This window comes from Copadichromis virginalis, linkage group LG5, assembly GCF_057382275.1.
Source record: "Copadichromis virginalis isolate Kocher_CV1m ecotype Utaka linkage group LG5, C_Virginalis_male_GT1.1, whole genome shotgun sequence".
NCBI lineage: Eukaryota > Metazoa > Chordata > Actinopteri > Cichliformes > Cichlidae > Copadichromis > Copadichromis virginalis.
This window is the reverse complement of record NC_140622.1, coordinates 28531764-28820121: the sequence shown is the minus strand read 5'-3', so window position 1 is coordinate 28820121 and position 288358 is coordinate 28531764. Positions and strand designations below refer to the sequence as shown.

Genomic DNA, 288358 nt, shown 5'->3' with positions numbered 1-288358 from the left:
GTCAGCCTCCGTCTATCTTTGGGGTCACTGATTATACACAATACATAAATTCCTCATGACAATATACCAACCCTGCTGTAATCTTGGCAGCTGCAAGATTCATGGTCTCTGTTTTCACTGCTTGGTTTTACTTTTTTTTTTTTTTTTTTTACTGTACTTCAAGGAGGACCTCTGACTTTTTCTTCCACATTTTCTACTTTCTATTACTTCTTTATTTGGTTTACTGGCAGCCTACCACTAAATGGATGTTTCTACCTATTAACATTACTGAAGAATTAGTGATTTAATTCACCACGTCTCGTCTATAATACTCAGGATGTCGCTTTTCACACGGACACTTATGTTTTTTCATTGAAGTAGCCATAGACCAAAATGGACTCGACATTGTACTTGTTGCATGAAAACTGCTGATGGTCGCTAAAAAGGAGCAGAGTGGCAGGAAAAGCAAAACGTCACCCAATTAGAGCGACCTCTGAGACTGAAACATGGAGTCTGAATGCATTTCTGCAACCCACATAATGTGATAATGATTTGTGTGATGTTGGCTAATGATGTTATCAGTCTAGGAATAGGTCCGGCTGCTGATATAATCTGATCAAATGGAAACTGTCAGCTGCTGTCTGGCTGCTAGTGGAAAAGGCTAGGCACAAAGTAGATTGCTAAAGGTGTGCATGTGTGTGGATGTGGGTGTGTGTGTGTTGGTGGTATATGGCAGCTGTGGTCACGAAGCAAGGTTTAGTGGATTATAATTGACAGGCTTTTCAAAGAAAAGAGGTGGACAGGTGGTGAAATGTTCCTGTAAAATGTAGCCTTGCTGTCTGTGTGTCATATAATCAATTTTTGTATTCAAACCTACATAATTTGATTGCATACTATGAATAGTTCCTGTCTTGCTCTGAAGCTGTCCTCTCCCATTTTTTCCCCCCCAAAAGTGAGGAAATATTACATTCACATTTTGCATAAACTTCTAAATCTAGATTACTACCCATCATTATCATCATCATCAAAGTGTATCTCATGCAAAAGAGCCCATAAAACTAAATTGTCACATTAACAGTTATATGGTTTTAAAGTATGTTGACTGATTTACACTCCCAGTGCATTTATTAATGAATATGCAAGAAATATCCCCCTTTAAGCAGAGCCTTCATCTACTCTAATCTGTAAGTTAAGTAGTAAAGCTGTAAAGGTAACAGGTATTTTTCCCTTTTTCTTTTATTGTGAAACAACGATTAAAAGTATCTAGACACCAGCCCCACCTCTATCATATTTGGCTGTGGTATGTAAATGTGCTACCGTAGAAACAGTGGTCACGTAACCTTAGAAACAAACCACACCTTAATGCGTCATAGGTGCACTTCTGGAGTTAAATAATAATGTTTGCTCAAATTCATATGTCTTGACCAGTTCTCTTATCACATGGTTTTGTCATTTGTTTTTATTTTCCACAAAACAAAGTTGTGTTCTTCGAAGCCTCTTACATTTCTCTCATTGTTGTGTTGAAGAAAAATTCAAATGTTCTTAACCCTTTAACGGTTCATTCGTCAACCAACCCACTTCGTCCTCACTCTCAAACCACAAAAAGAAACAAGCAGTTTAATAATGACAAATCAAGAAAAGTTATTGTGGGGTAAATTTGATTTTTTTTGGAATCCCAGATTACTGTTAGAATTGATTCTATGAGAAATATATGAAAATGTTGGTATTGTGCTAAATCTTGAGTATTGTACTAATTACTGTTTTATTTTGTATGCATAACTTTAATTTAGTCAAAGTCAAAGTCAGCTTTATTGTCAATTCTGCCACATGTACAGGACATACAGAGAATAGAAACTACGTTACTCTCAATCCCTAGATAAAATAGCAAATGAACATTTAAATATAAGAGTGATTAAAAATGCAAGTAAAATAATTAAAAAGTAAAATTTAAATAAATAAATACAATACAATTTTTACATATAACAAGAAAGCTATACAATATACAATATAATGAGTAAATGACATTGAGTGCAAACCAGGCAGAGTAGTGCAAATGGGCAAATAGTGCAAATGGAGATTTGGTAATGTACGGTAATACATTTAAGATGTATATCCAAGGTATCGGAGGCCCTTTTTTTCCTGGGCAATGTGACCAAAAATAGAATTATACAGGTGATAGAAAGACTAATGGTTTTAACCTAAACATTCTCATATGTGGACATTTTGACCTATTACTGTGGTTATCTTCTGCTATTTAGAGGAACATTTAGCATGTCTTAGAAATTGTCCAATATTGATGTTATTGTTGTCATTATTATTTAGCTCAGAAATGAAAAAATGCTAAGAGGAAAGGGCTTATTTTCATTTTTTCCTGTTTATATGGTTCCTTATAATGTAATATAGCAGCAATATGATTATATTTACTTAGGATATACTATGACTAAATATGAAATGACTAATAACAATGAAAAATAGACTAATTAGATATATTAGCTAAAGTTGGGAAGAAGATGAATTACCATCATGCTTCCTGCCTTGCAAAACATGGGCAGAAATCTTGAATAGTTTTTTAAATTATTAATTTTGTAATGTGTTACAAAGAAAATCTCAAATCCTTTCCATTATAGGGATTATTCTACTTTGCATCAGTTGTAGTTTGTTCAAAAAGTCTGAATATACTCAATAATTTTAAGATTGTTTGACATTAATTATAATTTTGAGGGTCTTGGAAAGGCCCTTAGTATTTCAATAATTAAATCACTCATTCATTCAATTTATATTTATAAAATAGTGGAGGACCTCTTTCAGATTTCACAAATCTGTGATCACCAGTTTTTGAGATCAAACTGAGGTGTAATATGTATTAAACCTGCTGTAATTGTACAACAGCAACATTTCAGTTTTGTTGTGTAAGTAATAAACACATTTGGACAACTTTGTTCAACATTTTGAATTGATATGAATGTGTTTACTGCTGAGTGTGCTTTTCATGTGGATGTTTTGTTTTGTTTTTCCACTACAAGTGCAGTTCAATTTGATATGCACTTGGAAAAAAGGTCCTGAAATTTTTTGACCTCTTTTCTTAGTTCCTTGTGACTCAGCAGATTTGAGTCAGTTGTAAGTTTCACTTGATCCATTGTTAAGGTGATTTCCTATGTAAGCACCTAAGGGGAATTCCCAGTATAGGTGTGTGGCTGTAGTGTTTGTTTGTTTGTTTGTATTTAACCCCCACTCCCTTGAAGAACACAGGAACCAAAATACACATTTATAGTCACACACATAAATGTATATATATATTTTTTAATCCTCTCAGCTAGGGCTGGGCTATATCATACCGTTCATGGTAATACCGGTGTAATTTTGGGCAACGATAGGAAAATGAAATATCGCGATAGAATATGGGTAAAACGCGCATGCGCAGTGCCTATGTTTACAAACGCACATGACGGTGACGCAGAATGAGAAGAGCGAAAGCGGATCGTTAAATGAAACGGATGAACCAGAACTGGTTTGTAAAAATGCTCCAACTTGAGTGGTGTGGAACTGGTTTAGCTTTCGTCCATCAGATACACAACAAAGCACTATTTTTGGTAGAGCATGCTAGCGGGCCGTCGTTATTACCATGTTTTTTGGAAAATACGGCACACTTAAAATCAAGCCTTTGATTTTTCTGAAAATCAACAGTGGCCCTTATAATCCTGTGTGCCTTATGAATGAATTCTGGTTGTGTTTACTGACCTCGAAATGATTTTATGTACACGGCGCTCGAAGTTCTGTCAAATGTTTCAGTACGACTTTGCTAAGCCACGAAGCCGCACCGTTTGATGGATTGTCGGAGCATTACGGCTATCGTAGGCAGGCGCCTCGCGGAGTGATACGTACTGTGCTTCAACATAATGTTACCGTATTGTGTGTGTGTATAACCTCTTTTTAAGTTTTGTGGATATTATACATGGTTATGCTGAGGACATGTCGGCCAGTTTCCACTGGAAATGCCTTTTGGTTAAACTGTCAGCAAGGAATTTGCATTTGCACTGTTACATTTTTATGTAACTTTAATGCACATAAAAAACAGCTGCTTGTTTAAGTGAAAATACATTGATGGGGTTTTTTGCACTAATAAAGTTGTGGAGTTGTAAAGTATTTTGTCTATTTTGTCAATTATATCGTCAGTTATATCGTTATCGCAAATTTTCAAATGTATATCGTGATAAATATTTTTGGTCATATCGCCCTGCTCTACTCTCAGCTAATCAAAGAACCATCACCGGATTTCCAAATGTTGTACTTTCCAACTGAGTTTGATCCGGGCCTATGTGAGCTTGATGAGCTGCAGGACTTGTTGAAATTCAGTGAGTTACAAACCTAAAAAGTCTGACTGAAGCATGTTGTGACTTCATGCAGAGATTTGGCTGAAACAGGATTTTATCCGTTTGAGTCTTGTTTCGTGATGACAGCATGAAACCATTTACTGCACTTCAGCACAAAGCAAGCTTTTCTGCTGCGTGGTTGATTGTAATGTTTTTTTTTTTTTGTTTGTTTTTTTTTGGCCTGTCCCGTTTGGCTCTTTTGCCATCAGAATTGTTGTCTAAAGGCAAAGAAAGATGCCCAACGGATTTACTTTACCAAACTGACCATCCCAGCCTTGCCGTAATGGTCCATTTGATTCACCTTTTATTGTTTATTTTATTTTCACTTACTGAATACGGGACAGACTTGACTGGGGGAAAGAAGGGGAGAAAGAAAGAGGGAAAGAGAAACAGCTGAGAAGCTTGATTGTAATGTTGAATGTCATGGGATGGTGATAAGGTTTCAATGATACCGATTAGCCAATAGTGACTCTGCTTATAGGTCAAATTCTTTATCGATCCCATTTGTGATTCATGATCAGTTGTGTATAGGAAGAAAAAAAGGCCTGCACAGTAGTATTTGGCAAATAAGCAACATTTATATGTTTTGTACTTTTCGTTTTTCGTTTGTTTTTTAATTTTAAAAAAAGAATAGAATACTGATGAGCATTTGTGCTGCTTTCTAAACGAAGTTTATTTTCCCCTTCTTGTTTTTGCATGTCCAGCGGCTCTACAGGCCTTGAAGAGGAAAAAGCGTTACGAGAAGCAGCTGGCTCAGATTGACGGAACCTTGTCCACAATTGAGTTCCAGAGGGAAGCTCTGGAGAACGCCAACACTAACACAGAAGTGCTCAAGAACATGGGCTTTGCAGCTAAAGCAATGAAGGCCGCACACGAAAACATGTATGAGAGAAGTTCTGGCAGTATCTCAAAAGAGTCTTTTGTTATTTCATCATTTTTTTCCCCATTTTTTTAACTGTTGTTCTAGCTTTTATTTGCCACAGGATTTCTGTTAATTCTTTATTTTTATTTTTTTTTACTTTTCCCCGTATGTTCTGTCATGAGACTTTATTTCTCCAATTTGCTTCCCCCTCTTTGTTCCCTTCAATAATTCCTCCTTTTTCCCTTTTCTTCAAATTTGTGCCCTCAGATTCATTGATAGTAAAAAGTGTGTCTGAGTTGTACTTGGCAGTGTAAATTTAGTTCTTTTTCTATTATTAGCGGCTACATGGTGGTAGAATGTATAATTATATTATATTTACTAACATTTACATGCCACCTTTGACTCGCCTGTTTCACAGGGACATTGACAAAGTAGACGATCTGATGGCAGAAATCACAGAACAACAGGAGGTTGCCCAAGAAATCTCAGATGTGATCTCTAGACCAGTTGGCTTTGGGGAAGACTATGATGAGGTGAGAGCAAAACAAAAAACAAACAACAAAAAACATGAGGCCTACAGAAACTAAAAGCCTAAATTTAGGCTGATGTTTTAGATTTTTCTTTCAAACGAATGTCACAGCAAAATGTTACAGTAATTATAGATACAGTGTCCCATGAAAACATTAATAAAAAAAGTCAAAACACACTTACTTACATTTTTACTGTGACAATGTGACTACGCAGTGAGTGACTTGCCTCTTTCCTATAATGTCTCTGTAGTTGCTGCCTCATTTAAGCAGTGAGTTGGAGCCACTGCTGATAGTTACTGGTTTTTAGAAAATAAAACTGAGATCTTAAATGATTTGTAAAGCAAATATATACATATCTTACATCTGCTATCTTACTAAATGGCTTCTGTCTAGTTATTTTTGATCTACATAAATCTGATTCATTTTGTTCTTTTCTCTGTTTAGGATGAACTCATGGCTGAGCTGGAGGAGCTGGAACAGGAAGAGCTGGACAAAAATCTTCTCGAGATTGGAGGCACAGAAAATCTACCCAGTGTACCGTCTACATCACTTCCATCCAAACCAGGTATAATGGCACATAAAAAAGCAAAACTAGTTTTAGTTCAGTTTAGTGCACCATCCATTTGACTAAAATATACTTTTTTTCAAATTAAAATTGAATATTTTTTTTTCCTTTTTTCCTTTTTAGCCAAAAAGAAGGTGGAAGAAGACGAGGACGAGATGGCAGACCTCGAGGCCTGGGCGGCTAACTGAGCTGGCTCGCCCTGCTAGCTAGCTAGTGGCCTTCTCCCTGCTACCAGACTGATCCCAGGCATCTGGAAGAGAGATGGGGACTCTGGGCTGCTGAGCTGGCTGCTGGCATGCTGCTCTGTCTTAAAGCCTACTTCCCAATATCTAACCATACCCCAACTTTGAAGTATGCACTTGTGCACATATTTTTATGACTTCAAAAGAAATGAACCCAGGCTCTTTTTTTTTTCTCAGTTTAATGTTACAGAATGAATCTCTTTGCTCCAGCTGTGCACTCCTCTTTTTCTAAAGGGCATAGAGGGAAAAATAACTTCATGTCCAGCAGCCTGTGGTTATGTATCAAAGATTGTGTATGAGCATTTGGGTGCATACTTTTTGGGAGGGTGTGTGGAGTAACAGGCTTAAAGGCTTGTTTCGAATGTGAAAATTCAACACATTTTGGGGGTGAAAAAAAAAAGACAATAAATAATTTTTCTGCTTCCTGCATCGTCATCTCTCAGCTCTTCTACAAAGATGACAGCAAGCCATTGCTGCTGCTACCAAAAGCAGCAGAAAAGTTAAAACGTGTAGGCCTTTCTCATTAAACGTCACTGTGAAATTACAGACCTGCTACTGTCGTAAACTACATTAAATCCTTTAATGGAAGGATCCAAGATTTGATGTCTTTGTCCCTCTGTCTGCTGAAGTGTAATAAGAAAAACATCTGGGTCATCTAATCAGTTGCATCCTACTAATAACGGCATGTGGTGAACACCCCACCACCACCACCAAAAAAAAAAAGCTCTTTAGAGGTCATAAGCTACCAAGCATGATTTACTGCTAGTGCTACACAGTTTATGCTGCTTCTTTTTTTTTTTTGCTGCTGCTGCTCATATTTTACTCCACTACTTTCCATCTCTGTTTTTTGTTTTATCCTATACTCTCTTAGATTGATGTCATTGCTTGTATCCAACGAAAGCAGTCTTTCATAACACTATTGCATCTTTGGTTCTGTTTGCTTTGTGGCTTTTTCAGCTGGGGCATGAGAAAGGACAATGTGTCATATGTGCTCCAGGGACATGGCTGATGTTGAAAGCATTTGAGTTGTGTGCTCGTGCACAGTAAGAATCAAACCAGATGTTTACACCTCTAAGCTGGTTGGGACACACTAAAATAAATCATGCCTGAGCTTGATAATCAAGCAAACTGGGTACTGAGGGCCAAACATGCAGGGCGAATGGTACAGATCACCCAGTGATAGCAGTAACAGTAAAACCAGTAAATCAGATCAGTCAGCCCTACAACAACAAGTTCCAACTTGCCAAACTGCAGTTGAATCCATTCAGTTCTCATAAGCACTCTTTATATTTCCTCAGTCTTACAAATTAGTAGCTACGCCCGTAATAATGACCAATATTCAGGACACCAAAGCTTCTGCTGCTTCTGCTTAGTCTGGTCTTCATTCTGAAAAAGCACACATAAGGCTGCTCTAACTTCATAACCAGTCATTCAGAAATATGTAGTCAACTTGTTACTCCAGTAAAGCTGCCAGAGGGCACACTACAACAACTTGGATCCGTTTGTGCCTGATACCTTGTACTGTCTGTGGTTTCACAGTGACTATATCTGAAGTCCTACGCTGGTTGAATTTAAAGATGATGTGTGAGTGTGATGTTTTTTGAGACTTGACACAGTGACCTCTTTAGTCAAATTAAGATGGTGAGGTACATTCCCACCCCATTTAAACTCTCCTGTAGTACGAATTGATTTTTCAGCACTGTGTGACAAGCATGGGGTGCATCTGTTCCATGTTGGTCATCTTGATTACAAATGTGACATAAGGAAGTTCTGCTCACTTGTCCCTTGACTTATAGCTGCAGCTACATCTCCTTCTTTCTCTTGGGGAAACAGAATTCTCAGTGTACAAATTGGGGTTGATCATGACTGGCTTTCTCCTGTAATTCAAACATAACTTGCACATTTTAATTAAGAGGTGAAACTTTTAGTGCTCAGTTGTTATGCATTTAAGAATGGGTCAACCCCAATCCTTACATGTAAATAAAATAAAATAAAATTGGGGAAATAAAACTTGCATATGCCAATGCTTGTTTTTGTTTATTTTTATATAATATATATATAATTTTTTTCTGTTTACCTCAAATATCAGAACCTCAATGTGACCTGTAGCCATCTTAGCTCAGCTTGGCTGTAAAATACGGTTGGACATTGAAAAATTTCCATGTCACAAACATGACTGTTGTTTATGTGGGAGGTTACATACATTTTATCTTAATAAAGTTGAGACTCAATGTGTCTGCACTGCTGTATTGGAATTAGTTTACCTTTTATATATTTCTCAGGCAGCAAACATCTGGAGTTTATGTCACCGTTCTATTTTTCCCCTTCATCTTTCAACCTGTCCCGTTTTGTAATGTTTAAAACCTGTGGAGACCCTGCCTTCCCTCAAAAGTTGTTTATTTTACCTGACTGCAGTAACAATGAGTACATTAACGGTTTGAGGTACACGTATCACAGTACACTGCCTGCCTTCTACTCCATTTCAGTGTATTTATGTTGTGTTAATCATATTTAACTTTTAGTTACCATGCAGGTAAACCTTTACACAGATGCATGCAACAGATGTATTTGGGATCAACTCCTGAGCCTAAATGCAACTTGCATGTTAGCAATTTGCACCGAGGGCTCCAAATGATTAAGTATAAAAATATATCACTTATGTTGACTCTCTCTGTGATAGAGTGTCACTTCCTGTTCTGTTTTTGTGTAGGTTGTCAGCGTAGCCAATTAAAAACTTCTAGATAATGTCTTATTTCATAGTGTTTTTTAATTTAATTTTTAATTTTCATACTTCATTTGCTTTATCCAAATCATACTCTCTGTTGAGTCACTCACTAATTATATTCGCAGTGTTCACTCACTGTTTCTTTTGTGACTCGCTAACAGCATGGCCTCTTCACCTGTCGCTGCTGCACTTTCCTGGTCTTTGTGTCAGATGTGTAGTTACTGCTCAGCCCCCTTTAGCAACAAATGTACTTGTAATAAATATAGTCTATTTGCAGCTTTGGAGGCCAGGGTCACTGAATTGGAGACTTGGCTTTGCACCCTCGAAAAACCCGTAGCTAGCCAGGCCCTTATAAACGCTGCAGCAAAAGGTAGCGTAGGCACCGTTAGCTCTCCACCGGGAACACAGGACGGCTGGGTGACAGTGAGAAGCACCAACAACCCGTCTGCTTCTAAATTCAGATAAAACTAAGGTTATTGTATGTAGTCCTAAAAATCTAGCCAGATGCTTACTCTGGATGGCATTACCATTACCTGTGAGGAATCTTGGAGTCGTTTTTGACCAGGATGTTTCCTTCAATGCGCACATTAAATATGTATGACTGCTGTCTTTCATTTGCACTTTCTTCAGTGGCTCCCTGTTAAATCCAGAATTGAATTCAAAATCCAGCTCATAACATACAAAGTTGTGATTATTCAGGCTCCATCTATATACCTTATAGTACTGCATCACCCATTAGAGCACTTTGCTCTCAGACTGCAGGCTTACTCATGCTTCCTAGAGTTTTTTAAAGTAGAACTGAAGGCAGAGCCTTCAGCTTTCAGGCCCCTCTTCTGTGGAACCGGCTTCCAGTTTGGATTCGGCACTGTCTATACTTTTAAGATTAGGCTTAAAACTTTCCGTTTTGCTAAAGCTGGATCAGGTAACCTTGAATCTTCCCTTAGTTATGCTGCAGTAGGTCTAAGCTGCTGGGGGATTCCCATGATGCATTGAGTATTTCTTCAACAGTCACTTTTTCCACTCACTATGTGTTTATACACCTCTATGCATTTAATCATTAGTTATTGTGCATCTCTGGCTCTCTTCCACAGGATGTCTTTTGTCATGTCTTCCTCCCTTCTCCCCACCTGGTCGCAGTCCTGCTCTTATATTTGGGTTTTTTCCTTATGTTTCTTGTATTTTGCACACCTCTGTTGCTTGTGTAGTGTGCACACAAGAATTTCACTCACATGCGCTGTACCAGTGTACCAGAACATGTGATGTGACAATAAAAGTGATTTGATTTGATTTGAAGATGGCCACCGCTCACTGACCTTGGGTCTGCATGAGGTTTGTTCCTGTTAAAAGGGAGTTTTTCCTTCACACTGTCGCCAAAGCGCTTGCTCATAGGGGGTCCTGTGATTGTTGGGATTTTCTCTGTTGTATTATTGTAGGGTCTATCTTACAATATAAAGCACCTTGAGGCAGCTGTTATTGTGATTTGGCACTGTATAAATAAAAGTAAATTGAATTGAACTTTACACTGGAAAATGATGCAAAATGACACAGAAGGAATTGGGGTTAGAAAATGAGCGTGGTATCAAAATGTTGGTAAAACTGAGATTTTTGATATGTTATAAATTATCACACTTTGTGATATGAAACTTGAAAAAAACAAAAGTTTGTTATGTTAAATGTTACAGTTTTCTCTAGTGAATTAGCAAAAAACAGATAAAACATCCAGGGTTATAATGCTTGCACCTGTTATTCTGTGTCAGACATTTAATGGTGCAGTACTGCTACTGAAAATATGAGATATCCATTGATAACCAGATCGGATTGGATCCGATCTGGTTATGTATTGTGGACAACCCACAATACAGGTGACAGCTGTTGGCCTCCTTTCACAAGGTTATCTGTTAGAAGATTAAACCTCAGCCATGTTCTTTGTGTCATGGGCTGGGTCTGTGACCCAGTGTTTGAGTTCTTATATGTATCTTTTGTATTCATTTGTGCCCTAGTTTAGCTCACCTAGTTAATTTCTAGATTGCTGTTTAGTCTTGTTCCTTAGTTGTTTATGTCATCTCCCCTGTACTAAGTCTCCCTGGTTCATGTGTCATGTCTGCGTGGTTATGTTTAGTTCATGTCATGTCTAATCTCCATGTTTCCTGTTTTACTTTGAAAGTCTGTATTCGATGTCAGTGTATTTATTTTCGCCTCTCCTGTCCTGTCGTTAGGTTCATGTGTGTCAGCTGTGCTCCCATGTGTGGCCACTTCCCCTGATCATCCCTCATGTGTATTTAGTCTCTGTGTTTCATGTAGTCTGTGTCGCGTCGTCTGTGTTTCCACCCTCCATGTTGTCACAGCCAGTCTTAGTATTCATAGTTATGGTTTCCTGTGTCTTCATAGTTTTTCCTAGTTTTACTTTCCCAGTTTAGTCATAGTTTAGTTTGTCACTGCGTTTCTGCCTTATCTGCACTCCTTGTCACCAGCCACAATAAAGGCTCGCTTTCAGTTAAGTTTACTCCAGTCTACTCTCGTGTGTTCGCACCTGGGTCCACCACACACACCACCGCACGGTCTGCCTCCTCAGATCGTGACACTTTGAGCTTTTAAGCCACTCATCTAGTCACAAGCTAATGAAATCAAGTGGTATTTCTATATGCCAGTTATCTAGTCATCTTATATTATACAAGTCTGCGTCTACTATACAGGTCTCAAAATGCAAAATGAATCATCCATAATATCTGGATGTATCACAGGAAGAAAGTGCAAAACAGAAGAAAATTATTCACCTAAATAGTTCTTTAAAGAAGGTTTTATACATTAGGCAAATACCAAGAGATCCCAGACATCCTATATCATGACATGAACAAATTATACAGGACTGTAGACATGCACTAAATGTTACCAGAACAAAACAAAACTATAGTATCAGCTACAGAAGGTGTTTAGGTCCTTGCTTAGTGACCAGTGCATACTGTCACGTCACTGCCAAGTCAGAACAAAAATGTATGGCTCTCACAACATTAAACTGACAAATCTTATCATAAACAAATATTGTATAGTATGAATCCAGCACACTCTAGACCTAACATACCTTTAAACTGCAGTCAAATTCTCTGCATGCATAAGCAAAAAGCTGCTTAATCAGGTCTAATCTGCACTATTGGAATTTGTTTTCCTCACAATACAAAGATGGCTCAGTTGTTTGTCCTCCATTACTGCTTCTCCAGCTCTGGTTGTGCAAATATCCTCTAGTGAACCATGCACAATCTGTGATTGAACAGCTATGGCCTTTTTCCTCTTAATAACCAAGTGCATGACTATCAGTACCTACTTGATGACACTGTCTGAAAGCCTATTGTCCCTACTTTTAACGGGCAGTTTCCGTTTTTTCTGACACGCAGCATTTGGCAATTGAAGTGGTTAAACACTTTTGACTCCTGGTTTTGTCTGGGAGTGGTTATATGAACTTGCTTTATGGGTAATCCAGTCTACAGGCTGTAATACACTGGGTGGCTCCACTGACCTGACAGATTGTCATCTTACATGTATATTACACTCAAAAACAGACCAATTCTTTATGGTGTGAGAACCGTACTTGAACTATGTGGGACCTGATGTCTAACTACAAGGTTTTTCTTGAGTTCTCATGCTGTATATTATTACTGGGACCCCAGGTATTGTTAGTATGGATCTGAACTGGTGTTCTGTGTTCAGTTTGCTTGTTTTTGTTTTGTTTTTATTGCTGTGAACTGTACACCATATTATATTATTTAATTAAGGGTTGTTTGTGAAAATTAAAATTAATAAAAATATTGTTTTAAAAAAAAAAGATAGACCTGAACAACAAGATACAATGAAAGTAACATATTTTCAAATTAAAGTGTAATTAACTGAATAAAGGAAACATCTCACACATTTTCATAGCATGCAGGGTTTAAATGTCAACAAAGATGTCAGGACTATGGTGGATTTGAAAGCTAGTCAAAGTTTAGGAACCAAAGCATACATATGATCCTACTGACCACTTGATCTCATTAGTAAAACATTTAAAAAACACATCTTTTACCTAACCATATTACATTTTTTAATATTAATTAAAATTATTAAATATTATAAAATATTGTGTGAATAAACCAAAAAGTTGAAAAACCTGTGGGATAAATACACTACACTGCCAAAAGTATTCACTTACCTGCCTTAACACTCGTACGAACTTGATTGACATCCCATTCTTAACCCATACGGTTTAATACAATGTCGCCTCACTCTTTGCACCCATAAGACTTTCAACTCTTCTGGAAAGTCTTTCCACAGGGTTTAGGGGTGTATTTTCAGGGATTTTTGACCATTCTTACAAAAGTGCATTTGTGAATTTAGATGGATCAGAAGGTGTGGTTCACAGCTCTAATTCATTCCAAAGGTGGTTTTATCAGGTCAGGAGTCTGTGAAGGCCAGTCAAATTCTTCCACACCAAAGTTGCTCTTTATGTCTTTATGGACCTTGCTTTATGCATTGGTGTGCAGTCATGTTGAAACAGGGATGACCCCTTCTTGTTTCAACATGTTTCCACAAAGTTGGGAGCATGAAAATGTCTTTGGATGCTGAAGCATTATGAGTTCCTTTCACTGCACCTAAGAGGCAGAGACCAACTCCTGAAAAACAACCACACATCATAATCCCCCCTCCACCAAATTTTAGACTTGGCACAAAGCAGACAAGTTCTCCTGGCAACCACCAAACCCAGACTCATCCATTGGATTTCTGAACAGAGAAGCATGATTTGTCACTACAGAGAACACGTCTTAGTGGTGGCATGCTCTATACCACTGCACCCAATGGTTTGCATTGTGCTTGGTGATGTAAGGCTTGGATGCAGCCACTCACTCATAGAGACCCATTCCACAAAGCTCTCCATGCACGGTTCTTCAATTTGAAGGCCACAAGAAGTTTGGAGGACTGTAGGGATTAAGTTTGCAGATAGCTGGTGACCTCTGCGCACTATGCGCCTCAGCTTCCTGCTCTGTGATTTTATGTGGCCTTCCACGATATAGTATATGTTTGCCTCCAAAAAACCTACAACTTTGTTTTCCCATTTAAGCATAAATTCATAGTTCTTGGAGACTGAGTTCAGCTGTTAATGCAGCCTTAAATTGACCCAATACAAAAATTATATAATTAAAAAAAAAACATATTTATTAACAAAGGACAAACTTACAAGACGACCCTATTGAAGGTGTTATATAGGAAGAACACCGCAGTATGTGTAGGAATAACCGTGAAGCATCTGCCTGTGTGCAAAATGTTATTCAACTTTCGCAGTCTGCATTACACGAATAAAGTAGTTTACACTGTCACTTATCTAGAAACCAGGAAACCACCGACAGATTCCAGCCTGAACTTGCTTACACACTCAAACTTCTCGCCTCAAGACCTCATTTCACAATTGACTCGAGGTCCCACATCACCCGTTACCCAATCAAGTCGTTTACGCGTGGGGCGGGAGCTGCTGCAACCAATCGGAGTTCAAAAGAGAAGCGCGTTGTAGTCGCCCTGTCGAGTGAACTCGCCTGGATGAAGCTTCGACGATAAAAACCGAGCCGTCATGTTTTCGTCCCTCCCTCTCTGCCTCTGTCCGTCGGCCAGGCTGCCGCTTCTCTCAACCTTACCGGAACGTAACACCACAAAACAACCATGTCTGAGAAAGTCCCCTACAAAGTTGGTCAGTGTCAATGTTTATTTTTTCTGCCGTACTTGTATATCAAGTTAAGCTAAGCACGTTCGCGGTTAGTTAGCTAGTAATGCGTTAAGTTTGCAGGTTGGGTAACGGTTCCCATAGGCGTTTAATTTAGTATAGAAGCCAACCGTATACCGAAATAAATGTTTTATATGCCTTAGACTATTTTTTTTTACTTATCCCAGACTTTGCAGGGCTTTCTGGACTCTATTACTGCTAACTTGCTAGCATGTGGTGAAACGTGTTATGTTATTACCGCAGTTTAGCAAGCTGTCCAGTTAATTTGTTGGTGTTTCTTAGTCATTTTAGCAGTAAACTTTTAGATTTCCTTTTCCCGGTATGTGAATAAAGCATACTTTGATTCATTTCTGAGAATGAATCGACATGTAACAGCCATACTTGCATCGGGCATGGGCTGCTCCGTGAACAGAAAGCTCACCCAAAGCCTCTGGGAGTTGTAGTCTATCAGTGGAACCGTAGTCGCTAAGAACCCTTGGCTCAAGCTGTGTTTGTAAACTGCACCTCCCGTGATGACTTGCGCTTCACCGCCAGTTTCTGCGTGAGTGACAAGAACAGGCATAGACAATGCTGCACTGAATGCGACTTGCAAACTAGTAACGGAAGCACTACACGTGGTGTTTGCCTAATATTGATGTCAGGCCTCTCTATTGGAATACAGGTTTTTTGTTTGTTTGTTTTGATAGTTTTGTTCCCGAATTAGACGTGGTTCTCAGTCACAATTTGCTATAAATGAGCTGTTAATAAATTTGAACTGTGCTTCTATGTCTGCCATGAAAATGGACAATTGGTCTATTGAAATGCACCAAATGTGAACCACACCTGTCGTGGATGATATTCTGCAGCTGACTAGAAACAGAAGCTGTTAGGCAATGTCCCGCTAATTGATAGGCATGAGACGAAGTCCGCATGCAATCCAAGGGTCAAGAGTTTTAACACAATAGCCGAATCTGTTAATTTGTGATATAATAATATATGCAATAACACTCATTTACTACAAGTACAATTACAAATGGTTAATCAGTAGTTAACTACAAGCATTTAATCAGTACTGTCTTTTGTATTGTACACTGCCTTCCCAAGTGCTGCTTGATTACAAAAAAAATCATAACCACAGTCATTGTGGTCAGTAATTATATATAAATAACAATTCTTTTACAAACATACATTAAGTTTGGAGGAATGGTAAGTTTAATAAACGTATGAAAGAAGAAATGCACGTTTTAAGTTATTTCCTTGAACTACTAATTATAATTAAACAGAAAAAAATAGATTCATGACCTTTATGGGGAAGCCATTGTCAAGTAAAAAGGTGTATTCATAGTTGAAACAACGAATTGTTGCAAAACTAGTTTTTGTGTTGTAGTATTCAAAATTAATGTATTGTTTATATTTGAAGTTAAAATGTGATTTATTGCACAGCCCTAACCAGAAGGCTATTGTAGTGGGTCGGCAGCTATGATTACAGTAACAAGCCAAAGCAGCATGTTTCTGAGAGCAAGGCTGGTAGTGCTGCCTTATGTTATTAAATTATTATGACAGTGGTCAGAAAATGTATTTATAGATCTGGAATTTTTGCTGTGTATTTAAGTCTAAAACTAAAAGCAAGAAAAATTAGGTGTATCAATAAGGTCTTAACTAGTGGTAGGTTTCAAATATGCAGATGGCATTGTAGGGAAAACAAATCAGTGAACTTAATTTTAATGCCACTTGGCCATCATTGTTGTTGTCCCTCACACATTTTACACACTTAAAAATTTAGTTGCTTTCTTAATGGTAAAAGCAACAAATAATAATAAAAAAAAACCTCCAAAAGCCAAAGATTTAATTTACTGTTGTCTGTGGCAAAGACATGTATCAGATTCTGTGTAAGAAGTGCTCCACTTTTGAATAACCTCATTGTTGAATCCTAATATTTATGCATTGAGTTGTCAGAAATCATATTTATTTTACATGTAATGTACATGACATGACACATTCTACTCTTTGTAGGAATGGTTTGATATTAATATAGGCACATGGTTGTTCTGAAAGTGCACTTCATACAAAGCAACAAGAGGCTGAAGTGCTAACAAAGAAACAGGATTAAGAACAAACAGACTTTTTGTAGATTTACGTGCTCTCTGTAAAGATCTGGCTTACTTGGCTCATTCCAATTTGAAAAGGATAATCACACTTCCCTATTGCATGCTGTTCATGACATGATTTTATTTCCTCAGTGTGGCCAACTTGTGCAACAGCAGCTGTTATGAAAATGAAAGAAGGGAGTGTAGAGACAAACTGTCAAAAGTGCAAATCTGTTATGTCACAGCTGTGGTCATGTGAATTCTCCACCTACAACAAGATTATTAGAAAAGAAGATTATACAATTTTATATAAGAAATCTGTGCAGACAAAACTGGGTATGCACAGGGTGTTAAACTTGCACACAATTTTGCTAGTATTTTGGACAGTACAATTAAAACTATTAGATTTGCCTTTTTGAGACTTGTAAAACTGCAGTTTAAAACATAACAGAGTTGCTGATTTGCAAAACCACATCCTGATGATGTGGTTTTAGGCATTTACCCCCCCCCCCCAACTAGTTCTTTTTGAAAAATGGAACACTCCAGACAAATAATGTATGAATGTTATGAGTGTCTTTTATTTTTTATTTATTTATGTTAACAGGCATTTTGCTTAAAGAAAAACACTCAAGTTTTAAACTTTTGGACTTGAATAAACAGACCAAGTCTGATGCATATATGAGGCTTTACCTGACAAAAAAACATCCACCTGAGAATGCCAGACCAGAGAACAAGCTTATTGCATTAATCAGTTTTATCTTTGTACTCCTTTTGACAACCTGCGGTCTCTTTTCTAGCTGACATCAGCCTGGCTGAATGGGGACGTAAGGCCATCGACATGGCAGAGAACGAGATGCCTGGCCTCATGAAGATGAGGGAGATGTACGGTCAGTCCAAACCTCTAAAGGGAGCCCGTATCGCCGGCTGCCTCCACATGACCCTGCAGACTGCTGTTCTCATCGAGACCCTCACTGCCCTCGGAGCTGAGGTGACATTTAAAAGCTGCCTTTTAGTATTTATTTATCAAGAGAGCTTCCAGTAACTTCGCCTACATTGTGCGAGGGCACATATGCCCTCTTACTTTCTGCATTTAGACATAGTAATGTCTTTTTGAGAACAAACTGTAGGTCCCTTTAAAGTTGATGCATATAGATCTGTCAAAATCCTTTATGTTGTTTTTCGATAAGACTGTGCAGACCCTCCAGACAACTACAGTAGAGGACACATTAATTGATTCATTTATTGGTACAACCCATCTGGAGTCTGGCTTTTCTCCCCCTCTGTGTGCCTCAAGGCCGTGGTATCTTGTTATCATGTTGGTTTTATCTCTCTGACCACAACTGGTCTTGTCCTGCAAGAACCTGCACCCTGAGACCTAGCAGAGAACAAATAACAATCTCCCCTCCCCCCCTTTTTTTTTCTTCTTCCCTGAATTGGTTTTACTCTGTCTGCATTGGTGGTGACTTGACTTACAGTCAACTTTGCATATTTAAAACTGTTAGTAAGGGTATTGAACTGTAGATGGCAGCATTGAGTGACATTTGTTCATAAGGTAATAGCCTTAAGGTTTATTTCTAACAACTTGACTTCAGGAAAAATCATGTTTTGTGTGCACAAAAAACCTACCCTGATTTATTATGTAATGTTACATTATGAAAGGGTGAATGTGATGATTGGAAAATCTCAAGTTAAAAATCAACGAATGCTGCTAAAGTTTATCTAGATGTGCTGAATGATTTTCTCACCAGGCGTCATTGCATGTCATTGTGACTGATTTACTGCCCCTTGAGGCGTTGCAGCCCAACTGTTAGTGTTGCAGCTGTGTCATAAGGTGGCAGAGAGAGACTGGTGGTAGTTTACACTGAGACTCTAAAACACATTGGGGACTCAGGGTTATTCCCACCGACAGTTGAGTACACAGTGTGCTGTAGCTTGCTTTAATTGGACTTTGGTTTCCGTTATCTACACATTTCTGTCCAAGTAAGAATCCTGCCAGAAAACCAGTTAAATGCACTCAAAGCCAGCAAGCTGTTATTTATTAACATGTCACTTTACACGTTGTTTATAAAATCAGTTAGCACAGAGGTTCATCAACAGCTAGGTTACCTGGGTTCATGTAAATATTTATTTCATAGATTGTGGTGATTTCCTGTTTAGTGTGTGTGATTGTAGCTTCATTTGTTTGTGCCTAAACTGACCCAGATTCTTCCTCCTCAGGTTCAGTGGTCGAGCTGTAACATTTTCTCTACTCAGGATCACGCTGCTGCTGCCATCGCCAAGGCTGGCATTCCAGGTAACACACACTGACAAGTTGAAAAATGAATTGGATAATTAGTCTCAGAACTGACTCATTTTCTGCAAGCATTCTTAAATCTTAGATTTTTTTAAATCTTGGAAGTGACAGTTAGGAGGAAGTACATGCTCTTAAGAGCTTTCCAAAGCACCATGTGTTGTTTTAAATACATGACAAAACTGCCAGGACTTTTTAATATACCCACCTGAATTTTAGAAATAAAGCACGTTACTAAATATATCTCTGTCCATCTGTAGTATATGCCTGGAAGGGTGAGACAGATGAGGAGTATGTGTGGTGCATTGAACAGACCCTGTACTTCAAAGATGGTCAGCCCCTCAACATGATCCTGGATGATGGAGGAGACCTCACCAACCTGGTCCACACAAAGTACCCTAAATTGCTGGCAGGTTGGTTTTATGCACCTACACTCACGGTGTAAAATGAAGCTGCTATTATTATTCTTAAGAAATCTTGCATGAATCAATCTTTCTTTGAGCTTTTGGCCACTGCATACAGCAGCTGCGACACATTATTTTAATAATATGAACACTGATGGGTTTTTTTTTTTGGTTTTTTTAAGCATTTTTATTTTTCATGCAAGTTTTCCAAGCTCTTAAGTTCTTCATGTAGAACTCCCTTGGACTTGTTTGCTCGTGGTATAACAATAGTTTTGCTCTTGGTATTGTGCAAGACTTGTTTCCAGTCAATGATCCATTATCTTAAGTGTAGTGGGAAAATGCTAAAACGGGAAGGGGGGGGGGCTCAAGCTCTTTTTGCACTTTAATGCACGTAGTTTTACTGCCCCTTGAGGCGTTGCAGCCCAACTGTTAGTGTTGCAGCTGTGTCATAAGGTGGCAGAGAGAGACTGGTGGTAGTTTACACTGAGACTCTAAAACACATTGGAACTCAGAGTTATTCCCACCGACAGTTTCACATAAAGGTGTACTGCATGACCAAACATCCTGTTAAAATCCAGCTGTCATGTATATACAGAATAATAGTGGCTTTACAACTAAAGAACTGAGAGAGGTACTTTTACCCTCAAAGTCCCAATAATGTTCTATTTGTTGTTTGTGAACATTTTTCTTCATTGTGTGTTCATTTTTCACCACAGTAAAAAAATCCTGCACTTCTATGGTAAAACATAAAGGAAAATATGTCTTTCATTCCTGCTGGTGGGATTTGAAGATGCAAAAAAGACTACTGGTCACTTGATATATGACCTTTCAAGATGAGTTTATGGTATCTTTCACTAGTTTCAGGTCTTGTTTTAAAACGGCATTAGGTTAATGAACCTAATGTTCTTTCAAAGTGTGAATCCCTTCTGACTGATTGTATTGTTTTTGTATAACCATGCAGTGTCCTTAATTTCTCAGTGATAGCCAGCAGTTGCTTATGGTTATGGCCAAAATTCTCAAAAAAATCTGTAAACTATGTACAGGGTACACCAAACCACTTAGAGGTTAGTTATTATGTACATTATTTGTTACTGTTCTTTTGTGGCTTGAAAACATCTATAATAAGTCTAGTGCATGACCAGTTGTGGTCATGATTTATTCGTCACGGTCAAAGTTTATATAAAGTTCCAGGTTTTTAAGCAATTTTGTATTTCTAGGTATCCGTGGCGTGTCGGAGGAGACCACTACAGGTGTCCACAACCTGTACAAGATGTTGAAAAAGAGCGAACTGAAGATCCCTGCCATCAACGTCAATGACTCTGTCACCAAGGTGAGCAATCCTGAGCTTTTTAATCTCCAGCCTATCATGTATAAAAATATAAACATCCCTCCTAGTGGACTTATTCATTCATGCAAATATAAATATGTTAAGTAGTTTATAAATATGCTTGATTGAATTGGTCTGTAAAATGTGTGACCTTGTGAATATTTATCTGGTGATCTATTTTTCTCCATCCTATAGATTTGAAGATAATGGCGTAGTTGTAAAATATTATCTGTTTATGAGGTGAATTACTTTGTATACAGTAATGATATGGCTAATTGAATGAGTTTGAACTAGATTTTCAGTTAATAACACCAGCCTGTCAGCTTGTATTCTTCTGCCTCATTTCAGTCTGGAACAGCCTCTTTATTCCATGTAATAACATTGTTTCCCACCCACAGAGTAAGTTCGACAACCTGTACGGCTGCAGGGAGAGTCTGATCGATGGTATCAAGCGAGCCACAGATGTGATGATTGCTGGTAAAGTTGCAGTGGTGGCAGGTTACGGTGATGTGGGTAAAGGCTGTGTCCAGGCTCTGCGAGGATTCGGCGCTCGTGTCATCGTCACTGAGATTGACCCCATCAATGCCCTTCAGGCTGCTATGGAAGGTAGATGAGGATGACAAAACTGTGCAGTACTTAAATAATGGGAGCAATCATTTTTAAGCTGTTGGGAAACTTGCATATTATATATGTTTCCTTTAAAATAAACAGGTTTCTGTAATTGAAACGGTGCTTTTCTCCTCTGTCTTGCAGGTTATGAGGTTACAACCATGGATGAGGCCTGTAAGGAAGGAAACATCTTTGTCACCACCACTGGCTGTGAAGACATAATCATGGGACAGTATGTTTGACCAACTCTCGTGTCTTTCAAACAGTTTAATTGTTTTTGAGTTTTCTTACACATTTAAAAAGTGGCTTATAAGTCAATGTGTTTACCTTCAGCCACTTTGAGCAAATGAAAGACGACTCCATTGTTTGTAATATTGGACACTTTGACTGTGAGATTGATGTCAGCTGGCTCAACAAAAATGCTGCTGAGAAGATCGATGTCAAGCCTCAGGTAAGAACAATGACAGCTACTTAAAGATTCTAGAGAATTCTGTGTTTTTGGTTATAGAGTATATACTAAAATGTATATTAAGATGGCATTACTGTTAATAGGATGTTGGTGAATGTTGAAGTGTTCTGTATTCTGTTGCTTTGTGTGTTAGTCATGAGGGGGGTGGCCAAAATAGTTCTCCACATGGAAAACAAGCACACAAACAAACAAACAAACAAAACCCAATATGAGTTAGGGTTTTTTTTGTTTTTTTTTTACTGCCCCTTGAGGCGTTACAGTCCAACTGTTGGTGTTGCAGCTGTGTCATAAGGTGGCAGAAAGAAACTGGTGGTGGTTTACACTGAGACTCTAAAACACATTGGGGACTCAGAGTTATTCCCACCAACAGCTTAACATAAGATGTACTGCAGCTGTCATTTTTTTAATCACCCTGATACATGTGTAGTTGTAGGAGCTGGCTAAATATTCAGGTAAAGCCTAAGCGAGGACAGGGAGAGGTTACACAACACAAAGGATGAGCAGATGTCTCCTGCTATGTCTAAACTGTCCCTGCACAGCTGCTGATTCTCCTCCGACTCCTCAGGTTGATCGCTATCGTTTGAAGAACGGTCGTCACGTCATTGTCCTGGCAGAGGGCAGGCTGGTTAACCTGGGCTGTGCCATGGGACACCCATCATTTGTCATGAGCAACTCCTTCACCAATCAGGTACTAAGGCTGAGTCAGCGATGCTACAGAAAAAAATTATTATGTATGCTGTAAACTTTCATCTGTAACACTAGAATTCTATTAACATTTGGAACTTTGAAACAAAGTCTTTGAAACAAAGTGATAACATTATAATTGTTTTGTAGTCTTTATTAAATCCAAGTTCTCTACTGTAGGTGCTGGCTCAGATTGAGTTGTGGACAAACACTGCGAAGTACCCTCTGGGAGTCTACTTCCTGCCTAAGAAGGTCAGAACATACACTGTGATAATACTGCTTAAGCTTATGCAGCACTTGCATTGTATCTGGTTTGTACTTTGTTGGACATGAATAGGAAATGTCAGATATTTACTTAAACTAGAATCTTCTTTTTTTTTTTTTTCTTAAGTCAAATTTCTTTAGATGTGTAAAGACATTGATTTTCAAACAGAATTTATTTATTTTTATTTATTTATTTTTTTGAGTGAAGAGCAATTTTATATACCTTTATTCAGTAATTTATTATATCTTAAGATGTGATCAAAAATTACCTCTGGGACTAAATAACCACTGCAAGAAAATTATCTCTTCTGAAATTCTAAGTTTCTGCTTGTTAATATTTTCAGGCAGACATTAAAGCATGAAGGATAAATGCAAAAACCCCCAAAACTGAATAGGCAAAAAAGAAAAATAACTGGAATCTTTATTTAACATGTTTTTGCTCATTTATTCTTTATTTGTGTGCCTGTAGCTGGATGAGGAGGTGGCAGCTGCCCACCTGGATAAACTGGGAGTGAAGCTTACCAAGCTGACAGAAAAGCAGGCCAAGTACCTGGGCCTGCCCACCGAGGGGCCCTTCAAACCGGACCACTATCGTTATTAAGCTCCCCTGCAAGTCTGGGGAAGAACAGAAGAAAGAGGAAGAGGTGTGGCCAGAATGGTGTTGGTGTTTGGTGGGTGGGAGCACTTGAACCATGTTGCACTCTGGGTGCTGTGTTTGGTTTTAGGCTGGACAATAGCTCAGTGATTCAGGGATACAGAGACATTTTTCTTCCCCTCAGCCTGTAAATGAAATGCTAAAGACATTAATTCACAAGTTGCATCTGGCAATCCATTTGGTGATGCTGACGTTTGAAAACTGTACCCTTAACGGTAGCTTCTGCTAACTAGCGAGCGTTGAACGACTCGCCTCTGGTTGAAGCTAGACTTTAGGTGGATGCCATTCTACCACCAAAGCTTCCATCAGTAGCTTTAAATGGTTAGTTTTTTTTAAAAGAATAAATAGATGAAGCTGTGGAAGCTTTTTTTTTTTTTTTTAATCTCGTCTTATTCTGCTCTGACACACCAACACACGCCAAACTCTTCGGCTATCTCTCCTCTTTCTCGCCCATACTCTTCCGAAACGCCATCAAGTGCTACTGCTGTTAAAGAGAATTTCTCTTGCTGGTTGTCATTCCCTCTCTGTTTATGGAATAAAACAAATCCTCATGCTTTTCTATCTAAACTCTTCTCTCTGTCTCATAGCGGCTCAAGGTGGAACATGATGGGACAGGTTTTTCTCCCGCATCTTAAGCCAGGCAAATGTTTGGCCTAATTCCAGTGTGTTCACACTAATAATGACATGTGTTAGCACTTAATTGAAAACTGCACTCAAGCTGTCTTAACAAAACTGGGATCGGTCCTGAAGCGATAACCACTCATCCAGACTAATCACTGAAGTCAAGAGGCAAGCCGCAGCCAAAGTAATCAAAGTACCACCAAAGCACGTAACGTTTTTGCCTGATTTAGGAGTCCTTTTGATGCCTCATTTTCTTCCTTTTGATGTAATTAATGTAATTCAACTCGAAGGGCCCAAAGTGTTTGCAGTGCCCCACCTTCTCAACTCTTTTCGTTACGCACTATGGCCAGTTAGGTTCTTGCAATGCTGGGTGTAAATGGATCACGGTGAAGGTGAAGTGCCCGTCTTTTCCCCTCAACGGTTAAAGCCTCAATGCAGGCTTTACCTGCTTGTAAGTGGATTAATGTTGAAACTGCCAAGTGACGATTAAAAAAACAAAAAGGAAAAACATGCCGACTCTGAATTCTTTCTCCTCGTATGGTTGTAAGGTGATGCATCTCTCTGGAGGGGGGACTTTTTATATTGGGTTGAAAGGTCGGGTCAAGAAAACATTTGGCTGAAACACCCGATGGCTTGTTCGTTGCCTGTTTTAAATTGATATTAAGCCTTTTTCATAACCTTATCTGTGTTTAATATTGCAGCTATGACAAAGCAGGTTCTAACCATAACAAAGTTCTTAGTTTAATCCATGCTGTGATCTTTCACTAAACTGAAACAAACCTTTAGGGTTATTCTTGGCTCATTCAGCGTCAGGAGGGTTACCACACACAAGCGCGATTGATTGATATACAGTAAAAGCAACAAGTCCTTTTTGCCTTATTTGACAAGTACATTTTTCACTCTGGCCAACTGATAGCCTACTGTATTACCATGTTTGAGTAGAGCAGCAGATAATTAAAAAATTCTTCACTTGTGTGTGTATATTACAGTCCTGAGGATTTTTCATAGGGTTGCTAAAAAATTCCCAAATGAAGATAAAACTGTCCTCCTACCATTGTCTGTGGTATAACTCCGGTCCATATTTCTAGGGTCTTAGCAGATAAATTGCTTGTGACCTAAATGAGGTTTAAATAAATTTTTAGTTGTATGGCATAAATACTGTGATAATCTTTCCTAACAGGTTGGCAGGAATGACCAGTTAAAAAAATAAATGAACGATAAATTCAAGCCTCATAGTTAAAGCAATCCACGTCCCGACGCAGCTCATTGCCCCGAGCACAGCTAAACCACAGGCATTCGCTCTAAAATTTTCAAATTTGCTTACAGGCTAAAGGGGCGACCTGGGGTGTGGGTGTCCAACCCCAAAAAATGAGTGTAGTTAGGAGTCACACAAGGAGGCCTGATCCCCTTACCTGGGAAAAATGTCTTCTGCATCATTTTAAATATATGTAATGTGTTGAATATAATAACCAGTGACAGCTCTTGTGCTAATCACATATCTGAAACACTTTTAAGTGATAGAAAAACCCCTCCCCTTTCAACTGCTTCAGTGCCTGTCATTCTCTAGGTCCTTTACTTTTTAAAGGTGAATTTGCAGAATGCAATAGTGCCTAGTCTGACAGCTGTGGTTGGCTCCACTATCTTGTTGGTAAATCTTTTGTTCCTGCTAGTAATGGACATCATTGCAGAGCAGTTGTTTTATATTATAACATGATGAATTTTTGGAAAAGACACTGTGTGCTCTGGCCTCACAGTCCAAACATGCTCCCTACCAGCTGAAAATCCAGATAAGATCGTCTGCTGTACAAGTCCTCAAGGCATCAGTCACAATGTTTATAAAAAAAAAAAAAGACTATAAAATTGAGTTAGCTGACACAACACAAGCCAGATGTCAGATCAGCAGACCTAATGCAGATTTAATATGGCGTTATTTTTGTGCCACTATTCTGAGCGCACGTAAAAAAAAAAAATGCAGGTGCAAGTGTTGCATTTTGAGGAGAAATTTATTTTGAGCAAAGAAAAGCTGAGTGAACAAAATTCATTGCTGCGTGCGGAATGAATTCAGTTTATTTTGTGACCCAGAAAGAGAAATATTTCAAACTCCGCCACTGCCTCGTTTGAGTTTTGGACGAAATGGATTCTGGGATATTGCATTTCGTCATTTCGAGCTGATTGGAGACAAGAACAGCCAATCAGATTTTTTTTTTGCATCCAAGTCTGTGATTGGCTGGTTTTGTGGCACAAATATAACGGTGTACAGAAAGAGCTGAACGCGCATGGGCAGAAATGTTGAGAGCGCGAGCAACACATTGCAAGCAAGCGCAAATGCAAAAACTGAGCGAGAGAGGCTGCTATTGTGTGTGTGTGGATAATAGCAAACACTGAAATACATTTTTTGCACCCAGCAATGATTTTTGTTCACTCAAATTTAGCTTTTCGTCGCTCAAATTAAAATTCTCCTCAAAATGCAACACTTGCACCTGCAATTTTTTTTTTACTTGCGCTCAGAATAGTGGCACAAAAATAACGCCATAATTTAAGTACTTAAATCATTTTCAGAGTCACTTGACTGATTGGATTAAAAAAAAAAATCAAGAGGCAGGATAAAAGGACCTTAAGGTGACTGTTGGGGCAAACGGGGATGAAGGAAGCTCAACATGTATAATGTCAGTCTGCTGTTTTGAATGTCTCCTGAGGTTTCACCTGATCTGCTTTAAAAAAAAAAGAAGTTCTCCAGTGGCGTGGAAGAGCTCATTTAAATCTGTTTTATGGAGACCTCAATCTCTCTCGAGGCCAAATTGTGACACAAGATAACACATGACTTGAGATATTATTGGAATAGACTGTTCTGAAAACACGAGCTTGGACTGATAAAACACACAGCAGTAAGAGACACTAAAGCCCTCTCCAAAGTAAACCTCACATTAAGAATTCAGTGTGTATGAAACGGTTTATACGTTTTATTCAGTTGAACCAAAAGCGACCATATTCGGGGTAAATAGCTGATCTAAGTTTACAGCTAATGCCTGCATGTTGCCTCCAAGGGTGCGATGCACATATGTATACCTGTTAATTGGTACGAATAACAGTCTGGTAAAATGCCAGAATTTCACTTAACCAAAACTGAAGCATAAACGTCCTGTGTGGTCTGTACCTTACAGGAGGCCAGAGTATTTGGCAGATAACTCCATGAAAATGCTCTAAAGATGCCAACAACACATATATGGTGGAGAGTTCCAGTTCAATGATTTAAATTAGGGAAAGTGGAGCACTTCAGAAGCACTAATGAGGACGGCTATCCCCTGGGTCAATGCACAAAGCACCCTTTACTTCTGATATGCTTATTCTACTTTTATTGCATGGTTGGATATTTTTACTATTCTTTTTTTTTATCCTGTTGTATAGTTGCAAGTATCTGTACTTCCTGGGTAACAAATGTATATGTTGCTCTTCTACTAAGTGGTATTTGATAGATTAACAATAAAGTATTTTATATACACCCACCAGCTGTCACGCTTCATGTGAGACTAAAGACCAGTTTTACCCATTGTCCCTCATCCCACACATTGAAACAATGTCCCACATTTTGATTTGCTCTACTTTTCAATACTTTTATAACATCTGGCTTTAATCCAACAGTTGTGAAGAAAGCCAGGAAAGCTTTCATCGCAGGTTAACCAGTCACTGATTTTTGTTGCCAATGTTATGACCAGCAGGGGAAATTCACCACAAAGTCACAAGCTCTGCAAATTCTAACACAAAGAAAAAGGAAATGTAGCGACATCAAAGAATTGTAAAATGTTTACAACTGGGTGATTCGACTGAAAGACGATTCCCAAAGCATTTGTGGTCTTAAAGAGATGTACAGATGCATCCCTTCTGAAGCCCAAATATTATTACCAGATAGAATAAAAGCTTTAATAACACTTAGCAGATTTAACAGTTGCTGGTACAGAAAAAGAGCAGAAATAATTGAAAGAAGACATACCCACAAGAATAAATGCTTTCCTTTAATGCTTATTGTGTTATATTGTTGAGATGGTAAGGGCTTTAATTGTTGCTCAAATGAAATAAGCTTTAGTTCAGGTTTGCATGTGTTTATTTTATTATTGTTATTTTAGCGTTTAGCACCTACATTTTTTTTTAGCTACTAACCTGATTTCACCAGCAGGTGGCAGTGTAAGTACTCTATAACACGTTAAATAAATATAAATTCACCTTTGGAAATGTTGGTATGATGTGATGTTTTGATCTTTTGTGCATAATTTTATATTTATTTTATTTTTGAAGAATTGGAAGCTATCTTAACAATGCAGATTTAGAAAAGAACGGAGAATCAGGTTGTTTTTTTCATGTCTGTTGGTGTTTTTTGTGATGAATCGTCTTCGATTTTTCTATATTTCATCAATATTAAAGCCCAGTATCAGAGCCCATGTCACTGGATTTTTTTAAGACCACAAATTAAATAAAAGAGGAACTGCCTTCGAACAATAGGCAACACCAGATGCCAGGCAGCAGGCATGTGTGCAGAGATTAATGCTATACCTGTAATTATGCTGTTCTTATTCTGTGAAGCACCCTGCTTCTGCCTTTCATGATAACTGAATAAGATGTTTTTCACACAGCAGTTTTCTCATGGACTATTTCCTCTGGAGGATACAGTTCCAACGAAAACCGCTACGTTTGAAGTATGTGGATAATCCAGAATAACTAGCACATCGTTCCATTCAAAACATTTTGGGCATTTCAGTTTTTTAAATGCTTTCCTAAAAAAAATCTTTAAAAAATGACATGCTAATTCCAGTCATCTGGATTATTAGAATTTAAATGTTTGTGACAGATATTTACCAAACTATGGAAACTGGTGTGTTTTCGGATTTGTGATCGCTATCATTGTTCTCCCTTGTGAGTCTAAGCATGTCATTATGACATGTGGTCTTAGAAACACACATTGTTGCTGGAACTCCCACAAAGGCAGCTCTGAGTACTCTGACAGGGGTTTATAAGTCTCTCTGAATCTGCGGACAGATTTTGTCAACATAAAAGCATCAAACTCCAGCGAGACGCAGCCATGAAGCTTGTGGAGCTGAGATCAAAACAAAGGTCGATAGGGGCAAAAAAAAAAAGGTGTCGTCACTATGTAAACAGGTGACATAAGTAATAGGGTTTAATTGCAATATCCATCCATCTATTTTCTTCTGCTTATCCAATAATTGTTTTCATTTTGAAGCTGTTGAGAAATTAGGCAATAAGAATTTTTTGAGAAAGAGTAAGGGGAGTTTCTCCTCGAAAAAATTACAAATTCATTGTGGTGTAAAATTAAACAGAAGTGAATTGAAAATTCAAAGTTACAGAAGGAAAAATAGTAAATAGCTATTTATATATCACTTTTGTAATCTAAAGACCACCCATAGCAGTCTTACAAATGCAGACTCATCTAGAGATTGAACTATCAACCTTCTAATAAGTAGGAATCTTATTCTCCTTAGCCACAGCCAACCAAATTGGCTATAGAGGGTGAAAGCTGTGGCAAAGCGGTGTAGTGGTTAGCACAGTGCTGGCAACCATGTGTTTGCGTGGGCTTCCTCAGCTTGCTCTGGTTTCCTCTACAACAAAGATGTACATGTTAAGTTAAACAGTGATTCAAAATTGCCCTCAGGCCTAAATGTAGAAGTGTTTGGATGTCTGCCTCTCTGTATTAGTGATGGACTGACAGCCTGTTCAGGGTCAAGCCTGCATTGTGTCCATTATTACCTGGGATCAGATCCAGCTCCTCTCTGACTTTATTTGGATACTTGTTTAAAAAAGCTGCAATAGTTTAAAAAATGTGACATTGCTTAGTCTTCAGTTTGAGCAAAAGTGCAAAGGTTACATGAGATCCTGAGTCATGTAAAACATTTTATTTATGACTAAGCAAAGTGAATAAAAACGGATGCTCTTCCTGATGCTCTGCTTCATCGCACCAAATGATGTGTAACAGAAAAAATTCACAATTATGCTGAGGTGCCAGAAAGTATGGCCAGCTCTTAAATGTTTCATTAAGCATTACAATTTTTACTCCACTACATTCGTCTGACAACTACAGTTGCTTTTCAGATTACAGTTTTCCATACCTACGCTGTCCAGCTACAAAATAAATAAATAAAAATGTGCTGACTTTCAATGTTTGTTATAAATTGAACCAATAAGCTTTCCGTCACCGGTACTTAGGTTGTTTGTTTTTTTTTGTAATGTAGGACATTTACTTGTAGTGAAGTATTTTTGTTGAGTGGCAAGTACGGTTCTTGAACCACAGTGTGGTTGACTACAAAGGAAAAAACAACCCAGCTCTGTCAGCATTGTATACGGTCCTTGATCTACATACAACATGCAATAAAGTCACCACCTCTGGGTTGGAGAAAAAAAATCGATGCTTTTAACAGGAAGTAACGATGCACAGATTGGATTAAACTGGTGGCTGTGAGAAAATTCGCTTTGCCTCTTGATTTGCATGTTTCATACGTCCTCTGTGCTGTCTGTCTGTCTGTCCTTTTTTTGTTTTCTTTTTCCAGTTCATCATATTTATTATTCTATGTTTAGAACAGCTGCAGTAAGTTATTTAAAGATATGAATTTGTTTCATTTTTCTGACAGATCTCATAAATTTAAACAGAACCTGATGAAAATAAATGTGACATATCGTGGTCTGGAGTTACCTTTGCCAGAACAAACAACCGTGTCATCTGTTTGGATTTATACAGCCTTCTTGCCTGAGGACATGTAACATAATTTTGTAAACAATCAAGTGCGCCAGGACATCTACGGACACGACAGAATGTTTTTGCTATTCCAGTTAATGTCTATAATGTGGAAAAACAGACATCAGACAATGTTTCTTTAAGTGATTGGAAGAAATGTCTCATCTGAGCTCTCAAGTGATCCACTTGATATTGAGATTGAATCAAAGGATTTTGTGTAATGTAAAAGAACTTGTGCGAAGCCTTGAAATCTGAGGGAATTGGCTGCAGAGTTGATGATGATAACATCATCAACTCTGCAGCTTTAAAGCACTTCTAAACTACTTTTACGCCTAGATTTGGTTTTATGGCTCATTTGCTGCTCAGGCTTAGCACTCTTCTCAACTTCATTTCTGGCAGGAATGGCAGGCAGCTGTTTTTGGCAAACAGGCACTGAAACACCCACAATATTCCAGTAGAAAGACATGTTTAGAGGCAAGTGGGTAAACAAAGTCAGCTAGCGGCTAAAGAGACAGATTCCTTCCTCAGGATGTTGGACTGCGTACTTAGACTATCATTCATAAAAGACGCAAGACTGAGCCTGAGTATCCACTGAGTCTCCGGCTTGTATCATTGAGGGGTAGAAATTCATATTACTCAGAATGCACAAATGAATCTTAAATTTTAAATAATAAAACATTTGAATAGTAACAGATATATAAAATATCATGTGATGCATGAATTAAAATGCAACAATTTGTGAAATACAAATGAAATGTACCAGACTACTGAATAATTCTGAAACTCATATCTACCTGGATATGAGTTTCAGTTTTTCCAGTTTTAAAATGTGAAAAAGCTGACATTTTGAGTGGTGTAGTGCATCGATCCTTCCGAGCTTTAGAAGGATCGATGCACCATCACCAGGAGGCAGCGTCAAAAATATGAACAGCAACTTATTTGTGGGGTATTATTGTCTGTGTTTGCATTATAGGTGGTCCTTTAGCTTGAAGAAGTCAAGACAGAAAAAACTGAATGTTAAAAACTGTCTCCTGCAGCTTGTCTCTACTTTTAATGTTGCTTTTTTTGGTCTTTGGTGTTATTTTTTCCACCTTCACACTTTCTTGAACCATTTCCTGTTTAAACCCACTTTTCTGCCATCTCTATGTGCAGCACCATCACTGCACGTTGTTGTTTTTCTTAAGAGGACCACATGGAAACACATCTTTATGTGTTGCATATGAACAACCATCCACTCTGTGGAGCCAGATACCTGTCCAAATACAACCACAGTACCATCACCTCATATTGCCTATCACAGCAGATACAACAGTTTTAAGCCAAGATGAGTCCAATAATTTTTTTACACTTTCTTTGGTGTGACTGTTAGACAAGTTGTGTTTTACATTGTTGTTTGGTTAGGTCGGGAAACCACAATGTCTTTGTTTGAAATAAAATTACTCGGTTTGGCACTTAAATTATTTTGTTAGATTTATGCAACCAAAGCATCTTAATGAGCCTTTAGTATTATAATAACTATACTAGTATAACTTATTGGTATGGGGGAAAAGTACCTGGTTAGGGATAGACAATAAAACTACTACTAGTTTAAGTTTGGTTGTAAAATGCTTTCAATTTGAAAATCTAATTTATGCATCTTTTTGTTTCAGATTATTATTTTATAATATGTAATTATAATCAGTGACATTCTAGCACATCTGGTTCATGGCCAGATTAGTTAAAAATACATTCTTTTGTGAATCCTGTAAACCACATATGTCGAACACCAGGCCTCGAGGGCTGGTGTCCTGCAGGTTTTAGACGTGTCCTTGATCCAACACAGCTGATTTAAATGGCGAAATGACCTCCTCAACATGTCTTGAAGTTCTGCATTTGATTCAGGTGTGTTGACCCAGGGTGAGATCTAAAACCTGCAGGACACCGGCCCTCGAGGCCTGGAGTCTGACACCCCTGCTGTAAACCAAGGATCCCTATTCCAAGTAATCCCATCATCATGCTCTAATTTTTTATATTTTCTCTACAAGCAGAAAGATAAATGGTCAAGCTGAACTTTAAGGCTCTCACTTTAAGCTTAGATCTTGAAGGCTTCTTGCCAGTTCTTCAACTAACAGCAGAACTTTGGCTGATGGATTTTGGTATTTTGACAAAAATTGATGCTTTGCCCACAGTGCGGGCCGTCTCTTGGCTATGTTTCAGCTCCAGTCAGGTTTTCTCTGAATGACTGATCAACCATGAAACTTACCACTTATGCTGGTATGGAGTGAAAAGGTGTTAAACTGACAGAATCATAATAACATGTGTCTGATCTGATGTTGTATATCTGCTTTTTCTGCCGTTTCAGTCTTTTTTATTTTTTATTTTTTTTATTTTTTTAAAATGAGTTTTCAACTTTTAATAGAGATGCTACACAGGTTTCAAGAAAATCCTTGACAATGTTTTTTTACATTTTCCACAAAACTGAAATGACTGTGATTTAGGTTCCAGCTCTTGGCTGCCATCAGTTCTGGTTTGTACTAAGCCGTTCCACTTGGTGTCAGCCAAAAAAACATTGGAAAGCAGACAGCCTCTTTTATGGCACCCTACCATTAGCAAAAATGTCATAACAAAGACTTAAACTCAACCTCACAGCCAGGTTCTTTTTGTTTAATACACTTCTCTCTGATTGTTAAAGAACATTATGAGGAGAAATATAAAAAGGTTGCATTCAGGTTACGGGCAAACAAAATCCATTGACTGAAAAATGCAAATAGCACTTTACAGGTCAGGGTTTGTTCTGAAAACGCTCATGTGAAGCCATGATGATAATAGAAGACGTCAGTTTAAATAGAGTAAATTACTCTGCAAAATATTGAGTTGTTCCTTTAAAGGCTTACATATACTCACGCATTCACTAGCACACACAGACACACACATTTGAACAAAAACACATGCACATGAACACACACCAAATGTGCCTCAATGAGGAGATACAGTTATGTCCGGTTCTGTTTTTTCTCCTGCTAATGAAAGGAAGCCTTCTAAGAAAAGACTAAAGGCTGTTTTATTTTATGCCTTAATTTAATTGAATCTGTACTTCTGATTATTTATTTTTGGAATTAAGAACATATATTCTTTAACCTCTGGGTGGTCTTGGGTCGATTTGTGCCATTTTTCATTGTTCATTTACACGCCATTTGCACTGTGTTGAATGGAATATAGCGAAAGTCTGCAAAAAAAAGTTCGGTCACATTTACTGTTAAAATTTCAGTATGACTCCTATCTGGAATAACCCTGACATATTACAAAACAATAATATGATTAACTTCCCAGAATGGAGTTGTAAAGGAATTAAATACTTAGAACATATATTGGAGGGAACAGAATTGATCCCATTCGACAGACTAGTTGCACAATATGGGATCAACAAGAAATTTTTTTTAGAATATCAACAAATTAAATCCATAATAAAAAAGAAATTTAACCTCAGTCAAGTTGAATTACAAATACCACCAAGTGCGGCACATTTCCTTACTCTTAAATCCCCCAAATTATTATCTAAAATATATAGAACATTCTCTAAATTAGATGAATCAATATCCCTTCCTATTGCAAAGTGGGAAGCAGATTTATCAGTCAGTTTAGACCAAAACTTCTCGTCTCAGGTATGCTTAAAAACTTTTAAATTGATTAAAAATCCCAGTCTGCAATTAATACAATACAAAATACTACATAGAGTGCACTATACAGGTCATCGGATGTTCAAGATGGGCTTTACATCTTCCAACAACTGCTCACACTGTCAAAACAATACACCAGACAATTACATTCACGCTCTTTGGTTCTGTCCACCAGTGCAGAAGTTTTGGCGCGAGATATGTGAAGACTTATCAAAGTGTCTGAAATGTAACATTCCAACTTCCCCCTTAGTGTGTTTGTTGGGCAGCTTAGATAATGTCACCTCAGAAAACAATTTAGCCCATATGGTTTTCACTGCCCTATGCATAGCCAAGAAAACTGTCCTCATGAACTGGAAAAATAAAAACAATCTTAATTCTAACCAATATAGAAATTATCTATTAGATTACATTAGTTTTGATACAGCCTCGGCCACCACATCAGATCAATTGCTCTGGGCTCCTTTGATCGGCTCCATCACCTAGTGGGGGTGGGGGGTCATAGTTTGGTCCCGCCTTCAATGTTGTGATTGGTGTGGGGGCAGGGACAGGCTCAGGGCGTCGGGGGGTTCCCCGGAGGCATCTTCCTTGGGGGGCTCAACCCGGGGTAGCGGTCATGTCCGGTTGGGGGCCTTTTTCTGACCATTTCCTCGTGGCTGCGTGCAGCGGGGCTAGGGGAGGGTCTGTGGTGATGGACGTGGGTTACTGACCTGGTAGCCTGTCTGCCCCTGGGTGGGTCCGGGATGGGCGTGAGGGTCTGGGGGCGCTCCATCTCTGGGCCGGGGCCCTGGCTGGGCCTCGGGGCCTTGGGTCCTGGTTTGTGTGTTGCCGGGGTTGTGGGCGGGTGGGTGCATGGGAGCCCATCCCTGGCGCAGGGTGCCGCCGGTGTGTCGAGTCGCCTGTGGGGCTCTTCAACCGGTGGGGGAGATTGTTACACCTTGCAGGAGCTTTCTTCCCCTCAGGAACTCTCTGCAGGAGGGGGAGATACAGGAGAGGTGGAGGAAGATCTCAGCCTGGGCGTCTATTGTCTCATGTAGTCTGGAAGACGAGTGGATGGTGGGGTGGGTGCAGTTTTCTCTGTGGTGGGGTTGGGTGGACTGTCCCGGGCTCTGTGGGGCCGGGGGGCGCTGCTGTGCTGGGCCCCGGTCTGGATGGGCCTGGGCCCCCTTTCCCTGGCGGGTCGCGGAGTGTGGGAGTGCCTACTGGGGTCAGCGGGGGAGCTGGCCCCAGCCCCTCCCTTCCTTCCCTCCCCATCTCCAGCTGCCTCCCTCCTCCTGCTCCACCACAACCACCCACACATGCAGGGCCTTGGAGTAGGGGTATGTCACCAGGATGCAGAGGAGGCTAACCCCCCCCCTCTGTCCCCTTCTGGCTGCCTCTGCCTCAATTTTATCCCACAATTTAGACATTCACATTACTCACACCCTCATTACACATACATATAGGATCTTGGGGGTGGGCACGATACACGGAGTCCAAAGTACCATCAGGGTGTACGCCTCACCCCTGGCGTCGTTGCCCACCTCTCAATTTTAAATACATGTAGACATTGAGGGCTATCAGGAGGGACTATGCGCTTACCTGCTGCTCTCTGGCAGGTAGCTCCATGCCCTCCTGGGTTTTAATTGCACCTTAGAACACACATGCATCAACACTACAATGAGCGGGTGGAGGGAGGCTTGGAGTCTTCTCTCACCCCCATTCTCTGCGGCCTACTGGAGCGGGGGGGCTAGGAGGAGTGGGCCGTCCGACTGCGGTCTGGGGCCTCCCTGCTGCTGCGGAGTCGGGGCGGTCTGCCTCTCCCCACCGCAGGGAAAAGGGTAACACCACCTGGGTCTGGGTGCAGTTCCCCCCTCCAGGGGCAAGGGTACCTAGAGCCGGTTAGTAGAGTACGCTTGGGGAGTGTGATCGTGTGTACAGCGTCCCTTTATGTCTGTCTCCACGTCGGTTGAGTGTGAAGTACATATGAGAGCATGAGGGTGGGAATGGATGTTTGTGTCTGTGTGTGCCTGTATGTCTGTGTCTATATGTCAGGTTGGGTATCAGACGCCACCTCTCTGGGGTCATCTCTGGCCCTCCAAGGTTTGGAGGCCTATCTCCACCCACCACCACTTCCCCTGCCGGTGGCGGTCTCCCTCAGGTATCGGTGCGTTAGTGGTTCTTTGTATCTGGGGGTGGGCGTCCGGGTACACACCGGCTCACTCCTTGGCGGCCGCTTATTGGGGCTCGCTCGGGCCACTTTGGAGGTTGGGTGGCGGAGCTCACGGGCGCGTCACTGCAACTCCCCCTGGCTTCTGCTCCGCGGCTGCTGAATGAGCTCTCATCTGGGACTCTCCTTAGCTCTTACTGGGACAGTGGCGCGGCTGCCCCTCTGTGGGTCTTCCTTGGTCTCTTGTGTTCTGGGGGCCTCTGGATGTCTGGAGTTTTGATCTCCTCCATACCTGCTTGATACCATAGAGGACAGGGCTGTGGCTCCCCACACTCTCTAGCAGATCATTACATGGAGAAACTTTTGGAATGCAAGCATGCTGATCCACACAGGTATGCACACAGGTGTACACATGGGTATTCACAGATGCGGACTACAGCTTTCTTGGCTGCTGCCTCAAAGCACACTGTGCGCTGTCTATCTTGCGTGCTGCACAATATCGTTTATTATTTAGTAACTATTGATATCTATGACTAGCTAGTTTATTGTGATGGTGCTTTTTTTTTTTTATTATTATGTTGCTCTTTGTTGTTTGCTGTCTCCCCTGTTTTTTTTGTTTTTCTTTCTCTCCATACAGGTGACCCAGGAGTTTTTTTTTTTTTTTTCTCTTCCCCCCCTTCTCACCGTCTCTTCTCCCCTTTGGTTTTCTTTCTTCCTCTCCCCCTCTTTCTTTCATTCTTTCCCCCTGTCCTATTAAAAAAAAAAAAAAAAAGGATGACAAAGGATGAACTGAAGCTCCGCCATCACGTGATGTCACATGCTGCTGTTTCTGATGTCACTTCCAAAAGAAAAAAAAAAAAAAAAAAAAAAAAAATTTCAGTATGACTTCCGGAAATTAGCTTCAGTGGCTAAGCTACAGACAAACTTACACTATCGGTCCTAGTGGTCGATTTGTGCCCCATTGAAACCCATTATAAACGCTATTTTTCACGGCAAAAAAATTACGGTCAAATCGATCGTGATCGGTTATGTTTCCGTTTCCGTTTGCAGTACTGGCCTTAGAGTTGTAATTTTTTTATTTGTCCACCGGGTGGCGCCCTTGCTCCACATTTGACCCCGGGCTGGAAAACAGCGGGCTGCTTAAACAGACCTGCGGGAAACGAAGCCTCATTTCCGGCGTGCAGCAGCGGCTTCGCCCGCTGATCGGGCGGGACCATTTTCGGCCCCTAGGACCGTTTGAGGGTGCATTTTTTTTTTAATCAACAGGAAATGACGTATTTGTTGTGACGTGGTACCGGACGTGTGTGTTGGAAAAAGGGGTCCGACGCAACATCGTCGGGAGTTAACCCGGGAGGATGCACTGATTTCGGCCTAGAGGAGGAGCATTTGCCGCCTGGAGACCATTTTCTGGTCCTGAAAAAAAAAAAAAAAAGGCGATCGAAATGAAGGTTGGTGCCAATCTTTAGTCCATCTAAAGGCCTAATTATAATAACAATCAAATATTACTTCAAGTGTTTTTTAAAAAAAATATTTCGTTTTGTTTTGGGGGGCTAAAAAAAACGGTGCACTCATGTAATTAAACTGCGATTAAAAGGGTTAAAACCCCCGAAATATAATTAAAACTTTACATGGATAGTTCAGGGAGAAGTAGTTTTAAAAGATTGGCTAATTTAAAGTGGAATAAAATATTAATATATAAATTTTTTATAGCACTTTTTTGGGCGTGGTCGATTTGTGGCTCTAGGTCCGATAGTGTATGCATTTTTCTAGGACCCCCCAGAGGTTAAAAATGCAATTTTAATATGGCACGTGAGCACAATAAAACAGTTTTTTGAGATACTGTATGTTGTATGTAGTTAACTTACAGTTTTGCAATTACAGTTGTGAACATGGAAACCAATGAGCAGTACAATTTGAAAGACCCATTTTTGTCTGTTATTTTATTCATTATTGCTCATTAATAAGATAAAAGTATTTCTTATCTGATTACTCGATGGAAAAAATAATATACTCAATCATTAAACTAATTAATATCTAGCAAAAGGAATGAATAATTACTTTGGTTATTTCATTTTGTGTTAGCTTAATGCTCTGGATAAGTCCTGAAGTTTGTCTTTTTAAAACTGTCTCTGATGTGCACGTGTGGGTATTTTTCACTTTATTAATGGCGACGCTTGGCAGGAATCAGTCCACCCTGCTGATCCCAAAATGTTTCTCCTAAAAGCATCGTATTCTACATCCTGCTATTTGATCTCCGCTGTGGTGACACATGAGTTTTCTGTACTGTGTAGCTGCCTTTTTATTGGAAACCGAGGACCTGGTAGTAAAGTGCAGCCTCTTGGCTGTTTGTTCATAGAGTCAAATTATACTTGCTGTATCATCAGTCATTTCTAAATTACCTGCCACTGCACTTCATGGCCCGTAACAGCTAAACCCTTTTCCAGTCATTTCTATATTGGTTTACTTTGTTCTTGAGCATTATTCCAACAGTGCTGTCTATAACTGTTGTTTCTGCCCTATAATCAAACCATTCCATCAGCCTTGTGCCCAGTGGATCTGGTTGATTTCTGCTCCATTTAAAAATACTCTTCATATTTAAAGCTAGTCTGAGAAACTCACAAACTTCTTTTGGTTCAGTTTGCAGGTTTGAAGCTTCCCTGCTGTTTAAGACACTTTGCAATTACAGGCTTGTTTGGGGAAAAAAAAGGCTATTAAAGATTGAGGTAATGGTTTAAAAAGTTACATTTACAATGTCAACCCCCCCCCCCTCCCAATATATTGTTATACAAAACTAAGAATATGCCTTGTTTGTTTTTTTTCTTATGTGTATGTGTGCTGGAGTCAGCTGACACTGGGCAAAGGGCAGGGTTCACCCTGGATAAGCTCCTAGTCCATTATAGGTCACAGAGATAAAATAAATGACTAGAGATTATAGCAGGAAACTGGAGTATACATACAGAAACAGGGAGATCTAATCTAGCTGTGCATTCATGCTGTGACATATGAGCATTAATGTGCATTCACTGCTGTGGGGCATACAGCAGAAACAGAAACGGCAACCAGGGAAGGTCAGAAAGATGCAAAAAAAATGCTTTGCAAAAAATAAAAAATAAAAGAAAGGAAGAAATCATTAGGTGGCAAATACTTTTGTTTGGTTGGTTAACTCCTGATCATGTAGGAGACATTTGCAGACAGACAGAGATTTTTGTATTATAGTAAGACTAAATATTAAAAGTTCAATTTTCTTGCACAATTGTTAAGGCACAGAAGGATAAGAGTAATCCTTGTATATCAGTCATGTGATCCGATTATCACGATCACTTAATGTTGTAAAGCTAGACTCACAAGCCAAAGTATAATTTCAGAAAAAATGAAAATGATATATTTTGCTCAACAGACCGATTCAGTCGTGAGAATATGTGCTGCATTCAAGGAAAATTCAGAAATTAGAACCACAAATGCAGAACAAACAGTCTGTTTAAAAAAAAGAAAAAAAAAGAAAGAAATGTTGGCGCAAAAGGGACCAACAACAACAAAAAAGACAAACAGGAACAGACAAGCTGTGTGAACAGAGCCCGCAACTTCACAGTGTGTTTCGACTTCAAGGTTAAACAAAGACAAAACATCTGCTGCTTTGTTTGGTGTGCTGAGGTCCAGAGTTACCTCAGGTCATTCAGCAACAACTACTTTTTGGACCAACTTCAAGCACAGCTGTTAGCCATCCTAACTCAACAATACATTATTTTAGTGGTGTGAAGAGCAGCTTAAGCAGGCGCTGGCAACCTATTAACTGAACGCTGTCAAAAAGGACCAGTTAAAGGAGACACCTCATTTTTTATTTAAAAGCTTATTTAAACTTTGACATCTGTGATGGATGCTAGACAAAACCAGAGAATGATATCAGCAGTGTTTGATAGTTTTTGAACCGTGTGACACTCTGGAGACTCGTCTCAGTGTTACTGCTTGGAACTCTGCTTTTGCAACTAGACTGTATCCTGACCTTTTACAAAGTCCAAAGCAGACAGCCGCGCTGCAGGAGCTGAGCCAAGCCTCCAATCCCTGCTGAAAAGGCTGTTCCTGTCACGGACCGCCGGGGCAGACCGTGTGGAGAGTGCGTGGAGGACTCAGGTGCAGACACGAGTGACACGGGAGTAAACTTTAAACAAAAGCGAGCCTTTTATTGTGGCTGGTAACGCAAGAGAAACAAACAAGAATAAGGGCAGCTCAAAAGCAATAACTAAACAGAAACCTAAACTGGGAATGAACTAAGGTAAGGCTATGAATACAACAGACCGGGCATGGAAACATGGAGGGTGGGAACACAGACGACGCGACGCAGACTACATGAAACACAGAGACTAAATACACATGAGGAATGATCAGGGGAAGTGGCCACACATGGGAACGCAGCTGACACACATGAACTTAACGACAGGACAGGAGGAGTGAAACTGAATACACTGACAGTGAATGCAGGCCTTCAAAGTAAAACAGGAAACATGAGACATGAACCGGGGAGACGTAGTACAGGGGGAGGTGACATAACTGACAGCATGAACTTGACAGTACAAGACACACAGACATGAACACACGAAGGGCAAGGAAGACGTAATGCAAGGGTAACATAATTACAAAAAGGACTGGACTACCTTAAAGAACCTAAACAATCAATAAACATCAAAATAGACTAAACACAAAACACTGGGTCGCACGACCCAGGACCATGACAGTTCCCATTTGTACAAAATGAAACACAAGCATTTACATGATTGTGCAAATCTTACTGAAATACAACATAATGAGTCGAACAATTAAATATGGTAAACAAATGAGAGATATAGCACTGTGCCCTCGTTTTGGTGTATTTGGGAGCAAGTCTCTCATAAGGACGGATCTGAGTAAAATCTTACATCAATGGAAGTAGCTGATGCATTACAACCATTATTTTAATGGCCAAGGTAAGAAAGGCTGAAAGACGACCACCACTGAACAAGACACACAAGCTGAAACATCAAGACTGGGCCAAGAAATATCTCAAGACTGGTTTTTCTAAGGTTTTATGGACTGATGAAATGAGAGTGAGTCTTGGTGGGCCAGATGGATGGGCCCGTGGCTGGATTGGTAAAGGGCAGAGAGCTCCAGTCCAACTCAGACGCCAGCAAGGTGGAGGTGGAGTACTGGTTTGGGCTGGTATCATCAAAGATGAGCTTGTGGGGCCTTTTCGGGTTGAGGATGGAGTCAAGCTCAACTCCCAGTCCTACTGCCAGTTTCTGGAAGACACCTTCTTCAAGCAGTGGTACAGGAAGAAGTCTGCATCCTTCAAGAAAAACATGATTTTCATGCAGGACAATGCTCCATCACACGCGTCCAAGTACTCCACAGCATGGCTGGCAAGAAAGGGTATAAAAGAAGAAAAACTAATGACATGGCCACCTTGTTCACCTGATCTGAACCCCATTGAGAACCTGTGGTCCATCATCAAATGTGAGATTTACAAGGAGGGAAAACAGTACACCTCTCTGAACAGTGTCTGGGAGGCTGTGGTTGCTGCTGCACGCAATGTTGATGGTGAACAGATCAAAACACTGACAGAATCCATGGATGGCAGGCTTTTGAGTGTCCTTGCAAAGAAAGGTGGCTATATTGGTCGCTGATTTGTTTTTGTTTTGTTTTTGAATGTCAGAAATGTATATTTGTGAATGTGGAGATGTTATATTGGTGTCACTGGTAAAAATAAATAATTGAAATGGGTATATATTTGTTTTTTGTTAAGTTGCCTAATAATTATGCACAGTAATAGTCACCTGCACACACAGATATCCCCCTAAAATAGCTAAAACTAAAAACAAACTAAAAACTACTTCCAAAAACATTCAGCTTTGATATTAATGAGTTTTTTGGGTTCATTGAGAACATGGTTGTTGTTCAATGATAAAATTATTCCTCAAAAATACAACTTGCCTAATTATTCTGCACTCCCTGTAAATAACAGAATGACTGCTGCATCATTAAGCCAGCAAAGGGTGCAGCGGAACAATGTGCAAACTATTCCTGATGAAAGTGCACAGGTCCATTTGGAAGTAGTCAGTGTGTGCATCAGTGTGCAATTTTCTCCATTTGAAAATGGCCACACAGTGGTGTGGATTTTGCCATATTCTCCCCAGGTAGCCTGGCTTGTTCCCATAGTTCAAAGAGATGCATCTTAGGTTAATGGTGATTCTAAATTGGCTATAAGTATGAATGGTTGTCTGTGTTAGTCCTGAGATCAGAGCCGTGCAGAGATGTTTGTAGGGACAAGTGCTCAAAGTTAAAAAGGGGCCCATCGAACCAGGCTCAATACCAACAACCCACATTCATCAAGAAGCTAATATGGAATCACATCATACTATACCACTTTTTTATGTGCTGAAGGGCAGGGCTGTGTTGATCTGAGAATGTAGACATTAAAAAGTCCAAAGGATAGATGGTAGCTTATTAAATTATTTATTTATTTATTTATTGTTAGCTAGAAAGAATACATCTTGATTCATTCTCAATCATCCAGGGAAGTAAATCTCCAAAAGTTGATTCTGTTCATCTGGACGTAGCGTTTTGTGGGAGAAACCTTTCGTCACTCATCCAAGTGACTTCTTCAGTCTCAGCTGACTGCAGGTTTCCCCAACGTACCGGCAGCAAGCCGAGGGGATATTAGAATACCCACCCTAGCCCGCCGCCTCTCACCAGGGGCAACTCCAGACTGAGACAGAGTCCAGCCCCTCTCCAGGAGACTGGTTCCAGAGCCGGGGGTCAGTCCGCCAGGGCCTCCGCTCCTGGCCACCACCTGGCACACAATGCACCTGACCCCTATGGCGCCTCCTGCGGGTGGTGGGCCTGCGGGAGGATGGGCCCATGTCTCCTCTTCGGGCTGTGCCCAGCCGGGCCCCATGGACTAAGGCCCGGCCACTAGACGCTCGCCCTCGGGCACCCTCCCCGGGTCTGGCTCCAGGGCGGGGCCCCGGTAACCCTATCCTGGGCAGGGTAAACTGTTCCCTCAATGTTCTTTTCATAAGGGTCTTCTGAATCGCTCTTTGTCTGGTCCCTCACCCAGGACCAATTTGCCATGGGAGACCCTACCAGGGGGCAAAAGCCCCCAGACAACATAGCCCCTGGGATCCCTGGGACACACAAACCCCTTCACCACGATAAGGTAGCGATTCAAGGAGGAGATATTAAAATTCTGATCTGTAAACCAGTTCATTCACATTAAAAGAAAGGTAGATTATCACGCAATAGTTTTACTGGCCTGCTTGAGATTGAACTGGTGTGCACATGACCAATTAACTGAAGTGAATCTGACATGCTGGTCTGGAAGGGCTTTTGTATTAGGAAGGGTAGAAAAATTCTATGGTTACCTGTAATTTTCCAACAGACTTAAAAATATGCAGGTGCCTCAAGGTGAGGTCCAGGCTGCTTACAAACGTTCTCCGCCGCTGACATGCATACAGTAGACCTCATGCACATAGGAAGCAATTACAGATAAAGTGTGTCACTTTACAGGTTTTGGATAATGTGTTTTATATATATGGACAAATAGATACAGCAAATATATCCTCTTACTTCAACACTAAATTAACCCATGTCAGGTCAGATGCATCACTTTCCAATTCACCCTCAGCTTTGGGTGCATTAGTGGATTGTTAGAAAGAAAGAAAGAAAAAAAATCATTACAACAACTTCCCCTGTTAACTGCAAAGATATTGTTATTGCCTTTACAAACAAATATAATTACTATACAATTCTCCTACAATTACAAAGCCCAATTAAAACACTCTTTAATATAATAGGCATCTTTTTTCTTACCATTTCAGACTAATGCTCTAAGCTGCCTTCAGAGGGCCGCAGGTCTCTCATGAGGGGAGCTGAGTAACTCAAATGCTCGTTGAAGGTGAAGCAGTGATTGGGGAAATGACTGCAGGGTTTTATGGTACATCAGTATTTATTGCCTTTCAGCTTCTAGTAATAAAACACCAGATGTTAAAGCAAACACATGATCCATTGCGACCCACGGCAACTCCAGCACAGAACAAATTAATGTGGGTGTTTGTCTTGTACGTATGAGCACTTAGACTCTTAGGGGAAACTTGAAAAAACTGAAGTACTATTAGCATACTGACAAGAGTTTAAATGACAAAGACTGTTTGACCGGTTAAGTTTCATTGTCAAAGTGTCAGTCATAGTGGTGGAACCTACCCCAGATACTATATGGCGAGATGCTGGGTACACTCTGGACAGGTTGCAAGCCTCTCATAGGGCTAACACAGAGAGACAGACAACCATTTACACTCACATTCACACCTATGGGCAATTTAGAATCACCATTTAACCTAACCTCACTAATTGTGTGTCTTTGGACTGTAGGAGGAAGCTGAAGTACCCAGAAAGACCCTATGCAGATACGAAGAGAACACGCAAACTCAACACAGAAAGGGCCCGGTCAGATGGTAGTTTCCAGCCCAGGACCTTTTTGCTATAAGGGAACCGTACTATTATTAAAGTCCTTTCTTTTTTGCCTATTTTAAAGATAATATGGCACCAGTATTTCAATGGATCACTTAGCTCTCAGAGTGTACACTTCTAGTCCACAAAGTTTCTAAAAGTAGAATAGGAGGCAAAAAATTCATGCTCTCTCTCTTGTGGAACCAGCTCTCAGTTTGGGTTCAAGAGACAAACACCCTCGATGCAGGGATCACTTATATGCATTCATATGCTACTGCATGTAACAAACCTGTTTTGTTTTGTTTGCTGTGTCTGTCTGCTCTGCTTTTCTGTCTGCTCATAACCCTTCCTGAGCCTGCTTCTGGTGGAGTTCTGTTCTTCCTCATCATTGTCAGCATGTTAAAACAAATTAAGTTTAGGTGGTTTGGCCGAAACTGCTGGTGTCTATCAGTCTAGGGTAATTTCAGTTTGTTTTGTTGGGCTTTTTTTTTTACCTCCCTTTTAAAAGGAAGAAAACTCTGACAGAACTGGGAAAAAGGATTGCAGCCAAAAGCTAGGGTGAAGGAGAAGTGTCGTTAAAACACATAAATAAACAAATAAATGAGGAAGAGAAGCGACATCTCCTTCAGAAAATCTGAAAGACAGACTGGATTATGACTTTAGTCAGATTTTCAGTTGACCTGATATATATTTTTATGTATTTTTACACACACACACACACACACACACACACACACACACACACACACACACACACACACACACACACACACACACACAAAGTTTACCATGTATGTTTTTAAAACATGTAGCACTTCCTAGAGCTGCAGTAGAGTTGATAGGAAACAAACAATCATGAAAAGCATAATTTTTGGCCTTTGAAATGATCTGGATTCTGCACGTCTAGTGGTTTGAAAATGTGGAACTTCTTTTTGACACTGGGGAAGGACACTAAATCAAATCTGAAGGGCCAAGGCGCCTGTTCCTGTTTGGAAGCAGAATTTGTTAAAATCAAAAACACAAGGACTTCAGTCATAGCCTATCTAAGAGGCAGCAGGTGTGGCTGTGTTGGATTAACCCATTTTGTTTTTTACATTTCACAAAACAAAAAACCCAAAAAACAAAACAAAACAAAAAAAAAAAAGAACACAAGCTGTGTCCCAGTTCAGGAGCTGCTCCTTCTGGACTGAATTTTCTATCGATAGATTGGTGAGCACTTCCCAAGCCCAAGACACAGAGTAAAGATCTATTTGCAGAGTTTATGTGTCTTAGTCTAAAATCAAAAAGTCTCCTGAATGCTGGAGTTATATTGTATTTAGGTGACAAATGAAATTCATGACAGGATGTGAATAATAAAGGTTTGTCTGGTGCTTGTCCTTGTTAGAGCTATGATATGTGAGAAGCTGTTACAAATCAAACTCACACTGACTTGTGGACGGGGTCAGTCTGAAATGGGCACACCTTCATGGGCCACTTCCTACAAAGGCTCTGACCTGTCTACTTAGGAAAAGGTCTGTAACATGTTACATGGTGTGAAAGTTGCATTCGGAGCCTTAATGAGCCCTTCAGAGACCACATTTCTAAAATGGAATTTATACTTGACCTTAGACATTAGATCATTCCCGACTGTGTGCTTAATTCCATAAAGATGCTGAGTATTTGATTAAAAAAAAAAAAATCTTGCTTGAGCAGGTTCCCAGAAACCTTATTTGATGTAATGTTACCTATAAATCTCCTGCCACAAATGGGGACATAGTAAGGAACAGCCTATACCAAAAAAAGGAATGCTTAGTTTTTGGAGGACAAAGTCGCAGCAACAGTTGGGGCAGATGAAGATAGGTAACATATACAGTTTGTTAAGATGACAAAAGACAAGGATAAAAACAAAAAATTGTGGCTAATAGTAACAGTAAATCAGCTCAGTGGAAAGAATAGTGAGATATATATATATATATATATATATATATATATATATATATATATATATATATATATATATATATATATATCTGTGGAATTAAGTTAATGTTTGGGGAAATCAATAGTTCCATTATATAACCAGCAGGAAGATTACTTATGTCAAGTAAAGGCCAGGTGGGGCTTAAAAATAAGGCCAAAGTACCATACAAGGTCGGTTCCAAAAGAGGCTCAATGTTCAAGCTAAATTATCAACTTAACAACTTAAGAGCACAAATAAATATGTTTGCAGCTTAGTATAAAACAAGAGAGAGCTAAGTGTAAAAGCAAAACTGTTGATTTACCAGTTCAGCTACCTCATATATGGTCATGAGCTCACAGATAGAAAAAGATGTGGTATGCAGACGTAGTGACATAGAAACAACCTCTTTCCACTGAGCAAAGAAACATCTCCGCTACATAGAGCTACCACCACCCACAAAGCATTAACATTAGCATTAGCAAAAAAAAAAAAAAAAGAGGCTGACAAAAGTCCAAAATGGAATTTCAAAGTTAATGGTTCATGTCTTCAATCGCTATGATCTAGAACAGGGGGATGCAGTAATTTCCCAAGGGACCACATGACAAACTGGGACTAATGAGAATGGCCGAATCACTAAGCTGAACTAAGTGCTGCTCAATATTAATTAATTTGACCTCTTTATGAACCGCTACTGGCAAAAGCAGATGCTATAATTATAATAAACAATAAAAATGTGAAATAAGCAGCATTTTCTCACTGTTTAATCAACATACCATGAAACAATTGTGAACAAAATGTGGACATTTTAGCCAAAAAGTCAAGCTTCATACAAAGTGCTGTTGCTATTTTGCTTATATTTTATTTATATTTTTCTTTTTCATTCACAGAAATCAAGTCTATTTTGGATTTGAACAAATGCATTACAGTCAGGTTCACCTGAGAGCTCTACAATGTCTTTACCTTTCTTCCTAAAAAAATCTTGAATTTCTGCTCTCACTTCCCAAACTCTTCTTAGCACTTTATTTAGTCTGTCTCATAGCTATTATTTTCTGTAGTTCCCCGGAGCAGACAAAAGTAAAAAAAAAGAAAAGTTTTTTGCAGGTAATGTCTTCACTATATGTAATTCCCCCCCCTCACTTTAATATTTCAATGAAATCTTCTCCCATGTTTATTGCAGACACTGCCCAGATTTTGTGAAAAAAGTTGTGATATAAAATTCTTAGCATGCTGCTGATTCAGTTTCCTTTTGAAGTCATTATCAAATATCAGTTCACAGATTTCAGAACCAACAAAAACACCTTCCTTAATATCGGTCTCAATTTTCTTGAGACCAAAATTGTTTTTTAAATGCTGAAACTCATTGCTGTTTCTGTCCATTTATCCTAGTTGTCCAACACCTGGAACACTGTACCTAAAAAAACACCAGGACATGCTAGACAAAAAAAGGTTTCAAATTCTGAGTCAACAAGTGAATTTTGTTAATGCAAAATGCTTGCATTGACAATTCAGCTGCATTTGATTGCACATACATAGGTGCGTAAATAAGAATAAATAAATAAATAAATATCTGGTACCTTAAAAATAAAACCAACATACTTGTAGTGTGATTTCCATTAAAATTGTAAAAAAAAAAAATGAAAGGGCTTCTCTGATGGGGAGCTTATATAATATCAGTGTGGCTCCATGGTGTAGTGGTTTTAACATATTCGCCTTAAATGTAAAAGATCCCCAGCTGGAGACCGAGATGAGACCTTTGTGGGACACAAGCTACTACTCTGTATCACAACTATATGTTGGTGACCCCTTAGAAAATCAGGGTGCGATTAGTCTTCTTCACTTCCTTCCTCTCCTTCTCCAAGGTTTAGTTAACAGTGGCTTTTGACCAAAATGATTTAAAGGTAAAACAAAGGTTTCTGTCACATCGTTCAGTCTGGTAAATGCTTGGACATATACTTGTATCAAACAATACTAAAAAACAACAGATAGAGCAAGTCCCTTGTGTTAGTTGTCCATGCCACAATAAGGGTATAGTTTTCCTGAGAAAAAAATGATAACTACATTTTTTAGATGTGGCCACAGATCTGGATATTGTTCTGAGACAGCTCATTATTCTCTTTTCTGTGGCTGGTGTCCCACCAGATCTACATTTTCAGCCAAACTGGCAATCATCCTTTATTCCTTGGCCCTCCTATGTTACTTTCTACCCAAGTGCAATTGTCAGTGAGCAAATCCCATGTCTTTTGTCAGGTCATCATGAAAGAAAAAATAAACATCTTTTCTTTTCTTTTTCTTTTTTTTTTTGAAAGGAAAAACGAAAGCAGATCCTGAGACTTTGGAAGTTTGGAACAAGCTCGGGCTCATGGGTGTAATAATGACAGGGTTGGAAATCCAGTGAGCAGTGTTTGACATGTGAAAAACTGAGTGCCATTTACTTTATGTTTTATTATCTCTTATGTGATGAGTGAAGTTATGCCTCTCCCCAGCTCCGTGTTTTTATTTTAACAATGTGGTTCAACAAATTCTCAATCTGACACTGCAAAATGGGTCTGCGCATTCCAAAATGACACATGTTGTTTCTGATCTACCCTCACTTTTCTTAACATATGGTTATATTAAGGCAGCCAACTCTTTTTGGTCAAAATATTTATCAGCAAAAACAAAAAGCCTTATTCGTGCAAACTTCCCCCCAGAAGAGATTTTATTGAGGGACAACATTTAAGTAAGAGTTATAGTTGACACATGTTGGGCCATAAAACAACCCAATTTGCCTTTTAGCCCTTAGGCTGCCGTAAGCTATGAATCTAGACGTTCAACACTGCCTGTGAATTAAATAACCCTAACCCTCATTTAGAGCTTTTTAAAAAATTTTTCTTTTGTCATGAGAACATACTGTGCAGGGACTCAAAACAACACGGGGAAATGTCTCTTTCTGCACATACAAAAAATATAAGATGTAAATTTCATGAGCTGCTGTGTCTCTGGTTTGAAATAATACAATTAAAATGAAACACGTTTACTAAATCAGCAAAAACGATAGCAAAAAACAATGTGTCAGCTGTGATTTTGATTAAAACTTTGTTTTTTTCTCTACCCTCCAAACACTTCCCAGCAAGCACTGAATATGACTGAATAACATCAGTCATATTTTTCTTGAACATCAAGCAGAGGTGATGATTGTGCTAAAATAATAATAATAAAAATAAGAATCAAAATGAAAAGTTCACACACATGTAATTATGATATATGCATATATCATTTTTTTTTAGTTATCAAATATAAAGAAAAAAAGTAAAAACACAGTACAAAGCTACCTGATATCCAGTAATGCAAGACTGAAAATGGAGCGGAGTGTCTGAACAACCATTTAGTAACCAAAGAGCCAGATGGTTGTATTTGTTTTGTTTTTTTTGTTATTGCTTAATTGCAATAATGTGATCAATATGTATAACCTTGTATGAGCAATAATACCTATAACTGGTCTGTTTCTAGTAGAATCTTGGCTTTGCCTGAGATAACACTTATGTTCCAACCATGTTTGCTGGCTTGACTAGCAGCAGGTTCCTGTTTTTGCGGTCCATTTCCATATGTGGTTGTGTTTTCTTACTTGAATAATGTTGTGTCTAAAAGAGGATAAGCTCTACGGACCATTGTACATTTTTGTGTCACATGAGACTAAGCTTAGCAGGTTTTCTGTGCAGTCATAATACTTAAAAAAATATCATATGGTTTTGTTTTTCCTAGAAGCTGCTGGTAGTAATCTGACAAAGCGCAGAGCAGCATAACTTCCAAGCACCTCATCTACTCTGTTAAACACACTCACATAATGATGTATGACAAACTGGATTTTTGTGTGTGTTTTTTGGAAATGCGAATACATGCACAAAAACGGCTCTTATATAGCACTTGAGTATCTTGCCCAAGGCCACTTTTGGCATCCAGACCAACCTTGCCATTAGATGACCTTCTCTCCCCCCTGAGCTGTAATCACCTGGTATATGCAGGCAGTCTCCCATCAAAGACTAAACAAAGCTTAACCCCACATAGCACTTAGACAAGATCCAGGATGTTTAGAATGGTATGGCTGTAAGTTGTTGGCGAGGCAGCATGTGAAGATGTGTGTGTGTTTTTGATAATAAATGTTAAGGTTACAGTAAGTACATCTATTTTCTGTTTGCATTAAGTCACTATGCAATTCAGTTTCAGTGAAATTAGTTTTGTAAGGTCATATTTATTCAGTCTCATTTTCAATCCCTATGGTGTAATATGATGTATTATTGTACAGTCTTTACCTTACAATATAAAGCTCCTTGAGGGTTGGTAATTGAGTTTATTTGAATTGGATTGAATTCAATGTTGTCCCAGTTATAACATCCTCAATTCTTCCAGAACCGCTTTTCACCAGTTAGGCAGTGTGTTTATGGGAATGCTGATGCTGAAGCAGAAGGCCTCAGCTGGCCTTCTGTCCAACAGCCACTCTAATTCATCCCAAAGCTGTTGTATCAGGTAAATGACTGGACTGTGCATGCCAGTCAAATTCTTCCACACCAAACTCACTCATCCATGTCTTTATGAACCTTGCTTTGCACTACTGGGAAGTCATTTTGGAACAGGATGGTGTCATCCACAAACTGTTCCCCTTAATGTTGGGAACATGAAATTATCCATAAGCTCTTGATGTGCTTAAACATCAAGAATTCCTTTACGTCGAACTAAAGGCCTGAGCCCAACTATTGTTGCCAAAATGAAATGAGAAATGTGATGGATTTTCCAAGAGTTTCAAATTCTGCAATTAATTATTGACACTGTGATCAAATGTCATAACTGTGTACTTCAGTGAAATGACAAGTCCCGCTGATGAACATTCAAACCTGCTGTGTGTCTTGATGGATCATATTCTCAGATATCTTGGCAGAACACACACAGTTGGAAATCTTGGAAAAACACGCATGCACACAAAATAAATTTCCTTTTCATTTCTAGAATAGGGTTAGCATTTGATATGCAGCGTCAGCTTCATGGACAGACTTTGGGATCCAAGGCCTGTCCAGTCTTATATACTATAACTATGAGTCACATCATTTCATACAGTTTGGTAATGAATGAGTTAACACCCAAGTTATTGAGATGTAATTTCAGTTTAAGTATCTGGCTAACAGTCGAGTTCTTCTGCAGCACTCGTGGTAACCAGCATGACTAAAGAGGATACCGCAGGTGACACTTTGACCTATGCATGTCAGACTTTGGGAAGTGCCCCCATGTCCCTTCAGAACTAAAAAGAGTACATTCATCATCTTGTGCAGCCAGTTTTAAAGCATGACCTCACTCTTAAAATTGCAAAACAAATGGAAATGTGTTAAAGATATTCTGCACTCATGTGCTACTTTCTTAGTATTTGTTAAGTTCCTTGATCCACCTCCGGATGTAGAGGAAATGTCTGTCCTGTTCATCTCATACTATGCCTCTGCAATCTGAGACATATTTTTGCATTTTTATAAATTTAACTTAATTTCTCTATGTGTGTACTATGCAAGTGCACTTGTAAAAATGCTTACCCTGTGAATAGGGAAGTTCTGGTACTATGAAGTTTCAATGGATGAAAATTGGATTAATGTTTTTCATGCTCAGATATAATTTTTATAAGGGTCAATCTGTTATTTTGGAGAAAGACAAAAGTATTAAACAATCATTGAAGGCTATTAATCTATATTGATCTTGAGACGGGATATACTTTATTTTAAAGAAAAGCCTGTATTTATTTTCCAGAATAGGAGCCAGTACAAAGACTTCTACAGATGTGTCAGCGTTATAAAAAGGCAGTGTTCTATTGAAATAGTGCTACTTTCCCCCCTCAAACTACCTGCATAGTAACTTTATTCCTCCCCAAACCCTGAGCCAATGCTCAACAACTCAAGGTATGTTTGAGATATTTTCAGTCTGTTAGCGCTCTGTTGAAATAGAATAGAATAGAATAATCCTTTCATTGTCCCACAAGAGGAAATTTGGTTGTAACAGCAGCAGAAGAAAAGCACATATGCAAACAGAACAATACACAGAACAGAAAGACACACAACTTTTACAGAAAAAAATATTTACATCATGGACAATAGTTACAAAAACCGAGTACTGTACAGTTATTAAGATGAAAGTATAGTGGGGTTTTTTTAAAATATGAACTGAGAAAAATAATGTGCAAGTTATAACAGTAGTAGTTGTTCGGTGGATTAGTGCAAATTACAGCACTGATGTAAATGTCTGTGTTTGTTTTGATTGTACAGTCTGACACCTGATGAGTTTATCCAACCTCTTCTTCTCAGTTGGTGATAAACTGCAGCTCCAACATACAACACTGTAAAAACTGACAGATGCCACCACAGAGTCATAGAAGATCTTTAAAAGCGCTCCCTGGACTCCAAATGACCTCAGCCGCCTCAGCAGGTAGAGTCTGCTCTGACCCTTCCTGTAAAGAGCCTCAGTGTTGTGGCTCCAGCCCAGTTTATTATTCAGGTGAACACCCAGGTACCTATAAGAGTCCACTATCTCAATGTCCACTCCCTGGATGTTCACTAGTGTCAGTGTGGTGGGTCTGTGTCTCCAGAAGTCAATTCAATTCAATTTTATTTATATAGCGCGAAATCACAACAACAGTCGCCTCAAGTCACCACCAACTTCTTGGTTTTCCTGGCAGTGATCAGCAGGTGGTTCTGCTGGCACCAGTACACAACGTCCAGAGTCCACTGAGTCGTCCACACCTGTGATGAGGCCGACTAGTTGTCAGAGAACATCTGTAGGTTGATCTGGAGTTGATGGAGAAGTCTGCAGTGCAGAGGGTGAAGAGGAACAATGCCAGCACAATTCCCTCTGGGGCCCCCATGCTGCAGACCAGCGTATCAGAGACACAGCCCTGTGTCCTCACATACTGTGGGCGTCCTGTCAGGTAGTCCAGTATAGAATAGAATAGAATAGAATGCCTTTATTGTCACTATACAGTTGTACAATGAGATACAGAGCATCTCCTACTCAGTGTAAACATGCTGGGGTGTGTGTGTGTGTGTGTGTGTGTGGGGGGGGGGGGGGGGGTACAGTTCTGCAGTGCTATGTACATATGGACAGTATTAAGTATTATGTAATAAATAGTGTTATGTATATACAGTTGAGTTGTTGCAAATGGAATTGGTATAAATAGTGTTATGTATATACAGTTGAGCTGTTGCACATAGAATTGGTATTGCACAGTGGTGGTCCATAGAGGAAGTGGGAAGTGGGGGGCTGTGTTATCTGTGCATGTGTGAGTTCAGGGTGGTTATCGCTTTGGGGAAGAAACTGTTTTTGAGTCTGTGGGTTCTTGTGTTGATGCACCTGTAGCGCTTCCCTGAGGGAAGCAGGCTGAACATGTTGAAGCCAGGGTGGGAGCTGTCCTTGATAATGTTTGCTGCTCTGGTGAGGCAGCGGGAGGAATAGATGTCCATCAGGGAGGGGAGAGGGCAGCCGATGATCTTCTGTGCTGTCTTGACCACACTCTGAAGCCTCACTCTATCCGCCTTGGTGCAGCTGCCGTACCATACCGTGATGCAGTAGGTTAGCAGGCTCTCAATGGAGGAGCGGTAGAAGGTCAGCAGCAGGTTGGAGTTCAGCTTGTACTTCCTGAGGACTCTCAGGAAGTGCAGCCGCTGTTGGGCCTTCTTGATGACCGCTGAGATGTTGTCTGTCCAGGAGATGTCAGCAGAGATGAGGACACCAAGGAACCGGAAAGTGTGGACCCTCTCCACACACTCCCCGTTGATGTAGAGGGGGGCCAAGTCGGTGCTGTGTCTCCTGAAGTCAACAATGAGCTCTTTAGTTTTCTTAGTGTTCAGTGCCAGGTTGTTTTCTGAACACCATGCTGCCAGCTTCAGGACTTCCTCTCTGTACTCTGCCTCATCTCCCTTCGAGATGAGTCCGACTACCGTGGTGTCATCAGCAAACTTGATAACGAGAGTGTTGTTGTGGGTCGAACTGCAGTCGTGGGTGTAGAGAGAATACAAGAGGGGGCTCAGCACACAGCCCTGTGGGGAGCCGGTGCTCAGTGTGCGAGTGGAGGAGAGATGAGGGACATGTATCCCTCTGGGACATGTGGTGGTCCACTCCAGATAGCTCCAGCTTGTCCCTCAGAAGTCGTGGCTGGATGCTGTTGAAAGCACTGGAGAAATCAAAAAACATGATCAGAGCTCGGTGCAGGAGGTACATGATGGCGTCTTCCACCCCGATGCAAACTGCAGCGGATCCAATGAAGACCTCACCAGGGAGGCGCAGATGGTTTAGAACTAACCTCTCGAGGGTCTTCATCAGATGTGATGTCAGGGCTACTGGTATGTAGAGTATTAACCTTGGAGAAGGGTGCACTCTCTGAAGACCTTTTTGTTTTTTTCTATGTATACAGAATTTTGACAAAGAAGTCAGTTTAGTTTAGGTTGCACTATTATACCATAGTATAAACCTGGCATATTAAGTAGTACTTGAAGATGATGCAGTTAGGGGTGTAAAATTCAGGTCCTCAATGAACTTTTCATCATCATAAGATTTTGATCTACATAAGGGGAAAAATTGGCACAAACAAATCAATCATTATTTGTGATTCAGGGATGTTGGAATTATGTTTCAAAACATAGTCACAGTTTGCTCCAGAATTACTGCTAGTAGAGCTAATCATATCACTTCCAGAAGGATAAAAGCATTTATTGCAAAACACGTTGGCTTGCAAATTCTCAAGCTTTAACAGAAACATTCTTTTGGCAGCCAAAAAGACTAAGAAAACACAATTTTTCTGTTATTTTTTTTTAATGATAGCTGTGCGGTCTTGTTTTTTTTTAACCAACCAGCAAAAGGCACACAGCATGTGAATCAATTCTCTAGCTTATCAACAGGCATGCCAACAGAGAGGCGCTAGTGTCAGTTTTTTAAGTCTAAAGGGAATGATATGAGTCCTCATAATTCAGCATCTGACTGGCTTAAATGTGACTACAAAAAAACAGAAAAGTTATAAATGTGGATGTCTCTATGTAAGATTGATCCTAAACACACTTGTCTATCCAACCAGGAATGGCTCAGAAAAAAGAAGTCAACTGTTACGGACTGGCCAGTGGGGAAAAAACCCCAGATTTGAATCCAGTTGAAATACTCGAGGCCTTGTAATAGGTAACGCATGCAAGAAAACCTCAAAAATCTTGCAGCTGAGGGAATTTTTAGCTTTTTGTCTCAGTCTCAGTCGAGGTCAGAAGCCTGTGTTTGTGAAGCTGTCTGTTATTTTTCATTAGTGGATTGTTTTTGGTACTGTTATCTGACACAGTAGTTAAAGGAAAAAGAATTACAATATATACTTAAAAAAAAAATATTGGCCTTAAAGCAATGAAAGAAAGAAAGAAAGAAAGAAAGAAAGAAAGAAAGAAAGAAAGAAAGCAAGCCTAAGAAGAACTCTTTACACTCTTAGGTTCTATCCTAATGCTTCTCTTTTTATTGTTACTATTATTTTCATTATTATTATCGATGTAGCTGCAAGCTAATGATTTAAACAGTTGTGTTGTTCATGAAATCTGCTTTATTGTTGTTCAGGGAAAGCAGAAAACGTCTGTTGTAAAATACTGTTAGGAAACGCTTCAGTGGGTGTGAATGAAGCCAGTTAGTACAATGACATTTTGAACTAGTTTTGCATCATGTCAGGTTTTTTATTAACATTAACATCAGTACCCAGTGAAATTATTTGTTCTTTGAATTAATTTTGTAAGTACCAGACAAATAAACAGTGTAAAAATAAATGTAAATGAAAAGATGCTATATTTGCCAATTTCAAAAAGCTGTTAAAATATTGTATTTCAGTTCAACACAATATCTCCACTACATCCATCTGTTTGGTAAAGTTTCAAGGTCTGTGGGGTTTCAGAAGTGTCACGGTTTGGCATGGCAAACCGTGGGGGGTGGGGGGAAGGAGGACCCAGGCGCGGTGCTCTATGTACAAGCAGTGCGTTTATTTACAGTGATGGAACTGATACACAACAATAATACATCCCTGTGTGCTCCCGACTTCCACTCTGTGTCTTCTCCCAGTGTTTGTGCTCATGTGTCTGCTCCCTCGTGCCAGTGCACTGTGTCTGCTGCCCTCTCGTCCAGCAATCCTTCCTGGGAGTAGTTAGCACCCTCAGTTCACTTGGTAAGCTCACACTCACAAACTGTTAGGGTCCCTGGGTCGTTGACCCAGTGTTTTGTGTTTTTTGGTTCTTTGATTTTGTTATTTCATTATATTCTAGCTTTGCTTTACGGGTTTTAGGATTATTCTTAGTTAAGGTTCTCTGGGTGGGGTTTGGTTAGAGTTTTAGTGTTCTGGTTTTCTGTCTGTGTTCCTTAGTTGCTGTCTCCCCTGTCTGCTATATTCCCACGTCCAGTCAGTGTCTGTGTCTGCCCTGGTCCCACGTCTCTGTTCCCTTTGTTATAGTGCCTGCCTGTGAGTCTGTGTTATGTTTTAGCTACAAGTTCAGGATTTATATTTTGAGAGACATATTTCAATATTTTGGCACATATAAAAGCTTTTATAGTTGTTATCTACATTACAGCTGAAGACATAAAGAACCCAGAGAGACTCTTGAGATGGTTGCACAATAACCACATGGCTTAAAAGGACAGGCCAAGAACAAAATAATATTTTCCTTTAAACTTGGTTGGTATAAATGTTCACTGAGGAAGTACCAATGCTGAGGACTGTAACCTGTTCAAATCAAGAGACACATTTTTGTTCCCTAAATAAAGGGATAGATGTGAGTTATATCTTTGTTAGATGCAGGGGCGATTCTAGAATCAGAGCTTTGGGGGTGCTGAGCACCCAGAGAGCTGCCCAGCCAGGCAAGATAAACCTGTCTCTGTCAGTCCCTGCATCCTTAAATGTTGTCCTGAGTTCTCTCTGACTGTCACTTTGGTGCATTTAAACCCCTGTTCCTCCCTGTCCTCATCGTCTGTTGTCTTCATTATCAGTCATCATAATTTTACCATCTCTGTGCAAGTCTGCAAATTTCTTTATTAAATCATAAGATTCTTAAATTCATCAAGTCTCTCTGTGCCTGGGTCCTCGTCACAAAACATGGCATCACTGTTTTGTACATTTTCACACAATTTAATCCCCACATTTGTGAAAGAAAAGCAAAACACTTTTTTGAAAAGTCTGTAACAAAACCATCAAATCTGATAAAGGTTATTTAAATGCTGCTAAAGAAGAATGGATTGGAATAAAAAATAAATACATATCCTAACCTTAATTACTGGGGGAGAATAATGAGTGATGCTCATAGTGAGTAAAAAGTAAACTGAGTGCATTTTTTGGACAGAGATTCACTTTTAATATGTATGTATAATATAATACAGATACATAAAAAACACTCCCAAAACAGAATAAATTGTTACAAATAAATTACATAATATTAATAAAAACTATAAAATTGGAGGCAACTTTGGCTGTGGTAGAATGTATACAATGTATACAATGTATGCAGATACTAATTTTACTAATTTAATAATAATAATTTTGTGTTGTAAGATTTATGACTTTCATACTTTCATAGTGGTACTTAGGAGAGCTTGACACTGTAAAAAGTTTGAGAAACACTGATAAGCGTATGTGTGCTTTTGGAAAACATTTAAAGCTGCTGTACAAAACCTTTGAAACAAGTTAGCTTAAAACATTTTTAGAATATAAACAGAGCATCTGCTTCTCTTTACAGCTCCTCACTCCACCAGGGCTGTTTGGCACTTTCTGATAGTGTGCAAATGTGATGTACGTACTGCAGCAGTCATACAGACAACTGGACGGTCCAAAAGTTGGCCTACCTATTACTAGCTGAGGTTTTAGTAGAGTTGTGGCTGAACCACATAAAAATATATCATTAATTTTAATCTCCCCAATCAATGATAATGTTATGTTGGAATGTCGTTAAAGAGGGTCAAAAATGTTTCAACCCAGTTTGTTTTACAGATTTTGTATAGCAGCTTTAATATAGGGAGAACACAACTTCCAGATTGTGTTGAGTAAAATCAGGTTTTTTCTCTTTGTCAGTTTAACAGGTTCTGTTGTGCCTGTCACTGTTCCCTCTCTGTTTTCTTACCTGGTTCTTCCTGACCTTGTACTTTCTTCTCACGTTCCCCTCTTTCCTCTCTCCCTCTTCGGACTGACAATCATACACAAATAGATTGTATTCAATTAGATGAAAAATTAAATTAATATGAAAAAATACTATTAAGATCACTAATAAAAAAAGTCCACTCTCAGTGTACTTTCAACCAAAAGGCAAATAACCAAACCACATGAACATCTAATAAAAGATAAATATTGAAACACTGATCCAACATTATCCTTGATTAACGGATCATTTGATTTTACAATTTTACCTGAATGTGGCTCCTTATTTTGAAAAAACTTCCTCATATCCATTATGAACCTGACTGTCTCTCTGTACACGTACACACACACACACACACACACACACACACACACACACACACAACAGGAGTTATAAGGTTAATGGGCATCCAGTCAGTTAGCTAGTTAGTATCCATTTCAAACAGGACAGTGGTAACAACAGCAGGCTACGGATAATTTAAAGTTTTAGATTTTTAAATAGGCTGTATACATTTCAATGTTAGCAACAGGACGGTGAAATGTCGCTGAATTTACTACAGAGCAAGACGGATTGAAGGGTAGCAAACATCGTCGGAAAACACGTTTTCAACACTGCAGGTTACCTGGTGTAATGTTTTTCAGCTAAAAAGAAACATGGTCTGACTCCTACCTAACTATATAAAGAGTAACTGAAGGTTAAATGCAGCTAATATGTCCTGTTTTAAGCCAGGTACTTACACCTCCGCTCCGCTGCGTCTCAGCCACCATCGCTCTGGCAGCAAGAGCGATAGAGCAGGGGAGAGCTGGAACAAACCATTTTGGGAGGGGGAGTTATCTATACTTTTGTTGTTAAAATGTTACGTCTCAAACAAGTACAGTACTGTATGCTTTTTATATTTTTAGTAGTGTGTCACACAACTAAAAATATTGTCAAAAAAAGTAAGAAATCTTTGGGGGTGCTTTGAATCATTTCAATCATCAAAATGGGCTAAAATCGCCCCTGGTTAGATGTCACACATAATTAAATTAAAACCTTTCAGAAAGACAACAAAAACCTTTCGGTGACAGAGCTAATCCATCAAGTAGGCACAAAGCAGAAAAGGATGAACAATGCATTTTGGATGATTCAAATTAAAGGCATGTGTGGAACGTCTCCGTTATTAAGATACTTCCTGCCATCTTACATCTTTTCTACACTTACTTAATGAGTTTTGATAGACTCCGTGGCTACATTCTGCCTGGGGAGCAGCGATATCCTTGATCTCGAATGTCTGAACCCTTCCCCTGTTCAAATATTCAAATGGACTTCCAGCCGTACAATGACAGATTCAACTTTTTTGCAAATTCACTTGGCAACCATATGACATGACTTAGCTGTAAACAGTGCAGGTTCTCACTGATAGACACATGCTCACTGCAGAGGCTGAAACCCTCAGACTATATACTCTTAACCCATACACCAAAAACACTTAAGAGACAGCTATCATGCTTTGGGTCTCCCCAGATTTCTTCATGTAATAGACAAGAGACTCACTGTGACTACTTGGGAACTTTCAATGCCTGCTTTTCTTTTTTAACAAAAAAACCCCCCTTAATGCTATTGTCTCTATGTCCCTTTTCATTTCAACATGAATACATAGTAACTTATTTATTGTAGAAATCACACCAACATCAATCCTATTATGGCAAAAATAATCTTTGATGTCATAAGTTAACTATCTTAAAGTCACAGACACCTTCATGTTTTCACTGTTTACTCTCTGGAGCAGTAAAAGTGTCTGAAATACTAGTTACATGAAATATATGACATTAAAAAAAATAATACTGTCAAAGCAATGAAAGGAAAAGGAGTGGCACAAGAATAGTGGGTTGTACATCAGAAAATAGTTTATTGCTACTGTTATTGATAGACAATGATTTAAATAGCTGTATTACTGATGAAACACATAACCTTTGCTTTATAAAGATATTGATGCCTACGCCGTACAGTATGTCCTGTGCATCACACTTGAAAAACACAAGTGAATAAAAGATTTTCCCCATTTTGGATGAAAAGATTTTATTTAAATGATGTCTGGGAATAAAAATATATAAAAAGTTTTGCTTTAATTCCAACTGCTAATACCCAAAGTCAAAATACTCCATTTAAAGCTTTAGTGTTCCTTTAAAGCTTGTTTGTGCAGATGTAACACAGTAATTATACTTGTGTGTGGAGGAAATCAACCGCATGAAGATATCAAGAGGAGGTGGTCTCAGTCCAGTTCCAAACAAACACCACAGTGGTTATTTTATGGTGAGAATGGGATCCAAACTCAAACTGCCAGATGTTCACTCCAAGTTTGAGCCAGATGCATTGTTGTAACCAGGTATACTTTGCATTCCAGGATGCAGCAGAGTACCACTGATGTGAAGCATGCACAAACTATAAAATTTTGTCCAAATAAATATGATTAATAGTAGAGATGGCACGATACCACTTTTTTATGTCCGATACCGATATCATAAATTTGGATATCTGCCGATACCGATATGAATCCGATATAGTGTTATTTAATCAACAAAACTGTTTTTTAAATATCTTGCTGCGTTTTGTATAAGTTCATACTCAAGTTTAAAACAACAAGTACACTAAAGCTATTCTGTTATACCTGTATGCAAAAAAATATATTTCATAGTTCAGCAATACTGATCAATCTAATAAACTTAAACCTACACCATCCTCCCTATTCTGGTATTTTAAAGAGTACTTAGCATAAATATTAAGCAACCTAACTAATAGGGTTCCAACTCCCAGCAACAACAAAAATAAATAAATAAAAAATAGGGAACCACCCCTCACGCTCCACCTCATGATGCTTAATCGACGTAATCAACCTTAATTTGATGCAGTGTGAAAAAAAATGCACAGAAATCAATTATTTTTCAAGAAATATTAAATAGATTCAACATCTTTCTTCAACAAAATTGCAGACTGCACAGATGGTACCTTCCCAAAGGAAAAAGTACTATAGCTTACTAGGGTATATATATTAGACTTAATAGTTACTATATACAGTAATTGACTTCTATTCATTTTACATCAAATTAAAACTTTGGGTGTCAGATAATTAATTATTAAAAACAAGACATTTTAAATGAGAATAAGAAAGAAAAGTATGTCTTTGTGCCCCCTTTTCCCTGTTAATGCCCTATCGGCCCCCCTGGCTAAACTTTGCTAGATCCGCCCCTGCACAGTTACCAGCGTCAGCTACGTAGAAAAAGATCCTGGAGTAGAAAGTAATATTAAATAAATTCTAACAACAGCTGATCAAGCTTAAACGTGCTGCTGTTGTTCAGCCGCTGGTTTCCTCTTTCTGGTGCAAAGTGGGCCAAAAGCAAACTAGAGACACGGACTCGCGACAGAAAAGCCGATCAGCTGATCGTTAAGCAGTTTCATGATTGAAGTAGCAGCAAGAAGAGGCAGTCGCTCCATATATCGTTTGTTAAGCTTAACGCAGGAATGCTTTACAAACATTCAGAGATGGACTTACACACTTGCTTTACTTCTCTCGGGATAACTTTGTCGGAGATGAAATGCCGGGTTGCTAGCGAAGCTCCAAATGCTATCCAGACCATCGACAGGTCCCGCATGCCACAGCCGCTCTATCAGGTGATGCATACTGCTCCGACGTGCTAACGTTCTGAGGTGAGTTACGGCGTGTTGCAAGTTTTGTGAGGTGCTTTCGTGATATTTAATGGATCGGATTACATTTTTTATTTTTCTCCGATATCCGATCCAGTAATTTAGGTCAGTATCGGACCGATACCGATACGTAATATCGGATCGGTCCATCTCTAATTAATAGATGTAAATTCTCCACATTATTCACTAGTGCAGAAAACGGTAGCTTCTTGCTGTAATAACTTTGGTTGCTCGTAAAGCACAAAAACCTGGCCAATAAAAGCACTCAGTATTCTTTCGTGGTTTGTAGAGAAGTAGTTTTCTATGTGTGCAAAGAAACCAAACTTATCATCTGATTCAGACTATAGAAAACAAACTCTAGCTGTGGAAATGCATTAGATTCAAGTATATTACAAAACTACAACAACTACTTTAATTATTCTGGGGAAAAAACAAAATCAAAATGGGTGTTTCAGCACATTCAGGCTCAAAAGCTGCATAATGATTTGCTATAATTTGTAAGTTAACCAGTGGGTTTCATATAGGTAAAATGAGCTCTCTAATCTGGTGCAAGCATATAACTGGTGCTTGTATCTGAAGTGTTATCCAGTCAGCAGTCAACATTCTCATTTCTAAGATGCTTTAGATTGAACTGTTTAATGTACTGTTTTGTTTTTCTTTGCCTGTCCCATTTGGTTCTTTAGCCTCAGAATTGTTGTCTGAAGACCAACAAGGATACCCAATGGATTTATTTTGCCGAATGGATCATCGTGGCATTGCCGTAATGGTCCATTTGATCGACCTTTGTTTTTATTATTTATTTTATTTTATTTTCAGTTGTTACAGACGGGACAGACATGAGTGAGGGATAGGAAAGGGAGAAAGAAAGAGGAAGGAAAAGAAAAACAGAAGGGGAGAGGGACAGTGAGAAAGGGAAAAAAAATCTCCTGGATCACCTGTTGAGAGAGAAAGAAGAGAAAACAAGCAAAAAAAACCAAAGCAACATACTAAACACAACACCATCACATTAATCTAGCTAAGTGTAAACAGCAGTAAATACTAAAAATTCAATGTTGTTGTGCAGCACGCAGGACAGACAGCGCACAATGTGCTTTGAAGTAGCAGCCAAGAAAGGTGTAATTTAAGTCTACGAACAGTGAACACCCGTGTGCACACCTGTGTGGATCAGCGCGCTTGTATTCAAATGGTTTCCACATGTAATGGTCTGCAAGAGGATGTAGAGAGCCATAGCCCTGTCCCCTAGGGCATGAAGCAGGCATGGAGGAGATCCAGGCCCCAGACATCCAGAGGCCCCAGAGTGCGAGAGCCCAAGGAGGACCACCGGAGGGGCATCCGTGCCACCCTCATGGGAAGGGCTGAGGATCCCCAGACGAGGCGTCACCTAGTAGCCACCGAGCAGAAGCTAGAGGGGGCTGCACCAGCGTACCCGCCGGCTCTGCCGGCAGCCAGCTGTGCCAGAGTGAACCGAGCCGCAGGCCCAGAGGCCGAAGGCCTGAGGGCCCCCCGCACCCCGGAGGAGGCCTGACCGAGCAACAGGCGCCAGGCCCCGCCAAGTAGCCACCGGGAGTGAGCTGGTACATACCTGAGCGCCCAGCCCCGGACACCAAGAACCACCAATGCACCGACCCCTGAGGGCATCAGTCACCGGCAGGGAGTGTGGTGAGGGGAGATAGGCCTCCACACTTTGGAGGGCCTGGGAGTTCCCAGAGAGGTGGAGTCTAAGACCCGACCTGACATATAGACACAGACAAACAGGCACACACAGACACAAACATGCATTCCCACCCTCATGCACACATATACAAACACTCAGCACTCACCCAACGTAAGGATTGACATAAATTGACATGTACACACAATCACACTCCCCAAACATACAGCGCCTCTTCTTTCTCAGGAGACTGAAAAGATTCGGCATGAGCCCCCGCATCCTCAGGACCTTCTATCACTGTGCCATTGAGAGCATCCTCACTGGATGCATCACCACCTGGTATGGCAACAGCACCGCCTACAACCGCAAAGCTCTCCAGCAAGTAGTGCGGTGCTCTGAACGGATAATTGGAGGTGAGCTTCCCTCCCTCCAAGACATCTACAGGAAGCGGTGCCAGAGGAAAGTGGGGAGGATCATCAAGGACTCCAGTCACCCCAGCCATAAACTGTTCAGACTACTTCCCATCAGGAAGGAGGTTCTGCAGCATCCGGTCCCGAACCAGCAGACTGAGAGACAGCTTCTTCCACCAGGCCATCAGACTGCTGAACATGTCATAGACACCTCAGCTTCACTACTGGAACTTCAACATTATGCACTCCATACTGTACAGTAATGCCACTGTTTTGCACATGTCTCAACTCTGTATATTTTTATATTTTTTATTTTATTGTTTACTCTATTTAATTTGTAAAATATGTATATACACACACACACGTAGAAAAATATTTAGTATACACATCCAGAAATGCATATACTATTATATATTGTACATATATTTATTAGTTTCAGATGTAGCCATTCTTGTATTTTGCTTGTTTACATTATTGTATTTTGCACAACTCTGTTGCTTGTGAAGCTCGCACACAAGAATTTCACTCACATGTACTGTACCAATGTACCTGCACATGTGATGCGACAATAAAAGTGATTTGATTTGATTTACTCTATACCCCAGGTCCAGGTACCCTCGCCCCCAGAGGGGGAAACAGCACCCAGACCCAAGAGATGTTACCCTTCGCCCCGGAGTGGAGGCAAGCAGACCGTCCCAGGCTCCGCAGCAGCAGGGAGGCCAATCGGACAGCCAACATCTCCTGTTTCATGTACTTTTGAACAAAGCTGAACTTTTATGATGCTCAATTCTGAAAATTTTTAAATATAAACCCAATTTCAAAAAAGCATGGACACTGTGTAAAATGCAAATAAAAACAGAATGCAATGATTTTCAAATCTTACAAGCCCATATTTGTTCACAATAGAACATAGAAAACATCAAATGTTTGAACTATGAAAATGTAGCTGTGGAATACACCAGGCACAGACACACGCACACACAGGTATGTACTGCCAACTTCCACATTTATTGAAGCTTTGAGTGTTGAGTTTTGACAGCTGACTCAGTCGTACAGTCTGACAGCTCACGAGCCCAGCTGATCTCTCCTCTGGCCGCCCCTCCCCGTCTCACTATAAACACAGCGGAGGGAGACCATCATCAGTACATAAACACCATCAGCTGTTCTTACCGGCCTCGCAGCGCCGCCCTGTTGAGCCTTCTGCTGCACTCCTCCCCTGCAGCTGCGCCCGGGGCCACGCCCCCGCCACACACCCCCACCGCCCGTTCGAGGCCGGGGAGCCGTCCGGCCGAGCCAACTCCCCCCCGCGAGCGAGAGAGGAAATCGGCCACCGCCATCTGCGCCCCCGGCCTATGGATCACCTTGAACTTAAAGGGCTGCAACGCCAGATACCACCGGGTGATCCGGGCGTTGGCATCCTTCATGCGGTGGAGCCACTGCAGCGGGGCGTGGTCCGAACAGAGGGTGAATGAGCGTCCCAGGAGGTAATAGCGCAGGGAGCCGACCGCCCACCGGATGGCCAGGCACTCCTTCTCCACGGTGCTGTACCGGCGCTCGCGCTCCGCTAGCTTCCGGCTGATGTACAGGACAGGGCGGTCAGCCCCCCTCACCTGCTGGGACAAAACGGCTCCCAGCCCTCTGTCCGAGGCGTCAGTCTGCAGAACAAAAGGGAGGGAAAAGTTAGGAGTGTGAAGCAGCGGCTCCCCACAGAGAGCCTTCTTCACCTGCACAAACGCCGCCTGGCACGGCCCCGTCCACTGGACCAGATCCGGGGCACCCTTTCGAGTGAGATCGGTCAGGGGGCTGGTCAGCTGCGCAAACCCCGGCACAAAGCGACGATAGTAACCCGCCAACCCCAAGAACCGTCTCACCTCCTTTTTCGTCCTGGGGCGCGGGCAGGATGCGATAGCCGCCGTCTTCTCCACCTGTGGACGCACCTGCCCGCCCCCCAGGTGGTACCCCAGATACTGCACCTCCCTCCGTCCAACCGCGCACTTCTTCGGATTGGCCGTGAGCCCCGCCCCCCTCAGGGACTCCAGGACCGCGGCCACCCGCAGCACATGCTCCGCCCAGGTGTCGCTGTGGATGATCACGTCATCCAGGTAGGCGGCAGCATACGCTGCGTGCGGACGCTGGAAAGTGGCCGGGGCCCCGAACAGGCCGAACGGAAGTGTCACGAACTGGTACAAACCGTACGGAGTGGAGAAGGCCGTTTTCTCCCTGGCCTCGGCAGACAAGGGAATCTGCCAATAGCCCTTGGTTAAGTCCAGTGTCGTGAAAAAGCGGGCCGTGCCTAACCGGTCCAGGAGCTCGTCGACCCGAGGCATGGGGTAGGCATCAAAGCGTGACACTTCGTTCACCCTGCGATAGTCGACACAGAACCGTATAGACCCATCCTTCTTCGCCACCAGAACGATGGGGCTACACCAGGCGCTGTGCGACTCTTCTATTACTCCCATCCTCAGCATTTCCGCCAATTCCCTCTGCACGATTTTTCGCTTGTGCTCCGGGAGCCTGTAGGGCCGTGAACGCACCGTCACGCCAGGCTGCGTCACGAAATGGTGCTCGATGAGGGACGTCCGGCCGGGCAGGGGGGAGAACACGTCCGCAAAACGCTGTTGCAACGCGACAACATCTGCTCTCTGGGCCTGTGTGAGATGGTCATCACAAGGGAGGGAGGCGGGAATGATAGAATTTGGCACCTCAGGCCCCAACTCATCTCTCTCCTTCACCAAGCTCACCAGAGAAGCGGTTTCAACCTCTCGCCACAGTTTGAGGAGATTGAGGTGATAAATCTGCGTGGCTCCTCCCCTGTCCGACCGAGCGACCTCATAGTCCACGTCCCCGACTCGCCGTGTGACCACAAAGGGTCCTTGCCACTTGGCGAGCAACTTCGAGCTGGAAGTAGGGAGTAACACAAGCACTTTATCTCCCGGTGAAAATTGCCTGAGCCTAGCCCCTCTGTCATACAGGCGTTGCTGACGCTGCTGAGCCTGGAGCAAATTCTCCCGTGACAACCTCCCCAAAGTGTGGAGTTTTGCTCTCAGGTCCAACACGTACTGAATCTCATTTTTGGCGGGGCTCGGACCGTCCTCCCAGCTTTCTTTAATCAGGTCGAGCACCCCACGTGGCCTCCTGCCGAACAGCAGTTCAAAGGGAGAAAATCCCGTGGAGGCCTGGGGCACCTCCCGCACTGCGAATAACAGAGGGTCTAGCCAGTGATCCCAATTGCGTTCATCCTCGTTAATGAACTTCCGAATCATGGACTTTAAAGTCTTATTCAGCCGCTCCACCAGCCCGTCAGTCTGAGGGTGGTAGACGCTGGTCCGAATAGATTTAATGCCCAGTAATTCGTACAGTTCCCGCAGTGTACGAGACATAAACGACGTGCCCTGGTCAGTCAGTATCTCTTTCGGGATTCCGACTCGGGAGATGACCTGAAACAGTGCCTGCGCCACACTCTTTGCAGAGATGGTGCGCAGCGGAACTGCTTCCGGGTACCGCGTTGCGTAATCCACCAGGACTAACACAAAGCGGTAGCCGCGTGCACTCCGGTGAAACGGCCCGATGAGGTCCATGCCGATGCGCTCAAACGGGACCTCAATGAGGGGGAGAGGGCGCAGCGGCGCCTTCGGTATGGCCGGCTGGTTAACAAGTTGGCAGTCCGGGCAGGACGCGCACCAGCGGCGCACATCCGCTCGGATGCCCGGCCAATAAAATCGGGCCGTTATTCGCTCCAGAGTTTTCTCGTAGCCCATATGCCCTGCCATGGGGTTATAGTGGGCCGCCTGGAAAAGCGTTTCCCGGCGGCCCTGCGGCACCAACAACTGGGTGTGTGTTTCCTCGGTCTGAGTGTCACGACTCACTCGATATAACCGGTCGTTTAATAAGACGAAACGCGGGTAGGTCTGCGCGGCCTCAGGGCGCACCACGTGACCATCAATAGCCATCACTTGGTCAAAGGCTGAGCGTAGGGTGCCGTCACGAGACTGCTCCAGTGGGAAATCACCCATGGGGGACACTTCCGGGGCCGGCGGGACGTCCCGTGAGGGACCCGCCGGCTCCTCCCCCCCGGAGTCGGTGTCGGACGACCCCGCGTCACCGCTGAATGCCGCGCACACGCTACACCCCGCTTCCGGTCGTGATCGCACCCCCGCGTACTGCCCCAGTAGCTGATGAAACCCCGGCCAATTGGTACCCAGAATCAGGGGGTGCGACAGGCGCGGGCTAACCGCCGCCGTTACTCTATGCATTTTGCCCTTATACTTTAATAACAGCGGCACTATGGGATACCTGTGAACGTCACCATGCACACACCTCACCTCCACCCATTCTGCCTCCAGCAATGCCCCGGGGCGAACCAAGCTTTGGTGTACGAGGGTCTGCGTGCAGCCCGTGTCCACCAACGCCTGGCGTATACCCCCTCGAGTCCTTACCGGAATACTGTATGTCCCTCCTGGACCGGGGGAGGGTGCTGGGGCGCCAGCAACGCGGAACACCTGCCCCACTTCCATAAGCGGACAATCCCTCCTCAGGTGCCCCGGCTGCCCGCACTTCCAACACTCCGGCCCCGGCGTCTGTGCTGCTCTCCGTGGCTCGGGGGCGGCTCCACTTGGCTCGGCTCCCCTGGACGGCACCAACGCCGCGAAAGGGTTAGTGGGGCTCAGCGCCGGCAGCCGCTCGGCCTGCCCTGGTGCCGGCACACGGCGCCTCGGGGCCGGCACTGGGGCCTGTTTGTTCGGCCTCCGTCCGGCGTCCCCGGGTTCCCCTGCTCCAGCGGCAAGGTGGTCCTCCGCCAGCGTCACTGCTACCTCCAAGCTTGCGGGCCGGTGGCACCGGACCCATCTCGCCGTCTCCGCTGGCAACCCCTCCGTGAACTGCTCCAGCACCACCTTGTCCACCAGCTTCGTCTCGCCCTCCGATGCCCCCGGTTGCAGCCAGCGCACCGCCGCGTCGCGCAGCTGCCGGGCCCAGGCGAATGGTCGGTCCGTTGTAGCCAGCCGACAGGCCCGGAACCGCCGGCGATGGTCTTCGGCGGTGAGCCCCAGCCTGTCCACCACCGCCCGGCTCACGTCCGGGAAGCTGCTCCTCGACGCCGGAGGCAGACTCAGGGCCACTGTTTGTGCCTCCCCAGACAGCAGGGGGAGCAGCCGCGGAGCCCACTCCTCCCGCGGCCATTGGCAAGCCTCCGCCGTGGCACGGAAGGTCTCCAAAAAAATTTGTGGGTCGTCCCCGTCCCCCATCCGGGGCACCGCCACCGACAGTGGCGAGGGCTTCGGCGTGGCAGCGGCCCCGACCAGCCGTTCCAGAATTTGCGTCTGTCGGTCCGTCTGCTCCTGCAGCGCGGCCAGGTGGGCACGCTGGTCGGCCGCCTGATCCCGGCTCATCGTCGCCATCTCCGCTAGCATCTGCGCCAAGAATTGCAGAGGCTGGGCGGGTGGCGCGGCCTGTGGGTCGGACATTCCCTCACCGGCACTTTCCTGGGTTTCGGCACCACTTGTGGAATACACCAGGCACAGACACACGCACACACAGGTATGTACTGCCAACTTCCACATTTATTGAAGCTTTGAGTGTTGAGTTTTGACAGCTGACTCAGTCGTACAGTCTGACAGCTCACGAGCCCAGCTGATCTCTCCTCTGGCCGCCCCTCCCCGTCTCACTATAAACACAGCGGAGGGAGACCATCATCAGTACATAAACACCATCAGCTGTTCTTACCGGCCTCGCAGCGCCGCCCTGTTGAGCCTTCTGCTGCACTCCTCCCCTGCAGCTGCGCCCGGGGCCACGCCCCCGCCACAGTAGCATTTAATAAGATTGCCATTTTTAACGTAATGACAGCAACATGTTTATCATTGTGCAGCTTCCCATCTTCTTTTAACAACAGCCTACTTTTGTCCTACTAAAATATGCAATAATGGGAACATCTCCCATCCAGCCAATTCCAAAGCATGTATATAGCATTTATGGTGCATTTCAGCAAATTCCATATTCACCAAGGAATGCCCGCATCAGAGGGGTAGATTTTGATTGAACCTAGGTTTCCACTTTGCCTTGTCCATAGAAAAGACAGTGGCATTACTGGATCATATTTTCAGATGGCTTTTTCTTTGCCAAAAATTTGATTCTGTTCATTCGGACGTAGCGCTTTCAGTTGGAAAAACATTTCGTCACTCATCCAAGTGAATTCTTCAAGTGAATTGATCAATAACCATTGATCAATGGTCATGAATTCCATTCAGAGAGAGTTGGGAAATGGCTCCAATCTCAGTATTGTAAGATGATGAAAGATGTACCCTTTGGTCCCCTTCTCAATTCAGAGACAGTCTTTGACTTAAATGGCCTCCTTGACTCCCTGCTGACTATTTACATATTAATGATAAAGAAAGTGACCTTACAGCCCATTGTTTGTTAGTGGGGCTAGTTTGAGTCATTGTGCAAATGTACTGTTTGTCAGGTTTGGGAAACCGGCAGTCAGCTGATACTGAAGAAGTCAGTCTGATGAAGTGTTTCTCCCACTGAAAATGCTACGTCCTGACGAACAGAATCAACTTTTTGGGATTTCCTTACCCGGATGATTGAGCATGCATCAAGGCTTTTTCTTTGCATGATAGAGCTTTAACCTACATTTGCCGATGGCAATGTGAAGAGCCCACGTAATGATTTCCATGACAGAATCGTGCCTGTTTTTGACACAGTGCCACCTGATGGTCATTTAATACTGATTTTTAGCCTTGTTCTTCACACACAGAGATTTCTTCAAATCTGAATTCAGATTAGATGTGAATCATTTGATGAAATTATATATTGTACACAATAAGATAGTCAAAGCAATTTTACATTTAGGAATACTTTTCTAAAATTCTTCCACAATTTGTTAATGCATTTTATTACTGTATCAATCATTTCTGCAGTCGGTATTCAATTAAAGGAGCTTCTTGAGTTTGAGTCCAAGTTGAAGCATAATGCAGAAGCCTGGTTTCTCTCACCATGTGGAAAAAGTTAAACCTGACTGTCAGAGACATACTCTAGTTTGACTGTTCTCTGAAACTTTAAAAAAAATATTTAGGAGTTGTTCTTGACCCCTTGCAGCATTTGGGGTATCACGTGAGAAGGGGCTTACTACTTTGCAGAGACAAAGCTTTAGGGCTGAACGATTATGGAAAATAATCTAATTGCGATTTTTTGCCCCAATATTGCGATTGCGATGCGATATGCGATTATTTTTTAAGGTCTTTGTCTTCTGTATTATTAAACAAAGACAAGCAATACATCATATAGTATGGCCAATACTATATTACATTAATTTTAAACTGTTCTTTCCTGGAAGACAGACCTCTGTTATGATGACATGAGGTGATGCATGAATTGATGACTGACATTTTTATTTAACTTCTTCAATCACAACAGTATATTTGAACATACACAATAGTTTATTTTTAGCTTACAAACATCTGAGCATAAAGTGCTGACAAGGAACCCTGGTGTAAACATTAAAATGAAAGTCAGTACAATGTGCAGATTGCAGAAATATACATAAACAAAATCAGTGGCTTTACCACACTCAGTTTTTCGACATCTGTGAACTACTAGACAGTCATTCAATTAAAAAATAATATTAAATAAATAAAACTAATAAATAAAAAATACACACATCTTACTGATCTCTGCAGTCAGTAACATTACACATAAAGTGCAAACATAATAGCAATTGTATAAACACACACACAAACACGCCTTTAAAGTTTAAAGGCGTGAAATTGGACGGTCTAGTTCTGATTAGCGTCACCGCTGTCTCGGTGGAGTTTAATAAACTCGGCCGTCTGCTTCTTGCTATCTAAAATATAACCAGACACTGGTGTAAATTCTCGAATGTCTCATACTTCTGTTTAATAAGTTTTCTGTTTGACGTTTAGTCAGCTGTGTGAAAACCAAGGAGGAACCCACCCGGGGGATTAATAAAGTTTTATTTTATCTAATCTAATAACTTTAATCTCAGCCAAACCGATTTACTCACGAACAAACAAAACACTGAAAAAAGCCCAACAATAACATTTTTAGGTTGTCTAAGTGACTTATATATTACGTTTAACCCGAGCAGCGAAACTCCGCGGTGATCTGAAAATGATGTGCCGGGAGTTGTGCCGTTCTCGGCCGCATCAGTAACCCTCGAGCTCCCGGCTAGCTGTCGAGCTGGTGGGTAGCAGACGCCTCTGAAAACGTCGAAGCACTTTTGCAAATATGGGATATCTTGATAAACCGAGCAGATATTTGATGTTTACACAGCTACTTTCTCGCCTGAAAATATTTTAAAAGTTTATTTTGTGACCCAGAAAGATTAGTATGAGTAATTTTAAAACTTAGTAGCGGCCGCCATTGTTGGAAACTGGAGTTTGGCTGGGCCGCGCTATGAATTCTGGGATATGGTAGTAATTTGGACAGCCTTCGGCGCGTCGCTGTGATGTAATCGGTCTACAAATGCGGCCTCAGGAGGATGCAGCCCATGAATTTGGACATGTCCAGAGTATAATCGCAGCCTTTGCGGTTAGAAAATTGCACTTGATCATGTCGCGATATTATCGCAAATGCGATATATCGTTCAGCCCTACAAAGCTTCAAATGAATATATTCAAATTCATGGGAAAGACTGCCTTTAAATGCTTCAAACAGGGGGATTTATATATTTAGATACTACTTGTGACCTTAACTACAGCCCTTACATTGTTATATTCTAACCTCAAATTGTGTTGCATCATTCCCCTCTAGCTACAGCATTGCTGTGTTTTTGCTCTTTCTTTGTTTTGGTGGTTTTCTTTTTTCTTGTCTCCATGCCACATCTGATGTAACATTTTCCCACACTGATCAAACATCAGCATTTTACTGGTCTGCCAAAAGAAAAAGGTAAAAGGTAATCTTTTCTACCTTACATATTGCTGAATAGGTTAATCTGCAATAATATTGCTTATTTTTACAAAATTATTACTTCTAGGTATGGATTCAATTATTCACGACATGAAATTAGCATTGAAATTAAAAATTGAGAGAGGTTATTAGTCTGCAAGCAGGGAAATTGGAAAAGTATGTTTTGTTCTTAAAACCCCCAAATTACTCTTAAAACCCCCAAATTACTATCCAAAATATACAGAATGCTTTCTAAAACAGATGAATCAATATCACTTCCTATTGCAAAATGGGAAGCGGATTTATCAGTTAACTTAGACCTAAACTTCTGGTCTCAGATTTGCTTAAAAACCTCTCATCTAATTAGAAATCCCAATCTTCAATTAATTCAATACAAAATATTACATAGAGTGCACTATACAGGTCATCGGATGTTCAAGATGGGCTTTACGTCTACCAACAACTGCTCACACTGCCAAACCAATTCACCGGACAATTATATCCACGCTCTTTGGTTCTGTCCACCAGTTCAGAAGTTTTGGCGCGAGATATGTGAAGACTTATCGAAGTGTCTGAAATGTAACATTCCAACTTCCCCCTTAGTGTGTTTGTTGGGCAGCTTAGATAATGTCACTTCAGAAAAGAATATCGCCCATATGGTTTTCACTGCCCTATGCATAGCCAAGAAAACAGTCCTCATGAACTGGAAAAATAAAAACAATCTTAATTCTAACCAATATAGAAATTATCTATTAGATTACATTAGTCTTGATACAGCCTCTGCCACCACATCAGATCAATTGCTCTGGGCTCCTTTGATCAGCTCCATCACCTAGTGGGGGTGGGGGGTCATAGTTTGGTCCCGCCTTCACTGTTGTGATTGGTGTGGGGGTAGGGACAGGCTTAGGGCGTCGGGGGGTTCCCCGGAGGCATCTTCCTTGGGGGGCTCAACCCGGGGTAGCGGTCATGTCCGGTTAGGGGCTCTGTTGGCTCTCAGGTGACTGTTTCCTCGCGGCTGCGTACAGCGGGGCTAGGGGAGGGTCTGTGCTGACGGACGTGGGTTACTGACCTGGTAGCCTGGCTGCCCCTGGGTGGGTCCGGGATGGGCGTGAGGTTCTGGGGGCGCTCCGTCTCTGGGCTGGGGCCCGGGCCGGGCCTCAGGGGCTTGGGTCCTGGTTGGTGTGTTGCCGGGGTTGTGGGCGGGTGGGTGCATGGGGGCCCAGCCCTGGAGCAGGGTGTCGCCGGTGCATCGAGCCACCTGGGGGGCTCTTCAACTCTTTGTGGGTGACCGTGGCTCAGGGGGTTGGGAAGCGTATCTGTAACCAGAAGGTCGCCGGTTCGATCCCAGGGCTCTCTGTCCTGGTCGTTGTGTCCTTGGGCAAGACACTTTACCCTACCGCCTACTGGTGTTGGCCAGAGGGGCCGATGGCGCGATATAGCAGCCTCGTTTCTGTCAGTCTGCCCCAGGGCAGCTGTGGCTACAACCGTAGCTTGCCTCCACCAGTGTGTGAATGCGAGAGTGAATGAATAGTGGCATTGTAAAGCGCTTTGGGTGCCTTGAAAAGCGCTATATAAATCCAATCCATTATTATTATTATTCAACTGGTGGGGGAGATTGTCACATCTTGCAGGAACTTTCCTCTCTTCAGGAACTCTCTCTGCAGGAGGGGGAGATACAGGAGAGGTGGAAGAAGATCTCAGCCTGGGTCTCAGTCTTATGTAGTCTGGAAGATGAGTGGATGGTGGGGTGGGTGCAGTTTTCTCTGTGGTGGGGTTGGGTGGACTGTCCCGGGCTCTGTGGGGCCGGGAGGCGCTGCTGCACTGGGCCCCAGTCTGGATGGGCCTGGGCCCCCTTTCCCTGGTGGGTCGCGGAGTATGGGGGTGCCTACTGGGGTCAGCGGGGGAGCTGGCCCCAGGGAGGGGTCACTTGCCCCTCCCTTCCTTCCCTCCCCATCTCCAGCTGCCTCCCTCTTCCCGCTCCACCACAACCACCCACACATGCAGGACCTTGGAGTAGGGGTATGTCACCAGGGTGCAGAGGAGGCTACCCCCCCCCCTCTGTCCCCTTCTGGCTGCCTCTGCCTCAATTTTATCCCACAACTTAGACATTCACATTACTCACACTCTCATTACACATACATATAGGATCTTGGGGGTGGGCACGATACACGGAATCCAAAGTACCATCAGGGTGTACACCCCACCCCTGGCGTCGTTGCCCACCTCTAAATGTTAAATACACGTAGACATTGAGGGCTAGCAGGAGGGACTATGCGCTTACCTGCTGCTCTCTGGCAGGTAGCTCCATGCCCTCCTGGGTTTTAAATGCACCTTAGAACACACATGCATCAACACTACATATGAGCGGGCGGAGGGAGGTTTGGAGTCTTCTCTCACCCCCCATTCTCTGCGGCCTGCTGGAGCGGGGGGGGCTAGGAGGAGGAGTTGGCCGTCCGACTGCGGTCTAGGGTGTGGGGCCTCCCTGCTGCTGCGGAGTCGGGGCGGTCTGCCTCCCCCCACCGCAGGGAAAAGGGTAACACCACCTGGGTCTGGGTGCAGTTCCCCCCTCCAGGGGCAAGGGTACCTAGACCCGGTTCGTAGAGTACGCTTGGGGAGTGTGATCGTGTGTACAGCGTCTCTTTATGTCTGTCTCCACGTTGGTTGAGTGTGGAGTAAGTGCATATGAGAGTATGAGGGTGGGAATGGATGTTTGTATCTGTGTGTGCCTGTATGTCTGTGTCTATATGTCAGGTTGGTAAATGGTAAATGGCCTGTATTTGTATAGCGCTTTTCTAGTCCCTAAGGACCCCAAAGCGCTTTACACAACCTGTCATCCACCCATTCACACACACATTCACACACTGGTGATGGCAAGCTACAATGTAGCCACAGCCACCCTGGGGCGCACTGACAGAGGCGAGGCTGCCGGACACTGGCGCCACCGGGCCCTCTGACCACCACCAGTAGGCAACGGGTGAAGTGTCTTGCCCAAGGACACAACGACCGAGACTGTCCAAGCCGGGGCTCGAACCGGCAACCTTCCGATTACAAGGCGAACTCCCAACTCTTGAGCCACGATCGCCCCAGAGAGGTGTCAGACGCCACCTCTCTGGGGACATCTCAGGCCCTCCAAGGTTTGGAGGCCTATCTCCCCCTACTACCACTTCCCCTGCCAGTGGCGGACTCCCTCAGACATCGGTGCGTTGGTGGTTCTTTGTGTCCGGGGATGGGCGTCCAGGTACACACCGGCTCACTCCTTGGCGGCCGCTTATCGGGGCCTGGAGCCTGCGGCTCGCTCGGGCCACTTCGGAGGTGGGGTGCCCCCGGCCTCTCGGCCTGGGGCTCGGTCCCTCAGGCTGGCTGCCGGCGGAGCTCACGGGCGCGTCACTGCAACTCCCCCTGGCTTCTGCTCCGCGGCCGCTGAGTGAGCCCTCATCTGGGACTCTCCTCAGCTCTTTCTGGGACAGTGGCGCGGCTGCCCCTCTGTTGGTCTTCCTTGGTCTCTTGTGTTCTGGGGGCCTCTGGATGTCTGGAGTTTTGATCTCCTCCATACCTGCTTCATGCCCTGGAGGACGGGGCTGTGGCCCCCCCACACCCTCTAGCAGATCATTACATGAAGGAACCTTTAAAAAAAAACAAAAAAACAAGCGCGTCCATGCTCACAGGTGTACACACGGGTGATCACACCCACAAACTACACCCTTTTTGGCTCCTACCTCAAAGCACACTGTGTTCTGTTGATCTTATGTGCTGCACAATAATGTTTAACATTTAGTATTTACTGTCATATTCCCATATATCATTGTGATGTTGTTTATTCTATTACTCTTGTTCTCTTCTGCTTGTTTTCTTTTTTCTTTCTCAGCAGGTGATCCAGGTGATTGATATATGCATTTTTTTTTCTTTTTTTCTCTGCCCGTTCTGTTGGTTTTTGTTTTTTGCCCTTCTCCCCCGTCCCTCTTCTCAGCTGTTTCTCTTTCTTTCTCCCCTTCTTTCCCCCAGCCAAGTCTGTCCCGTATTCAGTAAGTGAAAATAAAATAAACAATAAAAGGTGAATCAAATGGACCATTACGGCAAGGCTGGGATGGTCAATTTGGTAAAGTAAATCCGTTGGGCATCTTTCTTTGCCTTTAGACAACAATTCTGATGGCAAAAGAGCCAAACGGGACAGGCCAAAAAAAAAAAAAAAAAAAAAAAAAAAGGAAAAGTATGTTTGGTTTTGTGGAAATGATTGTAGACTTGGTGTCATGGTCCCTCAGCCCTCACTGTGTGAACCTGCCTTTTTCTGTTTGCATAGTGTTTTAAGTTCTCTGTTCCCTCCTCTCTCCTTTCCCAGTATCTCTGTGTGTGTGTGCGTGCGTGCGTGTGTGTGCGTGCGCATGTGTACTAGTTTAAGTGTTTTGTCAAGACTCTGCCTCAGTTATCGCCTTCTGGCTTCCACACACCTGTGGGTCATCACATGCCTGCAATTGATTACTTCATAATTCTTCTTAAGGAAGCAGCTGAACGTCAGTCTTCGCTGGATCATTTTAATCGCCAGTGAAACCTGGTTCATTCTTGTACATATTAGCATTCAACCCAACCCAGGGTAAGTTACCTGAGTCACGAATGGTAAGATTGTCTGGGAACATGATTTGAAGAGAGAGTGACCAGTAACCTGATCGAAGAGGAACCGCTATTAAAAACACACCACCTATTCTGTGTTTTGGGGTTGGGGTGTGGAGATTTACAAATAATGAAGTTTCCCATATAGTTTTTAACATAGTGGTATTAATCAGCATACCAACACATCCACCAGCACATCAAACTACCGTCCCTAAGCATTTGCTTAGATGTGCATGAATAGCACAGTACTAAAACCACTGTGTACAGAAAAACCAATTAAAAAAAAAAAAAACGACTCATATTTCAGCTTTAATTGAAACCATGTCCAGCACAAACCCTCAGTAATGACAACCATCCTATACAAATTAAAAGTTCTCATCAACAAAGGAGACCAAAACAATGTTCACTGTATATATTTTGATCTGTAAAGCAAATGTGACGAAGTAATAAAACCTGAACAACAACAACAAAACAAACTGAAAAGCTTACCCTCATTTGACTTCTAAGAAAGGTTAGGACCTTTAATAGTTCTACATCTCATTAAAATGAATGCCCATGATTCTGTAATGGCACTGGAGTACACTAATGAAAAGTAAGCACACTAATATTGTTGCGAGGATTACATGTGGGAAAAACATACATGAGGATTAGATGTCTGGTGTTTTGAAGGCAAAGGCATTAACTTGGCGCCTGTAAAAAGACTCCACTTTAATCCCCTTTGTTTGTGGAAACACTGACTGCTGATGAAATCTGTTGTCTGCGCTGAGACCTTTTCCTTAAAATCCTTATAATCCCACGTTTGATGAGTGACAGAGCTAGCTTGGGAGGCAACAGAAAATGTTCCAAATGAACCAGCTCCCTGTGAATGAAATTTAGGTGCCAAAACCCTTGTTTATAGCTTCAGATCTCACTGACAGAAGAGAAACAGATGGATTTGTCATCTCAGAAGAACAAGCTCTTGTGACTTCATCTTGTGTCACAAGATGAAGTCACAAGAGCTTGTGACTCTTGTGACACTGAGTGTGACTTGGACAAAGAGTTCATCCATAGCCTTAGTTTAACTAACAGTAGTGCTTTCCACAAACTATCCTATTTTCAGCAGTTGCAATTTTCTGACCACAGTCCAGATGTCAAAGTTGCAGCAAACATACAATGTAGTGGCATTTCAAAGTTTCAACATTTCGGAAAGAACAGAGATAAACAACATTTTACGATTTTTACAAATCGTAGAAAACAGGGCAATAACCCCAAATAGCTCTCTCTCTCTCTCATCCCCAAAGGGTTTTTAGCCTTTAAAAGTGCTGTTAGAAAACAGACAAATTTAGACCCATGCTTTCTTAATTAAGGTCAGGGCCTTGCCTACCTTCCTAAGCTAAAAGACAATTTCAATACGGGCTTCAATTCACAACATGTGTCATACCAGGGCATTTTATATAGTAAGGTCAAGACCTTATGGTGTCAAAGAAAAAAGCCCAGTAATTTCCTCTTAAGCAAACCCTCAGACTGAGAGGAGAAACTCTCCTTCATCAGGAAGAAAGCTCAGACACAACTAGAACCCTGTTAGGCAGCTATCTGGGTCGACCTCTAGGAGTACAGTGAAATCCATTTGCAATTGAAATCAAACAATTTTACAACAATGCTATTGTTCAATACGCTTCCATTTTCTCAAACAGGACACCTGTTTATCCTTAAAGGCCTTATACCAAATCTCCGTGGAGTCTAAGCCTTCATTTGGAGTCTGTTTTTATGATTATTATTTACTAACTGCCAACAAGCCTTCACAAGAAAGAATAAAAAAAGTCTTTAACACATTCATTTAATAAAAAGTCAGTTATAAGCAATCAGATTCTCTCGTGTTTAGGTAGAATTGTGACTGTTGAGTTGCATAGATTGCATTTCTGCAATTGCTGGCTTTTTTCAAAGCTTCAAATTATTTAGACTTTAATATAGACGTGTAGGTCTTTTCCTGATTTATTGACCAAAGTGCTTAAAATGCACACAAATTCATACAGCGCCTTAAATACTAAACTACTGTGCAGTTCTTTCCTTACTACAGACACTGATAACCTTGATTTCTGTGGAACAGCTGTGTTGCTATTGTGCGTTTAGTCTCCTAATAGCTCAACAAAACCGAAAATATCAGTCGATGATAGAGGGTCAAGACAGGCTTTCTGCTTCAGGCTCTGTGGAGGCTCTCATTAAAAGTGTTTTATGAGTCATATGACTCTTCCACACAACATGATCCATATAAGTGGCTGATTGATTGAAACATTTATACATTTTCAACATATAACACATATTCACCTACCTGAGAATCTATAATGTGCTTAAAATATGTTTAAGGCAGATAAAGAGAAAACCATTAGGGTAAGTAAGTGCAGATAATAGAAAGATAGTCTGGTATGTTGAACTCATTTGTGGTTCAAGGCTAATTGGGGACTGAGCAAAGCTGGATGACAAGAAACAGGAGAAGACAATTAGATAATCAAAGGGAGGAAGGAAGGAGTCGAACTCAACATCAAACACAGATTCTACATAAAAACAGAACAGGAAGTAATGCACAGAGTAACTACTAAACACAGCACTGAGGAAACTAAGGACAAATAGCAAGCCCCACAAATACTAAACTTAGGTTAAAATATAACATTTTCTAAACCTATTTGTCAAACTTGGACACAGTATGGTTTTGGTGGGACTGGAGATTTTATATATTTTAAAAATGTAACTGTTGTCATACTTTAAGGTCTATAAAAAGCCACAAAACTTAACTGAAATACTTTTCCAGGATATTGAACCTTTAAAGTGGATACCTGGGTAAATCTATTACAAGCTTAATTTAGACACAATGCTTGATAAGTTACCCAAATGTTTAGGTTTGCACGACATATCATCACCTTGTAAGCCTGAGGTGAGTTAAAATTGGTGTCCAAAGCAGCTCTGCATCAGCCATGTGAGAAAACTACAGAGAGAAGTGACTAGAGTGAGAATTTCAGACCATATTTCATTTTTAAAAGTAACTGTCATGCTATGACTAGCTGCTCTTTCTTCTTCAGGCTGAAGACACAGCCACACCTGTTTTGTATTCTATAGTGTGGAAAGGTGCTCTTACACCAAGGTGTCATCATATGAGGGCCAACTTTCAACCTACTGATGAAAATCCACTGTAACAGTTACTCATGGAGAAATCCCCATTATCTGCACTGAATTTAACAGCCTTACTCAGAAGAAATACTAAGTCTTTTAAAAGAAGCATTTTCTCTTCACTTTTGCAGTCAGGTTCTTCCATTAAGACACAAGAAACATTCACATACAAAGATAACATGTAATTATACACAGATATCGCACTGCACATATTATTTCAAGCAACACAATCTTATAAAATTTGTGGCTGTATTTTCATCCTGCACCATCTGATGAGTTGTTTTTCAAGTTTCCAGCTGAACAACATGGGTGTTTCCAGGATTTTTTAAAAATGGTTTGACTCAAGGGGACCAAGAACACAGCTGGAGACAAAAATGTTTATTTAGAAATTTGTGTAGAGAACTGGTGAAAAAAGCATTTAGATTGTTTACTAGAGAAAAAGTAATAATCTGACTGTAGCTTAATAGTGGACATGTTGTATTAAAAATATTTAAATAAAACATTTTAAAGATTTTAATAAAAGTACTAAAGTAAGTGTCCCCATTATGTGGAATGAGACTTTTCAGAATTATATTTATTGATGTGCAAATCACTTTAATGTTGCAGCTGCTGCTGATTTTGCCTTTTCATTTGATCTATAATAATGCAGGTAATCATTAAATCTCTTGTTTGTCATATTTTAAGTAAATGCCAACTATTTTTCCTTAAACGAAAGCTCTTTTCTTTATCTTCACTGTTTGCGCTGGTTGAGGTTTCACTGCATTTCCATGTGGTTATAGTTTTAGTTGACCACCAGAGCCAGCAGAAGCCTGTCTTCCACACACCAATATGGTTTTCATTTACACTTTATTTTGCCATCAACTGAAACATCAGTATTTGTTGGTGGAAATGTGTCAGTCATTAGCCCTAATAACCGTAAATAGCACATTAGAGGCTTTCATTTAGTAAATGTGTGTGCTATTAAGCCTAATTGTATGGTAGCTTCTCTGAATAGTTAGATACATAGTTTACATACCCGGGACAAATGGTAACTGTATCAAATAAATAATCAAAATGGAAGTGGAGTGATCTACAATTGCATCTTAGGGCCTTTCCTGGACCAAGGGGAAAAAAATCACAGCCAGGGGAGAGCGGTACAATTCTCAGAAGTGTGTGGGAGAGGTTTTTTTTCCCCCTTCAAGAACACCATCACTTCACTGATGGTGTTCTTGAACAAGCCAGCCTCATCACATCACAGACACCGCCACTTGACATAATTATGGCTGCAAGGGAGCATTTACCAAATTATACCTTGCACGAGATGCAATATGCAAACACTTACGATTTTACCTTAGTACCACAATTTTTTCACAAGCATTAGGATTTTAAAGCAACATACCTGTGAATGTGGTACTGACCAAGAATAAGGCCTTCTGTGTGCTGTTGCAGCTTCTCATGAAAGTTTGTACGTGGCACTTCCTGTTCAAAGGTGTCAGTGGGATGATAAAGTGGAGTCAACCTAGTAAAGAGAAATTAAGTGGGTCTGCTGTTTTTTCCCTAGTTTTTCTCCCACCAATTTGTAACTTTAATATCAGAGAATTTATTATTTCTTTGTTTCTCAAGAATTTACTACTTCTCCTCAGTATGGCAATTTTCTGTTTCTTGGCTCTGATACACCATTGCAAGTTAAAAAATGGACATAAAATATTCAAGGATACCAGAATTGACTTTTTCAGTAATTGCTAACAAGCAAAAAAGAAAACATCCACTGGCTGCTTAGAAATTAAGAATATTGGAAAAATACAACAACAGTGCTTAGATGAGAGGTTGGGGAATACAATTAGGTCCATATGTCTTTGTGGAATGACACAATTTTGTAATTTTGCCTCTAAACAACATCACGGTGGATTTTTTAAAAATACATAAAAGTCAATTTTCAGTTCAGTTTCAAGTATGTAGTGCCAAATCACAACACCAGTCACCTCAAAGCAAAGTGCAGACTTTCAGCTTTAATTCAAGATTTTTAAAGCAAGCATCGAATGTACTGTTTAAGAATTAAAGCCATGTTTATGCACAGTAATTTAGCATTGAGTGATGAGCAGTTTCAGGACCAGGTAAACCCTGTGGCTTCATTATTCCATGACAGATTGGGTGGATAAAAGATCTGAGAAAAGACGTTTTTGGACTTTGGGCCAAAGAGATGTTGATGCAAGTGGAGAAGGCCACCATTAGGCTGAAAAACCAAGACAAACCTATCAAAGAGATAGCAAAAACTTTAGGAGCAACAATCTGGCAGGTTCTCAAAAAGAAGGAATGCACTCGACTCCTCAGCAACATCAAAAGGCCTGAAAAATCACAAAAGACAATTAAATGATTAATGAAGAAAAATACCTTTAACACATCAACAACAACAATAATCTTTATTTATAGAGCACATTTAAAAGCCAAGGGCATGCCAAAGTGCTTTACATAAAAGAATAAAAGAATAAAACAATTAACACTATAATATCAGAGTCATATAAGTGTGGAATTATGTTCACAGGTAAAAACCACTAATAAGAGTAAACTATAGCACATAGCTATAGCAAAGTAAAGCTGTACCATCAAACACAGTGATAGAGAACATAGACAACGCAAGACAACGCAAGACAGACAGAAAAATTAATAGAATAACTCACTGCAAACAAGGCCAGTATTTAACTGGTAGAAAAAGCAAGTTCAAACAGATATGTTTTAAGCCGTGATTTAAAAGATTGAATAGAATCAGACGCCCGGATGCCATCTCACAGAGCCATCAACACTCATGAGGAGGTAGCAATATCATTATCATAACTTCATGAATGGAATCACAGGGGGCTTTAGATCAATATGTACACCCCTGGGTACACTTGAGAACAGGAAGGCTGCACTTGGCTTGGCCAAAAAATTTTAAAAAATATCTACAAAAATCTGGACAATTCTGCAAACAATTCTTTGGACAGATGAAATCAAGATTAACTTCTACCAGAAAGATGGAAAGCTTGCAGAAGGAGAGAAAACTGTTCATAATTAGACCATAGCATACTGCTTCATCTGTCAAAACATTATTTTTCAGTCTAGGCCTCCAACCAGACTTTGTCATAAAGCCAATTTATTGAAAAAAATCTATTGAAAATGTTACTAAGCAGTGAAAATCTTTGCCACTATTGCAACTCATTGTTTTGTGGTAATAGTGGCAACAACCTGATGTAGAATTCAATCCATCTCTCTTCCTGCATCTTTAAAGGCCAATATTAAATATCTTTAATTGCCAATGTAGAGGAATATGAACTGAATTTGTAGGAGGACAAGGCAGGAGACTAACAAATACTTAGCCTTTAAATTTCCTATAGTCACAATGCAGATTCACAGCAGTTTCTCAGCTTTTGAACATGATTAAGGTGGTTAAGATAATAAAGAAATGGAGACCTGAAAAATGAGTTAGGAAACAGTTCACAGTTGAGATATATTGCTGTTGTCAACACATTTATTTCCTCACATTTGAGAAATCCACTGCCAACAGCTTAGAAGGTGGTCATCAGAGCATCGACATTGGATTATGGGGATGAAATACTAGAAGCTGGCTAATAACTTCCATCTGAAAAATGGTCCCTTAAGATCAGAGAAGGCTGCATAGCTTTCCAAAATACAAGTAATTATGCTGTTTTGACATTGATCAGGGCAGCAAAGAGGATCCGTTTTCCTTTTCTGACAACTACACTAACAGTTGGTTGAAAGAACTCCAAGCTGTCACAGACAACCACAGTAAAAACACTCTTCCACCCCTTCAGCAAACCACTCAGACAGACATTTTATGCCTGCTTTGATAAACAACATCAGGGCATCCTGCTACAACTCCTGTACCGCCATGTGGCCTGGGGGAAGTATTTCCAAGTGACACCTGCACAGGTTCACAGGTCTCTGCAGTAGGTTGGTCTCCATAAGATGACATCGTTGAACAGATCCTTGCCTATAATTCTGAAGTCTCAGGCTGAAGCTGTCATTCTACACTACTTTAAATGCTCAGTCATTGCACAGGTTTCTATACAGCTATATGCAAAGTACATGAGAAACAAGCCTTTTTTATGCTCTTATTAGATGAGACACGTTACTGAGCAAGGACCAAAGATAAGTAACATTTGATGGTTGGAAGTCTTGCATATTTATAGCACTGTACACAGTGTTGGGGAGTAACGGAATACATGTACCGCCGTTACGTATTTAAAATACAAAATATGAGTAACTGTATTCCGTTACAGTTACCGTTTAAAAAGGTGGTATTCAGAATACAGTTACTTTGTTGAAATAAATGGATTACACTGCGGTACTTTCCTGTTTCATTTTGTCGCGGGTCAGGACTGTTTGGGTTTTGTTTGACAGCTACGTTCTTTTGTTCCAGGCGGCAGCGTTACGGTTGCCATGGTTACAGGGCGACGCTCTCTCTCTCTCTGCGACTGTGTGTTTCCTGGGTGAGAGAGCGCCTTTTCGTTGTTGTTGTTGTTGTGCTAAGCTAACAGGCAGAATGCTACAAGCATAGCTCTAAAGAATGTAGCATCATGGGCAGTGTAGTCTGTGTTGCAGGGAGAATGGACTGCCATACACGTTATGGGTCTGTGAGCGCGAGGAGGGAGAAAAAGGGGAGTGGAAAGGTACGAGTTGTCATCGAGCAAAAACGGGAGCTGGAAGCATGTAAATATAATAATAACCACTTCAGCCAAGAAGAGTGCCTGACGAGCCCAGTTGTAAGTAAGCTATTAAGACTCGACTGTACACCGTGTTCGTGTTTTCCTCCGAAAACAATAAGTTCCGTTGGAGCCGTCTTTCAATGCCTCTCTCTGTCTCTCGCAAGAAAAGTTGACCCACACAACAAAGTAAAGCTATTTTTCGGCTACAAGCCGACAGGGACCCCGCCGTATTAGTCAGAGGTCCCTTTACTACAATTCGGAGACGCGGACCTTCAGTAATAGTAATAAATCACACAGCAATAGTACATTCACGTTGTTGTAAAAAGCATGATAATATATTAAGTAATCCAAAGTATTCAGAATACGTTACTCTCATTGAGTAACGTAACGGAATACGTTACAGAATACATTTTGGGGCATGTATTCTGTATTGTGTAATGGAATACATTTTAAAAGTAACCTTCCCAACACTGACTGTACATTACTCTATATTAATGATTGTATAGACACCATGTTTGTCATTTCTCCAGTTTTCTTGGCATTTTGGGGCGAAAGCATAGTTTGATCAGAGAAACTGAGATAGATAACACTGATCTCACTGTGGTACGTGTGGCAATTGCTCCTCTGTAGGAGGCCAGGCCAAACTGCAGACTATTTTTCCAGCAGATGAGAATGATCTAAGGTTACACTCCTGGCTGAAGAAGTGATTCACACAGGTCCACACATACTTCCATGACCTCCTCAACTGTTTCTCAGTGATGCATCTGTGTTCTTAAAAGACAACACCAGGAATGTCATGTTCATGAAGATGACACAATATTCATGAATTAATGGTCAGAATTAACAGGACAAAAAATAGATTCCTGTATAATAACACAGCCTCTTTCCCCTTGCTGTAGACAAGACTGATCATGCTTATAAGGCCCATTTTAAGGTAGGAAAACAAAAGATATGGCTAGATCACGAGAGCTCTAAAGAGGGAAATATTAAACTGAAGAAATATGAGCTGATCTCATCTGTCTGGTGACATGTTGTACTGGTGAAAACAAGAGTCCCAGTCTTTTTAGCATAGGTCTTTGGCTATGGAACAGTTGGCGACTTTGGTCCAACACAGTGCTCTTTGCTTTATTAAATGTACCGAGCTATTTGTTACAGCAGACCAGAGATGGGCATTAACGCGTTAAAAGTAATGTGTTACTGTAATCCGATAACTTTTTTCAAGTAACGGGTAAAGTAGGGGATTACTATTGCAAAAAAATAATTAGATTACTGTTACTTTCCCGTAAGCACGCTGTGTTACTGCGTTACTAAACCATGATTTTGTTTGTGAGAATGTCTCATGACAATGATGTACGAGTGTGCGGCGTCCGTGGAAGCAACAGACGTGTGTAGATCAACAATGGATAATATGGAGTGCAGGAGAGAGGATGACCATGAAGTGTTTAAAGCTTGAAAACACTGACATTACTTTGAGTTAGATTATGTTAAAAGTGACAAAAACATTAGCATCCGCAGTTCACTTTGCGTGGGAAGAAAACTTATTTCTACAGCGAAAAATTAAACCTCAAATCACGCACGAGAAAACCCCAGATCCCCCCCACTGACATGAGCGCTGCGGCTACCACATTTGTGTACATTTCAAGTGAGATTTAGCGTGAATGAACCCTTTTGTTGTTCATGGATTGTGACTGGGCACACATGTGCTTGTTTTAGATAGGGAACAGCGAGCTAGATAACTGTATTATGTCTTCAATATTGCTTATTTTTAGATGAAATTGATTATCTTTTCACAACACTTCCCTTTGGTGCCTAAACCACCAAAGCTGTGTTAACACACTGAGTTAAAAGGAAGACTATAATTGAACTCTAGCCTCTTAGTCAATGGTTTTCAGACATTTGCTGCTCAAAATGAACCAAAGGAGAAGTAAAAGAATTAATGTCCACCAATATTCATATCTGTACAAAATAGTGATGTAAGAAGTGAAATCCATAATCCAGCAGAAGCCAGAGGACACTTAAGCACTGCCAGTACTATGTAGTAACAGGTTTTTTTTTTGTCTTTTTAGTTTTGTGGGTCTCTCACACTAATGAGAGTAAATTGTGGTTTTCTCCACAGTAGAAAGTCTTCCCTTTTCCCCCTTATTAACCTCCTCACTGTCAATCAGACGCCATCCGGTGACTGCGCAAACAAACTAGGGATCACTTTGATGTGTGTTTCCAACAGTAAACACAATAAACCAACATGTCACTTATACATTTTTTGTGCAGTTTCATAATGCATTCATAATTCATACTGTTTGGTTGTCACAAAAGCCCATAACACCACGCCACATCTGCTTCTGGTGAAACGTACACTGTGTTTATTTTAGGAATGCTTGCACAGGCTGTTCAGAGAGAAGGATCAAACAGTCCATATGATTGTTCAGGCTGAGTAAACACACACAAATGCACATTATTAGTTCAATTATTTATTTTTTAAGAAGACAGCTAGAAGAACAGACTCACTGAATGGCGTTAATTGTATTTGAGTATTCCAAGGTGAACCTGAGCAGCAGAGGTAACAAAGTGCAATTGCTGTCTTACAGCTAAGTAATCGAATTCAACTTTTATTAGTTTGGTGTTTTGAAAGAAATAGCACAGCTGATAACAACTAAAGATAGAGTCCAAAACAACCTCACAACAGACAGTGATTTTCATCTAGTCTGAGTTCAGACTGAATGACTGATGCAGTCCTGCAGCTCACTGAACACACACACACACACACACACACACACACACACACACACACACACACACACACACACACACACTTATATTGGCTTCAGTCAAACCATCCTACTGGACACAGAGCAACTATGCAGACAGCACCATAAAGTAAACTTACGACGCTACAACCAGTAAAGCAAAATGGCATGCTTTATGAGAGCACTGGCATGACTTATCTAACCTATCAGACAGCTTGTTCAAAACCATCTGTTGCTGAATTTCTTTGTTGTGCTACAGTTCTTCAAAATTAATCTATAAACAGCAATTAAAATGTCTCAAAGCCACAGGGAAGAGTGCCTGGTTCCTACCACATTCAGTCTCTCGTGGCTTTGAGTGAGTATCTGCTGCTGGCAGTTCTTTCGTTTGAAATGCTTGAGAAGGTACTGGTTTGAGTTTGACGTGCCAACAAAGAAGTGCTGTAACGTCAAGCCAAACAGCTGCAATGGTTATAAATAAGTTAAAAATGAAATATTAATCCTGTTTTGGTCTCTAAGCAAGCATAAACCACTTTTCTTTTAGATGTCTCTGTCTGTAAATATGACCCTGGCATGCCATACGAAGACTGAAGAATGCACGCAGTATCATAATGAACTGTATCAACCTTAACACACAAATATAAATATTAAAGAAAGCAAAAGAAAAATCCCCACTGACCCACTGCAGCTTATGCATATGTGCTCAGCTGCTAAATAAATGGACCCATGGAGATGAAAACGCTGCAAAAATCTGCAGTTAGAGCAGTTCCAGCGTGTATTTTAAAAGCTGATTTAAAGTGAATAATAAAGGGCCAAAAGTCTCAGTATACCAGTGAACGGGAGAATGCGAGAGATGTGAGATGCTTTTGAAGGAAAATTCCAACAGTAAAGCTGGCAATGGAAAAAAGACAAGTATCAAAAGATGTGACAACTTTATCATCACCCAGATGTTCGGTCCCACGAAAGAAAAACGTTATACCTGCCCCGTACATATTTAGTATCAACCATCTAAACCTTAAAGCCTTGCTAGATAGCTGTAAAAGTTTATAGTTTATTTCTTTATTCACAACTACATTTCAGAGACTTCAGTGGCTACATGTTCCTTCTCATTGTCCCTCATGAGTATTGTATATGTGTTATTCCTGATGCAATGAATGTTTTATTTAGCTCTTTAACTCTGTATATGAAAAAAAAAAAACATGCAAAATTCAAACTTTTAATGTTTGACCTTTACCACTTTGCAATGATTGCAATTTTGAGAGGCTCCAGCACAACATGCTGCAAAGCAAAGAAACTAAACTACCTACATAGCTGCATTTAATTGGTCTAAAGTTTATACGATGAGGAAACCATCAGCTCTGTGTTAGAACACTGATGTAGCCAAAATGACATCACCAGTTACTGAGGACTGCTAAAGCCTCAAGCTGAGCATTTTTGTTGTTTCCATCTTGGCCTTTTAAAAAACAGACATGACTAAGAATGTGAAGGGTGGGCTAATTAAAGCACACTCTGCTGCATCCTTCTTTTTGACATTAATGGGGTGCATAGTTTACAAAATGAATATCATATTTAATTAACTGAAACCTTAAACTAACAATGTAGGCCTTTAATTGATCAGAAAGTGTTTACTGAGGTCAGAGAGCGAGGGAGCCAAGGGCCGCTTTGCCCCCCCCCGCTGGCCATTACAAACACTTTTGGTCTTACTTCACTTTTCGGAGCTGGAACCTGAATGCATCTTTTATGTGCAGCCTGAATATAAGCAAGAGTCACTTCAAAAATGGAAATAGATTTGAAAAATGTCTAAAATGGCAAAAATAACATGGGAAAACTCATGTACAGTGTAAAAATTTTAGAAAAGATGGCCATGATTTTTGGACTTGGCATGGCATTTTTGGACTAAGAAGCATTGTCTTGGTCTGATGGTTTAATCACTGTGCAGGTTACAGAGTTTTTACTTAAAAACACATTACTCTTTGGCCAAATTGCACTGAAGTGAGGTCCAGGGTAAAGCCATGCTTCTTCTCTTTCTTCATAAATTTACGAGAGTGTAGTATCTTCACAAAGAAAACCCAAAATGAAGTTCATCATCGTTTTGTTTTTTTTTTTTTGATGAAAATGTGAACAATTAAAAAATTGAAAGATTTTAACCTGCATACATGTCATCTAAACTTGAAAAGAACAAGGATTCAAGGTCTAAAAAGCAAGGAGTGGATTATTCTTGTTACTTTTAGTAACTTTTAATGGTTTTAATGGTTTCTCTCTCTCTCTCTCTCTCTCTCTCTCTCTCTCTCTCTCTCTCTCTCTCTCTCTCTCTCAATTTTAATTTAAACGACTAACATAGAAGCAAATGTGTTGTCTATCCACAGGTTTCAGAGAATGGACCAACTATAAACAACATCATTCGCTGTAATCATACATTTTTTCTTCATTAACTACAAGCTTTTGTAATCCTTATTTAATAACGATGCAGTTTGCTACGACAGTTTTGGCGGGCTTCTGTGCTCTCGTGAATAATTCCTCTTCAGAATAAAACTCTGCATGTGGCCTTTAGTAGTTCTTTTAGTTTTCCAGCTTTAACCTCCCCTGTGGATTTTCACTTAAATCCTAACATCTGAGAAAGGAAATATAAACACTTTGGATAGTGGGAGGTCTACTTTAATGTTCTTGCTTGCATGAATGCTAAACTCATTTTATTATTACTTACACAAGTTAGTTTTTGTCTTTATTTGTCTGACAAGACATTTTGACAGAAAGTACAGTTGGAACATTGCCTGACGGTTATATTTCTTTTCTAAGGCAGTCAACAGTGTTTACAGTCTTTTAAAAACTAATACTACTATTTCTAGCTAGACCAGGGATGTCAATCGTAAGACATGAGAGTGAGCAAAGATGCAAACCTGGACGGTTTTAGAGAATGTGAAGGAGGGATAAATTTTGGACTTTTAACTGTTTAAATGGTTTTAACTCTCATTACTTCATTACTTGTTTATTTATTTATTGCAAATCTCAAAGAGTATTGCTGACAACAGTATTGTTGTTTATCATGAAGAAAAAAAAACTGGGATGCACTGTTAAGATTGCATTTCGTTTTCTTATATAACTTATCTCAGGAATTAAATATGTATTGACAGAAAAGTGTTATACTGGTCTGACCCACTTAAGATCAAAGTGGGCTCTACGTGGCCCAGCATGTAAAGTAAGTTTAACATCTAGACATTATAGCTTGTTACAGTAACTGAACTACCTTTGTGAGCACACACACACACACACACACACACACACACACACACACACACACACACACACACACACACACACACACACACACACACACACACACACATGTCAGAGAGAAAGAGAGTCCTAGAGTGGGGTGTGGATTTCCAAAAATATGAAGTCATTTTGCATTTAGGTATTTTTAACATGAAGGATAGTGAGAATAACTCAAATGAAAAGAAACAGTATAGGAATGCTAGGCCATGTTATATTCTGATTTTATTCCCATCACATTTTAACAATAAGACAGAAAGAGCCAACAAGAGAAGTTTAACAGATTTATTAACACAGAGTTTGTTAACAAAAGAGTCAGAAAAAGGAAGCGTGAGGTACATTTCTTAAGGTCAGTAGTGAACAGGTTAAGATTTATTCCTAATTGATTTTATACCAGGCAAGTGAGACATCAAAGGAATTGTCCTTCAGCTGATTGTTCCCCTGAGGAGTGAGCAGGCAGATGTGTAAACTGAACTTCCTAAACTGAGTCAGCTTTTTCTCACAGGGGAGATCACTGACTGATAAAGGTCTGAGGATCCCGGACTTAATCTAGTATTAGTGGGAGAGATGGAGGAGTGATCCAGACAAATTCAAATTCAAATTCAAATTTTATTTGTCACACACACACAACCATACACAGTATGACATGGGGTGAAATGCTTGTAGCTGTACAATGCCCGACCATTAAATGACAGAAGAAAAGTTTTACAATATTTACAATTTACAGTTTACTACAAAAATTTACAAATTAACTTAGGAATTTACAGTAAAGAATGTGCAAATAGCAGAAGAGATTATAAAGATAAGGATTATAAATTATAGGAATTATAGGATTATAGGATTATAGGAAATGTGTGGTGGTGCGTGTGGTGACGTGTGGGAGAGTCCAGTCCTACACCTGGTTCAGGCCCCGAATAGCCTGGGGGAAGAAGCTCCTCCTCATTCTCTCTGTTTTGGCTTTAAGGGAGCGGAAGCGCTTCCCAGACCTCAACAGTGAGAAGAGTCCATTGTTGGGATGGGAGAGGTCCATCATAATCTTCCTAGCTTTGGACTTGCACCGCTTGGTGTAGATGGACAGCAGGTCAGGGAGCTCTGATTGAATGATGCGTTCGGCCGAGCGCACCACTCTTTGCAGATCTCGTCTGTCCTGCTTGGTGCTGTTCCCAAACCAGGTGCAGATGTTTGCCGTCAGGACGCTCTCGATGGTGCAGGAGTAGAAGTTCTTGAGCACCTTCAGTGGCAGATGGAAGTCTCTAAGTCTTCTGAGGAAGAAGAGACGCTGACGGGCTTTCTTAACCAGGGTATTGATGTGACAGGACCATGACAGGTCCTGAGTGATGTGGACACCCAAGTATCGGAAACTGTCCACTCTCTCCACTGGCGTGCCACTGATGATGAGGGGTTTGTAATTCCTCGCCTACTTTGTAGTGAAGTCCACGATCAGCTCCTTAGTCTTGCTGATGTTTAGGAGGAGGTTATTCTCCTGGCACCAGGTCTCCAGGTTCCTAATCTCCTCCAGGTAGGCCGTCTCGATGTTGTCGGAGATCAGGCCCACAACAGCAGTGTCGTCAGCAAACTTGACAATGGAGGTGGTGTCGGATGTGGCTACACAGTCATAAGTGTACAGTGAGTACAGAAGGGGGCTTAAAACACAGCCCTGAGGCGCTCCAGTGCTGAGTGAGATGGAGGGGGAGACTTGTTTTCCCACCCTCACTGATTGGGGTCTGTCTGTGAGGAAGTTGGACAAACACACACGTGGAGATTTCCAATGAGACGGCCGAAACAAGCATGCAATGTTGGCTAGGAAGAACCAGCCCTTTGGTATTGAAGGAGATGTGAAATGATGATACTGGTGCATAGTGAGGTCACAGTTCCAGCTGGTGGCCATGCCTCCAGAATCTTCAGTGAGCACTAACGCATAATGAGACACAGAACCAAAACTGCACAGGAGATGCAGAGATCATGAAAAAATATGCTGCAATTTCAGTACCCATGGAGATTTGAAAACTTTCAGTAAACAGTTTTGAGGGATACGTGTCTAGTCAAAAGAGTAATTTCATAAGGTCTCATGTAGGTTTCTACCTAAATTTTGATACCAGATTAATCTTCTATAGTGTCAAAAAAGATCTAAGATCAGTGTTTACATTTTCTGTATAATAATGTGGACATATCACATTGATCCAACTGTTTTAGTTAATGAAGAGGTTTTTTTTTTTTTTTTTTTTTTTTTAAATATGGTCTTACAGCCTGAGCACACATCAGAGGGTCTCAGTATCAGTGGATGCCCTGTTCACAGTTTGTTGCTTCATTGCCTGTTTAGCTTGTGATTAGTTTATTTTATATCATTTTATTTGATTATTTTATTTATAAGAGGCCATGTCCTTTTTATACACTTTGCAAATTTTGGAGAGGAACTTCCAGCTGCTGTGACATCTGTGTTCAGTGCCGTGTCCTCATCTGAATTTTTTATTATTATTTTTTTTAATTTAGCTGAACTCTATCCCATAACATGCCTGTGGAAGACAATAACTGTTTTTGGCAAGTCAGTTTATAAATTTGTGGCCCCCCAAGTGACCAGAAATCAGCCTGTCTTTCTGAGACTAATTCCGATCAGCGAGCCAGCCATCTTTTAACTAAACTTTAAACCTTTCACTGCGATCTTTGGAGAGTAGCCCAGCAAAACCTGACGTCTCCTCTATGGTAAGACTTTGTGTGGGATCCTTACCAAAAGTTGATAGATATAAATGACATAGAACGGTGTGCATGCAGGTGCATGTACATTTCCTAATATAAATCACACAGTGGGATCACTTTTTTCTATCCTAACACTCCATCAATCGCATTTCCACAACTGGACAATCTGTTAAATATTGATCTGAATGTTGTTCCTGTGGAGAATGTGAAATCTCAGATGGCAGCTGCACGAGGTGTTGGTAGAAAGAAAATTACTTCGTAAAAGATTCGATTCATGGAGTGTCTGTGTCCATCGACCAGGTGGCTAAACTAAGAAGTCAAAGGCATTGAACTGGCTGACTGTCTGAATTCTACCTAAATTATCTTCTGAGTTAATTTTTTTTACTCTTCTGTGAATAAAAAGTGGAATGTTTTTTTTAGACTAATACTAATTTGTAAGTAATTCGGGAATAATCTTTTATCTTATGATTTTAACAATTGCTTTAAACTAGAGATGACTTGGCTTGGGTACTTGAATCAGCTGGTTAGAGCAAGTATCGTCCACCAAGATTAACTAGACATGGTTAGGCTTAGGCATTCAGTTACAGGGAGGTTTAGCAGAATCTTGTGGACCATATTTAATTGCAACTGAGGGTCCGTTGGGATGATTTTAAGTCCACATTGAGAGTAAAATTGAAACACAGGCTATTCACTGTATATTCACTGTTTAGGAATTTAGGTCAGTAGCCAAGGTCGGAGTCAGTGCACACAGACATATAAATGGGTGTTCCATGCATCACATCACTCTTCTTTCACCAAAATATTCTGTGTGAGTGCAGCCTACTCCAATCAGAAATGACGATACAGTTGTGATAGAAAATTATATTTAAAAAAAATTAACAGTACAATGCAACAATTTTGCAAATAAAACGGGAAATTAATGCTGCTGAAAATTGATAATTGATCAATTTAGCACAGAATAACAAATATTTTGATTTGAATTAATTATTTTAACATGACATCTGCACATTATAAAATCTGTCTGCCTCAAAGCCTAATAAATGAAATGTTTTTGCAGATCAAAGTGAAATAACTTTTATTGATTACACAGGTATTCTTGGTGTGTGTTATGTGTGTGTATTATGTAACTTCCAAACATTTACATTGAATATCTATAAAACAATAACCACCACCGTCTACCAAAAAGATCAAGCAAATTCATATCAGGAACTATGTGGTGTATTAGATATTTACAGTCACTATTTGAGATACACATGATAATTAATCCTTCCATTAATGAGGCTGTGATGAACCCACATGAAGATATAAGTGGGAAAAGACATGCACAAACTCCCACCTCATCTATCCTGGCGTTATTCTTGATGTTTGACAAACCCTTACCCCTCACAGTTTGGGAATGTGTTAATGCACCAGCAAAGTGGTTTAATAATTTGTTAAAAATGAGAGACAGATGTGAACTGGTAAGGTTTGATTTGATCTTTATCCTTTAAAAGAAATAATTAGTGTCTTACAAGCACAAAGGGTGGCCCAACACTGCTGGTCTGAGTGAAATTGAATCTGAGGAGATTAAAATCTGGCTTCAGTTCAAGGCGAAACCATCTGTGTTGCAAAGTTTTCGCAATTTCCAAAATGTGGGCATGCAGGGGTCAGGTTTTTTTGTTCTGTTTTTTTTTTAATCTCAACAATGGTATGTGCCATATGTGTCTTTGAAGCCTTGTTGTGTGTGCACACAGCTGCTTTACATGTAGCCTCTCCGTGTGTTTTCCTAATGTCATTTATAGTAACTCATAAGATTTGAGATCAGTGATGTTTACTGATCACTATACCAGTCTTTTCAAGTGGGACAGATACATTTTTGTCGTTTTAATATGGGGTTCTTCATTTGATGGATGAAATTCAGGTAGATTACAAAAATAATAACAAAAACAAAATAAGACAAAAAAAGTGTTATTTTTAAAAAGGAGCCCATTCAGTGCAAATTAATGTTAAGTCAGTAACTTCTATATTCTGTCTTACTGTTCTAATTTTATTTTTATTTTTCATATTATTTTGTGGTCTGAATAGCCTGTATTTAAAAAAAGAATAATAATAATAATAATAATTTTATTTAGGTACTTTATTCTACTTTTTACAGGTTCCACTGGCTATGGTGACTGTCAAAATTAACCTAAAAAAAATTGACTCTTTTGGTTGTTCCTCTGATTCTCCAAAACTTTGGTCCACAAGGAAGTAGAGCCAAGAGCCAAGCAATTCTGTAGATCCATTTAGTGCCCACAAAGTTTGGACCTGAATTCATCTTCCAGCATTAGCAAGTTGAGTGCACGTTGTCACAAGCAGTCATCAGAGTCAGCAGTTTATAAACTATGTTATATGAACTAAGTTATATGTTCTATGACCTGGTTACATCACAAAGTCACAGAGACTTGTGATGTTGACGATGAAGTCAGAAATCCCTCTTTTTCCTAACTAGACAACCTGTGAAGAAGATGCCAGAAATAAAACTAGTCTTAATTGGACACTGCCCTTACTTGGGTCCCAAGCAATAAACCAACTTTAATTGGAGTAAATCAGGTTAAACGTTGTGTAAGAAAAAAAAACATAGACATACAAAGATTTCTTTATAAATTAGCACCATGTTGTGAAAAATTAAGATTTGCTACAGTCATATTTCCCCTTTTTATCTTTAGTGATACTTTACTTTTCATTTATGAAAAACAAGATAAGAAAGAAAACTGACACTTAAACAGTCCTGAATTTAAATTTATTAGCAATTTCTGGCTTTGATTTAGGGGTTTATTGAAATGCTGCATAAATCATGTAATAATTACAGCCCCTTTTAAACATATCCTATGGTTTTCAGATGCTCAAAATTGATCAGAAAATTGATGAAAAATGGAAATTTAATGAAAATCCTTTGCAGTAAATGACTGTCTGATGTCTCGGATTCATCATCAAATACTGTTTTTTCCTCCCTTGAGATGCTCCGCCAGGCCTTTATGCCAGTTTCCTTTAGTTGCTTCTTGTTTATTGATCTTTCTGCCTTCAATTTTAACTGTTTTAATTTTAACTTCATTAACTGAAAAGCATGCTATATTGAGTGAAAGCTGACTTGGCCATTGAAGACTATCCCATTTCTTTGCCTTGACAAACTCTTGGATTGCTTTCCCAGTATACTTTGGATCGTTATCCATTTGCACTGTGGAGCACTATCTGATCAGTTTTGTACCATGATTGCACTGGCACCCATTCATGCTCATGCTGTAACATTGCTTACACCATATTCGAAAAATTTATGTGGTATGCTTCTGATGAGATGTCCCTTTCCATCTCAAAACATTTGTGTTTTTTCCCCCTGAGAACTGGGCAAGCAAAGCTTTTTTTTAAATATATTTTGAGGCAAAATCAGCAATCATTTTAAGCAGCTTTAATCAGACATGACTGGTGTTTCAGTACACACACAGTTTAAATGAAATATTAAAAAGATGGCTGCCAAGTGGTGTCATTTTATTCAATTTTATTAAAAAACATCAGCTCACAGCAACAGTCACAAGCTTTATATTATATAAGGTGACGACTGCAAATATTAAAGAAAGAATCAGGAGGACCAACCTTCTGCCTCACTGGCCGGGGGTGATGAGAGGGAGATGACAGAATTGAGAAAAGGAGTTTGTCACTTTTCCAGCATGAACACACAGCAGAATCAGCACCTGCTTACAGTTAGACTTAATGTGTTGTCTGGATATAGGTTATATTGTATGACCCGATTGGAACGCTAAATGCCAAAAAATTACATCCAGAAGCAAAAGTACACTGGACAGGCTGGGGGATTGCCAGTTTCCTAAATTGGACATCATAGACAGATAAAACAGATGAAAGTTATTTAAGGAAATTTTTCACAAAAGGCCAAACACTGGCTTTTTAAGCATAAGAGGGCTATAATGACAGCGCCTACCATAAGAGCACTTCACTGGAGGGTCTGTTTTACATTTATCTGTCTATTCTCTGCATAATGTGACCTTTCCCATCCCCCAAAGCACTGCAGCACTGGTCCCGCCTCCAGTACAAACCTCCCAGTATGTCTTCATTATCAACAGCAAGGTATTGCTCCTTAAGAACAGATAAAAGAAGAAACAGAGGAGGGCAGGATAAAAAGACGTTTTGGAAAAAAAAGGCAAACTTTTACAGACAGAGCGAAAAAGAGGAAGGCGGACAAGACAGCTAAAGGGGGGGAAGTTAAACAAGGCAAAAAAAAAATAAGGATTCTTAAAAAAAAAGACGAAATCAGAGGTGAAGTGTGGGAAAAGAGAGGGAGGAGAGAAAAGGAGAGTGGTGACTTGCTTAAAAGTAGCAGAGAAATAAAGACGTGAAGCAAGACAGGGAAAAGGGGGGGAAAAGAGGAGCGCAGAGAAACGAGAAACAAGAAAGAACGAGAAACTGAGTGTGACATACTATCAGACAGCTGGCCTGGCAAACACAGGTAAGACAAATAGTTTCTTTCTGTCTTGTTTTGTTTGAAATGTTCCATGAAATTGTTTGAGCGCCGGAAAGACACGGTAACGAAAGTATAACACAGACATCTGAGGCTCAGAGACCTGGATCACTGATGTATGAGAAATTTCAAAATGCTTTTTATGATCGTTTTTCCTCAATCCTGTTTTAAGTCACAAACAAGATTTCGGCCGTAGTCATCCTTTATGAGCTTGTTAAAAAATCCTTCAAATGTTGTCTCCCATGTGCCAATTGTTTTAGCAGGATTTCCCCAGCTGTGGCCTGTAAAATACAACGGGCACAACACAGTTACATAGCTGAAATCAAAATCTTAAACCAATAATGAGAAACAAATTAGTCGTTGTTCAAGCTCAGTTGTCAATGTGTTTGATTTATTTTGTGATGTGACTTAGAGTTTCGGACCACTAATGCTAAATTATTACGAAAATACTGACGCTGATCAAGTCGTCACTGGTAACTGAGGACCGAATTACATCTTCACACGTGTTCATAGTAAGATCTGTAGCGAAGTATAACTGAAACAACAAGAGCAGTTTTCCCGATTGTTTTCCGGTAGAGCGCCAGTGTTCTCAGGGCTCCATCTATCGACTATACCGTATTGTTCCATTATTGGCAGCTGTCAGGTATCATCGTTCCGAGACATTCACTGAAATGAATAATAAGAAAAATAAATAATAATCAATGCTTCTTGTATTTACATTAAAAGTCTTCTTGAAATGTCAGTAGAACCTCCAAAGGAACAGCACATCAGCAGATTGCTGACTGAATATGTAAAACTGCACAGGGGTCTGAGTCTGAGCTGCTGGGATAGCGTAAAGGATCAATTTCTCCAGTTCATTTCCCCTTTTAAATACATTACATTAATAGCCCTATAGAATATGTATGCATAACAGTTCACATGTATAATGAAATATACAGTCTTTTCATTGTATGTATATAAATATTTTTATTATTATTATTATTTATTATATTATGTTTGATTATATGTTAAAAAATTAAATATTATTATTACAAAATATTAAACCGAATTTTTGCAACCTGCAGAGTGTACTAATATTTTAAGAACACATTCTGAAACTGATGATCGTCCTCAGAACATTAAAAGAGTGAATATAAATATGTGTGTCTCAGCGCTTGCATATGTTTTTAACATAATTTCTCCTATCTTTATTTCTATGGTTGTTAAATAGAGAAAAAAAAACACATTATAATTTATTATTTGAGTTAATCATATTAGAAATATTAATTAAGAAATGGCACCTAATAATTAAGATAAGATCAGATAAGATAGAACTTTATTAATCCCTCGGGTGGGTTCCTCTGGGAAATTCGATTTCCAAAAAAGCACAGCACCGACAGAAGTTACAGAGTTATACACACACACATATATATAAATACAGAGACAATATAAATAAAATATACGAAGGGGATAAATAGAATAAATAGGAATAAAAATAAAAATACAAGTGAATTGCACATTTCAAGTATTGAGTCTATTGCACCGTTGACTATTTACAAAAGTATTGCACAAAAGGTATTGCACAGTGAGGTGAAGAGGCACTACAGCTTAGTTGTTAAAAAACTATAAACAATCAATGCAAGTTAAAGCCAGTGCCATCTGGGATCCTGTGTGACAGTACATGATGTTTATTGTGATGGACCGACGTATTGCATGCTTTGTTTCTTTTACTTAAAATAAACACTTTGTAAGAGTTTCAGTTTTGTTTTGGATACAAAGTATTGACTAGTGATTGTTAAGCACTCGCTAGCAACAGTGGACGCTGTCTGGTGCGACATTCCCAATATAGTGAATATTCATACACTTCACAACAGGCAAAGATATCACTTATAGAAACAAAGATGAATTGAAAATATTAAGAAAAAGCTTCTTTTTTTTTCTCTCTCTCATTTTGTGTTGTCCATGTATAATCCCAGGAGAATAGGATTATTTCAAGGTTAGGGATTAAAGATCTCATGCAAAGTCAGTGTTGAAAAACAAATGTTGCCTTTCAATAGGAGAAGATTTCCTAACACAATTACAAGGAATAAAATTTATACTTTGTCTTTATTTAAATGTTTCTATACTATGATCAAATAAAACTGAGAAGAGCGTAATCGCTTATTCGTCTCTGTCATGTCTAGGAACTCTTTTGCAGTTTTGCACAAGTTGGCAGGTTGTTATAAATGTATGACAAATCAAACACACTTTATTTGTGGATCTGCTACCAGAAAGTGCTGTAATCTACCACTTAATATAGTCCTCAATAAATACATTCTTCCTTCCTATTTTAGTGGCGGTCGCTAAAGACAGACTTTTCTTTAAGCTTAGTCTTACTTAAAAAACAGGAGCAACAGTCATTCAGTAATGTTGAGTACATTCTTGTGCTGCCACACATTTGAATAATTAGCCATCTTCAAACAGGTTTATAGCTGCTGATTAGTTTTAATAAGCACACAGAAGCAGTCGTCAGAATTTTCTCATAGACGCTTTCGCTGGATATGGTTTTCTGGTTGGTCTGCTTCCTCTTACTGTGTCTTTACATACCTTGACCTAATAGAGCAGCAGGAGATGGAAAAAAAATACTACCTGTGTCTGTTTTCTGGTTTCTTAGATATCTTCCTGACAATTAAGACAGTATTATTAGCTGGCAATAATGTTGGAAATATTTATTTTCAGTCGGTGTGCTGCAGAACATGAAAACATGTATAAAATGTGCGATGTAACAGCACATCAGTTCAATCTTTACCATCAGGTAACGAGTTTATATTAAAATTTTTAAGTTTTCTGTTTCAAATTTGTGACTTTCTCTCTCTCTCTCTCTCTCGCTCCATAACTATGTCTTCAAGCATGCTGTAACAGAACAGAAATCAAGACATGTTAGGTCTTAATTTAGCAGTCGTGCAGTTACTGTCAATATGCTATGGTGGGAATGTAATAAAGTTGGTATTTACTTTGTAAAATGAAACTCCTGTTGCTTTTTAAACTCACGGGTATGTGATATGTGAAGCGTGAAATATCAGCAGTTTGTAGTACAGTGGCTTGGCTACAGTGCTTTAATATGCTGGATTTCATGATGGGAAAAAAAAAAATAGGATCTTATTATAAAAATCCTTGAAGGTCTGATATATTGTAGTATTTTCATTTTAAGATATTTAAATTCTAAAGGAAGATCAGAAAATGTTGTTCACTTTTCCAAACACTTTGCCATTTAGAATAATTTACATCTACCTGTGGAACAACTAACAGATAAAAGGCACGCAGTGCAAAGTAGCCCCAGATGGTAGATGATAGATGAGACACAGACATTAAAACTACTGTCTGGCTGATTTATCCTCCTGAAGTCATACCCCAAATCTGCCAGAAGCCTCTCGTCTTCTCTTTTAAAGCTGCCTCACACACACTGATGAGAGAGATAAAACGCTCTCAGTTCCCAGATTTCTGGGTCCGAACACAAACAAAAGGTTGAGCCACACTAGTATTATTCAGCAGCTGACCTTTGAACTTTGGCCTTTTTAAGAGTTGTTTCTTGGAACAGGAGAGCCTGAACTTTGTTATGAGGTCTGCTGGGGATTTTTCTTTTACTCTTGTTCTTTTCTATGTTTTATAGAAGTGATATCTAGAAACAAAACTTTTCAGGTATTACAATGTCCACGTGTGGGGGACAGGTAATCAAAATACTGTAACTGTAAAACCTATAAAACTGTGGATTTAAATGAATTTTATTCACTTTTTAAAAAGTAAAGGATTTTGCAGCATTTAGTGATTTTCATTTACATTCAGCTTTTGAAGTTTACAGTAATTTCAGATACAGTCCTTATGATTTTATCTAATCCATATTTGATTATTTGCAGCATTAGTCATGCTGCAAAAATGAAGTAGCTTACTTTTGAATACTCTTTGCATCACATCTTTGAAAATCGAAATAAACTGAACTTCACATTTGGTGCCCCACCTTTATGTGTTGTCAGTATTTGATTCTGATGAAAGGCTGTCAGATTTTAGTACTAACAAATATAACCTTTTCATTTTCAACTGGAAAATCAGCAGAAATGTGAAACGGCATTTAATAGTTCCCCACAGACTTCCCCAGAGGTGTGTCTCACCGAAAACCTCAGGAGCATTCTTATGGACACATTCATTAATACTCCATGTCATTGCTGTTTAAATGGTTTTTTTTTTAAATTATTATTATTGAGTTATTAGAACATTTCTGTGTAATCAGATTTTCATCAGCATGTTTCCAGCTGTATCAGATAACATTGTTCGGCTTTAATGAGCCCACTGTGCTTGTAAAAATGGGAACGCTGTGGAGGTTTGATGCACATATTTTAGTGAACGTGAGAATTTGAAACAGACTGAACATACGAACCAGCAGTGTGAAAGTGAAGAATGCTGCAGGAAAGGGCTGGAAAGTTTCTCTGAGCATTTGATTCGTTGATTTGATGAAAAACTGGTTTGATGTTGGAATCAATAATTAAAGGTATACTTTCCACCCTTCATAAAGGCACAAGACGCATTCCTCTTTTCATGGTTATAGTTGATGAGCATTAAAAATATTCCACTTAAAAGGATATTTGTTCTCATTATCCCTTCACACTTGAAAATATTATTATGACCTCTGCATAGTCTGTGCCCGCAGTAACAAAAACACACAGATGATTGACCTATTTGACTGCCTACAGAAGCTCTAAAAATAAATAAATAAAAAACATGGAAGCTTGCACTTCTTTTTTTTCCCCTAATTTTTTTTTAAAACATTGGACAACATAATTTTTTCTTCTGAGTAAACGTTAACAAGAGCAGTGACAAAAAAGGTTTTTGGTACAAAAACAAAGAGGAAGTCTATTTCTAATATAAGTTTATCTCAAGGTAACACTATAAAATAAACTCGGTGATGTGCTTCCTAAAGTAAGGGTAATATACAAAAAATAAACAAAAAATAAAAATGACATATGTTATATACTGTGGCATTTGTTTGCAACCTAATAGTTGATGACAGATAATCCATCAGCCAGCAGGCCACAGCCAGGCTCCACCATCAGCCAGCAGGCCTAGCCAGGCGCCATCATCAGAAATTCCGCTTCCGGGTCCCTCGTGGTGGCCGCCTCGTGCTCTCGCTTCAGTATGCCACCCAAGAAAGGCCCAACACCAGAGGAGGTTGAGGACATTAAAACCTCCCTCGGAGCGCTGTGCGGAGACGTGGCCGCAGTCAGGGCACAGCAGGAGCTGCTTCTGGGGCTTCTGGAGGAGGTAAAACAGCTACGCCTCCAAAATGCCGAGAAGGACAGACGGATCATGGATCTCGAGCGGCGGGTGGATGAGCTGGAGCAGTACACCCGTACGAACGACGTGGTCATCAGCGGTATTAAAATCAAGCCGCGCTCGTACGCGCGCGCGGTGGCCGGGAACGTCGGGGAGCCCAGCGACGAGGAGACCCGCTCGGTAGAGCAACAGGTGGCGTCCTTCCTCCAAAGCAAGGGGATAGAGATGGACCTGGAGCACATAGAAGCATGTCACTCACTGCCCAGGAGGAGTGACAGACTGCCGGCCATCATTATGAGATTTGTCAATCGGAAGAACAAGGTCGCACTGCTGAAACAAGGACGCAAACTGAAAGGCACGGACGTTTTCATTAATGAGCATCTGACACGAAAAAACGCAGACATCGCGAGGAAGGCAAGGCAACTGAAGAAGAACGGTAAAATACAACATACATGGGTAACAAACTGTAAGATTTTCATTAAGCTAAACGGGACACCAGAAGAGGCAAAAGTACTGATAGTGAGGAACATGGAGGATCTGGACAAGTATAACTGACACCAATGTATCAATTACACCAGGAAATGACATGGACACGTTGAAATTAGTTCTTCAACAGAAAGTAATTGATCTAGATTGTGAATATAAGGAGCATAATATAATAGATCCAGAAATAGATTCTGAAAGTAACTTTCTCTCTTCTTTTGTTAAAAATTGTAATTATTTCACTCAGGAACAATATGAAAAAGAAATTAACCTAGACGGGAAGCTCTCATTAATTCACTTTAACAGCAGAAGTATGTACTCTAATTTTGATTTCATTAAGGACTATTTGCAACAATTTTCTCGCCCCTTTAGTGTTATAGCCATCACTGAAACTTGGTTCAATGTCGATAAAGGAATAGATTTTTGTTTGAATGGATATGATTTAAAATACATGAATAGATTAAATAAGGCGGGCGGCGGGGTTGCTATATATGTTCATAACTCTATAAAATATAATGTTGTAACAACTATGTCTATGGCTATTGATGGAATTTTGGAATGTTTGACTATTGAGATTATGAATGAAAAAAAGAGAAATGTTATAATAAGTTGTATATATCGGACACCCAGTTCAAGTATTGACACTTTTAATGAATGGATAGAAAAAACGTTTGCTTCGGTGAACCAAAAATTACTATTTATCTGTGGTGATTTTAACATTGATTTGCTAAATCCAACAAGGTTAAAAGCCATTGATGACTTTACTGACACAATGTACAGCTTATCACTATATCCAACAATAACAAAGCCAAGCAGAATAACTTCACATAGCGCCACTATTATTGACAACATTTTTACTAATGTCATGGATTTCCAAATTAATAGTGGTCTGCTTGTCTGTGATATAACTGACCACTTACCAGTTTTTACTTTGTGTGACTGTGATTTAAAAAAAATAGATACCAAGATCATGATAGCAAAGCGAACAATAAATGAAGAAGCAATAATTCATGCCTTCAATTTCGATTTAGCACAACAAGATTGGAGTTCGGTGTATGAAGAGTCAGATGTGGACAAGGCTTATGATAATTTTCTAGATATTTTTACTATGTGGTACAATAAACATTGTCCTGTAAACGAACACATGACAAAGAAAAAAAAGATAAAAAGTCCTTGGCTCACAAAAGGAATTATTAATGCTTGCAAAAAGAAAAACAATCTGTATAAACAGTTCATCAAAGTAAAAACAAAAGAAGTGGAACAAAGATATAAAGCATATAGAAATAAATTGACTGATATTATAAGAACGAGCAAACAACTTTATTATAGAAGAAGATTATATGAAAATAAAAACAATATAAAAGGAACTTGGGATGTGTTAAACAACTTAATTAAACAAGGATCTTCTGGAACATCATATCCTGAATATTTTACTGATGCAAATGGTGAAAATCACAACATGAGTAATATTGTCGATGGGTTCAATAAATTCTTCATAAATGTTGGCCCTGAACTAGCAGCGGACATCCCGTGTCATAAAAATGAAAATATCAGTAATATAAAATCAAATCCCTTTTCACTGTTCCTCTCAGCTACAAATGAGCAAGAAGTAATAAATATCACATTAAAATGTAAAAGTAAGTCTTCAATGGATTATCATGACATAAATATGTCTGTAGTTAAACAGGTTATTCTGAATATTGCTAGTCCCTTAACATATATCTGTAATTTATCATTTCAGTCCGGTTGTTTTCCAAAAAAAATGAAAATTGCGAAAGTAATACCACTATATAAAAGTAATGACAAACACAGTTTTACCAATTATAGGCCTATTTCTCTACTGCCTCAATTCTCAAAAATTCTAGAAAAACTTTTTAATTCAAGATTAGAAAAATTCCTTGAAAAACATCAAATAATAAATGTTGGTCAGTATGGTTTCAGAACGCAAAGAACCACTTCAATGGCGATAATTGAGGCAGTAGAAGAAATTACTGATACACTGGATAAAAATAAATATGCAGTTGGTATTTTTGTTGACCTCAAAAAGGCCTTCGACACAATCAATCACTCAATTTTACTGGATAAATTGGAAAGATATGGTATTCGAGGGAAAGCTGGTAACTGGTTAAAAAGTTACCTAACAGGTCGGGAACAATATGTTAGCATAGGGCATTACCATTCAGAGAAACTTGGTATTACATGTGGTGTTCCCCAAGGGTCAGTGTTGGGACCAAAACTTTTCAATGTATACATAAATGATATTTTTGATGTTTCTCAAGTACTTAAACTCATACTGTTCGCAGATGACACCAACATATTTTTCAGTAGCGATGATTATACTGATCTTGTAATGACTGTAAACAGGGAGCTAAAATTAATAAAAAAATGGATGGACATAAATAAATTATCATTAAATATAAATAAAACTAAAGCAATGTTTTTTGGTAATTTAAAATATAATATAGAATTACCAATTATCATTGAAGGTGTACCAATTGATAATGTGAGTGAAAACAAATTTTTGGGAGTTATAATTGATAACAAAATTTCATGGAAACCCCACGTCAGACACATAAAAACCAAAATTTCCAGAAGCCTCGCAGTTTTGAACAAAGTGAAACAATTCCTTGATAAAGATGCACTTCGTACTCTGTACTGTACCCTGGTTCTTCCATATCTTACATATTGTGTGGAAGTGTGGGGAAACACATATAAAAATACAACTAATCCATTAGTCACAGTACAGAAACGAGCACTGCGTATTATTCACAAGGCTGGTTATCTAGATCATACTCACAAATTCTTTCTTCAGGCAAAGTTACTTAAATTCCAGGATCTGGTTAATTACAATACATCCATAATTTTGTATAAAGCTTTTACTAAACTTTTACCGGCAAATTTACAAACTAGATTTGAAATTCGAGAAAAGGTTTATAATGTGAGAGGCTTTGGAGAATTCAAATTACCCAGAACTCGAACAACCCGTAAAGGCTTTTGTGTGTCTGTATGTGGTGTGAAAATCTGGAACAGTCTGAGTTTACAATTGAAACAATGCAAAAATATTCATAGATTTAAATTTCTCTACAAACAGTTGGTCTGGTCACAGCATACTCAATGATGGGTTTTAGTGTGCTCTGTAATGTCTGTCCTCTTACCATTGCTGGTATGGATTCCAAAATAAAAAATAAAAAATAAAGTGTGCGTATGTATGTACATATATGTACTTGTGTGTGTAGATATATATGTATGTATATGTATGTGTGTCTGTTACTTGTAGTTATTACTGCCTGTTACCTGTGGTAATGCAATTTATAATTTATATATTCTGTATTCAGTTATGAAGGCTCTAATTGTTGGTTGCGAGCTGCCGCTTAGATGCTTGTATCTGCCCGGGGCTGTTGATGGGTCTGTATGCAATGATGGGCGTAGCTGCGGGAAGTTTATTGGTTTTTTTTGTTGATGAGTGAGTATAGGGGTGGGATTTAATAAGTTTTCTTCGTCCCACTCCTTTTTCAGGCAAGTTTTGTTTTTTGTTTTGTGTATTTTATGTTCAATATAGGTATTTGTTGTGCCTGAAAATGAATAAATAAATGAATGAAATGAATGAATGAAAGACAAATATTTTATATTCCAGTAACGTTCAGATTTTGAAACCTGAAAAACATATTTAGAAGCTGGAGCTCCTAGAAAATGTAAAAATAGAAAAGAAAAACAAAACAAAATAGTAAAACAGTTGCAGTTCAGGGCAACTTAGACAAGCGCAGAAACCATTTTAATCTAAAATTATCTCTCTTTTGGATTCTGGCACTTGGACAGTCAGAGCAAATCCATCTGGTAAAAAATCAAACTCAAGGATAAGGATTATGAAAAGTATGAGAAACACGTCACAGAACACACACACAAAACGCTGCTGGCCTTAAAGAGTTGTTTTTGAAGGCACTGACCTTCCTTTATCCCTAAAACATGATAAACGTTTGTCTGTGTTTAAGACTGAGGCTAAAAGTTTGATTTTTATTGGCACATTGAAAGGACATTTTTTAGGGTTATTTGAAGCTAATATTTCATTTTAAAACTGAATGGGTGAACTTTCTCTCTACGTGTTGTAATGGATAAGAAAAATATTGGGTGGATTTTCTTTTCTCTTTAAAGCAAAAGAAAACATTCAAATGATTTTGTCCATTTAGCCGTTGATGGTATTGACACTTGTTTAATTAAAAAATACAAATAAATGGATATTTGTTTTCTGAAAAAGTCAGCTTTATTTCTTTGAATAGGAAAAAAAACAAACTCTGTTTATGCTTCCCTGCTGTTTGGTTCCTTTTGTTTGAAAAAAAAAAAAAGTTATTTAAAAAAAAAAAGAAAAAGGAAAAAGGCACAAAGGGCTGTGTGCGAAAAACAGAGCCAACAGCCTCTGCAACAGAGCAGATCAATTTAAAAGGGAACCCCGTGAGTTTATTGCTGACTTCCATGGTGATGGAAATTACTGAAAATTATTTCAAAATGAGAACCAGGCCACTGGGACACTGTGCTGTTATTCTTCCCTCAGCTTCACCACAATTTCCTAACCATGTGTCTTCAAAAAATATGAGTGAGTGAGTCTGTGTGGGTGTGAGTGTGTGTGTTTGAACAGACAACTCTCAGAGAAGGATCCTTGAACTGATTTCTCTGAGGTGAAGGTCAGATGTTTTGGTGTGGGCAGAAAAAAAACATCTCACCATCTTTGATGTGAGAACTGTTCGTGAGCTGATGGTCTGGTTAAATTAAGTTGATTTTCAGTTTTTTTTACAGGCAAAAGTGCCACCACATGCGGATCTTATAGAGAATATTATCACTAATAGATCCAACTTCTTACAATTCAGATTCTACGTGGTTACATTTCATTTTCTTTCATTTGTAACGACGATTATTACACCTGCATGAAATAACCAGTTATTTAAGGGCACATTAGCTGAACAAGATACCACCTGGTTTGCCTACTTTCTTTATATCCATCCATCCATCTATTATTTTCTGCTTATCCAATTCAGGCTCCCACGGGGGAGATTCAGCTGTGGTAGGGCGAAAACGTTCTTTATGTCACGCATTACATGTGTACCTAGTGCAGCTGAACCACAGAAAATGTGATTATCAGAGGAGAACAGAAAGAAGAACACATTTATTTTCATCTAAAAAACACATAGTTACTGTAGTGTTATAATGACATAATTTGAGCTCGTTATCCAAAACCTCAAATTATTGGATTAGCTTGGAGAGTCCAGTTTTATTCAAAGTGTAGCTGAACCTTGCCTTATTTTTATCCTCATATTTTCTTTATCTCAATTAACTTAATGCACAGTTTTTCTAGTTTTAGATTCCCTTTTTTCTTTGGCTATTTATAATAATATGTTGGTATTATTGTAAAAGAAACCTCTTCTTTTGTGTATTTGAGAGAACATGAAGGGTGTACGACTGATAAGATAAGCCATTCCTGTGTGCCTCTCTTAGTGTGCATTTTTTTCTACGCAGCTAAGCCTTTCAGTCTTAACATGCACTTACAAACACACATCTAATCGTGTAGAGGGAACGTGATGGCAGAAGAAATGTGTTTCTTGTCAAGGTGCATAATCTTGTGTTCAAGGGTCACCTTAGGGGTACGTAAATTACATAATTCGTTCAGTATGTGACACAGCAGCGAGGTCAAGAGGGTTTTTCTGAGCAACTATAATGCTGTAATTTCTCCAACTATGACACAAAAAAGAAAAAAAACTTACTCCAGGTATGAATGTGTGCATCTCATGGTGTGTGAATTTGGGATCTTTTTTTGAAAAATGTTCATCATGAAGTGGTATTGGTGCATATGTGGTCAAAAGATGAACCAAAATCTTTGCTTTCTTAATTATAAAAGACCATCTAAGGCAGAAAATTGAGTTTAGGCATCAACAAAAAACAAAAACTTTTTTTTCTAGCCACATTAAGGTATGACAGTAATATAACAGTAATTGTTAGTTGACTGATGTGCAAGTCAAAAGTGAACTGACATAGTTAGGACTACTTTACTGTAATATAATCAGTCAAATACCATTGAAACGTTAGTTATATGTTACTCTACCTTAAGCTACAAATCATCTGGGATGATGTAACATTTCTAGCAACAGAATACTGTGCTGATATGATTCTTTCTTCGTCCTGCACACAAGGCATCAATTATGAGGTGCACGTGTGTTTAAGAGGCAAAAGGAGAGCGAAAACAGTGGGCATCAGCCTGTTGAGGTGGGGGTAATCTTTGTAGATCTCTGAGTAAGCAAATTAGTTTATGGCTAGGTAGGAAACCCTGGATTCTCTGAGTGTCTAGTATGACAGTTTTGACAGCTATGACATCTGTGTCTTTTAACACAGATGTTATGTCCCTGAAATAGACATGTGCCACAAAATTTGAAGATAAATAGAAGTGTGCAAAGCCAAATGGAAAACCATCTCACAGCTGAATGAAAACTCACTCAAACACAGGTCCGTTTAGGAGGTGGGAAGTAACAAAGTACAAATATTCATTACTGTGTTTAGGTAGAATTTTCAGGTATCTGTAGTTTACTCCATGTACATGTCTTCACAAGATTTGAACCTAAGTGGAGGAACCAATAACAGAAGCTAACAGCTACAAAAGAGGAAAATGAAGCAGTATTTTTTTAAAGGTTTTTTTTGTTTTATAAATGGCAGGAAATTTCAAATGCAGCAGCTCATTTCAGCTCAACAAATATGAGCAAACACACAGACTGTTTCTGTGTTGTTTGGACTGTAATCCTTCTGGTAGTGAGATAACATCATTCAGAGAGGACAAAAAAATGAGAGGACTGCTCAGTAACATTTGATGGTCGGAATTAAATGACATCAAGAGCAATGCATATCAAATCAAATTTAAGGTGATTTACTTACTGAATTCCACCTTCATAACAGCTTTGTAGTGCCTAAAGGTGGGAAATCAGTCATCATGTAATGCCTGCTTATAATTTGATAAATTCAGTTGTATTAAAATCCACCAGGAAACATGGGAGTAGCAGCAGGACATGTCAGCTGCTCAAAGTGTGTATACAAAGAAAATCTACTGGCGCTTTCAATAGGAATTATTCTTATTTATTCATGAGTTTATCTAAATTCTTTTCCCAATGCTCAAGAGCAACATCTTATCCTAGAGTACCCCCCACCTGCCAAATATCAATTTAATGCATGACTCTGATTATTTTTCTGTTTAGAAATAGAGCCAAAGGTTAAAATGTAGAGAAAAGCAAATAGAGCAGCTTTTCTCTGCTGTTCTACAAAACAGATGTTCAAGCTGAGAAATTTCTTTAAAATTAGAATTTAGGTTGTAAAGCTGCCATTCCCGTGCACCAGTTGACTGGTTGATCCAGAACTCTCAAAAATAATAATTATTATTTTTTATATGTTTTTATTAAAAACATCTTAGGAATAGAATCCACAATCTAAACTACATAAACAGCAGTAATAAAGATTTGGCATTCTGCAACATGATATTGCAACATGAAAGGTACATTTTAAAGGAGCTTTCCATTCAGCACCACATGACAAATATATCAGATGACCAGAATTATAGGCCATTAATTTGTTTGTTTATCTGTTCATTCATTAATTCATTCACTGATTTGTATTTATGCATTTTTCAAGAAAATTTTTTTTCGTGTCCTATGGATATATCATAATTGCCTTTTTTAAATTGGTGGAGCTTGTCATAAGAGAGAGTTAGACTGTGTTTAGGTGAACTACTTTCACAAAGCTCTCTTAAAGATAATTTTAGTTGATTTGTGGTGTTTCCACTGCATGCTGAATTTGGCTGTAAACATACCTCCTTTTTTTTTCTATTTTTAATACACATGACTTTTGAATGACTTATTTCAGGAGTTCTCTCTAGAGGTGTTTCATCAAGTAATCCTTGTAGTTCATGGAGTTGAAAATGTTGATGTATTCTGTTGGTATATTTATGGAATTCGAGGCTTTTTGTCTTGACTTGGATCATGAATAATCATTGGATTATTACGTAGCTTTCACCTCACATTTAACCTTACAAGATCAGGGGTGTAACTTTTAGCTTTTCTATTTTCTAACTCTTCATATGTTGAGCAAGAGAGTGAGTGAAAGAGAAATACAACATTAGACATGGATTTTCTCTGTATGTATTATTGTAGGGCCTGCCTTACAATATAAGCTCCTTGAGGCGATTGTTGTTTTGATTTGGCATGTGTATAAATAAAATTGAATTTAGTTTAATTGGATGAGCTGAGTCGGGAAAAGAAAAAAAATCTCTTTCCACATAAATGATTACCTTTGCAATAAACAATTATTTGATGATTTGATGATAACAAAAATATATAAACAAAATGTCTTAAGAAGTCATTAGACCTACTTCATACTGAAATATGCTCCTAAAGTTTTATGAAATTTGTATCACCCTTGTCTTAGCCTACAAATCACCTTTTAGGATTTTTTTCTAAGAACAAAATACTGCCGTGAGAGAAAAAAGACTTTGCACTTCATATTTTGCCTGCACATCTGTACATATTTTTTGTTGATTGTTAACCTTCCCTCTGCATTTACTGTCATCATTTCACCTCTTTAAATCATTCCGCTTTGAAATGTCTCAATGCAGTATAATGTGGTTTCCAAAACCTCATGAGAAGCAGCATCCATGATCCTCAGCTGACGTGCTAAAGTCTATCCAGATGCAGGAAAGGAGCCATATTAAGGTGGTTTTAGGTGCTTTTTGACTTAGTGTATGTGTTTGGCATTCCTTTTATGTTTGCCCTGCTTTCAAAGGAAATGCTTAGCTCTTAACACTGTACTCAATTTAAAATTAATTTCTATCAGATCTGTGGGAGAAGGTGCTAAAATGTGTTTTTATTATATCACGGTGATTATGATCACCTTTGAATTCACGCCAAGTCCACTTGGCATGAGTTGCGAACGACTCAGATCTTCTTTGTCAAAAATTCTTGTGTATATCTTATTGTTTTAGTTGATTTAGTTGTTTGTTTATTCCACATATTTTGGCTAGTTACAAAATGAGTATTCAGGAATTTGAGTTGGCAAGGGTCGTGATTTTCAACCCTTAATAAGTGACAATTTTTTACATTTTTTTTGTGTTTTAAAAACATGTCTACCGAGTCTTGAATTTGACGCCAGCAGCATTTAATTGCAATTAAAAGTGGGGAAGTTGTGCAATGCAGAGAACATCTGGTGGAACATCTGCCAACTAATCTGGCAAATCAGTAACATGAGTATTAAACTCTGTATAGTTTATATATTTTATTATTATTATTATTATTATTATTATTTTATTTTATTTTTTTACTATTTAATTTGTAAAAATGTGTATACACACACACACACACACACACACACACACACACACACACACACGTAGGAAAATATTTAGTATACACATCCAGAAATGCATACACTATTATATATTGTACATATATTTATTAGTTTCAGGTTGGCCATTCTTGTATTTTGCTCGTTTGTGTTGTTGTGTTTGCACATCTCTGTTGCTTGTGGGGCTCGCACACAAGAATTTCACTCGCATGTGCTGTGCCAGTGTGCCTGCACATGTGATGTGACAATAAAAAGTGATTTGATTTGATTTGATTTAAACATGGGTATTAAAAGAGCATCTCAGAGAGTGTTTCAGAAGTAAAGATGGGGTGCGGTTTGCCACTCTGTGAAAGACTGTGTGGTCAAATAGTTCAATAATGTAAGAATAACATTTCTCAGCATAAAATTGCCAAGAATTTAGGGGGCCTCACGAAGCACAGCATTAAAAACAGACACCATTCTGTAGTGAAAACCATTGTCAGTGAACACATTTTGTCACCACATCCACATATGTCAGTTAAACCTTTACCATGCAAAAAAAAAAAAGTTATAAGCTGGGCCTGGACTATTTTAAGCTGGACTGACGCAAGGTGGAAAACCATCCTGTGATAGTTAATTACAATCAATTTTGTAATTATATTTGGAAATTGTATTGGAAATAGGAAATATGCCCCAACTTGTTTAATTTATATTAAATAATAATAAAAATGATGATGCTTTTCAAAACAGGTTTTTAAATCAGGTTAACCACCATGTGATGGAGAATTAAATTGAAATAAACTACTAGCAGTCAGTACAAAAACAACCTGATATTAAAGGCAAGTCCCCTATAAAAAAAACTGCTATAAAACTGTGTTTTTAAAACTATTTTGGTTTGGTCTCTGAACATATGGGATTTATACAGCCTAGGCTATTTAAGTCAAGGCAGAATCAGCTGGAAGAGTTCTTGAGTCTGTGATGAATAAAACTATTAGCTGAGCTTAGCGTTTCAGCTTCTACAAAAGTTTATTTTTCACTGGTTGGCTCAGCTTTGATACTACAGGAGGATGTGGTTTTGAGGATGCTGGATACAATAATACTATCCAGAGTCTTGAACAATATTTCAAGCATATGTTATAGGAGCCATGTCTTTTAAAGCACAGAGGTGAACTTCAGTGGTGAGGGTATGGGAATTTCTTGTTCAGTTGCCAAAGGAAGGAGTAACTGGGATGGTGCACAGAATTTGGTTGGTGTTTTCCATTTATGATATGGATTTCATTTGCAGAAAAAAATAGAAAGGCAATCTCAAATTAAGAACAACATGCATAAAATAAAAATTCATGAGACTGTTTAGGATTTTGGATTTTTTGAGGATAGATTTCACAATTTAGATTTGTTTTGGTTGTGTGACACTGATATGATTAGAAATAATAATAATAATAATAATAATAATAATAATAATAATAATGTCATATTGCACCACTGGTCATTCTTACATTTCTAGTCATCCTAAATTAAAAGCCAGAAAAAGGTGTAACATACAACTATGATGTACAAAAACTTTAAAAATAAGTATGAACAAAACAACAAAATTCAGTCTAGGTTTATTTTATGTATACTTTTAAAGCACTGTGTAAAAGTACTGTTAACATTCATAATTTCCTTGTTTCTTCCTTTTTCCTCATCAAATATTTGCATGCAAGTTATTTTTACAGCCTTTCCCTGAAAACAAAATAGACACTGCTCACACCAAACCTTTAGAAATGAACAAACTGTGATATTTAAGTCCAGATAATGATCACAATGAAAAGTAAAAGGAAAACATAGAGCCCGACTAAACCTTCTCACTGACCTCAAAGTAGTAATCCTTCCCAACAGTTCAAATTACACTCCCCACCAGAGCTGTTGCTTTCTGTGCAGAGTGTATCTATGATGTTATTTATATTAATTAGTATTTGATCAGTATGAAAAATACAGCAAAACCTTTTGTACAGACAGAAAAACATTGTTTTGGAACGTAAAATGTGTATTTGTTGCTAATCTGAAACACACTGAAATACAATAACAGAGTAAAAACCTCCGACTCAGCTGAAGCCTTTCTGTGTGGAGCCTTTTTTTTTTTTTTTTGCTGAGCCTGTGTAGCTTTCCCTAAGGTTATCTGGTTACTTCCCATAGTCCAAAGACATGCTTCTGAAGCTAACTGCTGATTCGAAATTCACCTGTCTAGTGTTGGACAGACAGCTTGACCAAAAATTCAGTTGTTGCTGGAATAGCTGAAATCCCCCCGATCCTAAATAAGAAAATTGATTACTGGTTCTCTGTAGATTATCCTGACTGCACTCAGCTGAAATGTCAAAAGTGACCAGGTGGAGTGCAACTCAGTGCTCAGTAACAACAGGATGGAGAAAATACTAAAAGCAGTCACCAAAACTGAAGCACAGTCTACCCGAGAGTCAAAGAGACTATTCACTTTTTTACGCACGTTTTAAGCTTTAATAAAATTTAGATGGATAACTTATTTTTTTTAAAAAACCACTGAAGCATTGTCACAATTGTTTATTTTCTAAAAAATGGAAGGAGAAAAAAACCCATTGACTGTGCTTGAAATATTTGCATTTCATTGTAGGAGCTTATACAGATTGCCTTGTGTTTCAAAGAACAGCATCATTTTTGAGCTACTTTCATTTCATTTTTCTTTGCTGTCTGTTTTTACTTTGTGTGCAGACAAACTGATAAAGCAGAGAATAAAGTAAACAGATTTATCACAGTAAAACATGTATTAAATATAATATCTTAAATATAAATATCTTTCATTAACAGATATGATGAGAAAGCTTATTTGAAGTTAAAACACTTCTCATCAGGCCAATTTACTGTTTTTCTAGTGATGTTTTTAAAATGTAGTTATTGTTTTCAAATTACAGATAAACAGATGTGCTGTTTATCTTTTTTTTTTTTTTTTTTTTTTGCCTGTCCGGATTTGGCCCTTTTGCCATTAGAATTATTGTCTGAAGGCGAAGAAAGATGCATGTAATGATCTGCTAGAGGGTGTGGTGGGCCACAGCCCCGTCCTCCAGGGCATGAAGCAGGTATGGGGGAGATCAAGACTCCAGACATCCAGAGGCCCCCAGAACACAAGAGACCAAGGAAGACCAACAGAGGGGCAGCCGCGCCACTATCCCAGAAGGAGCTGAGGAGAGTCCCAGATGAGGGCTCACTCAGCAGCCGCGGAGCAGAAGCCAGGGGGGGTTGCAGTGACGTGCCCGTGAGCTCCGCCTGACCGAGCCCCAGGCCGAGAGGCTGAGGGCACCCCACCCCCGAAGTGGCCCGAGCGAGCCCCAGGCTCCAGGCCCCGACAAGCAGCCACCAAGGAGTGAGCCGGTGTGTACCCGGACGCCCATCCCCAGACACAAAAAAACACCAATGCACCGATGTCTGAGGGAGTCTGCCACTGGCAGGGGAAGTGGTGGGGGGAGATAGGCCTCCATACCTTGGAGGACCTGAGATGTCCCTAGAGAGATGGCGTCTGATACCCAACCTGACATATAGAAACAGACATACAGGCACACACAGATACAAACATCCATTCCCACCCTCATGCTCTCATATGCACTTACTCCACACTCAACCAACGTGGAGACAGACATAAAGAGACGCTGTACACACGATCACACTCCCCAAGCGTACTCTAAGCCCCAGGTCTAGGTACCCTTACCCCTGGAGGGGGAAACTGCACCCAAACCCAGGTAGTGTTACCCTTTTCCCTGGGGTGGGGAGAAGCAGACTGCCCCGGCTTGGCTCCGCAGCAGCAGGGAGGCCCCACACACCAGACCCCAATCGGACGGCCAACTCCTCCTCTTAGCCCCCCGCTCCAGCAGGCCGCAGAGAATGGGGGTGAGAGAAGACTCCAAACCTCCCTCTGCCCGCTCATATGTAGTGTTGATGCATGTGTGTTCTAAGGTGCATTTAAAACCCAGGAGGGCATGGAGCTACCTGCCAGAGAGCAGCAGGTAAGCGCATAGCCCCTCCTGATAGCCCTCAGTGTCTTCATGTATTTAAAATTGAGAGGTGGGCAACGATGCCAGGGGTGAGGTTGTACACCCTGATGGTCTTTTGGATACCGTGTAGCGTGCCCACCCTCAAGATCCTATATGTATGTGTTATGAGAGTGTGAGTAATGTGAATGTCTAAGTTGTGGGATAAAATTGAGGCACAGGCAGCCAGAACGGGACAGAGGGGGGGGGATGCCTCCTCTGCACCCTGGTGACACATCTTTACCCCAAGGCCCTGCATGTGTGGGTGATTGTGGTGGAGCGGGAAGAGGGATACTCTGCAACCCGCCAGGGAAAGGGGGGGGCCAGGCCCCATTGGACTGGGGCCTAGTTTGGCAGCGCCACCTTGCCCCGCAGAGCCCAGGACAGTCCACCCGACCCCACCACAGATAAAACTGCACCCACCTCGTCATCCACTCATCTTCCAGACTACACAAGAAAATAGACGCCCAGGCTGAGATTTTACTCCACCTCTCCTATATCTCCCCCTCCTGCAGAGTGAGTTCCTGATGTGCTGTTTATCTAACAGACATCCATTACTCGTTTTTGTTTTCACAGAAAGATGCACATCTCACTGCTGCTAAGTTGCTTTCTTCTGGCTGCGACAGACTACTTCCTCGGCTGTGCCCACATGATCCCAGATGAGAGACTCTCCACCAGCAGAGTTTCTGCATCTAATGCTTTGTCTCAAAATCTAGAAATAGACTCACCCCCTGTGGTTATTGTAGGTAAGTTTGAAAGGATCATCATGTATCATCTATGCTGATGACACTTTTCTTTTCTAACACATTTTCTAATAATTGCAATTCTTAATTTTCTCTTCCAGAGTTACCAAAATCTGCAAAGAAGAGCAAGAAACCAAAGAAACAGAAAAAGGTTGTTTCAAAAAATTATTATTATTATTATTATTATTATTATTATTATTATTATTAATAATAATAATAATAATAATAATAATAATAATAATAATAATAATAATAATAATAATACCATGGTATTGATATAATACTGGGTTCCATTACCTTTTATCATATAGCATCATTATATTATAGTTTTTCATTTAATATACTAGTTTTTAAAGTGAAGTAATGAAAATGAAAACTGTCTACCCTACACAAGTGAACTTGCTATGGAAACTATGTTTAATTATGTAATTTAGTTGATCAAATCAATTTTGAATACAGTTAAAACAACCAAATTAAAATTAAAGAATTCAATAATTAAAAGAAAGATTTATAACAACATATTACATATGAAACGTTTTATAATATACCATGATTTGATTACTATCATTAACTGAACAAGCTGGACTGAATGTTGCAACCAGTGATCAGTGTGTCAGTGATCAAACCATACAACCAATCAAGGCATGTCAGTATTTAGAGTGACCTTTTAAATTGATCATATGAAAGAACAGTGAGAACTGCCCGCATCCAGAGAATCAAAGGTGGACAAGAGCAAGGGAACTCTTATCACACCCTCTTGCTCGTGGAAAAGGAGAAAGGAAAAAACTTACTGGCAAAGATGCTTTTCCTCTCATGCATTCTTCTGTGCACTCAAGGGGCAGAAATGTACCCTGTGTGGTTTTCTGTTGGCAGTCAGGATGCCGTTCTTTTCTCTTGCCTCAGGTCCTTGTGCCTGGCTTTTATAAACACACTTAATAAATGCCACAATTCTCAGTCAAAACACTCAGTAACATAACATCATTAATAGTGCTTGTTGTTGTTTTTTTTTGTAATAGAATAGAATAGAATGCCTTTTATTGTCACTATGCACATGTGCAATGAGACTCAGAGCAACTCCTACTCTGTGCAGGCATGTAGAAAAAAGGGGGTAAGCTGCACAGTTCAGCAACTCCATAAACATATTGTTTCTAATTTTTTACAGCAACCTGTTTTAAAAATATGATTTTCTATGTTATAACTTCTTCTTCTTCTCTCTCTCTCCTTTTCTTTCAGAACAAATATGGTGTGAAGAAGCGGCCTCCTCCTCCTGCCAACTGTATTTCCCTGTGGGGAAGCTGTAAATCTCAAGGCACCGTGTGCTGTGATTATTGTGCTTTCTGCCAGTGTCGACTGTTCAGAACTGTTTGTTACTGCCGAATGGGTAACCCTCGCTGCTGAATAGCCACCGGCAGCCTAACCCAGTTCCAGGCTAAGAGAACAAATGTTTATGCTCCAGCAAACCACTTGCAATGAACACCATGAGAGGTTAATCACTCCTCCCCCTTGGTTTATAATTTTCCCTAAAATTCACTGCATGAAAGCACTTTATCACAGAGGATTGCACCACCGGGAACTTTCCTAAACTCTTACAGGGTGTGATGCTTACAGCACTGCTAGGAAACTCTCAAATAAAAGTTATAAAGCAAGTTTTTATTGTACTTTGAGCTTTCAGCATGCATAAAAACAATTTACATTCTCCATAAATAATCAATTTATTTTTCACATGAATGCATGACTGCAACAGTATACTTAAAAATGGTTGTATTTTTTACTAAGCTTTCTACGGATTAAATGTTTGTAATGTTAAAGCAATTATTTGGAAAAAAAAAAGTATTGTTTCTGTTCTATTTAGCGCACAGTCTACAAAATCATGCCTGTTTTCTAAAATGAAGGTGTATGAATTTGCATTTACAAGTAAATTAATAAAAAAGTGACTAAATCCTAAATCTGATTTATTTGAGTTCATGTCTTTGGGGTGTATAGACATACATTGTTTCTACTTAAACAGAAATGTCTACATTTTTTCTTACTGACTCAAAAGGGCTCAAAAGTCTATTTGCAAACAGGACAATATTGGTTGTTGGACACGTTTTATTATCAAATTTTTTAAAAATGTACTATACTGAGCTGTGTGTACAATGATCTCAACCTACTGTTCACTTCAATTCAATTCAGTTTTATTTATATATAAATAAATCACAAAAGTCACCTCAAAGCGTTGTATATGGTAAAAACCCTACAATCTTTTTTTAATAAAATTGTGTGATGAATTGAAAAATATATATATATATATATATTTAGTTCAATTAAATCTTATTTAAAACAAAGCCCAGGTTTCTCCAGAAGCATTTTCTCTTCACCAGCATATCATTATGCTAAACTGATTGTTTAATCAGTGTTTTATTATCATCTGTGCTTTGTTACTGAGGGAAATAAATTCAGTGGTGGAGTCCTTCCCCAGTTTTAAATTACCGCCTGTTGAGCAAGAATTAAAGATATTTCCAGGGACCTTTATGTTGTGATTTCCAAGTAATTGCTACATTATGATAAACACATGACTTTTCACATTCCCTTTGGAGATGACTAATAAGGAATATTGAGATGTTAGTAATAACTACTGTCATGTGATGATTGATTACAAGGGAGTGTCAGCCTGGATGATCATATATTTCCACTGGAAGGAAAATCTGGCCCAAAGAAGTAAACGGGAACAAAAAGCATCTCCTCCCTGAACCTCCAATGAATCAAAAGTGACCACAGCTGCTCCTGGCCATCACCTTGTATGGTACAAAGTTTTTTGTTTTTTTGTTTTTCATTTTTTCAGAAGAGGTATTTTTCTTTATCTTTTCTAATTCTTGATGTTTTCTGCCCTGGTCTCCTGTTTTCAACTCTCCTATTTTGGTCATTCAAAGGACGCAATCAGCATAAATCAGCCAAATTTGAACCAAACCAGTTTTTGATAGGTTTATTTTAAACATTGAGTTAACTGGTTAGTATACAGAAATCAATATTTGAAATTATAGTATCCCATAGGATCCGGCCATTGATATTCATTGCTCCATATTGGCCAATGCTATTGGATGCCAATAACAGACTAATATTGATATGCATTCTTCAGTCTTTCAAAAAAAAAAACAAAAAAAAACCCTTTTCTATGATCTCTCAGTCTGATAATATCTATCTTCATTGCCTCATTCCTTCATCTGTTGTGCTCTTGCAGCTCCTTCTCTATCTTGTCTTCTCTCTGTGGAATAATGTTTCACTTGCCAAATCAGTTACAGAGTTGCATATGCTTCATACATATGCTTAAGGGGAAACTCATTCTAACTTACTTGAAGTGAATTGTCAATTGAATTCTTCAAAGGCACAGTAATATCACTTTCTTTATAGACTCTGCTCATGTTCCACATTAATATTAGATTAATATTAGGCTAGTTAGATAAAGAGCCAGATACATAAAACTATGCAGATTCATAACTAAAACTGTGTGCACAAAAAAGACATAAATGTGCACACACATTACGCTCCCTTATTATATTATTATTACAAGCACAACCACTCTTTAATGTGACCTCTGTGATGTAAATTAAAGCTTATAGAAAAGCAATTCTTTATCTGGCGCTATTCATAAAGCACATGGAGCTGTAATCCAGAAAAGTCCAGTCTAACCGTAGCTATGGGTTTTAGGATTTTTTTTTTTCTTTAAAACATCATTTGATGAAAAAATTGTCCCAGTCATGTACACCTCTACACTGAAAAAAATGCAATAGGGTGGTTGTTGAATCTGCATAGAATTACTTCATATATCCAGCATGACTAATTTAAATTTCACATCTAAACATATTTTTGTCTTTTAATTTTCACATATTCTTTAAGAATATTCATTCTTTTGGAACAAATCATGTTGAAAAGAAACAAGTTAGTCGTGTTTTATCCTCAAGCTCCGCCCCCTGGAAAGGAAAAATCGGCTGCACTGTCCGCCATTTTTGTCTCTCGCTTTGGAAAATCTACTACCATCTGGAGTTTTACACTTGAAGGTAAATAGGATTTTAAAGCTAACACACCAGTGAGAAAGAGTGTAGACCCTTTATATATGTGGACTTTTACTGGGGTGTTGTTATTTTACAGGTATGTGGGCTGTTTATCGAAAACCATGAAAGGCCAATGTTAGGCTCCAGTTAGCTAATGGTAACCGAAATTATGCGATAAGCAAATTAGTAATTAACATATATAATGTGATTTAATATTGTTTGTATATTCTTTCAGTCTAAATTAACAGACTATTACAAACTTGCATCAGTGTCTGTAGTAAGTGGTGGTACCTGCAGTGTCTTAACCATTAAACAAGCTAATGTAGGGCCGGGATATGACTAGTTTGTTGAAACATGTCTGCTGCCAATGTGACTGCTCACACACGGTAACATTACCAGCACATAACCACAGCCGCTATAAACATGCTGAAAGGTCAATCTAGCTTCTGTAGTCAGCAGCTGGAAGACTCAACACAGACCCAAGATTCAGTGTAACGGTTATCTAAATGTTGTGTGTCCTGTTTGTAAGCCCAGAAAAAGAAATTAAATAAAATGACGACCTTGAGCTTCAAGCTAATGTAAGCGTAATGCTATAGCATAAAGCGACTAATGCAATGATGACGTTGTTAAATTAGTAAAAATACAGTAAATATATCCAACATGAATCAGTTATATTTTTGGTCTAAACATAATTAAGTCTCACGCCTTTCACTTGTTTTAGAAGGATGTTCAGTCTTTTAAAACCAGTCATATCAAAATAACAGAAAATAGTTGTGTTTTCTGTTGAAACTCCACCCCCCCAGGGCGTGTTCTGCGAGGGAAAATTCACTGTGGCGGTCCGCCATTTTTTGTCGTTGCTTCGTTTACGTTTGGTGCTGAGCTTTACTTTGTCGAGGTAAACTGAAAACTACATGTTTGAGAGGAAACGAAGAGAACATCCATTATATGGGGAAGTTTTTCTCATGAATTCCTGTTGAGCAACATAATGGAAAAAACAAGTCATTCCTTAAGTTAACTAACGATAATGTTAGCTTAAGCTGCAGGACAATATTATGTGCATTAGCTTTTTTTCAGTGTGTGCCCAGTCACATTCGCTTGTTTTTTCTCAGTGAATACAGACTAACAAACTCGTGTCCATTTAGTTAACTGGTTGTACCTAAAATGTTTTAGTTAAACAGTTAAATAAGCTAGTTTGCCATGGGGTGGGCTCTGTTGGGGGGGGGGGGGGGTGAAGATTTGCATATGTTATCTCACATTCTGTAAGGTAAATTTTCTGGAAAGGTCAAATTAACTAATTTAACTAAGTATTAATGAAAGACCTTGATGTGTATATGACAATAATAGATGTAGTTTCTGGGTCATTTGGCAGAACTGCAAAATGGCCAGAAGGAGGCAACTGCTGTGATTGCAAACAGGCTTTGGGTGGTATGGAAGTAAGGGCAACTATGGAACTGCTCAGCAACATGGGACCCATAGCTAATAAATAGTAACATGACAAAAAATAACAACTTTGTGTGGATGTAACCTTGTGAGATTTGAGATTTTGACAGCATTTTTATGTGACAACTTGTCTTTTTAGATAAATGCAGAGTTTAAGCGCATTACCACCATGCCACTGCAGTCCAGATTACTCTCGCAGATAGATGTGCTATCTGACAAACTCATAAAGGTCTTCAAAAGGCGAGGAGGACAAATAGGAAGAAGACTGCAGAACATTCTGGAGCCCACGGCCCAGGTAAGAAAAAAATAATTTGTGTATACACTTTAGGGAAAATAATAATCTTAACAAAATGCTGCTTGTCACTCTATGCCAGGAGTATGTTGAAAATCACCTGGGATTTTCACAATTTACCATGGGTGCGTTTTTTGTTTTTGTTTTTTCTTTTACCTGCATCAGAACGATGTGTGGAGTTCATAGTTGAACACCTCTCTATGCTCTGACAGTATTCTGCTTCTTTGCATGGAGATTTCACTTCATGCATTACCTTTTTAAGCATTCTGAGGACTCAAATCACATGCTGTAATGAATCCATTTTTGTTCACCTAATGTGTTAATGTTAACATTTTTTGGAATAGTGACACAGATTAAAATAAGATTTGGTATAATGTTCTTTGACCAGTGTTCTGTTTAATTAAATTTTGGAATTCTGCATTTTCTAGGCCACAGATGAAGCCATTATCCAACGATCTAATAAGGAAACAACCATGGGAATTTACATCATAAAGTCAAGAGATGCCAATGGCAGCCCTGAGGACATCGGGATAGTCCTTGAAGGCCAGAGAGTCTGGCAGGATTTGGATAACTATACCCTAGCAGCTGCAATGCTGTTTGGACTAATGTACACTTTGAACCTCACCTACCCACTGGAAAAGTATACCTTCGAGGTATTATAGAAACTGGTTATGGAGCTCAAAAGGAACAGCCTTTCAAAGAAGGCCCAGGTTTTCAGGACCAGACTGTACGATTGAACAGTTTTCCAGTTATGATGTGGGAACAACATGTTTACCTCTTCGAATATGTACCATCCTTTCTTTTAAGCCAGCACTGGTAAAGTTGCAGTACATAGTGAAACTTATTTTTCTGGCACTTTTCAACTTGGGGCCTTTATTACTGCAGTTTTCACTTTTCAAGCCATGGTTTTGTTTTGTTTTTAAATTCAAACTTTGAATGTCCATTTTTCTCAATGGAAATGGCGCCTTGCACCAATTTCACCAATTTGCAATTTTTTTCCCAAGGTGCACCACTACAAACAGATTGCATCGTGTAGTATTAGTGATTGTGATGTTTAGTGATAGAAGCAAGTAGGGCTGAACGATTATGGAAAATAATCTAATTGCGATTTTTTGCCCCAATATTGCGATTGCGATGCGATATGCGATTATTTTTTAAGGTATTTGTCTTCTGTATTATTAAACAAAGACAAGCAATACATCATATAGTATGGCCAATACTATATTACATTAATTTTAAACTGTTCTTTCCTGGAAGACAGACCTCTGTTATGATGACATGAGGTGATGCATGAATTGATGACTGACATTTTTATTTAACTTCTTCAATCACAATTTGAACATACACAATAGTTTATTTTTAGCTTACAAACATCTGAGCATAAAGTGCTGACAAGGAACCCTGGTGTAAACATTAAAATGAAAGTCAGTACAATGTGCAGATTGCAGAAATATACATAAAAAAAATCAGTGGCTTTACCACACTCAGTTTTTCGACATCTGTGAACTACTAGACAGTCATTCAATTAAAAAATAATATTAAATAAATAAAACTAATAAATAAAAAATACACACATCTTACTGATCTCTGCAGTCAGTAACATTACACATAAAGTGCAAACATAATAGCAATTGTATAAACACACACACAAACACGCCTTTAAAGTTTAAAGGCGTGAAATTGGACGGTCTAGTTCTGATTAGCGTCACCGCTGTCTCGGTGGAGTTTAATAAACTCGGCCGTCTGCTTCTTGCTATCTAAAATATAACCAGACACTGGTGTAAATTCTCGACTGTCTCATACTTCTGTTTAATAAGTTTTCTGTTTGACGTTTAGTCAGCTGTGTGAAAACCAAGGAGGAACCCACCCGGGGGATTAATAAAGTTTTATTTTATCTAATCTAATAACTTTAATCTCAGCCAAACCGATTTACTCACGAACAAACAAAACACTGAAAAAAGCCCAACAATAACATTTTTAGGTTGTCTAAGTGACTTATATATTACGTTTAACCCAAGCAGCGAAACTCCGTGGTGATCTGAAAATGATGTGCCGGGAGTTGTGCCGTTCTCGGCCGCATCAGTAACCCTCGAGCTCCCGGCTAGCTGTCGAGCTGGTGGGTAGCAGATGCCTCTGAAAACGTCGAAGCACTTTTGCAAATATGGGATATCTTGATAAACCGAGCAGATATTTGATGTTTACACAACTACTTTCTCGCCTGAAAATATGTTAAAAGTTTATTTTGTGACCCAGAAAGATTAGTATGAGTAATTTTAAAACTTAGTAGCGGCCGCCATTGCTGGAAACTGGAGTTTGGCTGGGCCGCGCTATGAATTCTGGGATATGGTAGTAATTTGGACAGCCTTCGGCGCGTCGCTGTGACGTAATCGGTCTACAAATGCGGCCTCAGGAGGATGCAGCCCATGAATTGTATAATATAATCGCAGTATAATCGCAGCCTTTGCGGTTAGAAAATTGCACTTGATCATGTCGCGATATTATCACAAATGCGATATATCGTTCAGCCCTAGAAGCAAGCCAATACTAATCAGTTTAGGTCTCTTGGTTGTGTGCCTGTGGGTTATAATGTTATTTTAAGTCTCTTCTTTGTGTCATTTTAATAATTACACCCCTGTTGCCATATTACCTTACCTTATGGTTCTTACATTTAAAAAACTATTTTTTACATAAGTGCGATGTCACAAGGCCCCACAATGTTGAATTCAGGTTCCAGCAGATAACTTTGAGGAATGTTGTGGAATGTTTTTCAAGAGATGCATTGTACAAATATGACTCATGTATATTTTGGAAGCCTGAATTGAAAGTCCATTTTTACAACTGTGTAGTATTTTCAAAAATACAGGTCATTGTTCAAAAATGTTTTGCTTATTTCTTTGATTGAGAGAAAGTGTACAGCAGTAAGATCAGCCTTAATTTAGTTTTATTTATTGAACACTCAATTATATATTAGATTATATATTATATATTAGAAATTTGTTATAAAATAAAATAAGCTTACCATAAAATAATCTTGTCAATATAACACATAGTAGTCCAATACAATTAACACAAAAAGTTCATGTCTGATAAACAAGTGGTTTCTATAAATATTTGACCGGAATGAAAAACATAACAACAACATAAAAAAGTCATGTTCGTGTTACCAGAAAAATGTGTGCAGGTATAACATAAAAAACTAAGGTTAACCAAACAACTTAATTTCGTGCAACCGCTTACAATAATTTTTTTATGTTTATCCCACTGATTATTTTTTTCAGTGTATGGTTAAATGTCATGACTCTTTTTAAACCACTTTTTAAAAGTGCCTTTGAAAAAAAACCCATATAAACTGCGCCATAGTTGCAAGTCATTAACTTTTGTCTCTACTTTCATTTTGTTTGTTTTTGGCCTGTTTGCTGTTCGTTGTCTCTCTGTGCTCTTCTCTGTCCCCTCAGCCGAGTTGGTCAGGGCCCTTTCCTGAACCTGATTCAGGCAGCGGTTTCTTCCAGTTAAAAGGACGTTTTTCCTCCTCACCATCACTCAGTGCCTCATCACTGTCTCTTGCTCTCGCTCATATTGTAGGATCTTTACTTTACAATAAACACGCAAATAAGCGCCTTGAGACAGCTGTTGTTGAAACAGCTGTGAAAAATAAATTGAATGAAATTAATTAAATTGGACACAGCTAAAAAGCTACTTTAGATACTTCCAGATACTTCAGAGGGTAAAAGTAAATTATATTGTACTTTTAGCATGATTGTGATTTGTGCCATATGTGTAAAGCAATATTTTGTAAGCTTGAACATTTTATCAGGTTAAGCAAGTAGCTTTCTTTCTTTTCTTTTTTTAGTAGTTAAGCTGTGAAAATCTAAAAAAGCTAAAAGCAATTTACAGTGAGGAAAAATACATTCAAATAAATAATCCCATGTTGTGAGTATTGACAGGATTGCTCAGACATATTTGTCCAACATCTGTACCACTGAATTCAAACAAGTAAGTTTGCTATAAATAATAATAATAAAATTCACATGAGGAGAAAAAACTTTGAGGAAGGAATAAATTCTGATCTCCTACAAATATAAACATGTACATTATTTATTTATGGATACTTTAATTTCTAGTTGTCAAAATTACTATTAAGGAGAATTTCCCCCATCATTACTTGACTAAGACTGACTTTATTGGGTCAGAATATTTTTGCAGCATTCCACTAGTCTAAAGTGTGTGTTAAGGCATCTGGTTTGGAAAAAAAAGTTGGATAGAGCAGGAAGGATTATCACAGACAGCTGGAAGGCAGTTCTGAGTTCTGAAGGGACAGGCGAAAGATACTGAAATACTGACAGAGAGCAGATCACACTAAATTCCTCTTAGTTTGCTATTTTATGGATCCTTTTATTCAAAGCTGTTAGCAGAAGTCCACTAAATGTGACATCAGGACTTTGCGTGTCGAATGTGTTTCTTGTTGCCTCTTGTGACCTTTAGTAAAAAAAAAAGAAGAAAGAATATTTAGGCATGAAGAAGTTAGTATGTCAAAAAGTATTTAATTTGCTGCTTGGCCAGTTATATTAAATAGCATGAGGCTAATTTCAGAAAACACATATTAAATCAAAGACATACTATACCAATAAATACATACTCCTGCTTCTGTTATTCCCTATATAGACATTTTTATACATGAGCACAGGGCAATGTCAAAGGAATCTTGTCCACACTGAATAGTGGGCCAAACTGATCTGTGACCTGTGACAAGAGGAGCTACAGAGAGAGAAAGAAAACACAAGCAATGGATTTTTAGAAAATGTGTAAATGTGTTAAATACAATGTCATTTTGAAATACTTTCATTCTTCCACTTTACAACATGTTGATGCATAGCACCCTGCTTACTGAACATGTGTTAAAAAATAGTCAGAGGAGTCTGAGGTAACAAGTTCTGTGAAATACAACCGGTGCAGGGGGTTGCTTCACCAGCAACTCGCAACCTAGCCATAGGAATAAAAATTTGATTTATGAGAGGAGAAGTGCTTAATGTTTAGATTGTTTGCTGAAGTAAAGATATATGATATATTTAACTGATATGTAAGGAAAATATTGTGACAGAAATTAGCTCTTCATGATTCAAGACCTTTTGATTTCTTGTTGCCAGTAAAGAGACACTGCAATAATATCTAGCTAAATATGACCCAAATGCTGTGGCACTCTATAAAATATGTACTTGTAATTTTACATGAAATGATGATTACGATTAGTGATTTTCGGGTTTACAAGGATGTTTTGAGCAGCAGAGAGATGCTTTAAAAAATAAAAAAAACTTGGTCTGTGTAGGAAAGCCTCCGTAAAGAGGCTGACAAAGCATCGTAAAGCAAACTGACTGGGAACGTTATTAGGTACACCTGTGAAATTTAACATAAACCCATTTAACAGCTGTGCCATAAATTTTACTGTTATGAACATTATGTTCACGCCAAAGAAAAGTGATATTTCCATTTTATATTCATTTTTAAGGTCATAGTAAGTGATGGTGATCGCCCTAAAATGCATTATAATGAAAAGATTTGGCCCCTTTCATGTGTTTTAGATTTGGTAAAGCACATTGAGCACAAGTGTTTGCTCTGGACTGTTAACCGTTGGACTTGTGCTCATGGCAATGCTAACTAGACTGAAAAAATTTAAGGATGATTGTGATAATCAATTAGGTCTTAATTTTGTTGTAAGTGACCATATGGAAAACTTTAATATGACATGAAGGTATCCAGATTTTTTATGACATCCATGTTTTTCACATTCATTTGCACTATTGTTTGTGAATAGCTACAAATACTTTGAATGCTGCCTCTATATAAAATACAAGCCACTGAACAACTTTACAGTCTATTACACTTTCTTTGTTTAACTTTGTCAGTGGCAAAGGGTCATAAAAATATCAAAGTTTAAGTTCAAATCAATAATTTACAAGAGCTTGTCAAGGTTCTTGGTATAAGCATGACTCAAATGCAGTCTCTAGGTCAAAGTTTAGTGCATTTAATTACAGTGAATAAAAAAACAATCAACAGTAATGACGGTCCCAGTCTCCCTTCAGGCTTTCCTCAGAGTCTAAAAAATCTCCAATCCAAATGTTCACTCCAAACAATAACTGCATGTCGCTCCTTATCCACAGGTCTACCAGACAAAACCTGAGCATAAGTTAAAGAAGATAAGAAACATTTTTGTAGATAAAGGAAAACATATGCTGAGGCAAGGAGCCGGGAAACATTAACTATTGCGAACAATCTAGCAAAAAATGATGTTTAGCTAACGTCCTTAAAAAGCAGCTTCAATAAAATCACGTGATTACATAAAAATGGCGTGTGAAAACCGAAAGGCGGAAATCTGGGGTGTGTCCTGCTAATGCACAAACACCAACACAGCTGCACACACAAACACAGTGGAGGAATGGAAGGATGCAACAGTTTGATGAACAGTAGTTTGATCAAAATGAACATGATCAATCTACAGAGGGCAGAATTTGAAGAGAATCAAAGTGAAAACTGATGCACCAAGCTACTGCACCAACTCACAATGATCAGTAGTTTGTATGATCCAGGCTTTCCTGACAACATCAGCGCTAAATGAGACAACAAATGGTGTTCTGGGGGAATCTCCTCTCTGGGCACCGAGTTCCTGCACAATCTGAGTTGCATCAGATGAATCAAAACATAATTTCCCAGATGTTTTTTTTTTGGTCAGTGTCATCAATTACTTCAGACTCCAGGAAATGCCTCATACTCTCACCACATGAGGCTCTGTGTAGCTGACGACAAGCAGGACCCCATGACCCGCTGCACCAGTGTAGGGTCTGACAAAAACCTTGAGATGATTGATGTAATTTGGCACTATATAGTAAATAAAGCTGAGCTTAATTCAATTGACAGTGGGTCAAAGGATTTAGCACTGACACCTAATGGCAGTCAGGTTGCGATTGCTGAGTCTGTTGAAGTCTTGGTGTCCATCCATCAATATGCCTCATTCTCCGTGGCTTCTCCAGACCCTTTCACATCTGTGACATGTGCTTAGAGTGAACCTACACTCATCTGTGAAAAGCACAAGGTGCCAGTGGTGGACTTGGTATACTATAGCAAATTTTAATCACACTCAAAAAAATGAAATTGGGTGGTTGATACACGCATAAGATCCAAACTTGTAATTTGAACTAAATAATTCCATGTGGCTGGATCCAGGCAACTAACCGCTCTTACTAGATTGTATGATGTCATCTCAACAAGAACAAATTAAGTTGCTGAATTTCATGCAGATGCTACATGATTTAATTACGTTCACCATAGAAACATGGAATTATTTAGTTCAAATTACAAGTTTGGATCTTATGCATGTAACAACCACCCAATTTCATTTTGGGGGTCGACTCACGAAATTCACAAGATCACATTAGATGTCAAACCACAGGAAAATCAGTGGGGTTACAAGAGGAAGACAACCACACCACGTGTATGCTGTTACTATTTCTTATGGTTTAACTTGTCAAGAACAACAACATAAAGCATCATCAAGCATAGCTTTCCTACTTTTGTTAAGTCTGCATTGACAGATTAATGCCATGGTGGTTCGTGCTGTTGCCTCAGAGCAAGAAGATCCTGGGTTCAAATCCACAATGTGGCGAAGTTTGCAGTGGGTTCTCTCTGCGTACTCTAGTTTCCTCCACAGTTAAAAGTCATGCAGTTGTAAGAGTAACTGGTTATTCTAAATTGCCCAAAGGTGTTAAAGTGCAAATGATTGTTTGTCTCTGTATGATTGACTGGCGACCTGTCCAGGATACCCCTGTCCCTCTTGCCCTATCACTTCCGCAGCCCAGATAAGGCTAAGAAGATGGGTGGATTGGAAGTTGCTGTAAATCCATTGATTTTTTTTTGGTTGAACATTACTTAATATGAATACAACATGTACTACAGATATAAGTTACATTTTATTCATTCAACAAGATTATCATTGGTGTAACAAACAAATATTTTACTAGTTCATGTAACAAGACTGATTTTTGATGTGCCAAAGCGTTTAAACAATATAAGATGGATTTAAATAAATTTAATTAGACTAACGTGGTGCAAACATGTTGATTGAACAAAAGTCAAATTAATTGAATGTTAATGTTAATATTATGTTAAACCTACACACATATATCGTGTTGACACAACACAATCAAGATGGATTAATATAACATGATTTGTTTAGATGGAATATAAGTGGCAAGATAAAATTACGTTCATCCAATGAATTATTTTTTTGAGTGCAGGCTCCAGGATGAGCACAGGGCCCACTAGAGCAGCGGTGCCGGGCGGCGAGAGTTGAGGCTCAGGTGTGAAATGTATGGTTTTCAGGGTTTTTATCGGTTTTCGGCATTATTTTGTCATCGTTTTTATCGTTAACTCGGTTTTCCTGGGTCTTTTCACGTGTGTTATGAATAAATCTTCTTTTTTTCGGTACTGGTAGTTTTATTTTGTTGTATTTATCCGCGACACCTTAAAGGCCGTTCTGTGAAAATATTGTCGCGCATAAACCGGTCCGTGGCGCAAAAAAGGTTGGGGACCGCTGCACTAGAGGACTTTTGGCCCTAAGACCATCCTCATGAAGTCTGTTTTTGATGTTTGGTCAGAGATACTCAAACCAGTGGCGCGGCTGCCCCTCTGTTGGTCTTCCTTGGTCTCTTGTGGGTGGCTGTAGCTCAGGTGGCAGAGCAGGTCAGCCACTAATCAGAAGGTCGGTGGTTCGATCCCAGGCTGCATCCTGGCTGCATGCCAAATATCCTTGGGCAAGATACTAACCCCGTGTTTGCCTACTGGTGGTGGACAGAGGGCCCGGTGGCACCTGTGTCCGGCAGCCTCTCCTCTGTCAGCGCGCCCCAGGGCAGCTGTGGCTACAATGTAGCTTGCTATCGCCAGTGTGTGTGTGAATGGGTGAATGACTGAATGTAGTGTAAAGCGCTTTGGGGTCCTATGGACTAGAAAAGCGCTATACAAATGCAGGCCATTTTACCATTTGTGTTCTGGGGGCCTCTGGATGTCTGGAGTTTTGATCTCCTCCATACCTGCTTCATGCCCTGGAGGACGGGGCTGTGGCCCCCCCACACCCTCTAGCAGATCATTACATGAAGGAACCTTTAAAAAAAAACAAAAAAAACAAGCGCGTCCATGCTCACAGGTGTACACACGGGTGATCACACCCACAAACTACACCCTTTTTGGCTCCTACCTCAAAGCACACTGTGTTCTGTTGATCTTATGTGCTGCACAATAATGTTTAACATTTAGTATTTACTGTCATATTCCCATATATCATTGTGATGTTGTTTATTCTATTACTCTTGTTCTCTTCTGCTTGTTTTCTTTTTTCTTTCTCAGCAGGTGACCCAGGTGATTGATATATGCATTTTTTTTTCTTTTTTTCTTCTTTTTTTTCTTTTTCTGCTCATTCTGTTGGTTTTTGCTTTTTGCCCTTCTCCCCCGTCCCTCTTCTCAGCTGTTTCTCTTTCCCTCTTTCTTTCTCCCCTTCTTTCCCCCAGTCAAGTCTGTCCCATGTTCAGTAAGTGAAAATAAAATAAACAATAAAAGGTGAATCAAATGGACCATTATGGCAAGGCTGGGATGGTCAATTTGGTAAAGTAAATCCGTTGGGCATCTTTGTTTGCCTTTAGACAACAATTCTGATGGCAAAAGAGCCAAACGGGACAGGCCAAAAAAAAAAAAAAAAAAAAAAGAGATACTCAAACCAGCCCTTTAAGTATACAGGACCTTTTTTACAGAGTATATTTAAAACATAACTGAGCAATTAAAACATGATTACAGCAACAGGAGGAACAACCTTCTTTCATACTGTTGACTGCCCCGATTTAATGGTAAATGGTCTACATTTTAACATTTTAACCATGGTGGTTCTGCAAAAGGATTTCCAATGTGTTTTTCATTTGCATTTTCTCTCTCTCTCTCTCTCCCCCCCCCACCCTCTCTCTCACACACACACACACACACACACACACACACACACACACACACACACACACAAAATACCAGCGGAACCAGAGCATAAAATTAAAATCATGAAGATTACGTGATTGCCAATTTGAAAGATAATGTCAAAAGGGAAGACAATAACAGATGTACTACTTTCTTAAACTAGCATATTGATGATGGACTGAAAATAAACTAGCTCTCAAATACTTTGTGGGCTTTTGTCAGGATTTAGGTGTAATGTCAGGTAGTCAATTTTGAACAATTTGCCAAGTTAGAAATGCATTAAAGGTCAGACATAACAACCAGTATGTTGGTCTAGAGCTCTTGTCAGAGCCTTGAATATATGACTGTACTAACAATAAATCAACATGAAAACCGATCCAAAAACGACTGCTTTCTTTTTCCTTGCGCAGTCAAACCAAAACATCCTGTTAAAATCCTGCAGCACTGCCTATTCACCCTGATGCTAACCTTTTGTGATTGTGTACATTGAAAACATGGGCCCTGATTATCACCAAGCTGAAAACATAATTTGACAATGCAACTAAATACAAATACAATTTGCCAGATTCAGCAAAGCATGGAGATCAAATTATTCCCACTGGGCTTTAATTAGAAAATGTGTAAAAATTCAGAATCTAATACACGAGGAGCTTACAGAGAAAACTCTTTCCAGATCAACCATCACGTGTCAGGTCGTCACAGATATATCCCTCCTGATCGGCTGCACAAAGTTGTTTCTGGTCCATGAAACGCAACCTGAACTACAACACAGCTTGCAATAGTCAGGCCATGACTGTGACATCTTTGTCATAGTTTAGATTATCTGACGAGTGGTGTCATGGGAGATGGAATGAGTCACACTCTTGCTGTGAGAAGCAGCAGGTGCAAAGAGTTAAGCAGATGAACAAGCAACAGATGTTCTCAAGTTTACAGTTTTTCTCAAATGCTAAAACACATTTCACAAACGTTACCACCAGGTCCCCCAATGTCCAAACACAACACCCTTCTCTAAAGCTACATAAACACAACCACACCTTCCCACTGCAAAACTCAAACTCCCACACCAAGAGAGCAGCTCGAAGCTGTCAAAACTGTAAACACTATACACAGCATTACACACTACAGCAAAACAATTGAAAACACAATGCTCAATTTGTGAGAAGGTTCTTTGTTTCATAACTGCCAATGCATATTTTAGAAGCTATACAGTAACAGATCGTTGTAGATCTCTGCAGAGGATTAGGCATTTAGATTTGTGAGTTTCATATGAGTAGTATAAATCTATAGAAAATCCTGCATGTACGTACACTACTGTAACACAACTCAATGCAAAAACAGAATCTATTGCACACAACAGTAATCTTGAAAACATGAACAGGGTGTGAAGTTTTTTTATTTACGTTATTCACACCACACACACACCACAATCACTGTGCGGCATCATGTCGCTGAGCTGTTGCTCGCATCTCGTCCGTAATGATGGTGCGAGGTTGTCTTGCTCTCCCTCCTGGACCTTCTCCTCTCCCATGTTGGCCTTCTCCTCTTCCTCGTTGGTCGCTCCTCTTCCTCCTCTCATTTGAACTCCTCTTCCTCATTGGCCTGCTCCTCTTCTTCCAGGGCCAGCTCTTCTCCCTCCTCTGCATCAAATTCCTCTTCCCCTGACTCTGCCTTCATCCATTGTGTTTGTTTGGAACCTTCAGCATACTGTGCACTCTGAACTTGCTTTTACATGTGGGTACAGCATTAGCAACAAGTGTCTTCAATTTTGAGTCATTGTGTGTAGTGAATGACGCCAGGTGTGTTCCCTGTGTTCAAAGATTGGTGACTGTGGCAAGCATTTTGCATCACATGGGCTTTCATTTGAGGATATGAGCAGAGTTGTTTTGCAACATGTGTTTTAGCAAGGAAAAATGTGTTTAGATTTATGAGTACAGAGGGTTGTGTTTTGTGAATTGTGTCTTCATGTGACATGTGTTTATGGTACTGGAATATGGTGGCTACATTTAGTAAATGTGTTTAGACTACTGGTCATTTGGGTTACAGGATTGGCTTTTGTGTTTTAACATTTGAGAAAAACTGTAAAAAATATTACTGTGGGTCGAAACAAATATTAGAAATGACAATAAAAGTTTAACAATAATAAGTATGATAGGGTACAGCCAATTTTCCAAGGAAAACACACACACACACACACCTCAGAGCAAGAAGGTCCTGGGTTTGAATCCAGTTTGTGAGTTTAAATTGTCTGAAAGATATCATTGGTAGAAAAATGCTGATTATATTGATTGTCTCTCTGTTTCCTTGTTATAGACTAGCAGGTTGTTCAGGATGTACCCTACTGCTCACCATATGACAACTGGGATAGACTCCAACCCCTGGATCAGACCCAGAAGACTGCATTCTGCAGATACATTTTGAGACAGCTGTCATAAATTTCTGAAACTGTCATTATCCCAGGGTATCTTTGGTTTCAAGATCATTACAAAGCCAAACTCTTTCACAGTACAATAAGAGAACCGCCAGTTTGCAGGCACAACCAATATAATTTATTTGCACTGGTCACAAGGTGTTTCGTATGGGAAACTGCAAACTACGAACTATATAAATAGTATCAGGTCCAACATTGTACATTCATGAATGAACAATAAGTTGTATAACTGGATAGTATTTCAAAAAGGAGAGATCCTCAGAAGAAACCGAACATGATTTATTGATGTGCAGAATTCAGTTTAGGGTATTTAGCGTTTAGACTCTGATGGCCCATCAAAGCAGAACGGAATCCCAGTGGTCATAAGGATTAGGGCAGGACCCCCCTGGAGTCTAGATGCTAGTGGTGGAGGTGAAGGTGGAAGCTTGAATGGAGCCTGAATGACGAGCGAGAGGCTGTGGTGGGGAGGATGTGAGTCTCACAAAGGTGAGGGAGAATTACAGAAGAATTAAAGTATGTGGTGTGACGGCTGATTGGCCTGAAGAAGGCCAGCATTGACGTGACAATCAGCTTGACAGCGTGGGAAAGTGGAAGTGATGTAAAGCTTAGATTAGCCACAAATACTTGGGAAGCAGAGATGTTTCGATACAGATCTTCCTTACTGAACTTATGCATGAATTCCTTTATGGTAATAATAAGTAAGGGCAGCAACATTTAACCATCGTGTAGAATTTTTGCTTGAAAGTTGAAAGTTGTGAACATTTTTTTTACTGCTGTAAATGTTGGGGCATGGGATACATTTTCATACCCATGACTCCAGAGTAGACAGTCGACTCCTTGCACAAACCTGAGAATAGAGTCAGTTATCAGCCATTGTTTTGTGTTTTTTCAGGACTTCTACCTTGCACTTCAGCTTCCTTTGGTTTGTTTTTATTTTTCAGTATCAAGTAGCAGTTTATATGTACTCTCCATGACACAAGAAATACAAAATTCTTTGGAATTTTTTCTCTCTCAAGGGATCTATCTCTGGTCTGCTACTGTGTAACAAAAGTTGGTGCTTTTGCTGTGGTGGATGAAGTGTCACTCTGATATAGAGACGCAAAATATTACATCGTTGAATGTTTTTGTTTAATGAGTAAGCTGGCAGCCAGAGCGACAAGGGATAACAGAGACTAGGCTTAAGCCGTTAATCCCCAGGGCTTTGTTGTTAAGTAATGAGATCAAGTTATGAAATTAACATTTTTCAGTTTCAGGTAAAGACAGCATGCAGATTAAAGTGAAACTCTCTAAGTGGGTCAAAAGGCCAAAACACCTAGAAAATCAGACATGGTGAGGGTTGTGACTTCAAAGCCTGCCTCCAATTTGAACTGTTTTCCAAAAGCCAATTAAAACCTTCACTCACTATACTCTAACAAGTACAGTATGTCAAATTGTTAAAATGGCATCATTAAAACCTGAATTATTTAAGTGCTGCACAGTCTCAAAAACTGCCAGCAAATCATTTATTTTAAAAGCATGAGAAGGTAATTTAGAAACATAGAAAGGTTTCACACGTGCAAAGGTTGTACATGACTTACAATCTCACCTTGGGGGAAACACAGACAGCCGCAGACAAACCACACACACACACACACACACACACACACACACACACACACACACACACACACACATATATATATATATATATATATATATAGACAACACTAGAGGCCAACTCCAAGCCCATAGCACAAGTCACCATCAAGTGCGGGATCTACCAAGGAGATGCTCTGTCCCCACTGCTGTTCTGCATAGGCCTGAACCCCCTCAGTGAGATCATTAACAAGACTGGCTACGGATACAGACTACGGAACGGAGCAGTTGTCAGCCACCTCCTGTACATGGATGACATCAAGCTGTATGCCAAGAGTGAACTGATCCACACTACCAGGCTATACAGCAATGACATTGGAATGTCGTTCGGGCTGGAGAAGTGTAGTCGGATGGTAACAAAGAGAGGGAAGGTAGTCAGAATTGAGGGGATTGAACTACCAGAAGGCAACATTGCAGACATAGAGGACAGTTACAAGTACCTGGGGATCCCGCAGGCGAATGGGAACCATGAAGAGGCCGCTAGAAAAGCTGCAACCACCAAGTACCTGCAGAGGGTCAGGCAAGTCCTGAGGAGTCAGCTGAATGGTAAGAACAAGATCTGGGCCATCAACACGTACGCCCTGCCCGTGATCAGGTACCCTGCTGGGGTAATAGGCTGGCCAAAGGAGGAGATAGAAGCCACTGACATAAAGACAAGAAAGCTCCTTACCATGCATGGAGGGTTTCACCCCAAGTCCAGCACCCTGAGGCTGTATGCTAAGCGGAAGGAAGGGGGCCGGGGACTGGTGAGTGTCAGCACCACAGTCCAGGATGAGACAACGAACATCCAAGAATACATTGTGAAGATGGCCCCAACTGACCGAGTGCTCAGTGAATACCTCAGGCAGCAGAAACCCAAGAAAGAGGAGGGAGACGAGGAACCATCATGGAAGGACAGGCCCCTGCACAGTATGTACCACCAGCAGATAGAGGAGGTGGCTGATATCCAGAAATCCTACCAGTGGCTGGACAAAGCTGGACTGAAAGACAGCACAGAGGCACTAATCGTGGCAGCACAAGAACAAGCTCTGAGCACAAGATCCATAGAGGCTGGGGTCTATCACACCAGGCAAGACCCCAGGTGCAGGCTGTGTAAAGATGCCCCAGAGACAATCCAGCACATAACAGCAGGGTGCAAGATGCTAGCAGGCAAGGCATACATGGAACGCCATAACCAAGTGGCCGGCATAGTGTACAGGAACATCTGTGCCGAGTATAACCTGGAAGTCCCGAGGTCAAAATGGGAGATGCCCCCAAGGGTGGTGGAGAATGACCGAGCTAAGATCCTGTGGGACTTCCAGATACAGACGGACAAAATGGTGGTGGCTAACCAACCGGACATAGTGGTGGTAGACAAACAGAAGAAGACGGCCGTAGTGATCGATGTAGCGGTTCCGAATGACAGCAATATCAGGAAGAAGGAACACGAGAAGCTGGAGAAATACCAAGGGCTCAGAGAAGAGCTCGAGAGGATGTGGAGGGTGAAGGTAACGGTGGTCCCCGTGGTAATCGGAGCACTAGGTGCGGTGACTCCCAAGCTAGGCGAGTGGCTCCAGCAGATCCCGGGAACAACATCGGAGATCTCTGTCCAGAAGAGCGCAGTCCTGGGAACAGCTAAGATACTGCGCAGGACCCTCAAGCTCCCAGGCCTCTGGTAGAGGACCCGAGCTTGAAGGATAAACCGCCCACAGGGGCGTGCTGGGTGTTTTTATATATATATATATATATATTAGGGGTGCAATGATACTCATATCGATATTGATCCGTTCGATACAGTGCTTTCGGTTCAGTACGCATATGTATCGAACAATACAAAATTTTTAATTTATTTTATCAACTTTTCTTCTGACGATGCTGTCTGTGTTGAGCGCTCAGTGGATCTGCGTTCGCCTACTCCGCCTAGGCTGCACTGTCGAGCGCAGATCCACTGAGCGCAGCGCAAGCTAGCAAGACAGAAGCTAAGCTCGTTGCAACATGGCAAATTGAACCTCCCCCACCCTCATTCAGATCTGGCCTTTGGAACTATTTTGGTCTTCATGTGAAGTATGACCCTGAAGGTAAGTGCGTCATGGACTAAAGTAAAACAGTATGTCGGATGTGCCACGCAATGCAAAATTACATTGGTGGGAACTACTGTGTTAGCGCAGTTTGCTCGTAAACGTGTTGACGCTGTCCAGCCCCACGCACGGGGCGATCCGCGGTAGCTCGTTAACGGAGATTTGCCGTGTTGTGGCGTTAACGTCATTTCAGATTAACGCTGACAGCACTAGTGGGAACACAATGAATATGACTTCAGATTTACTCCGACAGCATCCTAGTGCAAAGACAAGTGGAAGCAGACAAAAACAACAAGCACGCATGCTACAAACTTTACCTGAGTCATTTAGACAGCCGTTAGCACATGATTCTCCTTATGGGGACCTGATATGTTTAATATGCTGCTGAGAATATAGCCCAGAAGAAGCGTATAGTATAGCTTTTATTTTGGAAAGAGCCATTTCTCTGTAATAAACTCTCTTTTCCAAAGATGAGTGATTTCTCGATCAGACAGATTTATTTTTTTATTACTTTGTTGTTTCAGCAACATTAAATTTAAAAACTGTACTTTTGAGTTAAAATATATATTTATAATTTTAATAAATGACAAATTAAAAAAGCATGAACATTTTTTTGTATCGAAAAAATATCGAACCGTGACACCAAAGTATCAAGCCGAACTGAACTGTGAATTTTGTGTATCGTTGCACCCCTAATATATATATGTATATATGTACACACACACACACACACACACATATATATATATATATATATATATATATATATATATATATATATACACATATATAACCCTACTGCATTGATTGTGGCTTTGGAAATCAATAATTCCATCAAGAAGCAATCTATTACTGTAACTTTTTGAGTGCCCATTCATGCTTTTAAAATTAATGAATTATTTGCTTTAGCTTTATTCTCGCCTAAAAAGCAGTGTGGGCCCACTGGCTAACATTTTCCCAACAAAAATCTGTTTCAGATGTGAACAATGAGTATTTGTTTTTAATAACTTTGATGGATAAGTACGGTGTGAAATATTATGTTTAAGGGAGTCTGGTCAAATAAAATTTTGATTGGTATACATTCAGTTTATAACACAGCACATTTTCCTTTATGATTAATTATTTGAATTATATATATACAGAAGAGGATTAGGACCATGGGAAAAAAGTGGGGACATCTTTTTTTCAGAATTGTGAGATTAAACTCTGAATTATTTATTTAATTGTTTTTTTTTTCAAATGTACAATCGACATTTTCTCTAAATGCATCACATGCATGCAATGATTTCCGAAATTGGTTGTCAAGTTATGTGAAGAACAGATGCAAAGTGTGAGAGAGAATGGAGAGAATAGCACTGAGGAAAAAAAGCACTGCTTAAGCAATGTTAAGAATGTTAACTTCAGTTTATAAGACTCTGATCCCAAAAGTCCTCAGACAACAATCACAAGTTCCAACCCTTTTATTTACATGTGTTGTAAAGGCCTCCAGCACCCTCAGTGCTGACGGAGTATTCAGTATCATACACAAGTCATTAAAAATAACAGTAAAGCCAACATCAGCATGTAAAAAGCAGACTGGGATGGACTTGACTTTAGGGGCAGGTAGGGGTGGGGAAAATGGGGGAGAAGAGAAGAGAGCCTGAAACAAGAGCCATATACAATTTAAAACACTTTCAATTCATATTCAGTTTTCATTCTAGGATGAGAAGTAAAGACAGAGATCATTGTATAGTCAAACATTTTACATGACGTGATGGGTAAAAATCTGCAGTAAGGCCTGATTATTCAAGGGTGTTTAATAACCATAAAAACCTTACACAACCTTACACCTTAACAATCAATACGGATCAAACATTAACTGGCTTCCTAATTTACACAATGAAGGGGATATAAATAATATTGTTACTTAAAATAAATACTGTCTCTTCATACATGACATTTAAAGAACATGGTGGTGATTCAGAATGGAAAAAGAAAAAAAAAATAGTAGAATGTCCAACAAGAAAAGAGGGGAAAAGTAACAAATTAAATTAAAAGTAACAGATAAATATTTACAATAGATTTGGAAATCTGAAAGTAAGTAATAAAAAAGAATTGAACAGAAGATAAAAAAGATTAAAAAAGCCATCATAAAGGTTCAGAAAGTGAAAGTACAGTGATGAGGCAGTACAGTCATTCAGAGACAAATTTACACCACCAATAAAGAGTGAAAAAAAATCAATATTCCACCTTTTTATGACCTCTTTCCCTATTTTTCCCTTTACTATAGACACAGACAAAACATCCCAAATACTTTAAACTTTCAAGATTTCTTTGCTACCAGGCAACAGTAATACACTTCCACAATGGAGCTTCTCAAAGCAAAAATGACCAAGTTCTTGAACAGTTACAGCAATGCATGACTGCGTCCCCACATCATTTTAGTTAGGGTTATTCCTGAAACTGGTCCAAAATGAATGACTTACCATAAACACACAAAAAAACAGGTTTTTCAGTAATTGTGTAAATGAATGTTGCTTCTTTTAAACAAAACACAGAGCAGCAAAAATATTCTCAGTGCACTCAAATACATGTTATAAAAACAATGAATCCTTTAATAAAACTATGTAATCAAACTTTTTTTTTCTTGTTTCTGGGTAATAAATGATGTTTTTCCTGACTGTTTCCCGTTGGTAGAGACAATGTGCACTGTACTTTCCAACCTTGGCATTTTTCACCAAAAATCATTTTATGTAATTACTATTTTATGACCAATTAATTACTAGTTAATAGACAGGATCAAAAACAATCTTATAGTGTATATAGTATAATAGACAATAACGTTTAAGATTATATCAACTGTTGTCTGAGACCAGTTTATTGCTGCAGTGTCCGGTTGTTAAGGACTCATTCTGGGCCTCCAACCTCTTGGTTTAAATGACGTCACCATCCAACTTCTACAGTGGGATTATTACTTTATTTGTTGTATAAATTCACTCAGTATTAATAACAAATTTATATCAACTGAGCAATGTGATTAAAATAGTTGTTTTATTCCATAAATGTCAAGTTTTAATATTGTACACTATGTCATTACTCAGTATGAATAAATATGTATTCACTTTAAATAGAAGGGTTTATGGTGGCCTAATGCATAAGAGAGGAATGTACATGTTGTCAGTTTTCTAATGATTTTTTCTGACATTCCATTTATTCAATTAGATTTTTATGACCATTAACCTGGGAATACGCTAGATGAAGCTCTGTTTCATTACAGCTTTAAGACAACATCCCAGGACCCACCACAGCGCATTTCAGAAGCATCCAAGAAGCTGGCGAGGAGGGCATAACGTCAGACACAGGGATGGCATAGAAAATCTGGTCAGTTTTAAAAATATAAAAGACCACCTTGTGACTAAACTGTCGACTTCAAAAGGCATCCAGTGTTACTTAAAGCCTTCGTTGCCCAGCTTCAGACTACATCAGTAGCCTTTTAGAAGCAAAGTGTACTCTGCATGTATTTTTGTTTAATTGACTGGATTCTCCATGCTGTTTCTGTGCCCAGCCTCCTGGCCTCCTTATCAGCTTTGTGCAGCTTGATGTGGCCTCTGTAAAAACTAGAGCCGGCACAATTTTAAGTGATGTAGAGCTGCAAGTCTGTTCTGGGATGCTTTGGGATTCACTGGTGTATGTCTTGTGGAATTGCAAGCAATGTCTTGGATGGTTTAATCAACTCAGGTGGCTGCATAGGAGCTGGAATGTGACACAGATAAGTCCAGTGTATTTCAGGGGTTTGTCTTTCTGTAAGCATACTTCCCATAATCCTCTGAGCAAATTTCTTTGTAAAATCATACATGTTGATTAAAACCAATTTGTTTCAAAGACTTTTATATTAGTTGGAGGCTAAAAACCTGAAGTTTGAAAGGGTTTTTCCTAATAGCTAGTATTTTCAGGGCATCAGCCTCAGTTTGTAATGGGACATTGAATTCATTATTTATTTTTTTATTCATTTTAAAATAGAAGCTGAATTTGAAGTGTTAGTCTTTGCTGTAATACTTCCATTTACAGTAAAAATTATAATCTACTGAAAAATGATTGACTGTAGATGTTTTCCAATTTTTCATGTCCCCCTGAGCTACTGTTTACTGATTAAAAGACTCTGGCTTGTGTTATTTTAAATAAGTCACTGTAATTGTATCAATGATGCTACTTAATGATGTCATATTTGTGTAAAATGTGCCAAAAATTGCCAAATAATGATTTCACATGGACAGATATTCACTCCCACTTTAAGTTCTTTTGCATCCCCACTCTGTCACATTACTCGGTTGTACATTACACAGTACTTATCGTACTTATCTTATTATTATGAAACCAAACAAAACCGGGACTGAAAGAATGAAAGTATGCATTTTGATAGTATAATTATTTTTTAATTACATTAAAAATTAGACTTGAAGTAATCCAGTGAGTTGTCTCCACATCCTTTGGGACACAGCAAAAACGTAGAGCTGACTTCAATTTCATCAACAGGTAAAGAAACAGGATGTGAACCGACATTCTTGTTGGTGTCTTGTTGCGATAAATAAAATGTGGCTATTACAGTCTTTCAATCATGGAGGCATGTATGTATGCATGTTCACACATGTGTGAGCATGAATCGCCAAGCATATATACGCCCTTCAGCACTCCATCCATCAGAAACTGTCAAGTAAAATGTTGCTGCTTTGTGTACTTGTCTGGTTAATTTTACATGTTGGTTTATTTGTGTAGAGCCTATACTACCAAGCGACAGTGAATACATGCACATGTGAAATATTTGCTCATCAGCATCTTTTTATGTTGTTTTTTAGTTCATTGCATGATGTTCGGCATTTACCATCCTATTTCCCTTGTAATTTTAGCCCGGCCTGGCAGAACACTGTCACTTGATATTTGGGATTTTATGAGGCTGTAATTGTAACAGAACGATTAGAAAAGTCCTGGTGTGCATGCTTAGATTTGCAAAATGTGACAGATAATCTACGCGTGCTGGGATTTGATTACAAATGTCATTACAAACATACACAGATTGAATACATGACTGATGTAGACATGAACAAATCTCAGTACATATTTGAAGATTTTTTTTACATGTTTACAAATCTGATTACTCGCACACTGATTGAGGTATGCAACTCTCTGCTCAACTCTTGCAAATAATTCTGCAACAATAATAGCCCCCGGGATTTTTTTTACCTTGATATTAAAGAATCTATACTAAAAATAACAATCTCTATATGTTGTCCATTCAGTCATATTTTATGGCCTATAAAGCAGCAGACGGTCTGACAAGCTCCAGCTTTCCCAAAGAGAGCTCTTCTGTGAGTGAATGAACCTGTCAGTTTAAGATGTGTTTTGACAACAGCCTGCTGTCTTTACTATCCCCCTGTTGCTCTGACACAGTGAATCTGGCTCCATCACTAAGTTTTTTTGGGGTTTTTTTTGTCTTCTTTATATCAATGTGTGTGTTTGTGTGCTAGTGTGTGTAATTCATTTTATGCACTCAGGCAGTAACCTGCTGTTTTATTATCTTCCCGTGGCTTGGACAAAGTGTCAAGTATATCTCTTTGCTGTGTTTTTACAGTTTTGTCTGTGTTAGTGAGTGAGCTTGTGAGTCTCATGATCCCTGCTGTTTGATGGTCTTCCTTTTCTGTTCTCTAGTTCTGTCTGTCCAGAGCGCTTTTCTCTCTCTCCCTCTGTCTCTCCTTCCACAGTTCCTAATACCTAAGACAAAGAGGGAAGAATAGTTCACAAAAGTGGTACAAAACAAGCATCGCAAACATCATTATCTCAGAAAAAGTGCATGCAAATTCATCAAAACATTCAGAAACTAAGCAGGGAGTAATGCTATTGCCCCTTGGGGATAAATAAAGTATTTCTGATTCTGATTTATAGTCAGTGGATGTTGCATTAATGTCCAGTATAAGCTTGGTTGACGAAAGTAAAAAATAATGCATCTTCATAATTACTGCTATTAGTAATTTCCACTGAAAAGATGTCCCAAATTATAGAAACAAAATCATATCAGTGTCACAAATAAAACTAATTAATAACCAAACTCTGTCACAACAATGACTGTGTTGTGTCCATGCGTGTTTTTGAGGTTGTCAAGGTGATAGACAACTTCCCTTTTTCAAATATTTTATGACTCTCAGCTTATTATTCTCACTTCTTGACATTCTGAGAAACTGTGGCTCTAATGATGTAATACATCAGGCACAGTCAGTTCAGCTTCTTTTCCCACCTGTTCATGTTTAACAGGATGCAATATGCGTCTTTGAAAAAGAGGCAGGGAGTTATTCTGTTGAAGCTGTTGAGCAACTCTATTTTTCCCAATAATAGATCAACAGAGAGGGAAGAGCAATAGTAGAAGAGTCTGGGAAACTTAGAAACAGAGCTGAAATAGTATCAAAAATTCAGGGAATCCATGTCAGAAGTATAATTTTCCCGTGGACATGATTGATGGTGGAAAGATCAGGTGTGTAAATCAGACTTGCTGGATATAAAATATTTTAATCTATTTGTGACAGGCTTACTAGCTTTCAGTTATTTATTCTCCTCTATTTACAAAGGAGAAATAGTAGTTAATATGGTGTTATTCTAAATATAGGACAAAGACAAATTACAACACCACATACTAACGACAGTGCCACAGAACACTATAACATGGCTTAAGTCTTATAGGGGACAAATTTGATGATTATTATTACTGATTATTTTTATATTATCTTGAACATATCTCCTGTTCTGGTCAATATCTAAAGGTTTGCTTCTAAAACAGTGATACCTAAAAAAATATATAAATAAATAGTAAAATAGTTGTCTGTCATGCTGAAATTTCAGTTGTGTTTTGTTTTTTTCATTACACAGTTGCTTATTTTCATGCTGATGCGTACATTGGAGCCCATATGTGAACAGCATGATGGACACGATGCATAAAATATGACGTGAAGTGAAGTGCTACATCTGCGCAGGGTGCGAGGTACCCTGTGTGTACAAAGGCTTTGATGTGGGAGTGTGGAGAAATTGAAGAAGCTGAACAATGTAAGGCTAATGCAGAAAAGTACTGAAGGTCATCAGCGCTGCTTACATGCACATAAAACTATTAGTGATTTGTGAACTGCTGTCTTGTCTGCTGATAACAAGGCAGTTGTCTTTCTTGTGTGGTGCACAAGGAAGTGTAACCTTTTGCTAGTGACAATGTACATTAATCAGCACGACTGCAGTGAAATTGCTGTTGTTAAATAAGACACTAAAACACTGATACGATATGAAAGTACATTTAAAACTATTAAAGGAGAGAATGAGAAGAAAAGGTTAAAAAAAAAACATAAAAGAATGTAAAAAAAATGTAATGTGAATGCCTCAATATACTAACTAAACATCTGTATCATAAGTTGTTTGCATTTTGGAAAAGAAAATGCTGATTTGACTAAAGGTAAAATAATCCATCTGTCTTTTAATGTTTTTTTTCCCCAAAGTTAGCAAATCTATGATGGACTGCTCTGTCATGTGAACTTTAATTGTCAAATAAATTAATAAACAAAACAAAAAATGTTGTAACATAACGAAATCAATGGTGTTCCGTTTAATATTATAAAATAAAAAATATTATAACTCCTCCCTGATTATATAGAACAATGCTGAACATAGAATAATTTCACTTCATGAATTTATATAAAATCAGCATGTCACATCTGTGTTAGAGTTTGATTTGCTTGCTTTACCTTGTCTATCAGTGACCTACTTTGTTTAGACCAGGGGTCGGCAACTCTAGGCACGCGTGCCACAGTTGGCACGCGAAGGGTTAACTGATGGCGCAACCATAGCGTGACTGGCCATCGGGCATTTGCTCGGTGGGCCGATGATTTTTTTTTTTTTTTGTAACAATATAAACAATGAAAGGTGGTGGATTGGCCAGATGCTGGCCATGTGTAAAAATAACTCAGTTGTTTGATGGTGGCTATGGCGGAGCTTCCACAGGTTCAGTAAAATTAACAAGTGGTGGAGGCCAGCAGGTGGATGAGGGAGAGGGGAGGCAGGAGGAGGAGAGACCCAAGGCAGCCGCTGGTCCGAGTGTCAGGTGAACTGAACTTCAGGTAAGAAGTTATGACCTGCAATCTATCTGGGTCAGATATAAACCAAGTTTAGTTTATTTTCGTTGTGCTGCCTTTTTACAGTCAGTTACAATAACTCATACTGCGTACTAGCTAGCATGACAGAGTTTCTATACAGCTGGGTGGGTGCTATGATGTTACTGATAGTGAACTTTATTTTATTCATAAGGTTAGTTAGTGGAGTTGCCAACCGTCCCGTAAAAAGACGGAATCGTCCCGCATTCAGAGAAATTATTGCGCGTTTCGTGTTGAACTGAGAAGGGACGCAGTTTGTCTAGGATAGAAAAAGACACAAAGGTGGATTTATTGTGTCGTTACGCAGCACAGCTGCCTCTTCTTCTCTCATTATCTCCCTCTCCTGTTGCTACTTTGATCATGAAACTGATCAATGATCAGCTGATCGGCTTTTCTCTCTTGTTTGTTTATCGCCCACTTTGCGCCAGAAAGAGGAAACCGCTGGTTGTCGCGCTAAACAGCAGCACATTTAAGCTTGATGAGCTGTTGCTAGAATGTATTTAATATTAATTTCTAGTATCAGCTGATGTTTGCTGGAGCCACAGCTGTAAAAGCTGCTGGTCATGATGTCGGTTTGTATATCTGGTGAGAGGGAAACATGAAGATGAAACCAGGAGATGTCCTTACTGAATCATCAGAGCTGAACAGGTGATGGAGAAACAGGTTTACCTTTTTAGGTGACATGAGTGAGTTGAAGGGAAGTTATGAACTGTTTCTGAGAGACAAATAACACCAGGATCCTTTTCTAAGTACCTGACAGCTGGTAACTGTGCAGGGGCGGGTGTAGCAAAGTGTTGCCAGGGGGGCCAGGTGGGGCATTAACAAGGAAAGGGGGGCACAAAGAAATATTTTCTTATTTTCATTTAAAATGTCGGGCTGTTATTAAATAATTATCTGAATCTTACAACCAAATTTTTTATCTGACATAAAATGTATAGAAATTATACATATACCAACAAGACTGTACATCACTGTCACAACAGCGTTTGTTTTCATTCAAAGGCTTAATGGCTTTAATACCTGGTGGGCCGATCTCTAGTCAAAATGCCTGTTTTTTTTTTGTCCCAGTCCAGCCCTGGGCACGACACGCAGTGAATTAATCTGAGAAGGTGCATCAAAAAACAAATGGCCGCGCCAGCGGTGCACATCGCAAATCAGCTCGCATAGACACATTAGTTGTGCCGCTTCTTAATGACGGTATCTTAGCTAATAACCCCAACTACCAGATTCAACTTGTAATTGGCTAAAAATAACTTAGCCTACTGGTAAGAGGGATGTTGTTAGCTTTCCACACTCCGACACTTCAAAAGCTTCAGGAGCTGTTCGCTCAGCACAGCATCAGCACGCGGAAATACATGGATACATCCGTAGACTCGAGACACAATGCATTTTTGGGACATTCAGGTGTATGGACCAATGTTTTATTTTCTGAACAAACCAGAAATCTTTAATGAGCAGCTAGATTTGTCTCGCATTAACTGGCTGAGTTAATGCTAGTTAACCCTTTAAGACCTACCATAGAACCAAGTTCGCCAGAGCTTATATTATATTTTTACATGCTGTGGAGCCATTTTTGGGAGCATTTCAAGTTGCTATACATCAATACAACCATTATAGCCCAAACTTTAATAATATGTCTGCATTAGGTGCATAGTAATTACATAAATTGCAAAAAAGTGCAATAAACTACAAAAAAATTGAAAATCGTTTTTGTTTTTTTAACATATATTTCTAGTTAGAGAAATTTAAGAGGCTTATCCCTCAAAACTGTAAATACAAAAAAGTTACACAAACTAGTTTCCCACCACAGGAAATTTATTTTGAGTGTCTTCATAGTTTTATTTTTGAAATACACCAATTTTTATATACTGCAGGAAAAACGAAAATAAATATTATAGTGCAAATTTGCAAAATAACAGCATATGCATCAAAATAAACTATTTCCAGCAGTGCAATATGAGTCTTAAGCATCCCAGAAACGACACAGAAAGTCATAAAGTCAAACATAACTTTTTAAAACACATAACAAGTAAAACACAAGCTCATAAGGCCCCGATCGTAAAAAACTACATTTCCGCAAAATGACGTCACTTCCGGTTTCGGGCAGGTCATGCGGTCATGTGATAGTTCGCGCTGATGGACGTAGGAAGTGTTACAAACAGCTGATGGATCGGCGAAGCGTGTTTCTGGAATATCATGTTTTTGTTGCTGCAAGTGATTTTTATGCAGTTTTTGCAAAGCTATATGTGGAAGGAAACTGTGACCTAGGACAAGCTGATGGCATAAGATGTAAGTACAACTCCTCCAGTTTCATATGCAAAAAAAATTATTGCGCTAGCTTACTTGGTTGCAGTGCTACCGGGATTTAAAAATAGTTACGCAAAACAGAGCGTGCCCGCTCCGATCGGCTGTAAAGGCAGGGCTCTAGAGTGCGACCAATTTGGTCGCAAATGCGACCAAATTTTTCAGTGGTGCGACTAAAAATAAATATTTGGTCGCACAGGTGCGACCAACTGTTCCGGTAACAAAAAAAAATCTCTGTAACTCTCCGTGTGGTCAACAACAGACACACATTATGCCCCTATCGTGGACTAAACCAATCAGAGATAGTCAGGGGCGGGACCTTTCTGATTGGCCGTGGTCCAGTTGAAAGTGCAGGTGGAAGAGAGAGCTTATAGCTTGAATAAAGCGATATCAATTCATTAACGGATTCCACACAAAGACCTAAACACGGAGCGGACCCAACACATCAGAATCAGCTTCGGCTTTCTCACCCGACGGCCCGAACACGGACACGCTGTCGGAGCTTAGCGATTCTTCGGGTCCGCGCTGTGTTTACGTCTTTTTGCGCTGATTCTGAGCTGCAGGTTTTGCCTCTCTCCAACCAAAATTCACCGAGCCTGCAGCAAAAGAAGCAGCAAACTGCGCTTCACATTTGATCAATGTCGTCATGAATTCCCTCTGACTTTTGCTGTTTTGCTTCCACCACGATAAAAATCACACTTCCTGCACAGCTCTCTCTCTCTCTCTGTACTTCAGGAACAGTTTCCCGTCTCAAATCTGTTTTCTGCATTATTCATTCGCTTATTACCCACCAGTCTAGCGTTGTTTACAGCGCTTTTTCTTTTTTCACTTAAATGACCTCGGACAAGAAAGCCTAATTTCTGCTGTTCAATACTGAAGAAATTTTAATTTCTTAAAATTATGCAAAATTGCAGAATATTTTTAAGGTTATCTGCTATAAAAAGCCAGACCAGGAAAATCTCCTTCATGTTTTCCTGTGTTTTATTCTCAGTTACTTTCACACAAAGGCATCTGCTGTGATTTTCACAATTCTGATGAAGTCTCATGTGTATCAGTACTGATAAATGATCAGAATTATAATATTTCTGACTGTCTGAGGCTAAATTGAATCAAATCAGGACTTTGAGAACCGGAATTGAATGGATTATAGAAATCAGTGATGATACTCAGCCCTAGTGAGCAGCCTAGGCCTGAGAGAAGTGGATGTACTGTAGCTGTGGGTAATAAGAAAAGATGAAAAGAACTATTGATAACTTTTTTGTTAAGTTAAGGCCTGATCTGTCTGAAATTCATAGCCAGTGCTCTGACACGGTGCCATCAATATTTGAATGCTGAAAAAGCACATTATATGCTGCAGTAAATGCACTGCCCAAGTGTCCCCTCTCCCCACGGCCTTTCAGCAGCAGACAGCAGCAAACAGGTCGGAGGAGGAGGCCAAGATGATGATTACGTTTTTAACATTTTCTACAATATTGACAAAGCACTTTAAGCACAAGTTTGTTAGTTAATAATTTAGAAATTAATATTGTCTGTATGGACTTCCCCCCCCAAAGAAAGTGCACATGTAAAACTGCGGTGTTAAGCGATGCGGTTGAAAAATTTGAGTGCGCCTAACTTTTGTGCCGGTACGCCTAAATTTTTAAAGTTAGGCGTACCGGTGCGCCCATGTCAAAAAGTTAGTCTAGAGCCCTGAAAGGGTTAATACAACATCGAAGCAGCTGAAATCCACAGCTGTGCGTGTTCATGGAGCTTGCATTTTCACCTGCTGGACATCACTACCTGACAAGTTTAACTGTCTTCAGAACATTGCACAGGCCTTATTGACAGTATTTGGCTCTACATGTCTGTGTGAGCAGATTTTCTCTCACATGAGTGTCCTCAGGTAGCCGTCTGAATGCTGGACACTCTGAGACCTGTGTCTCTGAGTGGGAGACCAGAGATCACATAACATGTGTGTTAATGTGTATTAACAGACATGCCATATTGGCTTAGTTTATTTTTCTTATCATTGTTGTGAGGAGACCCCAAATAGCATTTGTATTTTCTGTTGTACAGTTCATTTGCTGTTATGGAATTCTTGTTATGGATAAAAAGTGTCTTTTTTTGTTTCAAAATAGCTGATAACTATTCACTGATAGCTGCCAACATCTGCGAACAAATATAATTCTATAAAGTGGTTCTATATATTGTGTAACTGTTCATATAGAGCGTTATTAAATTTATTGCTAATGCAATCATATGGCACACTGACTTCTGAGGAAATTTTAAATGGCACTCGCCATCAGAAAGGTTGCCTATCCCTGGTTTAGACAGTCAGATTTGCTCAAGTAAGATTCTGTAAGCTCTCTTTTTACTGAGATCTGTAGAACTAATCAAGTATAAGCTGAAAGAGACAGTTAAAAATATATACATATGTGCTCATGTTTCATATATTATGCAAAGGCATGTATCAGGATTTATTTAGTAGTGTCTCCAAACAATTTCAGGGAATTCAAATCAAATCAAATCAAATCAAATCCATCCATCCATCCATCCATCCATCTTCATCCGCTTTGTCCGGGGCCGGGTCGCGGGGGCAGCAGCCTAAGCAAAGAGGCCCAGACCTCCCTCTCCCCAGCCACCTCCTCCAGCTTATCCGGGGGAACACCAAGGCGTTCCCAGGCCAGCCGAGAGATATAATCTCTCCAGCGTGTCCTGGGTCTGCCCCGGGGCCTCCTCCCGGTGGGACATGCCTGGAACACCTCACCCAGGAGGCGCCCAGGGGGCATCCTTGTCAGATGCCCGAACCACCTCAGCTGGCTCCTTTCGATGTGGAGCAGCAGCTGCTCTACTCTGAGCCCCTCCCGGATGGCCGAACTTCTCACCCTATCTCTAAGGGAGAGGCCAGCCACCCTTCGGAGGAAGCTCATTTCTGCCGCTTGTATCCGCGATCTCGTTCTTTCGGTCACTACCCACAGCTCGTGGCCATAGGTGAGGGTAGGGACGTAGATCGACCGGTAAATTGAGAGCTTCGCTTTTACACTCAGCTCCCTCTTCACCACGACGGACCGGTGCAGCGTCCGCATTACTGCAGCTGCAGCCCCAATCCGTCTGTCGATCTCCGGCTCCCTTCTCCCATCACTCGCGAACAAGACCCCGAGATACTTGAACTCCTCCACTTGGGGCAGGAACTCATCCCCAACCCGGAGTGGGCACTCCACCCTTTTCCGGCTGAGAACCATGGCCTCAGATTTGGAGGTGCTGATGCTCATTCCCGCTGCTTCACACTCGGCTGTGAACCGTTCCAGTGCGAGCTGGAGGCCCTCACCCGATGAAGCCAACAGAACCACATCATCTGCAAAAATCAGAGATGAGATTCTGAGGCCACCAAAGCGAAAGCCCTCCGCCACTTGGCTGCGCCTAGAAATCCTGTCCATAAAAATTATGAACAGAACTGGAGACAAAGGGCAGCCCTGGCGGAGCCCATCACGCACCAGGAACGAGTCCGACTTATTGCCGGCAATGCGAACCAAGCTCTTGCAACGGTTGTATAGGGATCGAATGGCCCGTAGCAATGGGCCAGACACCCCATATTCCCGCAACACCTCCCACAGGACACCCCGAGGGACACGGTCGAATGCCTTCTCCAAGTCCACAAAACACATGTAGACTGGTTGGGCAAACTCCCATGCACCCTCAAGTATCCTGGAGAGGATAAAGAGCTGGTCCAGTGTTCCGCGACCAGGACGAAAACCGCATTGTTCCTCCTGTATCCGAGGTTCGACTAACGGACGAACTCTCCTTTCCAGCACCCTGGCATAGACTTTCCCAGGGAGGCTGAGGAGTGTGATCCCCCTGTAGTTGGAACACACCCTCCGGTCCCCTTTCTTAAAGATGGGGACCACCACCCCGGTCTGCCAGTCCACAGGTACTGCCCCTGATCTCCACGCAACATTGCAGAGGCGTGTCAACCAGGACAGCCCTACAACGTCCAGAGCCTTCAGGAACTCGGGGCGGACCTCATCAACACAAACTCATCAAATCAAATCAAATCACTTTTATTGTCACATCACATGTGCAGGTACATTGGTACAGTACATGTGAGTCAAATTCTTGTGTGCGAGCTTCACAAGCAACAGAGTTGTGCAAAATACAATAATGTAAACAAGCAAAATACAAGAATGGCTACATCTGAAACTAATAAATATATGTACAATATATAATAGTATATGCATTTCTGGATGTGTATACTAAATATTTTTCTACGTGTGTGTGTGTGTGTGTGTGTGTGTGTACACATATTTTACAAATTAAATAGAGAAAACAATAAATAAAAAATATAAAATATACAGAGTTGAGACATGTGCAAAACAGTGGCATTACTGTACAGTATGGAGTGCATAATGTTAAAGTTCCAGTAGTGAAGCTGAGGTGTCTATGACGTGTTCAGCAGTCTGATGGCCTGGTGGAAGAAGCTGTCTCTCAGTCTGCTGGTACGGGACCGGATGCTGCAGAACCTCCTTCCTGATGGAAGCAGTCTGAACAGTTTATGGCTGGGGTGACTGGAGTCCTTGATGATCCTCCCCGCTTTCCTCAGGCACCGCTTCCTGTAGATGTCTTGGAGGGAGGGAAGCTCACCTCCAATTATCCGTTCAGAGCACCGCACTACTTGCTGGAGAGCTTTGCAGTTGTAGGCGGTGCTGTTGCCATACCAGGTGGTGATGCATCCAGTGAGGATGCTCTCAATGGCACAGTGATAGAAGGTCCTGAGGATGCGAGGGCTCATGCCGAATCTTTTCAGTCTCCTGAGAAAGAAGAGGCGCTGCTGCGCCTTCTTCACTGTTTTGTTTGTGTGTACTGACCACGTAAGATCCTCAGCCAGATGTACACCAAGGAACCGGAAGCTGCTCACTCTCTCCACAGCAGCGCCGTTGATGGTGATGGGGGTGTGTACTTCTCTGCACCTCCGGAAGTCCACTATCAACTCCTTTGTCTTTGCGACGTTGAGGGTGAGATGGTTGTCTTGACACCAGTGGGTCAGGGCGCTGACCTCCTGCCTGTAAGCCGTCTCATCACCGTTGGTGATAAGACCCACCACTGTAGTGTCGTCCGCAAACTTCACAATGATGTTGGAGTTGTTAGTGGCTGTGCAGTCGTAGGTGTAGAGTGAGTATAGGAGAGGGCTCAGTACACACCCCTGTGGAGCACCAGTGTTCAGTGTGATGGGGGATGAGGTGATGCTGCCCAGTCTGACCACTTGGCGTCTGTCAGACAGGAAGCTAAGGATCCAGCTGCAGAGGGAGCTGCTCAGTCCTAGATCCTGCAGTTTCCTGTCCAGCTTCGAGGGAACGATGGTATTGAATGCTGAGCTGTAATCTACAAACAGCATTCTCACATAGGTGTCTCTCTTCTCCAGGTGTGACAGGGCAGTATGTAGTGTCAGGGCTATGGCATCATCAGTGGACCTGTTGTGGCGGTATGCGAACTGTAGAGGGTCCAGTGAGTCGGGTAGTGCAGAGCAGATGAAGTCCCTGACCAGCTTCTCGAAGCATTTGCTTACGATGGGGGTTAGGGCTACAGGTCGCCAGTCGTTTAATGAGGAGATGGTGGAGGATTTGGGTACAGGGACGATGGTGGCCATTTTGAAGCAGGCTGGGACTACAGACAGAGAGAGGGAAAGGTTGAAGATGTGCGTGAACACTCCAGCCAGCTGACTTGAGGACGCGGCTGGGAATCTCGTCCGGACCAGTAGCTTTGTGTGCGTTCACCTTCCTGAAGCACTTCCGCACATCCTCCTCAGACACAGTGTGCGCACTGACGTCATCCGCGGTGCGCACACTGTCCGGTCTCATGGTGTTCGCTGTGTCGAATCTAGCGTAGAATACATTTAGATCCTCACACAGAGAGGCCGTGGTCTGCGGTGTGCTGGTTTTCCCTCTAAAGTCTGTGATCGTGTTTAGTCCCTGCCACATACTCCGAGGGTTGTCAAACTGTTGCTCCACCCTGTCCCTGTACTCACGTTTGGCTGCTTTGATCGTCTTCCGGAGTTGGTAATGTGCGTGTTTGTAGTCCGATGTGTTCGCGGAGGCAAAGGCGGTGCTCTGTGCCGCGCGAACATCTCCGTTGATCCAGGGTTTTTGATTTGGGAAGGATTTAACTGTTCTGGATGGGACGACATCTTCCACGCATTTCCTGATAAATCCGCAGACTGAGTCTGTGTACTCATCAATGTCCCTAGCAGCCACGTGAAACATTTCCCAGTCCGCGTGATCAAAACAGTCCCGCAGCGCAAACTCCGATTGGTCCGTCCAACAGTGCACCGCCCTCCAGGTTGGAGCTTCCTGTTTCAGCTTCTGCCTGTAGGCGGGCAGGAGCAGGATGGAGTGGTGATCTGATTGGCCGAATGGGGCGCGGGGGAGGGCTTTGCATGCTGTGTCAACACTCGGATCCAGATGTAAGAATTTCTAAGATGACAAAAACGCTACTCTCGCAGGAATACAAGTATGAGGATCACTACACGGTGTAAACACTGTTCTCATATTTATTATGTTGAATATTGTTATAAGGTGGAGTGGTGGTTAGCCCTCCTGCCCCACAGCAAAAAGATCCTGGGTTCAATCTGGCTGCAGCCTTTCTGTGTGGATTTTGAATGTTCTTGCTGTGTCTGCATGGGTTCGCTCTGTGTACTGCAGCTTCCCACAGCCCAAAAACATGCATAGTGTTAGGTCAGTTGGAGAGTCCAAATTGCCCGTAGATGTGAATGTGTACAGTGAATGCCTCTCGATGTGTTACCCCTGTGACAGATTGGTGACCTGTCCATGGTTGTACCCGTTTGGCTGTTGAGATAGGTAACCCTTAATTGGGTAAGTGTAAGAAAATGCCTGGAATAATGTTATACAGATATACTGTACACTGTGTTCTCACCAAAGCAGTACTCATGTAGAGGAACATGTCTGTATACTGGCTCCAAAACCACACATGAATCTAAATATACAGTTACAGCTGGTCATATATGTTATGATGTGGTAGATAATGTGCAGGTAAATCAAAAGAAAGACAGAAAAATAAATAGCATAGAGTGCCACACTGTTTCCCTCATATACAACAATATACAGTAATGTCTGTGTAACTACACATAGTCAGTGCAGGCTGCAGAAATTGGGGATTAAACTATGTAACATTATAAGGACCTGGGCTTATTCAAATCCACAGCTTTAAATTTATGTTGTTAACCATGGATGTTTTCAGTCACTCGTATATTTACGAAGGCATGCAAGAGACTGTGCTGTGTGTATGAGTGTGTGTGTACATTTGAACAGTGCTATGTGTTATTTTCATAACTTCTTGCCCTAAGCCTGCACAAATTGCAAATTTCCTCCGCTCTTATGAGAAAACAGTTTCACATTGTTCAGATTTTCCATCTTTTTAATATTATTTCTGACTCCTTTTATATACTTTGACCACTGTCACATTTAAGGTGCTTTTAAAATGCCATCGGCCCTTTAACTTAATATCAGCTGAATAAACTCATTTGTTTCAGAAGACTTACTTGTAAAACTCCACTAAAGAAGTTAATTCAGCAGAAAACAAGTCATAAATAAAGTTTTGGTGTGGGATGTTAAAATACCCGGATTGGTACTACAAGACTGCGATGGATTAAAGTAAGAAAATGGCCTACCGTAGATCATTCATTTACTGGACTGGACTGGCGAGTTCAAAAGCAACACTTGTTGAGGTGGGTGAGTTTACTCAGCGGAGCTCCCAGTGAATCTGATCAAACTATTTCTGAATCAAAAGCCTAGTTCTCAGTGACATTTATGGAATTTTACATGACTAGTGCAAAGCTTTTGTTTGGTAATTTCTAGTAAGTTCATCTGGTTGAACTAGATGAAGTCCAGACTGACTATGACTTGCCTCTTCAAAGCATTTCAGACATTTTGCCTCCGAGTCTTAAAACACTCAATCTTTAGAACTGAAAATCTGGTAGTGACTTGAATTGTTTGTTCCAAACATGATTAGCTACCCCCAGGTTATTTCAAAGTTGTTTGATAAATGGGAACTGAATGTGTCTGCCATGTTTTGCACGAATCCTCATTGTACACAATTGAGAATCACAATAATGCAACACAAATCTACAAAAATACTGAACTTTAAATTTTTTTCTTTAAACAAATCTTTGTGGCTTAGCAATTTGTTTATCCAATAGAATAGAATAGAATGCCTTTATTGTCACTATACAGTTGTACAATGAGATACAGAGCATCTCCTACTCAGTGTAAACATGCTGGGGGGGAGGGGGGGGGGTACAGTTCTGCAGCGCTATGTACATATGGACAGTATTAACATAGGGAAAAACATATATATATATATAAAATGTACAATATACAAGCCGCAAGTAATATGTAATAAATAGTGTTATGTATATACAGTTGAGTTATTGCACATGGAATTGGTATAAATAGTGTTATGTATATACAGTTCAGTTGTTGCACATAGAATTGGTATTGCACAGTGATGGTCCATAGAGGAAGTGGGAAGTGGGGGGCTGTGTTATCTGTGCATGTGTGAGTTCAGGGTGGTTATCGCTTTGGGGGAAGAAACTGTTTTTGAGTCTGTGGGTTTTTGTGTTGATGCACCTGTAGCGCTTCCCTGAGGGAAGCAGGCTGAACATGTTGAAGCCAGGGTGGGAGCTGTCCTTGATAATGTTTGCTGCTCTGGTGAGGCAGCGGGAGGAATAGATGTCCATCAGGGAGGGGAGAGGGCAGCTGATGATCTTCTGTGCTGTCTTGACCACACTCTGAAGCCTCACTCTATCCGCCTTGGTGCAGCTGCCGTACCATACCGTGATGCAGTAGGTTAGCAGGCTCTCAATGGAGGAGCGGTAGAAGGTCAGCAGCAGGTTGGAGTTCAGCTTGTACTTCCTGAGGACTCTCAGGAAGTGCAGCCGCTGTTGGGCCTTCTTGATGACCGCTGAGATGTTGTCTGTCCAGGAGATGTCAGCAGAGATGAGGACACCAAGGAACCGGAAAGTGTGGACCCTCTCCACACACTCCCCGTTGATGTAGAGGGGGGCCAAGTCGGTGCTGTGTCTCCTGAAGTCAACAATGAGCTCTTTAGTTTTCTTAGTGTTCAGTGCCAGGTTGTTTTCTGAACACCATGCTGCCAGCTTCAGGACTTCCTCTCTGTACTCTGCCTCGTCTCCCTTCGAGATGAGTCCGACTACCGTGGTGTCATCAGCAAACTTGATGACGAGAGTGTTGTTGTGGGTCGAACTGCAGTCGTGGGTGTAGAGAGAATACAAGAGGGGGCTCAGCACACAGCCCTGTGGGGAGCCGATGCTCAGTGCTCAATAATAAACTAAACTCTTACGTTGTCATGGTCCTGAGTCTGCCGACTCTGTGTTTTGTGTTTCTTTATGCTTTTGTTTATTCTGAGTATGTATTCTGTTATGATTTGCCATTTGTTAGGTTTCTGTTTTGTGCCTGCCCTGGTCCCTGTGTTCTGTCTGTCTATGCTGTCACACTGTCTGTTTGTGAATCTGTCTGTTTCGTTCAGTGTCTTGTCTGGTTCTCTGTGTCTGAGTTTCCTGTTTTATTCTGAAGGTCCCCGTGTCATGTGAGTGTGTTCAAATTATGTTTCCCCTGTCCCGTCAGCTCTGATTTCTCCCAGGTGTGTTGCCCTCCTGTCTCTCATCCCCTGATTACTGCTGTGTGTATTTAAGCCCTGTGTGTTCTCCTGCCTGTTGCTTGTTCGTCTGTGTTCCACGGTGTCCTGTTCCTTGTGTGCGGCGCTCTGCCTCTCACCCCGTTTAGTATCAGCTTACACAAAACATAACTGTACAAGCAGAACCCCGAACAGCCCTGACCCGCTACAATATTATCATGCTTTTTACAACAACGTGAATGTACTATTGCTGTGTGATTTATTACTATTACTGAAGGTCCGCGACTCCGAACTGTAGTAAAGGGACCTCTGACTAATGCTGGGCTCACACTGTGCGATTTTTGGCCCATTTTGAGCCGATTTTTGAGTCGTGCGATCGTTTTGGCGATCGGCCCGATTTTGGCCTTCATCGTGCGTCGTGCATCGTGTAGTATACGTGGGGTAACGAGAAGCGATTGACACCTCACGACCAGCTCCCGATCATCAATCGCTTGGTCGTGAGGGTGTCACCGCAGTTTGCCACACTGCGCACGCGCAAACACAAATGTCAGCGAAAAAGACGGCGTAGCACGGCAGTGCAGCGTGTGATCTGGACACAAGCGATGGAGGCACAACCTGTAGAACCATCCGAGCCCTTTCGATGTGGCCTCACAAAATTATCACGACCACAACAACCGTGAAAATAGTTGGATCGACACTGCTGCTCAATCACAGCTGCCTGACCAATGTTTTTCATTAGCAATTTAGCAAAGTTGATGGTGGTGGTGTGTCTGTGTGAGTGAAAGACGGAGAGGGAGAGCGAGCGACAGAATTTCTGTTATAACCTTCATTTTTATGGACGCACAGTGTGAGCACTCAGGTCGCATCAGAGCATCGGGCCGTATAGTGTGAGACCCTGCATCGTGACCTATGAACTTCTAACCCCTGCGAGTCAATCGTACAGTTTGAGCAGGAGCTGAATCGCACGACTGAAAAAATCGCACAGTGTAAGCCCAGCATAATACGGCGGGGTCCCTGTCGGCTGGTAGCCGAAAAATAGCTTTACTTTGTTGTGTGGGTCAACTTTTCTTGCGACAGACAGAGAGAGGCGTTGAAAGGCTGCTCCAACGGAACTTGTTGTTTTCGGAGGAAAACACGAACACAGTGTACAGTTGAGTCTTAATAGCTTACTTACAACTGGGCTCGTCAGGCACTCTTCTTGGCTGCAGTGGTTATTATTATATTTACATGCTTCCAGCTCCCGTTTTTGCTCGATGACTGCTCGTACCTTTCCACTCCCCTTTTTCTCCCTCCTCGCGCTCACAGACACATAACGTGTATGGCAGTCCATTCTCCCAGCAGCACGGACTACACTGAACATGATGCTACATTCTTTAGAGCTATGCTTGTAGCATTCTGCCTGTTAGCTTAGCACAACAACAACAACAACGAAAAGGCGCTCTCTCACCCAGGAAACACACAGTCGCAGAGAGAGAGAGCGTCGCCCTGTAACCATGGCAACCGTAACGCTGCCGCCTGGAACAAAAGAACGTAGCTGTCAAACAAAACCCAAACAGTCCTGACCCGCGACAAAATGAAACAGGAAAGTACCGCAGTGTATTCCATTTATTTCAACAAAGTAACTGTATTCTGAATACCACCTTTTTAAACGGTAACTGTAACGGAATACAGTTACTCATATTTTGTATTCTAAATACGTAACGGCGGTACATGTATTCCGTTACTCCCCAACACTGGAGATAGGTAACCCTTAATTGGGTAAGTGTAAGAAAATGCCTGGAATAATGTTATACAGATATACTGTACACTGTGTTCTCACCAAAGCAGTACTCATGTAGAGGAACATGTCTGTATACTGGCTCCAAAACCACACATGAATCTAAATATACAGTTACAGCTGGTCATATATGTTATGATGTGGTAGATAATGTGCAGGTAAATCAAAAGAAAGACAGAAAAATAAATAGCATAGAGTGCCACACTGTTTCCCTCATATACAACAATATACAGTAATGTCTGTGTAACTACACATAGTCAGTGCAGGCTGCAGAAATTGGGGATTAAACCATGTAACATTATAAGGACCTGGGCTTATTCAAATCCACAGCTTTAAATTTATGTTGTTAACCATGGATGTTTTCAGTCACTCGTATATTTACGAAGGCACGCAAGAGACTGTGCTGTGTGTATGAGTGTGTGTGTACATTTGAACAGTGCTATGTGTTATTTTCATAACTTCTTGCCCTAAGCCTGCACAAATTGCAAATTTCCTCCGCTCTTATGAGAAAACAGTTTCACATTGTTCAGATTTTCCATCTTTTTAATATTATTTCTGACTCCTTTTATATACTTTGACCACTGTCACATTTAAGGTGCTTTTAAAATGCCATCGGCCCTTTAACTTAATATCATCATTCATTTACTGGACTGGACTGGACTGGCGAGTTCAAAAGCAACACTTGTTGAGGTGGGTGAGTTTACTCAGCGGAGCTCCCAGTGAATCTGATCAAACTATTTCTGAATCAAAAGCCTAGTTCTCAGTGACATTTATGGAATTTTACATGACTAGTGCAAAGCTTTTGTTTGGTAATTTCTAGTAAGTTCATCTGGTTGAACTAGATGAAGTCCAGACTGACTATGACTTGCCTCTTCAAAGCATTTCAGACATTTTGCCTCCGAGTCTTAAAACACTCAATCTTTAGAACTGAAAATCTGGTAGTGACTTGAATTGTTTGTTCCAAACATGATTAGCTACCCCCAGGTTATTTCAAAGTTGTTTGATAAATGGGAACTGAATGTGTCTGCCATGTTTTGCACGAATCCTCATTGTACACAATTGAGAATCACAATAATGCAACACAAATCTACAAAAATACTGAACTTTAAATTTTTTTCTTTAAACAAATCTTTGTGGCTTAGCAATTTGTTTATCCAATAGAATAGAATAGAATAGAATGCCTTTATTGTCACTATACAGTTGTACAATGAGATACAGAGCATCTCCTACTCAGTGTAAACATGCTGGGGGGGAGGGGGGGGGGTACAGTTCTGCAGCGCTATGTACATATGGACAGTATTAACATAGGGAAAAACATATATATATATATAAAATGTACAATATACAAGCCGCAAGTATTATGTAATAAATAGTGTTATGTATATACAGTTGAGTTACTGCACATGGAATTGGTATAAATAGTGTTATGTATATACAGTTGAGTTATTGCACATGGAATTGGTATAAATAGTGTTATGTATATACAGTTCAGTTGTTGCACATAGAATTGGTATTGCACAGTGATGGTCCATAGAGGAAGTGGGAAGTGGGGGGCTGTGTTATCTGTGCATGTGTGAGTTCAGGGTGGTTATCGCTTTGGGGGAAGAAACTGTTTTTGAGTCTGTGGGTTTTTGTGTTGATGCACCTGTAGCGCTTCCCTGAGGGAAGCAGGCTGAACATGTTGAAGCCAGGGTGGGAGCTGTCCTTGATAATGTTTGCTGCTCTGGTGAGGCAGCGGGAGGAATAGATGTCCATCAGGGAGGGGAGAGGGCAGCCGATGATCTTCTGTGCTGTCTTGACCACACTCTGAAGCCTCACTCTATCCGCCTTGGTGCAGCTGCCGTACCATACCGTGATGCAGTAGGTTAGCAGGCTCTCAATGGAGGAGCGGTAGAAGGTCAGCAGCAGGTTGGAGTTCAGCTTGTACTTCCTGAGGACTCTCAGGAAGTGCAGCCGCTGTTGGGCCTTCTTGATGACCGCTGAGATGTTGTCTGTCCAGGAGATGTCAGCAGAGATGAGGACACCAAGGAACCGGAAAGTGTGGACCCTCTCCACACACTCCCCGTTGATGTAGAGGGGGGCCAAGTCGGTGCTGTGTCTCCTGAAGTCAACAATGAGCTCTTTAGTTTTCTTAGTGTTCAGTGCCAGGTTGTTTTCTGAACACCATGCTGCCAGCTTCAGGACTTCCTCTCTGTACTCTGCCTCGTCTCCCTTCGAGATGAGTCCGACTACCGTGGTGTCATCAGCAAACTTGATGACGAGAGTGTTGTTGTGGGTCGAACTGCAGTCGTGGGTGTAGAGAGAATACAAGAGGGGGCTCAGCACACAGCCCTGTGGGGAGCCGATGCTCAGTGCTCAATAATAAACTAAACTCTTACGTTGTCATGGTCCTGAGTCTGCCGACTCTGTGTTTTGTGTTTCTTTATGCTTTTGTTTATTCTGAGTATGTATTCTGTTATGATTTGCCATTTGTTAGGTTTCTGTTTTGTGCCTGCCCTGGTCCCTGTGTTCTGTCTGTCTATGCTGTCACACTGTCTGTTTGTGAATCTGTCTGTTTCGTTCAGTGTCTTGTCTGGTTCTCTGTGTCTGAGTTTCCTGTTTTATTCTGAAGGTCCCCGTGTCATGTGAGTGTGTTCAAATTATGTTTCCCCTGTCCCGTCAGCTCTGATTTCTCCCAGGTGTGTTGCCCTCCTGTCTCTCATCCCCTGATTACTGCTGTGTGTATTTAAGCCCTGTGTGTTCTCCTGCCTGTTGCTTGTTCGTCTGTGTTCCACGGTGTCCTGTTCCTTGTGTGCGGTGCTCTGCCTCTCACCCCGTTTAGTATCAGCTTACACAAAACATAACTGTACAAGCAGAACCCCGAACAGCCCTGACCCGCTACAATATTATCATGCTTTTTACAACAACGTGAATGTACTATTGCTGTGTGATTTATTACTATTACTGAAGGTCCGCGACTCCGAACTGTAGTAAAGGGACCTCTGACTAATGCTGGGCTCACACTGTGCGATTTTTGGCCCATTTTGAGCCGATTTTTGAGTCGTGCGATCGTTTTGGCGATCGGCCCGATTTTGGCCTTCATCGTGCGTCGTGCATCGTGTAGTATACGTGGGGTAACGAGAAGCGATTGACACCTCACGACCAGCTCCCGATCATCAATCGCTTGGTCGTGAGGGTGTCACCGCAGTTTGCCACACTGCGCACGCGCAAACACAAATGTCAGCGAAAAAGACAGCGTAGCACGGCAGTGCAGCGTGTGATCTGGACACAAGCGATGGAGGCACAACCTGTAGAACCATCCGAGCCCTTTCGATGTGGCCTCACAAAATTATCACGACCACAACAACCGTGAAAATAGTTGGATCGACACTGCTGCTCAATCACAGCTGCCTGACCAATGTTTTTCATTAGCAATTTAGCAAAGTTGATGGTGGTGGTGTGTCTGTGTGAGTGAAAGACGGAGAGGGAGAGCGAGCGACAGAATTTCTGTTATAACCTTCATTTTTATGGACGCACAGTGTGAGCACTCAGGTCGCATCAGAGCATCGGGCCGTATAGTGTGAGACCCTGCATCGTGACCTATGAACTTCTAACCCCTGCGAGTCAATCGTACAGTTTGAGCAGGAGCTGAATCGCGCGACTGAAAAAATCGCACAGTGTAAGCCCAGCATAATACGGCGGGGTCCCTGTCGGCTGGTAGCCGAAAATAGCTCTACTTTGTTGTGTGGGTCAACTTTTCTTGCGACAGACAGAGAGAGGCGTTGAAAGGCTGCTCCAACGGAACTTGTTGTTTTCGGAGGAAAACACGAACACAGTGTACAGTTGAGTCTTAATAGCTTACTTACAACTGGGCTCGTCAGGCACTCTTCTTGGCTGCAGTGGTTATTATTATATTTACATGCTTCCAGCTCCCGTTTTTGCTCGATGACTGCTCGTACCTTTCCACTCCCCTTTTTCTCCCTCCTAGCGCTCACAGAAACATAACGTGTATGGCAGTCCATTCTCCCAGCAGCACGGACTACACTGAACATGATGCTACATTCTTTAGAGCTATGCTTGTAGCATTCTGCCTGTTAGCTTAGCACAACAACAACAACAACAAAGAAAAGGCGCTCTCTCACCCAGGAAACACACAGTCGCAGAGAGAGAGAGCGTCGCCCTGTAACCATGGCAACCGTAACGCTGCCGCCTGGAACAACAGATCGTAGCTGTCAAACAAAACCCAAACAGTCCTGACCCGCGACAAAATGAAACAGGAAAGTACCGCAGTGTATTCCATTTATTTCAACAAAGTAACTGTATTCTGAATAGCACCTTTTTAAACGGTAACTGTAACGGAATACAGTTACTCATATTTTGTATTCTAAATACGTAACGGCGGTACATGTATTCCGTTACTCCCCAACACTGGAGATAGGTAACCCTTAATTGGGTAAGTGTAAGAAAATGCCTGGAATAATGTTATACAGATATACTGTACACTGTGTTCTCACCAAAGCAGTACTCATGTAGAGGAACGTGTCTGTATACTGGCTCCAAAACCACACATGAATCTAAATATACAGTTACAGCTGGTCATATATGTTATGATGTGGTAGATAATGTGCAGGTAAATCAAAAGAAAGACAGAAAAATAAATAGCATAGAGTGCCACACTGTTTCCCTCATATACAACAATATACAGTAATGTCTGTGTAACTACACATAGTCAGTGCAGGCTGCAGAAATTGGGGATTAAACCATGTAACATTATAAGGACCTGGGCTTATTCAAATCCACAGCTTTAAATTTATGTTGTTAACCATGGATGTTTTCAGTCACTCGTATATTTACGAAGGCACGCAAGAGACTGTGCTGTGTGTATGAGTGTGTGTGTACATTTGAACAGTGCTATGTGTTATTTTCATAACTTCTTGCCCTAAGCCTGCACAAATTGCAAATTTCCTCCGCTCTTATGAGAAAACAGTTTCACATTGTTCAGATTTTCCATCTTTTTAATATTATTTCTGACTCCTTTTATATACTTTGACCACTGTCACATTTAAGATGCTTTTAAAATGCCATCGGCCCTTTAACTTAATATCAGCTGAATAAACTCATTTGTTTCAGAAGACTTACTTGTAAAACTCCACTAAAGAAGTTAATTCAGCAGAAAACAAGTCATAAATAAAGTTTTGGTGTGGGATGTTAAAATACCCGGATTGGTACTACAAGACTGCGATGGATTAAAGTAAGAAAATGGCCTACCGTAGATCATTCATTTACTGGACTGGACTGGCGAGTTCAAAAGCAACACTTGTTGAGGTGGGTGAGTTTACTCAGCGGAGCTCCCAGTGAATCTGATCAAACTATTTCTGAATCAAAAGCCTAGTTCTCAGTGACATTTATGGAATTTTACATGACTAGTGCAAAGCTTTTGTTTGGTAATTTCTAGTAAGTTCATCTGGTTGAACTAGATGAAGTCCAGACTGACTATGACTTGCCTCTTCAAAGCATTTCAGACATTTTGCCTCCGAGTCTTAAAACACTCAATCTTTAGAACTGAAAATCTGGTAGTGACTGGAATTGTTTGTTCCAAACATGATTAGCTACCCCCAGGTTATTTCAAAGTTGTTTGATAAATGGGAACTGAATGTGTCTGCCATGTTTTGCACGAATCCTCATTGTACACAATTGAGAATCACAATAAAGCAACACAAATCTACAAAAATACTGAACTTTAAATTTTTTTCTTTAAACAAATCTTTGTGGCTTAGCAATTTGCTCATCCAATAATGAACTAAACTCTTAAGTATGACTTTGCTGGTACATTTTTATCGTTTTTTTTTTTTTTTTTACTGAATGGAACACAAACGTAATACATTAAAGAAAGAACAGAATATCAACCAAGAGTCAAAACACACACAATACTGATTACATGTGTTCAAGTTTTTGTTATTATGGAAAATTTTAGGACAAAATAAGGAACTGAAAACGTGAATATAATTAGCATTTCACATGATAGATTTTTCTTATTCTTTATTACAAATTGTGTCATCTGTAGCTAAATTATGTTTGGGAAATTACTAGCATTTAAGCTCCACAGCTTAAAAGGCATTACATTTTGGAATAAGTATAGTATATCAGATACATTTTGGTCCAGTTGTCACATACTGATGCATAATAGGGATCCCACTGAATTACTTAACGAGTATGTTGCGGGTATAACATTTTTCAGCATATCTCACAGAGTGCAGCAGAAACCCCTCTACATCCTAAATCAACACAGTGAGACCTTGGACACATTTCTTCCACTCACGATGCCACTGTTCTAGCACTTTTAAAGTTAAAAAAAAAAACAATGTAGGAGAAGTCTGTTGCATGTGAAAAACGTTTGCCTTCTGACACAGTAAAAGTTCAGAAAGGGTATATTTTAACTCAAAGAATGACCTTTTCCTAAGCCTTTCTCAGTTTTTGTACCTTAACATAACTACAAGAGTAGACTACGAAAAGTAAAATCAAAACAAAACTAGATAATTAAAAACAAAGTTTTAGACACAAGGATGCCTTCTGGGTTTGGATTTTATACCACAAACTCCACTGAGTTCCTCGTTTGGACATTTGTTCATTTTTATACTACTTCTTTTGACAAGATTTTACTGTGCATAATGAGAAATTACACTAACGTGTCCTTAACAAGCAGCATAAGCGATGTGTATGGGCTGAGAGAGTATTGGATTGCAGCTTGCTCTGTCAGCTGCCTGTTACATACAGTAGCTTGCAAAAGTATTTGGCCCCCTTGAACTTTTACACATTTTGTCACATTACAGCCACAAACATGAATCAATTTTATTGGAATTCCACGTGAAAGACCAATACAAAGTGGTGTACACGTGAGAAGTGGAACGTAAATCATACATGATTCCAAACATTTTTTACAAATAAATACCGTATTTTCACGACCAGAAGACGCACTGTACTAAAAGGCGCAGTCTCAGTTATGTGTGCCATTACTGTATTTAACACACACATAAGGCGCACTGGATTATAGGGCGCATACAAGTACCGTATGCGTATTTAAAAATAAAGCGGGAGCAAACCTGAGTTCGGTACCTTACTCACATTTTTATTACCAGTAATCGTCATCATCAACAACACACAAGCATACAAGTGTGCGTATTTAAAAATAAAGCAGGAGCAAAACGAAGTTTGGTACTCACATTTTTATCATCAAACCCATGGAAGTCCTCATCCTCTGTGTCTGAATTGAACAGCTGCGCTAAATCTCCATCAAACATGCCAGGTTCACTTTCTTCACTGTCAGAGTCACTTTCCGTGCCGTGCAGCTCCTCGGAAATGATGCCGGCTTTTGCGAAAGCTCGAACAACAGTGCCAGCAGACATGTTAGCCCAAGCATCTACAATCCATTGGCAAATTGTGGCGTAACTCGCCCGGCGCTGCCTTCCACTCTTGGTGAAACTGTGGTCCCCATCGGTCATCCATCGCTCCCAGGCCACTCGCAGCCTTACTTTGAACGGGCGGTTCACACCGATGTCCAGCGGTTGGAGTTCCTTTGTCAGGCCTCCCGGAATGACAGCAAGCTCACAGTTCATTTGTTTCACTAGTTTTTTCACATCGGCTGTGAGATGGGCATGCATAGAGTCACAGATTAAGAGCGATGGTGATGCGTGGAAAAAAACCCACCTGGTCTCCTTACATACACCTCCCTCAGCCACTCTTTCATCATTTCCTCATCCATCCAGCCCTTTTCATTTGCCTTAATGATGATTCCTGCTGGAAACTTCTCTTTAGGCAAAGTCTTTCGCTTAAAAATCACCATAGGCGGCAGTTTCTGTCCATTAGCATGGCAGCCAAACACAACAGTGAAAGAAGATTTTTCGTGCCCCGTTGTGCGTATCGCTACCGTGCTGGTCCCCTTCTTCTCCACAGTGTGACTCACCGGGATGTCAAAAGTGAGCGGGACCTCGTCCATGTTTGTGATGTGGCTGGGCTGGATGTGTTTGTCGCCGATGTGTTTGCTGCAGTAGGAGCGGAAGATGGCCAGCTTTTCCTTATAATCCGCTGGAAGTTGCTGCGCTACCGTAGTCCTGGTCCGGATGGAAAAATGGCACAGTTTCATAAAAAGTGAAAGTGAAACTGCTTTTAGCCGAATGGTGACCGTCGAAACGCTTCTCCCGCTCGTTCTTTGCTCGATGATCCACCGCTCGAGTCTTTCCTCCAACTCGGGCCACCTCGCCTTATGTCCGCGGAAACTCAGCTGCGTTTTCTTGACCTGCCGGAGCTTGTTTTCTAGCTTCCTCCATTTGCGAACCATCGATTCGTTAATCTTAAATTCTCTCGCCGCTGCTTGATTTCCATGTTCCGCCGCGTAGCTGATGGCCTTCAGTTTAAACTGTGCTTCGTAAGCGTGTCTCTTTGCCATTTTCAGGGTTGCGCCCACACTTCACCCTTTAGCGTTCTCATGGTGTTCTCTACTACGTCCTCCTTACAACACACAGGGCGCACTGCGCTATAGGGCGCGCCGTACTTTTTGAAGAAAATCTAAGACTTTTAAGTGCGCCTTATGGTCGTGAAAATACGGTAACTGCAAAGTGGGGTGTGCGTAATTATTCAGCCCCCTTTGATCTGAGTGCAGTCAGTTGCCTATAGGCATTCCCTGATGAGTGCTAATGACTAAATAGAGTGCACCTGTGTGTAATCTAATGTCAGTACAAATACAGCAGCTCTGTGACGGCCTCAGAGGTTGTCTAAGAGAATATTGGGAGCAACAACACCATGAAGTCCCAGACAGGTCAGGGATAAAGTTATTGAGAAATTTAAAGGAGGCTTAGGCTACAAAAAGATTTCCCAAGCCTTGAACATCCCACGGAGCACTGTTCAAGCAATCATTCAGAAATGGAAGGAGTATGGCACAACTGTAAACCTACCAAGACAAGGCCGTCCACCTAAACTCACAGGCCAAACAAGGAGAGTGCTGATCAGAAATGCAGCCAAGAGGCCCATGGTGACTGTGGACGAGCTGCAGAGATCTACAGCTCAGGTGGGGGAATCTGACCATAGGACAACTATTAGTCGTGCACTGCACAAAGTTGGCCTTTATGGAAGAGTGGCAAGAAGAAAGCCATTGTTAACAGAAAACCATAAGAAGTTTGCAGTTTGCCACAAGCCATGTGGGGGACACAGCAAACATGTGGAAGAAGGTGCTCTGGTCAGATGAGACCAGAGCACATAGGAGTTGAGACCAAAATGCAAAACGCTATGTGTGGTGGAAAACTAACACTGCACATCACTCTGAACACACCATCCCCACTGTCAAATATGGTGGTGGCAGCGTCATGCTCTGGGGGTGCTTCTCTTCAGCAGGGACAGGGAAGCTGGTCAGAGTTGATGGGAAGATGGATGGAGCCAAATACAGGGCAATCTTGGAAGAAAACCTCTTGGAGTCTGCAAAAGACTTGAGACTGGGGCGGAGGTTCACCTTCCAGCAGGACAACGACCCTAAACATAAAGCCAGGGCAACAATGGAATGGTTTAAAACAAAACATATCCATGTGTTAGAATGGCCCAGTCAAAGTCCAATCGAGAATCTGTAGCAAGATCTGAAAACTGCTGTTCACAAGCGCTGTCCATCTAATCTGACTGAGCTGGAGCTGTTTTGCAAAGAAGAATGGGCAAGGATTTCAGTCTCTAGATGCGCAAAGCTGGTAGAGACAGACACCAAAAGACTGGCAGCTGTAATTGCAGCAAAAGGTGGTTCTACAAAGTATTGAATAATTACGCACACCCCACTTTGCAGTTATTTATTTGTAAAAAATGTTTGGAATCATGTATGATTTTCGTTCCACTTCTCACGTGTACACCACTTTGTGTTGGTCTTTCACGTGGAATTCCAATAAAATTGATTCATGTTTGTGGCTGTAATGTGACAAAATGTGTAAAAGTTCAAGGGGGCCGAATACTTTTGCAAGCCACTGTATGCCTGACTATGAGATAATAAGACAGAAGGAAAGGGTCAGTGCTTCCTTTTCTCCTTGAACAACTCCTATGAATCCAAACCACCCATGACTCTCTCTCTCTCTCTCTATATATATATACATATATATAGTGGGATGGACTGTAATTTTGTTCTATTTATTATTTTTTTGTCATTCAGTTTAAATGTGTTTAAAATCCTGCAGTTCCAACAGAAGCTCTAAATGTATGTAGTATCAGTGTAAAATAATAAGATGCATGTAATGCAGGGAAAATGATAGAAGATACTCTGATGATTGCAGTTCTGTCTGTAATATTGTAGGATATTTACCTATATATAAGGCATCTTGTAATGACTGTTATTATAAACTGATACTGTTTAAATATAACTGAATTATGTTGATGAAAATGAACTAATTAGGGCTCAAATGGTTGAATCCTGCACTAAAATCATCTTTGTGTGAATAAGAAGTCTCGACTTAGGTTACCGCAGATCACACTACTGTTTGTCACATTAACTCACCATATGGTTGTGGGTGTCATCCTGTGTGTGCTCTCCCTCCTCCTCTTCTTCATCTTCCTCCTCCTCTTCAGCTTCGCTGTTCTGTCTCTGCTCATCCTCATCTTCAAGCTCTGAACTTGATTCCTCCCCTCCCTGCCATGCCTCCTCACTCTTGCACTCCTCTGTATTGATCAAATCTGCATGAACGCGAACACACACAAGAAACCCAAACGTGAGATGGACATGTCGCAACTGCGAAAACTGTAGATCAGATTTTACAAATGCTGATGATCCATGTCTTTGAGGAAAGAAAACACGGCCGTCCTCACGGGGTAATCTGATTTGAAAATAGGCCTCATGGGATAATAAAGAAAGAATGGAAATTCAATCCAGAATGAAGGAGTAATTTTTGTTTGCTTTGCTTTTTTTGCAGGATAACAGTTCAATGGTCTTAGTCAGGCAAGTGCTATTGTTACTACCCCTCTTGCAGTAAATCAAATCAAGAGACATCTTCATGTAAGTACAGAAAGTGAGTAAGCATCAGTAATCTTGTTAAAACAAATGGATTATGGTTCCAGCCATCCTTAGCAACTTTCCTCTTGTGCATAGGCCGAATCTATGGAAAAGAGCAAAAGCAGGCTTCAGAATTGTTTGGCAAAGTTTCAAAGGTGGGCTGCCATTCAGAAATCTGGAATCAGGCAACACAGACACTAACATTTTTGTGTTTCTAAAGCTGCATCCCAGACTCCTCGTACGGATACAAGTCAACTGTTTCTGATTTCTTCTCATCTTGGACTTGCTTGCTTGTGCCGTTGCATTTCTTACGTTTTTTTTATTATTATTATTATTATTATTATTATTTATAGTCAGTATTGTAATCACATTTTGGTACAGTTTTTACTGCAGTGATTAGTCCTTTTGACCAATTCGGTCCTTTTAACGATTCTTTGTTCATGTTTTTTTCTCTCTAAATTTTTCCAATATAAAGGCCGATGGTTATTTTATCAACACTTACCATTACTTTGTTTAGTTGAGCGGTGAAGTAGAAAATCGTTTATAAGGCTTTGATTTATACTGTATGCATGGCCTAGTGAGGTTATTTGAAAATAACACATGATGTTGATTCAAAGCATTCAACTTGTGTTTGTTGGCTATCCACTGAAATTCTCAATATGAAGTCCAAGGAGAGGTTGATGCCAGGGAAGGAGCCAATTCTTAGGCTGAAAACACAAAATGGACTATCAGGAAGATAGCAAAAAACTTTACATTTGGCCAGATTAACAATGTGATACATTTTAAAGGAGAAATAATTCACTGGCCAGCTCAGTGAGACCAGAAAGCCTGAAAGACCACAGAAGACAACTGAAGTGGATGATCAAAGAATTTCCTTTCCCTTTCCTCTTTCCTCGGTTAAGAAAAAACCTTCACAACACCTAGTCAAGTCAAAAACAGTCTTGAGGGTGAAGGCATTGTTGTCTCCAATGAGAATTCAGCTTTAAATACAGAGGGTTTACAACAAGCTGCAAACTGCTGGTTATGCAGAAGAAAAAGCCTTCACACCCCAGAGACAAAACCAAACAAAAAAAACATGTTTGGACAGATGAAACCAAGAATCATGGGAAGAAAAAAGTATGGAGAAGGGAAAAAAACATCTCATGATCATAAGCATGGAGGATACAGTTTTCTGGAAGTGAATCACTAGATTTTATGATTGGAGTAACAGGATGAATTCTGAAGTGTACAAGGCTATACGCTCAACTCAAATCCAGCCAAACGCTGGAAAACTGAAATGGACAGCACTTCACAATACAAACGAAAAATGACCAAACGCAGAAAAACGAGAAGGTGGAAAGAGGTGAGTGAGGAAAACAAACACAAACAAACTGGGGCCATGCGTTGTGTGGAGCTCCCTGTAATCTAGGCCTATTTAAGCTTAACTAAGCGAGGGTTAGTTAGAGGGATCCAGTCCTAACCATAAGCTTTATGCAAAAGAGGAACGATTCAAATGCTGTGATTACTCTGGAAGTAGAAAAAGTCCCATTACATCTGACTTCCACCATTGCTCCCTTCACAAACTGTGGCTGCCAGGAAAATATTTTTATTTGTTTTACTAATTCTGATTCCTGAAGAGGACAGACTCCAAGGTTGGTTGGAAACACCAAAAAGCAAACAAACAAACAAACTGTGCTCTAACCTTGATACTGGTGATCTTGAGCAGCTTTCTCAGTAAGCACACAAATATTACTAAATTTAATGGCCCCTCATATAATATGTGTATGGAAATGTTCTTATGATGTGAAAAAAAAAAAGAGTCTGCATGCAAAATTGCTCAGTTTTATGACACGTGCACACCGGCCAATTTTTGTCTTACCGCCATGTGTATGTTAGTAAATAAGACTCATTTTAAATCAGAAGGCTCATGCTCGCTGTCTCCAGTCTGCATACTATTTGTTTACCAGCTAGACCCCCTTTGCTCTATACAAGAAACAAGTTTGCTTGGAGGTGAAGTGGAAACAATGTTGATATAAGAGAAAAGGCTGCACTAAGACACAAAAGAAAGAAGAAAAATAACAGATACAAATAATGGTTTCCAAGGTTCAAGGAAGACCTATACAGTTCAATGACTGATTTTACTCAGCTAGTGCAAAATCGCAGGGACAAAGTCAAGGCCCCTTGAAAATGAGGTAATTGTTTGCATTTGTTTAGTTGACCATTACTATTTTACTACTGTTTAACTCTGATTAGCATAATCAGAGTGTGCACTGGTTTTGTAGAGTTCCAATTCCTTGAATGATTTCATTTATAATGTAAGGTATGCATGTGTGTGGGGTGGGGGTGTCACCTGTGGCAGCTATGTGTGGGTCTTCTGTGATCTGCTCCAGTCTGCCCAGCAAAGCCTCGATGTTGGCTTTAATCTGAGTCAACTCTGACTTTATCGCCTGAAGCTCTGTGCCTTTCACTGCTGATAGAGAGACACAGACAAACATAGACAGAGGGGAGGGAGGTGAGAGGGGATGTAAGTGTCCATGTCCTGATTGATAAGCCTGCAAAGAAAGCAGTGGATCCACACACTTTTAAACATTCTCTATTGTTTAAATTATCTTTTTTCCTTTTATGACAGTAACATGTCTTTCATTTTTGATCCTATTTTGAAGCTTCATTTGCGCCTTTTTTCCTTTAAAAAAGTGCCCCCCCCCCCTAAACATTTAGATTCTCTTTGATTTGATCTCATATCTCATATTTCTAAGCAGGCAATACAAAACTTTTGCTAAGCTCCTTTAATGAAAGCTGGACGTCTGCACTTTAATCACATCCTGATCGTTTGATTTAAAATCCATGGCGGTGATGTACAACGACAAAACTGTACAAGAAATGTGTCACTGTCTCCAAAGTTATGGCCCTGGCTACATCAGGTCCCTCTTCTGATCGCTTTGATGGAAATCCGTAAATATATTTTGATCTTCATCATGTGCTAGTCAAAAACTTGATGTGTTAGCAGCACCGGAGATAAAGTCAGGGGATCACCAAGAACATCTGGAGTCGTGTGTTGGGATTCATGAGCATCTGTGTCAGATTTTATGACATTACAGACAAATATCCTGCTGTGGATCAAAGTGATGAATTACAGTCTTATTCAGTAAATGTTAAACTTTTTCATCTTTTTCTTTAATCAAAGTATTCTGATGTATTTCTCTGAAACTTAATAGATTTTTCTGATCAAATGGATGAAAGCTTGTCTGTGTTTTGAAGATAGAAATGTGAGGAAATCTACTCAAGTTTTATACTATTTCTATTTAGCCTTCCATTTTCCCCCTTTAACTCTACCAGCGTACCTCTTGTGTCCTCACTTCTGCCCCCGTCCTTCTTTTCTGGTCTTTTACTCCGTTGTCCTGTCCTTTTCTTTTAGTTTTACATTGTATTTGTATTTGTATTACATTGTATTAAAATTCTAGTTTTGTGTGCCTCTTTTTTAAAGCACTTTGTGACTCTTGTTTGTGAAAAATACTGTATAAATAGATCATTTTTTCTTTCCTTGCTTGCATTACCTTGCTGAGCCATGCCTCCCTGAATAAGGTTAAATGCAGACAATTTGGTTCTCTCAGCCAAAGTTTATTGTTATTGTAATGTAGTAGTGACAACCTCACCCTCTTTGTTTAATCCTATTAAACCTATAGGGCAATTAAATTTTTGTTTTCAACTTTGAATTTCGACAGACTCTTTGTCTGGAAAAATGCTCCCTTTATTATTCCTACAATAAAGATATCAAAGGCAATGGAACAGATCCAAAAATCCAAAAGATGCATCTCTGTTTGACATAAAAATAAGACAGCTGAACCCTTTGATGACCTTTCAGTGATCTTACACACACACACACAGCCTCACACACAAAGACAAACCTTGAGATAAGAGGTCTGCCAGAAGCTAGTAATAAATCGACACATCGCTGCAGTGACTTGGCATTAGTTTCTCTTTACCACTTATCACGACCTCTAGGGAAGATCTGTTTTTTACAGCATACAGAATCACCAAGATAAAAGTTTTCAGATCTAATGGGTGTTTTGCCTTTGATGGCTGTTAAGATTATAAAGATTTCACCAGAAGCAACTGGACGCAAGCTGCACTCAAGCTGTGCATGTTGCTGTAAGGACTGGGGAAAAAGACACTTTTTCTTTTAAGTAGACAAGATGGCTTGTCGTGCAGAAATGGATGATTGGATTAATGAAATTAAATTGTTACCAGGACTTCATGTCTTCACTCTTTCCACCCTTCTCCCTCGCACACAAACCCAAGAATCCCCCCCGCCTTTTACGGCTTGTCTGTTCATTACAAGTTATACATGCAGGCACAACCCAAAGCCTTATCACACAGGCTCTTTTAGAAGGTTGCTCTGACTCTAGACCCCAGGCGATAAAAGACCTGGCAGTCTTCCGTTGCCTGCTTGTGCTGCCATGGCTTTTTGCCTTATTCCATCTCTGGTATTAGACACTGGTGTCTGACGCTTTTATTTTGGTCTTACATTTATTCTACTGAAGACTTTATGAACAATCACTAAAACTCTGACTTTTTCTCTCTGACTAACTTATGTATACCTTTTTGATCTTTAAGCTCGAATAAGCACAAGCTCAATTCAATACAAAGAATCGACCCGAGCAACGCAGTTTCTGCTACATTATTGCTGCCCTATCTGGAGAATTGTTATTTTGTTGTCCAGCACATGAGATTCCTTTCACACTTAAAGAGTCTAATTTTGATTAATGAATTTATTAGAGTTATTTGACTTCAAACAAAAGGGACCCAGAATCTGCCTTTAATATCTCCCAGCCCACACACTGTGACGTCAGCTCAAGCCAACATTCAGCTAATCCGCATTGTTCAACCCACGCCTGGCGCCTGCTGAATTCTGGAGAGTGTCACCTCTTTGGACAGCTGTGTGAGAAGAACCAGAACCAAAAAAACAACTCTGGATCCAATTCATGACTGTACCACGAAGGTAATGATGTACCATTCCTTTCTATGACAAAGACCCGCTGAAATTTGAATTTGATTTAATTAGTTTCCTGTAGCATTTTGCTCATATAAACCCGCTAACCCTTAAGGCTGCACGAGAATTGGGTATTCTAACATGGTACTGTAACATGGCGGAACTGAAAATAAAACATTATGTGTTATTATCCTCACAAAACATTAAGTTAATAAAAAGAAGAACTGTTTTTTTATAGTTACAGTGATAACTTAATAATATGAGTGTATTATTATTTATTTAAGTATTCTCTTAAAGCCGCAGGAAACAGAAATAAACTGAATACTATAAAAGAAAAAAGAAAAAGGCCACATGTAGCTGTATGTAACAGCATTTTTTTATTTATTTCATAGAACAAAATAATTTTTGTATGAAGCTACATGACTATATATATTTTAAATGTGATACTGGCATCTATTGTATTTGATGCAATAAACTAATTTTGACTATGCTTTTGAATTTAAATGCACAGACAATATTCTTGAAGGGGGTCAACAGCGAGCAGGAAAACAAAAGATACTACCATTTAAAACCGATGAGAACTTCTTTATTTTAAAAAATGGGGGGGGTGTTAGTAAAGTTCTTTGGACACAGAAGTCGCTGAAGTTCATATCACTTCTATCTACAACTAAGTTCCTAACTTAATCCAAGGTTTCTTAAAATGTCATCTGTTTCCCATTTCCATGCTGGAGGGAAGTATCTTCAAGGCAGCGCTGTGATGGATGTGACCATGCTTATGCTTTGTCTATGATAGTTTTAATATTAAAAAAACCCAAAAAAAAACCTTTCCATGTATTAGTTTTTGGAAATGATTGATAGAGCTTAAATTATTATTTTGGTCTTATTCGGCGTATACATAGATGCCTCTTCACAAAAGCTTATCGCAGCTTGAAAGGTAAAATCTTCAATTCTTCAAAAAAATCTTTAAAGATTACATGAAATGTGCTAAATTGTTATGGAAGTGAGTAATAATGGTTAAAGTATTCACTAAAACAACTAAAACTCATCTTTTTGGAGTTTGATTAACATTAACTGCTTTACTGCTCTGGTATCTTTTTTGTCGTGAAGCACTTCATGATCTCTGTCTTGAAAACTGCTATATAAATAAAAATTTACTTACTTAATGCATAGAATGCAAAACAGGATACACAAATCTAAAGTAAAAAAGCAAGAAAACCAAGATTTATTGTTTTAAAGAAAAGAATACACATCATGTAAATACAAATCTAAAAGCTGGGCCGTTACTAGATAATTATTTAATTATCCTTTATTAACAATTTTAAAAAAGAAATATTCAAAAGTAAAAAAAGTTTAAAAAAAAAAGTTTTATTAAGGCAATTTTATTTATATAGTGTATTTCATTACACTCAATATGCTTATGTCCTCATGTGGGTTGTGTTAAAGCTGAGGTCCCTTGACGGTGAAGCAGGATCATCTTTAGATTTAAGTCTTGATTTGGAACAGACAGAAGAGCCCCCAGCTCAAGCTCTAAGGCTGCAAACATTTCTCCTATGTAGCTCGGGGCCAGACCCAGATAAGTTACGAAAGTCATCAGCAAAATAAAACAAAAATAAATCCCAAAATATACAGTACATAGGAACACTGTAGAGAAGCCAGGACTGGTTATTCTACTCATTCTAACTTCATTCTGAATTGGAGGCAAGAAAGATAATTTTTTCATATTTAGCCCAGAAAAGAGGTAGTAGATGTAGTCTCCAAAGCAAATAAAAGCAGGAATGGCTTTTTCTATATGGGAGTATGAAAACGAGCGGTAATAGCGGTAGTAAATATTAATAGTCAAATTAAAATCATGTGAAATATAAAAATGTCATACCGTTGACCATAGGTCCAGTTGTTTAAGGATGTCCTGTGTAACTGCAAGCAAAACTTAGTTCATATCAGCGAGCATTAGGCCAAAAAAACCTGTTCTGATATCCCCAAAAAATCTGCAGTTAAAAAAGGCTTTTGTTTATTCTCTTTAAAACAATTTGCAATGTAAGTTTAATGAATACACAGAAAGACACTTAAATCTGTGACATGTAAATTGCTTTGTGAGCTCTACGTAGACTGAAAAATTCAGGGAGCTGACAGGGCCTTTGCATAATTTGTTTAGAATCTGAATATGCTTTCAATTCATGTGATGGGCAACTGGTAAAAAAAAGGAAAGAAAAAAAACAAGAGAAAAAACAAGAGAGAGACAAGGATTAACCTGATGTTTTGGCCTTCCAATGTCATGTAAAAACAGGGCTTGAAAGATAGATGAAGAGGAGGTTTGAGACAGGGTGGAGCTGGTTAGAAATTTAACCAGAAGAGATAATGAATAAGAGAAAAGCAAGAAATATATGTAGTCAGAAGGAAAATGTTTGGTGACAGAGCTGTGTGTTTTTCCTAAAATCAATATCACTGACAATTTGAGAATTTAACAAGTTATATGTACAGAATTGTATATCAATATATGTACGTGCATATTTACTTTCTTAAAATGTTGATATTTATTTTTACTTCTACTTGGAAAAGTAAACAGTGACAAACTAAAGTCAACACATCAGACTTTAATGGTGGATTAATGTGGTGTAGGTACTGCAATGCTTTACAACAGCTTCTTGTAAAGCAAAACTGGCTGATGGTTCATTTGTACACGTTGAAACTCACATCTTTGTTTGTTGCCATTGCTGGTTGGGAGGATGGAGGCGTTACACGCCAGCAGTTTGACAGGCAGAGACTTGACCCGTCGTACGAGGGGTACAGCCACTCTCGGGCGTTTGACTGGCACCACACGTGGAACAGGAGACACTCTGCCACGGTACTCAAACAACCTGCGAAGAGGAAGGTGAGGGGAGACAGAAAGAATGAGAAGGAAGCAGGGGCATCAAAGTAAAGAAAGATAGAAAGGAGGGTTGAAAAGGAGGGAAACAAGAGGAAATGTTGAGATAGGAGAATAGAGGTCAAATAAGGAGGCAATGTTTTGAAAATGACGTTGTGCTAAAAAAAACTACATTTATCTTTAGCTGAATCTATGAAAAATGCCAAAGATGAAACAGTTTGACAGCATAAAATAGTATTTTGCATAAAACCTGGGATACCTCGCTACTGTGTGTTGAGTGTCACGGAAAAATTTGAGAAAACTGGACGTGGAAGATAAAAAAAGAAGATGGAAGCTTTAGATGTTGTATTATCGCTTATATTCTTTTGATTTTTGTTTTTAGATATTTATTGGTGTATGTCTGTGTGTGTTGTATCTTGTATCCTTTATTTCATGTGCTGAACTTTGGTCAAATTTATTGTTTTAAATGTGCTTTATGAATAAAAATTTGCCTTAGAATGTACTGGGAGCCTAAAATAAACTATCTGACAGATAGCTATCTGTACAATGCAGTGGAGGCTCTATCATGGTTTATGGCTTCATTTCACCTAGTGGTGTGGGGAAGCTTGTCAAAATTGATGGAATTACAAATTCAGAAAAGTATGATCATATTTGTATCCACCATCTGGGAAGCATTAGATTGACAACAGCTTCAATTTTTAATATGACAATGATCCCAAATACGCTGCAGTACAGTACAAGTATACCTGGATAGAAAAATACACAACATCTGTCATGGACTGGCCTCCCCAGAGCCTTGACCTCGACAGCCTTACTGAAGCAGTGTGAGATTGGATATATGGATGTGTCTGGAAACTTGCTTAAAAAAAAGCGGGAAAAAAAAGTACATTCAAGTAAATAATTTATGCAAAAAACCCCCAAAAACTGACAGTAAAGCTGAGAATGTCTGGCTTTGTGACTGTGCTGCTCACAGCTATACGTAAAAATCACCCAAACAATACCAAGATTTAATGGCCACATTTATTAGGTTCCTGGCTTTTTTAGTACTTCCATTGGCAACTGCTCAGCAAAGAATCAACAACAACTATTAAGGTATTCTATTAGCCTTGTAACTTCTCAGCAGAGCTTTTGGGAAAAACATCTGTTGCAAATGGTTTACTTGGATTTTATGAGGATAAACACTTTGAAAAAAGACTTTATCACTGTTGTGGAAAAACAATATTTTTGATCTTTCTTTGTGGAACTTCTGGTAGTTTGTTACCCCTGTGGCTTTAACACAGTGATTTAGTAATGTTTTGAGCCTTTAGTAATTTCAAAGCTTGGCATTTGTGTTTTATTGAGCATGACATCTAAATAAAAGTGGTTTAGAAATTCCAAGGCAAAATAATTTACGCAGGCATCATTTTATCATTTTATGAAAGAGTCCACAGAAAGAGCCAGAGGAAAAATGTCTTTTTTGAAATCCAACATATGAGCCTCATTTTCTTGTGGTACACCCTGATGACAGTCTGCTGATGGCTTAAATAAATTTATGAACTTCATGTTTCACAAGTTTAAAAAATATATGCAAAGTTATGTTGCCAAAGTAATACAATTGGGTTACATTACAGTTCAGCCAAACATAAATCTGTAATAAATTAAACCTTTTGAAACATTTTCAATTTTAAATCTCAGTTGTGTTTGAACATGTTGCTGCAAATAAAAGAAACATGAGCTCATGCTGTGAAACTGCTGAGGCAATTCAATAAACATCAAATGTCTTTAAACAAATTGGAATAAGCAGAATAAGCTGAGGAGCAGAAATGAATTACGACGGCCCAAACAAGTTGATTCTTAATTATGAATTGTAAAATAGTTTTGAAATAACTTCATTTAGCAATATCTGCCACTGGTTATTTATTTGGCAAAGATTAGCAACAACCAGGCTAATGTAGGGACAGAATGTCAGTTAAATGGACGATGGTGGCTCAAGAGTTGGGAGTTCGCCTTGTAATCGGAAGGTTGCCGGTTTGAGCTCCGGCTTGGACAGTCTCGGTCGTTGTGTCCTTGGGCAAGACACTTCACCCGTTGCCTACTGGTGGTGGTCAGAGGGCCCGGTGGCGCCAGTGTCAGGCAGCCTCGCCTCTGTCAGTGCGCCCCAGCGTGGCTGTGGCTACAATGTAGCTTGCCATCACCAGTGTATGAATGTGTGTGTGAATGGGTGGATGACTGAATGTGTAAAGCGCTTTGGGGTCCTTAGGGACTAGTAAAGCGCTGTACAAATACAGGCTATTTAAAGCCAGTGAGTCTTTTATCGCATAAAAAGGTAAACATTTACATATTTTCTATATCTGCTTGAGAGCCATCATCTCTTACTGAGGTTTTAAATTTTGTTGCGCTAGCTAATGGTAAGAAACCCTGGCCATGTTGAACTCGTTTTGTGGGTTCAGGTGTAGTCCACAACCTTAAGCAGCTTTACAAATTATAATGAGGAAAAGGCCAGCCCTTATTAAGTGCATTGATTAGGAGAAACAGATAAATAATCTATTACATACATTTATTTTACTGCTTTTAAATATATTTGTATTTATTTTACTCCCATCCCAAAGAACCCGAGATTAAAAGCAAAAGATGTGACTGCCAGCTCTAATGATCTCTGTAGCTGAATAAAAAGCAGGAACTCAACAGTTGCTTGTTTAATGTATTAAACGCTGAGAAGAATGAATAATTTAAAGAGTAATACATTTATAAAACTATGCAGATTTCTATAATGCAATCTCAACAACATAATCCCATTCTGCGTAACATACTGATTTACTTTAAATGGTAAGAATGTGGCCATTTCTTCTGTTTGTGGGAGAGCAATGAACTACTACAATTTAACGTCCCAAGTCTGAAAAAGGGTTCCAGGAACCTCAGGTCAGAGTACATATTTGGGCACAGTTAAAAAGTTAACTGCTTAAATCAAAATCTTTATTTACACCCAGGAGAAAACATGTCATGTGTTGGTTATTCAATTCGGGTCATGAAAAATAATGACATTTTTTAGAAACCTTCTGGATTATGGTGATTTAATTCAACCACTCTGGGAACAATGACCTCCATTTGGTTTTACTACATTATGTGCTATCCTGCACAGGATGTCCTGCTAAGCCTGCAGTTTGAAACTTTTTGGACAAGCAACATCATTTTTTGGTCTGTTTTCAGTAATACGCCCAAACAAAGTCCATAACTTCTAGATTTACACACTCCTGGAAGTTGTTCAGATATTAGATAAACTGAGATTTTTGCAGATAGCAATAAAACTGTAAAGTCAAAGAGCTGATAGTCATCGCACATAATTTGTCCAGATGGCATGGCGATTTCCTCCACTAACTTAATAAAAACCATGAAATGGTAAATCATATTGTGTAATATGAAAACATAATACCACCATTAAAGCAAAGCTATTCTGCCGGGCCACGCAAACCCCAGCAGAAAAAGTCCCTGATCCCCTGATTTACTGTAAAGATCATACTTTAGGAGGTGGATAAACTTTGATCCCAGCTCAGGTGATGTAGGGTCATGAGTTTCAAAATAAATAAGATACAGTAAAAAGAATGGGGGAAAAAGACAACAGCAGAAGCATTCTCTCTCATAGAGTCCATTTTTGATATAGAAGTAGATCCACTTAACTCAGATTTTTCAATTTTAGGGTCATCGTATTTTATTTCACATGTGCACAGCCTCAGCCTGAACACTCTTAAGCTATAAAAATACTTATAGCCTGGACTGTTTGTAACATTTTTACATTTAAAAATGTGAGTGAAAAAGTGAGATTGACACATGGGATGGGTGTAAATCAGTGCTGAGGTCTGTGGCCCAGCTGGTCAGCATGTTTCACCAACTGTTAACAAAATGTGTCTGCCCACTTGAGCTCAGAAAAAAATCTACAACTATGGTTTCGAAGCTGGAGGGACCGAAATGGGTTTGAGAACCCAAATTGTGGACAAAAGGTGAGTGGGTGCAAGCTATTGATTTGTTTTCTTCGCAGGGTGGTTGAACACTGGGAATATGACTGTAAACATCTGGAAGGAATTCTGCGTAGCAGTGCTGTTCTTTGGAAAGCTTTGGAAATAAGCCAGTTAAGGTGGCTGATTCAGATACCTGATTAAGAATGGGACACGGATGCCTCCGTGTGGAGGCGCATCTTACCCGCCCTTTCCCAAGTCTGCCAACACGACAATCCAGTCTGGAGCAAGTGTCACATAAAAGAAGTAATAGATGGAATATTGCACATTGCCAATATTAGACAAAAAAACTCACTGATGTAATGCTTTATTTGTAAATACACAATACAATCAAGTTGTTGTGTGTGCAATGATCCTAAACTTGTAACAGTAAACAAGGCCAGGTTCATGAAGCAATGTTTTTGCCAGTTTGGCCTGGAATAACTTGGCTCACATCAATCCCCATCAAACATTATTTGGGATAAGGCTGTGAGCCTGTTCCCAACTTTTGAAATGATCTTGTAGCTAAATGAAAGCACATTACTGCAGAAAGGTTTCAAAATCTTGTGCTAATCTTTTCCAGAGCAATGAATTATTATCACAGCATATGAATGTCCTATGAATGTAGCTTTAACATCTTCACCAGCCACACAAGGGTGTTCACAAACCTTTGGCCATAAATTCTCTGTTGTTCCTATGCTCTGATTTTTAGCAAAGAAAGCCACAATTAATTAGAGTGAGGCTGTCTTTTGTTTTGTTTTGTTTTTTAAAATTTAGTTTTTAATTTTAAAAGAGGATATCTGTTGACAGAAGATATCTACACTGCGTGAGGCTCACAGCTGGTGTGGCAGAGATGTACAGAGAAGTTTTTTTTCGTTTGTTTATTGTTAAGACCATGACTTGTGCATGCGTAGTAAGTGTGAGCATACACTTCACTGACTTTGCTGTGGGTGTAAATACACGAATCGGTTTCTTTCTGATTAGCTTTAAACATGTATAGGGTCTACAATTGGGAAGTCATTAAATATATGTGTTCTTTAAATATTGTCCTAATAGTATATACAAGTATTAAATAAGTTGTAGGAAGCAACCACTTCGTTCTACAATTCTGATATACTTGTCTTTTAAATAAGTTGGCAATGTGAGAGTCATGCTGTGGTAATCCTTGGATGAGGTGCTTATTTAATTTCAAACTGATGGTGCGTATAAATGATCTTTCAAGTCCAAACCACAGAAACTGGTTTACGCTGGGTTCACAGGATTGCATATGCTATCCACACAAATGCCATTAATCCTTTATGGCATGCTGAATGAAATAAATTTAGACACTTTTTCGCAAGTGACAGAATATTGGAACATGACAAGAAATAAATAATAACTATTATCTACCAAACTGGTTAGTGACAGTTCTAGGTTAGATGTATGTTCCAGTTTCTTTGTGAGCACATACAATATTTACCTCAGCTAGTCTTCCAACAGAAAGGGGGTTAGAGTCATAGTCTCCATGTCTGACCTAGTTTTCAGGCCACATGTTGTTTTTGTCTCTCTTTCTCCTGTTTTTCCTCTGTCTGCGTGGGTTGAGCTCACCTGGGCTCCCGCCCTTGGCCCACGCACCTGGTGTAATCAACCACTTGCCACGGATCTGTCTGATTGCATTCTTTGCCCAAGCCACTATTTAAGATGGTGGTTCAGTGGGCTTCTTTGCTGGATTGCTGAGTAACCTCAATTCCCTGGACCTGCTTCCTGACCTGTTTTCCCTGAAGTCTGGCAATGTGGTGTGGTGTGGAAACGCGACAACGGACAAAGGAGTGGAGAGCGAGAGCGTGGAGTGTGTTTTTTGGACCTGTTTCCCTTCCTTCCCTGGAAATCCTTAACCCTTCGCACTGAATATAGTTTCACCTGGTGATTGTGTAAATAAAATTGTGACTTTTCTTTCTAACCCCGCTGGTCTGCACCTCAGTTCATTCCGTCCTTGTGACATCAAATCAACCTACTAGAGCTTACAGTTTAGTCTTTCCAATATATAGGAATTTTATCTTTTCATAAAACATATTTACACTCCTAATAATTTGGTGAAAGAATAAGATGGTAGAAAGATGCTTATTTTCTCTGCTACCTCTTCTGAGTTAATTTTTATATACTTGTGATATTAAATATTCTCCAAATATTGTTAGTTGCCCTGCAGGTTAGAACGCTCTCCTTGTAACTCTGTGATTTTGAGTGTGCATATGCCATAACCAGTGTTGGGTGTAACACATTACAAAGCAACATTACTTCAGTTATATTTACGTATACTGTAGCAAACAGTTGTGGTCAAAAGTCATATACTTACTGACATTTCAAACTTGTTCACCCAGTTCTTGTTTTCTAATGTCATTAAAGATGTCTGCTGTACAATCATACCACCCTGGACTAGAAACAAAATAACTTCAGAGGTGGCAAAAGTAGAGATACTTAAGTAAAAGAACATTTTTGAAAACATTAAAAGCTGAAGTACTCAATCAACTTCTTAACTTAAAGTAATAAATAATAAAAAGTACAGACTCGGAAATGTACTCCAAGTATGAAAATAAAAAGGAGCACTTTAAAGGACAATTCTACCAGCTATTTTTGTCATGTGCTATATTAATTCAGTACACAATAATATAAAATGAATATGAAAGTTATTCCAATCTAAATTCTAATTTTCATGAATGTACTCAGTTTAAATCTGTTATGTAGGACACAGTGAAAAACAATTTAAAAATACCTTAATTTTCTGTTGCCTACATTATAGAGTTGATTTTGCCTCCACAGTTAAACAGGAAAAAGAGTACAGTCAGGAGTTAAAGTGGGATTCAGCAGGTAGGGGAACACAAAGATTGGTTGTAGTGGCGATAATTTCCATTGACAGTTCCAGTGTACAAGCTTTAATCAGCTGACTCGTGCTGCTTTGAGGTTTACCTTCTTTATAGTTTTACACAAATGAATTCAAACCCAATGCTTCACAAGCTGTCTTAGCTGATTTCGATTCTCTAAACTGGAGATGGGGTGAAAGCAGTCAGCCTTTGAAGGGGTGGAAATTTGATATTACTTGACAAATTTGAAACTGTGTGGGTGATTATTAGAAGTGGAAATTGTATGGATAAAGGAATACATGCCAATATATAATGTAGCACCAATTCACAATAACAGCTGTGTTAAGGCATTTCAAATCACAATGTAAAGATCCCACAACGTTAGATGGAAACTATCTGAAAAGTCCTTATGAGCATGCACTTGGCAATACTGGCAAAGAAGATCTCCCTTCTCACAGAAAGTGACCTCCAACAGTCACAGACAGGGCCCTAACCCAGCCATCTGCTGTGACATGACATGCAGCCATAACATATAAATGTAATGCAAGTATATACAGGCAAGAGGGGAAGAAATGCTTAGTGCATCATGGATCAAGTCCACCAGGAGCCAAAGCCTATAGCAGCATAACTAAGGGATGGCTCAGGGCTAGCTGACCTAACCATAAGCTTTAATAAAAAAACAAAGTTTAACGCGGAAGGTGTCTGGTATCTGAACCCAAATTATGAACTGCTCCACAGGCTTTCAGGCTTGCCTTTTAAAGAAAGAAAATTATAATAGCTGTAGGCTATACTTTCCATTATGCTTCTAGCAGCTCCAAGAACCACAAGTAAGCATGTACTCTAAGAGCGAATTGCTCTATTGGGATAATCTGACACTAAACAGCAGTGGTGTGCGGTAACTTTTACAGAAAGGCAAACATATCTTTTTCTGTCACCCAAATAGTGAAAGAAAGGGTTTGCATGGGTTACAGGAAGCATCCCAAGGCAAGCATCCCACACTAGCCCACATTTTAGCCATGTGTTCAAACACCCCTGAGAGCAAAATTCTCAGTTCACTCTTTGTTTAGAGGTAAACTTTAGTGGAATTGTGATGTATAAGAGGATTAATAAACGCAACTGGTCTTCTTCTCTGGGAGACGGAGAAACCTCAATTACCTCCACTTCACTCCATTAGACTTTTGTATTTCAAACTGTTAGCATGACCATCTTGAAACACGAATGCTTGGTACCACAAGCTTCAAAAACCTCAACATATAATGACACCGAATAACCCCCTGTTGTTTTAGTGATTTTCTTTCCTCTGGGTAAATGCAAAGATTGGATACAGATACTATTTTAACATCTAGTGTCATCTGGATGCATTATCATAGATTCTTCTCACCAAGCAACTTTTGTTTTCTGTTCTGCTCACACATGTAGTTGTTGAAAGTTGAAAGAGGAAAAGCCTCCCTGCTTGCTGAGTTACTAAGATTAGTGAATATGCTTAATATGGTCTGATCTCATATTGTCACAATTATATGTAAATACAGTGTCATTACACGCGAACGGCTGTAATTTTCGTGCCTTTTAATGCAGTTTCGTCATCACTCAGTAAAGTCTGGAAAAAATTATATGAACCCTTCAATTTAGTGATTCATAGAACAGAACCTAGTTTAGCAGCCACCACTTTCAAAGGACTTTCAAAGGATTTTTCCTGATGCTGTTTGCAGAACCTTGAAAAATGACAAGAAGGAATTTTAGACCATTTCCCTTCCAAAAAAGTATTTCAATTCATCACTATTTCTGGCATATCCTTTTAAAGCTTTCCTCTCTAGGACATATCTGGAGTCAGATCATCAACAGATCAATTTTTCTTCTTTTTTCCTGTGTGCTTTGTTTTTCTTTCTTTCTTTTTCTGTCTTGGTGCATCATGAAACTATCCCAAATGTCAGGTCACAAACAGCTTCACCATCACCACCTTCAGCCATTATATGGCGTGGAAGCCTTGAGGTAGCAAATGAAGTACAACAGCTCCGATGAAGTTTCGTTAATGGTGTGCACTTCATTTTTTTATTTTTGTCTTGAAGTGTTGTGGAACCTTTAGTCTTTGTAAAACTGATATATCTTTCACTCGTGGTATCCTTTATTTTAAAGCTTAAAAAACACAAAAACAAGAAAGAAGTTGGGTTTTTTTTGCAAATTGTAGAGGTTTCTGCTTTTTAATTTTTTTTATTTTAGCTGTTTCTCATGTCTTTTAGGATTATTTATTGTGCTTTTGATGTGAGTAGGAGAATAATAACAGTATTAAATTTCTTGCATGTCAAGAACAATTCTTCCTTTAATGTCCTTTGGAAATTGAGATTGGGGATGGTTCACACCAGATCAAATACAGCAGACACATCAAGGGCCATCTCTACAACCCACACTTTAAATTTTATTTCCTTAAATGGAATACCTGCCTCCAAATAACTTTTAAAGAGGTTGTTATCACTTACATTCACTTTTTTCCAGGGTGGACTGAAAGTGATTGCTCAGACTCTTCAATAAAATGAAAAAAGGTTCCAGTTTTGTTTTTTTTTGTGACTTATCTTGCCTATTCCAAATTTTATTTTTTCCCCCTAAAACTTTATTTATTCTTTTCAACAAGAAAAAAGCAGCAAAACCAAACAAAAATATGTAAAAATTTTATTTTGAAGGCCTTAACACTAATGAATAAAATCATTTCAGACATACATGACTGGAACAACAATTAGCTTAGAGTCTGAGGAATTCCTGGTGTACAGATGAAGTTATTTTTCTTTTAACCACAACTGCAATGCCTTTGATGATGACTTTCACCTGGTCTTGTCAGAGCAGTAATAGTTACCACACTGTGACATGACTGCAGAGGTCAATTCAAATTGTCTAAATTCAACCAGATGTTTCTCTGATAAGACTTATTGAAAGAAAGGTACAAAAAAAAAGAAAAAGAAAAAAATGCTCTTAAGGAGGAAAATATTGTGTTGAAAGATTCTGTCTGAAATCTTGTAGATCTTATCACTATGATGAAAGATACTGTTAGTCTTCCTGCTGTGTTAGCATTAAATCTGATCAACTGTCAAGTTTTGCTGTCATAAATATCAGCTCATAGAATCTTGCTGCTGTAAGGATTTGTGATGGCCTCCACAGTGGGCACCGTAATATAAATCAGTCTCTTCAAAAAAGCTGCAGTTCATCAGTAAGTATAAAAGTCCCCACTGTTCCCACTAAATGAGATCCGACCCAGCACATGAAACAGTGAGAAAAGACCTTGTTTAACCATTATCACAGCATTTGGACTCTGTGATGTGAAGTAAGGCATGCATTTTTGCATTTTCAGTAGTGGCTCGTCATTAGGAGATGTTCTGGTTCTTTTATATGAAATTCCAACATCAAGACTTTAGCTTTGACTTTTTATTTTAGGGACAAGGAGAACTCTCTGGGATGCAAAAACTGGTATGTAAGACAGATGATGAGCAAACGGTATGGTGAAAAAAGTCCTGAATTTTCAATGTGCTGGCACACAGGTCATTTCTGCTGAGTATTAGAACTCTGCTTTGACAGTCTCAGCCTGGAGGCCTCCAATAATAAAATCTGCTGAAAACATCTGGGTCAAAGCCAGAAACCGAACTATCATCATCAGAAAGATCCTCCACACGTAATTTGTGTTCATTTGAAACAGAAGTTGATGTTTGTCCAGAGTGAAATTGCAGACACGGAAGAGCAAGCGGTCATGAAGGGAATGATCTAAAAATAACAATAGCTAAAAATAGTTGAAAGTAGTGTATAACTGGAAAATCTTAATGGGAAAGCTGATTTAAATCAGTTACGTTAAAGTCAAAAACTTTAGATCACACCTTATGGTTCTTAAATTGTTAGGCTGACATATGTGAAATCAAATTTTTAGAAATAATTTATTGAAGCACAATTCTGCAGCAGTATATATGTATCAACAGTATTAACAGAAAAAAAATATAAAATGTGCAAATATACAATCCGCTGTTAAAAAGTAAATATGTAAATAATAGTGTTATGTATATACAATTTGGGTTATGACACATAGAATTTGGTATTGCAAAGTGGTGGTTAATAGATGGGGGGTGGGGGGGGTGGGACTGTGTTATTGGATAAGTAAAGGGTGGTCACGGTTATTGGGAAGAAACTGGGAACTGTAAAATAATGAAACAAGTGATATACTGTAACTTTTTCAAATTTATGGCAATTTTTTTATAGATCAAAATATCCAACCCAATATTTTCACCTTTACAAATTTCTTATATATATATATATATATATATATATATATATATATATATATATATATATATATATATATATATATATATATATCTGCAACTGGAAACCAATAAAAGGCCTAAAAACCATACTTTCTCTGTTACTGCTGATAGAGATGTCCATGTGTTACCTAAATGAGTTATCATGATTAACCTGTTGCTGACAGCTGAAAACAGTCCATGTGTTACCTGTCATAGAAGTCTTCTCTGTAGTAGTCATAATCAAACTCATAGCCGCTGGGTAGAAAAAGCACAGCACAACATAGAGTCATAGAGTATTTTTCATTACACGAGCATGAAACTGCATATAAAGCACAATAATATGACAAAAAAAGGTTTTCAATGCAGTTTATAGTTAAAAATACAAATGAAAAATAAGAGTGTATAAAATAGTTACAATCTGTGTGGGAAAGAAACCAGAAAAACAGACAAAAGGTACTCAAACCAGAGATAAAACAAGAGACAATAGATCTTCAAACAGACTGCTAGAGGCCAAGAGTGCATTTATGACACATATTTTAAAATTACTGTTAGCATCCACAGTCTGTTAGCATGTCCTGAGAAGCAGAGTGAAGAGCAGCAGGTCGAAAAATAAACCTGTTCCTTTTATCACTAAAAATGACCAGCGTCACAGTATGACAGTTGGTAGCTATGAGCCTACATTAGTATTCAGACAATGACAGGTTTAAATGGTAGAGTGACGTACAACATGACTCTGCACCAATTTAAATATAAAGAAAAGACTATAAAATAAAATCATTCAGAACAGACTTTAATAAGGATTTCTTAGTCCTCATTACTTCTTTATAGATAGTGCGGCAGGGCGTGGTCGGTTGATATTCTGCGGTGAGGCGGACACACCTGAGCGCCATTAGTTATCACGCCGCACCTGTATTAAAAGGCTGTGAGGTTGTGCTGGGTCCTGAGTGTTGTTGTTGTTGGAGTATGTGGCTGTGAGCTGAACAGCTGCAGCCAGTGTGTAAACAAGCAACTGTGAATAAAGTGCTGAAAGGCCTGAGGTCTGCTGTGGGTTTATTACAAATTGATAGATAGAAACTTTATTGATCCCACAAGGAAAATTGTTGTTATGCATTGTAGGTGGTTTTGATGCTATACTACAACTTTCCTTGTGTGTGTGTGTGTGTGTGTGTGTGTGTGTGCATTTGTTTATGTAGTAATACCGTTTGTGGTCACATTACTCTCTGCCAGGCTTCCTAATCAATCCCTTGGCCTTAAAAAGAAGCTTTTTAGCAAGTTCCCGAAACACTCAAAGAGCTGCTTAGGAATTTGAGTGACACATTAATCAAATAATCAATAAGTCTGATAAATAGCAGTGTGTACCTGTAGAGAGAAGCTGCTGATCGTTTCAGGCCTTTGGGTCTGGGCTTTGGCTCTCCCGCCATGTTGATATCTGGAATATATATATATATATATATATATATTTATATATATAAAAAAGAACAAACACTCTGTTAACTACCAAATAAAATTATATTAATCGATCATTAAAAAGTATTGTAGCTAGATCACAAAACAGTAACCCTATCTGTACCTTTAACTGTGCCTTTAACTTAGATCTAAGACAGTTCCTGTGTTATCTTGTAACTTCCACTAGAGGTAGCTGTTGAGCTATTTTACAACAATAACAGTGCCAGCTGTTAGGTCAGTTCCCCTTACTGTACAGAAGGGGAGGGGAAAAAAACAAGAAACTAACCCCTCAGCTGTGTTTGTTACTTCGCTCATTCTCTTATGTCAAAAAGGAATATAACAGTACATCCAAAGTACATGCTCTACAATAATTACATGGTTGTAGAAGCAATTAAAAATATATGTAGCTGCTTTGTAGGCCAAATAAAATGAAAGAAAATGAAAAAAGAAAGAAACTGTCAGCAAACTTTCTGAATCAGACATCCAGTTAAAGACGTGGAGGGCCTGATTTCAGCTGACTGGGATAAAAGCAGGCTATACCCTGAAGAGGTTGTCTGTCAACCATAGGTCTAACAAAGACAGACTGACAACCAAACAAACCTTGGAAAGCATGTTTTAACCCAGTATCATCTTCCTTTGAGGCAACAACTATAATCTGTAAATCACTTTTCTCCCCTCAAGTCCTGAAATAATTGTTGTGTTCTTCTAATGTTTTGTAAATACTGCAATAGTAATTATGATCAACTAAAGTATGAAAACTTAATTACACCAAGTTAGGATTAATGGAATATGTATGTTTTCAGGAGGCAAAATGATTTGAATGAATTGGGGGGGGGGGGGGAATAGTAGAGAAACTAAGAACAAAGCGTCCTCACTGTAAGATTATTAAAGACAGTTCGTTGAGAAGGTTTTCTTTTTTTGGTTCAAATTTGTGTTGTTAATTACACAGTGAAAGGAAAACAAAGGATCTGTCATTATGAATGATGAAAATGTCATGAGCTGATTCCTACGTTGTGGTCTTAAATTTAACAGAATATTAGAGCTCATTTGCTTTAGTTCCACCCAGCATGGGTAGATGGTTAATGGCTAGTCTGCTAACAGAGGGGGAAAACAGAACTTGCACTGATGAATCACCATCCATCCATTTCTAAATCACTTCATGGTTCAAGGTCACCAGAGCACCAGAGTCAATTCCAGCATGCAGTGGGTCACGGAGCACCACAGCTCACCAGTCTATCACAGAACAGCATTTACTTTCTAGTTGTAGGAGTAAACCAGAGCATCTCTATGAAAGCCTTACAAAACTGGAGGAAACAAACTCCATACAGACGAAAAAGGTTCAGCAGATTTGTATCAGACTGGAACCCAGAACTCGGAATCAAGCACTGATACTGCAGCCTCTCACAAATTAGTGAGATATTTAGATATTTCCAAGCAAAAATTACTGGCAACTTGGGAAAATACCTCTTCAGGTTTGATGTGCAGTGTTCACGTGGGTTTTTTCACTCTCCAAAGTATCTTTAGATTGTAAAGTTTACTGAAGTAAAAATTCAGACAAATGCAGTAAAGCAGTAAAATACACTCAAATATAAAATAAATTAAAAGTTGCTGAAAACCGGCTAGTTTAAAATTGCTGTTGCTTAAGCTAAATTAGTAATAAATCAATAATATTGTGATCTCAGTTCTGCAAAACTACTAGCACTAGTTTGTGATCGTATTTGACTACAAGGAGAGGATACATAGCACGTTGCTAAAATCAGAAATATTAAATAAAGAATCAGATAAAACAATATGTAATAATATTGTAGTTTTAATAACATTATTGTAATGCAGTGTGAGTTAAGGCAGAAACAAAATGTTACATGGAGAGCTGTTTGGGCTGGTTACAGAGGAAGCAACTGGAAACGCTGGTGACACGAGCATTTTAGGAGAGCAAACAGTCTAAGCTCATACTGGCCGTTCTGTTCATCTGTTTGAGTATGATTGTTAATCAACAAACTGCTAATGAGCCAGTGCCTGTGAGCTACTAAAAAAAGCAGCTGATGCTAGTCATCCAATACCAGCCCCCCTTAAATCCTCCTCTGCTTGAATATAAGGTGATGCTCCTGTCTTGTTAAATTTTATGTAGTGCAGGCAGCACTTGAAGCATAAAGACATCACCACAAGTTGAAAAGTATATAAAAGGATTTGAAGTTGACGGATAAGCAAATTGTAGCAAATACTACGAAGGCAGATATAACATTTCTGTACTTACATGAGGTCTTATCGCCTAAAACAAACCTGTACATTTTACAGTGATGGAAAACACGGAGTTACTAAATTTCGCAGACAATTGTTTTTATCTTAGAAATGTTGAAAGATGAAGACAGAGATGAAGAAAGATGAAGAAAAAGCATCCACTGAGGATAATAACAGGATGGAGCGAGGATGAGGACGGAAAGTGAGTTTTCAGCAACCAGAGGCTACAGATTCAAGCCTTTTAACTTCACCGTGAAGGAGAGTGTGCACGTGCCTGTGTGTGTGTGTGTGAGTGTGTGTGTGAGTTTGAGGCAGTGATCCAGAACTGTGACTCCAGCCAGGTGTGAAAATGGTTGGAGTCCATTGGTTTGCAGGAAACACACAAACACACATACCCTCCCCTCTATGACCTAGTGAAAAACTGTGCAAGCACGCACACACGCACGCACACACACAGTTTACCTGCTGCTCCATATGCCTCACTGACTTTACCTGTAGGTCCTGCTATTTAAAGAGGAAGCCTGTAAGGGAAACACAAGCACACACACACACACACACACACACACACACACACACACACACACACACACACACAATGCCCCTTTGAGGAGCAAGTCATTTCAGTCTGTAAAAACACCTCATGTCAGCTGATCAGCGCATTAAAATTAGTAGTTTGTTAGAATAGTGGTTTATGAATCAATACTACTCTCAGCTGATATGATAACGTTGGGTGGAGCACTAACTTTGTCTTTTTATCTAAAGCAAAAGGTCAAAATATTAGTTTGATGACACAACATGCTGGGTTTTTTCTCATGTTTTACAGTGTTTACAGAAGTTTGAGGACAACACTGAGGCAAATACCTTGTACAGTACTCTTTGTGCCTTAGGTGAGTATTAAACCAGCGTACTGATTCCTCCCTACCTCGCTGGACTAGACTGAGAAGAGAAAGGTGACACCAGATTTTATGAAAACACTTTCGGACGACATAATTATACATAGATTCTTGTAATAATAATATGTGGTTATGCCTGCATATGTGAAGTAATCCATGCTGATTATTTTTATAGAGTTTATTTATTATAATTTGTTTTTAATTCTTACAAACTAACTAATACTGTGCAGATAAAGTTAGCTATAAGCAAAGTTATGGCAGCTACATATATCAGCCAAATTCTATATTCTGCTTATTGATTTACTTTTTTTAATTTAACATTTAAATAGTTGGAAACAAAGAGGATGAGTGCAATATACTTCATGTTTTTATTAATCCTTTATTTATCCAGGTAAAAAATCTCATTGAGATTAAAAATCTAATTTCCAAGAGAGACCTGGCATCATAGCAACAAAAGTCACATACCACATAGGTATATAACATGTATATGTATATACGTATGTTCCCCATGAATTTAAATACGAATGGTTTTGATAACTGACAAACATGTTGCACGTGTGTTAAAATGTACAAAAGCAAACCTCATGGGGCATTTTTAATTGCTGCATAACTGATTTTGTGATGTTACTGACCCATGATTCAGGAATATTGTCATATTTGGAAAATATTTGGAAATTCATATGATTTAAGAATTCGAGGACTACAGCTTGTTTTGTAGACCTCAGGCTGCCCAAGTCTCCTGAAACCCATTCTAGTGAGTGGTCGTATTACAGGTGAACTGTTAATTTTACTGTGTCTGAAAATTGCATGATTCTTCTTATGATGATTTTCTTTTTTCTGCTGTATTGCACATTTTTTTGCTTTTTTATGACTCTATTTTTTCAAGCAGTCTGTTAGCAGAGTTTGTCTTTTGACAGTTTCAAAATAAACTGTCTTCATGTCATTGGATGCATTGTTTGAGTCTTCTGTTAAAAAGGAAACTGAATCCCTAAGGTAGTGGCCATGTTTAAAAAGTGTCTCAGAGAGGGGGAAACAGACAGGATAAGAGAATGAAAAGATATTTGGTACAGAAAAAGAAGATGGCTTTTATATGATTTCTACAGCAACACACGCACACCTACACAAAAGCTGCAGAGGTGCAGAGAGCATCACTTAGAGACCCCTTAGCTGTCACAGCTTTATCCTCCATTACACATAAACACACACACACACACACACACACACACACACACACACACACACACACACACACACACACACACACACACACACACACACACACACAGAAATGTGCTTGAAGCCCTGCAGTGACTGAGCATAAACCAGTCGAGTTCTTCACACCAGCTCACTGACAGTTCGTCTCTTCCTGCTTCGCCAGGGGACCAGGCAGGGGGAGAAAATCACTCCAGCAGCTTAAAGGCACACTCCGCTTAACTGTTTTTGCTCCTCTGATATGGTTTTTTCCTCCGCAATAGCAAAAACAAAAAAATATGAGAGAGAGACAGACAGACTAAAGAGGAAATTGAATGTAATGATGCTTAAGGGTTGTCACAGGTTAGAGAGTTTTGTTGTAGTCAGAGCTGCTGGATGTTAGTTTTATTATAACAAAACTGTAGATTCTGATGCCATTAATCTATCAATCCTTTTGTGGGTTACAAGCTTCAGCTGAATATCTAATCCAAAAGACCAACAGTGTCTTTTCGCAATGTGGAAGTCCTAAAAGTCAAGTTTTATTCATCTTTTTTTATTAAGTAAAACTACAATTCACATGCTGTTTCACATCAACTCACCGAGTGTTTGTCCTGCCAGCACCCTGCCGTTCTCCCCAATCACAGCTCCCCTGGCATGCCTCTCACTGGCGTACTGGACAAAGGCATAGCCCTTGTGCACAGAACAGCCGAGCACACGGCCATACTTGGAAAAGATGCTCTCAACATCAGACTTCTTGACCACCGCTGTATTCAGGTTGCCAATAAACACCCGTGAATTGATGGACTTTGGGTCTGTCTTGTTGGTCACATTACTGGTCTGTACCTTCAGTGACATCCTGGAGAGAATGGCGATGGAGGTAAGTGCCAAATGGATGGATTGGAAGGCAGCAATGTAGACAGACAAGTATCTGGAGAGAGAGAAGATACATTTTCAGTTTCAGTGACAGATAATAGAGGACAGCTGCAGGAGTCTCACTGACAGACATTTAAGAATTATTCTCATAACTGAGCAAAGAGGTAAATGCTTATTTCTTTACCAACATTCTTCCTTTTCAACACACTAAATTCAGGGTAGACTGATGTCCCATCAAAAACACAGACAACAGCTGTATATGTATGTATTTCTCCACACAATAGCAACCAATTACTCTAGTTATGCTGATTATTTTCTGAATTCTTCTTAAGTTTTTTCCCTCTCCTCCCACTTCTTTTCTACTTCATTAGTCATAAAAATTGGGCCTTTAATTTTAGACTGAAAGAAAATTAGTTTTCTTTGTTGAATAAACAGGCACTCGATCATTATTCATACAGATTTAAAGACATCGGTGCACATGATATGACTCATTACAAGGATTTGAAAGGTTATTTTCTAAAATTCAAAGTTCTTTTTTGCAAAAATTCATCTACATGTATAAACATTTCTTCTTTGATGAAGCCTGTTTTTATTTCGGGATCAGATGATCCTAAACCATTTGTTAGTTATGCTGCTTTAGGTTCAAACCACTTTCTATAATCCACTCAGTCTTCTTCTTCTCCTATAGATTCATTAATTAAAGAGAATAAATACAACAAATACTGAAAGAACAGCCGATCAGCAATAACTGCAGTAACTAAGCTCTTCTCATTCCTCTAATAAAGTCTTTCACAAAACAGAGACTAAAATTGTATTTACTTATAATTATATGTAATTACTAACCACTTCCATAAGTGAAAAGGAAAGAACAGCTACAGTCTAATCTGAATATCTAGAAAAACAATGATAACAAGCAACAATGTTGATCTGATCCAATAAGTTATGGTGGCCCAAAATGCAGCTGTTTTATCACGAGACAACCAAAATCGATGACAGAGCAGAATTTGAAAACTAATATAACAAGCATCACGTAGCAATCACCACCCTCTCCACAAAGTGATCTCCTCCTTTTATCTGTGTTAATAACAGCTGGATAAATGAGTAACATGAAAGATGGGAAAAAATTATAAATAAGGAAAGTAAAAAACATTTAAAACATAAAAGAAGATTAAAAGGGTCAAAGAAAAAACACTATCAATCAGTAACAGAAGAAGAACGAGGAAAAACAGAACAGGTGTGTGGACAGTGAAGCATCAAAACAAAGAAGGGGAGAGAAGAGAAATGCTGATGGCAAAAATAAAAGTACTGGCAGCTCCCAGTGTTATCCCTCAGCCTCCTAGTAGATGCACCTGCGTTTTGAAAATCCTAGTGGATTTTCAGAAAAGCTGATCTTGAGGCCAAGGCCATGGGATTTGAACTAGATGCAGCTGTGGTATCAAATTAAATTCATTTTTTCAATTTATTGAGTTCACAGGATTTTCAGGAAATGTGACTTCTGACCTTAAACTTGGGTTCAAGGCCACAGGGATTCACCTATGGTATCAGTTTGAAAGTCTTATGTCACCTTGTTCTTGACTTATCACATTTACAAACTTGGGGGTGCATGCCCCCCGCCCGTCCAAATACTGCACATGCACGGAAGGATGTGAAACCAAACAAACTTAATCAAAAGTTTAGGAACACTTTAATCTTTCTTTAGAGTCAAAGTACTGATACTTCTACTGTCCTCCACACCCATGATTGCTTTGCAAACAGGAACTGCTGATATTTGATTCATACCAGTTAAAAGTGTCCAAAACCAGTGTTAGAGTTTAAGCCCTAAACAAAGCCCTAAGTGAGGAGATCTCAGGTAACTTATCCACCATTGAAGAACTTTTAACTACTTCTATCACAAACCGCTGTAAAGCTCCAGGAGATCATTGCTCACTTGAAATTTGATTAATCATGGCTTCATTGTACTTGACATTCAGATATAAACTTGGCATTTACAAAAAGCCAAGGGAATCATGCAAATGAGTGAGTGATTTATGTAAACTACTGATAGCAGAGTAGTGGGAGTGAAAACTGACAGATGAGTCGGCAGACAGGAGATGGAAAAATGTAACTTGTTGTTCTGTCAGCAATGACATGAAACAGAAGAACTTTGGTACACAGAAAACAGCGCTAAGTATAATAGACGAAGGAGCTCAAAGAATTCTGTGGGGGCTGGAAATCGTGCCAAACACCAGAACAATACAAATATTCAAAGCTTTGTCAGACTCATCAATTATCAAGGTTAGAAAAAACTGCGCGGATCCTGATTTTAAAACTTTTGAGTTATCTTAGACCTTCTGTATGGACATTGGAATACTGGTTAGAACAATGACCCCTCACCCACTGCATATTGTATAATACACAAAGAGGCACAAGTGATTAAAAAAAACAAGGTAATTCTGATAAATATGTTGGTGTACACTTTTCTGTAATTATAACTTTGGTCATGGTATATCTTCTCCTTTCCTCTCTATCAGTAGAAATATCCAGCAATGAGTTAGAGTTCTAGGAAGCAAGATTTTTTTTATGATTCAGCACTGTTGAGTGTGTGTGCCTGTGTGAGTTTGGGGGGGGCATGTTTGTGAGTATTAAACCAATTTTTTAGTTTCAGACCTGCAACTCGAGAAAAGTTAAAAGGTTAAAAAGTCAGGTAAAACCAACTTCCTTTGTGTACATGTGCGCGTGTGTGTGTGCATTGATGATCTCTCGTCCTTTCTCCACTGACCTTCCCAGTGACAGAGCTGTCTTAAAACTGATTGGTGAAACTCTAATAAATCAAATTGAGCTTGGCCTTGAGGACCTGTGTGTGTTTATGGCTGTGTGTGCATGTGTGTGTATGGGTGTTTGTTTGTTTTAGAGGTCCACAATTAGTGGACAACAGAATAGTGTTGATCCAGCACATCCAGTGTGTTTATGTGTATGGGTGTGTGTGGGGGGTGGTAAATGCATTAAGAAAAATGAATGACGACTTTGGTAAATGTAAACAGGTTTTGACCTGTTTTGAATTGCGCATACATAACAAGGTTAAGGTCCTAACAATATAAAGCACCTAGAGGCAACTGTTGTTGTGAATTGACGCAATATAAATAAAGCCAAATTGCACTGAACTGAATTGAAGTGAAGGTTGGGATTCTATTTATTTATTTTGTTTGCCATTAATATAGCATTACTGCACTCTATTGCAGGAACTTATCAACATCCCACAGATGTAAATTACTACAAAAAATTTTAGGCACTAGAAATATGTTTATAGTCTTATCCATCCCACAATACCATTAGCAAGGCATTTAACTGGTAATAAGTTCATACTACAGCATGAAAGCATACAAACAACATAATTATAGTCATACAGTATATTTTCAGCAAAAGGAAGATGAAAAAAATAATTGATTGACAGTGTATGTAGATACTGAAATAGCCTAGAATTCCTGAAATAGCTTTCTGGTACATAACAAGTGTTCCTGTGCTGGTACACATCTTATTAGCATAAAAGGTTATACAAAATGTACACAATGCACTATGAAGAGGCTCTCACTGTACTTGGATGAGGGTCATAGGATCAACATTATCAAGCATTAAACAACAAAATGCAAACACATTATATGTCTCTGCTTATCCTCAAGTTCATTAAGCAAATTAACATCCTCTGTTTGAGTTTTTTGGCTCAATGACACATGCATCCAATGAATCTGAGAACTGACTCTAATTTTAATATCAATAATAGCTTTTAAGCTAAAATGAGCTTCAAGGCATAGTTGGTTGTTTTTTTTTAAACAGTTTGGATCACAACCTTAATTATTGCAGTGATTCTGAAAACAAAGTTCTTTTAAGATCACGTCTGAAGATAACATGTCAGGGATGCATCTTTGCCACTCAGCCGTAAAAGTCCGTTTGAATCTTAGTTATTTCGACCTCAAGGTCAAAGCAAGTTTTCTGAAAATCTTGTGACCAGAGCAATCAACCTCAAAGCTCAAAGCACATCTGTATGGAGCTAAGTTGTATAACATTTTTTTTCAACATTATGTTTATTAAAGTTTTACATATATACATATATAAAGTACATGCACAAACAAATTTACACAATAAACGAAACACAAGGTACATTCAATGAAAGCACTTGAGTCCATGAGACCTCTGACAGATTTTAAAGAATAATTTTCAGATTGCAGCATATGGTTGTGGTCCTGTACAGGGAATAGCTAGGCTGTCCCTGTCTCACACAGTAAACCAGATAGATCTTTATTCCAAATATACTGGATGTAGCGCCCCCAAATTTTCTGGAAAATTTCTTGTTTATCTTTAGAGTATATGTAATTTTCTCTAATGGTAAACATAAAGACAATTCTTTGAACCAATGTGAAATACTTGGTTTGCCAAGACTCCTCCACGTTAGAGCTATCACTCTCTTTGCTTGTAGTATTCCCATGTTTATGAAGATTTTTTCAAAATGATCTATGTTACACCCTACAGGATATAATCCCAGTAGGAAAAGTTTGGGATCCATCACAAGTTTAATTGACAAAATCTCCTTTATCATTGCTCCAACTTCTTCCCAAAACTCCTTTATTGTATAACATTTTTAATGGCAGAGGCGCAGTATTACGAACTGTAATAAAAACAAGAGAAATATTTGAATACAGATTTAGATTCTCAAAAATGAATATTTTACATTTTCTAAGGATGTCACAGTGTTGCCACTGTTGCCAGTTTGTGTTCCTCTGCACACAAAAGTCTTCAAAAGAGCGTCATACTTGCTATCAAAAAGACAAATAAACCTTAGACCAAAACAATACAATTGTTTCAATGATGTGTCAGTGATGTCAATGACACACATACACATACTGCTTATCTATTTAAAAAAAAGTAATGTGTTAATTTAAATTTTTATTTGTCATTAATATTTGGAATTTTTACTCTTTTCATCTTGTAGAAATAAGACATTAACCACATTTGACACACTGTTTATTTCCCTGAAAAGTCATGTCATGGCTTGACCTAGTGCCCAAAACCTCAAGAAAAAACAAGCATCCATGGTAGGTGCTCTAAAGCAAACGATACAGACACTGCGAGATTAAGCTGACTTTGTGCCAAGTCCAGTGCAGATCAATGAAGTCAAATCACCCCACAGTAATATGAAATGGACTTAATCCTGCACACACAGAGCAGGGAGTAACATGCAGATAAGCATTCATTAAAATGTCCACCTTCTGAGTCTTGCAAGAGAAAAGCCCAGCTTTACACTAAAATTAGCTTTATTTCCTGAGTGTTTAATTATACCAAAGTTGGACATGTGCACGCACATAACTGTAAAAAAAATAAAAAATTAAAAAAATCACACAGTTTCTCTCAGTGATCCCATGTGTGCAGGATTAGCAATTAAAGCTAACACCATACGGTAATTGGCTGTGATTATAATGATGGAACAAATGCGATCTCCAGGCACTGTTGGAAATATCATAATTAGGATTTTAGCACGCGCACACACACACACACACACACACACACACACACACACACACACACACAATTTGCATGCATCAAAATCTTGATGCTGATATCAATGATTATTTTTTTACCATTAAGCATAGTTCTGACACAACTGGAAACGTATGGGAATGGATGAGAAAAAAAATCCACTGCAAATAAAACATAACAAGGCAAATGTCTGAGACAAGCTGACAAGTTAAATACTGTTGAAAGATTAGGTTTTTAAGGCAGTCACCCTTGGGCCTCAGTGATACACAGTATGATCCATGGCGTGATTTCATATATTTCACCACGGCCATCCTACATTATGTAATTTCCTGTTTGCTGATCTTGGCTTCGTTCAGCGTACCCATGTTTAATTCATGTTACTTTTGTAGATACAGTGCTGTGAAAAAGTATTTTCCTCATACTGATTTCTTTTTTTTTTTGCATATTTATCACATTTACATCAAACAAATTTGAATATTAGATAGAGTATACACAAAATGCACTCTTTAAATAATGATTTCATTTTTTAACAGGCCCTATGTGAAAAAGCCCATAGAATAAATTCTAATAACTACTTGTGCCACCCAGTAAGAACTGCATTCAAGTATTTATTTGATAATTGACTCTTTCATACTGCTGGGGAGGGATTTTGGTCCAGTCCTCTTTGGATCCATGTATTCTCTTCTGCTTATCCTTATCAGGGTCACAAGAGGGCTGATATCTATGCCAGCTACCGCGAGACATGGAGTACACTCTGGACAGGTCATCAGCCTGAAACATGGCTAACACAGAGAGACATTTGCACTTACATTCACACCTATGGGTAATTTAGAATCACTGATTAACTTAACCCCATTAACTGCATGTCATGGACTGTGGGAGGAAGCCAGAGAGCCCACGCAAACACCGGGAGAACATCCAAACAGAAAAGCCCCGGCCTGGTGGTGGAGTCAAACTTAGGACCTTCTTGTTGTGAGGCAACAGCAAGAAGTCTGCGTCTCGATGATCATCAAGATGTTTTTTTGGCAAATGTGACACGAGCTTAGTAAAAAATGTTCTTTTTGTTCTGCAGTTGTTTTTCACCTTAGAATCCTCCCATGGATGCCAGTCTCTTTCTTGTTGTTGCATCATAAAAACTGACTTTAACTTAGACGAATGAGGCCTACACTTCTTTAGATGCAATTTTAAAATCAGTCTAAATGATCACCAGTTCATTATGTTATGTTTCAAAATCCTTGCCTTACAAATATTGATCATGTGAAGCGCCCGAAAAAGGGAAGAGATGTGCTTTCAGGAAGATCAGCCAGAGAAGTGTGTTTGAATTGAAAGAAATTGTGACTCGGAAGGGAGACCACAATGTGAATTATATCATAAAAAGTTGAATTTCAGTCTGGAAGATGACGGGTGATTCTGCCCACAGTGAGGAAAGGTCATTTCACCACCAGGGGAGGCAGCAGGGAGAAACACTTCATAATGATAAATAGATGAGACAGCAGCACATTTGGGATTAGAGTTACTTCGACAAACTGTGCTCACAACCCAAGGTGGTAATGCTGTGATAGAAAGAATCACTATGGGCTTACAGTCAATACTCTCACAGTCAGCCCCATGGCTCAAGCTCAGATACGTTCACAAACATTATTGACCTTTAAAACTATAAAGATGGCTTCTGCATCTCAAGAGCTTTGCATTATAGAGAAAACAGGTCTCTCTTTCTCTATAAAAGAGAGAGACTTGTCATGATGGTTATGAAAAAAAAGTACTGGAAAACAAGCAAAAAGGATTGTTATTTCCGTATTTAGCAACTTCTATTTGGTGATATAGCTTTGTCCAAACAGTTCCCAAGAGATCACTTTACACCTTTCCAAGTAAATTTCAAGAATAGAAGAAGAGAGCCTGAGGCATTGAGGCCCCCATACAGTAGAATAAGACATCATAATGACAGACATGACATGATTCAGATATAGCATAAAAAAGCGGAGGCTGCAAAGGGGCTTTTGGGTTTGAAGCAACTATGGGCAGTTTAAAGCAGTTTAAAGCAGTTTACACAGCGGCCCTCGAGAAGATCTGCCAATCGGTTGTTTGGAAGAACATCAGTTTAGCCATCGGCTGATCTGGGCTTTGGAGTTGCCAGGCTTGCAGATTAGCTTAGCTCTCCTCCTTTTAAAGGATTCATTTAACAAAAGATTATATGAGTACAAATATGTATAGAATAATGTATACAGAAAACGAATCGTGTATGACTTTTGCGTTGCAAGAAGTTCTGCAATGACCATCAAACTCTTCATGATGCCACTGGCTGATACAGTAGCAGGAGGTACTAAACCCAAGACTGTTACAATTTTGTCTCAGTTATCAAACTAATATTAACCTTAAACCTAAGAGTAAATCACAGATAGCAGCATAAAACATTGAAGAAAGGGAAGAAATAGGATAATGAAATCAGTGAGAATAAGTAATAATTGCACAGGAAGTGATAGATTATTTGACCAAAGTATAATCTGTTTTTGACAGCCATGCACAACAATACTGCAAGTAACTTAAATACAATTCATATTGCCCATTTCAGTATCGCTCCTGCTCTCATCTGTCTTCAGTAGTTACCCATCCGTGTAATGACTCCAGGATATAATGCTATAATGCCAGACTGTAGGGAAAGGCCCTCGGGCAGAGTTTAAGATAAAGGGTGACCAGCATATTTGCAGTTAATGCCTCACAGCTGTTGAGCTCATTTCTGGGTAACTGAGGATTGCAAACTCAAGACATCTAAATCACCTCTAATCACATTAGTCCTATTTTTTTTAAGTTTCTGTTTAGTAGCTAACCACCTATACAGTTGGTGGGTGTAAGATTGCACACATGAGTCTGCTGCATGAGCTGCGTATGTCGGTATGACAGATTCTATGCTAATTTCTGAGACAGTAGTTAAACATATATACAGTGCATCCCACGAAGGAGCATGGTACAGATTTAGACAGTTAATGATTATCAAACAGCAGTGGGAAGACTTGAGGTGGAGCTGGTATTCAACTCATTGGGTATGTATGAAAGAAGGATCTGAACTTTTTGAACTGCCAAGGACAGTGTCTTAACCCTTTTTAGTGAATACAGCTATTTTGTGCATTTGTTGCTCTGTGCGTGTGAGTGTGTGAGAAAAAGAGAAAGAGGGAAAGGGAAAGGAAACATGGGTGTTTGTCAGAGATAACAAGGCAAAACTAGACTAATGTGGTAAAATGAAGACTCCCCCTACACACACACAGGGTGATACACTGTCATGGTGTGTATGAGATGTGCCCATTAAATAACAGGAAAAGGTTTATTTAAGTCGAACCAGTGTTAGGCTCATTATTTATTAGCCACAACCCATGTTGAATATGTTGAACATTTGACCTTCAAGCAGAGGCTGGCAATTATTTTCTTACCTTGCGCTCTCTTGGACGCATATATGTTTGGACTTGAATGGATGATGTGTTCCACAGGCATAAGGAATATTTCCATCACTCTCTCCCTCTCGTTCACTCTCTAACATATATACCCCACACACACACACACACACACACACACACACACACACACACACACACTTTTATTTTTATGTTTTCAGTAGATTAGCTAAATCTGGTGAATGTAACATTTGATGAGTGCATGAGCTCAAATATAAACAAGTGCATTTGTAGTGATGCATATGCAGAACCACACGTTAAACTTTGACACAAAAAACCACCTTGGTAGCTAGTTGAAATTCCTTCATTGGAGATGTTTTTTTCCCTACCCAGTCCATTCTTAAAGCCCAAGACCTTGTGACACAAGTACTCATGCAGCCCCAAATGTACACAGAATTGTTGCTTGAGGTAACAGCTGTGGCTGGATGTGAGGATAAACTCAGATCCTTGAAAGGCACAGAGACATATACTTTCACTTGGGTTTTTGGCTTGATGTATAACTGAAGAGTCAAGCTGCACCCCCGAGCGAGGCTAGAGGCTGGGCTAAAACACACACTTGCACATACACACCAGTTCACACTTCACACAAATCTGCATGGAATTAAGACTGGAAATTCACAAACAAATCATAAAAATTACATGTTAAGAGCCTAACTCAAAGAAATGCAAATAGCTTATTAAAAATGACAATAAAACAAAAACTCACATCTTTGTACTTGATACATGTTTAATCTCACCTGGTTTATTTTGAACTTTGCCGTTACAGCTAAATGCCTAGCCCTACCTTACCTTAACCTAATTTGACCCAAGTGTAATTTTAACCCTAAAAAACAGCCTTTAAAAGTCTTTTTGAAGGAAGAACTGGCCAAACATCACTCACTCACACGGTTAAAATGTAACATTTCACGTTCTAATTTTGAATCACCATGGAGTCTTAAATGAAAACAAACTTTTTTTACCAAACACTGTAAGTTAAGCTCAAGTTTTCAGTTTGAGAAGTGAAGGATAAAAACAACACTTTCTATTTAAGCCATCCATCTCCACCTGTACCCTTTTGCATTTTTCTTCGTCTCTTTCTTTAGCCCTGTTTGTTTGTCATTCCTTCTAACGCCACCTCCCCCCCATTGTTTTACCAACAGATCAGCACAGAGCCATGTGACTGATGCCACTTCAAGTCCCAGCAGCCTACGAGCTGCATTCATGTAGAATCACTGAGATTTGGTGAACTGTGCAGAGAAATGTGGCTTTGGAGTCCAGAGCAAGAAAGGAAAACAGGGAGAGCCCATTTATCTGTTACTATAGAAACAGTATCTCGTTAGACTATAACCTGAGGATGATAAATATACTATGAATATGAAGTCCATTCAAGATTCATTACACTTCACTGCAGTCAGAATCTTAAACATTTACAGCAGTCATCCAAAAACCACATACAAGTCGAGTTGATCACAACAACCCATTACTGGCCTCTGAGTCTTCCAGTGAGGGTATAGTGAAGTTCATATCACAATCCATTTTGTTAGAGAAAGAATGCAGCCGCCCACCTGATGGTTTTCTTCGTGCAATAAAAGTGCCACTGTTGCCTTTTCTACTCTTACTGGAAGAAGACAGTATCTATTGCTTGTCAAACATTGTCAGGAAAAGTGAACAAAAAAAAAAAAAAAAATTAAAAAATGACTGAAAAAAAAATAGTACACAATTAAAGAATTGAATGCAATGCATGAATGAATTAATGTTTGAAAGCATGTATAGCAGAGGTGGACAACTGCAGGCTTCAAGGGCTGGTGTCCTGCAGGTTTTAGCTAGCACCCTGGGTTAACACACCTGAATCAAATGATTAGTTCATTACCAGGTGTCTGGAGAACTTCAAGACATGTTGAGGAGGTAATTTAGCCATTTAAATCACATGTGTTGGATCAAGGACTCATCTAAACCCTACAGGGCACCGGTCCTTGAGCTGCCCACCCCTGTTGTATAGCATAAATTGGGGGTTTTGGGTGAGGTTCAGTGAATGGATGCATATAGCATTTGGCTGTGCTACACATTTCTTTAAAGGCAAGTTAAAGGAATTATATGCTGATGAGTTGAAGGAGGCTTCTTTAGGTTTGTTAATCTGCCACCCAGTATAGTTTAATACTCTTAGTTAGCGCATTGTCTGTCTTGTCTTAATGTTGGTTTATAATGGAGCACTGTAACAAAAAAAATAATTTCCCCCAGGGATCAATAAAGTATTCTGATTCTAAATATGTCATACAAATTATAATTTAATTACCTTCATCTTCAGTATGAATGTGTTAATAACTAAAAAAGTGGCTCAAAAATTAGTTTAAGGGAGGTGCTCATCAGAACTACAAGCTGGGTTAATATAGCTGTCATGGTTTGCAGGAATTTGACCCAAACAAGAGACTCAAAACAAAAGCTAAAAGAACACAAAAACTAGCCTTTATTAAGGTTGGCTGCAGATAGTACACAAAACTCAAACAGGCATGAGACAATGAAGCAGTAACAACCAGTGCAGGCTAACACAACAAGCACACACAGCAAATAAACACAAGAGCAGGGCTATATATACATACAGAGACACTGAGGGTAATCAGGGCAAACGAGAATACAAGTGGGAAATGAGGAACAGCTTAATCTAATCAATACAAATGACACAAAGGAAATAAAACTAACAACAAGGCACAGAAGACGGAGGACTATGCAAGTACAACTGGAAATAACTAAATGAAATACTGAACACAGAGATGACAATTTGACATTAAGAGATAAGAAAGTATAGGTGAGTGAAGAATAAACAAAAACACAAGAAATCAATTATTTACACCACGAAGTGCAAAAGCCTGAACACTAAATCAGAAAGGTATAAACTAAATATCAAAATGGAAAAAGGAAAAAAGAAAGATTGTGACATTTGTAATTAGCATCAGTTTTTATTTTTATTTAGAGTCTTTGGGTGATTTCTAAGTTCTCTCATTTCTGTTTAGATTTCATTTAAAAAAAAATTTTCACTTTCATTTAAGCTTTTATTAGATTTTAAAATCACATAAGGTGTTACAATAAAAACACTTGTCATGTAGTCATCCCTGTCTGAATAATTATACTATTCTAATTGCGGATTGATTTGACCAAAATGACTGAAGAACTTTTACAAAATACATTAACTGTATCCAGCTGTTGTGATTCAGCACTAAATGAAAGGCTTGAGAACACGTGGTATAGACTGTAATTCTTATTGTGAGAATTGCCATCAGTAATACAGTCTGATGATGCACGACTTGTTTGTATATCAACTTTTGATTCAGGACTCGCCAGCGAATTCTGTGGAGCGAGAGAGCTGCAATGAATAATAGATGTATTTTGGAAAATGAGTGTGATCCTTTAATTTCTTAAAGGAAAATAAACAAAATGGATAATTTAACAATTACCAGAAAACTCTTGCTGCCTTTCCTCCAGTCTTACTCTGCCTTGTTTGGTTTTTGTGACTTTCATAGTAAGGGAAAACACTACTCTAACACCACTCTAAACTCGGTGGCAGGGTACCTTTCATTTCTGGCCTCATTTTGTTGTTTGGTGGTTTGTTTTCTTCAGGCAACAGGGACCACAATAAGCACATTACAGCCTTTCATCATAAAATAATTTCTGGAGTGCTTTGAACATCAGACTGCGATGATGTATGTTTAATATTTTAAAAGCAGCTTCAGGGTTTTGGGCACCATATTTCAATAGTTTCCAAAGTATAGATCTCATTTTACAGTGTCCAACCAAATTGAACTTCCTAGAAATAAACACCATTACTTGCAAGAGCACGGCATTGTTATTTGCTATTTATCTGATGTTATTTGAAATTCGATGTAAAAAATTTAGAACGATTTTCTGGCATAAAATGTGGTTAATTAGAAGAAGTAAAACACCAGCAAACTGCTATAAATCCCAGTGCTGAGGTCTCACTGAGTAAGCCATTTAACTCATTCACTGCCATTGACGTCTATAGCCGTCAATGGCAGTGAATGAGTCAATGGGTTTAACTCATTGGCAGTGAATGAGTTAATATACCACTAAATACTGGCCACTGGAGCATGCTGTCTTTGTATAGAACAATTTGAGATGTATTAAACATGTAAGTGTGTGAGTGCAGGGATTAATGAATGCATTGCTTTTATCCTTACTGTTGTCATTTGATTAAATTTCCTCACCATATTCATTGGGATGCACTTGGTCCAATCCTGCATTAGGTTTAAAAAGATTTCCCTTACAACCATGAACATATTGTCACACAAAAGTCTTTTAAGTCCAAGTTTCTTTGACTTAAATTAATATAAAATAAACTCCCCACAATTTTAGAGAAGAAATGGACAGTCTAAGTCCAGTCAGACCTCGAGCAAAACAATACAACGGTCAAGGAAAACAGAACAAGAAAAAAGGTAAGTTCCTTCAGATATACAGTATCACTGCAGTGTAAAGAGACTTATTGCTGAGGCACAATTAACTGTTGCAACAAATAAAGTTACAACAACACTAGCTTCAAGTTTACACTAACTACCTGCAAACTCTACTTACCACTGTGTGACCTTTGGCACAATGGCAATTATTTGATGTCCAGCACCCTTTGCAAGAAGAGCTATTATTTACTGTCCCATTTTTTTTTTTTAATTCTGCAAAACACTAAATAAGAAAGGCAAGTAAGAAATGAATGAAATAAAAGAAAAAAGTTATAGAAGCTGCATGTGTTTGGTAAGTGGCTGAGAAAAGGATTCTGACGATATTACAGCTTCTAATGGTGATAGTTACATGTTCGACAGCCCACCGTTCACCACAGGCTTCACCACAGATAAGTCCTCAATTCCCACTCAGGGCAACATTAGCTGTCTCCACTGCGTCCACAGGTTGCCTATAAATCATTGCCATGCAGGCCAACAAGGCAGTAATAGAGACAGATAGTCCCTCTTAGACTGCATTAATGAACTGTTGTTCCTGGAACCAGGGAAGCCAATGAACGGATCAATACTGCATTGTTTTCTGCTTTGCAATCACTGCAGACTCAACATCTGTTCACTATGAGCTCAGGTAGGCAATTAATAAGAGGGCAACCTACATTTCATTAAATAAAAAATTTATAGATCCTCAAGAATGAATGTATCCGCCTCCATTTTGAGCTGACTAGAGGTGGAATGGCTGTAGTCCAACTTTCCTATTCGGGCTGCATTTATCTGCTCATTTCACTTTTTTTCAGTTCCAACATTCATGATGATATTTTTAAAAACGCACAAGTGTACGCAAAATTCCAGTTAGTTTGTAGCTCAAGCACAAGCTTGAGAATCAGCATATATTGCACATTCAAATCAACAATAAATACTGAATGAATTACTGTCTATTTTAGGTCTTTCTAGAGAAACTTTTACATTTTTTATCACAATGCAGCACATAATTTTCTAAACCAATACAGACCCACACATCATCAATAATCAAGGTGCTGCTAATTGATTTTTCTGATACCCTGAAGAAGTGAATCAATACCAATAGCTATACTAGTTAAAATGTAAATGACAAAAAGTCAGCAAAAAAACCAAAATCCTATTTTTTTTGTCATCTTTAACTAATCTACCAACTTTATAATTCTTCATAATGTTGTGATTCACCTTATTTTTCTTTTTCATTTCCTGTCATGTCTGCTGTTCCCTCCCTGACTTTCCCTTCTTTCTTCCTTTCCTTCCTTATTATCCCTCCTTTTTCTCTTCTAACATTCCCTAGAGTTCTTGTTTCATAAAACCCTCTCCTTCTTCTTCTGTCCCTCTCCATTTGATTTTCTACCCTTTAAACTTCTGCTCTTTTCACCCACCGATTTTCCCTGTCTCCCCTTTTCATGACTTTTTAATTGCATTTCATTCTCTCTTCCTCCATTTTCCCTTTCCTACTCCCGTATTCTCTTCTTTTCATTCATTTCTTTCACACTGTCGCAACTCTTCTTCCTTCTGCACCTTCCCTTTCTCCTCTATCCTCATCATCATCCCTCCTCTTCCTCCCTCCCTTGTATCCCCTCCCCTCTCTCTCACAGCATTTCCTGAATTCCTTGTTCTCCAGATGATGAACGAGTGGTTGTTCCACTCATCCATCTACTGGGCAGCCTCATCTATCTATCTACTGCCTGCCCCCCCACACACACACACACACACACACACACACGACATATATATAAAAAAAACAAACAAACATGCACACTGGAACACACAACCAACATGAAACCCAGACACAAACTGAAAGTGTCTACAATGAAATGAAGTGTATTTGAATATACTTGGCCCTGCACAGAAACATGCAAACACACACACATGTATATATCCTCCAGCAGGATGTGTCAGTACAGCTTCTGATTAAAGAGCCTCTATAGAAAATCAATACCTCTTTCATTACAGCCTTACCTCTCTTTGTCTCTCTCTCTCTTTCTCTCTCTCTTTCTCCACCTTCAGTCCTTTTCTCTCCATCAAGGCTTCCCTGCCTCATCCCTCCAGCTCTTCACTTTGCTTTGTTTCAAAAATGTTTTATTGTAAAAGCATTGGAGTGGAGTACAACAAATTGACTGTTGACAAATCATAATATACAAACTGCTGTACAATATAGTCAAGTAAATAAAAGCACGAGTTCAGTTGTGCAGTTTTTATTGATTTAATATCAAGTTGTACTTGTACCAAATTCCTCAAAAAGTAGACCTTACTCTTAGGTCGTATAATGAAAAAAAGGGCCCTTTTTCACAGCAAGCCAACAAACCATTTGAAATCACTCCTGATTTAAAGTTGCTCTTCTTTGTCCATCAGAAGAATGAAGGACTAAAAGCATAATAATTCTTCACAACTGAGGCACCAGGAAACGAGACACAACAACATCATCATTTTTCAGTCTGTCTATTGATAAAATTAAATCATCAGACCAATAAATAAATACATCCATTGCTCTTCCTGCTTGGTAAACAACCATATCATCAAAGAGCCACACCTCCGGTACATAATGCAGGGTCTCCCATATAAATTCTAAGCAACCACCATTCTCACAAGCTGAGCAGTGTTTAACATGAAAATCAGTCTAACCATAATGTTTAAGAATTGCAGTGTACTCCTTTTAGAGCCAAATTAAGATGAAAATTTTTTACATTCATCAACTTGAATTAGCAGCTTAGCAACCAGTTTGCCTCCTTTGGTCAGCTGTAAGCTTTTTATTGAACCCCTTATCTCTCAGTTCATGTTACCTTCATAGCTGAATAAAATAACCCTGGTTCTTTTTTTGTAATTCAATTTCTTTTCACTAGACATTGTTCAAGGGAGCACAGGAGCTGAACATATTAACCTGTTATTTCACGTGTAGCTTTGTGGTAGTCATATAATAAACATTAGTAAAAAATGTAAGCAGTAGTGAACTGATTAATTAGATGTGATCAGACATTATTAAATTGCTTTGAAAATGCTTTAGTTTTAAGTCAAGAGTGTGTCTTGTGGCTTTACCATAGTGATGGCCGTTGAGGGTCATGTCTGTGTGGTAACTACTGTGCTTTCATCAAAGTGAGCGGAAATATTTTACATGGCCACAGAAATACACCTGAATATGCCGAGGTCTGTGTCCTTGATTAATAAAAGTACAGTTATAAATACCTTATATACATACGACTTGTCTAAACTGATTTCTTTCTTGTGTTTTACTTGTTTTTCACCACCTTCACCTTTGCAGTTGTGGATTATGGGATCAACACTTAATTCAGCACCCTAGAGGAGATTAAAGACTGAGCTGTTAAAATCCGTCCACTCTGGATTTGTCTGGTAAAATAACATGTACTCCAAACCTTGCATCAATTGGGATGGAATTTATGCTGTAGTGACCTGTTTTAACATATTTCCATGACAGAGTGCATTTTTTTAAGCGTTTCTTCTAAGCACTGACAGAAGACACTACAGCTGAGTGTGGGCTTTGCAGGTTAAAGATGCATCACAATCTTCCCATCAAACAAATGAACTGAAAAGTAGGAATTTTGTGTTTGATTTGCTTCATTAGCACAAATGCAGACTTTGTCGTTATTCATACCGCATCACTTAAAAACAGTAAAATTGTGGGAAGAGTCGTGTTATTTTTTGCATTCCCTCACATATAGTGTGTTGTTTTTTTAAAGTCACTGTCAGTGGACATATTCTCATGCATTAGTATAAGGACATGTTTTACAGCAACCTTGAATTCTAATGAGAAACTTTGAAAGCTCTGATTATAATTCCTGCTCAATCACACTACATTTACACATAATCAACATACACCCATGCATACATGCGTGATTACCACACGGGGATACTTTGGATTTTAACATAGCCTACTCACCTAGACGCACCAAAACACACTCATTCTTAAAAACAAATGCTCCATTGCTACTTGATTTCAACCGAATCCCTCACAAACACACTCATACTGAAGGCTGAGTGCTTTCTGTCTTGCACATGGATCAGTGCCGGTCTAAGTCAATTGTCATTGGCAGCTGATTCCTTTCTGTCTCTCCTAACCAAGCCATTTGCAGTCCACTCCAATCAAAACAAACTGAGATGGACTTGCAATGCTGGGCTCATCAGCTGCTTCTGACCTGACATCAGCCCATGCGCAGCACACATCTCAATTATTTTCTAATTTTAGCTTGTTTTTCATCTGGAATACTGAGGCCTGAGGTATAGGCAGGATTATAATGTATTTGGGATTCTTGAGAATAAACTTGTGCTACATCCTGTGAGGTAATGCTCAGATCAGGGGCCCGTTCTTCGTACGTCGCTTACTACATCCAAGATCAAATGACACATCCAAGATCAAATCATCGCGCTAACCGTGAGCTCGCTAATCCGGTTCCCCGAACACGCCTGCTGTTGACGATTAGTACAGCTGGACGCAGTAATGTGACATCACTGGGTGTCGTAAAAGGGGCTACGCATCGATAGTAGAAACATTGATCGGCAACCCGCTGATTGGTCGGCGAAAATGTCGAAGGGGCGCGCTCGGTATTTTCCGGCAGCAGAGCAAGAACTCATGAGTGAGGGATTTCAGGAGTTTCAGAGTTTAATTAAAACGCAAGAGAACACTGCAAAGGCTGCAGAAGCAAGGAGAGAGGGCTGGCAGAAAGTTGCTGACAAATCAAACTCGTAGGTAATTTAATAATAATACTAATAATAATGGATTGGGTTCATATAGCGCTTTCCAAGGCACCCAAAGCGCTTTACGATACCACTATTCATTCACTCCCACATTCACACACTGGTGGAGGCAGCTACGGTTGTAGCCAGGCTGCCATATCGCGCCATCGGCCCCTCTGGCCAACACCAGTAGGCGGTAGGGTAGATCTATCATATGACACTATATTGTCCAATATCATATGGCATTATATTATATTATAATATGTTATATTATATCCCCTTTCACATTAGAGCCACAACAGGACCCACAAGAACATGGGAACAAGTAAAAGTGGAATACAGGAGTATTCTACAGAATGGTAATATTTATCTCTTAGATTGCTTTTCGTCTCTTGGCAAGGTAATACTGGCCTGTAATACTCTGTTAGTTTGTTCATAACAGCAACCAAGAAAAGGGCAGAGGAAAAAAAGACAGGTGGTGGTCCTGCACCCCCTCGTCAACAAGTTGGTTATGTAAATAATACCCTCACGGGAATATCGATATCTCTCTATGAGCACACTGTCGCGCTGAGCTAAAGGATCCTGTCTGTCCCGCAATATACGCTGAATTCTGAGGACTCTCCTTATCAATCTTGCACCTTCCGCAATGTGTTGCTCGCGTATACGGACAGGGTATGACTGCGACAGGCTTCCCAAATCCACCTTCGCTTTTATAGCCGTGGTCTCTCATCTTGATTACACGAAGTAATTTACAATTACTACTCTGAAATATGAATTACATCTGTAATAATCACATACATGTAATAGAATGTTAATAGTACATTTCCCTTTTTTAGGAAATGACCTGTATGTATCTGTGTGACATCAATAAAAGGATCAAGTGCTGCATTATCTTTAGTTACATTGATGTTATTTATTTATGGTGAAACAGTGGTGGAATATCGCTGTTGCTTTCGTATGAATGACGCGGACATACCTGCGTGGCCGCGATCTAATCCTGTTTACATAAAGTAAACCTGCTCCCGAGCAGGTTTACGCTTACGGCTCTGTTGCTATGACAGCAAGTCCCGGATGAGCTTCGGGGAACCGACTGATCCAGGATCACGCGAAATCGTCAACAATCTAATCCGGCTAACCTACTTAGCGAGGTACGAAGAACGGGCCCCTGGATCTATCCTGATTTGGGGTTATGATACTTATATAGGAGAAATATAAATCCCACAAAAGATGGACCCCATAATTGAAGAAGACATGCTTTTGTTATTTTTATATTAATATAATTCTTAGACATTTTTTAAAATCACCATGATTTAAGATATTTCTCATCAAAATATGTTAAAATTAAAGATATTCTATATCTCTAGTTTGTATATTTTTGATGTCTTCATATCAAATATCAAACAGTTTAAAAAAGCCTTTTTGTAAATATGTTTAGCAGTCATATTTATACAAACCTAATAACAATGATGGAAAACATTTTTCCAGTGTAATATTAATAACAAAAATGACTACTTTTACTATTTTGCTGCAAATCATACACAGATATTTGGTATTCAGCTAAAAAACAATAATACAATGTTTCACCCAGGAAAAGTGCAGAAATGTGAGGACATCCAGGCAGAATGCAGAAGGATGCTGGAGACTGTGAGCATACATGAAAGGATAAAGACAGCATGCTGTAATCTGGTCCAATGTGTCTTTTTGGAATGGAAGGCAGTCCTTGTTTCCTTGTTTCTCTCAGCCTCAATACAAAGTTGAAATAAGTCCCCAAAATCACGATAAATAAATAAATAAATAAATAATAAAGTTATTTTTGATAGAAACAGTTGACCAATGCCATTTAAGCTAGCTACTTTAGTGCTCAAAAGAAAACCTAACTCCATAGACACAATCACCACTATGTATCCATTACATGCACATTACATCAACACCAAATTGAACCCCAAAAAAGTTTCATAACAACTTTCATAATGACTAACCTAACTCTTCTTTGGCATGTTGGGAAAAATCACAGAAGAGTAACCAAGATGAGAACGTGTGGTGAAGCTAAGCTGAGTATAAGATTCCTTTTATTTATTTATTTATTTAGTTATTTTTATTGTTAATAGAAATTTTAGAGTGTGGCCTGTGAACCTTTCTCTGCTTATGAAGTAGGACATGCAAGGAATAGGTTGAGAAGCACTTGTCTAAATCAGACATTCATCTTTTTTATTGGTATGGTACAAGGCACATGTTCATGTCTGACTGCAGTGATAGCTCTGATTTTGTCTTAAAATAACCAAAAAAATATATAATTCCTTATTCTCTAAAGTGCTCAATCTATTTCATAGCTAACCTTGGTGATGTTAGAATGCAGTGTGTTGCTTGCTGGGGAACTGCGGATGGAGGTTGGTTGATGAGAGAGCCAAACATGTGATAAAAACCATGGGTTTCAAAAGAATGAATAGTAGAGCCCCTGTAGAAAACTGAACCACATCTGAGTTTCTCTCTGATATTTATTATAACCATAAACCATACTCCCTCAGAGGAACAACTGATTTATTTCTAAAAATGACGTCTGATATGAAAGTTTCATCTAAAATATGAGTGTGCATAGAGACACTTTACAAAGTATTTCTGTTGTCAGTTGATTGTGATGGAATCAGACTATACAAGTTGCTGAATATAAACTCATGAAGTTAATTTGATCATTTTTACTTCTGAAGTTAACAGCAGTCAAAAAAATTAATTTTTTCTTTTTGCTTATTTAGAGTTAATAAAACTATCGATATGAAAAGTGACTTCTGAAACAAATAACAGCAGAACTGAATGATATAAGAATGATGTAAGAGTAAGATTCCAGTCTTTTGAGACATTTATTATTTATTGCTTCATTATTATGTAGAACCACGATATTCATTATTTTTCTTAAACATGCATAGCTGCATTCTAAACAAACACACATATGGAGAGAGAGAGAAAGAGAGAGACTGCACAGCACACGCTCCTGGCACTCATCATTAAACAGTGTAGTTGGCATATTGCTTATACTGCAGCCTCTTTGTGATCAGTCTCTCACAATCGCAGCCCAAAGCTGAGGCTGGATGTTGCACCAATTAGAACCAAACAAACAAATAACAGGCAAACTCAGCTGACAGGGGGGGCTGATGGGAACTCAGTGCTCATTTAATGGCCTTTTGTTTTTTTCCTGGAAATTCTCAGTGTCATAATAAAAGATAAAGGAGATTTCACAGATAATAAATAGAAAACACTCAATCACACTGAGTTATGAGGCAACTTTAGTTCTGTTTTATTTCCAAATTAGATTATTTTTTTGTTAATTAACAGCCCCGTTGTGTCACAGCGGGAGGCAAAACCTAAACTAAAACCTAAACTGGAAAAATCTAGACTATGACAATTTTGACAAAGTTACATGAACATGACCTCAACAGAGTCATGAAATACTTTAACCTGACATGACATGGAGGGAGATAGACAGACGACCTGACAAAGACTGAATGAAAACACACAGACTAAAAACACACAAGAGCTCCTCAGGGGAAGTGGAAACACGCCACAGGGGAAGTATAGCAAAACACATACAACATGGAAACACCCGACTCTTCAAAATAAAACAGGAAACATTGAGAGATGTAGACACTGCAACACAAGCCTGACAATATGGAACAGACATAAAACACAAGGAGAGACACATGAGAACAGATAAGGGAGATGAGAGCACGGGCATAACTAACAATAAAACACTGAGGACAAGACAGACTACATAGAGTAATAGAAGAACAAAAACTAGAATGAAATCAACTACATCCTAACTTCTAACAGCAACATGAGAACTTAACATATTTCCAATATAACATAAGAAATCAAAAATACAAAATAAACTCAAAATGCTAGGTCACAGACCCAGCCTGTGACACAGTATTCATTAACATGGGAAGAAGGGTAACAATGTAAAAATGTAGGTTACTGTTGGTTACTTGGTTTTTGCTGGAGTTACATTCTACAAATAACCCGCGATAGGTGAAATCTGCGAAGTAGCCAACTTTATTTTTTACAATTATTATAGATGTTTTAAGGCTGTAAAACCCCTAACTACACACTTTATACACTTTTCTCAGACAGGGATGAACATTTTCACACTTTTCTCTCTTGTTTAAACACCCTCAAAGTTCAAACCTTCGTAGAAAGGTCCAGTATTATAGAATAAAACCAAAGATCAAACCCTGTTTTCAGGTCCAGAACATGGGAATAGAGCAGCTGCCAGAGAATTCAACATTAACCCTTTAAGACCTACCATAGAACCAAGTACGCCAGAGCTTATCTTTATATTTTTACATGCTGTAGTGCCATTTTTGGGAGCATTTCAAGTTGTTATACATCAATACAACAGTTATAGCCCAAATTGTAATAATATGTCTGCATTAAGTCCATAATAACCACATAAATTGCAAAAAAGTGCAATAAACTACAAATTTTTTTTTTTTTTACATAAATTAATTTTTTTACATAAATTTTATATAAATTTCTAGTTAGAGAAATTTAAGAGGCTTATCCCTCAAAACTGTAAATACAAAAAAGTTGCACAAAATAGTTTCCAAAAACAATAAATGTATTTTGAGTGTATTCATAGTTTTAATGTTGAGATACACCAATTTTTATGTCCTGCAGGAAAAACGAAAATAAATATTATAATGCAAATTTGCAAACAAAAAGCATTTGCATAAAAATAAACTATTTCCAGCAGTGCAATTTGAGTTCTACGCATTCCAGAAACTATTCAGAAAAGCATGAAGTCAAACATAATTTTTAAAAACACCAGTATAGGCTTATAAGGCCCCGAAGGTAAAAAACTACATTTTCTGCGAAATTATGTCACTTCCGGTTTCAGGCAGGTAATGGCGGACATGCGATAGTTCGCGCTGATGTCTATTCTAACGTAGGAAGTGTTATGAACAGCTGATCGGATCGGCAAAGCGTGTTTCTGGAATATTATGTTTTTGTTGCTACAAGTGCTTTTTCTGCAGTTTTTGCAAAGCCATATGTGGAAGGAAACCGTGACCTAGGACAAGCTGATGGCATAAGATGTAAGTACAACTCCTCTGGTTTCATATGCAAAAAACATTATTGCGCTAGCTTACATGGTTCCGGTTTTACAGGGATTTAAAAATAGTTACGCAAAACGGACCGGCTTTAAAGGGTTAATGAATCAATGGTACGGAAGTAGAAGAAGCAAAAAGAATGAGTTGCGTAAAGTTTGACTTATCTGACTGTTTTGTTTCACTTAATGTGCCTTATAATCCAAAAAATACGGTAACTTCTACCCTCCTATAGCATGTCCAGAAGTCCAACATTTTGTGCGATGGTTAGCATCTTCCTCTGCCTTTCAGGTGCTACTACGGTTGCCTTTGATGGTGCAAAATGTTTCGTCGACATTGTTGGGTTTTGTTGAGGAGAAAACTTACAAACATACAGTACAGCACTTCAGAGTCACACTGCTAGCGATTGAAGATTTATGTAAATTTGACAATCTTGAACGCATTCTGTACTGTACTGGTGACACGGCACGGAGGAGATTGATTGACTGTGGTTTACAGCTGATCAGGATGCAGAACCCAATGCACTGTGTAAAAAAGTAAAAAAAAAAGCATGCAAAATTGCACACAAAAATAATCCACGAAACAGCGAGGCCGTGAAAGGTGAACCGCGTCATAGCGAGGGACCACTGTAACTCCTTAGTTGGTCTATTTCTAAACTTTTGTTTCTACCTAATACAATGGAGGAAAATAAAATTTAGTTTAGTTTAGTTTTTGTGCATGTTTTTTTTTCCAAGTTACAGTTTCCTGCAGTGCCAGAGGAACTTTTTCCTGTGTTGCAGGAAACTATTCCTTGTGCTTCCTCTCCACTGGCGCAGAATAACTTACTTTATATGAAATCAACAATCCACCACAAATGTGTATTTTTTCTTTTAAATGTGTCACCACTTCTTTCTGCCCATGTCCTCTCTTTATCTTTCCCTCTACAATCCTCTGATTGTCTATGTGCTTCTCTCCATCTTTCTCCCTGCAGGAAACAGGAAGAAAAAAACCACTACGATAGTAAGATACAACAACTGCGGCTCCTGCCACTGGCTATAAATTGGCATTCCAGTTGATTGGCACTGCGGGCGGTTAACACTGCAGCAGATACAGGATGTTAATGGGAACCACAGCCCGGGGATAAAATCACAGTCTTGACTCTCTCTCTGTGTGTGTGTGTGTGTGTGTGTGTGTGTGTGTGTGTGTGTGTGTGTGTGTGTGTGTGTGTGTGTGTGTGTGTGTGTAATTGATGGGCACTTTTAGCATTTATGTCTGTATTTTTCATGCAGACATTTCAAAATCATTAAAATGGACATCTCAGTGTTGTTGCATTTTTATCTATATTACCACAGGCTACAATTGTACCGTGTGTGTCTGAATGATTAATTCTTGAAAAAAAAATCTGTCAAGTCCAGTTATCTGTCAGTTTAAAGTCATTAGATTTTGTCTTGTGGCCTCTTTGTTTCAGGTTTGGATCGAGTGATGAGAAAGTTGAAAACTAATGCCGTTTATGATCGTTGGGTCTCCCTTGTTGGCTGAAGGTTTGTATATCTGTGTCTCAAAAGCAGTCACCCTAGGTGAAGATGCTCAGTCCAGTGTTTGTTAGCATGTGCTTTAACATATTTGTTAAGCACACGCCACTTTAAATAATTTTAACACTTCCTGAGTGGGATTCTTTTTTCACTTTTTCCTCTAGTTGCTTGCCACTTTGCAGATGCAGATTTTGCATAAAATATATTCACATTACACTTTAGAAAATAATTCATATTGGTAAGCAATACACAAAAACAGCAAAGCAACTTTGCAAACCACTGGCAGAACTTTTTTGATAGGTTTCAACAAAAAAAGAACAAAAAAAATAAATACAAAGCCTTCTGGTGAGTAAAACTGAATGTAATCAAGAAAATGCTATGGGGCACCTTGAAGGAAAATTTGAACACAAATTCATAACCACTCCTGTGTTTACTCATTTCCCCATCTCCCAAGGACAACTCTTCATACTGGATGATCCTACAGGACAGGTTTTACATTAACAAATGCCCACGTTCCCTACTACTAATGCAGGAAGTACAATGATATTATGCAGTGCGAGGTGGTAAGGTAGTAGATACCAGACTGGGGATGTGGGGGTGGATTGGATATGAGTTTAATCTTTAAAGTAACCCTGTGCATGTAGCGTCTGCAGATGCTGTAACATTGATAATCAATGAAAGAGTGTAAGTGGTACATATGCACTTCAGGAATGTTCTTCTCAAGAGTAAAAATAGGCCAGTCATTATTTTTTTACATGAGGTGTGCACATCCCTTTTTACACACATATGAATCATATAGTGTTTGACTAAATGATACTATGAGAATATGGGAAATGTCTCCAGGATTTGTTGTTCGTACTAACTGGCAGTTGCTTAGTAACTTTACACACATATAGTTTACTGCAGTCTGTACACGGTAATTTAACTTTGCTACATAAACTCAGTGGAAAAACTTCACAGTGCAATGCTGGGTCCACATACTAAAGCTCACTGTCTTGTTTTGCCTGTGACTCACAGCCACAGTGTGTTGCACATAAAGATGCTGAAAATATGCGTTCACTGTAGCCACAGGGTACAACTCAAGTTTGCATTGCATCTTCCTTAACAATCCCCTTTTTTTAAATTTCTTAAAATATTCAACCTCACTACTCTCAACCAAGTGTATCTCGTCACCTCATCTTAACCCTGTTACATGTGCAAGTATTATTTGGGCAATCGCAAACTCTGTCGAGCATCATCTAAAATTTGTCCTTCAACTTCTGCTTTATTTGTCCTATTCTTATGCTCCTTTCTGTCCTTTTTCCTTTCAGTATTTGTCATGGATCGCTGTGTGGCAGGCAGGAGGAGGACCCAAAATGCAAAACTCACAGACACGGGGATGAACTCAAAAGTTACAGCTTTAATGCTGGAGAGGCAGAACGTAGGAAATACAAAACTAAACTGGGAAAACTAAATACAAAGCTCGCCAAGAAACACAGGGAGGAACACACACAACATGAGGGAGAACGCGACACAGAACTGAGGGAGACGCAGACATAAATACACAGAGGGTTAACGAGGGAAGTGGGAGCACACGGGGAACACAGGTGACACTGATAATAATCACGGGACATGGCAGGAGTGAACACAACACTGACGGTAGAGGTGAAACAGGAAGTACAGAGGTTCAGACAGGAGGAGAGAGAGCACGGGGAGAACACCAACATAACGGGCAGGGGAGACACGGAATAAACACGAAAGGGGACGAGGGCTCATGAATACACAGAGGGGCACACAGGGGGTGAGAGTCACAAAGGGAAAGCACTCAGGGAACAACACAACAGGGCAAGTCAGGAAACAGAGCCTAAACAGGGAACAAAATACAAACATACAAGAAAACTAAGAACACTGGGCCAACATGGCCCAGGACCATGACAGTATTTGTTTTTTGTGTTCACACACACACACACACACACACACACACACACACACACACACACACACACACACACCTGCAGAGAGATGGACATGGTGGACAGAGCCCTGGGGTGAAGAATGCTGAATGTTCAGTCAAGTAAGAAACAAGGTGTGGGGCCCATTTGACCTCAGTTCCACATTCTCTTTTTCTCCAAAATCACCAGCCTTCATTCTTTTTCTTTTTTTTTCTGGGAGTAAGATTAGATGAGAGGAAACTTTTTAGTGGGTATGAAGGCCATTCCATATAGCATTGCAACAGAAACAGCACAAATATTAAATAATCAACACCACAAATCTGTTCTTTCTGATTTAGATACTAATCCCTCATCCAGGTGAAATGGCATTCATTTGTAACAGCATCGTCCTGCTGAAACATGACCGTGTATAAAATTTAAAGGTTAGTTTGCTGCTCAGGATAGTTTGTATTTATTTCAAAAGCAAAACATCAATTCAAATGTGTTTTTTTTTTTGCCTTTATTATTTTTCGCTATTGTAGTAAGAGAATTTAGAAGCTGCAGCATTAGTCATTTGGTATTATTTAAAGAACACAAAGAGTTATCTTGCATCAAGATAAACAAGTGCCACCAAATTCTTTTTTAATCTCACCAAATAACTACTTTAATATTTAAGTAAGGGAGGAGATAGCTCAGCAGGTAGAGCGTTCGCCCCATGATCAAAAGGTCGGCGTTCACCGAACAGCTACCCTGAGGTACCCCTGAGCAAAGTACCATCCCTACACACTGGTCCCCAGGCGCTGGATTGGTGGCTGCCTACTGCTTCACTGAGAGAATGGGTTAAATGCAGAGAGTAATTTCCCTACAGGGGATTAATAAAGTATGCAACAAAAGAGAACCCAAATGTACACAACTATTTACAACATAGTATAAATATATAACTTGAAATATGTGAGGTATGAACCTTTCTGCACAAATTTTTTGTACATCTGACTCTGTTATTTTTGTTTATAGACATTTTTTCATCCCTTCAGTGAAGTCCATTCACCATTATAAACCCACCAAGGGCATTCCATATTTGCTCTTTTTGGAAGTTGTTTCCTCAGTAATCTCTAGAAACACAAAGCTTTATATAAATATATGTTTTCAGGGACAAATGTTTTGGTACTGGAACTAATTTGGTTTCCATTTGTGGCCAAGTTTAATTGATCATTCACTTTAAGCAGGATTTGGGTGCAATATAACCAATCTGTGTGGTAGAACAAGAGTCTGTCTTTGCTAAAACTCCATCTTGAAACTACTGGCTATCATCCAACTACAAGTGAGCTTTTTGTTCACTTTTTGAATTTATCTACAGTCATAGACCAGTGAGCAAAATAGGAAGTCTTGGTCCAGATAGTGACTATGTTGAAAGCCCTACAATAATGTGACAGAGGCCAAGGGTTAACTCAAATGAGGTACGGTTGTCTTGCCTTATTACACTGATGGGTTGCACTCACACTGCCTTTAACAATCTGGGTGTGAACCACGCACAGGCTCGTTGTGGATCACAAGATCACCACATAAAGAGTTCACATTGGAACTAAATCAATTTTTTTAAAAGATAATAAATAATATTACATTTATTTATAGTTTGCTTCTCAAAAATAGGTTCACAAAGTGCTTGAGATATGTGCACCGATTCTGTGGCCTCTAACCCTGTTATTTTTATATCCTTGATCTTTCTCTGTCTCTATCTTTGTTTCAGTTTTTGACTCAAACACAAGTTACTTTCTGACACACAACTAAGCCTCAAATAACACACAAGCACAGGATGTGTTTAAACAGGATTAGATCCATACCATCCCGCAGCCTTATGCTTAAACATAAGCCTGACTAAATACCATAATGAGGCAACTGGATGCAAAGTCATGGCGCTTTTCCTCTATGTGTGGCAACCCACATATACTGCAAACTGCTTATGTATGCACACTTCCTTGAAAAAACATTTATAAATCCTGTTTATATTATAAACATTTAAATGCAAGTAAATACACTGAGTGGTTGCACACATACAGATACACCCTGAAGTGTCTTAAAACGGAGCAAGAAGAATAAAAGTGGGTGTGGAAAACAACCAAAAAGAACAAAGAGTGATGGCTTAAAATGCAAAGAGCAAACCAGCATAGAAAAGGGAAGAGGGCAAACAAGGCAAAGGCGAAAGACAGCGAAGAACATGGGAAGTAGTAAATGAATGTGAAGAGACAGGAGAGGGAGACTGAAAGTCAGGAAGCGTTCATTACGTACGGTGAAACTGAGTGACTGGCATTCGATGGGTGTTCAGTTGGCATTGCCAAGGCAACCAAGAGGCAAGTTATACAGAGAGGAGAATGAGACAAGTTATACCAATATTGTAACAACAAGATTAATTACCATAATCATTATTACTGTTGCTCAGTCATAAACAAAATACAAAAGCTCGAAGTTCAACCTAGTCTATGTACAGTGAGTTTAGAATGAGAAAAACTGGGGTTGGGTTTGAGATTTGCTCCAGTGGATGTTTGGCACTTTACAGCCAGGGCCAATAAGCAACAGACATAAATGAATTACACTAGGAGCAATTAAAGTAATGTAAATAAGGATTATTTTGTTCTTGGGAGGATGTTTTTTCTATGTGATGATTCAGGAGCTTCTCTATTAAAACACTCGCAAAAATGAGCTTTAGACTTCTCAGATGTTTGCTTATGCTCCTTCCTTCACTGGTGTTACATTCTTTTACTCTTGTAAAACCAATCAAACAGCATGTAATTAGGTTCAGAATACATTCATTGTTTGTGCATACATTTTATATTCAGTTCCTTTATGTACAATTACTTTAATCTATATAAAACCACAGCTGTTTTATGATCAAGATTTTCTGTATGAGTGTGTGGTGGTATTTAAGAAAACGGTTTATATTTAAAGGCAGCAGGAGTGCAAAAAGGGGAGGACTTTATTAGAGGAATCCACTGTGTCTGTGCAAATAAATAGAACTGACTTGTTTGAATAATAGCTATAGGTTTTTATATGTTAATATCTTTATGAAGCAAAACCAACACATTTGTCTCTTTGCCATTCTTACCCTGAAAGTTTTCCTGTGATGTAGAAATATGTACTGTGTATGCATAAATATACTCCAGTAACTGTAAAAGGCTTTTCTCATTCAGCAGCTGAACACATCCCTGTGGAATCCTTTCTACAATGCAAAGTTCATTCCAAAACTGTTGCTGAAGTTCCCACAAATGTAGCTACTGCTTTGGTTTGACACTTTGATTTTGATAGGATTTATGTCTGGAAATTATGCTGCTCTTCCGATATTTGAAGCTTTTTCTTTCAAGGTTTTGGATCACATTATAATGCTGAAGGACAAATCTGTGACTGATAGGTCTGTATTTCCATGGGACTTAGGGTTTTTTTCTCAATATAATATTAAGCACTTCAGCACAACATTACCCCCAATAATACAGGACATGGAGCATCACTGTGTGGTTATACACTCTTTGTTCAGAGAGTGACACCAGCAGAATTGTTTATATTACATTTCAAGACAAATTTGAATCACCAATAGTCGCAAATGAGCCAATTTCTTAATCATTAAAAAGTGCTTCTTTTGAATACATTTTTATTTAATTTACTAAAATATTGATGTTTTATCATGTTTTTATTGCAACATGCTGACATCAGCCTGATGGCATCAGCAGTTTTTATAGATCATTTATGGTAATAATAATATTACATTTTGTTTCTAAAAACCAAGGTCACTGTACAAAGCATAGAAGACAAACAGTAAAAAGGATAAAAACAACATTAGACAATAATTGGAGGCAATGTTTAAATAGAATAGAATGGAATAGAATAGCCCTTTATTGTCACTGTACATGTACAGTGAAATTATGGGAGACTAAGACTAATTATAAAGAGAGTAAGCCAGTTTGAAGAGATGGGTTTTGAGTTTTGACTTGAAAGGGAAGAGAGCTGGTATTTCTAATATCAGGAGAAAGTGAATTCCAGAGCTGGGGAGCAGAGCGGCTGAAAGCTCTGTTGCTCATAGTGGAGAAACGGGCAAGGGGAACCATAAGGTGAGCGGTGGATGAGGACCTAAGGGAACAGGAGGGAGTAGCTAATGTCAGCATTGGTAATTTGGAAATCAGGTCTAGTATATATTTTTATGTCATTCTGAAGTGAAACAATATATTGAAAAAATAGCTCAAACAAAGAAAGTGCTTATGTCCCAGAATGACTAATGTATTGCTTTAAATTTTGGAGATGATCCTGGCTTGTGTGACCTTGACCTTTGACCTATGACCTTCAAGCATGACATATGAAAATAGTGTGCTTTATTATATTTTTCCCTATGATTGGAGCAGAACTGTCTGAAATATTTGGCTTCTATAAGATGTAAAAACCTGCTTTTTTAAGATGTTTTTATGCAGTGTGCAATTTTGCCAAACTTTCTGGCCTCATTGCGATGTTGAAGGGCATTCTATAGAAAAAATTAGAAGTGTGTTGTGCAGCTCTCTCCATGCCCTTTGATATGATATATTATACTCAATATGTTTTAATTGTTTTTCAAGATCTTTGACCTTGGTCACTAACATTAAAGGTCAAGGTCAAATGCTTAGCCAAAACAGGCACTCATGTTCCCATGGTCTAGTAGTCCTGATCAAAAGTTTAAAACCATTTGAAAAATAGCAAAAAATTATATTTTTCATGGTTGGATCTTAACAAGGTTCCAAGTAGAGCTTGAAAATGCAACAGGAAGAAATGGGAGTGAGACAAAACATTTTTTTGTAGATGCAGTTGAAAACAACATTTAAATCCCCAAGAACAGGAATCCCCAAGAAGTTCCCAACATGAACTCAGTAATGAGTAGCTTCCTCACCGTGATTGTTTTCAATAAATTGAACGCTCACCCCCATTTGATCTGTGCATCTCAATAATTTGCTAATTGACAATATTACCCATTAAATAACTGATTTGCACTTGACAAAATACTCTATTTAGAAATGTTAATCCATCATTTATAAAGTATATAAATGATTTAATTAAACAGACATAAACGAATGAAAAAACCCACAGTGTTTACAGCTCCGTTTGTTCATTAAATACTAATGTGTGCAAATGTAAGACTAATATGAATGTAAAAATGTAATACTAACACTTAAAATACTTTATTATTATGTTTTAAGTGAAACTGAAAAAACTGTGATTAAAATGAACTGAAAATTAATTTCAGGAGAAACACAGTTTATGTGGGTGCTTTTTGCTCCAGATCCTTTACACTTTTCAGCTTGATGCTGAACCAAAGTACAGGTGAGAAACCTTCCCCACACTACAGCAGAGAGAAAAAAAAACATTGGTTTAAAAAAGGCAGCATTGTTAATGTGAAATAGGCTTCTGTTCATTTTTCAGTGTGAAAATGCTTTTTGGACAGTTGCAAATTTCAGACCAATTACTAAAAGTGTGGCACATCATTGATCAGAAAAAGGAAAAATGAGAAGCGGAATCCCACAAAGAGAGACTCGAAGAACAAAGTGAAGATCCCACAGAAGACTCGCATTCTTGTCTCTTGGTTGGAGGTCTGGTGATTGCATCATCCACTAACCTATCTTCCTCCTAACGTGCTTCCTCACTACTGTTTCAAAACATTTATCAAGTCTGGCATGCTTCCAGTATTTTACCCAGGTGCAAAGACAAAAACTTTTGATGAAGCAGCCTTTAGTTTTTCGAATGCTGAAAACTAAACTGCTGTGTTGAATAAAGCTTTTACGACTTTCAGGAAAAGGCGGTTTTCTAAGCATGGTTTGTGTTTTGGCCTGTTTGTTTTTCACTGCCTTTACTCTGTACCCAATGAGTTTTTCCACCCAAAAATCTCTGATTACAGGGATCATTGAGTTTCTATCTCTATAGTAAGATCTTTGCCTTACAACATGAACCTGATTAAGATAACAGTTAATTTTATGTTGTGCGACATACTAAAAAAGTTAAATTATTCATCCTTCACAATATATAATATGAATATCCTTTGCAGAACATTACAAAATTGTAATAAGAAACACAAAAGAGTTTCTAACATTGGCTCTTCTGTGCGTGCTCGCTAACAACCTCTACGTAAATGCAAATCTATTGTTTCCGTATGCTGCTTCTGAGCTCGCTCTTCTTCTTTTCTGTAAAACTTTCAGAGCTCTTTTTAACCTTTTCTTCATCATTATGATTCCTACCTTCTAACAATGCTCGCTGTTCACAAAGTAAATAACGTCTTTGGTTTGTGGTCACAGTTAATGCCAACAACCTTGTTTATTTCACCAAGACAAGAAGAGAAACAAGAACAGCAAGAGTTATTCAAGGGAGGAATGCATGCATGTTGCCACACGAAGCACTGAAGCGAAGAAGTAGCATGTCACTCAGTAACACACTCAAACATACTGTTTTTCATAAATGCATGATGAAACAACAACGCAAATAAAAAAGTACCTCTGTTGTGCTCCAGTGAAGGGGTTAGGTCACATCACTATCAAACACAACCAGAGTTTGAAGGGATTAGGACACAACATCTTTTCTTAAATCAAACTATGGTTCAAACTGAGCTTCATCTCTGTATCACTAAACAAAACAAAGGGTCAATTCACCAAGGAGTGAGAGAAGAGGAATACAAATACAGATGGGAAATGAAAAGCAATCAACTGGAACCAAAATGAGGTTGTTGTAGTACTTCTCCAAAATGTTAAACCCTTCACAGCTCAACCATATGTTCAAACTGCGTCATTGCTCTTGGAGATGTAATAAATTAAGATTAACATATAAAATATAAGACAGCAGAGGCTTGAAAGGCTGCTATACAATGGATCCATTGCAACTGATGAAAAGCAAGCTGGGTATTTGACATTCACAACACAAATTTGTGGGGACGAGTGTCTTAAACCCACCTTTGCTGCAGGATGTGCACACAACCAGGGCTGGTCTGGTGATCATTTGCCAGGCCCCTACCCTGCTCATGCACCTCATAGAACCAAGTTTAGTGTGGAAGGTGTGGTTGATAAAGACTTAATTTTAACTTTTAATTGTCACATGCCGCACTGCAGTGCAACAGCCGTACCAATCTGATCAAAAAGACAAACTCTTTCGGTATCAAACATATATGCATATATTTGTTTTATGTTTGTTTTGTTTATATTTTTTTCATGTACTACTACTCGTGTAGCTTTACTAGTGCTTTGAGGATTTGACATATTTAATTGGACCATTTGGGCTATTTTGACCAATCACAGGCCAACTTAACTAAAAATCCCAGGGCTGATTTTTGGTCCCAGTCCAGACTTTCACATAACCTTTATCAAACAACTAGTTTTGATCTTCCATTTCACTCATCATTCACTTATTCTTTCTTTGTATATGTCATTCTTCCATACATATTAATGTAAGCTGTTTTCCTCTGAGCAGTGCAAGCTGAGCACCATAGCAGCAGTCAGAAGATTTTTTCTTTTGTCTCTATTTGGGCTTAATAATTCATCTTCTCATTCCAGCCTGTTGTAAATGTACTCTGGTGGGAACTGGCTATGAACTAATGGATCAAACGCCGCTAGAAACCAATGATCCTTTTTCACCACCAATACCCACATTACTGCCGTATTAAACTTTCAGTACAAACCTTATTACTTATTTAATTCGTATTTATCCCACAATAATTTATTAAGCACTAGGTCTTTGGTTCCCAGTACCATTGCGCTGCTGGACATGTACACCTGAAGTTGACCTCTCTTGTTGCAAGCACAGTCTATTTGTCAGGTACGCAACTCCATTAGAGAAGTTTAGAGACTTGCTAAAAGGCAACTATGCAGGTTTTTATGCAAATAAAGAATACTAGGGGTGGCTGTAGCTCAGGTGGCAGAGCAGGTCAGCCACTAATCAGAAGGTCGGTGGTTCGATCCCAGGCTGCCTCCTGGCTGCATGCCAAATATCCTTGGGCAAGATACTAACCCCATGTTTGCCTACTGGTGGTGGTCAGAGGGCCCGGTGGCGCCAGTGTCCGGCAGCCTCGCCTCTGTCAGTGCGCCCCAGGGCAGCTGTGGCTACAATGTAGCTTGCCATCGCCAGTGTGTGAATGGGTGAATGACTGAATGTAGTGTGAAGCGCTTTGGGGTCCTTAGGGACTAGAAAAGCGCTATACAAATGCAGGCCATTTACCATTTACTATTCCTGTAATTATCTGGATATGTCTTTTATACCAAGATGGGCACTGTATATTGAAATGCAATGTAACAGCACGAAAAGGGATAATTTTCTTCTTTTTGCATTACAAATAATTACTTACAACTAAAGTATTAATAGAACATTTGCACAAATACAGTATCTTGGATTTTAATTAGATATATTTTATGTTTAACATGTTATAGCATTCTAAGCAAGTAACCATTCCCTATAGCTGACCTTGGGAGTCACCAGAAATCCTAAACAACTAACTACCATAACTCCTATATAATCCACTAAGTCTTGTAAATGGGGTCTTCTCCCACAAATACGAGTACATAGTCAAATAAACAGGCTGCAAAATGCTGCAATTGTTGCATATACCTTATTTTACAACTTTTTTTGGACTAACAATATTTGCAGTTGCAGTTGCTGAAAGAAGGAAAGATGAGGTCACTTTTTACAATCTAAAAACAGTCAGCAGTAAACCCTAAGCTAAAAAGATGATTCTACAGGCATAATCATAATCAGATGCTGGTAGAAACTTGGCTTGCAATTATAGAAATATTCAATGTTACAAATGCATTCTTTCAAAAATCACAGTTATAATGCAGTTTAACTTCTTAACAGCTTACTTTGCAAGCACACAAAAGTTCATCAAAGATCACAAGATGTTGCTAGTCAGCAACTATGAATGGCTTCTGGGGACCTTTTGAAAGTTGGATGCATGACATAAATTTTAATAAAGCACTCCTCTTTCTCCCAGCTCCCTAACCTCGACCCAACTTAAGTGTCTATGAGCAAAGACTGCGGAGACACAAAAACACAACATCAAAAATTAATTAACTAAGCTGTTTACTTTTATTGTTGTGCTTTTACAGAGAGATCACGACACATCAAAGATGCTTCAAGTGAGAGTTTCTAAAGCAGAAGGCACAGCTGGAACTGTGCCCTCACTGTCTAGTTCAGTTGTGGCCATCATGCAGCTTCCACTTTGCAAGAACTAAAGATGTTGAATTATTCAGGTTTGTGCAACAAGGGCTGTTTTTGTTGTAACCACTAGTGATGTGCGATACCACTGATTTCCTTTCCGATCCGATACCAAGTAAAATTCAGGGTGGTATCGGCGATACTGATCCGATACCGATACTCTGTACAAAAACTTAATGTTTCATTGCATTTCATAATACAATATATAATTGTATTATGTAATTGTAATAATAACATAACCATATTGCTTCATAATGATTAGAGGACATCAGACAACTTGTTTTTATTGCTTAATAATGCAGAATAATCATATAGAAATAAAAAAAAAACCTGACGTTGTGCGCTATTTGAGCATGTTTCCTGCCTGCAGCACTAAAGGACTGTGCGAGAGACATCTGTCTCGCCCTAGCAGCACCTGTCCCTGTCCTCCTCTTCAGTTCGCCTCAACATAAGCTTATCATATTCTGTGATGTGATTTCCTCCGAGGTGTTTGACGAGGTCAGTGGTGTTGCCACAACAACGTGTCCACACAGGACTCTGTTTGCGCTCAGCCATTGTTGTGAGTGTGCACGCCAGGGGCTGCGACACATTTATACAGCCGTATTCCGCATATGACTATGAAAGGCGTAAGAGGAAGTAGTTCCTTCCAAATTAGACGATCCAAATTATATAGTTTCTTTCCACTGCATTCATTTTAATGGAAAAGCTACAAATTTACCCCAGAGTACTAAAATATCGATATTATAATATGAGAATCGATTCTAGAACATAAATTGCTGGTATCGGAAGAATCAATATTTCAGTATCGATCCGCACACCACTAGTAACCACACTCAGATCAAAAAGCGAAGCTCTGAAAGTCACTTTAGAAGATGTATGTTTAAGGTAGTTCAAGTGCTTTTAAGCAGTATGTCCGTTTTAATATAATTTTCCCTCACACACACATATAAAATGACACTCTCTCTTGTGTGTTCAGCTTCTACATCCCCTTCCCTTTTGTCTATCATCAAAGTCATTTTCCATTCTTGCCACCTGCCCTCTTACTTTTTTTTATTCCTAATTTTTTCCTGCTGTTTATCTTATTTTTGGCTTTAGCCCATTTATTATTTCTGAAACGTGTCCTTTTATTCTATTTTCTTCATCACTCCTTCTTTCTCTTCCCTTCTCGATACTTCTCTCTTGTCTTTTTCACCCCATTTATATTTCCTGAAGGACAATACTTTTCAATTACTTCCCCCTCTTTGTATGCTTCATCATAACCTGCACAGCCATTTTATGTTATTTTCTGTTAAATTGCTAGCAGAATGAGAAACTTCCACAGTAATTTGTACTTAAATTAAATGTTTCTAGGCCAATTTCTCCAATGAAGTCATCCGCATCTGGAGAATTATGCCTGCCTATTAACTTCACCTAATGTTATTAATAATGGGATCAGCTCACTTTGGTGCTAAAATGACACCTTTTTTACCCCTTTAGGATTCCCTGGAGATGAAAGCGAGAGATGTGTGGGCGTCATGTGACCCTCTGACCTCTTCCTGATGGATTCTGTGTATTGGTATGAGGTAAAAAGGTTACAGAGGGAAATTACAGGGAAAAAAGGAAATGTAAGTGTATTGATGTATGCCAGGGTGTGAGCTAGGGACAACTGCTGAATAAGGCACTAACAGAGTGGGAATATGTGTGAAAGAAAGAAGGTCAAGGTTTAGGTTCTGGATACAAAATTATGACAGAAAAGTAGTGAAACTGAAAAAAGTAAGTCTAGTGATTCTGTGACAGAACAAAGTCAAAGACTCACAGTGTAGTTAGCGTGCACAGCGGTCTCCACCATGTCTGAGAACAAATGCCATCTACCGAAACTCAAGCGGCACCATCAAAAGTACCAAGTACGCCAGCACAGTTTGATTGACAGGCCAGTGCTGAGAACATTACAGTAAAGAAATAGTGAAAAACATCCCTCTTTTGAAATGCTCCACATCAAATCCAGCAGGCATAGGCAGTACAGGGAAATCCTAACTGCACAGATCAACAGCATGTTAATAACGGATTATGTTTACTTGTACCTCCTGTTTAAACCACATATCAACAAATCTTCACGTCTAGCCATTGCTCTCAATCTTATATTATGAATATCAGTTTCTAAAATGTATAAAGTTTATTTCCGTTACATACCCATAGAAATAAGCAGAAGGTGTTTGTGTTCCCCATCTGTTTCTCCTACTAATTTTGAAAACTGCTGTTTTTCTGGGTAATCAAAATTGCTTCTGTCGTTCCACCAGTAATATTACAGGGAATTTTCCATTTGTGTATATTGTTGAGTTACTTTTGTCATAGTAATTTCTGAATCAGCATTACTGTGTACTTGCAGGTGAAATAAGGCAAATCAATTTGCTGACCAGTTCCCTACTTGCAATGGGTTTCTGTTATCAGGGTGCTTCATTCTTTATTCTGGCTGAATTGTTTTTCAGGTGTGTTAATAGGGTCAGAATGACAGTACTGATGTATTTAGAAAGCCTTGCTATGAGGACATATAGGAGGAAATTGTACACATAAGGTTTGTTGGCTTTGCAAGTAACACGCAGCTACCGTCATGGGCAGACCGAGAAGAACAGCTACGCTCCTGAGTGAAAAGATCAACCCTAAAGCTGCCTCCTTCCATGCATGGAGATTTGGTTAAAAAAGGGTGATGGGCTGCAGAAAAGTAGAAACAAATGTTGTTTTTTTTAAACTGGCATCATTGCATGTTAACTACTGAAGTTAAGTAGTACAGCTGGACAAAGCACTAAGTTGACAGGGGATTTAATTCTGGCACCGTAAACTGTGTGTATTCTTGAGTCTGACTGCAATTGTGTCTGAAGATGCAAGTTTGTGGCTGGGAATATTCTGCATATTATTGTAACATACTGTAATATAAAGAAACTAATCTAACACACTAACACACATTCTTGTTGATATCGAGGAAAGTAAGAAAAGAAGCATGAATGTCGCTCCATGCATGTACATGGCTGAGAAAAGAGGTTTTCATTGTGAGGTGATCTCTGTAGATATACTGGAAACACTGGAACGTGCTATGCTCACTGTAAAAGTGGCAGTTTTATTTATATAGCACATTTCACTATATTTAAACTTAATACAAATACAAAATACTGTCGGTCACCAGTGCTACTCCTCAGCCTCCTGGTAGATGCACCTATGGTATCAGTTTGAAAATCCTAGCTGACATCTTTCTCGAGTGATTGTATTCACAAGATTTTCAAAAAACCTTTTTAGTAGAAGCACATCTGGTGTCAGCAAATGAAAATCTGGTGTAGTATCATTCCCAGCTTATTGTGTTCACAAAGTTGGGTGTCCGCGACCACCTGAGTCAGTTTAAGCTAAGAATTTTCTAACTTTGAATACATTTTTCTGGTGACAGAAAGCTGTTCTGGTGACCTTTTAAAACGACCATCAACACTGAGCTCACTGTCCAAAATGATGCCAAGGTTTCTGAAAAAGGTAAACTAGATATATCCTTGAATGCATCTTGTATCTGGATTCTCCTCTTCCCTTACTCTCACGCTGTTCTGTGTGGCTCAGCTAGAAACACTCTGGTGAGTAAAGAGCAACAGGACAGAGTCAAAGTTTTGGTTCTACACACCAGTGCCAGTTATTCCAGTACTCCGATAGCATCTCCTTCTCCATTCCAGATAAATACTCCTAGTGGCAACTATTACATGAATATCTGGTGCAAAATAAAACGTGATTTTTAGCACAATTTACAGTAAAACCTGTGCCCACAAACCTTTGTGTGTTTCATTATTTTATGGAACAGATGAATTGCACTCCTCAGAGCAAACTGCTAACATACTGTAACCAATAAAAGTCAGTCACTCTGCGTTCATAAATTATATGGTGATTAATTGCAAATCTTTACCAATCTGTTTGTGAGTGAATGAAGTTATTCTAAGTCAGACTGAGACAGTTTTCCTTCCACCAGGCAAACTGTTCAGTCGTCTTCCAAACAAACGTGGTTGCCCAGAGGTTGTCGGTCCTGCACGATTAACCTCTGGGTGAGTGGTTGGTCACTGCAACTACTTGCAATCAGTCTCTTGCTCTGACACATCTGTTACTAGTTTTCTTTCCTCAGTCACTGAAATCTTTCACTTACCTCTACCATACTGTGTGGCTCTCTTTGAATTTCTTGTTTCTCATTTTCATTCCAGTTCTTTGTCGCTCAGAAGAATCAACGTTTCTCTTTCTCTAGTTTAAACTGTTTTTCTTTTTTCATTCATGACGTGAATGTTTTTCAAGTGACAGCTCAAACCCTTACTGAAGTTCTTTATATGGTGTAAAACTGAAAGATGACCCTCAGTTTAACTTGACTTTACAAGCTTTTAGCATTACAGAGTTAAAGCGCATTGTTGTGTTGTTTTGTTTTGTTTTGTTTTTCAAAATTGATGGGGTTTTTTCTGAAATAATTCTGTATTTACATGCGCATAAAAATAATTTATACTTTCTAAAAAAATTACAATTCATAGTGGGGCTAATACTTTTCTCCACATCTGTACATTCCCATGTCGTGATACTACTGTCTAATCTTTATTATACTCTTACATATTATTAAAGATGAGATGACATAAAGACATTGTGGATGTCAAGTGCAGCAGCTCAGTGCATGAATGTGAACACATAAATTTGGGCTGTGTTACAGGTATGACAGCAAAACAAAGAGTCACTTCACAGCTACAGCTACAGCTAACTGCCGGGGCACTAGCATTTTAGCAAATAGCTTAACAATTTTTTATTAAGAACACATTTTGTGTCAGAATTAATAGCATGTGTATAAATATAAGATTATTAGTAGCATTTAGGAAGAAGTTTTGGTTAAAGCATGCAAGTCTGGCGAAAGCTGTAATGTCTATAGATATTTCAAGGGAATATGTGTAAGTCGACATAGCTGACTTGGTAACATCTTGTTACTAGAGGAGCCACCTTTGTTTCTCCAAGCTGGCCAAGGGTCTGACATCTCTCCTTAGAAACTATACTCCCACGACTTCATGTATTCAGTGGCAGAAAACAAGTCAAAAATGTTGAATACTGAAGGTCCAATGATTTGTGCTTCTGCTGACTTAGTTGCCGACTAAAAGCACAGTTGTAAATTGTTATTTTTCACAATGCAAAATGCTGTTTTACACTACACTTTAACACTACTCGCTGCAGTACAATAGGGATGCTGGCCAAGTGTCAGTACATGATAAGTTGTAATGTTTTATGAGAAGTTGTTGACATTAAGAGAAAATATCACCATATTAAGATGAAAGAGCCACCCAAAACAGTGAAGTCTACATTAGCACAAAGTAAAAGCACAAAAAAGGAAATAAGTCCCACTGGGATATATAAATTATATTTGTTAAATAAAAGCCCAGAGGAACAATGCAAGTGTTCATAGCTCACACTCACGATATGCAACAGATATGCAAACCTTTTGTTTCATTACATCCAGCCTACCTCCCTGTCAGCTCTCATCACTTCTGTGTGTCGTTATGGTGGTTGTGTTTTTAATTTCTATTTCTATGTCTGTGTTTTGTGCTGCCACTGCAACCCCTGTGTGCAAACCAAATGTCCCTGAGCGCTTTAGTGATTTAAATTGAATCCTGCCTGTGACCTGCAGCTCTGAATAAGAGGCATAACAGAGAGGATAGGGAAAAGCAAAGAACAATGATTGTTTCTCAGAAGGTTGTTAGTCTGAATCAAACTCATCCAAACACCAAAAAAATGGCTTTCTGTGATGCATTCTCTCTTTCACATAATAAAATGCTGGTATTGGCTATTTGTCCTTTGTAATTGCAAGAAAACACACAAACATACACAGCGATGAGATGAGAGCTACTTGTGTATTTCTCGTCTCATTACTGTAGCCAATAACAAATAAATAGTGTGTGTTTGTGTGTGTGTGTGTGTGTGTGTGTGTGTGTGTGTGTGTGTGTGTGTGTGTGTGTGTGTGTGTGTGTGTGTGTGTGTGTGTAACTCACTTGGTATTCAGTCACTTGTGTTTCCTGGCAATGTATACACATAAATACTCGATGGACGGAGTCAGCATCTACTACAAGCACTTAAAATGGACAGGACAGCTGGCACCACAAAGGCTGGCAAATCTATTTAAACTCACAAATCTCTAACTTCTAAATCATCTTAAACGATCTAGCCCCACCCTTAATTACAGTCAAGTTGTTCAAAAACCTTTTCTATTTACATTAGCTTTTTTTCTACCCGAGCTCCTTGCATCCTTGTGAGAAAAAAATTTTCTTGGAAGGGACAAACTTCCTCCTCATGGAAGAACCTTTCAGCTTGATATTGGCCATATAATTGGTGGTAGCCAATAACGTCAGTGAAGACACACAGCTGTGTTTCTTCCTCTTTTCCTTTTGAGACACGATACAGTGACGAATGAATCTCAAGGTTTCTTGATTTATTTTCATTTGCTTCTTCACGTTCATTTGGCAAATTAACTTTGGTTCGGCCTTGTGTTCCATTTAGTTCATATAGAAGTATTAGCACAATGACACTGATGAAAAGCGTTTCATTTACATATTTGTTTGGAAAAACTCATCTTATATACAAGCAATATAATTACTATTTTCAAACTGAAGCATTAAATGCCAGTGTTAAGACAACATACTGAGTACATAATATAAATAACAGGGAAAAAAAGACAACAATCACACGGTAACTTCCTGTGTTTTTCACCAGAAAAGGCTCAGGCTGATGCACGCCACTACTCCAACGGGACAGATTGTGTTGTCACTGAATGTTCTTGTTGATAACTGTAGAGAAAAATGGTTTGAATTAAAAGAAGCAGTTTCTTTGTTTTGTAATATTAAACAGGAAGATAAGGTTATGGAAGGACTATTACTGAACAACGAGGTAAAGGCAACGCAATGGCTAGGAAATAAACAAGTCGCCGTGTACAGATTCGCATACATTTTCTATCAGGACTGAAGTATGGTGCATTGTTGTCACGTGATAACTAAACTGACAGCAATATTTAAATATTTGTGTCACAGGCTTTAAGATACTTATTATTACTACTACTTATAATAATAATAATAGCATTTGAGTCAGACTGCCCTTGTTTCACAGCATTAGGCTTATAAGGTGACAAATCAAAGAGCTCAAAGAAAAAAACAACAACTTAAAATTGCGTTTGTAGATGCTAACACAATTTTTTAAAAAAAATTTTAACTTTCAGTTGCTGGTTAAATTTAGGCAGTATAACATATAATATAATAAAACAGGTTTGGACACAGCTGCTGAACTCTTTTCATAGACAGCTGTTGCACACTAACAGTGAACTAACACTGAAAATAGAGCGGTAAAGTACTCTTATGAGGTGCCTTTTTATCGCATGTTACCTTTCAGAATTAATGCACTTGAAAATGTCAGTGAAAATAAACTGAAGATGGAGTGAGAGATTACTAACTATTGTGAAGCAAACCTTTGATGTTTTGTATGAGTTGTACAGTGTCACAAATTCTTGAAAACTAATGCACGAAAACAAAGAGCCACTATAACCTAACTTTGCAAATAGCAATTTATGTTCCTCGGTTAATTATGAATCACTCAAGTAACTCATACACACATACTCCACAAATGCAACAAAGTGCTCTATGTTTTTATGGTTCATAAAAGCTCAAGTATTTATGTAAGTCCAGACTCTCAAGTGACTCACAGTGGCTCCACTCCAACGGTGAGCAATGGGATTCTGCAACTTTGCTCAGCGTTAATCAAATAAATATTGTTACAATTAGTTGAATTTAGTCTTTTAGAGGCAAAAGATTTACCGTGATATGAAATCAATCTTTTTTGTAAAGCCTGAGCCAAGCAGCATTAGTGAATAATTTAAAATAGAGGGTGGCAATGTTAATGTAAGCTTATTTTTGCAATTCATTCATTTCATGAACACACAAGTAATAACACAACAGCAACAGGTCAGGTTGCAATCAGTTCAAGTTAATGAAGGTACCATTCACCCATTTTTTTAACCAGTTATCCAACCATGGGTTAATGGTGTGGTTTACCCTGGCCAGGACACTAGATCATCATAGACCTCAGAGAGAGATATTAGTCTAATGTATATATGAAAGGCTAGTGCTGGAGGAAACTCGCAGGCCAGGGACATGACACAAACTCCACACAGAAAAACCTGAGCTGACCAATAGGTTCTAAGTGAGAACCTCCTTGCTGTAACAGTGTTAACCACAGCACCACCATGGCACCCTTTGTAAATAAAATTATTATATTTCAGAAGCAGAAATAACTTCCAGCTCCAAGCTGAGCTCCCCCTGCTGACATCTGGGCACCATCCAGGCAGACATGGGCTGTCAGCACCATTGTGAGGGCAACAGCCTGCTAAGTCAATAGACCGACACTGACAACGCTAAGGCAGAAACTGCTCATTATGGAGCCTTGTTAAGAACCCTGCTTAATAAGGGAAAATCTTGAATAGAAGAACATATGCTGTTCAACTGATTAGAGAGTCAGAAATATTGTGATACATGCAGGAATTGTGACATGTAACAAAAGAAGCTTGAAAAAGAACCTTTACGGCAATCATCTATTTATCGTTATCACAAAGATCGTGATGCTTATTTTTTTCATCTAAACATGTTTTATGTAGTGTGATTTGTGTTTTATGTTCTATCACTGTGTTCTAGTGTATGCTAACACTAGAATTGCCAACTAGGTCATTAAACCCCTGGGCTTTAAAAAAAAATCCCATAACTGTGTTAAATTAAAATCCCATCATCTAATATTTCATAACTTTTCTTAAAATGGGTTTAGTCATCAGATGCTGAAATTCAGGGAGTGTAGGATAAAAGAAAAGAAAAAAAAAAAAGACCATTTGTACCTAGAACCAACAAGTGCACCATTTTGAACCCATAGAATTTAATGTAAAACCACCACATGTATTACATGTATTGGGTATTGCGTTGTTGTGCCATTTGTTTATTAGTGTATTATAAATATATATTATCTTTACAGTCTGTAATGAATTATCTAAATTGTTTCAAAACTAATAAAATGCCTCAAACCCAAAAGGTGATTTTGCTTATCTGGATATAACGTTTTCACTGGGAGAAACATTTTGTCACTCATCCAAGTGACTTCTTCAGTCTCATCATAACATTATGATATTATAAGATATAAAAGATACGATATCAGAATCAGAATCAGAATACTTTATTGATCCCTGGGGGAAATTATTTTTTGTTACAGTGCTCCATTTTAAACCAACATTAAGACAAGACAGACAATACGCTAACTAAGAATAGTACAATATATACATATATATACATACATACATACATAAGTCACTTATAAATAAATATTTGGAAAAGAAACATGTGTAGTTGTAGCAGCAAACAGTGTGTTAAGTGGATGCGTTGTACAGGGAGATGGCCACAGGCAGGAATGATTTCCTGTGTCGTTCAGTGGTGCTTTTCGGTAATCTCAGTCTCTCACTGAACGAGCTCCTGTGACTGACCAACATGTCATGGAGTGGGTGGGAGGTGTTATCCAACATTGTCTTTATCTTGGACACCACCTTGAGGGAGTCCAGCTCCATCCCCACAACATTGCTGGCCTTACGGATCAGTTTATTAAGTCTGTTGGCATCTGCGACCCTCAGCCTGCTCCCCCAGCATGCAACAGCATAGAGGATCGCACTGGCCACCACAGACTCATAGAAAATCCTCAGCATTTTCTGGCAGATGTTGAAGGACCTCAGTCGCCTCAAAAAATAGAGACGACTCTGGCCCTTCCTGTAAAGTGCTGTGGTGTTTTTAGCCCAGTCCAGTTTATTGTCAATGTGTACTCCAAGGTATTTATAGTCCTCCACAATGTCAACACTGACCCCCTGGATTGAAACAGGGGTCAAGTGTTTCCTGGTCTTCCTGAAGTCCACGATCAGTTCCTTGGTCTTTGCCACGTTGAGCTGCAGATGATTCTGCTCACACCACGTGACAAAGGAGTCGACCACAGCCCGGTACTCTGTCTCATCATCCCTGCTGATGCATCCAACCACCGCAGAGTCATCAGAAAACTTCTGAAGATGGCAGGTCTCTGTGCAGTGGCTGAAGTCTGTGGTGTAGAGGGTGAAGAGGAAGGGGGAGAGGACAGTCCCCTGTGGTGCCCCTGTGTTGCTAATCACCTTGTCAGACACACACTGTGGGAGACGTACATATTGTGGTCTTCCTGTCAGGTAATCAACAATCCAGGACACCAGAGAAGCATCCACCTGCATCGCTGCTAACTTATCACCCAGGAGGGTCGGCCTGATGGTGTTGAAAGCACTGGAAAAGTCAAAAAACATGACCCTCACAGTGCTCGCCGGCTGGTCCAGATGGGTGTAGACACGATTGAGCAGGTAGATGATGGCGTCCTCTGTTCCGAGACGAGGCTGATAAGCGAACTGAAGGGGATCCAGATGTGGTCTTACTATGGGTCGCAGCTGGTCCAGGATGAGCCTTTCCAGGGTCTTCATGATGTGGGAGGTCAGTGCCACGGGCCTGTAATCCTGGGGGCCACTGGGACGAGGCGTCTTTGGTACAGGGACGAGGCATGATGTCTTCCACATCACCGGGACCCTCTGCAGACTCAGACTCAGCATAAACAGTTTATGAAAGACTCCACACAGCTGGGGGGCACAGGCCTTGAGGACAAGGGGACTCACTCCGTCTGGTCCAGCAGACTTGCCTGAGTGAAGTCTCCTCATTTGCATCTCAACCTGGTATTGAGTGAAGGTGATGGGTGGGGGAGGGGTGTCAGGAATCTCACAGGAGGCAACATGTGAAGAGAGAGGCTGGCACAGTGGTGTGGCTCTGGATTCCAGGCTGACTGCAGGTGAGGTTGTGGGGGTGGGAGCAGACACTGTGGTGTCGAATCTATTGAAAAACAGATTCAACTCGTCGGCTCTATTCTCACCTCCCTCAGCTCCCCTGCTGTTGGTTGGCCTGAATCCAGTGATGGTCTTCATGCCCCTCCACACCTCTCTCATGCTGTTCTGCTGGAGTTTCCACTCCAGCTTCCTCCTGTAATTGTCCTTAGCCTCTCTGATCTTGTCCTTTAGTAACACCTGGATCTTCCTCACCTCCTCTTTGTTGCCCCCTCTGAAAGCCCTCTTCTTGTTGTTGAGGAGGGCTTTGATGTCCTTAGTCACCCACGGCTTGTTATTTGGGTAACAATGAACAGTCTGAGCTGGAACAATGGAGTCGGTGCAGAAAGTTATGTAGTCTGTGATACACTCAGTAAGCCCATTGATGTCCTCGGCGTGAGGCTCACAGAGTGTTTCCCAGTCGGTCACCTCGAAACAGCCCTGTAGTTCCGCTATTGCCTCCTCTGACCACCTCCTAACAGTCCTGGTGGTCACAGGTTCCCTCCTCACAATTGGCACATAGCGGGGGGTGAGGTGAATCAGGTTATGATCTGACCTACCAAGTGGGGGGAGGGAGGAGGAGCTGTATGCATCCTTGACGTTAGCATACAGTAAGTCTAAAGTTTTCTCTCCCCTGGTGGGACAGTCCACATATTGTTTGAATGTTGGTAGTGTATTGTCCAGTGATACATGGTTGAAGTCACCCGAGATCACAATAAAGGCACTCGGGTGCTGAGTCTGTAGCCGAGCTATGGCAGAGTGGATAGTGTCACATGCAGCTGTGGGGTTAGCAGAGGGGGGAACATAAACAGCCACCAAGATGACGTGAGAGAATTCCCTGGGTAAATAATACGGCCTGAGTCCAACAGCACACAGTTCAGTGTCCGGGCAACAAATCCTTTCTTTGATTGTTATGTTGGCAGGGTTACACCACCGGTTGTTAACTAAAACAGCAAGCCCACCTCCTTTACGCTTACCGCTAGCGATGCTGTCCCTGTCCGCCCGAACAGTGTGGAAGCCTTCCACGGAAGCATTCTCATCGGGAATGACCTGGTGCAGCCATGATTCGGTGAAACACATCAGGCTACACTCTCGGTATTCCCTCTGACTCCGTACCAGTGCTGAGAGCTCGTCGATTTTACTTGCCAACGATCGCACATTTCCCATCACGATAGACGGCAGACACGGTTTAAACCTCCTCCTCGCTTCGAGCCTCCGCTGTCTCACCGTCACCTTTTTTCTTCTCTTCTGTCCTTGACCTCTGCATCCCCGATGTGTTTTCCTCCAAATTTCAGCTGGTACTTCTGCGGGCACTTCTGCGGGCCTGGCCAGCGAGCCGGCCGGCATCAGGGCGATCAGCTGATCTCTGGAGTAAACAGTCCGTGCGTGTAGGAGATGTGCCGCGGTCCCGTTCCATGATAAAAGTAACAGTTCCACGGCCACCAGAAGAACAAAAACTCTCTCAATCCACATGATTGAGTAAGAGATAGAAAACGGAGGAAAATACAAGTCAGAAAAAAAAAAGAATACGTAAGAAAAAAGAGCTAAACTAAGAGAAAAGCAGGAGCGACTGTAACAGGCTGCACGCTGGTTGGCGCATGCGCACTTATGGATATAACAAAGATGTATCTTGTATTATCCATCTGAGATAGATAAGATATAATATCAGATTATAAAACCCTAATTTCACTGTCTCTTCAACTTTAAAAGCCAAAACTATGCCCTTGCATATCACACACACACGCAAACGTGATAAAGTGAAGCCGACAGTAATCAGATGCATCCACAAAGGTCAAGGCTTTCCCATTTCAATGAGGAGTCTTTCACTGCCTGAACACATTACTCTGTGGATCAAATTCAATAACCTCACTCCCAAACGCATATGATTGAGTAATCCATATTAACAACACACACCATTATTATGACCCACACATTTATGTCTATTCATTACTCACAGCTTGATAATAGATTTTGTTTCTGCATGTTCACACAATCAGAGTCAAAACTCTGTCATTAAGATAATACAAGCTGGAGTGCTGCTGAAATACAATGAAAAGGGGAGAAACTTTGTTTACATGCAGGATGCTAACATTTGACCTTGATGAATAAATAATATAAATACATGTGTATTCAATTGCTACACACTATTCCAGCAGTGTCCTTAATAAACAAAAAGACATGGTAGTCAAATAGCCATTGCACACCAATATATATTTATTACCAGTCATATCAATATTTAATCATATTTTCATACATTGTTCACTGTTTTGTCATAACTTGCAGGAGTTTTACATCGACACAATTAAAAAACAAAAAACCACAACAGCAGCTTGTAAATTTAGTTACAGACTGTGTAACAACGTAGGTGTAGTTACATGTTATAATAAAGGTATAGGTTATTTTGTATCAAGCAATCTCCAGAATTTCTGTACACCTAAAAGAAAACTCACAGTTTCTTTGATAAACTGTCTACACTCAAGAGAGAAATGTGTTTCGCATCCTCTTGAGTAAATCCTCATCTTAAATTGAAACAATGTTGCTACCTAGCTACAGGGGTGGATGTAGAAGGGTGGCATGGGGTGGCAAGTGCCACCCTTAAATGATCTCTTGCCACCCCAAGTGCCACCCTGGTTTTGCATATGACAGTGTTGTCTATTTAAAAAAAAGACAGCATTAACACTTTGAGCGTAGTTACAGTTAACAGTGAATATAAATGCTAAAACTGAATATATTGCATAGTTTTACCCCCCTCCAATATTAACAAATGGTTCAGCCCATAGCGCAAACCGTTTTGTTTTTTTTTTCTTTTTTTCAGTAGCAAGGGATGCTTACGGTGTGTTCACACCAAACGCGATAGACGCGACCAAAACGTGCCAGACGCCCCTAACTTGACGCATGCAAATTTGCACCTAGACGCGTGTCCAACGTGAATTATAATAACAATTCTATCTTGATATGCTGTCTTATCACAGGTTAATTTTTCAAAAAAGGCCTGGGTCGTGTAGCAGCCAACAACTCCTCCAGAGAGGCTGTCCTGGTGAGGGAGAAGTTCATGGCCCACCTCTCGGCGGAGGGAGCAGTGTCTTGGCAGCCAAAAGAATAGCCTGTTTGAAGACCCACTGACTTCCCTACAACCCTGCCTTTTTAAAATTTTCTTAATAAATGGAGCTCTACTCCAAAATAAACTAACCTCTCTTTATTCTCTTAAATAATTGGTCTTCACTATGTTCCCATATAGTAGTATATTTTTTCATTAGTATAATATGAAATTAATTCTGTGTGCCAATATTTGCTGTGTAATAGAACTGAGACATTAGTCATTACAAAAATTTATTTCAAATAATATTAAAATTCTCAAACAGAAAAACATTAAACATAAATATATAAAATAGAACCATTTACAGAGAGACAGGAATAAAAAGGACCTAGATTTTCATTTTCAACAATGAAAAAAACAGGATATAAACAGATTGGTTGTAGATATTTAGTGAAGGTAATCAATCACAAGGGAATCTAACAGAGTAAAAAGTTATCAGTGCTGCTGTACATCTGTTGCTACAATTTCATACCTGTGGTTGCAGCAGCAGGAGTGGAGGGACCAGGGACTGGGGAGCCAGGAGAAGCAACAGGTGATGGCTCTGCTGCAGAATCATATGGCTCTGTCAGGACAATATTAAATGTTAACAGGTTGAAAACAATAATCATAGAGAAAGTATATACAGTGGTCCCTCATTTATTGCAGCAGGGGTTCTCAGAATAACTAGCCCCTCGCCACGCACTTTATACACTTTTTTTCACACAAACACATGAATATTACTCACAGTTCTCACAAGTTGATTCTCAAAGTGCTTCCCCGGGTCAGTCAAAAATTTCAAAAGAGAAATGAATGAACTTACCAGGTTGCCAGCTTCACATATCTTCCTCCAAGCTCGGTCCTTTTTATTCCTGTCTCGGTACAGAAAGCAGTGGGTGTCGTACAGCTCCGGGTGGTTTGCAACCATGCTTATTAGCCTTTCCTCCATATTGAATGAAGTATGATGGGCTTTGGCTGGACCTGCCCCTTTGACCTAGGTCAGAGCCACATCACCAGGCTAACTGATTGGTTGTCGCGGCGCGAATTGATGCTGGAGTTCAGATTTTTCCAACTCGAGCGGTAGACGCGATACACGTGAATGCACAAAATGCAACACAAAAACTGACGCGCGTATTTTTATTTGCGCATCAAACGCACCAGACGCGCTACTTTGACGCGCGTTTGACGAGTTTTCACGACGCAAATCTGCTTCTGAATTTTCGTGGGACCCGCAAACACACGTCATCGCGCTTTTCCCAAAGTCCGGACTTCAAAGTATACATCGGCTTTTAAATTGCAATTACAGGCCAGTAAATCCAGAGTTATGATAAAATATATATATAAGCCATGCTTTTTTCTAAATACTGTTGTTACGTTTTGTGTGTGTGTGTGTGTGTGTGTGTGTGTGTGTGTGTGTGTGTGTGTGTGTGTGTGTGTGTGTGTTTTAAAATTCTTTTAAGCATTTTCTAAGGACAGCTCGAAAACAGTAAAGAAAGAAAAAAAATCACTTCTTTCCTATCGGTGGGAAATTGTACCATCTCGACCTTTTCTTTTTTTTTTAAGTCACGTGGGATTCGGTTGTTTAGGAAGACGGGAAAGTTTTGGGAGTGACGGTAAAGGCAGCAAGACAGAGTGAGCGAGTGAAAGAGCGAGTGAGAGAGAGAGAGTTTTTAGATGTAGGAGATTTGTGACGTTTAGCGTGGAGTGTATCGTTAGTGTGTTGTGTTGTCTTGTGCAGTAGTTCTGTTGTGTAGTCGTTGTTTTGTTTTGCATGTCAGTGAGGGCACTAATGAATGTCACAAAGGCAGATTGCAGTGTAAATACTGTCACCAAGTAAAACCAGCAAAGTGATACACCTCCTGTTGCCAGGCCTGCAGGTTTGTCCCTGTGCTGTTCTCCTCTGTCTTTTGGTGGACAAACAATTTGTTTTACTGGCACACATCATTTGTGGGGCATCTTATTGCGACACCTGATTGTTCTCTCATTTTAGTTTTAGTAATATTTTTAAATGGTTGTACAAAAAAAAAAAACCTCGGCAGGTGTATTGGCTGCATTTTTAGGTAATTAGTTGTATATGTTTACAAAATGTGTGCATAAGTTTTCAAAATGTACAATTTATATTTGCATTTCAAGTTATAAAAATAATTTACTCAACATGTCTGTGTTTTTCTTTACAGTAAAATAAAAACTACTACTAGGATTTTAAGTTCTTTGTTCTAGGACACAAAGTTCTTTGTGTGATTTCAGCTCAGTAATACTAATGCAGTATGTTAGTGAAAAAACAACTTAATTCAGACACGTGAGGTTAAGCTGAAAAGAATGATGGCAAACAAGGCAATGGGAAAAAAATAAATTGAAACAATTTGAGGGTGAAATACAAACGTAAACTCAAAAGGAGTCAAAAATAGCCGGTTGTATCAGAGGGTTAATCCAACAAATCATGAAAAATTAGGTTTAAATTTGTGTTAATGACAGTGCAGATTTCTGACATTTTGTGTAATTTAAACATGTAACAATTTGATTTTTTACTAACAAAAAAAGTGTGAAACTTAAGTTAGACTTGTGTTTGTAAATCAACCGCCCCATGTTGTGTAGCGTTCTGGATTTTATACTTATTGGGCTACATATTTATTTATTATACAGATTATACAGTACATAACATCAAAAGTCACATGTTTTATGCAACTAAAGTGTTTAATTATGTGGGTTATAGACAATAATTAAGTTATAGACTATATTTACATGAAAAACGTGTATACTTACTGCATTTGAATCATTTTAACCATATGTAACCCTGCATATGTGTTTGAATAAAAAAGGCCTTGATTTTGCCACCCCATTTGATTTCTTTGCCACCCTCTTGCCACCCTAAGAAAATTTCTCTAGCCCCTGCCTAGCTACCCTGTCGAGTGGTATCTTAAATAATTCATTATCTCTAAAACACACGATGATTGAAATGTGCTCAGGACTTACACAACATACACACAAACAAATTATAAGCTGGACAGAAGAAAGAAGAGAAACATTAAAAAAGCAAAAGAAAGTTTCATAAAAGTTTTACTTCTACTGCTGAAAACCAAAATAATAATAAATATAACTGAGATCTCAGATTACAGTCCTTCTGTTGATGAAATCTGAAGATGCATTTATTTCTTAGCTTGTCTTACCCTAGATGTACCACTAGACATTTACCACTAGTACACTAGGAAAAGGAGCATAAATAAGAGATACAGTAGTATTTATCTAGTGACTTTCTTATCTTACCAAGTACTCAAAGAGCCATGTGTAACAACACATTTAAGCTACTTGCTAACTTGTTACCATTTGCTGCCAACTCGGTATTGAAACTATAAAGAAAAACTTTTTAGATAAGGCCAAGTAATTTGAAATTTCAGGTCGATCATACAAATGATTTTAGAGCAAGTCCCAGTTGTACCTTTCAAATATTTTACAATGGAAACTGTTCAGGTCTGCTCAAAACTAGGGTAGCCAACATTTTTTGAAGACAACAATCAGCCTTTTTTTGTCTGTTTGTTTCTGTTTTATTAATTTCTTTTTAATTCATGTCATCTGAGAGAGACATAGTCTGCTGCATGTCCTCTGGGTTTTGTTTGGAAAGAAAAGCGACTGGTCTTCTTTTGTCCAGTCGCTTTTCCTTCCAAGCTCCTTAGATTACCATGACCTGGATGACTGAGAAAGGTATTTTTGCTAGTGAGACCAAAAGTGGAAACGCATCGTAATAAAACTGTCATGGTTCGGAGTCTGTGGCTCAGTGTTTATGGTTAAGTTTATTATTATTATTATGGGTTTCTGTCTCCTTTTTTCCCATTTCATGTTCCTATGTTGTGTGTCCCCCTGTCTGTGTTAAGTCTGTGTGTTGTGTCATTACGTGTATGTGTTTCCTGTTTTATTGTGAAGGTCTGCGTCTTATGTGGTCGTGTCCAAATTCATGGGCTGCATCCTCCTGAGGCCGCATTTGTAGACCGATTACGTCACAGCGACGCGCCGAAGGCTGTCCAAATTCGTAGACTCCTCCGAATGTAGCCGACAAATGCGTCCTCCTTTTCCCCGAATTTTAAGGATGGGTCGGGTGTGTCCTTCGTGGCCTACCATATCCCAGAATTCATAGCGCGGCCCAGCCAAATTCCAGTTTCCAACAATGGCGGCCGCTACTAAGTTTTAAAATTACTCATACTAATCTTTCTGGGTCACAAAATAAACTTTTAACATATTTTCAGGCGAGGAAGTAGTTGTGTAAACATCAAATATCTGCTCGGTTTATCAAGATATCGCATATTTGCAAAAGTGCGTCGACGTTTTCGAAGGCGTCTGTTACCCACCAGCTCGATAGCTAGCCGGGAGCTCGAGGGTTACTGATGCGGCCGAGAACGGCACAACTCCTGGCACATCATTTTCACATCACCGCGGACTTTCGCTGCTCGGGTTAAACGTAATATATAAGTCACTTAGACAACCTAAAAATGTTATTGTTGGGCTTTTTTCAGTGTTTTGTTTGTTCGTGAGTAAATCGGTTTGGCTGAGATTAAAGTTATTAGATAAGATTAGATAAAATAAAACTTTATTAATCCCCCTCCTCCTTGGTTTTTACACAGCTGACTAAACGTCAAACAGAAAACTGATTAAACAGAAGTATGAGACAGTCGAGAATTTACGCCAGTGTCCTGTTATATTTTAGATAGCAAGGAGCAGACGACCGAGTTTATTAAACTCCACTGAGACAGCGGTGACGCTAATCAGAAGGCTAGACCGTCCAATTTCGCGGCCGTTTACTTCCGGCCTACCCGACCTTCTGAGGACCCGGCCCACGTAGACCGGGTCCTCAGGAGGATGCAGCCCATGAATTTGGACACGACCTGTGAGTGTTTTCAGTTTGCCTCCCTGGTCTCCTCACGTTAATCACTCCCAGCTGTGTCCCCCACCTGTGTGTAATCTCCCTGTGTTTCTCTGAGTGTATTTAAGTCGTGTCTTCTGTCGTAGTAGTTGCTGGTTTGTCTGTGTTATTCCTCCCGTCATTCTGTGTATTTTCCTCCATCTTCCTGGACATTCTCCCTGCAAGGTACTCTCATTCGTGTTCTAGTTTTGTTGTTTAAGTTTTAGTTTTCCCAGTTCAGAGTGTTTTCCGTTCTGTTTCTCGCCACCCTTTTTTTTTGTGTTGTACATCATCGTCACAATAAAAGCTCGCTCACCTCAGAAACCACCTGCATTTTGGGTCCTTTAATAATTCACACGGCTTGCCCCGACAAAAACATTCAGTGTAGGCATTTAAATTTTTATCTGTAAATTACACAAATTGTTATGAGGCATTTTATGTCAGAAACAAGATTGATACATTTAGCAACTAAGTATAGAAAATAATATATCTATTGGAGTACAACTAATAAATCCAAAGCCCTCGATTGCCTATTTTTGTTTCCAAAACAAAACTCTCAGTATGACCAAAGAAGATGTGCCACTCTGAAATTGACAAGTAGCTGTCATTCATTAGTATAATCACACAGGCACACTCACCTTCTCATTCGCTCTCGCAGAACTGTACCCTTTGTTTTCACATCAATCTCTATTTCTGAGTGACAAAGCCTGTTAATTCAAATTCTTCAGAACAACATTTGACATGATTTGTGTCACATTCAAAACATCAGGACCGTCTGTTCCCTGTTTTGACCTTTTGCTCGTTCTAATCGAATCTTATTAATGAGTTTCAGAACTAGATGCCAACAGTGCCACACAGGAAGTGCAGTTTTGTGTTCATGTGTATAATTTAATTTCTTGCTTTGGATTTGTGGATTTGCCCTTCAGGCAGAGTCAGTAAATATTTGAAGACCTCAGCAATCGACTGTACAGTGATGTGATTATTTTAACAGATAAGCATTTATAAGTAAATAAAGGATTTAAGATAAGGTGCAAAAACAAGTTGACAATTTAGGCGTTTATATGTTATATATTAATTGCTTCTCAAACTCAGTATTGGTGCCGTAGTTCAACTTCTCAGCACAGCCAAGTACTTGTGAAGTGCTGCAAAGTGAGATGTAGCAGAGGGATCTGGTAGTGTTGTGAGGCTGATCCATTCCTATTAAAGTCTGTGATTTTTCATTTTACAAAGGCCTACATTTTAATATGGAAATTTAGCTGGAATAAATACGTGGAATGACTCCACAGTTTACTTTCTGCTACGTTAACATCATATCCAATCATTAGCTTCACGCAATCATTCACTCAGTTGATGTCATTTTCTAATCACTAGTTCAGAGAGGCCTTGGAGCTGAGTGCAACAGACAATGCAGTGCTGAAATAATCACACTGTTGGTTTTAGTCTTATTGGATTAGCTGACACTGAGACAAGTAAAGAATATTGTTTCCTTTCCTTAAAGCAGTGTCTGGGTGATTTCTTAGCCCCACCAAAAAGTAACATTCACAACAAAGCTAATGTAACAATTTGTGGAACTTTCTTCATTAAAAGGCAGTTTTGGTCTTGTGTGTATATAATGAAGGGATTGTGTTAAAGGAAGAGCGCCCTTTGTATGTTCGCTCGTTTTTAATTTTGACAGCCTTGTCTTCAGTTTTCCTCCCAGAATGTCACAGTTTTAATCAAAGAGCATCGCCTTTTCTTTGTGCTGCCGTGTGTACCACACAGGCTTAAACTGAAATGTCACAACAAGGATTGAGGTTTCATATCTGGTTATATTAAACACAATCTTACTTTGTTAGGAGAGGGGATAAACATTCTTCTTCAGTACTAAAGGCTCTTCTGGTTAAAAAAAAAAAAAGAGTCCCGGTGGTTGCAATCGCTGTAGCTGTACAGCACACAGGTTGACTTTCAGACCTGAACAATTGTGTCTACACCAGGACAGAAAAATGATGCAAAATTCTGAAGCATGAAGACAGATATGGCTACTCTAATCAATAGGTTGTAATGTTATGTCTAAATCATTAAAATTATACAAAACTGTGGATGTTAAAATAAAATAGTTCATGTTTCTAAAATAAAAATTATTTTCCATTTTGGGGTTAAACAACAATGATACAGATTCACTGTTAAAAGTCATACCTACCCAGTATCAAGGCAAAGCATGTATCAGACACACCAGTCCATTGTGTCCATGTCACGCTCTAATTCATGAAATGTACACGCATGCAGAAGTTACACTAAGTCGCAGTAAATCGCAGTACCAGCAGACAGACAGAGATAATTTAATTACAAGCCAACTTAAAAATAATCATAGGAAAGTGTTTAAACAGACATTACTAACACATTTCCATGTAAATACATATTAGCCACCTAGCTAAATCGTTTCTGGCATAGAAGAACCCTGCAATCCACTTCATACCTTCCTTGGTCACTAGTGATTTCTTGGCTTTACATATATTAAATATATAAATATATATTATCTCCCCCTGCTGGTACTGCAACTTAAGTTGCACATACCATGCTCAGCATGAAAAATGAGCTCATTTTCCCAAGTATAGAAAGTTCCACACACAGAACAGCATAAAAAGGACGTGTCAAGCTGTATTTGAGCAATTTACAAATGTACAAATTTACACAAGCTCATGCATCAAACTCATTTTGCACATTAAACACACAGCATCCCCATGGCCTTAGCATTTGAAATCTTTTATACATGTTGTTTGATCCTTTGAACCAAATTTACATTCATACTGCTCCACGCTCAAACTGACACATTACACTGAAGACAAATTTCATTCAGCATGAAACATTTTATTTCACTGGCTCTAAGCATACAAGACTCAAATTCTAAATCCCTCCTAAAGGCCTCTAGAGGCTTCAATGTTCAGTGTAACCCAAGATATAAAGGTAAATAGTGTGTTGCACATAATTTCCTTCAAGGTTTATATCCACTCTTCTGTCAAAAGAATAACATCCAAATGGGGTGGGTGTTATGAATATGACAGCAGCATCTTCTGGCTGTAAAAACCAATCAGAGCATTCAGGATTAAAAATACAGAGATATTTTTACACTGATGCCCAGCTATGCTTACAATTTAATAACTTACAAAGTATCCTGAAAATGGGGTTAAATATAAGACAGAAACACCTCCGCATGCTGATAAGTTGGCTTTCTGAAAGTCTTGATTTGCATACTTCTTCGATCAGAGTGAACAATATTATGTTAAATGCTCCAAGCAACCACTCTCATTGAGTCTTTGTCAACTGAAAATGACATGAAGGATTCATCATTAGCGACTGGTTAGGGGCCAATAAAGTCAGACCTCCCTTTTCCAGTGAGAAACATCGTAAATCTGAACGAATGCAGTTAAAGGAAATGGTCATTTACTTTGCTGAATGACCATTTCAGCAAATGGTAATTCAGTGAAGTGTCCACTATAGGTGCCATAGAAGTTCTGTTACACAGTATTACACGTTTTTATAACGGCATGTGAAGCTCCAAAAATTAACAACCCTTAATATTCTTTGTACCACTGTGCTGCTAAGTTTCTTCAGTCAGTCTGATTTTTATGATGGGACCCTGGATAAAAGTTATTACATTAAAAAGAATACTTTCAGGTTAAATTTCAACCTGATATCAACAATACAAAAAAAGAGGCATTTCAATTAGGGAGTAAGACTTTGACAGCATATATTGATTATACATTGTCATTACAGAAATAGTCTACTTTATCTATCAAAGTATTAGATAGATTTGGATATATGTTAACACTGATGTAAGGTTAAGACCAGAAACAGAACAAGAATGCACTCATTCAATTACCATAAACAGAAATGTGCAACATTTTAGATTGACATGTGCTTTGCCACATGTTGTTGTGTTGTGTTACAAAGTAAACCAACACTGTGAGCACAATGAAATGAATGAGCAAACTCCACCCTGTGATACGCTAACAGTGGTAGTGGCATGTCCACAGCACTCCTGACTGTAACACACAAATTTAGAAAATGCAAATCATCATCAGCTGCACAGATCAGAAAACCCATTTAGCCCCTCTATTTGAGTCTGAAGTTCTTTGTTGAAAATAGGCAAAACAAGAGTCTGAGCTTGATTCACATTATTGTACATAAATGGTGCCACATAAATCCTGGTCCTACATTACCATCCTCCCCATGTGTGTGTGCGTGTGTGGATGTAGTCTATGATTTGTGAGGCCCTTTTCAATGCAGGAGGCTGCAGAACCAGATTGAACTATAATTCAGCACTTGAGGCATGGCACAGCACAGCACACAGATATGCAAGTGCACACATCAGAGGCATGCACACACCTGCAAGAAAACACCTGCTGGTGCAGCTAAACTAAGCAAACTCATTTAGACGACTAATTCTTACTTTCCTTGTTTCCTTTCTTCAAAACGACTGTCCAAGAGCAAATTGATCATGCTGTCTCGAACAGATGACAAAAAAAAAAATCGCAAAATATCCTCCGGCATCCACCAATATACCTGGGCAGCTTGCCCAAGTAAAGTCTTTGTGTGGGTAACAGTGAATACATAAATCATGGCAGCCAAAATCCAGTGCAGACAAGATTCAAATTAAAAGCTTGGTGCTTTATATTTGATGATCTCAAAGTTCAAACTATCCTGTATTCATGTATGCTCCCTGCTTTCCCCAGTTGATGAAATGTGCACGTTCACATGTCCTAAGCATGTAGTATCCAGAGATAAACTAAATGTATTCTTTGGCCTGTGTACTTGAGGCTCGCACACATAGACTACAGTTCACCCACATGTATACGTAGCTCAGGTACCTAGACTAACCTCAGCGTTTTATTTTAAACAGTATCAATTTTATGACTCATCGATGAATAAAACATTAAAAACCTCTCTAGACTTAGCAGGTGATTATAAGCGAATGCATTCCCTTTTAATTTGTTGCCAGAGTGTGCAGTGGGATGCGTCATAGGCTGAGATTGCCTAGCACCCACCTCTAAATTAGTCTTTAGTAGGAGTCAATGGACATGAGCTGCTGCCTTTCAGCCCAAATTTTAAGACCTCAGTATGCTTCTAACAAAATGTGTTACACATTTAAAAGTATTTAAACCCCTCTCGTATTACACAGAAACCCATTTTAAGCACTTTTATGTTAATTTTAAATCTCATCATGTACTATGTTAAACAATGGTAAATGAACTGGTATTTATATAGCATTTTCTTCTGTTACTGAAGATTTAGCCATTCATACACATTCATGGTGTCTTTAGGAGCTTTTTACACATCGTGTCCACACTCACAGATGCACTGGGGCAATCTCTGGTTCAGTATCTTACCCAAGGACATTTCGACTTATGGAATGGAGGAGCTAGGTATCAAACTATTTAAGATTCAGTTTTCACAACTTGCTTATCACCTCAGCCCCAGCTGCCCATTAAAACAATAAAACCCCCAAACACGTCCAAAATGGAGATATGGACTCTATAAAGGTTCTATCCAGTATGCTAGCTGTTCTTACAACTGTACTCGTCAGGACAGAGAACTCCTTTTTTGTGTCTGGAATCTCTCAATTTGGGGGTTACAACCCCTTATGCTGTTATTATTACTGGGACCACTTTACACTTCACCCTACACATCTGCTCCAATAGTTTCTTTAGCCCCTGGTACTTCTCAGTTTTCGTCATCATCCTTCCTTATGATATTACCATCATCTGGGACTGCCACAACCGCTGCCTTCTGCTCTTTGTCAACCACCATGATGTCTGGTTGGTTACCCAGCAGCTGCTCGTCTGTCTGGAATTTAAACTCCCCCAGGATCTTAGTCCTGCTGCTCTCAACCACTTTCGAGCTTGTCTCCCATTGGGACTTGGGGTCATTTAATCTTACACTAGGCCCATTATCCCAGTTAGAGTACACTGTGCCTGCTTGCATCTTACATCCTGTTCATTCTACTGGGTTTTGGACTGCCTCTGGGGCACCTCTGCACAGCCTAAAGGTGTGATAGCCTCCTGCCTGAATGAATCTGTTGTTTAGGACTTGTTCTTGTTCTTCTGTGATCAAGCCATCTATCTTAGAGGTAAAATAAGTCCTTATTTTACTTCTTATTTTATTTTCTATTTTATCTTCTTATTTTCTTTTTTTTTAATGGAACCTTAACTTTTTTAACATTTTATGTACTAGATTCAAATAATTTGAAATGTATGCATTTATTAGTTTACTATACATTTGTTAAAGGAGGGAAACACCTGGATCATAATACTAATTCTATAATTATCGACATTCTGGAACTGCTGCCCAGTTTTCATTCCTTCACTTTCCAAATTGAATTTGACACAAGATCATTTTCCCCATTGTTTCTTTTTCCCTTCTGTTCCTTCTTCCCTTTATTTACCCTTTTATTTTTTTATGTGGTGGTAATATAAAATCGAAATAATTTCATTTCTCATGATTTCATTACATTTTTGCTGCATTCATTCATTTGTTCCTTCACTGAAAGTGAGGATATTGGAAACCAAGGCAAAAATATTTGGGTTTAATTGCAGGACTTTTTAAAACTCTTTAATTCAAACTGACAGAGCAAACGGACAAAGGATTCGGTCTGAATGAAGAGCACTTTCCGGAAACATTCTTCCCAACGCCCTTTCTATTTCTGGATTCGGATTATGTTCACTTTTTATGGTCTTTGATTAAGAAAAGTAGAAGAGAATAATTAAAGTAAGGTCAAACCTTCAACATACTATCACTTACAGTATATTTTAAGACAGCTAGAATGTCTTCTAAATTTTGTACTGCATACTGTTAAATAGATGGAAAGCTTTGATGAATTTAGACTGGGGAGTTTATTTCAGTGAGCACTGGTCAGGAAGTGTGAAGGAATTTATTTTGACTTATTTGGTCACATTGCGTGGTCAGACAGATGTCAAACTAATTTTATTAGAAGCATGGAAAGTCACAATATTTGCAAATTTACCAGAGTTGAAAGTATTTCAGCTGAAGCAAAAAATCTTGCACTTGTTCCAGAGCTTTATGAATCTGCTTCATAAATGTACAGAGGCAAGTGGAGCATGGAGACAGACTGCAGGGAGATGGCATCTGTTTGAAGATAATGCGGAAACAGAGGGGAGAGAATAGTTGGCACATCCCTGCAGTTCTTACCCAGAAACACAGCTGATTAAATTTAATATTTTGGCAGTCAGAATTATTGAAAACAAAATAATCTTAAGACTCGCTGTTGTCTGACTAATAACCATTACACAATAACTAATGCAGTAAATAAATAAAGCTGATTGTATAGTCAGTGAAGTAATACTAAGAATACAAATTAAAAATGTGTAAGCAGTTCGGGTACGCTGGTATTTTGTGGGAACTGGAAGGCCATGGGAAAACAAACTGGTGGTGTTGGTTTTAACAGGCAATGGTATTTTCCAGACAGGAAGGCTCTGAAGAATGAACCCATAAAGAAGTGTAGTAAGTAATGCTGTTCCATAATGGAAGTGCGTTGCTTACTGGAAACCCCCTCCAAAGAGAGTAAGCATAATTGCCTTTATCCTTTTTTGATGAGAATTCGTGCCATATACAGAGTTCCCCAATCACTCCTAAAATAGACAGTTTCAGCAAATTCAGCGATTCATTCATTAATTTTGCCCATTAAGCACACACATCTTAATAAATGACTATTTATTAAGACTTAATAAGATTGTGGGACATCACTGTGAGATGGAAGTTTGCAGTTAACTACAAAAACTCCACCTCTATCTTTGCACTCTTTCCTACTTTACTGCCTCCTCACTGTATCCATCAAAGCTAAAAAACCTGTGATGGATGGTGGTCCACTCAGCCTCCTCGGGGAAAAGGATAACTCATTCCTTCACAGAGAAAATATATATTTAGAGAGAGGGGGGAACTACTCATAAGTTTTGCTGACCAGCAAATTTCCACCATGGGGATTGGAAGGGCAATCTTTTTAAAACGTTATACTTCTTTAGTTAATTTATTATCTGAGGAATGTAGTATCATCATACCCCTGGGGTATTTGTCTAATTTCGTGAAAAACATTTATTCTCCTCACAGCAGGCTCAGAGGCAACTAAACTACCTAAGTGGTTTAAAAAAATCATGCCAGTTTGACGTTTGAATGCAAAAATGTCTTCATATTTAATAAATAAAATTAATCTAAAATAGACATTTACACCAGTTATTACATGTTATATATGTCAGTATTTAATGCACTTATAAGGCCAGTGACAAATTTTGTTATACTGAGTAATCGGCTTCTTAAACAGGAGAATAGATAACTGCTTTCATACCATTAGCACTTGAGAAATGTTAGCTAGGGGTCATATGAACATACATGCATAATTGAAGACTTCTGACATGAAAAAAAACTCACATTGTAATGCAAATTGTGTTTGCTGGGTCTTGTAACATACAAAAAAATCATTAGCAAAAGTTAAGACAACAGACAACTTGTAGGTCCATTTTGATTTGTCCTACTTCATTAAAATACATCATTGTTTAAGTGATAAAAAAACATGAATCTGTGACTCCACAGTAGTAATCTCAATCATTCCAGGCTGTGCTGGCACAGAGCAGGTCATATAGAAGGAATATGCGAACATTAAAGTGAACCAGCTCAATTTTGGGACTGTGAACTCAGTACTGATCTCTGAATTATGAATGACAATGGTGAGCTAGTTGACTTTAATCTTTACGGCATGAGCTTTGAGCAAATTCTTGCAAATTGTGAACTTGCACAACATTGCCAGCCACCCGACTGCTGTTACATACTGAATGTGCTGATGAGAGTTTATGCGCAAAACAAAGGATCTCTTTTTCCATTAACAATGATTAAGTGATGCAGATGATGTTTGATGTTGTGAATTATTTAACCAAACACACAAAATAAAAGAGTGCACTTTCGATCAAATTATCTCTACGTGGTGCAGCAGTCAATTTCATCGGAATCAATTATCTCCCCACACAGGAGAATAAATTACGAGTGGTTCCTCTAGCCATTGCTGAATTATGAACCAAGCATGTTAATAACACATTACTTCTTTAGCTTTTATCGTGTTCAAATGGGACATTCCCCAAGTATATTAGTGTTATATTTGTTTTAAATTGCAACAGAAAAGTTACATTCAGAAAACCTCCAGCTGGGTTTGTACCAGTAATAGTGCCAACAGTCTTTCTTTTCAGGATAAAGTGACACAGTAAAATCTGATATATCGTTAGTGTTATTGCAGTTGGACTAAATGTTTCAGGCAGACATGGATAAATAATGCACAGACACTCACATCAGTGTGACTAACCTGATAGACGCACATAAACTCTATTGGTTTCTATAGACTGTGGTTGGTGGCTGGATGAGAGGACGAGGTTTTAGGATGGATGACTGAATGATGGATGGAGGAAATGGGAGCCAAAGCAGTTGGCAGCAGCTGAGCTGCTGGGAATGACAGGGCAATACTTTATGGAACAAGATGCATCTCTAAAGCAGCCAAGCAAAGAAGTGCAGACAGCCACTGAAAAAAAATACAAATGATGAAGCTGGCTGATAATTATCATCATTAACAATCTCTTAGTTAGTTAGCATGAACTAAAGGTCAAAGAAATATCTAGAAATCCATTTTTCCTCTGTATTGCTTCTCCCCATTTTGCAGGGAGCAGCTGTCAGTCAAACTGTGTGGGTGTGAGGCCTGTTGGTGGCTGGTGTCACTTAGTGCACAGGCTAACAATAGTATAATTCTCTGCACAATATTCTTACCCTCACAAGTAACAAGTACTAACTTAGAAATACTCATTAAAAAAACAAAACATGATGCTGCCTTTCTGAACTATGACAAAAATGACATTTAAAAAGTGGTTTGATAAAACCTTTAGAATGGGCAGCTCATTAAATCACCAAGTTAGGATTATTTAAATGAGTCTCTCTTCTAGTTTGTGTGTTTTTATTTAATTAGCGGCTACAACTGTACTAATGATGTCTATAATACACCAAACTATCCACATCACATTTGTAATGATGATCACAGACAGAGAAAGACTACCCTACAGAAACTGTTCACTAGAACCAAACACTGGGACAAACCTTACTATAATGAAATGGCCTCAAACCAACAAAATATTCTTTAGATTATTTTATAACATACAGTCCAGAGGTGAAGAAATGAAAGAAATAAACTAAATGAAATTGGGGAAATTGAGAGTGGCGATATAATGAGCCAGATCTCCCTTAAATCACCATTAATCAGGTTCATGTGTTCACAGGATAAACTGGTCTGAGGCATTTTCAACCAGACTCCCAGCTAACATGGTTGAGCCCACAGACTAGAGGATCCTGTGAGTGGAATAACATTATTTTACACTGGTAGATAAAAAGACATTTGCAGGATAGGTTAGCATAACAAAAATATAAACACAATTAACATGAATTACGCCATGACTAGTCACTACCAGGACACCCACAATATTAAACAAACAAATAGAAGCTGTTTGGATTGAAAAGCCACCAAATACCCTGACTTGGATTTTACTAATTTGCCTTTGCAGATCCATGTGATGCTGCTGTATGTTAAACTGATTTAGATTGACATTGGCTGGAATTGGCTGATTTAATTTGGGATCCTGCATTTGCCCTGGTTTTGGAAATTCCTGCTACCGGTAGAGTTTCACTGGTAGAATATCCTCACTGTAGGTGGAAACTTTCCATTGGTGGAGCACTATGAGTGGAAGAGCCCCACTGGTGGAAACAACTGGAAAAAGTGTTTTCATGAACTTGTGAAAAGGCTTGTGTGCTGGAATATTTATCAGCATCAATAACCATATCTCCTCCAACAGCTCCCATGTCCTCCAGCTTCCCCCAAGGCTTCTCCACTTGATCCTCTTCAGTTCACACTGTACTTGCTCCATGCAAATGAATGTTTGATTGGATGTCCGCCACGACTTAATGTACACAGCACATTAGGTAGCAGCAGAAGCATAGAGCATTCTGCTCTGCTCTCTGCACTCTATAAATTAGAAGAAAATTAACGTTAAAATTGTATGTGTCTGAGTAATAGAGTAAAACATCAACGGAAAGCACAGGTTTTTTCCTTCTAGCATGCTCAAACTGTTTCCTGAAGCTAGATGGTAACTATATTATATTTTGTATAAATCCATGTTCCATTGCTAAATGTAATTTTTATTTTAACACCAGCCGGCAAACTGGAAAAGGAAGACACGAGGAAGCACATTAGATGATCTTGTTTTGGTGAGACCGCATATTTTATTACTTCACATATTTTTGTTGAAATATAACATACTGTATATTTCACTGTCACCGTGTTCATTGTTAGTGCTTTGTTTGGAACAGCAGTGTTTTCAGCAAATTAGTTTGAAACAATAAAAGAGACCATGCTAAACAGATAATGAGTCTGTTAAATGGAAATTAGCAACAGTGATGTTATTAATGCAAATAACCTATAATGCCTGGGGAGTGTAATTAGACTATACACACGTAAATACACACAAAATTCCCCATTTATCCAAGGATTCTGCCTGCGCTGGGAGTCAGGGTGTTGGACAAGGGTCATAATAATTAGCTGCTTATCAGTTTAACTGTATAAGGTCAAAACACAGAAAGAAATGAAGCTGAGCATTTGTGTCCTCCGCTGCAGTTCCACAGCTACTGGGAAATGAGCCTGAACCAATCAGTGTTTCTTCTGACACATGCTTTTTAACAGACTCGTTAACAACACTTCCAAGTCTTTCTTGGCTCGCCCATCTTTCTTTCTCATGCTATTGAAATGCAACTGTGTCTGCGAGATATACTCCTAATGCCAGGTTCCCATTAAGAATCATCAGACTGCAGAAAGCTGCAAACTTGTGCAACCCAGAGTAAAGTAAAGAAGTGTTTGGATTTTTTGTTTTGTTCATCTGTTTTTGTTCTCAGCTAAAGCATTTCTGTTATCGCCTCCATACGTCTCGATCTCTTTATTTTACCACTATCAATTATTTCTTCCACCTCTCCTTTTTATCTTGCCTCACCCCTCTTATCTTTCAGGTCATGTTTTAGGTTGTTTGGCTAATCTTTGAATGGCTTAGTAACATTTTCATAAAAATTTGATCTCAAATGCATCTATAATTCAACACCAGCCTCACTTTATCAGTCATTAGACGTACATACACAGAAAGTACACAGAGCGTTCTCATACTCAGTATTAGGCTTACTCTTTCCTCCTCCTTTTCTATGCCTTTTATCAAGTTTTTATCTACCTTCCACTACATTCTTTGTTTTTTTTTCTCTTCTTAGTATCTCTTTTGATCTCTCCTACTCTCCTTTGCTCTGCCTTTGTCTCGTCTTTCCTTCCATTTCCCACATCTTCTCTCTCTTTTTTGAATGTAATCATTTTCTTTTTTGTCCCTCCTTTTCTCTTGTCACTCTTCTTTGTTTTCCTTTTCCCATCATCTGCTTCACTGGACAGCTCTAGTTCAAGCTTGTTTTCCATTTCACTTTACAAGTTAAACTACACAGCGTTTGTCCTAGTCATTCCTCTCTACATCCAGCATCACATAAGAGTCAGAGAGTAAATGTTGTATGTGTATATCTTTCCTGATATAGAAAAAAAGCGCAATGTATTTCCATTTTTGTGCTTTTGTGGCAAGTAAATATTTAATGGTTAATTTTAAAAAAAAAGTTATATGGTAGTTTATTAATTAAAAGCTCAATAAGGAAATAAATGTGAGTTAAGGCAAACCTAAATCAGCTGACAATGAGTGTGTGCTACTATAATTATTGTACTTTATGTTCAGTGAAGGAAAACAAAATGAGACAACTCGCATAGTCATCGTGTACTATGTCCCACAGCTAAAATGTTTACAGCAGTAAATGTTATAAATGATCAAGATGTTATAATGCTAAAGTTAGATTTTGTTATTGTTGTTGTTAACAGGCTACTTGGCAACCATGCTAACATTTCAGTCTCTGTCTCATCAACCACTCAGTTGATTTAGTCTAAATGCTGTACTTAAGTCTTGCATTGTAAAATAATATGTATTTTTATTCTACTTTGTGTATTATGTGTTATAGTAAATTACCTCATCTACTTACTTAGCTATAGCTTTAGTAGACACGTTTGCTGGTTTAACTCTCCATTATAAAGGAAAACTGTACAATGCAGTGGCTATAGAACTATGAGGCCATTGACATTTACATCACTTTCATATAAATCTTGCTTTTCACTAAGCAGTTCTGTTGGTGGAACAATGGCCTGTTCGCAGTCAATGTGTCATTCAGCCCTTACACTCACATGCAAACTAAAAACTACCAAGACCATTCCCACTGGATGAGGAGAATTCATAGAGTCAGAACATCAAAATTTAGGATTTGCACTTATCAGAAGTGTTCAACTTAAAGAAAACTGGTGAAATATGTGACAAATGAGACAGTACAGATGGAGAAGAGTACACAGAGTGAGAAGAGACACTGAAAGGGGATGAGAGATAAAAGAGGAAATAAGCAGATGATGGAGAGGAGGAGAAGGAGGAGGAAGAAAGCTCTCCATCTGTTTCTGCTGAGTCACGAAGGTGGCTGAGTTCTTAAATGTCAGGACTCCTCTTGACTCCTGACGGCGCGCGCACGCACGCACGCACGCACGCACGCACACACACACACACACACACACAGTATCTGTACATAGAGCAAAGCTACAGAGCATTAATGGCATTAAAACTGAAAGTTTTGGCAAAGCCAGAGAGTCGAGAGAAAAGGAAGATGATTACAAAGATGGCAAACAGAGGAGAGAAAGCAGTCTCTCAGTTGACTATTCAGTAAACAACCAGCCAGCCAAGAACATCACCAGTCAGTGTACCATACAGGCATATTCATGAGCTCCATTGTCAGAAAATCAAACACAAGAGACACAAACAAACAAAGGAAAAACAACCGCATTATAAAACAGGAATTTGTGAACACGGTCGTTTCGGGCACAACATATTTTTTTTCTGAGTAGCTGACAACAAACTTGCAGCGAAGCGCATCAGAGTTTTCAGAACAGCCCCCTTTCACAGGAGTATTATCATGATTGATAGCTGTGTTAGACATATGAATTAACTGGATTATGTTTCTACAAACTGTTTTTTAAACTATACCAAAAATAAGTGACCTAAAATCTAGGAAATCTAACACAATCTGAGCGTCTGACATGCAAACTGTGCAAGTATAATCCCATTCTTACTGCTTCTTTACTGCTTCGCCACAGTGGATGGCTGCCACTACCACTACACTACAGCAACATTATAATCTCATTTTTAACAATTAACTCAAAAAGCAAAAGTGGAAATTTATATAAATATTTAGACAATCTATTTGCCAAAATAAAGCTTGACAGCTATTAATGAATCAGGTCAAAAGCCCACAGGCTGAATATTCTAGCTCATTTAATGGACATAAAAACATTTCTCAGTAGAATATCACAGAATGCATCGTATTACCCAAGTTTACTTATCACAGTGAGAAAGAAAGGTTTGCGTGCCACACTACCATTATCTGCCCGCTGGCTAAGTGTGCTAGAGTGCATCCGGTCTGCATGCAGGTGTGAGTGTCTCCAGGGGAGAAAAGGATAGACCTGTGTGAGTGGGTGTCTGTTTGCATGTGATGTGTCTAAATAAGCTTCAGTGGGTCAGTGTATGTGTTTAATGTTGAATGTGTTTCAGCTGTGTGCAATCTATAAAAGAGAGTTAACATCTCCCATAGAACAAAAGGATAAATCATATCACATTAAAATATGTGCCAATGTATTTAATAAAGAAGCCTAATTGAAGTCAAGGTCATGCAACAGAGAAGAACATTAATATGGCTTGTTTGCATGTGTATTTCATCTCGTGCCCCCCCCGCTTTCTGCTCACTTTCTGCTCTAGTTATCCAGTAAACATTGAAGCAGTTTTCCCCGAAGCACAAGTCTAGGAAAAGCTTTTTTTTTTTTTTAAGTGATGTTTTTGGGAAACGAGTTGAAAATCACAGGAAGTTTGTTGTTAGCAGATGATGTCATTTCTAGGGTGTCACATGCTGCCATTCTGTCAGATAGAAAAACTGTACTCTGATATTTTGGTGATATTTATTGCACTAATGTGGCAGATCTTTAACTCTTACCCCATGCATGTGAACGCCTGTAAAACACTCCTTGATATCACTTATAAACACACCCAGGAAGCATAATTGTTCTACATGGAGTGTTACTATTGTGAAAGAACAAAACTGAAGTTTTACTGAACATCACCACATTTTTTTTTTAGTTTCTAAATGTAATCAATAAGTGAAGGAGAAAGAGGAAAAAGGTGAAAACTCCAAAATGAGACCTGAACTATGGCCTCCTGGATCACAATCTTGCAACTTACTTCTCTTCCTCCCACTAAACAGATCTTAGTAGAACTACATTTTGGGTGTTTTTGGTTTAGGGAATAGTGCTAGTCATCCGCTAATTACTTGTAAAAGTGTCTATGAGCAAGCTAATGAATCCAAATTGTCCCTAAACCATCCAGCATATCAAGGCGCTCGCAAAAAAACATCTATGTTTTCCTCACTTTAAGAACTCATTAACTTGACAAATTACATATTTTCAATCTAACCACATGTTCCACTTTGTCACATATTGTTTCCACTCTCCTGCGCATTATTTGATTTTTCTCTCCTTTGACTTGTTTTTTCCAGCTTCACTTTTTTTTTTGTATTCATACATCGTCCACCTGCCAATTTTAGCTGCCACTTTAAACTCTGTTTTTAATATTGCACTTCTTGAAACATTTTTTCATCCAAATGGCATCTCTCATTCTGACTCCCAGCCCTTTCATGCATTAATATAAGCTGCTGAGGCTTGAGGGAAGCACTGACAGTCTTTACAATCGCAGACGTTGATGGCTTCAGTCCTTGTATTCTCTCATGTGTCATCAAACAGCTGCAAGCAGCTATAATGGCTCTCGGAAAAACCAGAATCCACTGAATTACTGCAACAACAAAACAAAAAGCTTCATCGTTTTTAAGAGCAAAAGGAGTTTTTGAGAACACATTAAAAAGGTCAATTAAGAAAAATGTGTAGGTGTCAAAAAATTATTCTGTTTTGTGTACACTCCAATCAACAAAACTGGTGTACTTTTGATTCAGTCTTGCCTTGATTCTAGATTGAAACATATCTGCACCTTGGTGTATGTGCTGCCATCTCTACATGGAAATTACCATCATTACCAAAGAGGACAGGAAGGTAACAAGAAACAAAGGAGAGCAGGTTTTACGTTTCACATTTATGTTATAGGATCCAGTTCTGAGAAAAACATCTGGAGTGACACCTGCACTAGAAAAAAGTAGCCTGCTCGACCAAAAAACTGAACTTACCCCACAGCTTTACTGCCACAGAGAACTAGAGACAAAATGGTGAACATTCACCCTTCTGTACGTCTTTCTTTTATAGTCATTTCAATAATTTAAAGCCACAAAGCAACAACAAATCATTTCCTGAAACAAATATGACTGATTTGACATCATAGCCATTGCTATAATATGTGAACTTTCAGTAAATCCAAATGGAAATCCAAGTGCCATTGAGCAACCAAAAGGCAGCTCCGGGAACCGGAAAATAAATCTAATGCAATCTAAGTGTGAAAACTGTACTTTCTCCAGTAGAGTGACACTTGACACTTGAGACGGGCTCCTTTTGTATCCTTCCACCCATTTTCTTCTGCTTATCCAATCCTAGGCAAAACTTTCTATCCTGTACTATTAATTTGTGCTTAAAAAATGCATGTGTAGGCTTGAGAACTGTCTTTTTCTCATTTCAGTTGTCCCCTTAAGGCAGATCATCTTCTTCCATCTCATCTTATCCCTAGCGTCCTCTTCTCTTACACCAAGTGTCTGCCTGTCCTCCTTCCCAATATCAATTAACCTCCTCTGCAGTCTTCTCTTTTCCTCTTACTTGGGAACTGCACATCCAGCATCCTAGTTATGGACCAAAGGATACTGTGACATGAATGAGGACCTGCACACACAGCTTGCAAGTTACTACACGTTTTATTGTTTAGGGTTTTTTCATCAATCGGGTGCAGCTTTCCAGCTGCCACCCACACACAAAACACCCCACCTCAGGTCCCATCACATCCTTTATAAGGGAGACACGATCAGCTGATGGAGCTCAGGTGTGTGTCAGCCTCCCCTGACACCACACCCTGAACCCACTCCTCCACCCCTCCTGAGCCACAAACCACACCTTGCCACAGATATTTAACAGTACTGTATGAATGTCTGTGCAAACATCTTGAGCCACCCCTCATTTCTTTATATTTTGCTTGTAAAGAGCCAGAATTTCTTGTATTTCGAAAGTATTTCTTTTCACATTGAATGCTTTTTCATTCATTTTGAATCCAGCCATTGAAGTTGCTGCTATCCTTCTGTAACAAATCACACATGAGAGTTGTCTCCACCCACTCCACCCTCCCTGCACTCTCTTCTTCACCTAACTCATTCAGTGTATGTTTCTTCTGATAGTTGACCCCAGCTATTTAAACTCAACCACCCTCACTACCTCTACTGCTACCCTCTCTCTCATTTCCACACAAGTATTCAGCCTTGCTGTTACTGAACTACATTTCTCTCCTGAGCATGCCTCCAGCTCTCCAGGAACCTGCTCCCTACTCTCACTACATATAATTGCCATCATCATAGTCCACAGAGACTCCTGCCTGACCTCATCTATCAACCTGTTCAACACCACAGCAAACGGCAAGGTGTTCAGAGCTGATCCCTGACCCAGTGCCGTCCCCACAGTATTCCACTGTATTAACTGGCATAACATGCAAACTTTGTTATTTATCCACAGTCAATGTGAACAAAACCAGCATTAACATACTCTATTGCCTTACTGAAATGATATACCTCTAGTGTGACAATGCTAGCTTGACCTATAGTAATTAAACAGAGGAATAAATAAAAAAAAATAAAAAAAGTCAAATTGTAATTAAGACTAATAGATTTTTTTCCACTGGTGCTGATAAGTTGAGCAAAAATATCAATGTAGAACATGGTTTATGTACATCTGGGCGATCGTGGCTCAAGAGTTGGGTGTTCGTCTTGTAATCGGAAGGTTGCCGGTTCGAGCCCTGGCTCGGACAGTCTTGGTCGTTGTGTCCTTGGGCAAGACACTTCACCTACCACCTACTGGTGTTGGCCAGAGGGGCCGATGGCGCGATATGGCAGCCTCGCCTCTGTCAGTCTGCCCCAGAGCAGCTGTGGCTACAACTGTAGCTTGCCTCCACCAGTGTGTGAATGTGAGAGTGAATGAATAGTGGTATTGTAAAGCGCTTTGAGGGGTCCCGAAAAGCGCTATATAAATGCAATCCATTATTATTATTATTATTACATGTAACATTTCTAATACACATTTTAAATGAAATGTTTTTAAATAAACCTCGGTTACTATTGATTACCAGAAATACAAATAAAATTCATTTGGCTAATTCATGATCTTTTGATATGACTTGGATCCTTGCCACAACATTTCTAAAAAAAAAAAAAAAGAAGCTATAAATATGGAACAATATTTAACAAAAAAATGTGACATAAAAATGATTTCTCTCTAACTTGGTGTATACATGCTTAACAATACTGGATCATTCCACTGTGTAAATATATATATATACATAGCTAAACCCCAGAAAGGAAAAAATCACTAATTATGCTACCATCCACAAACACTAATGAGTTTCTACATATGGAGCCAAAATGCAGTAACATCTATTTATCATCAGCTCAGAGGTACTGAATAATTAACAAAACCATTCTAATAATTCAGAATCATTATTTATTCATCCATGTTTTCATTTTTCTCTTTTTCTATCAATACAGCTGTCTGAATGCTGAACAAGAACACTGTGTAAAAGAGAAAGAGCATCTAATTTTCAGTGCTGTAGCTCTCACTGTGACAGGTTTTATTATGTCACTAAGCTGTGAGTCTGCGTTCACTGAGCTAATTTCAAGAGCAATATTGTCGCTGTCAGAACCTTTCATCTCACCTGTTTTGGGTTTTTTTTGCTTTTAACTGATCTGAAGGTTTGCATGCAACTCTGTGGGGTGAGATTTTTTTTTAAATGCTAAAGGCTATTCACGGACTAAAAAACCTTTCAGCAAATAAGTGCAGAGGTCTGCACAGAGATGTCTGAGGAAACAGAGAGAACTGAACAGTTTAAAAAAGAAAAACAGTTCTACATCAAATCAAATCAAATCAAATCACTTTTATTGTCACATCACATGTGCAGGTACATTGGTACAGCACATGTGAGTGAAATTCTTGTGTGCGAGCTTCACAAGCAACAGAGTTGTGCAAAATACAATAATGTAAACAAGCAAAATACAAGAATGGCTACATCTGAAACTAATAAATATATGTACAATATATAATAGTATATGCATTTCTGGATGTGTATACTAAATATTTTTCTACGTGTGTGTGTGTGTGTGTGTACACATATTTTACAAATTAAATAGAGTAAACAATAAATACATACACTGTACATTTGTACAGTGCAGTGACATGGGCACCACCGGCCTATCAAATACGTGCAAGCTTTTTATAAAATATACCTCATATCATTATAAACTATTAAACACTGTTTGGGTATTAGAGAACCCTTAAAACCTGCGAATTTGAATTGCAATTCATCCGCTCTCTTGCGCTTCAGTCATGCACCCATCAATAAAGCATTTTTAAATACAATGCCTTTCTTAATCTGAATGCACAGTAAGGCTCAAAAATGCCTTCAAAGCCTTGCAATTAACACCTAACGTGCTTTGTTATTCAGCAGGATATGTTCCTTAGTTCCATTTTGCATAAAAAGCTTTTCACCTGAAAACACCACCTGCCAGGACTCATGCCTAAGCACTAAACACTGACAAGTGAACCAGGACTAAACAAAGATATAATTTTGTGACCACTTATACTGCTATTAGATATGTGTGCTGGGGTTAAGGTAGCACTATTCTACCCATATATCATACATAGTGTGACACATAAACAAAATCGAAACAGCCACTGCTGCTGGTGAGTGAGACACACCGGGGAGTTTATTTCCTCGCTTCTAGGATGAACAGAAAATGATGTCGTCTATGGCAGTGAGAGGGTACCGAGTCCTGGTTAACCTCACTCACATACTAGAATGATGTAGTATGTGATAGTTATCATAATCATCCGAGCAGGCGAAACAACATTAAGTCACAGCATTTGCCTCACTGACTTTGAAAAGTAAATGAACTTTTTTAAACTTATTAATAATTTGAAACGTTTTATATGTGCAAGAAAGCTGACACGCATTGGCTCTAATAATTACATCCTGACGAACAAGATGTCAAGCCTTACCCATACTTTTCCCCCGCAGGGAATTAATTCTATAAAACAGGTGAGCAGTAGCTCTCTACCAAGAAACGAGTCTCTCTCCTCCAGACAATACAGAGTTTTGTGTTTGTGTCAAACTGCAAACTGATTGATTTCTCTGCAAAGAGGCAAACCTCAGAAATGTATAAAGAGAGAGAATTTTGTCTGGTTTCAACAATATTCTCAGCATAGTCCATCAGTCATCACTACAAGCACAGTTCTCATACCTGTGCATTGATATAAGCATACCCATATGGAAAAGAAATAGTAAAAACATATATGATTTACTCATGAAAGTGGCCACTTTCTCATTACTTTCATATATTTTTTAGTAAGTATAGAAAACATACAAGTTTCATTATATAATTTTTCAAGGGATCTTATATGTGTTTTCACTCTTGTATGCTTTTCATACAAGTTTCATACAAGACAGATAAAAACTTTATAAGATTTATATATATCTTTTCCATATGGGTATTTTCCATGCTAAGCGCTTTGCCTAACATTCACGAACACATTTTGAAGGATGCATCAGGAGCCACTTGGGATTCAGTAACTTGCCCCAGGATACTTTGACATACAAACTAGAGGACCCGCTCTACCTCCTGAGCCACAACCACTCTTAAGCAAACAGTTCTTGAAAGCACCTGCAAGACTTAAATACACAAATGTATTAATCAGTGGAGCTTTTAGAGTATCAGATACGTGAGAGTAAATGTTAAATATTGTGGCTACCAAATTATTAAATTGTTTTTGAGAATCTGTCAGTAATTGAAACGTAATGATTATAATTCCAAATATATCCAATTTCTCATCAAGAACAGACAGACTGAGAAACACAAACTAACCCAGAATCATAAATTTATTACAAGTGCTCTCTGGCAATATGACGAAACACATTTGCAGAATCAAGCACAGCTGCAGCAGCCTGAATCTTCACTGATCTGATAAGTAACTGAACTGTCAAGAGCATAGACGAATAAAAAAATGCTGCCTATAATAATGGGAAATAGAAAAAAATCTTAATCACTTACGAAGCGCTTGATACAAAGTTTTCTGTGTATGCTGAGGAGATGGATGTCTCACCAAACTGTTTATATAAATTTACACCTTCGCTTACTTCTTATATTAGCAAATGTTTATGTTTTTCTTTGTTTTAAACTCTCACTGACTTAATTTTGGCTCAGAAAAAGAAGTTTGATTTTAAAATCCAGTACACACAACAGCAGGTTGGTGTATTCAGGTTAGACAGCTTCCAAAAGTCTACACTGGTTGTTGTAAGTTTGAAATATATTACCAATATTAAACTAAACTAGATACAAGATTTGCTACCAAATTAATAGATCTGAGAATGAAGTGTGCATGTCAAAACAGCTCTTAAAGGAGCCAAGTGACGGTTTACAAGAGCAAAAAAAGCTCTCAGCATGCACTGAAGCTCATATCTGCAAAAACAGGAACAAACAGCCAGTCTGCTGATATCACACACCAGAAACGCTGAACAGGACATGACAGAGTAACAAACCCAGCCTGTCAGCTCCAGGTCTGCTTCACGAAGACCGACAGTAAAACAGACTTTAGTGTCTGTTTGTGTCTCTGTCTGTGTGCAGCTGCAAACACGTATTCACAGAACTGAGATCACTCTTCGGGCAAAAGCAGTCCCGTCAGAGACACGAGCAGTTCGGTGGAATTTGATCGGTCCATGAAACACCTGCCCATCATCAGCAGCACCAGCATCCCCACATCTGCCATGCTGCACCCGCAGCATTCAAATATAAGATACATAAAAATCCATTTTGGACTTTACAAGAATTAAAAAAAAGATGTTGTGTGATTACGATGGGGTGGGCAAACTGAAGAGCCAAACTCATGAAAATCCAAATAAATTCTGTAAGAGATTAAAAAAACAGCAGATTTCATTTTTTTTTAAAAAGTGAACAAAACGTAACGAAAAAAAAAGAAACTGAAAATAAAGACAAGAAAGGGTATAAAACTGGTTTTCCCTCCAACAACAACACAAAGCAGAGAGTAAAGAGCTCCGGCAAAGACTTGCAGGATAACAGAGAAATCCAACAGCTAAAAAACAAGGGGATGAGGGGGACAAAAAAGAAGACAAAAAAAAGAAAAAGAAGGGATATCAAACCTGAAAGAAAGAAAAAATGAAGACAAGAGGAGGGGAAGAACTGACCTTCCAACGTAGGAGGTAAAAACGCTGAAAGAGGCTGACGGTGAGAAGGTGAGAAGAGCTGACAGCGTTCGGGGACGACGTCCGGAGTGCGCTCGGTAAACGGGCTGAAGCTCTGAGTGGCAGAGCAGCCGCTGGAGCTGCGACAAACAGCAGCAGCGTGTCGACTGGAGCAAACCACTGATCACGGGCAGGGAGGGGGAGCTGCTGCTGCTGCTGCTGGGAGCTCTGTGGGTAATTTGGCACTTGGATTAAAAAGCGCACGACAAACTCACTTAGAAGGAAAAACGAAAGAAAATTTACTGCATGTGTCTAATTTTCCATAGCTGCTGGTAGCTAATTGCCCAGATTTTCCTGTAATCATAAAGCATTGTTCATTGTTCATTCACAGAACACAGGCTTAAAAAATGTGGACCCATTGTTAAAAAAAATACAACATCATACATTTACATAGGGAAAAAATATCATGTAATTGTTGATCTATTACTTAATTATTTTGCTGTATTATGAATGGCCATGGGGGTGGTCTTCATCTGCATAAAGATGTAGAGTTTATGAACACAGTCAAAAATCAAAAGTTTATGGTCCAGATTGGAGTCTGTGACTGACTGACTCTAGCCTCTGCACCTTATACTGGACACCCCTGGTTTAGTGCATTGGCGAATTTAGACCTTTTTTTAATGGGTGCTCAAGCATCCCTTAATTTCATTATAGAGCCTCTCAAAAACACTATAGTAACAATAATAACGTATTTTACTAGTATTTTCTGACATCATCTTCTAATGGTCTATTTTGTCAGCTTAAGTTACAACGAAAACAAGGTCAAATGTTCTTTGTTCTTGATGTCATGATGTTACATAGCTCTCACACGCTGTGGGTTCTTAGTAATAAACACGACAAGGTTATTGCTGTTAAAAGAAAATGAAGAGATTATTCAAAGTACACTTTACCTGAAACTTCAACAAGTAGAAGTGCAAGTGGTTCTGGGGGGTCACAGCAATGACCCTGCATTTGGTTACAGAAAGAGCTGATTATGTATATTTGTTCTCTAAATAGCGTCAAAACATTTGGTAATGCAGTAGAGCTTTTTAGATAACTTTAGCTTATAAGCTATAAATCTGCTACCATAATACAAGTTGCCAGCCAGTGAGCTGGTGTGTTTTATTTTATTAGTTCAATAAAGTTTTCTAGTTTGGCCGAATTGGGCTTCATTGTTTGTTTACTGATTGCAGAGCCTCAGAGTGCAAGTCAGAAAGATCTTATGTGTCAATGGCCAGCAGCCAATTCCTAGCGAATTTAGTTATGTAAAAATGCTTCTTTATTGGATGACAGCATGAAGATTGAGAAAAGAGGATAGAGAGGGTGAACAGAGAGAGGGGGCTAGATGAAGACAGCAAAAAGGCAAGAGCGCAAAAAGAAACAGATAGGAGTGGACTAGTCAGAGTCATCAAAAGTTATAAAGCTGAGGTATCCTCTGTTTCACCCACATTCATTGATGATCACTGATTTGGATTCATATCACTCTGAACATGGCTTGAACAGGATGGCTGCTAATAGATTTGAGTGAGACACTGCTAATCTATCCTCCACAGAGCTGGGTACCTGGGATCGTGTCTTTATTGTGTAATATAAAAGAAGGGTTTGTATAAATTCAAAAACTTTAATGTAAAAGCATGAAAAGTAAAATAGACTGCAGTTATGTGTTTGAGAGACTGAAACAATGCTGTGAATCTAATTTGCTACAAATTGTTCGTTAATTTACTACATTTAATCAACACAACTGACCCCCTGGGCTCAGATATGATAACCCTAAAACTGGTGTATTATATTAGAACTATGATTATTCATTCAGAATCATTTCTTCAACATTAGAAAAGATCATCCAACCAATTAGATTCCTTTTAAAGGTAAGAGTAATATGTGCCCAGTTAATTTTAGATATGTAACAGTAAAAAGGATCCAGTTTGTTTGCAAATACCTTATTCTATTAATATTAATTACAAAGCACTGTATGCATGACATTGTGACTGGGTGCTTAGCCCACCTGAAGCTTTGATCCTAGAATCACCTCTAATTTGGTGTTTCAACAAGGGGATATAGTTTGTTAGTTGCACCCTACTCTGGACATCACCATAAACTCTGTTGACCTGTTCTTCCATTCAAACAGAGCAGCTGTCTGATAAGCTATCAAATCTAGAACTCTTTGAAGTGATGCAATGCTGAAGGGGAGATTTTGCAATTCTCATTTAACAAGAAAGTCTATAGTGTGCTGGAAAAGGGATATGAGCAGAATTGGCTTTGCAGCACAAGGAAAGATTGATGTGGTTAATTACACAGTGTACACTAGTAAGCAAAGATTAGGGTTTTGATAGTCCACAGATGATAAAAGATCAAACTATTTTAAAAAAGTGGTTACGTTGTTCTGTCCCAGTTTGCTATGAAACAAGGTTACTGCAAAAATGATTTCTATAACTGGGAAAGGTAAACATTTATAAAGAATATGGAGGGGTTAGCACTATCACCTCCCAGTGTGGAGTTTGCATGTTCTCTCCATGTACTTTCTTCTTTCCACAGTCCAAAGACATACTTAATTAATTAAGTAAATAATTAACTATTCTAAATTAGTCATAAGCATGAGTGTGAGGATTGTCTCTCATTCTGTTTTGGCCCTCGAATAGATTGGCAACCCGTCTCCTAACTCTCACCCCATCAAAGCACAGGTCAAGACTTCACGCCCCAAGGACCTCAACAGCTACAGGCCGGTGGCTCTGACATCCCACCTGATGAAGACCCTGGAGCGGTTGGTCCTGGCTCAGCTTCGGCGCCTAACAAGCTCATCACTGGACCCACTTCAGTTTGCCTACCAGCCTGGCATTGGAGCGGATGATGCCGTCATTCACCTCCTACATCGTTCCCTCGCTCACCTGGAGACCGCTGGAAGCACTGTGAGAATCATGTTCTTTGATTTCTCCAGTGCCTTCAACACTATTCTTCCCTCGGTTCTGAAGGACAAGCTGGAGAACTCTGGAGTGGACCATCACCTCACTACCTGGATTTTGGACTACCTCACCGACCGACCACAGTATGTGAGGACTCAGGGCTGTGTGTCGGACAGGGTCGTCTGCAGTACGGGGGCCCCACAGGGAACGGTTCTGGCTCCGTTCCTCTTCACCATCTACACTGCAGACTTCTCCCACAATTCCACCCAGTGCTTCCTGCAGAAGTTCTCTGATGACTCTGCAATAGTCGGCCTCATCACTGATGGGGACGACAAGGAGTACAGAGGACTGACTCAAGACTTTGTGGACTGGTGCCAGCTGAACTACCTCCAGATCAACGCCAGTAAAACCAAGGAGCTGGTGGTAGACTTCCGCAGGCACAAGCATTCTCCACTGCAACCACTGAACATCCAAGGTATGGACATTGAGGCTGTGGACAGCTACAGGTACCTTGGTGTTCATCTGAACAATAGACTGGACTGGACTCATAACTCAGACGCCCTCTACAGGAAAGGGCAGAGCAGGCTGTACCTGCTGCGGAGACTCAGGTCGTTTGGGGTGGAGGGCCCACTCCTGAAGACCTTCTATGACTCTGTGGTGGGTTCTGCTATCTTTTATGGTGTGGTCTGCTGGGGCGGCAGCATCTCTGCTGGGGACAGGAAGAGACTGAACAGGGTGATCCGAAGGGCCAGCTCTGTTCTAGGATGCCCTCTGGACCCAGTGGAGGTGGTGAGTGACAGGAGAACGGCGGCTAAGCTGTCATCCCTGTTGGACAACGTCTCCCACCCCATGCAGCAGACTGTGACAGCACTGAGCAGCTCCTTCAGTGGGAGACTGCGGCACCCACGGTGTGGGACGGAGAGATTTCGCAGGTCTTTCCTCCCCACTGCTGTCAGACTCCACAACAAAGACTTTAACTGAACAAACACACACATCCATACATGTGCAATAACACTAAGTGCAATAATCTTTTCTGGCATCGTTGTATTTTTACTCAGTTGTATATAGCATTCGTATTCTATTTTTATCTTATTGTATATTTTTATTCTATTTTATTCTACTGTATATAGTATATTATTTTATTCTATTCTGTACAGCTGTGTACTGTATTTATTCTTATTGTATTCTAATTTTTGCGTCATAACTTTTGCACTGTCCACTTCCTGCTGTGACAAAACAAATTTCCCACGTGTGGGACTAATAAAGGTTATCTTATCTTATCTTATGTACAGTAAGTGTCTCCCTGTTTGTATTGCTACTCTTGTTTACTCTGTAATGCTGCTGCAAAGGTGCCAGGGAGACTTTATGAACGCGAAGCATTAAAGCTGTTTGTTTTGTTGACATCAGTGAAGTTGCAAAGTCTTAAAAGCCAAAGGGCAATCCTGAACACACATATACACATGAGCACGGTTATCTGTGAAAACATTTCAGCTGAGACAAGGAGAAGAGGCATGCGAAGACAGGAAGAGCAAGGATGTTTATTGTGTTGTGCTGTTTGTTTCTGGGGTTTTTTTTGTTTGTTTTCTTTCATTCAAGGGCAAAAAGAGGAGCCGTTAAAATGAGAGTGAGTGGGGAAGAAAGAAGAAGCAGATCAGCAGACGGAGACGGTGAAAGATACCGACAGCCAGAGAGGATGAAAAACAGATGCAGAGAAGGAGAACATCCCCTGCTCTTTGAGCAACCACGTTCATGAAGAAAATACAAGCAGACAGTTGTAACTGACTGAGTAAGTCAAAATATGAGCCAATGTTGGTGTTACAAAATATACTGCTTTGTCTGACCTGTTCACCTTGATGGAAAGACATATACTTTATGCATTTATATAAATAAGAGTCTACTAGTCTTTAAGTAGTGAACCAGTCAATTTCTACAAAGTCCTTCTACAAAACTTCATTCACTCTGGAATCCCCTTTGTGTTAATCTAGCTGATGCTTTATAGCTAGATTTACTCTCCTTAATGGAATTTGTCGAGAAAGCCAACTAAATGAACGCTAATGTTTAACACATGAACTGTATATAAAAGATGGCTATAACTTTCCAGTATGAGTAGTGAAGACAATGTTATTTTTCTTCTATGATAAGATTTGAAGCTCTTTCAACTACATCAATACCAAAAAATACATTTGTTTAAGTGGCATCAACCCAGTCAGCAGGCTTAGTCCCAAAGGTAAATGAAAGCATGAACTCTGGTAAACTTTATTACATGAATGTGCTACTGACCAACTGCAAGCTTGATTTGACAGTGTTGACCTTTGAGAGAACAAAGAGTGTATAATGGTTGAGACCATCATATTGGCAGTGTTGAAACCTTTTGGCTGTATTCTACACTGCAAAATGAGAAAAGAAATACCAGGAGGGTTTGTTTACATCTCTATTTCAGTTTCAGTTTTATTTAAATTTTATTTGTCATATGTAATTTAACAGTGGTTGGGTTAATTGGTAATTCTAAATTGCACATAGGTATGAATGGTTGTTTGTCTCTCTGTGTTAGCCCTGCAACATACCCGCCTCTCACCCTGTGATAGCTGGGACAGGCTCCAGCACCACTGGGACCCTGATAAAGATAAGCAGATGAGAATGAATGAATGAATGTAATTTAACAAAGGCTCAACATTACAATGAAATGTGTTTACCTTAAAAGGCAAAATCAACAAGCTCCTGGCACCACTTATTTTAGCAGGCAGTGTGCTTTTTTAGAAACTATACCTGCAAATATAATGCAGAAACCTCAGAATCACAAGTATCTTTTAAGTTTTTAAAAACTGTAATAACTCAACAACAGCAGGCAGACAAAAATGAAATATGCATTACTGAAATATGAGATTAAAAGTCACTTTTATGGTATAAGTCAGAGGGATTTCACACTGGATGTTTTAATTAAAGTCTCTCAGAATATATTGTCTCATATTCCTTCACTCGGTGCTGCACTCAACAAAGACAGTGAGCTGAGGAGATTCTTCAAGTTATGTGATTTTCTTCAGTGAGAAGTCCGATTTCAAAGCACAAAAGAAACAAAGTTCTCTGAATCCAAATGCTGTTCCCCTTTTTTTTCAGACAAAAAAAGACTGGAGGAGTTAGAAAGAGAGCTTCTTAATACAGCTGTTTGCTTTGAAAAGCAATATGAAGGCTCTGGAAGGTCTGATTAATTGCTAACCCAAATAAACAAGAAACCCAAGCATAGCAACAAATTTGTGACATTTTAAATCAAGGACAAATAAAACCTAAAAATTTTTTTTTTACATTTATAACAAAATAAAAACATTACACAACAGTCTTTGACCAAATGTACCCATGTAATTGCTTTTAATGGTCTGTCATTCTTAGCCATCCATCAAAATACATTAGGCCTAATATATATTACTGTTAAATAATATAAGTAAATAATCCAGTTGCTCAACATTTGGTCACATATTTATGAAAGGAAATCTGACTGGACAAGTCATTAAGCTCCAATAAGGTCCCCTAAGCTCTGGTGAAAATATTTTGACCTGCTTTCTGCTATCAATATAAAAATGCCTGCCTTGCTCGACAAGTTTATCTTTGGCCCTCCAGATGGTCCAGAAACATAAGAAAATACATGTGAATTAAAGTTTTATAGAAACATAGACCTTCTTATGGGCAGACGTCCCTCTATGTCCTCCAAGTGACATTTTACTGTACAAAACAGATGGGACAGGTGTGTGCTGTAGTCCAGGGAGACCTTTAACAGTGTTAACAGCTGTGGGTGTCAGTGGAGTGTGTGATTTCTGCAGATGTACAGTAAAAGAAATTTTAGAAAGTAACATTTTCATCTTTGGTTTAAGATTGTAGTAATTTATACAATAACACTGACAGACTAGAGCAGCGGTCTCCAACCCCCGGGCCATGGACCGGTACCAGTCCATGAGTCATTTGGTACCGGCCGCGAGAGTTGAGGCTCGGGTGTGAAATTTATGGTTCTCAGGGTTTTTATCATTAATTCAGTTTCCCTGGGTGTTTTCCCGTGTTGTAGTTATGTGTCTTATTTCGAAAGTAATATTTACGCATTACAATAGTGACCAGAGAGCATTAAGGGGCAGAGAGGAGGCTGTTACTCTCAATGTTGTTGGCGCATTTCAGGAGGATGCTGCTGATACAGTTACACAATTATACGGTGAATTTGCGTTTATTATTATATTTACCACAGTTGTTGTCTTGGTCGTATCATTTTATTTTGTTGTATTTATCTGCGACACGTTAAAGGCTGGTCCATGGAAATATGACATTAAACCGGCTGGGGACCGCTGGACTAGAGTACTATAGCTAAAGAAGATACATCCATACAGGCAAAAATGTCCTTTGCCATTTTCACCAACATCTTTTTTTGTAAGGTGCCAAATGCTGTCAGATATGCCTGGAATTCCAAACATTCATGCAAAATGATCTTTGGCTTTAGATGCCGGGAGATCCTCTTTAAAAAACAAAAAACAAAAACATGACTATGTCCAAGTTTGCCAACCAGCGATCTCCTGTTTGGCAAAGTTGGTCCCCAGCCACAGTCCTCATTGGAAGTCATTTTGTTTTACTTAAAGGTTTTGGGTGCCCTAAACATCACATTGAATAATGACTCCCAGCCACTCTCAGTCAGTTTAAACATAATCATGAGGCATCCTTTACCAGTGTCCATATATTATGTGTTTGGAGCTTGAGACCCATATCACTATCACCGCAACCATTTCCCAGACATAAACGGCCATTTATAAAGAATGTGTCTGCAGTAAAAAGTGTGGACCGCACACATAATTCAGATGATGCATACACTCATTTTTCTAGAGTCGAGCCTGATATGGATGGAAATATAAGACCAGATGGAAAAGGAGCAGGAAAAATAGGGATAGGTGGGACTAAATGTAAAAAACAATTTTGCAGGGTTTGCATTTGCCTTTCTTATGATTGTTTTGTTCTCCTTTGTTATAAGCTATGATAATGTGTACACACAATGCTATGCATCTGGCTCCTGGTGGGTCTTGGCACAGGCGTGAAAGGACAGCTTGTTTGCATTCGCGAAATGTCACTGCTTTGACAGAATGGCACTATTTGACACTCTGGTAATAAGAACTGTCTCATTTGATGGCGCATTGACAGCATTATAAAAACCAACACAGCTAATTAAAAAAAGGAAAACTCAATATACAACTAAATACACAAGTGTGAGAAATGCAGAAATGCAGGGCGAGCCCAGAAATCACAACCAATCTTTTAAAATTAGGTGCAACACATTTCACAATTTCATTCTTTATTGCATGAACTTTAATGTCTTGAATTTTCTTCTTTTTGATACTAATGCTGATGCTTTTTTTTAAAAAAAAATAATTTTAATGAAGAAATTTTATGTAAAATAACTGCAGAAATATATAATTTCAGCTGGACAAATCGGCCATATGAAACCAAATTTTAAACAGCTTTATTTAGTTGCCATATATAGTTTACCTATTTAACACCACACAGAAGATCTTGCCATCAAAACAAAACAGATAAAAAAAAGACAATAATTACATTCTCTCCTCAGTTAGCCCCAATTAGAGGATGTTACACAGAAACTTTTACACAGATTAGACAGGAAATTCTACATCTTTGTTTTTCCCCCTAAAAGCTTCCTAACAAGTTAGTGTTCCCAAAAATATGTCTGGGATGGCAACTTTGGTGCCTAATGAGCTGAGGAAGTTGTGCGTAAGCAAGTGGGCTTTTCCTGGTGTGAATAAAGCTTAACTTCACTTTAATAATGTCTCCTGGTTTGATTTGTGATGTGAGACACACAACAAAGAGTATCTTGTTAAGGCATAAAAAACATCCTGAAAATAAATTGATGGGAACACATATACAGGCCAGAGAAGTGGGCTTGTGAGCAGATTATTAAACCCAAGTGTAGGCTGAGTATACAGAACAGTATATTCAGAGCTAATTTTTTAACCCTTTATACCTGATACATAAAGAAAGTTAAACATCAAAGTCAATAAAAAAAACTCTGTTAAGTCAGTCATTATACAACATCTACCTAATCTCCACTTAGAGTAAATGGCTAAGAGAGGACCTGAGCTGTAATACCATTTTAGTTCTTGTTAATAAATAAATAAATAGAAAAGCTTGAATAATCTTAAATAATAATTAATCCAGGATTTTAAATATTTCCTTCAGAGGTTTTAAGATTGAATTCATGTTCTTATGAGAGTGAAGAACAGCAACTTTGATCATTTATTGTCTGAATGTAAAAACAATCCTATACTATTACATTGTACAGTATGGTACATTTTTAGATGTCCGAGACAGCCAGTGCATATGATGTGATTAGACCACACACTCGATAGATAGATAGATAGATAGATAGATAGATAGATAGATAGATAGATAGATAGATAGATAGATAGATAGATAGATAGATAGATAGATAGATATATCCTGACAGAAGTACCTTCTTCCAGGATGACAATGGGCCCATCCATAAGCCATAAAGAGTCACTGAGCTGTCTCTATTAGTAGGAAATGATGTGAATCATGTAGTGTAACCGTGGCAATCAACATATTATGGGCTGCTGATTGCTCCACCACCACCATATGAAGGTATATTTTGTACAATGTGCAAAATAGCCACTGGTTAGTCAAAGCCTGTGCAGCCTGAAGCTAAGTGTTTCCATAGTCACAAACTTCTTTTCATCATCTTCTTCTTGTTTAGCCAGTCAGAGAAAACAAGCACATGTCTGACTGTGAAATTAAGTGAAATTATTCATCATACCCCTGTTAATCGTCAATTCTGACTGTAATGAAGGCCATTATTTACAAAATCAATATCATTTTGTAATCAGTAAAACTTGAAACAAGCTTTCAAGCCCATAACTCATCAAGATAGTGTTTATTGAGGTCATAGGGAAACTAACTTTCCCACAAACTTCCACACGGTTAGAAATCTCTTTGAGTTTTGCCCTGTTGACTGTTAAAATTAATGTAAATAAAAGCCAAATGCAATAATGTCATAAACCAAAATTTATTTTCAACAGAACATAGAAACATGTTAAACTGAGACATGTTCCTATTTCGCAAAAAGTATTTTGAATTTGACAGCAGCAACATGTCTCAAAAATTACGACCTGAGGAAATAAAATGCTGGAAAATTAAGGAGTACTTAAAAGAAAGCTCAAGCAATATGTTGCAATTAATTGGGTTAAGTGGTAACAAGTCTTTGTCTTCAAATATAGTATTATGTCCCTAATATCCTAAAAACAGTCCAACAATCTTGAGAAATCTATATGTGCAAGGAATAAGGCCAAAAATCAATATTGTATGGATATGATTTGGGGCCTTCTGGATGCCCTTCATTTAAACCAGGCATGATTCTGTCATGCAAATCACTGTGTGGGTTGAAGAACACTTCTAGAACATAAACATTGTCTGTGAGTACAGTTCACAGTGCCATTCACAAACACAAGTTAAAGAAGAAGCCATATGTGAATATGAGCAACACTTATGCTCCCAGCCAGATGACATCTTTTTCGGGAAGGTCTTGCATATCTCAGCAAGATTAAACCATCTGTTATAACGGCTTCGTAGTAGAAGAGTCTGCATGTTGAACTGGCCAGCCTGGAGACCAGAACAACTAAAAACATTTGTTACATCACAAAATGAAAAATGCAACATAAAAGAATGTCACCGCTGAGCAGCTAGGATCCTATATTGGAGAAGCGTGGGATAAATATAAAGAATTAAGTTTAAAATATAAGTATAGCCTCTTTTAGGTTTTGAATATTTGTATTTATTATTAATTGTTTTTGAATGTGACGCTTTATAATTTTTCACTTTGATAATTTTCAGTTTAGTTTGATTCTTATTTTCTATTTTTGTTAATTTTTCTCAACTTTTATTATTGTACGTTGGTTATTTAGCTTTGTGAAGGAGCTGATTGCTCCCACTTCTTATACAAATATCTTTTGGTTGCTTCTTTGAAATCCCTAAACCGTGCCTGATAGGCCAAAAATTCTGTAACTAACCACTCAAATGACCATCATATTCTCTAAGCTCCCAGACTGAAATTAATGTCTGACAATGGAATGTAAGCATAGCTGCATCTCCATGATACCAAATAAAGGTCAGTGGGATTAAACACATGTGCGGTTATATTTAAGTGTATTTGT

General features: G+C 39.3%; 6 protein-coding genes, 1 long non-coding RNA gene and 3 other non-coding genes across 12 annotated transcripts in view; 7 read left to right on the top strand and 3 right to left on the bottom strand.

Annotated features, from left to right (window-relative positions):
• chmp4ba (charged multivesicular body protein 4Ba) overlaps positions 1-8779 on the top strand; it is a 10262-nt gene extending 1483 nt beyond the window's left edge. The window contains exons 2-5 of the mRNA XM_085457241.1: positions 5054-5231; positions 5630-5744; positions 6186-6306; positions 6430-8779. Of these exons, the coding sequence (XP_085313367.1) occupies positions 5054-5231; positions 5630-5744; positions 6186-6306; positions 6430-6494 (479 nt within the window). The 3' untranslated portion in view covers positions 6495-8779. The remainder of the gene's footprint in view (positions 1-5053; positions 5232-5629; positions 5745-6185; positions 6307-6429) is intronic.
• Positions 8780-14843: 6064 nt separating this feature from the next.
• ahcy (adenosylhomocysteinase) lies at positions 14844-24912 on the top strand. The gene is made up of 11 exons (XM_085457240.1): positions 14844-14980; positions 17877-18067; positions 19297-19372; positions 19630-19782; positions 20991-21103; positions 21499-21706; positions 21854-21941; positions 22043-22160; positions 22744-22866; positions 23043-23114; positions 23596-24912. The coding sequence occupies exons 1-11, from the start codon at positions 14953-14955 to the stop codon at positions 23725-23727; spliced, it is 1302 nt and encodes a 433-aa protein (XP_085313366.1). The 5' UTR covers positions 14844-14952; the 3' UTR covers positions 23728-24912.
• On the top strand, positions 18857-18989 carry LOC146709999 (small nucleolar RNA SNORA17). Its single transcript, XR_014920680.1, has one exon. It is a non-coding gene; the product is annotated as a small nucleolar RNA SNORA17 (small nucleolar RNA).
• LOC146709998 (small nucleolar RNA SNORA17) lies at positions 20173-20304 on the top strand. The gene has a single exon (XR_014920681.1). It is a non-coding gene; the product is annotated as a small nucleolar RNA SNORA17 (small nucleolar RNA).
• On the top strand, positions 22417-22549 carry LOC146709997 (small nucleolar RNA SNORA17). Its single transcript, XR_014920679.1, has one exon. It is a non-coding gene; the product is annotated as a small nucleolar RNA SNORA17 (small nucleolar RNA).
• Positions 24913-58691: 33779 nt separating the features above from the next.
• Positions 58692-60318, bottom strand: LOC146709995 (uncharacterized). Its single transcript, XR_014920659.1, has 3 exons — positions 60226-60318; positions 59757-59818; positions 58692-59536 (listed from the first exon to the last, which is right to left on the bottom strand). It is a non-coding gene; the product is annotated as an uncharacterized LOC146709995 (long non-coding RNA).
• A 5695-nt stretch (positions 60319-66013) lies between these two features.
• Positions 66014-71007, bottom strand: LOC146709994 (uncharacterized). The gene is made up of 2 exons (XM_085457974.1): positions 67204-71007; positions 66014-66019 (listed from the first exon to the last, which is right to left on the bottom strand). The coding sequence occupies exons 1-2, from the start codon at positions 70786-70788 to the stop codon at positions 66014-66016; spliced, it is 3591 nt and encodes a 1196-aa protein (XP_085314100.1). The 5' UTR covers positions 70789-71007.
• Positions 71008-99367: 28360 nt separating this feature from the next.
• On the top strand, positions 99368-121575 carry asip1 (agouti signaling protein 1). Its single transcript, XM_085458079.1, has 4 exons — positions 99368-99741; positions 119469-119638; positions 119737-119786; positions 120869-121575. The coding sequence occupies exons 2-4, from the start codon at positions 119473-119475 to the stop codon at positions 121031-121033; spliced, it is 381 nt and encodes a 126-aa protein (XP_085314205.1). The 5' UTR covers positions 99368-99741; positions 119469-119472; the 3' UTR covers positions 121034-121575.
• A 2038-nt stretch (positions 121576-123613) lies between these two features.
• Positions 123614-128278, top strand: LOC146709992 (uncharacterized). 2 transcript variants are annotated; one of them, XM_085457237.1, is made up of 3 exons: positions 123614-123672; positions 125246-125401; positions 125827-128278. In XM_085457237.1, the coding sequence occupies exons 2-3, from the start codon at positions 125276-125278 to the stop codon at positions 126058-126060; spliced, it is 360 nt and encodes a 119-aa protein (XP_085313363.1). In that variant the 5' UTR covers positions 123614-123672; positions 125246-125275; the 3' UTR covers positions 126061-128278. The 2 variants fall into 2 exon arrangements, with proteins under 2 accessions (XP_085313363.1, XP_085313364.1); XM_085457238.1 differs by lacking the exon at positions 123614-123672 and adding an exon at positions 123919-124561.
• Positions 128279-143264: 14986 nt separating this feature from the next.
• On the bottom strand, positions 143265-277342 carry raly (RALY heterogeneous nuclear ribonucleoprotein). Of its 2 annotated transcripts, XM_085457236.1 has the most exons (8): positions 277222-277342; positions 199662-199990; positions 194654-194723; positions 193502-193549; positions 182044-182207; positions 176713-176832; positions 173892-174067; positions 143265-147265 (listed from the first exon to the last, which is right to left on the bottom strand). In XM_085457236.1, the coding sequence occupies exons 2-8, from the start codon at positions 199915-199917 to the stop codon at positions 147137-147139; spliced, it is 963 nt and encodes a 320-aa protein (XP_085313362.1). In that variant the 5' UTR covers positions 199918-199990; positions 277222-277342; the 3' UTR covers positions 143265-147136. The 2 variants fall into 2 exon arrangements, with proteins under 2 accessions (XP_085313362.1, XP_085313361.1); XM_085457235.1 differs by lacking the exon at positions 277222-277342 and having other exon boundaries at positions 176713-176829; positions 199662-199969.
• Between the last annotated feature and the right edge of the window lie 11016 nt (positions 277343-288358).

Excerpts from the sequence above, each read along its gene's own strand:
- LOC146709994 (XM_085457974.1), bottom strand. The coding sequence starts at position 70,788 with ATGTGGAAGTTGGCAGTACATACCTGTGTGTGCGTGTGTCTGTGCCTG.
- raly (XM_085457236.1), bottom strand. The coding sequence starts at position 199,917 with ATGTCACTGAAGGTACAGACCAGTAATGTGACCAACAAGACAGACCCA. Across the intron at positions 193,550-194,653 it reads TCAGCAGCTTCTCTCTACAG|CGGCTATGAGTTTGATTATG; the intron begins GTACACACTGCT and ends TTTTCTACCCAG. Across the intron at positions 174,068-176,712 it reads CCCACACATAGCTGCCACAG|ATTTGATCAATACAGAGGAG; the intron begins GTGACACCCCCA and ends GCGTTCATGCAG.
- asip1 (XM_085458079.1), top strand. The coding sequence starts at position 119,473 with ATGCACATCTCACTGCTGCTAAGTTGCTTTCTTCTGGCTGCGACAGAC. Across the intron at positions 119,639-119,736 it reads ACCCCCTGTGGTTATTGTAG|AGTTACCAAAATCTGCAAAG; the intron begins GTAAGTTTGAAA and ends TTTCTCTTCCAG. Across the intron at positions 119,787-120,868 it reads AACCAAAGAAACAGAAAAAG|AACAAATATGGTGTGAAGAA; the intron begins GTTGTTTCAAAA and ends CTTTTCTTTCAG.
- ahcy (XM_085457240.1), top strand. The coding sequence starts at position 14,953 with ATGTCTGAGAAAGTCCCCTACAAAGTTG. Across the intron at positions 21,104-21,498 it reads TCAATGACTCTGTCACCAAG|AGTAAGTTCGACAACCTGTA; the intron begins GTGAGCAATCCT and ends TCCCACCCACAG. Across the intron at positions 23,115-23,595 it reads TCTACTTCCTGCCTAAGAAG|CTGGATGAGGAGGTGGCAGC; the intron begins GTCAGAACATAC and ends GTGTGCCTGTAG.
- LOC146709992 (XM_085457237.1), top strand. The coding sequence starts at position 125,276 with ATGCCACTGCAGTCCAGATTACTCTCGCAGATAGATGTGCTATCTGAC. Across the intron at positions 125,402-125,826 it reads TTCTGGAGCCCACGGCCCAG|GCCACAGATGAAGCCATTAT; the intron begins GTAAGAAAAAAA and ends TGCATTTTCTAG.